This window comes from Xylocopa sonorina, chromosome 3 (genome assembly GCF_050948175.1).
Source record: "Xylocopa sonorina isolate GNS202 chromosome 3, iyXylSono1_principal, whole genome shotgun sequence".
Lineage (NCBI taxonomy): Eukaryota > Metazoa > Arthropoda > Insecta > Hymenoptera > Apidae > Xylocopa > Xylocopa sonorina.
Genome location: NC_135195.1, coordinates 15435889 through 15695401, shown reverse-complemented (window position 1 = coordinate 15695401; position 259513 = coordinate 15435889). Strand labels below are relative to the sequence as shown.

The 259513-nt window shown below is 47.5% G+C and overlaps 10 protein-coding genes and 1 non-coding gene across 11 annotated transcripts; 6 read left to right on the top strand and 5 right to left on the bottom strand.

Moving 5' to 3' along the window:
* The first annotated feature begins 38113 nt into the window (after window positions 1–38113).
* On the top strand, window positions 38114–184109 carry LOC143422370 (uncharacterized). Its single transcript, XM_076892944.1, has 13 exons — window positions 38114–38196; window positions 52675–53311; window positions 163686–163767; window positions 166884–167093; window positions 167360–167405; window positions 167795–167899; window positions 176961–177156; window positions 177316–177635; window positions 177699–177867; window positions 177959–178033; window positions 178098–178313; window positions 183765–183929; window positions 183995–184109. Exons 1-13 carry the CDS (start codon window positions 38114–38116, stop codon window positions 184100–184102), a joined length of 2412 nt encoding a protein of 803 aa, XP_076749059.1. The 3' UTR covers window positions 184103–184109.
* LOC143422568 (5S ribosomal RNA) lies at window positions 165412–165531 on the bottom strand. Its single transcript, XR_013101741.1, has one exon. It is a non-coding gene; the product is annotated as a 5S ribosomal RNA (ribosomal RNA).
* Window positions 184110–184280: 171 nt separating the features above from the next.
* On the bottom strand, window positions 184281–187545 carry LOC143422136 (uncharacterized). Its single transcript, XM_076892576.1, has 2 exons — window positions 187539–187545; window positions 184281–185829 (listed from the first exon to the last, which is right to left on the bottom strand). The coding sequence occupies exon 2, from the start codon at window positions 185823–185825 to the stop codon at window positions 184317–184319; it is 1509 nt and encodes a 502-aa protein (XP_076748691.1). The 5' UTR covers window positions 185826–185829; window positions 187539–187545; the 3' UTR covers window positions 184281–184316.
* A 1332-nt stretch (window positions 187546–188877) lies between these two features.
* LOC143422141 (G-patch domain and KOW motifs-containing protein-like) lies at window positions 188878–191089 on the top strand. The gene is made up of 6 exons (XM_076892581.1): window positions 188878–189008; window positions 189097–189229; window positions 189314–189674; window positions 189774–189877; window positions 189977–190284; window positions 190510–191089. Exons 1-6 carry the CDS (start codon window positions 188999–189001, stop codon window positions 190992–190994), a joined length of 1401 nt encoding a protein of 466 aa, XP_076748696.1. The 5' UTR covers window positions 188878–188998; the 3' UTR covers window positions 190995–191089.
* A 132-nt stretch (window positions 191090–191221) lies between these two features.
* LOC143422149 (omega-amidase NIT2-like) lies at window positions 191222–193565 on the top strand. The gene is made up of 6 exons (XM_076892596.1): window positions 191222–191345; window positions 191454–191600; window positions 192124–192308; window positions 192516–192684; window positions 192909–193142; window positions 193280–193565. Exons 1-6 carry the CDS (start codon window positions 191300–191302, stop codon window positions 193369–193371), a joined length of 873 nt encoding a protein of 290 aa, XP_076748711.1. The 5' UTR covers window positions 191222–191299; the 3' UTR covers window positions 193372–193565.
* A 9505-nt stretch (window positions 193566–203070) lies between these two features.
* LOC143422153 (uncharacterized) lies at window positions 203071–221403 on the bottom strand. The gene is made up of 4 exons (XM_076892601.1): window positions 221293–221403; window positions 212161–212386; window positions 211049–211197; window positions 203071–203466 (listed from the first exon to the last, which is right to left on the bottom strand). Exons 2-4 carry the CDS (start codon window positions 212357–212359, stop codon window positions 203296–203298), a joined length of 519 nt encoding a protein of 172 aa, XP_076748716.1. The 5' UTR covers window positions 212360–212386; window positions 221293–221403; the 3' UTR covers window positions 203071–203295.
* A 1187-nt stretch (window positions 221404–222590) lies between these two features.
* Window positions 222591–225115, top strand: LOC143433503 (katanin p60 ATPase-containing subunit A-like 2). The gene is made up of 8 exons (XM_076910843.1): window positions 222591–222653; window positions 222896–222966; window positions 223038–223202; window positions 223292–223574; window positions 223919–224087; window positions 224146–224258; window positions 224424–224623; window positions 224746–225115. The coding sequence occupies exons 1-8, from the start codon at window positions 222591–222593 to the stop codon at window positions 225113–225115; spliced, it is 1434 nt and encodes a 477-aa protein (XP_076766958.1).
* A 6155-nt stretch (window positions 225116–231270) lies between these two features.
* Window positions 231271–233628, top strand: LOC143433502 (uncharacterized). The gene is made up of 4 exons (XM_076910841.1): window positions 231271–231324; window positions 231450–231648; window positions 231725–232058; window positions 232095–233628. Exons 1-4 carry the CDS (start codon window positions 231271–231273, stop codon window positions 233626–233628), a joined length of 2121 nt encoding a protein of 706 aa, XP_076766956.1.
* A 661-nt stretch (window positions 233629–234289) lies between these two features.
* Window positions 234290–235878, bottom strand: Smn (survival motor neuron). The gene is made up of 6 exons (XM_076892599.1): window positions 235719–235878; window positions 235285–235470; window positions 235068–235182; window positions 234637–234928; window positions 234474–234544; window positions 234290–234415 (listed from the first exon to the last, which is right to left on the bottom strand). Exons 1-6 carry the CDS (start codon window positions 235758–235760, stop codon window positions 234357–234359), a joined length of 765 nt encoding a protein of 254 aa, XP_076748714.1. The 5' UTR covers window positions 235761–235878; the 3' UTR covers window positions 234290–234356.
* A 1136-nt stretch (window positions 235879–237014) lies between these two features.
* On the top strand, window positions 237015–238609 carry Fdx2 (Adrenodoxin-like protein 2, mitochondrial Ferredoxin 2). The gene is made up of 4 exons (XM_076911114.1): window positions 237015–237318; window positions 237591–237703; window positions 237799–237931; window positions 238494–238609. Exons 1-4 carry the CDS (start codon window positions 237170–237172, stop codon window positions 238582–238584), a joined length of 486 nt encoding a protein of 161 aa, XP_076767229.1. The 5' UTR covers window positions 237015–237169; the 3' UTR covers window positions 238585–238609.
* A 3113-nt stretch (window positions 238610–241722) lies between these two features.
* Window positions 241723–258729, bottom strand: LOC143422132 (uncharacterized). The gene is made up of 4 exons (XM_076892571.1): window positions 256710–258729; window positions 244313–244398; window positions 243743–243867; window positions 241723–242694 (listed from the first exon to the last, which is right to left on the bottom strand). The coding sequence occupies exons 1-4, from the start codon at window positions 257642–257644 to the stop codon at window positions 242152–242154; spliced, it is 1689 nt and encodes a 562-aa protein (XP_076748686.1). The 5' UTR covers window positions 257645–258729; the 3' UTR covers window positions 241723–242151.
* Window positions 258730–259513: the final 784 nt, after the last annotated feature.

Below are 259513 nucleotides of genomic sequence, written 5' to 3'. Positions count from 1 at the left end.
CGATCTATCCGTAAGAATAAATTCTGAAATTAGAGGATAACTGGATTTCTCAACTCTGACGCAATCGTACAAACAGCGATCTTTCTCGAGAGTCCGTTTCGCAAGGCGATCCGAACCGCCCAACCGAACTTCATCGTCGGATACCTCGCAATACTCGAAACCCCGTTCTCCGGCCAGAAAATCGTGACACCGTCCATTCGAACCTGTTATCGCTACCCCAGATCTCGCCACATCTAAGTACACCTAGCACAGAGGCCTTATGGCTTTCTATCACCTCGCTTTCCTTCTTACCAGACAAGCTTCCATCGCTCGCCAAATTAACTAGGCGCGCCGCGTGTCGAAGAAAACGACCTCGTCCGGTTCCCAGAAAATGTTCCCAGAAAATGACAGCGTCGCGTCTCAGCGATTACAGAAGAATCCACGGGGAAGTAAAGCCAGCAACCCTGTCGATTTAGAAACGGAGCGAAACGCGTGGAAGAAAGAAACCAGCGACCACTGTACCCCATGGTGGCGCACTCGTACAACGCCACGTACAACGCCAGAGCATCTGGCGAGAAAGAGAGAGCGAGAGAAGTCGAGCAATTACTGAGAGAACCACAGCAAGGTACGTCTGCTCCCAACGTGGCTGTCGAGGCGAGCGAGGAGGAACGCGTCCCGCGCGGAGAAGAGGTCGCGCGCGGACGATCGTGCAGCGTGCGAAAAAATCCGAGGCGGTCGGTCGCTACCGATCTGAAAATCGTCCGGTAATCGCCGGTTGCTTGGCGGCGGGGTGCAGTGCGTGCTCCTCGGAGCAGGCACAAGCGACAATCGCCGGTTCCCAGCGGCCCTCGCCAGGGCGACCTCTCGGCCTCTGGAGAACGGCCGCGCCCACCGCAGCGCCGACTGTTCTTGCACCGCCACGCGGCCTTCCTTCTTGGTCCTGCCCGTGACCACCTCGCCTGGACCCGTGCTCCTTCTACGTGCCGTCGTTTCAGCCGCCGAGGACTTTGTTGCGAAACCGGTTACTCTCTTCGATACGTCGAGCGGCCCCTGGATGGATGGATACGCGAAATCTCTGTGCTTCTCGATAGGTACTTTTGGTTGGTTCGCGTGTTCTTTACGTTGGTGCGTTGACTAGTGGGTCAACTTGGTTGCGATTGGTATTTCTTTTTGTGAAGATCGAAGAAATCGGTTAGAAGCTTCGAGCGGCTAGGATGGATACGCGAAATTTCTGAGCTTCTTGAAAGAGTACTTTTGGTTGGTTCGCGTGTTCTTTACATTGGTGCGTTGACTAGTGGGTCAACTTGGTTGCGATTGGTATTTCTTTTCGAGGAGATCAAAAAAATCGGTTAGAAGCGTCCAGCGGCTAAGATGGGTACGCGAAATTTCTGAGCTTCTTGAAAGGGTACTTTTGGTTGGTTCGCGTGTTCTTTACGTTGGTGCGTTGAAGAGTTGGTGAACTTGGTTACGATCGATATTCTTTTTGAAGAGATCGAAGAAACGGATTAGAAGGGTGGAGTGACTAGAATGGATACGCGAAATTTCTGCGTTTCTCGAAAAGGTACTTTTGATTGTTTCGCATGTTCTTTACGCGGTGCGCTGAAGAGTTGGTCAACTTTGTTACGATCGATATTTCTTTTCGAGGAGATCGAAGAAATCGGTTAGAAGCGTGGAGCGGCTAGGATGGATACGCGAAATTTCTGAGCTTCTCGAAAAGGTACTTTTGGTTGTTTCTCGTGTTCTTTACGTTGGTGCGTTGAAGAGTTGGTCAACTTGGTTACGATCGATATTCTTGTCGTGAAGATCGAAGAAACTGGTTAGAAGGATGGAGCGGCTAGGATGGATACGCGAAATCTCTGCGCTCCTCGAAGGGTACTTTTGGTTGTTTCGCGTGTTCTTTACGTTGGTGCGTTGAAGAGTTGGTAAATTTGCTTAAGATCAATATTTTTTTCGCAGAGATCGAAGGGTTACGAGGATCGTCAGGTGGATGCAACGCGATGCGCACAGTGTTGCAACGGCCATCGATCCCGCACGTCTACGCGATGCAATTTTCAGGATCTCCGTGCGCTTGTCGAACAAGGTACAGCGATTCATTATCGACGCACGGTCGCCGCTGGTCCTTTTGCTCCCTTTCGACGTTAACGATCGTAATTTGAGATTAAGTATCGGAAAATATATTCCTTTGGCGAATTGCCATTTACCCGGCGCAATTTCAGCGGCTGAGAAACGCGGATCGATGGACGCGTACACCTGGAGACCTACCGCGAGCAGGTATTTCTTTTTTCTTCTCTACCTCTCGCGATTCATTTTATTCCACCCTGGGTGAACGTATAAATATTTGTGACTGCGAATTTATTATTCGCCGACGGCGTGGACCAGCTGTTCCACGTATCGCCGTGTCTCGAGCGTTCTGAAAAATCCTCGTCAACGACGGAACTTTAATTTCGTCGCAGAGGAACGCGAGAGCTGTTCGAGAATTCAACGCGATTCGAAAATCCTTCGCTCTCGAGTGCCGTTAAACTTAATACGTTTACGGTCTGTAATGATATGTTCACGGCGTGTAATAACATATATTCGATGTACAAAAGTGACGGAGTTCGAAAGGAAACGCGCGCGATCGAGCGACCTCGGAGAAATGGCGAATTCTTTGTTGCATTTTAATCCGCGCTATCGACTTTCGTCTCACGGTTGGCCAATCTGCGCCTAGTTGCAAGGATCGTATCTACGGTTCTCTTTCAGCATCGATCGGTGGAAATTTCTTCGCTCGACCACCGCTGAGGGGGGTAACAAAATCGCATCTGACGGGAACGGTGTCTCCGTCTGTCACGACTCGCGGATCGAAGCCAGAATTTCGAAACGCCAACGATTTCGCACGATCGACGCTCTACACGAGAGCGCCCCGAGAGATAAAGCAATTTTGAGGCGTTATTTGTCGAACGCTCCTACGCGGCGATCGAAAGCTCGTGGCGCAATCGTCGCTACGATTTCCGTGCAAATTGCGTAGAAATGGTCGTCGTAATGACAGTTCAAGGATCCCAGAGGGATCGTGGTTCCGTGGTCACGCCGCGAGTTTCTCAACGCTCTTGACACTCTCGTCAGCGATCTTACCCTGCGAGCGAACAGTCGATCGAACGTTCTCGTTTCACCTGTACGCTACTGAACCTCTCGCTTGGCGATGCTCGAGAAATTTAGAACATCGCGATCTCCACGCTGAAATCCGCAGAGCGCTCGAGCAGTGACCTCGCGTGCAGCATTTTTCCGTGGGCAGGTAAAGCGAAAAATCCGTGAACGGAAGCGAGCGCACCGCAGAGGCGCGATGAAAGAGCCCGGATGCGAGCGCAAAACGATCCGTAGCGTGCGGTCGTGGTCCTTTGCGGGGATTTCTCTTTCACTTTGGACCAGGCTCCTTCGACGATCCCGCATCGCAACCCCGTCTCGCGGCTAGTCTAGATTCCGGTTGAACGCCTCTGAATGTCTGCCAGTAAACTGCTGTTTTATCCTAGACGCGTGGCTATCGGAATTCACCCTGGAAACCAACCCCTTCCGTCGCGTGACTCGTTCGACCTGGAAATGTAACGCGGGTCGCTCTCGATCGCGCCGAATTCTCGAGAACCGTCGAACGTCGGACACGTTGTTCCGCGCCGACACGAACGACACGGAACAGCTTTCAGGGACGCTGGCTGGAATCCTCCTTGGAGGAAGCACGGAAGGAGGGCCCCTGGCCAGTTTTCCAAGAGTAGGTAGAGCAATGGCTAACGACGGACGGCCGGTCGTTCCGTGAGTTTATTGCAAGGGCGTTCTCTTCGAACGCGGCGGGACGAGGGAGACCGCCACGGCACTAATGCATCGTCAAGTGCTAATTACAGGCTGCGTTCCGTTTCCCGGTAGTGGTCAGGAATTTTATGAACGCCGCTACGCGTATCGCCGCGTTCTCCAACCGTCCACGCGATTTTACGACCGCGACTCCTTCGGTTTTCTTAATTGCGGGGTGGCTGCGCGAGGGAGGGGTTGAAGCGCGCGGCTGGAAAGTCGAATCTGAACGACGATGCTCGATCGAGAGTGTATAACCGTATCGCGTTACAAATGAGTACAATCGAACTATCGATACGATACGCAACGCGTGTGTAAAAAAAAATTATTTAGAAGAACGTGGAACGCGTGCATTCACCCCTGGACTTTTTCTGTCGTTAAAATGAAAAATAACCACGCAGACACACGGTTAATTGCGACTAGCTAAACCAGCTAAACTATCGAACCCGTCTCTTGTTAAAATAATCCACGCAGCCCTGCGTTTCGTTCAGACTAAAACTCTTGTTTCCTTACGCGATATCGAACTGACCGCAACGACTAGAAAAATCGAGCACAGCGAGATCCTCGTTTTTAACGAAGCAACTCGATCCTCGTTCGATCCGCGCGCGTCTTCGAGCGCGATTTCCAGCAACGAGGAGCGCGTAGGAGGATGGACCACGCGACCACGCGCGGAGAACGAACTTCTCAGCGATCTTGAAAGGCCCGCGAGGCGACGGGGTGTAAATCCGTGGCGGCAAGGTCGTCCGAGGGGAACGCCTGGCGAGGCCTGGCATTCGGCGAAGGGCATCGCTGACCGTACTTCATTACCCGGGTAGGGCCAGCGCGGCTCACGGGTCATCCGTTATCATTTTTACAACTGCCGCCATTCAACAATGTCGAATAAACTCCGTTAGGTATTGCGGGCCGTCCCGCAAGGGGATCCAGAAGAGAGAGAGAGCCGCCTGCTTTTAAACCTATCGATCGCCCCGCTCGATCCCGTACGCCCTTCGAATTTATCTCCAATCCCTCGCAGGGACCTTCCTTTCGAGTCGATTCCATCGACGACGACCGATCGACGACGACAGACGATGGCGCGAGCAGCGGAAGGGTTAATAAACGTTCGAGCAACCGTCACGCCGGGACACTTCGTAAATAGCGCTGGGTTTGGTCCTCGATCGCGGCCCCACTGACCCTAGAAACCAATATCCGAGAGGGCGGGGGAAAACGGTCAGCGGGACGGCCCCGGGGTTAAACGAGTTCCACTAACGAGTTGACAAATCGAGTCTCGGGGGGGTCGTGGCGAAGTAGACCTATAAAGCGAAGGTCGTGGGGGCCGAGGGGTTCACGTCGTACGTATCACCCGTTACTGCACTCCGACACGTTTATTGCTCTTGTTCGCGGCCTCGTAACGAATGACTCGACGCCAGCAGCCACGGAAGAAGGGAGTGCGAGAGGGAGAGCGAGATGGGGAGGAAACGGACGGACGAGACGAACAGACGGATGAGGGAGCAAGACGAACGGAGTTCGTTGTTCTCGTTAGCGGCGCACGCATACTGTCTTTGTTCGACGAGACCAGCCATCCGAGAGGATCTCCCACGGAGCTTGAGACACGCTGCTGCTGCTCGAGGCGTTTACAAGATTGGAATCAATCATTTCGAAAAGTGGTATGTACTGTGCGATGTGAGATCTCGCGATTTTTGGAAGCTTCGAACCTTATCGTTGACGATAGTTTTGGTTTTTTTTCTAACTTCTTAATCCTGAGCAATGGATTTCTTCTCTTTCTCTCTCTCTTTCTGTCGTAGAAGACTACACAGACGAGCCATCCGAGAGGATCTCCCACGGAGCTTGAGACACGCTGCTGCTGCTCGAGGCGTTTACAAGATTGGAATCAATCATTTCGAAAAGTGGTAAGTACTGCGCGATGTGAGATCTCGCGATTTTTGGAAGCTTCGAACCTTATCGTTGACGATAGTTTTGGTTTTTTTTCTAACTTCTTAATCCTGAGGAATGGATTTCTTCTCTTTCCGTTTGCCCTTTCTGTCGTAGAAGAATGCACGGAGGACCAAAACAGTTTCAGTTGCTCTCGAGCGGGGTGCTCCAGTTATAACGGCCCCGGGTGCCACGGTGACGGATGTCGGACCGCGGCCCATTACACGGAATAGAGAGCCATTGGTCACTCCAGCGGAACGTAGGTCAAATTGACGAATGGTAATGAGTTCGCCTTGTTAGAGAGGCCGTGGTACGCGGCGCAGTTACTCCGTTGCCTTCCCTTCGCCCGCCCATGGCCACCCCTAGTTCCTCTACCCGGAATTAAACTTCGATACGGGCCGCACCTGCCGATGCGAGGGGGTTGCGGCGACGATTCATCGCCGATGCAGAGATTAACGAGCCCTCGCGCCATCGTACGCAACGACGCGGGCGAAAAAGTGCCCCGCGCGATTCCCTGCAAAATTACCGCCGCCGTTTTAATTGGGGGGTGGTTCAGAGGAAACTTTCTGGCTTCTCCTTTCGTTTGTATTTTTTTTTTTTTTTTTTTACGTACTTATTACCTTAGAGCCGCGAGACCGTGTAATCGCGCAAAATATTTACACGACAGGTCGTACATATAATCGCGGAAATCCTAGTCACAGTGGAGAACGCGATGGCGCGTCGGACGTGTCATTAGCGTTCGCCACGACGTATCGTTCCTTCGTCGTACGAGCGTTCATTATTCACCGCTGGTGGGACGACAGAGAGCCGTGGATAGAATCGACGCTGGTCGATCGTTGCGACCATCAATGACGATGACACAGGAATATTAAATCGACGCTTAGAAATTTCGTGGCTGACACTGATGGCGACCCGTCAACGGGTAAACGTCGATGTCCCTGACAGCTGGTCCCACGGACCTCCGTCGCTTTGTGCGAGTCTGACGCGTCTCTCTGTTCACCGCGTTCCGCGAGCCTTGAAAGGACGAAATTCCCTCGATAAATCGCGGGCTTGTCGCCTCTCCATTCGGAGAATAAACGATTCTTATTTACGCAGAGGCTGGTATCGTCGCCTATCCACTAGTCACTAGCGTTTCCTGTCTGCTGGAGTTTATTCAAGCTCGAAGAGAAGTCTCGTTCGTCCCGTTAATTCAACGGTAATTATTGATGATGATTTTTGGAATCGACCGGGTGGTATTCTGTGGCTTCAGAGATTTAGCGTGTCACAGAGGACTCCTTGGCGAGGGGACTTGTCAAGTGACGCTAACTCGCGGTCCATCGATGGGGACTTCTGCTACTTGAAAACGATCGACCCAAACAACATTCGACAGAATACATAACCGTACGAGTCGCCACTGTGACGAAGTGGAGACGTTTAGGGAATAGCAGTCGATGGAATTCCTGACGAACGTGTCCGTTGAATAGGATAATCTGCCTCCCGCCATTTTCCACGGCTGGCGAACGGGAAATAAAATCGGCGACCCGGGCAGCCGCCATTAATCAAGCCTGAATGGGGTATCCAGGCTCGATCGCGATCGACTTGGGCTAATCAGGCCCTCTAACAAGAATAACCAGCCGGAGATTAATTCCGGGGTGGATAATAATTCCGGATCGAGGGGGCATCGCGGTAATCCCAGGTAGCCGGACGCAGCCACGGCTACGTCTCTATTTGTGTTGCTGGCCTCTCTCTCGTACCCGTGGCGAGGAACGGAGGCATTCTTAATGCGCGGAAAGAACTGTAATAACCGATAGATACACCGATAGTAATAAGAAACCGGCGTGGTGCTCTCTTTCGATTTCGTACGGATCGCGTTCGCCTCGGCTGACTCGAAGTCTTCCGGGTAGCCATTCGAGCCACCTCTTTCTTTCTCTTTAAACTGGTTTCCACGGTTCCTCGATGCTACTATTTGATTTATCGGTCCTCTCGCGAGACTATAGTGTCGCGTCGCAAAGATAATTACTCGAACGCACTCGTCTCTGCTGTAAATCCTCGCAATTACAAATGACCACCAACGAATACTTCGAGGGTCGCGTTTCATCGTGATCGCAGCGCGACCTTCGATGCCAAAGAGCCACCCTCGAGCACCCGCAGCAGTTCACACCCGAGGAACGCGAACAGCAGCAGCAGCAGCCATCGTCTTGGCCGTGGTCGTAGCCCCGTGCATCGTCGAGAAGAAGATCGGCAGCGGATCGTGGCGCACGGAGAAGCAGGTAGCAGGGCACGCCGAGATCGTCCGAGCCGCAATCCAGTAGGACGTGCCTTGATGCGCCGTGGTGGCTCGAGATACGTGCGCGAAGATCCAGCTACTTCTTCCGTGCAACTAGCCGGGGTAATGCCTGGGACCAGCCGCCGCCGTGGCAAGTGCATCGAGAGCACCGCGCCGCGGCCCACCAGGATAATTTGCCCTCGAGAAAATAACAGGGTGGCGCAGGGACGCCCGACCGTGGAACGACGTGCACCGTACCGACGTTTTCTGCGTACCCAGCGCCTCTCGTACCTGCCTACACGCTCCGTGGAAAGAAAAGGAGGATCTCTATTGCTGGTCGAACGATTTCTGCTCGCCACGAGACGGCTGCGGACAAGGTCGCTCCAGGAGGAATTCGAGAAGTCGCTGGCGAGTACGCGACGCTCGAGGATCGATTCTGGTATCTCTGTGTTTCACGCTCGAATTTCAATCGAAACGAAGCGAGGCACCCGATCGAGGCTACTGGGAATCGAGACTCGGTTCCGCGAACGGGTACTCGTGTCCCAAAAGCTACTTGGACAGTCGCGATGCCAGAGCGTCGGTTCGAACGTAACCAGCGTCTATCTGCGGTCGCTGGGTATTTCTGGCGAAGAGGGCGGACGTTGATAATCGGCGACGCGCGGTCGCGGGTCTGACGCGTGTCTGCAACCACTTACGGATGTACTCTACGTCCGATTTCTTTTTCTCCATATCCCCCCCCTGGGGATTAGTCAAATATTTAGACGTACGCGAACGTAACTCGCATCGAACGACTTCGTTTTCTCTTACCGTGCCAAGCAACTGCTCTTCTTTCCAACGAATCGTATTCGCATCGCCACTGTTCGCGTCGTTCGAAGCGCGTTTGAGAAGAAGGAACGTAGGTGACCCAGGTTCGAAGGGATATCTGGTAAACAGCTGGAAGTAGGCGCGTGCACGTCCCGGTTTCGTTGTCGGGCGTCGCCTCCTGACGTCACGAGGGCGTCTTGATGAAGTGGCGGACGCTCTGCGCCCCGCTGGATGCAGGAACGGCCGACGCGCCCCGTCACTCGAGATTGACAGCCCTCGAGAGGAGACACGGTGCCACCAACGTAGACGCAAACGCTTTCTCGATAGCCCAGGGTATTACAGGACGCGGCACAAGAGCGGACGCCGGCTGGTGATACGAGCCAGAACACGCCGGACGCTTACTTGGAACCTCTTTATCATCTCGTCTTAATTCGGGACTTCAAATATTTATACCGGCCACGGGGTGACCTCACGACACCGCTCTCTCTCTCTCTCGCTATTTTTTTACCAGCTGGATCGAGCCGCACAAGTCTCGCGTCGAGTGATTTACGCCGGCTGCTGCCTTTTTAACAAAGTTGCACGTTGCCTATCCGCGAGATTCTATCCATTTGTCGCAGTTCTCGTTTTTTTTGCAGAAATTTATTTGTAAAAGGAGCGAGAGTGAATGAAGATAGTTTTGTTAGAACGCAAATGATATGAGGATTGCTTTAGTATAAAGTGCTGCAGTTCAATTTTATGTCACATGAACTGTCTCTCTATTCGATTTACGTTCCTCTGGCTCGATTCAAGTTCGCAACTTGGAGACTCACCCTACTGTATCCCTTGCTCTAGTAACACAACAGTGTTCTACGATGCCTGCGTTAAGAGCGAGATCTGTATTAGTGAATACGAACGCTCGCTGCGAGAGTGTGTCGATCTCCTTGTTTGATCTACAGTAGCGGTATCTAGAAGGGGACAGAATCGCATGAGGGATTCCGTTTGCAGACGGTATGCTTCGGGACGTTAACCCCTAACCCCAGTTGTACGTCGTATCTGATGATTTTAGAGCACAATTATTATCATTCCTGAATATTCCTTCTAACACATCGATCGCTTCCTTCATTACAATAGTATCAACGCGTTTACAATCCTCCAGTTGCACGCGAGAAGCAGTTCAACCCCTAAACAGCGAGCTTCAAGAAAGAGGGGGACGCTCGATCAAGGGTGCTCGCAGCGTTTTTCTGTTTGCAAGCCACTTTCCGTCTACGTGCCTGAGCTGACCGTCCTGGATCACTTCGGGACAGGCAAAATTCCATCGAACAATGGAAGCGTTCGAGGCCGCCCCTTAAATCCTTACGTCGTTCCAACAACCCCTTCTCGATTCCCGAAGGGTCGCGTACGTGCGATGAAATCAACAAGAACAACAACCACCACGATATACCCAGCGCCTCGAGTGACATCCGTGAAAGGGTTCGCCAGCCCCACACCCTCGACACGGAACCAACGTTCTTACCATCTTCTTTCGACGCGTTAGGGGTTAACTTCTCCCGTTGTCCGTCGGCGGACGTCGTCTGATTGCCAGCCTGTTATTGCCTGTCAATTGTTCCCGTTCCGCGTTATTAAATTAATATTAGGGGTAAACTGGTCGAGTCGGGTGGCGGCGTTCGTCCGGTTTTTCCTTTATTTCCCGACAATTTCCCAGGGGGATCTCGGATACCCCTTTCGAGCGTTGTGTCAGGCCCCATCCGGTCAGAGGCGATGCGAACGACGCTGCCAATCGACGGGTCAACGATTGACCCTTTGATTGATCATTGTTTGCGAGGGACGAGAGGGTGTGTTTATTGGAACGGACGTGGAGGTCGTCGTCTCGAGGAGCTGGTAGGTACATGTTAATGAAGCTTACTGCGATGAGCTTTAATCGTTGGCTGAATAATTTTAACGACTTTCTTCAAGCGTACACTTACGATATCGTTCGAAGTTATTCAACGCAGAATTCATATCTTAAAGGACCGTATCTCGTCAGGGTAGCAGAAAGCGCAGGAATCAATGCATCTCGCTCGACGTCGCGTAATTAAGCTCCGCGAGTAGTCTCGACGACACAGCCCGCGGCGATCTGCTCTCAAGTTCCCGTTTGTAGTAACTAAATGCGTTTGACAACGGAAGCTCTGTGTCTCCCCTTGCCGCCTGTCTTAGCCGTGAGCGATATTTCGCTGGGACCGCGGAGCAATCGCGACTCGTAGCTACTCGCGAGTACAACAGCACCCCCGTTAATTTGATCAGCGCCAGCGGTCCAATGCGGCTGGTTGATGCGTGGCTCTACGTTCGAAGAAGGCTACGACGGATGAGACACGGTTTGGTGGAACAGTAGCGATAATTGTGGTTACATACACATCAAATGGATGATCGAAGCTACATACGTAGTTGTTTCACTGTCTCGTTGCATCTACGTTATTAAAAAAAGAAAACTGCGAGATTACGAAGTCGTATAAAATTGTAGAATAATTCGCAAGTGCGTGGAAATCACATTTAGAGAAACCAATGACAACGTATTACTACATAGAACGAAAGTACAATGCCAAACCTCGATTACTCGAGCTGATTACTGGAAACTCTATTGGAATATGAAAGCGTTCCAGGCAGTAGCTCCGATTTCCCGCGTTTCGAAGGAGCAGGCAATTTTCAACATCGAGAGAACACCTCGATCGAGAGTGCAGACGATTTCCCGGGAATTTTCGCGAGTCAGGACACGAAAGCAATCCTCGTAGAACGGAGGGACAAGCGGCGGAAGAGCTGGGGGTGGAAAAGAGTTACTAATGTCAGTCACGAACGCGCCGCGGAATCTCTTCCAGCTGCCAGCCGTCTTTCAGAGACGTGTCTGCTCGTCCGTGAAATCTTCGTCCCCGAAATTAATAGCGCGGCGTTTTTCCAGGCGGACGGAGACGGTTGCACGCCTGGTCCAACGCTGTGGAAGCATCCCATTCGAGAAACGCGACGACAGTGGGTCACATCCATTTTTGAACTCAATTGTGAATCGAAGCTTCTTACAAAAAAAAGCGTCTAATTCGATTCTACTATCTTTCGTGCTCGATAGAAAATTATTTGGACGCGCGTGCAATCATAGAACTCGAAACTGAATCAGAAGAATTGCTCAAGCGATCGAGACGAGCAACGAATACGCGCGAATACCATAGCCACCCCCAGTGGCGCTCGCCACGATTATCCAAGAGAGTTTTTGGGAGACGAATGCCTGAACGTTTAATTAGAAACACGCGGGAGTGGCAGCGCGAAGCACGGAAGAGGATGAGAGGCGTGGGCGCAGGGACATCCGGCGAGCAAGGAATTTACGAGACAGCCGTGGCGCTCGCGCGCAGTTCTAATAAAATATATCGGCAATTAACTCCCTAAATATTCGCGGCGCGAGCCGCGGTGATCTATAGGCGGCCGTGTGCCCGTGCTAAATTGCTTCGAATCGCTATTTTTCAGAGGTCCCACCGATTGCCCCCGCGGTCGCCAATTATCGCCGCCTGCCGGACGACTTCGTCCCACTTTCGAGAGTCTCGCCGCCTCCGTCGAACGGTCAGAGACAATTTGCTTCTCTCGATAAGGAATCCACCGTGGAATTTCATTAGAGGTGCTCACTCGTTCCTTTTTTGGCAGAAGGTTTCTGATAAATGCCAGCGTCGAACGCCGTGGACTGCGCGCAACGCTGAGTTCACGTTCGAAGCATACGATTTCGATTCGATTTTCTGTGTCTGTACTGTGAACCGCGAATGTATTTAACGTGTGCTTGGACAATCGAAGATTATAGAAATTCGAAAAGTAGAAGATCGTTATTCCAACGCAAGGAACGCCTCTACGTTCGCTTATCGAGAACTTTCGGGCATGGATACGCACGCACGTACACCTTCTTTCGAGAATCTCGTCGAGGAACAAGAACAGGAGCAAGAAGAAGTCGGAGGCGAAGTACAAGCAGGCTAAATTGCTTCCGCCAGATCGTGCCGGTCGCGGCAAATTTCCCGGCCACGGAGAAAGAGAGCGAAGCGAGAGAGTCCGCCTCTCAGGACTCCCTTAATTGCGCCTATTTATGCCCCTTTGCTTCCGGCCAGCCGAAAACTACTACGTGACGTGTTTGTAAAGGGAAAACAACGGAGCAACGAAAAGACGAGAGGAATAGAGAGAGAGAGAAAGAGAGAGAGAGGGATAAAGAGAGCACGATGGTGGCTACGGTAATGCCCTGTGCCCTCAATCAACCGCGACACAACGATCTCTTTCTTTCTCCCTTTCTTTCCTCCTCCATCCCCCTGCCGCGCTCCGCTAAGCAGCAGCAGCAGCAGCAACCCCATGCCCTGTCTCAGGAGCGTATTGATCTTTGGGGGCGCTTTGATCTACCAAAGGGTCTGCACCCTCGACCGTTGCTTCTCTCGCTCTTCCTCTCTCTCTCTCTTTCTCCGTCTCTCGCCACCCTTGGCTGGCAGACACTCGTCGAGAGGAACGATCTCGCGCGAGGATCCACGCGAGGCACGTTCGACACCTAAGTTCCAGACTCCTTTCTGCCTTTGCCTGTTTGCCTGCCGCTGTATGTGCCACAGAAGAGAGGAGTAATTAGAAAAATGAGTTAGCTCCAGACGCTCGAGTCGCTCTCGAGGTCGACTGTGGGTTAGGGTGGTGCTCTTACCCCGCTGCCCTTGGAACCGATAATCCAACACGAGCGTTACAATCTTCTTTGACGTTATTTTTTATACATTAGAAGGAGAATAATTACGATCAGTCCATCTTCTTCGATTCGAAAATTCCATTACGTCCTCGTTCGATCTGACGTAACCGTGAATTTCGATCTCAGACCAGGGGAAATTAGGTGAATCGTGCGCCTAGCAGGGTCACGCGAGGCACGCGGATGTGCGTGCACACGTACAGAGCGAGAGAGAAACGGGAGCAGATATTTGGTTAAATATTAACGACGTCGTTAAAACAACGCGTTTGCGGTTCGTTAAGCCTGGAGGGGCGAGTCTAACGACTGGCCGTCGAGGGCTAGGCTTCCACGAGCTACTCGCGCAGACCACGCGATACTACAACCGCGTCGTACTGTTCGCCGTCCGGGATCCCTCGTGTACATCCCAGTTACGGTTGTAACGGCGCGATAAAAGTTCTGATTAATTCGCGTATTATACAGGGGGGGCAGGGCGAGGTGGTATCCGCGCTCGCTCGACGGAAGCCAGACCGTGGGATTTTCGTGCAACGCGCTGTTCCAGAGCCCCGTGTATGCACGGCAGAAACTTTTATCAATGTTACGCTACGGTGTTATTGGAGTTATTCGGCTCTCTCGTTGCCAGTCGTAACGCGTTATGACGTTTCGAGACGCGTGAATGGCGGACGAAGCGATAAAGTGATTTCAGCATGGCGCGTTTCACGCGTCGCGCGAACCAACGAGAAATCTCGATTCAGTTTCCATTGTATTTTTGATCTCAGCGATTTTCGAATGCAGCGGAACGTGCTCTAATGAGGGAAATAAATTTAGCTGGTTCGTTGCGGGGGCGAAATATGGGGGATACGCAAGGATCATCCAGGAGGAGGAGCGAAGTTAGATAAAAAGTTCGAAGTGAGAGCTCGCCTCAAATGAAAAGCTATCGCCCTCGCGATGGAGTTTCGAAAGTCTCTCGATTTGCATCTGCTTCGCGGGGATGACCATAAATCCGTCTACTCGAATCCCTGGCTCTCTACCCTCTTTGCTCCTAGAAAACGTCCAATTTACATTTTCTAGGTCAAACCGTATAGACGACATCTCGATGAAACCTTCCACGAGATCCACGATTTTAACGTTCAAAGCTGTCGAAAGGTAGCGAGAAACACAGAAAAATTAATATGTGTATACGATAAAAGGACTGTCAATTTCGTAAAGAAAAAATTTCATCAACCATCGACCGCGTTCAGTTTAATTAACTCGAATCTCGGGAAAAAAAGAGACTGCAGAGGGGTTGTTCGGTGAAAGCCGCGCTTAAAAGTCACGGACTTAAGGGTTGAGGATCCCCCGTAAGAGGCAATCACGTTAAAAACATCGACGGACCCCTGTAAAAGCAACGGGACCCGATCGAAACTCCGCCACTAACCTCGAAAGCTAATCTCGCGTCCACTGCGTAGGATCCTCCACCCCTCTGTTAAAATGGAGCGGAAAGGTAGCCGGTATCGGCGATAAAAACCGTTCGCCGGGTATGTAAATGCCGTTGGTCGTCCGGCGAAACAAGATTGCACGTTTCGATGGCGAGGAAAGGAGACCAAGCGTTGGAAACAGTGGAAAGAAACCAAAAAAAAAGAGAAGAAAGCGTGGAAGGTGGATGGGCGTCCAAGGACGATAAAGTCGGACGAAGGGCAGGGAGGCGATATTTCAAGGGTGGCCCGCCCCTGGACAGCGAGCACGCCAACTTCCTTAGCTCCGTGAGTAAGCGAGCGAGTGGACTAGTTAGGACGGACTGCTAGGGACAACCAGCATAAATTCTCCAACTACGCGAGGGATGACCAGGCTGCACGCAAAGTCCCGAGATCTCTTTCCTCCCCTGCGCAACCCCTGCTCTCTGGCCGCCTCGAGCCTGAGGCCGTTTCGAGGCTGTCTTTTCGCTGAGATCCAACCTTTGATTTACCTTCTCGCGAGGATCTAGAAGGGGTGGTGGTACCTCTTGTCGTTTCGACAGATTGATCGGAGTTTCAAAACGTTGCGCGGTTTTTTCGATCGGTTCGAGGGAATATCGGAACGATTATCGATTGAGGAGGGAGAAAAAAACAATTGGGACGATAAATTTCTTCCCTCGGAGAAGTGGCCTTAAATTCGAGCGCTCGCCACGGGAAAACCACTCCGGCAGCGTTATCGTTTCCACCCACGTAACTCGGAGTGTCCATTCAGCCGGTTGAAAGCGGCGAATCGAGGCTTAACGAGTGGCCTTTTTTCCCCGCAATTAATGTTCCAAGACGCTCGAGCCGTCCCAGAGCAAGCCTGTGGAATGTCTCGCGGGGATGCCACGGTGCACGAGGCTCGACGGGGCGTTAGGACGTCACAGGGTGGACATTCTCGACACATACCGATCGACTTCGAAATACCAACCGGGGATCTCCTTCGAGAATGGTCCTTCCTTGGTCCGTTCGCGTGGACGTATTTCGCATTCCAAGACGACGCTCCGTCATCCCGTGTCTTCGCCTCGCTTCCCTCTGCGACGTCGCTGAGATTCGACTGCGATCGATTGTTTCCTATTCAGGATTTTAGAGAAATTTACTTTCGTAACAGAGAGAGAGAGAGAGAGAAATACGGAGTTATGTTCGAGACTGTGCGCAGAATGATATCGTGGTACCATTGTAAACGTCAGTCGAGGACACTGGCGGCGTTGATCGATGGCCACCCGTCAGTTGGCACCACTTTTAATTAAACCGCCCTCAAGATTAGCTCCCCTGTTCTTCTTCTTCCGCTCCGCCTCGACGCCTTGTAATTGTTTTAAATCTCACCCCCAATCGAGGACGCTCCCCGCTGGCGCTTAAACCGTGGCGAGAGAAAAAAAGCCGCAGCTTGTCAGGGGTGACAGATTCACCGGCTTTGCTGACATTTATAATACCGCGGCGGGAAAGGGTTGCGCATCGCGTCCCGCCTTTTAAGTCCCTTTTCAAATGGATTCATTCTTTATTTTTCCTCTCTTAATTCGCAACCTTACTCGAGGATGGATTCTGAAGATCTTTCTCCATTTTGGTCAGATTTCATTTGCGTCCTCTGTTTTATTATTTTTTTTTTTTTTTTCTAAGCTAGAGGAAGGGTTTTCGTAAAAGAGGGCGAAGCGTTGCGTTCCGATGAAGTCGAACGGGTGACCCACTTGCGAATGAGTTATCGATTCCGCGGAGAATGGAGGCACAGTCCGCTCGTTTGTAGAGCAATTAAGTCCTAGACGCGAAACGCTCTCTTCTATGGTCGAATCGTTTGTTTGAGCTGCTCCAGTGCGTCTGGACCGATCAACTTTCCCTGATTACGGTGTTGACATTAATAACGATCGATCTGATCGATCGAAGAAAATTGATAACTTGAGAACCCATAAATTACGTACAATTATACCATTATCATTATTCGATAGACGATACGCTTATGAAATATAAAAAAATAATGAAACACGATCTAACATTGCTCGCATCTCTCATCTTAGCTCAGCAAGATCGCTCGTCAAAACCGCCCCAGCGCGCAAACCCTCCCCGTTTCTCGAGAAGTTCCATTCTAACCGTCGGTTGAACGTCGTTGCCGCATCTATCCGTAACGTTCGTCGAAACGGTGTAACGGCAGCGGTAGCCGAGATGTATGGTAATTGTACGTGGCTAACTTACAGACTGGGAATGGCCCCGGGGCGCGAAGTATCATCCGGTTGTATCACTGACACAACATCTGGCCGCAGACAGGGAACTCGCTGCGAGAACCACCCGCATCATCCCCCTCGTACTGACGCTTCCCTGGGACTAGCTGCGAGCTGCGTCAGAGACAGAGTTCGAAGCTGTTCGATCGTCTAGTTCCGGCTGAATTTGGCTCGATTGACACGATCGAGCTTTCTCTTTCAAGCTATAGAGACTTGCACTCTTTATTAAAGATACACTTGGGAGTCGTGCAAAGAATTTTGCGATCCAATTTGACATCAGAAAATTTTAATTAGTCGACAGGGGTAGAATTTAGAATTGGGATAATGCGTGCATGCGAGAGATGTAAGGAGATTTCGTCAGAATCGCGCAACAGTCGCGAGTGTTGGCGTGCGACCCAAGGAAATGGCTCCAACATCATCCTCTCTCGTCATGGTCGCGATCAAAAACTACTCCACTAACCCAAACCGCCTCCGTCGGGCATCCATCAACTCATAATCACAAAGGCCGGTATCTAAACGACCGAGGCTACCTCTCGAGCCGTGCCCACCGCTAACCGGAACATCGAGGACCCAGTCCCAGGACTGGTTAGATCAAAGCAGGCAACGATACCCGCGTTTTTCGCGCCGCCTCGAGTGTGGCCGTGTTTATCGTCCAACTCGGAGGACATTGGCCAGACACGCCGTTCTATTTTCGCTTAGCTCACCGCCACTACGCGTGTTAGCCTCTACCTGTCTCGTGTTTCCACGCGTCCAGCCAGAACACGAGCCCACGGACCGATCTGTCCGAACAATAAACACGCCTCGCCCCGGATTCCGCGGAATTCTCCACGGCTATTGGTCTCCTCGATTCGATAGCCTGCAGAATTCGAAAGATGCCACACTGTCGCTCGATCCATCCAACGTGACATCGCAGAGACCTCGAAGTATAGCTCAAACAACGTCGACGCTGGGGGACCAAAATGGCGTCCAATGAATTAAACAGAAATCGAAATGATGAAGTTTGACTTACTTTCTTACCATTCTACAGAGAACTATCTACACAAAAGTGTCTATAAAGTCGTACAATAGTTCTTTACGACACTGATTTATGTTTTATCGAATCGATAGTGAAATTTATCGCTGATAAATGTACGCGTGTCTCGTTGGTAAGAAAAATTGTTAGCTAAAAGTGTGTATATACAATTCGTGACCAGTCGGACATCGGATTCCTCCTCGACTGGCAACTTTCCATCGCAGTACGCGACTGCTCCCAAGACGCCAGTTCCGCAGCATCCTCGCGGTGTACTCGCCGCGAGTAGCGCGCGAATTGTTCGCGGTTTATGCACGTCAGGCGGTTCGATGCAGCCGGCGCTCTACCAGCAGCAATTCACGGTACGCCGTAACGCCTGGTCTCCCCTATCCCCGTCTAACAAGTGGAGGAGCGTTGGTCAGGTATTTTTGGGGGAGAATGCGGCTTCCGGAATAGCTGCAGACGTCTCGAGCGATAATTACTCGGACGTGTTTCCGGAAGCCACGGCGATCCGCTTGCTCGCGTGTTTTCCGAGCTTTTCGTGCCCCAGCTGGAGGGGCATGGCTGTGCGCCACTCGTGTTCGCGTTGCGGGATTCCTTGGGCCAGGATGCTGTTTACGTAACCCCTCGTTGAACGCACTTTGATCGTTTTTCACGATACTCGGGAATTAGTCAGTCGATAGCTCGTAATTATTTTCGGAACAAGATTATCGTCGGTTGCTGGAAAATTACTCGAGCGTTGCAGTCAGCTTCGCTCGAGGTTCGCGCTCAAGTATTTTCGTACTTGAACTACTCGTGCCTGGGAAACTGCGTGTTTTCAAGTCCAACTGTGATAATAAGTGGATTTTTAAATGGCATTGGAAGGTTACACGCGGGAATTAAATTGAACGAAGATCTAAATTATCTTATCGTGTCGATAGAACTGCGAGATGTTTATTGTATAATAAAGGAAGCATCGAATAATTCACGTGGACCAAAAGGAGGGCACACCACGCAAGGTGAACGTCAGCTTCCGGGCAGGCCTGGTGCACGCCACGAATTTCGCATCCCCGATAAAGGCAAGAAGTGAATACTCCATTGGTGGACGTTGGGGAGTGAATTAAAGAGAACAGGAGTCGCATAATGTATCGAACCGGCCAAGTTCGGGCTGTGAACGATAATTAACACTCATGTAAATCGCGCGCAACGACCGCCACTGTCCACCATTAAATAACTGTAACGCTGCCCGATGATACACTTTAATCTACGATGGCTGCGGATCGTGCACGAGTAATTGGCCATTCCGCGATCGGAATCGACCGGTTAAATTATACGCGCCGAAACGGGCTCTCGCGTTCGTGGCTCAGCACCATTTTTTTCTTTTTTTACCGCGAATAAAATCGTTTCAACGTTTCAGGGAAAGTTTGTGCCAAAATGTTTCGCGACAAAATTGTGTCGCGACTGTTTTCAAGATACTCGTCATGTTTTTATTGCCACGATATGTATATAGTAATGAGTGTTTTCTAATTACGAAGGATGGTGCATAAAGACGCGCACTACGCGAGCGTCTCGATAGCAAACTTCATACAATTGTTCGCAACGATCGAGCATAAACGAGTTCCTCGAGTGGCCCGTCTGAAGTGACTCACCCCGTGCCAGGAACAATAAACCGTTCACAACTTTTTCAACCTCCACCCAAACAGGCTCCGCGAAATTTATGTTTCCGTTTGAAAAATGATCGCCACCCCGCAGTCGTCTGCGAAAATTTGAAACTGTCCGTGCGGGCCTCGAGGCTGAATAACTATTGCGAAAGTTCGCGATGCGCGTCGAATTCCACGGTGAAGAGATCCGCAGCTTTGTGAGATACAAATTTTCGTAATCGCTCGTGGAAATTTCAAGCGATCAGCAGTAGAATTTCAATATTCCAGTCACCAGATGTTTACGAATTGACAAGATACGTGATCTTGGCAAGCATTCGCGAGTTCCACGAGTCAGCCATGTCTTCCATCGCGCCCGGAAATATTAAGTCTCCCGCTTTTACTTTGTCATCTCCGGTTCATCCCGACTGTCAACGGGGCTGCATTATGAACGCGCGGCAATTTAAAATTCATTAGAAGGAGCGAGCTGAGCAGCCCCTCTGCCTGTCACTTCGCCTCGTTCTTATTCCCTATTACCCGTGGAAGGGATAATTGTTCGTCACTGAAGCCGCTCGAGCAGAGACGCCAGCCAATCTACCCCGCCTCTCGTCTCTTTCTCTCTCTCTCTTGTTTATTTAAATAATGCAGAGGGGCGAGCCTGAGAATGGATGACTACAAAGCCCTGAAATCCGCTACGCGAACGTTCAGAGAGACAGGGAGAAGGAGGGAGAGAATCTCGTGACATCCACCTGCCACGTTACCACTTTTCTATCGCCTTAGTCTCCGATCTGCCTCCTGAACCGATATTTCCTTCGCTTCTACACGTTTTATATATATATATAAAAATAGATTAGCGTGTTAGGACAAGTGGACCAAACGGACGCTACTTGTTAATTCCGTTAAAATTAATTGAAGACTGCTCGATCTTCTCGCGAGAATTTTATCCACTCTAATACTTCGAATCGATCTTGAAAAATAACCCAAAAGAATGCAACAACAAAAACCCTCCTCGGTGCGCCTTCGATCTTTAAATAACCCCGTTGCAGTAGTCGGTCACAGTTCGTCGAAGCCCCGTCCCAGTTTCCATCGGGAGAACGGAATAACAGAGGCGGGAGCGAGGCTCGAGTCGGCGATGGAGGCAGACAAGAGGGGGGGGGGGGGGGGGGGGGGGGGGGGATCAATCGCACCTACCCGGAACAGGCTGTTCTTTATAAATGAGAGAACGAGGGGGCGAGGGGTGGCTGCAGTTTAGATATTCACCGGTTGATTACCGTCCCGATGGGGTAGGCCCACGGAAAAGGGGAATCCCCCGGAGGACGCTAACTCGACAACTGACAAATTAGCCCGCCGCCACGACGACACTTGCAAAATGGGTCGACAAGAAGCTCTCTCTCTCTGGCCGGCTGTGTTTGACGAAGCCGCTGGGTTCGACGTGGCTCGAGACGCCTGCCCACCAGTCAATCTCCACCTCGATGGGCCACCATTTGAGTTTATACCAGTTGCCTCGAATCAATCTTCCTTGCCTGCAAAAATTGATCGATCGAAATCGCGGTTGAAACTGGAAGACTGCAATTAGAGAAGTATTCCATTGCTAAATTATAACGGAGACTAGTGATTTCTATTGGAATAAAAAATCAGGGACGACGCCTCATGGATATTCAGTCCCGTAGACCCTTTAAAAGTCCAGGAAATTCCTGGCGGGCTCCTAAGCGAATTGAAAATAAAAAGAACGCGTCGAGCGGCCGCGTAAGTTATGTCGCGCGGGCGGTGGTGGAGCGCAGCGGGTCGCAAGGCCAATACTTTTCACGTTCGAATGTGGCTGGGGTGGCGCAGGGATTGTTATTCGCGCGGCGTACGGGCACGGTGTCGCTTTCACTAGAGTCGGTTACTGATAAACGAGCGGTTTCAACTCCCCCCACGAGCAACCCCCTGAATGTAAACTCACCCTTGTTCCACCGACACGCTCCGAGCGGCGCTCCGGTGTAAATCGTTCGCCGACTTAAACGATTGTCGACGACAGACCTGGGATTAATCGTCGTGATTCCCATTTATGGATCGGCGGACACGCGGACAGGCGGACATGTTAATTGCTCCTCTATTGGATTAGCGTGCTCGCGCCAGCGGGAAATATATTTCCTTCGGGCTCGGTTTCTGTTATTAATCGCCGCTGTTGATTTTATTGTACTAATTAACCGGCGAGCTCCTGCGATCCAGACACGAGCGCGCGCGTTGTTTCATTTATAAGCGAATCAATTTATTTAGATTGATTAATTATTGATCGGACGATTCAATTTGCCGAACCGTTTCGCCGTATCCTTTCCTTCTTAACGTTTTTTTTCTTTTTTGGTTAATAATTAATTTGTTTCGATCGAAACGCCACGGGTTCCTACCAAATAATTACAGGATCAACATTTACGAAATTGAAACGCAACGATTCTTTTCATATTTACAAACCTACGCGCGGGTTTATTCGCTACAATTACGATACGGTAAACGCAGTGTGCTTCGTTTGCGTCGAATTCACTTCATCAATCAACACGATCGCACGAGAGACCAAAGAATGTTACATCGTCGTTGCATCGAAGTCGACGTCGCGACTTTTGCGCGGGGCGAAGAGGTCGCGCGCGACTTTCACGCGGGACAAAAGCGGGTTGTACGTGCGTATCCGGTAGATGGAACGTCACGTTCGCAGGCGGACCTCCGGGGAACGATGCCTCAAACGAGCACGAGGGAGCTGGGCGTCGTGACGCACCTGCACCGAATTCCGTCGGACGTACGACGCCAGTAGATCGTCCAACTTACACGCACGAGTTTACGCGACAGTGTGCGTGCACGCACGCCCGCCTGCGGGACGATAAGTTTGTCATAGCCAATTTATACAATTGGCACGCTGGCTCCTACGCTATTCGCCACTGGGGACCGACGAATTTATGGCTAATGTCCCACCCTACGCTCTGCCGTTCGTCTTGCGGTCCTGTCTCTCGCGCGTTCCGTCGCCCCGTGGAAAAATAGAGATACCCATCGTTCCACCGCGTTGGAATGATGGCGCGTTGGTTACGATGCTTCAAAGTGGGCCCCCTGTCTCTATCCCTGGTCGAACGCTGGTGTCGGTACAGTGATTGATCGTATCGCGAATTGGGGGTGGAATTGAAATATTTCGAGTTCAGGACGCAGAGTAATGTTGCTTCTCTATAATAAAAGACACGAACGCGTTGTAATAATCGTTCGTTTACACTTAATGAAGTCAGCAGGTGGAAACACGAATCAGCCTCGAAGAAAGTGGAAGTTCAGCACGAGAGACGACGCACGATGTTTGTTTCGATTACGCGAGAGAACGGAGGATTCACCCTTTAGGCAGGGTCCCCTCGCGATTGGTATTCAGCCGGTCGAGTCCCTCGGATCCGCGTTACGGCGGCAGGGACATGTGTCACCGCGAACGATAGGCGGCGGTTCGCCGGAAATAGCTGTTTAAAGTTGCATCGGGGGCGGCCACGCGCCGGAGGGCACGTGCGCTTTTTAATGTCCCGACGAATGCTTACGATAATGTCCTTTAAGCTTTTATTAACGGTTAGCGGGTGTACGTGGCCGGAATCGGCACGGCCATTCGCATGCGACATCACGAACAGGCCGTACCAGGGCCTCCCGCGGGAGATCTGATAACACGTACGACATTTATTTTTTCCCAGCCTGGGCACCACCGAAGCGTCGATTCATTTCGCGTGTAATCTTTTCGAGCGAGGCTGCAGGAGAATTCTCGCGCCCTCCGAGTCGCTGTCTGTGGACGTCGACGTTACTTACAATTGGAAAATAATTTAGAGACTGCACACAGTGGAGCACGCACAGTTTCGAGTTAATTAAATGCAACATTGTTACGTTATTTTGATGACAAATGAATTTGTAAAGCGCTAACGATTCAGATGAAATGGTCAGAGCCAGAACTTTGTTTCTCCATGGATGTTCGCGCCCTCCAAGTTGGCGTTTGTGGACGTCGACGTTACTTACAATTGGAAAATAATTTAGAGACTGCACACAGTGGAGCACGCACAGTTTCGAGTTAATTAAATGCAACATTGTTACGTTATTTTGATGACAAATGAATTTGTAAAGCGCTAACGATTCAGATGAAATGGTCAGAGCCAGAACTTTGTTTCTCCATGGATGTTCGCGCCCTCCAAGTCGCTATCTGTGGACGTCGACGTTACTTACAATTGGAAAATAATTTAGAGACTGCACACAGTGTAGCACGCACAGTTTCCAGTTAACTAAATGCAACATTGTTACGTTATTTTGGTGACAAATGAATTTGTAAAGCGCTAACGATTCAGATGAAATGGTCAGACCAAGAACTTTGTTTCTCCACGAATGTTCGCGCCCTCCAAGTTGGCGTTTGTGGACGTCGACGTTACTTACAATTGGAAAATAATTTAGAGACTGTATACAGTGTAGCACGCACAGTTTCCAGTTAACTAAATGCAACATTGTTACGTTATTTTGGTGACAAATGAATTTGTAAAGCGTTAACGATTCAGATAAAATGGTCAGACCAAGAACTTTGTTTCTCCACGGATGTTTGGTTGAGAAGGTACGTCAGGGTCGAGACAATCTGCGAGCAACGAGGCGAACGCGCAACGCCGCGAGTTTAGTGGTTTCGGATCAATAGGGTGGGCGATCGAAAAGAGAAAGAGAAGTGTCCATTATGGCATTAAGAGCGCGAGAGGGTCCGCTGGTCTCATGGGGAGAAAAGTTTTGGCAATGATTAACCGGACTCCGGGCTGCGGCCTCGATGAGTCGATGGAGCTCGCCGGGGTTGTTTCGCCGGGAATAATTATGTCCCGCTGCCAACTTCTCGATGCGAAAGTTACGGCTGCGACCACTTTCACGAGTTAGAGAGGATTTTCTTGTTGCCGTACGCAGGATGCATTGCTGATCGTGTTTGGCTAAAATTGAATTCCTTTTCCTCCACCATTCTCCCTCTCTTTCTCTTCTTTTGCGAGTTTATTCGACGTGGAACGAAAGCACAGAGTCGAAGCAACATCGTTCGCGCTCGCGTTAGCCGATCGAAGTTAGCGACGATGGGGATCGCGGAAAAAGCAGAGAAACGCGGCTGGAAAAGCAGACAGTCTGACGAACCTATCAATAAACCGTAGAAAGATCAAACGAGACAGGAATTTCAGGAGGTTCTCGGGGGTTCCGGAAGTGCACCAACGTCCGGATTACCCTCAAAATTCGCCCAGTGTTCACGATCGCATAGAATTTCATAAACCTTGGCGGACATCATGTTTCGAGGGTATCGCGGGTCTCTCGGACTCCTGCGAGGGCTGTTCAACCCCTTCGTCAAAAGGAATCTAAGCACAGGCAAGTTATTCTCGCATATTACTCTTCCTCGTCGGACATAAGATAGCCAAACTCGCTGTTAAACGACGCGATATTAAAAGTAGAACAGCCGGGGGAAATTTCTCTTTTCAAAATGAAAATGTATTTTACGTCCACAGCGCCGATCAGGTATGTCGAAGACAAGAATAGAAAGAAGGTAGACGGAGTGTTCTCTTGGCTGAAGGATATGCTCAAACCGGGTAACGAACTTGAACATTTCTAACCTTTCACTTTTACCTCGTCAGACTTAAACGTAGCTAAGAATCTTCATTAAAGTACAGTTCGTTCGTTATTAAAATTACACGTGCAAAGATACGCGTATATGAAACACTAGTCACGATCTCAGCGCTAACGTAACGCTTTGTAGACGCTAAGACCATCGAAGCGGGGGACGCGATCGATCGCAAGGCGACATCGTTCGATTTACCAAGAACGAACCGTGCGATGTTAGGTAACTTGAAACTAGAGGATAATATCGAGCGAAATTTCACCGAAAGATCGTTCGATATGCCGGAACCTCACGAGCCTCCACGAGTGATTCTGTTAGAGGACCAAGCGAACTTACGCAGCGTTTTACCAACGAGCGACCCCAAGTTCGCTGCAAGTGGATATCGTTACTCACCGCTACTGATCGAGGACAGTATCACCAGTATACTGAATCCAAAACGGAATTACCACTCGCCTTTCCCGCGACACGATTTTCTGACCGTGACCAGTCCAGCTCGAACGATCACGGGTTGCACACCAAGGAACACCAAGCCACCCATTAGAGAACCGAACATGCCTGAGAAGCAGGAGAAGAAGGACGAAAAAAAGGAGAAGAAGCAGAAGAAGCCAGTGATACGCATGGAAGGAGGAATTTCTAAGAGCAACGAGAACGTTGCCATCGCTGAGTCAGGGTTGCACGACAATATGGACGTGAACCTGCGGTACCAATGGGGCATCAGGCTCCCTGAGGAAACGGAGAACCAGCAGTTGGAGTCTAAACGAGGTTGGAACGAAAGCTTGAAGCAGATGGGCAGTCCAAATACTTTCGTTGGAGACTCTAAACGTTCTGGTCAGCAGATTTCACCCAGCTACGATATGGACGCTCTGAGAACGATGAAGGTCCTGCAGTTGACCATGAATTCCAGTAAGGACAATGAAACGAAGGCTGAGGGTAAGACAGAGGTACCTGGCGAGGAAGTTGCAAAGGCTGGTCCAAAAGAAACGATATCCTTGGACGCGTCTAAAGAAAATAAGGAGACAGGCAAGATGGAGTCCTTGAATAAAATACTGGACACAACTCCGAGCGTGATGGTGGAGACAAATGTGGTTGACGAGGATTATAACGTTCCAAGCGATGCCAACTTCGACGCGGAGATCGCAGCGTGGAAGGATCTGGTTCTAAAGTCGAAGGTCCCTATAGATCCAGCGAAACAGGAGTTTCTGGACACAGGCGTGGGTGTCAGACGCGCAGAGATGTTGTCGATCAGGCCAGAACCACCTGAACCGAAACTGGACGTGCAGGCTGTGCCAACGTCGAACGACGAGTTATTGAAGGACGAACTGGAAGAGGACGTCCCCAAGGACTACAAAGGCAACTTGAGAGCGATGGACACGAGTCGAACTACTAATCCAGGTGACGTTCAAAAGCTGGACAGCAAGAAGCTTCACACTGGGCCAAGTTTCCTTGCGAGAAGGTACAGCGACAGTGTGCACGAATCCAAGAGAAGATCCAAACCTCGAGAACCTTTGTGGACCACGGAGTTGAAGGACCACGACGCGAACCTTATGACATGCGACTATTCCACGAAAACTGAGGATGGCTACAGCGAGCCGGCTGTCTCGAAAGAAGCAACTAGACAAGAACCACTGCAAAATAATCGTCAAGCAGTTCCAGCAGCTGATCAGGACGTAGAGAAAAATATTTCTGATCGCGTGGAACATATGTCGTCGACGAAGACACATCTGGCCCAGGAACATCAACAGAACTCGACGAATTTCGAGAACCAAGACCCGGAATCTGAGCTCGCAGACAGGCTGACCGCGATGGACGAAAGGGAGATAGAAATGTCCCTCAGTGAACCACAGCAAGAGAGACAACACACGCGCGATCGTCCTTCGCCTCCACGGAGAAGCTCCAAGAAGTACGAAGCTCACGACTTCTGGCGCGGCCAGTCGGACACGTTTCACGACAGCTTCGAATACGGGACCACGTACGAGGACGACTTCTACGCAGGATACGAGTCCATGTCCATGGAGCCTCCGCCAGGTAACGCGATTGTGCGCCAGGATAGCTCACTTCGATGTTCGAACTAACGAAAGCGTTTTGGTACCCCTCAGAAAGGCCAAACGTGGAGAGGAACCGATCGCCCGCGGTGGACGAGCACCAGCGACCCGTCGAGGAGCGAGAAGTGTTCAATTACGAGACGGAGCCAGGCGAGCCCAGAATCGAGTACATCACGGAGGGTAAATACATAAAGGTGCCTGGCGATCCTTACCCCTACAGTCGAGAGCATTTCAACAAATGGCGACTGAAGAACGAGAGCATACGTATCGGTCCTGCAGGGTACATCGCGAAGGAGGAGAGGTCGGATACGCTAGTTGGCGAGTCGAATACTGGCAACCCAGTCGAGATTCATCAACCTGTTCGAAAGATGTCGTACGACTCTCGCGTGTGGGGGACGCGCGGCAGGACTGCTCGACGTTAGAGCGAGTCCTTCGCGAGTGGCGTTAGTTAAGCTGTGAAATTCGATGGTGTTTGTTCGAAACAGTTACTTATTCGAGGAATAAAAGTCTCCGTTACGTAGAAACTTCGTTGGTTTGTCTCGTTTCGCGTACTTATATGTCTGATCCCAAGTGAGGCTTCAGTTGCCAGTAAAGCGCGATCAAGCTTCGATTCGAGCTTTCTTACAGCTGGTCAGAATGCTTCCACGACCGAAGTGAAACGTTCATCGATAGACGAACTCGTGACGAAGAGGCATCGCAACTTCCTGGTGAACGTTTGCCCACGGATCGAACGCCCGTTCCGGTTCTTTCGTTCCTGGCAGCGATCGCGAGCCACCAGGAAACGGTTCTCTGGGTAATAAAGTTGCAATGGGACGCGAACGGAGGGCAGATCGGCGATACATCGGCGGATCGCGATAATTAGCGTCCCCGCGATATGCAGAACGATTAATACGGTTGTAGCCGATCGTTACAGGGTTTCTTGCGGCGACCTACGCCCGGCGTAAACGATCGTTGACCATGCGTGATCGTAATTAGCCGGTTGATCGTGGTATTTGCGTTGCATTAGCGCTGGTGATCCGGGATAACGAACGCGAAACGATCAACAGTTAATAATGGGATAAAGAGTTCGTTTGTACAACGATACCAACAGATAAAGTATTACGTTATACTCTGCGTGATATACCGATTTTAAACGGCCACGCCTTTTTTTTATTACTCAAACAGTGAATACAAGCATTGGACAAATTAATGGCGGTGATTGGAAGATCGAGCATTGCTTCACGATTTTTCTCATCTCTCAATCCTTCCAAGTTTGCATTTCTTGAATATTTTTCAAGCGAAAATTATTAGCTTCGTCGTTATTACCCGTATAATCACTGATCGCCGACTTTGCACAGTCCATAAACTCTTGATTGGAGATTTTCCAGTTGAAAGCCTTAGATAATATCAAACACAAAAACTCGATCCCAGGAAGCCAGAGTGATCCCATTTAAAGATCCACTTAATCCATATTAAAACATTTTTCTCCAGTTGGAACTGTAAGAAGTCGTCTTGCGTGTATTATTTTTGTACGAAATATGTTGGACAGAAATCTCGAGTCCATCGAATCCATCGGATTCGGCAGTTCTGTCGAACCCATCGAATCCATCCAGCGACGCAGCATCGCCAGCTGAAAATATCGAGGCGAACAGTAACGGCGCTTTGCTCGAGGAAGAAAGAAGCAGTTCGTCTGGTAAGAAGGCTGGTAAAAAGAATAAAGAACAATTTACGCATGTGGAAACTATTCAACCAGACATAAGTGGTATGCCATCTTATGGCGTGAATAGACGTGTCTCTAAGGGCCTTGCAAGGACAAACAGTAAGTTCATCTCTCGAATGAACATAATCAAATCGATAAAATGTGATTTGTAGAAATTTTGAACTTATTCACGCAAACAGAAACGGCCAAATTAGTGCGTGAGCCGCAGGTCGTGAATCTCGCGTTGGGAGGGAAACAGAGCGAGGAGGAAAATGTTCACGCGCTGAGGAAAGAGCAGCTGCTGTGTTTGTATATTTTTTAAATAAAAAATTTCGAACTTTCACCGTGGTTAAAACGTTACGCTGGTCCTTTCAGCCGTGAGCAAAGAAGAGATTCAGGAGATTTACGAGATGAAGAATTACGCTTACCTTCGACCGGAGGAAATGAAGAATCTGCGACTGGTTTCAAGGCCACGAACATCCCCAATGCGTCCAGTCACCCCTAGCGAGTCTGAACCAAACAAAATCGATAAAACACCATAAATCGTTACGCGTCCTGTTTCGTCAAAAACTGTTGAAATCGTACGAACAATAAAGGCTTCATTAAAATGTACTTTCCATACGTATCGTGTTACAATTGTAAAACAGCAATTACAAATGAATATTATTACATACAGTTAATTAAAAAAAGTTCATTTAAAATTGAACAATAATTATCGATACGTTTCATAGATTGGTAACACTGTAGCAATCGTTTACACCGACAGTTTGAAGCAGTTCGTCAATCCGCGGTTACCTCAAAATATTCTTCTCGGTATTAATATTAACACATCGTGAAATGAGATCGAACATACCTATAATCCGCTATTTTTACAAATCGTTCGGTTCGCGGTGCATTTCGAGTCGTGAAAACTCAAAAAAATCTCCAAACACGTCTCGTCACTGATCTCTGCACTCTCAAGTGAAAGGTAACCTAAAAGACCAATCAGTTATTATTCCCCCAAAGTGTTCAAGTTTGGTGCACGGACAGACTCGATTCTCTCATCATTTGTACTTCAATCAGGTAAAAGAAAACGAACAACGCATCCGATAGAAACTTACAAACGCGAATAATTACGGAAGACGAAGAAACGATAGAAATCGCGGAGACACAGCTTGAAACCAAAGTGGAGAACGTTCGACTGAGTGGCTGGTGAACGGACAGACTCGATTCTCTCATCATTTATACCTCAACCAGGTAAAAAAAAAAAACGAACAACGCATCCGATAGAAACTTACAAACGCGAATAATTACGAAAGACGAAGAAACGATAGAAATCGCGGAGACACAGCTTGAAACCAAAGTGGAGAACGATCGACTGAGTGGCTGGTGAACGGACACGTGTAGTTAGCCGGTTCGTGGCGGTCAGCAGAATTCGTCTGCGTGTTGTTCGTGCGAGGTATCAACCCGAGATGCGTGCCTACCGGTCACGAACGTGCTCGCCCGCTCGCTAGCCGGAGGCTGTTATTTCGCCGGCGGGTACGCGGCCATCGCCGAATCGTCCCTCGCCTATCTAATCATTCAAATCGCGCGGCGAGCCCGGCTAATCGCGGTATACGCAACCTGCGCGGCGCGCACGGCTTCTTCCGTCGAGTTCCAACGGCAATAACGCAATAACGCGCCGGGAAATAATGCTAGATTGCGGCCAGGCTGATTGCCCTTCCTGGCTGCCGCGTAACTCGTTCACCTCGCGGATTACCTGCCCACCTGCCTTCGAGAACTATCGGGACATTCGCTCATTTTCGACAGGATGCGATTCTACGCGATGTTCAGCGCCGTGAGAAGCGGGACGCGTCTCCTTTTCTCTCATTTCACGAACGATACCTGGCTAAAAGGTATTTCTGATCATCGAGAGCGTGGACGTGGTTTCTCTGTTGCTGCGACGTTTTAGTTCAGCGATCGACTCGCGCCAGGACGCCCATGGCTCGCGATCCACGCTCGAGCATCCTTCATTCGACGATCTAACGGCCGCGGAGTAACGAGTTTCGCATGATCGAGCAGCGATGATTTCTGCTCGGGGAGGAATCCGCGCGGCGGCAATCAGAGACTCCGAGTCGTTCTCCTCGATTTTTCGAGCGCAGGATTCCTTCCCCCCGCGGGGTGACCGCCGCGCGCGAATCCAACGGAATCGACAGGGTACCGTTCGATCGGATTTTTCGGATAATTCATCACCGGCGCCGACTGTTCGAGATAATCAGAAGAGGAGATGCGCGATTTGAGCGATCGCCCGCGCGGTAAATCGCAAGGTCGAGAACAGAGGGATCGGTTGCCGCGGTAGCCGAGATGCGTGTTATTTGAAGCTGTTAGGAAATCGCGCCTCGGAGCTATTGAGCGTAATGAATCGAGTAACCGAGGCGTAAGTAGGCGAAATAGCGCGTGATAAGATTCGCTAACTCGTGTAATTTCCGTGCTGAATGAACGCGAGTGGATCGCGCGCCATCTTGGTGCACGAGCAGGCATCGAAACCTCGAATGAAACGTTCTCCGTGCAGGTGGTTAAAAAAATGTTTATGGGACCAGTGTAGTACATCGCGATGGCGAGGTTTACGTAGGGCCAAGTCGAAGGATTGGCATTGGTAGCAGACACGGTTTTATTTACGACTAGAACCGCTGACTGCTCCGGGTTCGCTCCTCCTTGACCCTCTCCTACTCTGGCTCGAGCGGCGCGGGGGTTAGAACGATCCTATCTCTGCGGACGTGGCCGCGGATCATTCCCTCGCGGGCTCCGCCACGCTATAAAAGATCGCCCTATGGTTGTATATTACTCACGCCACCGTGTTTTCACTTGGCGGCGGCGATCGGCGCCGATATCATAACTCTTTGTCGTACCGTCGTTCAACCGGCGAATCCGCCAGGACGACCAGGCCTCCGCCTCGCAGCGATAGTTATCCGGATACCAACGGCAGCCCTGTAACGCGAGGACGAAATATCGCGATTAGATGAAATTTTCATCGCTGCTGACCTTCGCGCGCCCAGTGGATAGCCGCGTGGATCACCGTGGCGAACGATCTTCAGCGACCGTTCGATGATGGACGTCAGGCAACCCGAGGCGTTAGGATTCTTTAATACGAACGCAGCAATGATTTGGTTTTTCTTTTCTCTTTCGTTAAGAGATTGCTCTCCTCGTAATAGTTATTTGTCACTAGTCAAACAATTTCTATCGTCGATGATGGTCGCTGGTAATCAGAGGAATGGAATTGTGTGTGTGTAAAGGGAATTATTAGAAATGATAGGGAAAAGCGGCTCGTCGATGGCTCTGGTTCGAAAGTTCAATGCCGTTCCGCAGACACAATTTGTCTTTACTCTATTGTTAACAGATTGAACGGCGCGTTCTACGTTAGACAGCACGCGCGGCGCGGCGAGCCGATAATTCGCGACGGCGGTGATTATTCCCAGGCGAGACACCGAAATAGATGGTTTACAGCCTCCCTTAAATACGTCAACGTTTACGCGCGGATTCCCGAAAGTAAATCGAGGAAGAATGTTTTCGCAACGACGGCAGCCGGGTCATGGGGCGACGCCAACTCAAACGCCGAAGGCGGGCTACCCGAATCGCGCGCGTTATTATTAATAACGCCGAGCATAGGCTTTGTTTACGACGTCGCGGCCTTTTACAAGCGTCCCCCGATTAAGAAGCCCCGACTGTTGACTTGTTTAACGCGCGGGACGCCTCCAGAGCTACCGTGCGCGCGTTCAAACGCACGCGGCGCCGCGTAATTGCTCGTGTAATTTTCTAAATAGTTCCTCAAACGAGGTGAAACGATTCATGGCGCATCAGTGCGTACTCAAGAACAACCTAATCGACTCCGAGCATATCCACGCGAATCTTTTCTCTCTTCTTCTGATTACCAATTCTTCCACAAATCTAAAAGTCCCTCGCATTGGTGCAAAATCTGGTCCCACAACAGTTTAGTTTCATCCAACTAACATTTAAAATCGTCATCAAATCGCACAATCGAAAGCTTTCCAAAGATAGACTCGTCGACGCGTTATTGTTCGACGACGCGATCGACAGCCAAGCGTCAGGACTAGAGCGACGCTTGACTGGTACAAAATCAGTCCCACAACAGTTTCGTTTCATCCAAACTAACATTTCGAATCGCCATCAAATCGCACAATCGAAAGTTTTCCAAAGATAGACTCGTCGACGCGTTATTGTTCGACGACGCGATCGACACCCAAGCGTCAGGACTAGAGTGACGCTTGACTGGTACAAAATCTGGTCCCACAACAGTTTCGTTTCACTCAACTAACATTTAAAATCGCCATCAAATCGCACAATCGAAAGTTTTCCAAAGATAGACTCGTCGACGCGTTATTGTTCGACGACGCGATCGGCAGCCAAGCGTCAGGACTAGAGCGACGCTTGGCGGGGGTGCAAGTCACCGCGGGACCATTCGACGCAGCGTTTCGCAGCGGCGCTCGTAGTGACATCACAAAAAATCACGGTGCCGCTTTCCGGCCGGATATCTTTCAATTACCCGTTAATATGATAGGCGGCGGGCGTAGTTGCAAGTCACCGGCACGTCGTTGCCCGCAGCACGCAGCCCCGTCCGCGGCGCGTGATTAATCGACGTCAACCGCAGCCCGCGCGCAACCTCCGCGGGGGTGAATCGTTGGACGCGTTGACACGTCGATCCGTGGATTTGCGACGCGGCTGGCGAACGAACGCCCCCGCATGCGGGGCTGACTCTGACTCTCCACCCTCGAATCGGGCATCGACGAGCACGCTTGCTTTCTTTCCGCTAATGGAGGCGAGGGTGAGCTTCGAGGCGGATAAACACCGCGAACGGTTCGAGATGATTATTCGCGAAGCCAGATCCGTGCGAGATCTTCTTGGTTCGTTAAAAGAACGTTTGAAGAGGTGGATGGTAGGACTCGATGGAATCGAAGGTCAGCTTGCGCGGGGGTGTTACCATAATAGGTGATGTCACGGTGTCGGCTCGAGGGCCACGCGCGCGCTGGTACATTGTGTTCTTGTGTATCCTCGCAAAGCGGCTCCAAAATCAACACCCTCGGATATAAGTGGCTTATAGTGTTTACGTATCTAAGCGTACTAACACCGCAGTAAATAATAGCGAAAATAGCTCATTCGACATTGTTTGCTGAAATAATTAGCGATAAAGTATCGTGATTCCGGTATCAGAAGAAAAGCGATCGAGATCTTAATGGAGTGGAAAATAGAAAAATTCGCGAGCCCACTTTCACGGTTTAAGCGACCGCGTTCTTAACACCGTCGAACGAGGGTGTTAATACGATCGTTCGCCGAAGAAACGTAGAGTAAACTTAATTGTTCCGACTACAAAGAACGTAATAGGCTCTCGCGAGGCGCTTCGTATAATAAACGAACGGATTAATTTGTTTCAATGTTGCGCGGACGATCGAGCATGAAATCGGGCGCGTTGGCGTGAACGGCGAAAGTTGAAAACGCGTTCAGCCGGTAAATTGTAATCTCAATACAACCGTTTCAAGCAGTTTGCTCGCGTTTATAATTCTATCTGCTTTTTGCGTCCCGCCCGATTGGTACAACCGTGTCGAGTCACGCGGGTAATCTAATTAATTATCAGCTCTATTAACATTTTCCGAGCGTCGATAAATTAAAACACGTGCGCAGGCTGTTCCCTCGGAAGCAAATAGAAATTATACGATATTTGCACGATTTTTCACGCGCCAACCGCGCACGAGACGCGCACAAGAGGTAACCATCGATTAGCTCGGCAATCGTTTCTTTATTATTCCTGTTATCCGTGTATACCAGCGAAGGTTCGCGTGAACAGTCACGAACGAGGAGACGACGAGAAGAACAGACCCGTTAAACGCTTCGACTAATTCGACGAAGGCACGAAAACGGCGCGAGGCTTTTTTCACCCCCCAACTACACAGCAGTAGTGACACCACGAGAGCCGGTGTCGTTTCCCATGATTCCCCGAGGGTGGCCGCCGAACGATTTATGGAGGGACGCGGTGTCGCTGTCGAGGAGCATCGAGGGGTTCCTTAACTCGTACCTGAGCCGAAAGCACGAAAAGATAAGGGTAGAACGGAGAAGATTGCGAGTGTTGCTTCGTTGAAACTGTTCAGACCGATAAGAGCGGATGTCGATCAGGAAATTGCGTGGAAAACGTGGCTTGGGAAGTTTTCGTAGCTCTAATCGAGGAAAATCATGGACAATTCAGAGTTTCTTTCGTTACCACACCGACGAATACATTTTCGAAAGGTTCGCGACGTTTTGAAACTCGTGTTGAGAAAGAGTTCCCTCTTGGAGCTATCGATTTCAGTCGAATCGCTTCCTTCGTTTCTTCCTTCGAGCTGTAGCTTCTACAGAGAACAAAACGATCATCAGTCAAGCGAGAGTGAAATATCAACGAACGACGATTGTACAGAAGTTCCCGTGGCACATTGGACGATATCGTTTCCTCGTTACGACGGACGAGAATGCAATAACTCCGTTCTGGTCTCGCAGGCTGCGAGGATTAATTGCACTCGTGACGAACCTTCGATCGTAATCGAATCTCTGATGATCGAGCGTTCCGTCTTCTCTCGTATTTCTCCAATTTTCCAATTGTTGCACACATACAAGAACACACTGACAATCGTTAAAATCGTCTGAAGCGATGAAGTTCTCATCGTCTGAAGTGTATAAAAATTGAAAGGAGCAGGTTCAACGATAAGATACGCTCGAGCGCGTTAAAAACGCTCGACTCAGCGCGGTTCAAAGAATCTATTTTCCACGGGTCGTAACATATTTCAGAAGGCAACTCGCGGCGGAGATCCCACGCGGAGTCCAGCCTCCGCAAACAAGCGGGCTGTTTTGAAACAGGAACATCGGTGGTTCTCGATAGCGTGTCGCAAGCGGCTTGGCCGTGGTGCGCGCCCGTGTTTAAATCGGTATTAAGCGCATCAGCGGCGGAACAGTGCCAAGAGGAGGCGAAGTCAAACAGACGTTCGTCTAACGTGTAATGGCATAATTTGCGAACGGGCTTAATCGCATCAGTGTTACTTGGCCGTCCAGCAGAGTGGAATAAGCTGATCGTGTCTCAGTACATCCCTCCGCCTTCGCCTGCTCCTTCACGAGCCCCCGCCGCACCAAATTGCATTAACCTCGGAAATTATTAGCGGCCCGCGAACCGTTATTAATCCGCTCCACTTGTCCCTTTAAACAACAGTCGACAGGCGTCCTTTAATTAACGCAGCCAGAAGTAACGTCGCGCGTTAACCCTCTTCCACGTTCGTTTTCCAAACTATCTAGATCTGTCATTGGTATTTAGGAATATTTAGAGTTAGTCGAAGTCGCAAGAACAATGCGAACAATTCTCCTCGATGCTCGACGAAAACAGGCGATCTTAACACTCTTCCTCGTTTGCTTTCGAAAATATCGAGATCTGTCATTGGTATCTGGGAATATTTAGAGCTAGTCGAAGTCGCAAGAACAATGCGAACGATTCTGTTCGAAGCTCGACGAAGGCAGGCGGTCTGAAAGACACGGTCACCTAAATTTAGCGGTATCAAACCAGCATCCCCTGCTCCCCTCAGCGTCCCAGCATCGCGTGGAAACTGTCGTTTATATCCCCAGAATTCTCTGGGCACGATAAACAATTTGTTCTCGAAACGCGTTCGAGCGAAACCGGTGTTCCTCGAACGATCGTTCGCCCCGATGGCGCGCACGCGTCCCCCGGTTGTCGTGCCTATAAACAAGTCGTCGTTGCCCGCCGTGGCCGCCAGCTGTTGGCAGCGTGCCTCTGTTGACATAACTTTGACAAAGTCGTTGACAAAGTCTCGGTTGCGCCGGTTTTTACGACACCTCGGCCCATTAAGGCCCGATAAATCAACGGCGCGCGGATTCGAGCCCTGCGCCTCTATTTCCATCCGTGAAAACATGTACGCGACCCTCGCGAGAGGCTCGCTGGTAGCGCAGCGCTCGCTGTTTGTCAACCCCGCGGTGGCCGCCGCGTGCAAACAAACGTTACCCGCCTCGTCGCCACCCGTCAGGCGACGCGGCACCGTCGAACCAGAAACCAGCACGCGCCTTTTACTACGCGACGATTATTAATAGCCAAGCCACGCTCGACTCCTTTCCTCACGACCTCAGGGATGGACGCGTCGAGCGGAGATATCATCTCGTGGCTACGCGCTAAGCCGCCTCGCGGGGAAACATTTTTCGGGGTGCCCGGTTACAGCTGATCCTTGTCGCGAGCGGCTTAGACCCGCTGGCGTGTCCGATCGGAATTCTGCGCTCGTCGTTGCGAGCCGTCGTTCGCTGAGGTGCTCGATTCTCCTTTGTTGCTCGATCGTCGAGTCAGAAGAGGAATCTATGGTTTTCGTTGAATTTTAAAGTGGAACTTGCGTGTGTGAGTCTGATTGTTTTTTTTTTTTTAAATAAGTTTTTTGGGTTTGGTTCTTGTTTCTTTTTGGTATAGTGGAAATTTGGAAGAGCAGGGTGGCGAGAAACAGTGGTCCATGGGTGGGTTTTAACGCCTCGCAAGTGAGGTTTCCACGTGGTAAGGCGCCAAGCCATAAGTATGTCGCCACGAAAAGTGAGTCCCGCTCGTACATCACGCGGAAGTGGATGACGAGCGTTAAGGCTTTCCGAAACCATATGCTATATCATTGCTCTAAAATAAAGCGAACACGGTGTAGCTCCTCATCTCCTCGTCCCGCGGGGTTAATTTACGAGCTACCAGGCGACGCGCGCGCCAAACAGCATGTGGGACACGAAAAATTATGTCGAGCATGCTTGTTTTCGCACACTCCTCGCTGAAATAACACCCGTGTCCAACTTGTACGAGGGCGTTATCATTTAATTCCGGCGCGTGCGTCTCTTTCACTTCGTGTACGTAACCTTGATCGATCTCAATTTTAAAAACACCATTCGTATCCCTCCAACTTCCACATTTACCTATTTTTCATAAAAGAGTTATAGAAACTCTTGAGAGATGAATTTCTACAGAAAATCGTTTCAACTGTTTCGATAGTTTCATCATCGAACACGCTTCCAATCGCAATATTTACTCAACTCAACTCTTTCTGCTCGCAGACGATGCCTCAGGACCCCCAGCCACGAAACTCAAGGCAGTGCTCGCCAAGGAAGCTCGCGAGGAAGATCGAGAGTTGCATCTTCAGGTAAGGGAAGTTTGTTACGCGCACGTTCAGAGAAAAAGGTGGACACGATCGATGCCGATCGAATCGAACGGTCGTTCGGTTCTCCGGTTCCTCGAAAGGAGAGGGGTAGTAGTCGAAGGGTCGAGGATCGTTGACCACGCTCGCAGCCTAAAGGCATCCGTTGATTACCAACGGAGAAGGGATTTTAATTAGCGGCGTTTGCTCATCGCAAACACCGGCCAATCTGGCTCTCATCGCTCGCCTGTCCGTTACCAGCGCGATTCCGAAATAAAAATCCCTGGTTGGACGCTTTGACTCCGCTCGCCGTCGGGTTAACGCAGAGTTTGCTCTCGAAGTCGACCCGCTTTGAGCGAGGAGCTCGTGAAACCTTCGCGATGGGGACGAGAGATCGTTAATCGAGTTTTCTTTTTACGATACCTCGCGAAGATCAGGGAAAATGAAGTCGTTACGCAGTCAGAGTACCAATTCGATCTCGAGTGCGCTCACGAGGGACTTCGCGACGCTGTTGCACGACCACCATGAACGTCCTCCGCATTCCGCCACTTTGAAAGAGCTCAGAATATAGTCAGTCCCCAGGTCGTTCAATCATCCCATCCGTCGCGCGATCGCGACACGTCCCGCGGGGACAAGAACCCTTTGACACGGGGAAGCTCATTACGATCGAATTCCTCGCGAGCGAGCACCACGAGACAGCCGGATGGGACGAAGAAGCGGCGCGGCCAGGCTGTCGGAAAGGGGGAGAAAAAGTGTCCATCGGCTGGTATTTCTGGCGCGTTAGGGCCCCGCTGTCGGTCGTGTCACACGTACCGTCTGACAAATGAGACGTTGTCGTACGTTTGTTCAAATTACTGCCGGCATTCCGCGTGCACGCTCCTCGCCCGACCACTCAACGAGCTTTGAAATATTACCCTCGTCATCGCGGCCCGTTTCCTGGCTCACGAAAAACCGCCGCCGCGATCTGACTAACGGATCGATTCCACCAGTGTTTTCTGTCGAACGAACGTCGATCGAACCACTCGCGGACGCGTCTCGTTCGGATCGATGAGGTTCAACGACTCGAGTTGCACGACTCGACGGTTTAACGTTGAAAAATGGCGTGCGATTGTTGCTACGCATTAGTCGCGAACACAATCGAGCAACCTCGAGAAGCCATTTGTCGACTACTACTACTTTCTTGGACAACTCAATACGCATTGTTGCACGCCACGAGTCGCGCATCGCTTGAAATATGGCGCTCCATCTTGTGCCACCTTCGAGCACGGGGTTTTTACGTTCGCAGCTATACGTATAATTGGAACGACCGTGGGTTGCGTAAAAAGCAGGGTAATCGAGAATATCGGTACATTATATGGGACCGCAGGATGCCTGGGACCTATTATTTAGCTTAAGTGCTTGGATGTACGCAATGGAGGCCTGACCGTTACTCTGTCAAGCTGGTCGCACGTTCGCGAGTACCACCGCTTCTTGCGAGCCCGCGACGCACCACGGAATACGCTTCTTGCTCGCGCTAGCCGCGATTCGTTCGCGTTTGCGATTTGACACGATCGCGAAGCGTGACTTTTCTTTCCCTCGTGGCGGAGATAGAACCGTGCAAAGGTATCGCGGTGCTGGACGAGTCATCCGCGACAGGAATGCGAATAATTTCCGTCCCTGTTAATGGCATAGTAGAACGGTTGACAAGGAAGCGCAGTTGCGAAGGGTTGGACCGCGACGATCGGTTTTTGCACGCTCGCGGTTGTTGCCTTTGGCTCGCCTTTGGCAGGTGAACAGATTCCATTCGAACAGATGAAACTTCATCATCGATTTTTCCAAATGAACTTTCAAAAAAATCTTCAATACTCACGCGCAAGAAATATACTTAATTACAGTAGTGTACACAGTTCAACCCCCTGGAGCTTGCACTCTGGTTCGCAACTCGTTCTGTTTCCAAGCGATTATATATTTCTAGCCAAGCAGCACTGGCTACACCAGAGTTAGCAACAGGTTTAGCGGCAACGAGTCGCAGCGAAAAAACCGTATCATCGAAAATTACATCTCGATCCGAGATAATCTCGGCGTAAAACGGCACGAAGAAAGAGAGAGAGAGTAGGGCGGTGGCGGAACGTTCCCACCCCGTGACGGGACGCGTACAGATTACAGCGTGACGAGTTGTCAAGAGTCATCTCGCGATGCTCGTGTTTCTTGTCGGCGACAAGTAATCCGGAATCAATTACTAGCACCGGCAGGAAGGCCCGTAAGGAACGGCCACGCGAGGGAGAGGGACGCGGCGACCTTTTCAGACACCAGGGATCATTAATCACCCGCTTTTTAGCTCGAAATTCCCTCGCGCCTAGTTGTAGTTTACAAAACGAGGGTCGTCGAAAATCGCCCCGTCACCCACGACAAGGGCGATGCTTTTTGTGCACCCTCGCAGACGCGACCGATCGCTGCCTCCTCCTTCGCGGTGCGATTACTTCAGGTAATCCTGGTCGCCTCGCGACGATCGACTCTGGTCCTCGACTATCAGCCACGGATCGTCGAGGGTTTCTATCGATGGAGGAAATGAATTCTAAGTAAGATCCTGCGGTGTTCGTAGACGCGAGCGATCGCTGCCTCCTCCTTCGCGTGCGATTACTTCGGGTAATCTTGGTCGCCTCGCGACGATCGACTTTTCTATCGATGAGGGAAACGAATTCTAAGTAAGATTCTGTGGAGTTACGAAGGATAACGAAGGATGTATGCATGGCGCCGTGTCTCTGAGGGGTTTTGAAAAGTTCTCGAAGAGAACGACCGGATAGAGACGTTTTGCGTAGCGGTAGAGGCGATTGCAACGGAGGATTGCTACTCGATTTCGAGTATTAATGTTCGTTTCGCGGACGCGTAAGGGGGACGCGGAAAAATCGGAGCGATTTGCGGTCGAACGGCTATGGGACGGTGAAAAACTCGGCTCGAAACTCGATTTCGAGCGGTAATGCCGACCGCAAATCGTTTTCACTTTTTCCAACGGCGACCTGCAACCTGACTGCGCCACCGGATCGATCTATCTCTTCCCTCGAAAGCTGCACAACGTGAAACGCGACGCGGAGATAGATAGAGAGAGAGAGGGAGAGAAAAAAATCGCCAAGGCAAAGAAGAGAAATAAAATGTTGCGCTTTGACCGTTTTACCGTGCTCGAGCACGCATCGTTGGCTATAACAATCAGTTTGCGATCACGATCGTCTCTGCAGCTTCTACGAACGAAAAAATGACCGCTCGAGAAGGATTAATATTTCGCTGAGAGCACCAATTACAGGGTATAGTGATCGCCGTTCGATCGTCCGGCACGCGTAATTATTCCGCGACACTGTGATTAAATCCTTCACCTGCCCTTCGATTTTCGTTGAGGTTAAACGGCGATCAGAGGCATTCGAAGGTATTACCTTGTAACTGGTTCGATTAAAAGGCCTTTAAAGAGATCGAGACGGTCTCGCGTGTCACCAGGTGACGACGGTCCCTCCCTTAACGATCGCTCGAGATCGCGCGAGCTCGCGTTCTCGACGCGGTCTAGCTGTCAGTGACAAGGACTGAAATAACAGAGACGCATTAGCGTCGCGGATGATCAAAGTGCGAGGACCGACGATAGGCACGCGAGAGACGCGGCGAACGATGGAACGGGACGGAGATGAGAGAAAAGAATGGAAAAAAGACGAAAATAGGAAAGCCACCCAGGCTGTCGCGGCCACGCGTTTCACGCGTACGTTAATGCCTGTCGACCAGCCTGGACCTCGTCCTCTATAATTAGCCTGTATTGTGTTACTCGCGAGCGGATTATTGCGCTCATAAACCGTTCAGAAAGTTTTTCGGTGCGCCCGTCGTTGCGACGAGACGTTTGTTGTTCCTCGTTCACGCGTTAACCTGCTCCCAGCCCTCCTGCTTGTCTCCACCCCGGAACCATCGCCGTTTCACCCTAGTTGCACCGTACTTTCTTCCTTGAACACTCGTGGAAAGACGCTCGTAGTTCGTGGTGTTCTTACGATTAACATTTTTCAGTTAACTGTCAAGCGTAAGATGAAGTTAAGATTAAACAATGTCAAGCTAAAAAAACGATATTCAGAAACGAAATATTTCTGAAATAACACTTGGAAGGCCTGGAATGAAGCGATATCGTTATCTCTCGAGGTGACGCGACACTCTTTGGGTGCCACGTAACAAACGACGCGGCAGAATGTTCGTAAACCACGGCGATCCGTGCAACAATCCTCGTTCGTAGCCTCGAACAGGATCAGTCGGCCGCGAGTCGACCGCAAGCGACGAGGTCCACGGCCGTCGAGCGTCGAATGATACTTTGCGGACGTTCGTACAAGCCCAGGGGGTGTTTTTTTTCCTTTTTTCTTTTTTTTTTTTTCTTGTCGAAGCGCGGCGGTTACGCACGACCGGGCATGTGCGCCACGCGCCTTCGATCCAATTTAGCCTGGCCTCTCGTTCACCGTCCCGTCTCTTTCTCTCCGCATCGGCGAACTCCCCTCTTTCGTACGGTCGCGGATAACGGGGAACGAGCCGATCCACATTTTAACCCTTAACGGTCCGCTCTGTTCCCTTTCCAGCCGCGTGTCGACCCGCGAATTAAACGCTGGCGAAGTGTTACGCTCGCGTCGTCGCTGAATTCTAATCGATTCAGCTTCTGGATCTTGCATACGTGTTTCAGATAGCACTGTGCAACTTTCGTGCAACATTGTACAAATTTATAGCGGATGGAATTTCGAAAAACGAAATTTTTCTTTAATAGTCGGTGCCTGATGCTGACGCAGCTGGAGTGTTGCTCGTGAAACCTTGTTAGTTACTCGTTAGTCGACGAACAACTCGTGATTAGTGTCGATCGAACGAAACAGTTGACTCGCGTTCTTCGACGATTTGATCGCGTTTGCTACTAGTCAGAGGGTGGGAGAATTTCAGATCGGTTTAGAAGACTCTCCAGCGTCGAAATCTGCATCGATCGATATCGAATGGTAGCGATACTCCGAATCCATAAAATATCTACGCGATACTCGATACTGGTAGAACCACTGGAACGACTGTGAACTTTCTGCGCACTTTATACGCGCTGGGTTCCAGATATTTCGTTTAGAAAACGGTTCGAGGTGTTTCTAAAACGTTGAAACAAGTCACGCTATAGATACTTTGTTCCGCGTACGTATAGCGATGGGATTAATTCGAAAGGTGCAGCATCGCGCAATTGACTGGATGAAATATTTGTTACACAACTGATAAGGTGGTGCGAGCGTGGCAGCGACGCTGAAAAGAAGCTCCGCGCTTCCTCGCTACGCACGCCAGCTTAATATCGCGTGACTAATTGAGGTGAATACCAACAAGTTCACCTTGCGATTATTAACCCAGAGGGACGGCCGTGCCACAGGCTGGATTCTAGATCTGGATGGCCTGCGGAGCCGCCACGGTTTTTACGCGATCGTTTCGCTATGAATTTATAGTCACTCGATTCGTGTAACGATTATTTTTATAGGCAGAGATGTCCAGGGGTTAACTAGGGTTAAATTTTATCGATTTCTCGCGGTAAAAGATGGCAGGTGGTATTGGTCGAGATAGTTGTAAATATCAGATGCAGGAAATACACCGTGGGATATAAATATTATTACGAAAATCAGTTATCCCTTCTTCGATTTAATTTCGAACGTTGCTAATCCGCGCAACGACGCGTATTATACCAGTCGTTTATTTTAAAACTGGCGTAAAGTCGCTGCGCGAGTATTCTCTCGCGCGCAAATTACTCACCGCTACACGCGCGCGATGCGCGACGAATAAGGACGCAATTTTCTAGACTGAATCGACTGATTTTAACGCGAACGTTTGTTATATTTCTGATCTGAGCGCGGCCTTAAAAGAACCTGTAATCAGTCGCGAGTAATTTGCATAACTCGTGAAACGTACGCTGAAACAGGTACGCTCGAAGCTCGTGTACGATCTTGTTCCACTTGTCCAGAATCGAAACGATCGTAAAGCAACGCGACTCTGCGACTACGCAGGTATATCTAACTCGCTAATCTATCGATAGCTCTGGACCAATTTGCGTTATCCTTTTGGGATTGCGATATCTCCAAGGACGACGCGCAACCTTGCAAGGACGCGATGATCCACGTCAACTCAACTTTTGCTTGAAAAAAGACGAACGTAGAAGAAAAATGGAAAATCGAACGAGAGACGCGAGTATCGCAGGTCAGTTTCAAGCAGGTTAACTCGCGCGACGCTCGCGCGTTCGCCGCGCGTCGGCGCCGAGCGTCTTCTGGCCGGGATATCCTGCAATTTCGCGCGATAAATTAGTCATACGATCGTAGAGGAACGCGTTGCTAAGTGCCACGGAGTGGCGTGGATTAATGACATTTTCCATGGAATTAATACTTTGTATTCGGTGCGCGTTCGATAATGATTACGGCGATGTAATTATGCGCGGCTGGTCTCGCGAAATAACCGCGTGATTTATGTGCCCGCGCGCGATCGAAGGAGTCCGTCGAGAACCTTGACATAGAAATAAACCTGGTACATTTTATGATAATCCCAGCGCGCGGACCGATTAGCATGTTCAACCGTGTTATTCCTTGCGAAGCAGGTTTTACGACCGTTGACGATTAGATGGATGAGACGCGCGACGCCTCGACTTTCGAACAGGACTCTCCGCGCGCGCGGCATTGATTGACTTTGATTTATCGAAGCTACACGGTGTCCAGTGAACACGATACTCTCTGCGCGCGAGGAATAAAATAACGGAACAATGGTAACCGCTCGAAATGTATAGTAGCGACGCGATAAGCTGAAAGGAAGGTAATGGTAACATAGTTATAAAATGGCGAACGTACAGGGTGGAAGGCAGACGCGGGGCTTTGTAACGGCGATAGTTCCGCGGGATACGGGATAGAGTTACGCAGTTAGGGGGACGAAGGCAATTCATTAATCGATATTATGCTGTTCGATGCACGAATATCAGGAACAAGGGTGCTGTAATTGATATTACTCGCGTATATGGATACGTTCCGTTGATATCCAAAGTACCATTCGACTCGTTTCGGTAACTATGATATCCATATCGAGGCAACGCAAGACTGTTCCAATTCCCTCGCGAGCACATACGATAACTATAATAATTACCGTACCAAAGAACACTTGAATACAATAAGCGACCACTCCGTTACATCCCTTGAAAATACCATTCCATCTCGCGTGAAACGCTGTCGATCTCGAAAGAAACGCAGGTAAAAGGACGCAGGTAAAGGAATTTCGTAGAGAGAAGGTTTCTAGGCAGTGGAACGCGAGCTAGCGAGGCGGTTCCACGAGATGGAAGAAGCTCGACGAACGCGCTGAGCGCGGCGGAAGTGGAGGGACTACCGGTAGCGGGCAGGCTCGTTAAGCTTCGTGGCTGGCGAGCGGAGAATGACAGTCCTGGGCGGCGGTGTGGGACCCGGCGTGGAAGCGTGTGTTCGCGGGTAATAAAGTCGCTGTACGTCCGAGCAGAAGTGGGTTTTGTCCTGTACCGATAATGGCGGCACTTCATCAAGCTTCCTCCGAGTCTGACCCCTCTTCCTGCGGGACACACGTACCACGGTCCTTCGCCGCGCGTCCTCCGTCCCGCAGGAGGCCATCTGTTTCGTCATTACCGGCAGGCAGTAAACCACCTCCCCACCCTGCTCCCGCCGTCCACGGTTCGCCTCGGGTCTTGGCCATCGTCCACGTCCCACGGGTGATACATCGTGTTTTCTTATTTGCCGGACGTGCTGCGGGAAAATCGTCCGAGAAAATCGAGTGATTTGTCCGGGAGGTGTTAATGGCCAGTCGTATATACCCTCTCCTTGAGCAGCCTGTTTCCGTTTCCTCCATCTTCGTCTGGCGCGTACAGTTGGACACCGTCGGTCGCGTTCCTCATCCTCGCGGCTTCTTCGAGGTCGAGTCACGTAGGAACCGTGGTCGCGAGTCGTGTCGAGATCGTGTTGGAATGATTCCCCGCGATTTACGTGCGACTGTGTTGGACGTGGATCACGTGGATTCGTTGTGTGCCCGTTGTCCGTCGTGGTACCAGCGTGGAATAGCGCCTCGTAATCGGAAACGGAATAATTTCTGGCTATCGCGGATATTACGAACTCGATGCTTCGTACACTATTGCCTCTCGTCCGATTTCGAGTATAACTCGTTATTAATCTCGCGTAGGCTCGAAAATAGAGCGAGTCATCCGATGAACCCTCTCGACCGGCTATTTCGAGGTGGACGACGACAAGTCTTTGGTGCTCGGTTAGCGTAACGGTGTTACGCGAGTCGGTAGCGCGATGGAAGCCGCGGAGGAAAGAAAAGGGGCTACGTGCCGCGTATACCGTAGCAGAAGAATATCTTCGGGAGCCGTGAACCTGTCAATAAGGTGGATTCCTCGCCGCTTCTTCGGTAGTGATGGCCTAAAAGAAGCTGCCGCTCGCGCAGAGGCGACGCAGAGGGCCAGAAGGAGACACAACCGGTCGAGAGGGTGATAGGCGAAGTGGATGCGGCTGCGATCTTGGAAGCTTTCTCTCTCTCTCTCTCGCTCACTTTCTCACCCTCTTTCAGCCGGCGTGACTTGCAGCTCGATTTCTGGCACAGGAGAGCCTCGCTGATGGATGCTGTAGGTGCTTTTCTTCGAATGCCGTATCGGGACGCGGGAAGATGGCCGCGCGAGCGCGCTAGTCATTAGGCGGTATCGCGCGAGAGATCGTTAAGGGGGCAGCCTGTAAAAGGAACGCCGTGACGGGGACCAGGGCCCTCCGACTCGCTTCCTCTTCGCGCTGGTAGGCGATCAACCTCTCTCCCGATACTTTCTATCGCTGCGACGTTATGTAATTACCGCCAATGAAATACACGTCGATCGACGATACCCCTTTCGACCTCGAGTAAGAACCACCCCCTCGTCGTGGACGATGCTGGTCCGTTCGAACGACGAAAAGTAGCGCGTCTGTCTTTGTCGCCAATATTGTCGCAGTGGAAACACAGTTTCAACCCTCGTTTTCAGAAAATGTTCACACGTCCTTTAAATTGGAGCAACTTTTTCAATATTTCATAGTGGAAGGATCGAATGCGACTTAGAGTTGTTCTATGAGAGTCGATTTCTCTCTGAATTCGATACACGGATCCATGCTTCAACGCCTCGTCGATTTTGCTACCCCCTCGTCGCTTGGTTCTTCGATTATAAACGCAGCTCGTGACGGAAGCACGATCGAAACCCGATCGTTCATCGCGCGATACGGTATAATTCACCGGACATAATCACCCGTTAATTCCTCGAGCCACGGACAAAGGACGCGTCTGGGTATTAATACAAAGTTACCGTGGCGGCGGTGAACCGATCTTTCGAACCTGCCAGCTCTCATCCGATCGTTTTTGCTGCTCTTCGAGCCGGTTGCGATTTTACTCGCGTCCTAGATGATCATCGCGCGACTTACAATAGCCAGCAGGATAAATAGAGAGTCTGATCTCGTTGAAAACTGTCGTTTCTTTCGAGCACGAATGATATCGAGAAAAAAGTGCTGCGTCGAAAACTCTTGCAGTGTCGCTTGAAATTTCCAAGTTTGCAATTCCGCTTCGTGCATGCATCGCGATCAGCGATCGATAACCGACGACAGCGACGCGGAACTGTCGCTGACCCGCGAAACCAGCCGTAATCCGTCGTCGAGTAACGTCGTGGCCATTGTGCGGCCATCAGCGGTCGACGTATCGAGAAATAAACCGCTGGCTGGCGGGCATCGGTCGTCGGCCGCCGCGTGACAAGAGGCGTAATTACGCTAAACGATTCCCGAGGAGGCTCGCTAACGATTGTAAATGCGGTGGCAAGAAGGATGGCGCGCCTCGACTCCGTCCCGGAGCACCTTTCAAGAGGCCGTTCCACGTCCTTGCCTCGTGTGAATCGCCAGATTAGCCGACTCACCGCGACCGGCCGTTCTTCTGCCACGAATCGGCACCGGTTCACGCTGGACGACTAATGGAACGGCCACTTTTCGACACGCTTTTCTTTGCTACGCCCGTGGCGGCGCGCTGCTCCTGTCGAAGTTTACGGACCCTCGATAGACGCGACTGCCTCGTCGTATCGAAATGCGAGACACTGGCTCTGCATTGGTATTTATCGATCCAGATTTCTACTGAGGCTTGTGAAAACAAAAAAAAAAAAAAACACGAAAATATCGACAGAACATTATTGTTCCAGATCGTTAACTAACGTCTCAGCTTGGACGTTTACGGACCCTCGATAGACGCGACTGCCTCGTCGTATCGAAATGCGAGACACTGGCTCTGCGTTGGTATTTATCGATCGCAATTTACAGCGAAGCTTTTGAAAAAACGAAACACGAAAATATCGATAGAACGTTATTGTTCGAGATCGTTAACTAACGTCTCAGCTTGGACGTTTACGGACCCTCGATAGACGCGACTGCCTCGTATCGAAATGCGAGACACTGGCTCTGCGTTGGCATTATCGATCGCAGTTTATATCGAAGCTTCTGAAGAAACGAAACACGGAAAATATCGATAGAACGTTATTGCTCGAGATCGTTAACTAACGTCTCAGCTACGCTTGGACAAGAGCGTTATTAACACGCCGTTCGAAATTCGTGACAATTGACTCGTTCGTTAAAGGGTGCGTTGCAGTTCGATGGCTCTTGTGCAGGTACGCGCAAGGTAGAGACACGCGAGCGACACGGTCGATCGTAAATCGACGCGCCGCCATATTACTCAACGCGGCGATTTACGAGGGCCGCCGATAAATAACGTCGCGACTAATCGAGGGGAGCGAGGGACGCAGCGAGACGCAGAGGAGTGGCGAACTTCTCTTCTCGATCGGTCCGATTCAGCCGCTGGTGGAAGCTCCATTAGCTGACTTTAATTACGACCACGACCAAAGATCGTTGTCGCGCGCGGCGAACAGGATGGGCGCTCGGCTCGATAGAACGCCCTCCGCGGTCGATCATTCATCATCCCGTAGGCAATTATCGTAATTAATATCGCCGGCTTGGCAATGGTACGCGCGCGGATGTCGTGCCAGCGATTTTTCTTCCGGTATCGGTCTACCGCGTCCGTTTCGCAACTGCTAACGCGCTCGCTATTACAACCGCTCGTTCTCCACTTCTTTCGTTCGTTCTTGATCACTCGTTGCCAATTACGCGTCTCGCGCGTGTCACACGGAACGAGCACGATACGCGCGGTGTTCTGAGAATTGAATCGCCACGTTGGCTCTCGGAAATCTGTATCAAAAGCCGTGGACAGCGGATAACCGCGAGTGGCGCGCGACGAGACGTGATTTAAATCAATCGATCAATCGCGACGCGACGACTCTGTTGAAACAAGTTTGCCTTTAATTGCTCGCGGCCAAAACGTGTTAATCGACGCGCTGGCAGAGTCGCGGAGATGGTCGAGCCACCGCGGGGCGTTTCGTCCTGAGAGACAGGGAGAAAGGAGGAAAGGGGGAGCCGTTTACATCGACGGTGGCATTTTATGAACCGTAACCAGGAAACAAATTAAACGATGAGAAAAATCGGCGAACCGGTTCCAGAGCGTAGTCGGTCTTTTAACGGACGAGCAAAAAGACGCGGCCGCCGCGTGATTTATTCGTTCCGGTCGGTCGTTTCGCGTAAAACGGGCAAATTTATAAACGACGCTGCCAACTGTCGTCGTGCCAGTGATATCCAGTGATTAGAACCGCGTTTTGCTCGTGCCGCATTGACGATCGTTGTTTGAACGAGCGCGATCCGAGGAACTAGAACGAGGTAATGGGCGCTGCTGTGTTTGCTCACGGAGACGGGGGTGACGCGTAACCGGGACAAATTACGATGTTTTACCCGCTCCTCGAGCTATTCAGCTGCTCTGTTTCTCGCTTGTCTGCGTAACGATATATTTATTCGTTAAAACACAGTTGCAACATGCAACGAAAAATAGCAACAATTTCAACTTTTTCATTTCGATACGAAAGCAAAAAATCGCTATCTAATACTCTCACTTTCACAATACTGTCAAATTCTTAACTCGCCTATTAATAAAAGGATAAAGAATCAAATATTCGTTAATCCGCGCCACTAATTAATACTTCCATCGCCTGTACATCGTCTCTGAACGCGCAGCCTCGCCAACGAGAGGGTTAAATCACACCCCAGCGTCGCAGTTAGAGGTTACGAGGAAATTGACTGTAGAATGTCCGGGAGCTTACGGGTCAAGCGGCAGACCGTGCAATAACATTAATCCGGGACGTCCAGGCGGTGCCAGAAGGTCCTCTCCTCGCTGACCGCGAGGAGGAATCCCCGACGGTCGAGTCGCGCTCGATGGATCCTCTTCTAAAGCAACAACGTCCCGTGAAACGGACGCCATCCCCTGGTCACGAGCAGTCCCGACTCCGTCGCGGTCTGTCCCTAGACGGGGATGCGGTCTCACCCCGAGCCACCCTCCACGGTCGCCTCTGTAATTTTAATAAGCCATATTACGAGCTCCTGGCTACGGAAACGGCTTCCTTTTGTGCGGGGACCCAGCGAAGGACGATGTCTTTGGGGATAAATTCCTGTTTCGGTTAAACGCGAGCTTCGCGACGGCTACCTCCTCGAGGGTCGCTTCGAATAACGCGTTTCCTTCTTCTCGAACGATTGAAGTTATTGATTTTAATCGCAATAAGAAAAGATTGATACTGTGTCGAGACTATGTTGAACAGATGACACTTGTTTGCAATTGAGAGTTCGCGAAATATCCGACCCTGTGTCGCAGTCGTTGTTATACGGCGGTGTACGACAGCGAGAAGAGGAAAATGAGAGCGCAATTTCGAGGGTCGACAGCGATTTGATTAACGGATTAGGCGTTCGTTATTCCTTGTGGAGGGGGTCGTTTGGAATAAATGGGATATCGCTTTAATGAATTTCCAGCGGAACGTCAGGAGGCGTCATCCCCAGCGCAGAAGGCGGCTGGCCCCGGGGATTAAGCGGAGCAATCTGCGGCATTTTTTTTTCTCCTTTTTCTTTCCTTCTCGCAAACGACCAGATTTTTATGCCTAATTAATCGCCGCGATGGATCCTGCGGGGGCGGCCCCGGATTACTGGTGCAGGGGAGGGCTTCACCCGCGATACACCGCGTACTTTCACGGTGGTGATTTGTGGCGCGCGATTACGAAACGATGTGCCCCCCCTCCTAATTAGATTTCATAGAAAGTCCCGCATTAAATCGTCGATTAGCTCGGGACGAGATCGTTATTAATTCTAATCCCTGGGGATGATCGGTTGGCGCGTGTAAAACCGCGCGACAAGATTCATCGTCGAGGGTAAACACGAGCCTCAGCGTCGCTCTGGTCGCGCGCGAGCGTGAACCAGCCTCGATCAGCCGCTCGTTTATTCGCTCGAGCTCGAAACAACCAAATATCGTTGCACTCGCACGAGACACGGTGCGAATTTTATTATCGCCTTGGTCTGCGCGACGAAAGCATAGCTGGAGTAAACACGCTTGGAGTGGAGGAGGAAGGAGCAACCAGCGTGCGCGTATATTGCATTTATCAATGGCGAAGGCCAGTTTGTTGCCGCTACCGGGTAGACACGGCCGGTAGCCGAAGCGAGGAAGCTGCAGAAGCCGAAAGTTTATCCGCGAAGTTTCGAGTGCAGGGCCGGTTGATTTATCGGGCTCATTACTGCCAGGGAATAAGGGAGGGCTACAGACAACAGCCACCCCAGCGGCGTGTTTTACAAGACGGCATTAATTGCTCGAATTAAATATGCACCTCTCTCCGTGGCGTAATTTATTTCGGTTTCCTTAAGCACTTTAAGTCGTCGGGGAGACTCGCCGCGCGGCGCATCGCCGACGCTTTCCACGGACGTTAATAATGGCCCCGTTGGATATTAATTGACGCCGCCGGTGGAAAAAGGCAGCTACCGCGGTACGCTTTAATCTTGGCCGCCGACCTCGACGATCAACCGATCCGGATTCATTTTTGAGGGATACACTCGCCTGTCCAAGGGTTTCACTTTCGACGCGGACGCCGTTTCGGTGAAAGTTCGCGGGTGTCGCGACGCGGGACAATGGTCGCTGGATTTTCGAGCGCGAGCTTTTGGGTTCGATGTGAAAGGGGTGGATTTTTCGAGACCGCGAGTGGTAATTTTATTTAGGTTATTTCTAAGGCGTTTGGTTTTGGATTTGATAGAATTTGAAAGGGGTGGATTTTTCGAGACCGCGAGTGGTAATTTTATTTAGGTTATTTCTGAGGCGTTTGGTTTTGGGTTTGATAGAATTTGAAAGAGAGTGGATTTGTCGAGACTGCAAGGGATAATTTTATTTAGATTATTTTTGAGGCGTTTGGTTTTGGATTTGATAGAATTTGAAAGAGGGTGGATTTGTCGAGACTGCAAGGGATAATTTTATTTTTATTATTTCTGTCTGGTTTTGGATTAGCTAGAATTTGAAAGACAGCAGTGAACGAGTACTTCGTATTATTGGGATTAACGAGAGATGATCATTAAACTGAGAACTTTGAACTGATTTCAGAAACGCGTTGGACGAGGAGGAACGAGCCCAGAAAGCCCTCTACCTGTTGCAAGCGCGGGACCGTCGAATCGCTTTCCTTGAAAAACGCGTGGTCGAACTGGAAGGCGCCGCAGCGAATTTGCACGAGCTCGCCCTTCGAGGCTCCTCGAGGGCTGCTTCGTCGAAGGTTAACGAAGAGATCGTGTCTTCCTTCTGCACGAGCGAGAAATCTTGCGAAACGAGGATAATGGACAAGTGTAACGATTCGACGATGAATCGCGACAGCGTTACGAACGATCGATTGTCAGTGCCTCGTTTGCGATTGTCGAAATCGTCCACGTCGACCTCGGAGAGAGACATCTTCGCCACGGCGATCGACTTTGCGCTAGAGAAGAGAAAGCGTTTCGCTTCGAACACTACTGTGTCCAGCGAGAACTCTGCTTCTTCGAAACTGAGTGGTCGCAACGAGAAATTTCATGCGAAAACTGAGAATCGCGCAAGGGAAGAGAAAATCGCGACTGTGGACAATCTAGACTCGACTAGTGCCTTAGAGAAAAACGAAGAAGCAGCTTTAAACGATCGAAAGGGAAATATTACTGTTAACGAAGTAATTTCTGAGAGCTACTCAAAACTGTCGACTGAAAACGATAAGACGAAGGTTCGAGGTGCGCGACGAGGTAAAAAACGGAGATCAAACGTTCCAAGATCGTCTTCGAGCGTCCCGTGGATTCGCGCGAAGCATCACTTCCGCAGAAAGCTTCGAGATTTCGAATCGAAACCGACGAAGCTCGTCGAAGAGGCGTCCGTTGGAGATGGTCGTCGAACGCTCGCAGTATTCGGGTGAGTGGAACTTCTCTTTGCGCTCTTAATTACGTAGAATCAACAAGGATCGCGTAATCGCGCGAGAGTTCAGAAGAATTCGGTCGAGATGGAAGGAGAAGGCGAGGTTGGGAGACACTGATCGATCCGGTAAGGCACGATCCGGTAGAGCTTCGCAGCGGCACGTAGCGGCCGATTTTTCCCACCGGTCTGGTCCGCTTCTACAGAACGAAAATGCATGTAATTAGCTGAAATTGATGTTGAACGCGAGCACGGCCGCAATTTTAATCGGCTGTCGTATGATAATTACGCGAGCGGCGGGCCTGGCGCAGCCCCCGACGACCCACGCCGGATAAATCATCTCCCGTGCTCTGGCTAGCTCGCGCGCCATCGAGAGCCCCGCGAACGATTCCCAGGTATTCATTTACTTCGTATTAATCAATGCGTGAAATTGATTACGGCTAGTCGGGGCCAGTAACGAGGGTTGCCCTGATCATCGACCAGCCGGGGAAACTCTCGACTGGGAAACAGGCGATCCTCCCGCGTCGACCGCGCGGAAGGGGTGCGACGCGAGCAACCCTCTAAATAAATTCGTTTCCGTTTAAAAGGCTAGCAACTATCCTCGATACGCTTCGTCGATGACGCAAACAATTCCTGAGAGATCGATAATCACTGTTTTTCAACGACTCGTACACCCTGGTGCAGATCTTTCTTTAAGTCGATTGAAAAACGTGGAACATCCCCTGATTTTTGAAATTAGAATTTTAAAAAAAGGAGCAAGGCACGTTCCATCGAAACGCTATCGAATCGAGCACGATTACGGGTGGCAAACGGAGCTGGTGTCGCAACCGTGGATCGCGGTCGATCGTCGTCACGACTCGACAAAAGGGACGCTCCTTGAATCGCGGTGCTCGCCGCGATCCGGTGTACGAGATACACGCCGGTCGAGTGACGAAACCGTGCCGTTTCGGACGCGTCGTGACAGCCAATAATTCGACGACCTTTGACATTGGCCGCTCGTGGTGCCGTCCCGGAGGAATCCCGTTCGGGGAGCAAGGGTTAAGTAATTGTCGGGGATCGCTGCGACAACGTTGCGACAGAGGAGCCAGGCTCCTCTCTCTTTCTCTCTCCTCCTGTGAAAGCGAGCCTCTGGTTGGAAGAGACATCGACTGGCGAGAGCGTTGGTCAGCGATGCCATTCGTTTACTTAATCTCATCTTCTATTACTTCAATGTAAAAATAATACAATTTCACAAAACGATAAATTCCTGATTTTTCCACAGAACTTATCGCAAACCAACGAAAACAGATAATTCATAAAATTGTTAAACTTGTCAAAATTCCACGCGGACCCCCAGAAAGGATCTAAAACGAGCTGCAGAAGGGTCTCGCCAGCAACGAAAAAAAAAAAAAAAACTAGAGGAACCGTAAAAAGGACGATCGCGATCCCCGGGTGGTTCCTCGAAGCGACGGTCGCCTAAACGCCAGGGTCGTAACATAAATAACGTCCTTACGAGTCGCATAATGGAACAATTAAACGATGCGCGTGTCCGAGTCGGAAATTGGTGGAGGACCGGTCCGCCTTATTTACATTATCACCTGACGAGGCTGGGCCCAGGGATCGTCGTGTGCTGGCGACCACGCGCTGCCCCCGATATATCTTTATAGCGTCGCGATAGACGCGATGCGTCGGTTGTTCGAGCGTTATCGCGGCGGTGGAGAACTGTGGCCAGGGTGCCTCGCAATTAATCCCCCGGTTTGCCCGAAATTCGGCCGGTCGGTCGAGTTTTCGAGCGGCGGCGCGCTTAATTGACGACGCTGCCCCGACGGGGTGGGATATTATGAAAATGCTCGCGAGACGGGACCAACGAGGGTACCTGGTAGCCGCACGGTTGCATCGAGCCGAACGCGGGCCAGAGTCGTTTGCGTAATTCGTTATTGCGTACGCGAAACCATCGGTATATGGAATTAACGAGCGGGCCCATTAAATTTAACGACCGTTGACTCGAACGTCCACGCGGATGGTCGACCGCTCGGTTAACTCGATCGCGTTCCAGCGATCATCCTCCGTTCGATCGAGATAGAGAAGGGTTGCGCGGTTCCTTCTGCCTTTTCTCGCCGCCACTCTGCTCGAGGTTGAACGGAGTCGTTCTATTTTATTGGTGACGCTAAGTTAATTATGATTTATGGAATTATTAATGTTACAGAAAGGGGTGAAATAGAGATAATCGCTGTAGCAAATTTGCTGATATTTTATCTGTTGACAGGCCTCGTTGAAAACTCTGAATCTCGAAACTCTATTCGAGTCTACTCGTTCAGGTATTCGAAATTTCTTGGATACGTGCGAACTATCGCGAGCGACGGTATAATTAATTGCTTCCAGATGCGCGCAAAGCGACACGTTTCCACCGACGTATACGCCTTTCACTCCGCGATACTCTCGCCGCGTCGACGAGAATTTCGTCCGATCGAAGTATCCATCGAAGAGGGGAGGGAGAGGGGAAGGAACAATCCGTATGAAAATTCATGAGGACATTATTAAAGCGAGCAGCGTACGGTGTACCGCGGCGTATGAAATTTCATATTTGCTCAACGATACGCGACCACGCTCGCGTCCTCTTCCCCTTTTCTTCCCTCGCGTCCCCCTCCTCTCGCGCGGGAACCAATTAAAATCCGGAAAAACCGAGTCCCGTTCGGTCGTCGCGATCGGGATTAATTCGTCGCCGGGCCAATTAAGCCCTCCCGGTACCACCGAATTAATTCGATCGCGATTTACTACGGAATGGTATCAATTACCCGGTTCCCCCGTTAATTAACAGCTACGCTCCTAATTGATCGGCTCCGTTGACCTTCGTCAGTTTAGCAAACTCGCGGGTTCCCGACTGCTTATTAATTTTACTGCGCTTCGACCGCGTTTCCTCTCTACCCCTGTGCGATACCACGTCGATATTAGAAATACATTTGCAATCAACGATACTTTTCAACGACCGTTTCTTTCGTCGAACGAACGTTAACATTTCGAAGGAATAGAAATGTATAAAAATATCGTACGCGTTCTACGAACGAAATCGAAGTACCGACGAATCGAGTGATTTGCTCAAATTGCCAATGGCGATCGATAAAAAAAATCGAGCCACCAGGCGAAAATGGAACGAGTAGCGAGAGGAATAGTCTTGGAGGAGGAAACTCTCGATCTCGCCAGTACGACGGTCGATTTGTTAAGCGTACACACCTGCCCAGGCGTCGTCCCAGGACAATAAAGCTCTATCTCGATCTCCCGGAAGGTCCTTTGACCGTCTCGACCAGCAGCCAGACTCACAGCCGCGATGTATCGCTGGAAATAATCGTGTATAACGTTTCACTGCGAGGGTGGCGCGGTCCATTGTCCCTGGACGAGAAGTCCTTAGCCAGCAGCAGCTAAACGGTAGACAAAGACTGCCACTCTGTTCTCCACCGAATTTAAACCAATCTCTCGAGATACTCTGAAGAGGCAGGAGAATATCGAACGAGCTGAGAAGAAATTTGGCGATGGAAGGCCCGTAAATCGAACGGATTCCAGGGCGATTTAAATCACCGCAGCATGGCGGCCCGTTTCGAGATCGAAATCGCCAGCCGCGGCGATCTATCGCGATGCAACCGAGAGCTTTCGTCGCGAGATGATCGCGCGATACCGCGGTGAACACTGTAATAACGACGATCGAGCTTCCCTTTTCTTTTTGCGCACGCGCACCCGGTCCCGTTTCGGGCGATTTTGGACCACCGGCGAGAATCGCCGCTTCCCTTTATCGCGATCGATTTATGGCCACGCGCGAACGCGCGGGGAACTGCCAGTCGCGTTTATAAACCGAATCGAGCGAACTGCCTCCGTCTAATACCATCGCGAGGCCTCACGCGGATAATTGGACGCGGTGTTGGAAATCAATTTTATTCCAACTGGCCGCCATTTTTTTCAGTATCGATAATACGGATGATTTATCGCCGCTTCGGTTCGTTCCGCTCCGGGCGTGTTCGTCTTGCGCGCGATGGCTATCGAAAGACTCGTCTACGTTTTCAAAGAAGTTAGACGTTTCTTGATTGTTACTAAAGTTACTACGATATTCTTACAATACTGTCATTTCGCTAATATCAATCCAACTACGTGTAACTAGGACAGATTCTCGTATTCTTCTTGCAAAAAATCGTTTCTACGCGAACTCGATACGCTTCTCGATCGCATCGATCGACGCGAGGTGGCTATCGAAGCAAAGAACCGCGAGAGACGTCGCGAGAGCCAAGGTGATACCAGCCGGAGGATAAATCAGGGCGCAACCAGCTCGCGAAGGAGGAAGGCGGGAGAGGAAACGCGAGGAACCCGCGTCAACGAGGATGATCGATGAAACGTTCGCGTGCGCCGGCCAATCAGAGACAATGCAGGAGAATTAAAACTGTCCTCGATGGCAGGAATTGATTCGACGCGGCGCGCGCGGTCGCGAGGGAGCAGGTGGACGCCATCGCGGCGGCGGTGGTTGCGAAACAGGCGCGGTGCAATCTAGCTCGGAATTCCGCGCGAAGACGCGACCGCGAGTCGACTCTCTCTGCTCTCGCGATAACGAGCCACCGTCTATAAATCATCGCGCGAGCGGATCGTTTCCGCGTAGGCCGCGGCGAGATGGCCGCCTCTCGAGTTTTCTGCCCGCGAGACTAATGCCGCGAAATTCGCCCATCATCCGCGTGGGTGGAAACGCGGCTCGCTCCTTCCTTCGATCGCGCTCCTCGCGCGCCAGGGGCTGGGACGCGCGTGAAAGCCGTTCGAAAGTCGCGGCTCGCGACGCTCCGCCGCGAGCGTCTGCGGTGCCGCGCGTTTTCCACCCGCCGCCAAGTGAAACCGTGGAAACGCACCGATCCGCGAGCGATTACGTCCGCAGCGTCGTTTTTTCGAGCTAGAAAGTGTGAAGCTGACGCGAGTCGTGGGCGTCTTTCACTCGCGCGAGGGAGTAACTTGTGTACGCGCGTTATCCTTCGAGATACGATCGAGGAGGGAACTTGGCTCTCGTTCGAGACTGTATCTCAGCATTTTTTATGAGTCTTTTTATAGAATGTTAAATGAAGATACAGTTCTCTGTGATTAGAATATTAATAAGGGATGTTCTCTTCGAAAAGGGTGGCGAAGGACCAAGACTATAATCGAAAGAACTCGCAATGGTCTTCTTTATCTAATTTTTCCTCGAGAACTCAGGGATAACGGTAAACAATAATTCTAATTCGTTCAGCTCGTACAAATCCGTATAAAAAAGAAGATACTCTCATCCGTTCGCTCGCGAATAATCAATGATAAGAAACTAGCCTCGCGGAAGCGTGTCTATCGGAGGATCCCGTGGTACACGCGGTGATTCATCAGGCATGATCAGTGGAGCGACCAGGAACGATGACTGGGCGCGTTCGAAAGTCCACCAGGCGCACCTGAAACAAATGGAGCCCAGGGATCGAGAGACGCGGCTTATCTCGCCGCGAGGAAGGCTCGATCGCGATCGCATAAATCCAGGTCGAATCGAATGACCGACGCGTTGCGCGCGGATTACGCGCGCTGGCCCTCTTATCGAGCGAAGGGAACAAATCGCGTGTTTCCGCGGGTATCTCGTTGCGATCGCTCGGAAGTGTCGGCTGGACACTTTTATTTCGCCTCGACGAGTCAAACACACACACACACATACTCTCGTTCGCCACGATTGCCTCTTGACGAACACTGCGCAGGGATTATTTATTACACCTCTCGAGTATTAAACATTCTTGGACCTTGTACGCTCACAAATTGCAACAAAATTTGTCTTGCCTCTTTGGAGAGTCCTAGCGAATTACACAGTTTGGTATCGCGTTATCGTTCGAGGCGGTGAAAATGAACGAATACAGGGATAGCTGGTCGAAGCATAGCGCACGAGTACCCAAGAAGAACGCGGATGGCCGCCACGGTGACAGACCCAACACTTTCCAGCGTCCTCCTCGATCATTACAGCCGCGACGCGGACGAGCAATTGATTCGGTGCGTTTAATTCGACGAAGATGGCCGCGAGACGCAAGTGCCGCTAATGGTTATAATTCACGGAAACGGGACCGGTTGGCGGACCGCGCGAAGCACCTGAGAACACGGTTCATTATTCGGGGAGGAGAGAGTCCTGGCCAGGGGGATGCTCGAACGCGGGACGTTCGCCGGGAGGCGCCTTCCATCGCGCGCTTTCTTCGACGGGTCGCTGACCTTTGGGACTTCCGGTTCGCTCAGCGATCGGAATCAATTAGCGGCAATATTTTACGCGGCGGACGTGTTAATCTATCAGTGGATAAAGTTGTACGAGAACGCGATTAGACGAAGTTCCACGAGATTTTACTAGATATTGATAAATGCTTGCGGTTTAGTAGAGGTTCGAGTGGGAAATATGGGAGAGCGAGCGTAATGAATGGGCGAAATAGAAGTAATTCGAGGCGAGATACACTGTGCTGTGGTGTTCACCGAGCGAAACGGAAGTTTGATTAAAAGAGTTGTCTCGTGGCATTTAAATAATTGATATTTACAGCCGGCGTAGGGAAACTCGTTCCTTTGCGGCTCGCGTATTATTTCATCTGTGAAATTCCAGTACACGGCTCATTATCGCTTATCCTCTGTATCTGTTTAAAGGTTAATCGAGTGGCAATTATATCGCGGCGTGAAAAATTCTGTCGGGCCATCGACGATGTGTCTCTCCTTCTCGAAATAATTAATAACACCGTAATGGCTCGCAAAGAGTGCGAAACTCGACGGCAGGAGAACACGATAATGTCATAAAATGTCATAAAAGGTTGCGTACGTCGTTACAACTGAAGCTGCAAACTCAATTATACCGGAACTTCGAACCACTCCTTGTTTCGAACGAACAACTCCTCTCGAGACATCGATTCTCATTCTACGAGAACGAAATCTGGTTTCAAAATTAATCTAATTCTAATCTCAACATACACATCCGAAACACGAGATAAAAATTACTGAAAATCTTTAATCGATTTCTCCTTAGAACTTCGAACCCCTTAAAAAGATACGCATTCGTTGACTCGCGCTACTAACTCTTTTCAGGGCTCGATTCTCACAGTCTCACGGTACGCAGAGACGTATTACAATACTTTTCGTTCGAGCAGGTCCCATCAAGTCAACTGGAATATCTTCTGGCACGTAGGAAATTTTTTCCATTCGGCTGTCCCTCGTCAATGGACGCGGACCGGCGATCATCGGATCGAGATCCGTAATCGTCCAACCGTGATCCACCGGTGACTTCTTTCTAGGAAACAATGTACCCTTTGTGGACACTCTCCAGGACACGTCCGATTCTATCTGTAGCTATCGGTCCAGGAACGCGTTTCCATCCACTCGCACTTTCATTCGATCATTCGTGCACACCTTCTCTCTGGTACCATTAAAATCTCGTGGGACCATATCAGATCTTTGGATATCTTCATCTGCTTCGATCGTTTCGAAACGACGACAATTTTACTGCGTTTGGTTACAGTATTATTTTCATTGTAAATTAAATATTAGGACGAGTGAATCGTTTCAAATAATTTCGACAATTTACGAACGTAACCTCTGCAAGAGTCGAGTCATCTCGTAAAAGGATACGCAGGTTCTCCAAAGTTGCACGCGGCAAACCCGTCGTCCAGGCGCGGGAGGGACGGTCGACAGCGCAAAAACCGACGATTTTTCAACGTACCGGAAAACACGTGCGATTCTATCTGTAGCTATCGGTCCAGGAACGCGTTTCTATCCTCTCGCACTTTCATTCGAGCATTTATACACACCTCCTCTCTGGTACCATTAAAATCTCGTGGGACCATATCAGATCTTTGGATATCTGTATCTGCTTCTATCGTTTCGAAACGACGACAATTTTACTTTGCGTCAGACTGCAGTATTATTTTCACTGTAAATTAAATATTAGGACGAGTGGATCGTTTCAAATAATTAACGACAATTTACGAACGATATCGTACGTCTCAGAAGCTAACCTCTGCGAGAGTCGAGTCACCTCGTAGAAGCGGACGCTGGTTCTCCAAAGTTGCACGCGGCGAACCCGTCGTCCAGGCGCGGGAGGGACGGTCGACAGCACAAAAACCGACGATTTTTCAACGTACCGGAAACAGGGACGAAAATTGTGTGTACGGCGGCGCATGAAATCGCGGGAGACACGGGGTCGTGTAGCGTGTTTATCGACACGAACGTTATCCCGGTCGGATCTTCCGCGAAGAAGCAGCAGTCGTTCGGGTGGTACCAATTTGTCGTCCCTTTATCACGCGTCATCTGATGGCGACCCGACACCGCGGGCACCGGCCACCGAATGCAACGTTACCTTCAAGTGACACCGTGCCCACAATGGGAACAAAGCGGCGTCCAGCCATTTTGCCGGGGTTTTGTTTCATTCCGCGGTGGACAAGCCGCGTTATTTGTCATGCATTTCGACCCTCGCCGATCTCATCTCGGATATTTTTCTCTGCCTCGCGCGGTGCCAGCGCGCGCGGATTCTAAAGCCGCTCGACCGCGCGTCCCGCGAGCCCTCCGAGTCGCCACGACATCCGGTCGGGGCCGTTCCTCGCGAGAACCGACCGCTCAGCTGATTTTCACGAACCTTTGCAATGCAATTTGCTGTCGAATTTGTTTATGAACTAGAATTACGTGTGAATCGACTCTTTTCAGAAGGGATATTTGGGGTTAGTTGATTGGCAATTTTGTCTGGTATAATGGAATATTTCTTCGTAAATCGTATTCGACAGGAAATAGCCTGAAGAATATGCGAAAGTTCGCGAATTGTTTCGAGGATTAGACGTAGCTCGACGACACGATCCCCGATGAAATTGCAACCGCTTTCGTGACCCGAGGAACAATCGGTTCGCGTTCGAGGGGCTCTCGAAAATGAAACGGACGAGCGTGATTTCCGTCTGCGATTGCAACCCTCCCCCTCGCCTCGCGACCTTCTTGTACTGTTTCGTGATAGAGAAATCCCGTGGAAAACGAGCCCTAAAATTGAATACCCAGCGTCTTTAAATGGTTCGTAAGTCCGGGTACTTTCTAACTTATCGTTCGAGTGGAACCTTCGGTCACGCCATACCATTGTAGTGCATTGCAGAAGAGGTTCGATGGAAAGCGCGATTTATTTCGAGCGATGCGGTGTGCTGGTAAAAATCGTTTCGAAATATCCCAAATACGTTGCAACGAACGGTACCTACTTACATAAGAAGAGCAACAATGTCGCTATGACGAACAGTCGTCGAATATATCTTCGCGTGACCGCCACGACACGAGGTACCAAAATGGAGTCGACGACGCAGCTAAGAAGCGATTTTCGACGATCGTTCGACGGAAGTCTCGTAGCTGAAGCATCGTGGATCGATCGACGCAGGGCACACGCGTGGTAGCTGTGATCTCGAGCCTCGGGGTACCGGTTAATTGGCATATCAATCCCAGGGGAAACGGGAGATGGCCGCGTCGGCGAGCGGCAGAGGCGATCGAGGTCCCGCGGGTTAATAAAGTTGCACAGCGGCTCGCGATTAAGCGTTTCGGCTGACGTTTGGGCCGCGTCGATTAATCGAATATGAAAAATCGCGCGCTCGAGCGGTAACCGACGAACCTGTTCCCGTCTGGAGCACCCTGGGACCGACGCGAGTCGCGAGTGCGTTCCTGTGCACGCGTGCACTCTGGTAAAGGCGACGTTACGGTACTCAGCTGCCACTGTGCTTCTTCCATACACCATTTTGTTGCATTTTACCGCTGCTATACCTTGTTTTGCAACATCGCGCACAACAAAAATTTCACTTTCCACTGGCAGAGCTTCGAGAGTTTCACCGAGAAACCGCTGCGCCCCGCGGAGTTGGCTTGCGTAACGAAAAAATTTGCATGGAGACGCGATCGGAGGATCGAATCATGGGAGATCGATATCTCGCGCGTTCCTCGGTGTGCGATACACCGACATCGCGTTGGCTACGTGTCGCAACGACTCTGCAACGAATATATCGACGACTGGATCGACGGTCGATCGGCTGGCGGACCGCGACACGGTCCTTTGTAACGTCCACGTTAACGGCTAGAAAAACGACGATAGTGTAACGAGTCAGGAATGCCAGTGTTTATTACACGTGCGGTTAAGTATCGCGCTCGGTTCGATTTAATCGAGATACACGCGGGAGCGAAGGTGACAGAGTTGCGTTGGCCGATACGTCACGGAACCGTTGCGCGGAGGACTGGCACTTTCGCAATCGTCGCAATTCTATTGTGGATGGTAGGCGGGTTTCAGCTGAAAAACCGTGGCGATAAGGAATGCGTCGGCAGATTTGATTCCAGTCGAACCAACGCTCTCTCCTGTAACAACTTCTATGACTCCCCTCGCATAGAGGATTTCTTCGTTCGAACTTTAAATCTGGGGTTGAAACGCTGGCTAAAACGATTCATTTTCCGCGGGGCCCTAAAAATCGGTAACCTCGTCCCTGGGGAAGGACGTTTACGCGCACGATAGCTAGTAGTATATAACGAGCAATTGGCCGGGGCCGTTTTGTCGGGTCGGTCTAAAGCGGGAACAGGCTGCCGGGTATTTTTCAGTAATTACCGGTATCACGCGACGTCGAAGGTGTTACTCGGTTGCGAAACGCTAGAACGGCGGCAGGGCTTCCTCCTTGACCCGCGTGTGCGTTCCCTCGCCTCGCGGACGGCAGTTAAGCGAAAACTTGGAAACTGCCAGCCTCGCATGACTACGATAAACGATTATGCCTGGAACAGGGGCGGCGGAGGGGCCTGACTAACGACTGGTTGCTTCATTGGTTTCTCACGACTAACGTTCGCGAGGCCTCGACACTCCTGGGACGCGAGGTACCGGAAACGGGCGTCGTCGCGCCGCCTAACGAGTGGCGGCTGTTTACACTTGGCGCGATTCTTCTTCCTTCCGTTCGATAGAGATCGACGAGATCGCGATGTAAAATGTAGCCTTTGCGAAGGTGAAACGGTTGAAACGGGACGCGAATGACGAGTGAAATTGGGCTCGAAGTCTCGAAACACGGTCCTTTGATCGAACGGAAAAGATAATCCGCGAGGACGCGAAGGCATGCGAGCTTTTCGCTGTTGGCCACGATGCATCGGGAAAGTGGAGCGTTCGCGATTGGGCGGCAGCCTCTGTTGTGGTCTTCCGTGGCGTCACGCATCGTCGGTCAGCCCGCAAATCCGCGAGGGCCGCGATCCTCGCATCGCAGTGCCCCGCGATCCTGCAAATTGATTGCGATCCTGGCCTATCGAGAGGACCTGGCGACCCTCGTCCTCCGCGCGATACGGACGCGACCATTTCGCGATCGAACCGCGTTGCGAACGTTCCAAGCGAAACAAAATTGCCTCGCACGGCGGCAAAATCGAATAGCCTGCTTCGAGGGAATACACGGACGGCGCGCGTTTCGATTTCACGAGCCTCGATCAACTTCGTTCCCTCCACGAATCCACCAGCTGGATGAAAAACTTGTTGGCATCCGGCGAAACCGATCTTCGTGGCCGGACGAAGATTGGCTGCAACCAAGCGACACCGTGTACGAACGTGCACCTCCTTAGCGGTTTCCATTCCTCTGAGCAATTACCACTCTGACTATCTTCACTCTCGAACCAATAAAAATATATCATTTTGCGTGCAATCTTGATTTACTTCCTCGGAAAACTTCTAGAATTATCCATTTAATCAGATTGGTGTTTGCTAGCCTCCGTCTCGACACATAGTCCCAATTAAAATCCATTTCCACGTCGAATCTACAGTAATCTCGATCAGCCGTGGTACAGTCGCTCGAGAAAGCCTTCATCGGTCACATTCTAGCCCAAAAACGTCCACAGAGGTTCGTCTCCGAAAGCAAACCCCGGTCGGAAGCTGAGAACCTGGCGCGGGGCGATCGTGTTTCCGTGCGCTTCTCTTTCTCGTCGTTTAATCCCATACGCGAGGGCGATCGAGCGACGCGCACCGGAGCGGACACGCACGGTCGCTTCTGGACGCGGGCCGGATCGCTCGTTCCACCCTGGCATTCCACGTATTAATTTGCCGGAGCGTGCACGGGACAAAGCGAAAGAAAAGATGTCCCGCGTGTGTGTCGCACCGGTACCGATTGGCCGGCGATGATAAGAGGACCGGCGTCCCACGGTCGGCTCCCTGTTCCGCCTGTTCCTCCTCATCATCGTCCTCGTCCCGCGTCTCCTTCTGCCCTCGCCGGCCGGGCTTCTTTCGGGAGGCGTTCGTCACGGATGGCTGGACGCTCGACGACGGTCTTTTGTGCCGTCGCCGGTCATAATGACACCCGGCAAAAACTGTCAATGCTGCCTCGTATCGGCTTCCATGCATGCATTACCAAGGATCCGCTATCTTTCACTCTCTTTGTCTCATTCCCTTGCTCTTTCGTGGTTACTTCTGCTCATCTCTGCTTGGACTTTGACGTTGGCTCGATCGCTTCTGCCTTGAACTTTATTTAAACGAGTCGAAGTGAAGTGGTATCCAAGATCGAAGAAGAAATGGTACATTTTCTTCAAGTTCTTGCGCGGTGATTTTAATGGCAGACGATAGGAAATTAGAGGACGGAGAGTCTCCGTAACGGTACCCTCGGCTGATAAACCGTGATGGAAGGACCGTCGCGTTGGTGATAGCGCGAGCAAGCGAATTACTCGAATCTAATAACGATCGCCGCTGTAACGGGACGCGTGTGCGAGGACGTTTAAACGGGCTGGCGGCATTTTTCAATCTCGCGGGATGATTGAACGGCTGCGCGCACGCGGAGAGGTGATACGGGCGCGTGTGTAGGTAAATGAGATACGATACTCGACTTGTGGATGGAAATGAATAACAGTAACCGGTGAATGATTATGGCGCAGTGGATACGCGCGAGTCGATGAATCCGCGTACGCTGCGAACCTCTATCGGGAGGATATTTACGACGCGAGGATGATTAGGTGTCTGATTTACTTTTAGGCTTCGTCTCTCGTTCGTAACGATGTCACGCGTGTCCGTTTCGCTCGACGAGCGGATAAAAATCGGCGGTGATTGCGAGATTGAAGGAGAGACGAAGCTGCGGATCGTCGTCGAGTTTTTCTCAGGCAACGCCAGGCTTCGCCTCTCAGCGTGAACGATCGGTAAGGAGCGTCTAAAAAGCGGTCGATCCTGATCGAGATGGAACGGGAGCGCGGGACGAGGGCAGAACGGCGAGGGGATTCGTTCGTCGCGTCGATCGGCGACACCGAAACGACAAGAGGGCCGCGACGTCGGCGCTGCCTCGATTTTGACAGTCGCGCGCCTGTCTCCGCGATGATGAATGATCGACTCGCGGGACGATCGACGTTATCGTAAATCTCCACGACTCGAGACTATTGTGAAGTCGCTCGTCATCCGTTCCGATCTTGTCGCGCTCGCACCGATCTCGAGCGAAGTGAGGTCAGATCGGTATCTGGGCCTGTGCCCTGGCTGGCTGCGATTCGAATTCCGATTAAGACCTCTTATAACGTTCGTGAATGTCGTGCGGCCCTGTGAAATCGACGTGCGCGCTGCGTGGTCCTTCGCGCTTGCTCCTTTCCTCGCGATCATTCGCGATCCTTGCAGAGACGAGCGCTCGATTTAAAAAAAAAAGTGTGGATTACCAGCGCAAGATTCGCAACGACACCCTGGATGTCGATCGTACGTGCACGTCCCTCGTGACTCCTTCCATTTATACCGCTCGTTAGATCGCCCAATCTATCGCTTAACACGGAACCAGCAGACACCAAGGTTAGAAGCCACCTACGATTCGAAGTTGCCTCCATCGATTCGCGAAACAACTCGTCCAACCTCCGTCCCAGCTCCGCTGAAATTGCGTTACGCTCGCTACACTCTCGTAGATCATCCCTGCGCCCCTCTTTCCATCCCTCAAACTTGCCGCGCAACTTTCTATCCCTCTCTCCCTTTCCCTCTCGACCTGCAATTTCTTTCTCCGCGCGTTCCTGGAATGGTTGATATTAACGGCACCCGGTAGATCGTAATTTTGTCACTCGACGATGGTGGGAAAGGGGTTGCAGGCGGCAGTGCCCGCTCCTAAGAAGAGGCGCCGGCTAATTGCATGCATTTTTAACGGACGATACGTCGTAATCGCCGCGAGGCGGCATGATGGAAACGCGAGTATAAAGCTACCCCCTTGGGGGAGCGCGCGAGGGGTTGCTCGACTGCCTCGTCCTTTTTATTCTCCCGGACAACGACGTGGAAAGGGTGAAACGGTAACTGTGGTGCTTATCGCAACGATGAAACGTTCCAATTTTCTCGATATTAATTTAGAAATTTTCGCTAGACTTCGAGAATCGTAAGACGGTTGAACGCAGCGAATCGAAACGATTGCCGATTCGTCGCGAACTTCCGATATCGACGGGGACCTATATCAACGGCTAGCAGCCGATTCAATTGGATTTAATGGACGTTGATGTATCGGTCGAGCCTGGACGAGCGTCCACGTGGCGTGATTAACGCCCGGCTGTCCACGCGCTCCCGGATAACCTGACAATGAAGTCTCGCGGCTTTCTAGTGTCCCCGCGGTGAGATACACCCGGACTTTGTACACCTCGAACGATCGTCCCGCGACGTCGGCCCCTTTCGCGCGACAAACGTGCCTCGACTTCGACTTATCGACCTTATTACGTCGAGGAACGCTGGCTACCTGTCTACGTTCTCCACGAAGTCGATGTTCGAATTATTATCGTCCGGTTGAAAGGGTCTCCAGTTCGCTCGAGAGTCGTCCAACCTCTCGTTGGGTCTTACTGGCGAACGAAATTATAGGAATCCGTGAAAAATTAACCTAAAAATCTAAAGTAACGATCTCGATCGGATACCATCAGAAGCGTTCATTAATCAAGCCCTCTGATATCGCCTCTCATTGTCGTTAAGTGCGCACGAGGTCTCTGCTGACACGGTGGTTCTTAAACAGCGAGGAATAAAGTAAAATCATCCGACCAATCACCCGGTAGGCAGCAGACGTCACTGGTAACGCAAGTCACCGGGAGCAACCTCTCGTTTCCGATTTCGTAGCGACCCCCAGAAAAACCGACGCGAGTCACCACACCTCCGTCGAAGCGTACCAACGCGTTCGACGAGCCTCGTTGCCGCTCATTACTCTTCGCAGGCCGTGTCATCCGTCTCCGCGTAGAATAATCGCGCAGCCTCTCGAAGCGTGCACCGCGCGCGGAACCGAAGCCAGCAGAAGACGGGAGGGAGAGAGAGTGATGGGGCTGCAGGCGCGCGTAGTCAACGAGAGGGCCGCAATTATGTAATCGCTGTGTCATTGCGTTCGAGTAATTCCATTAGCTAACGAACGTGAGCGCGGCATTGTGCGGCCCCAGGGGTCACGTTCTCACCTCCCGTCGCTCCCGCGCTCCTCGCCGTCTTCCATCGCTCGCGCTTTTTCCTCTCGCGCTGAGAGGAAGGCCTCAGACGTCGATTTTAACGCCCTGTCCGTCGAGTCATCGTCGTGCCATCGCAGGATCTGGATCTGCATGGGGGTGAATCAGAGGTTGTAGGTCGTGGTTCGATGGGATTTTGGTCGATCGAACTCGAGGTACCTTTCACGATGGACACACTGGATATTACTAGAGTGCTTATGTTATTCGTCACTTGAGAGAAGATTGGAAGAGCAACGCGGATGCGTTCAAAGTAAAAAAGGAAAGTGGAAATCGGCGAGACGAATTCCAGTGCGCGCAGAGGATCTCCAGGGCCGCTGGTACACGGTGTGTCCGCGATTAAATCAGTCGACCGCGATGTCACCTCCGGCGCATGGTATGCGACGAAGGAATCCTTGACAGGAGGTCGCCGGATCCTCGTGCGCCCCCCCGTGGCGCATGAATCACCGCGACTCGCCTCGCCGTGTCTTGTCGCCCCTCGGCCAAGGTGACAGCTGTCAAGCGGCTGCTATACGGCGCGCCGTAACGCCGTGTAGGAGGTGTACGCGTCCCCGCGTGAAATCCCCGTCGCGGACCCTGAGCGACCGCGAGCACCGCGTGGACCACTGGCGTAGACGTCCCTCCTCGTCGTCCCCTCGAGGCGCCTTCCAGGTTCTTTTTAAATATCCGCGCGAGATACGAGACAGAGCTCGAGGAACGTCGATCGCGTACTCGTTCTCCGTTCGCTGCTGGGTAACCAGAAAAAAAAGGATCAACCCTCGACAGGTACTCGCCACCTCGCGCTTTCCAGCTACGATATTAATTCACACCTTGATCCAGTTTCCGCGCGCGTTTATCTGCGCGTACAACCACCGCGAGCACTTAATCTTCGCGGTGCAACTTTGTAGCCGCGGTCGGTTTGGGCCGCATTCCTCTTCGAGCGGCCGCGCGGCGAGTACGGCACCGGTGGCTGGCGTGCTCGTATCTCGATCAGAAAAGGACCTACGCGGCGGGACACCGTATCCGCGGATCGATTCGCGTTGCGCGCGATTACTATACGCCCTGGCAAAAAGGATCACACCGAGGCGAAACTAGTTCTTACAGGCGGCTACGTACAAGCGGCGGAGGAAAAGTTTCTTCCAGGGCTCGTTAACATCCACCTGTGTTCTCGCGCCATTGCGTGTACCCGCGCGTGCACGCGGTTCGCCTTGACCCGCGCTGAGCTATTTACCTCCAGGGGATGCCTCGTCGATCGCTCGAGCTCTACCTGGGAATTAAGGTACTGGGTGACCGCGCGCCTTTGTCCTGTGTGCGTCGCGATCATCGTCGAGCGGAGCAGACGCGCGTTTTACAATCGATGAGGATCGAGGCGACCGGAAATTGAACGGTAACCGAGTCGCGAGGTTCGTCTCTTCGTGTCTCTCGTCGTGGGCCCATTCGAGGCGCTCGTAGACCCGTTTATCCCTCGAGAGCCGTGTCAAAGTACCAGATCTAACGTGGCGAAATGTCAAAGCTGCCCGTTATCGTGATCCCGGTTCCCTCGTGGAACAATGCGCCATAAAGACGATCTGCTGCAGCGGGCCAGTGGGGCGGGTCAAGGTACGAAAACGATCGGACACGTCCACGTTAGCCGCGTTACTCCGTGGAATCGTTCGTGATCCGAGGCGTCCCTCGATGTCTCTCATTCGATCCGCCAATGAATCTCTTTTTCCAGAGAGTTGGACGGAGAAAAAAGAAATTGGTTGAGAAAGACTGCAGGAATTGTTGGGACGTTTCTAATGCTCGCGTTCAATTATTCGTTCGACGCTGGCGTTTTCCTGCGGTTCCCGCTTCCGTGATCGGTCACAATGGCGGGTTTTCTTGCACGTGGCGTCGTGACTGGCGTTAGGTGTTGCCGCGTCTATCACGGGTCGCGCACACGCTGCCAACCGGTAATTTAGCGTCGTACTCGCGCTCGATTTCCACCGGCGATAAACCGCGTCGCGAGTGGAACAAGGGACAAGGGAGGATCGCGAATGATTCAGGGTCGAATCTATTTTACAGCCGACGGGGGGAGGGAAAAGGGTGGGCTTGTATCTGGACGTTTGTATCGGCTGCGCTCGACTGGCGTCGCCTCGATGCGATCCACAGCGATGACAGAACCGCGTAACCAGAGTTCGTGGCTCGTGATTTCAAAGTATTCCTCTATGTAGACGAAGATAGAAGGTGGCGACCGCGTTCGTTGCTCGGAAAATCGCCAGCTTTCAAATTAATTTCGCTGAGGAGGTGATAAGTTCATCGATTCCAGCTTCCAGCGGGATCCTCGTCTCCTCGAGCGGAACAATGGAATCGTGCGGTGACCGTTCACGATTGGCAGCTGCCCGTGTCCGTGCACCCGGATGACCCTGCCGCGTCCGTAGAAAGCGACTGTGTCATTTTATCGCGGCTGTTTTCCGTGTCACCGGTCGTACGGCCGCGGCCACTTCCGTTCACGTGACTTCGTGACACTCGCTCGGGACCTGTTCTCTCCGTGAGATCGAGCCGCTCGACCGTGTGCGACGACGATTCGCGTGGTACGGATTCGAGGCTTTCTTTTTCGGTTCGAGCGCATGCACATCGTTAGAACCTCGCGCGAGCACATTAGACATTCGTTATTTCCAATTGAAGTGTACGTTTCTCGTTACGTCCGTTGGTTGAACCGAGCGCACGGTTGCCTTTTAATTTCGAGCGACTACAGATTGCCAGCGTGACACTGGTATCAATTCGAGGGACGCGAGAGCTGGTAACTTGCGTCGGGAACCATCGACGTTGTATTACAGAGCCAGCAATTATCGACGCTATCTTCAACACACCACGAAGAACCAATTGCCAGAAGAAAGCACTAAACGGGCAATTACGCTCGCACCGTATTCACTAGAAAGCAACAGTATCGCATAATACCCTTCAAACGTGTCAGAACGTTCCTCTCGCCATTAACAGAGCGGCTTCGCGAATCAGTCGGAATACTCACGAACAGCTAACAGCAAGTTCAGACAAAGGAAAGCTCTACGACCGTTGGTCACGCCAATTTCACGCGCGATACCCCGAGAGACCACCGCCGCCATTACGTGCGCTTTGACAGCCATTATCCGTGAATCCTGCGATCGTCGCCTTGTAAATCGACCATCGAATTCGTATCGAAATAGCTCCATTCGTGGCAATAATAATAATTATACATAATGCTCTTCAGATATCGATACCTATATTTAAATAACCTGTCGCGTGACGATAGAAACGACACGTGGATACAAAACGCTTAACCCAACGACATCATCGATCCGTACGTTTCTAATGAACGTAAAATATTCCACAACAGTCGTTCGATCGGTTTCGTTCGCCGCGATAAATGGCGGCTAGCGTCGAAATCGTTGAAGCGAGGCGTCCCGTCTCGTGACTCGCGGCCGTCGCCAATCGCGCCTCTTCGTGACCTCTCCAATTCCGCGCCGCGCGAATACAATTTAATAATTCCCACTAGCTAGACCCGGTCAGTCGATTTTTCACCCCGAACGGTGCCTCTCCGAGAAGATACCCTTTAGCCCTCGTCTGCACGCCGCGGTTCGACCCGTTCGCTTGCGTCAGAGCCGCGATTGCCGATCGATCGACGAAATTCGGATCGACAACGGCGTGCTGCCTCGAGTTCGAGATCCCCTCGAGCGAACGCAGAGTAACGTTTGTGCAAGAAACGTAACGTCGTTCGAACGACGCGGATCCAAAGAGAGTCCTCGAGGCAAACTGGTCTGCAAATCCGAGACGATCGCTCGGCCACGAAGCCATCGATCGTCACCAGAGTCTGTCGTCCTCGCGAGCGTCAGGGTCGTTTCATCATCTACCGCGCGTGCGCGCGTCGACGTGACATTGTTGCACGAGCGAAGAGACACTTCGATGCTTGGCATGCGAATTCGAATGTGTCTAGTTCGAGACACATCGAGGCGACGATCATGTTAGCGTCGTCGACGCGTTGGAACGTCGACGAGGAATGGAGAAAGTGTCCTCTCGATCGGTCCCAACAACGCGACTCCCTTTCTTTCGCCATCCAACGGTTCGAAACGTGAGAGCACACGCCAGTAGACAGTCTTTACGACTGTCCCCTTTACGAGCGATTTTCCAGCGACGTCGTAAATGCATCCGCGACTGTTGCTCGTGCCGTAAACGGGCGACGGTGTTCAGTGAATTTCGCGACGCTCGTGGGAACCGACAGATGCTTGGATCTCTGTGAAGGTTGGTCCACTGATCGCTTCGATTCGGACGGGATCGACGGCGAACGAGAGTTTAGAAAGTTCAACTGGATACCAGAGGACGCTCGTAGGGTCACGAGGATCCTCGCGAGTTCGCGTTTCGTCCCTCGCGACGTTTACTCCAAGGATTTGTCTCTCGTTTCCACGGTTCCTCGTCGATCCACCCGGTATAAGATGAATATCGAGTGTCGTCGCGAAGAGTGCGGCCATTAAAGGCTGAGGAGATTTGCTTGGCAAGGTCGATCGACGCCGCTCGGCTCCATGTCACCGTGGCTCGCTCGATACGCGAACGTCGATAGTCACTTAGCGGCTCATCAGAACCCGGTAATCTTAATTCTCTTATCGGATTATTCGCGGTCCCTTCCGATGGAGATGTTCCGCGCTCGCCAGATAATCTGTCTGGTATGGTAATTTCACGGTGGACACGTCGCGACGCGTCCCCGTTGCTCCCGTTTTTTTCCCTCCTACAAAGCTTCGCCCTCTCGAGAGACGTTACTTCTTGTCTGTCGTTCGTATCTTCTCTGATTCATCCTTGTGCTCTCTTTTACGTTTCTTTGCGCGATCAGTTAAACGCAGTCTCACATTTTGGACAAATATTTGAAATCTCTAAATATTAATTGGATGACTCGTATTGTTAATGAATGTGCAAGAGGGTAAGTGTTTGATTATGGAGGAGCAAACATGTCGCTGCACCGTGCGAATCCGCGAAACGAGGGTCTCCAAGCGTACTTTCCCTCCTACAAAGCTTCGCCCTCTCGAGAGACGTTACTTCTTGTCTGTCGTTCGTATCTTCTCTGATTCATCCTTGCACTCTTCTTTACGTTTCTTTGCGCGTTCAAGATGCTCGCTCGAAACGCAGTCTCACACTTTGGACACAAATATTTGAAATCTCTAAATATAATATTAATTAAAAGAAGCATATTGTTAATGAAAGTAAGCGTTTGATCATGGAGGAGCAGACATGTCGCTGCACCGTGCGAATCCGCGAAACGAGGGTCTCCAAGCGTACGCCGCGACGCGAGATAAAGAGGTCGTCGACCAGGCTGTGGCACAGGCGAAAGATTCGCGTTCGATAGCGGTCCAGGGAGCGGCCGCGGATATCCATCCGCCGCATCTGCTCTTTGCACTGTCCCCGCGTAATCTCCGTCGAGCCATAAGTCTCTGTCTTCGTTGCATCGCAACGAGTGACCGGTATTTATCTCGTCGCGAGCGCGATCGCCGCTTTTAATTGCAGAACTCCGCGATTTCGCGATGCGTTTCCAATTATTTCTGATTCAGAGTCGACGTTCGCCACGTATCGTCGCCTTGGAGAACGCGAACGACGAATGCATCGAGTGCGATCATTGTTTTGCAAAAGATCCACGGTTTCTTAAGCAAACTCTCTTCCCGTCGGTTCAAACGTAATCACGGTCGATTGCAACCTTTCTCTCGACACTCCCATAGCCCGCAATCAGAAGCCAGAAAACCGGAAGACTCCGGGTATGAGTCACTCCTGCGGTACAGCGCGAGAGCAGCGCGAGCCACGGCTCTCCATCATTGGCCAGCGATGACACACCTGGCTGGCATAACCGTATTTTGCCCTCGGACTTACGCATGCTTGAACACGCAAAATGCAGCTCGACGATCTTCTTAATCGGCCGGTATCGGTACCGGCAACGAACCTCTCTCACCTTCTCTCCACCTTTCTCTTTCCTCCCCCTTTTTTACGCCGGCTCGCGCGCGCAGGTTGCGCGTCGATAAATGAATTGTGCATGCTCCGTGCGCGGCGTTATCGCGGCACGCTAAATCATTCGTTGGCAGGGAGGTACGTTTAAAGGGATGCGTCCCGTGCGCGGCCGACAGAATCTATTAGTTAGACTTCCGGCTTGATCTTAACGCGAGCGTCGCTTCTAGGTCTTGGTTCCGCGCGGGGAATCAACGACCGAGGATTCGGAGCTCTGGTGAGCGCGATTCGAAGTCGAAAATTGAAAGTCGAGAGATGAAACTTATGAGGTGAAACTTGAAAGTTGACTGTCGAGTGGGAAAGTTCAGGGTTGATGCTTGACGATTGGAAGATGAGATTTTTGATGCTTTAGAGTTGAAAATCGAAATTCGAGAGTCGAGTGTTGGAAGCTCAAAGTTGGGAGTTGAGACTTGATGCTTGAGAATTGTAAGCTGAGATTCGATGCTTAAGAGTTGCAAAACGAAGTTCGAGAGTCGAGTGTTCGAAGTTCAAAGTTGAGAGTTGAGATTTGATGCTTGAGAATTGTAAGCTGAGATTCGATGCTTAAGAATTGAAAAACGAAATTTGAGAGTCGAGTGTTGAAAGCTCAAAATTGAAAGTTGAGACTTGATGCTTGAGAATTGTAAGTTGAGATTCGATGCTTAAGAGTTGCAAAACGAAATTCGAGAGTCAAGTGTTGGAAGTTCAAAGTTGAGAGTTGAGATTTGATGCTTGAGAATTGTAAGCTGAGATTCGATGCTTAAGAATTGAAAAACGAAATTTGAAAGTCGAGTGTTGAAAGCTCAAAATTGAAAGTTGAGACTTGATGCTTGAGAATTGTAAGTTGAGATTTGATGCTTAAGAGTTGAAAATCGAAATTTGAGAGTCGAGTGTCGAAACTTCAGACTTGATGGTTGAAAATTGAAATTTGAGAGTCGAGACTCAAGGCTCGAAAATTGTAAGTTGAGAGAAGAAAAATGCGCAATTCAAACTAAAAAGCCACGTATTCAGAATCGACGACTACGCATCGACCAACATCTCTAAATCCTGCCCAGCTATCGTACATATTCCGGTACCAGCGAGTTCCACGTTGGAGGATGTGTATCATATTTATCCGCGTACCCTGACCGAACGTTTTCCGACCATTCCACCGCTGGCAAGCCTCGTTCGAGCATTATTATCGAGAGGTTGACGGAAAGGCTAACAGGGAACGCGATATCCGTCCGCGTTTTACGTAACGGCCGCCGCGACGGCGAGCGAGGAAAATTATCCTCGACGTTAATCCTCGTTCCAGCGCACCCACGTCTCGCGGGACATTTCCATATTCCATCGCGATAAACCACAACGAAGGAAAATCGAGACGCGAGGAGGGGATACCGTCTGTGTCGCCTTCTCTGCATTTTTATCTCCTCGAACAAATTATTCCATCTTCCGTCACTGCTCGAACGAATGTCTGATCGCAGAGGACATCGAATTCGCCTACGAGTTCCGCCATTTTTGTGCCCTCTCGACGACAGACAGACACTCTTCGTCTCAAAACTACGAGAGAAAGAAAGTAACGAGCGCGAATTTCGACGAAATTCACGTGACATAATTCGTACGAACCAGCAGACAGATGAGACTTTCGCTCTCGAGGAACGTAATGTGTATCGCGAGGAGAGAGGCGGATGGAGGATAGAGGAAGCGATCGAGGATCACCAACGACGTGGTCGCGTCGAGCTGGGCAAAAACTGACGCTTTGTCAGGGCAATTATCGAGTTTATCGGTGGTAACCGCAGGATTACGTAAGAAGCCGGACGCGCGGATAATCTACGATAATGGCACCGGGCGTAATTACCGTAGGTCCCTCTCCCTCTTTCGGTACCCACCGGTTAATTACGCTCGCGCAGGGGTACCCCGTTAATGGTAGGCCCGATAAACTCTTCTCGCACGACACATTTTCGTTTCCTCCTGCGGCACACCATTTCAATTTGCCCGCTCGCCTGCTCGGTTACGAGGGGAACGACGCTCGTTCCAGCGACCAGGAATTCCAGGAAGCGGCGAGGATCGTTGGAGAACGATCGGTGGAAACATCGCGTTAACGCAGAACGCGGTAAATATGACGGGTACGCGCCGTGTACCTCGCGGTTCTTAATTTCCGGTTACCATTAAACGGGAATCAGTGGTACGTTCGTGCGAATCTTTTCGAAATCTCCTTCTGGCGAGTCTCTTTTATACGATTCGAAAATCTCGATCTTTCGAGTATATGCGTACATGTAAATTAAACGATCACTGGGGATCCACCATCGATTTCGCTCTAATCTGTTCCCAAAGTTCGCACAACAGTTCCCTCGCGAATTCTTTACATCGTTAGAACCAAAATGAAAAGTGTACATCCGCAGTCGAGTTTACAGTGGACCATGGCGCGACTCCAAATGGAACTCCAAGCGGAACCATCGATCAGATGAAGAGGAAAACAGAAGCGATCGACGAATGTCTCCACGTCGTGAGAAAGGTTAAAGTCCCCGTCGTCCTCGTCGTCCTCGTCGTCGACGACGTTCCGCAGCTCACCGTCATCGACGTCAGAACGCGTTATGCAACCCAGTCGAGGTGAACCCAGCCCGGTGCCCCTCGAGCGAGTCACGATAAATTTCCATTCCGTTCACCACTCCCTCCGCCCGTGGAAACCCGAGCGGGTATTCATTTTCTTCGGCGATCCTGCGTTTCAGGCCGCGGACCAGGCTCGCAGCGCAGATTACAGGCGAGTCGCGTTAATTGAATGCTGCTCGCGGCTGGAGATGTTGAATCAACGGGGCACCGCCGGGTTTTCACCAGCGTCGAGCGTTCGCGATTACGCGAGCGCCAGCCGTTGAAACGGCGGTGGCTGTCGAGATGAATTGATTTCGGATTTCGAAAGATCGCGGCGGTCATTTTCGTCGCTCGATCGCGGAGGATCGAGGCGTGCGCTCGCTGGTTAACGGGTTAGCTATCGTTCGCGGAGGATTCCATTTTTTTACAGCGCCGTTGATTACTGTCTACGGTAATCTATTATGCTAAGTGGACGTGTAAGATTAATCGCTCGATGGTTAGAGTGTAACCAGTTAGTCGGTACTTTTTGGCTTCGAATCGTTCGATTACTGGCGCAGGGTACTGACGATAATGGTAATCTATGTGCATCGTTACACTGAACTGGGAACTGACTGGAAATATTCTTAAGAAACAGTAAATTGTCATTTCTGCGTTATACTTTAACAGTTATACCCGGCGAAAAGTGCGGCTATTGTCTCATGCGTGACTTATATGACAGAACAAAGGTAACCGCCGCGCTACTATAAATCGATACGACAACATTCCTAGAGCACACCAGAAATGTTTATCCACGGGCTGTGAGATACATGTAACACTCCGATAGTATCACTCGGGGCCCAATTATCTTCCTGCGAACCGCTCTCACGATCTCGACGGACGTTAAATCGCTAATTGCGTAGCGACGAGACGCCATTCGAAGGTTGGGCGTCCCAGCTGAGCCGTAATGGCGGCCACGTCGTGACGCTCGTCGAGATAATCGCTAATAAACGCGGAGATAACACGTACTAGGTCGTGCCCGCACCTGTGCGCGATCCTGGCCCATTCGAGCTTCCTGCGATCCTCTCGCGATCCTCTCGCGCTTGATGGCTGTCATTTCTGCGGTGACGCGATCTCAGACGGATTTACGATCCACGCGAGCAGACGTCGATTCGATCACATTTGCATCGCCGCGTATCGCGTTCCAACGCTTATTTCGTCGATTTCATCGCGTTACTCGCGATCTCGCGTTACCAGAGCACTGCTGCTCCCATTTAGAGAGGCGTTCATGACTGCTGGGAAGGACGGTCCCCACGGCAGTCGGAACGAGACGTGGTTAGAGGACGTATTAGCAGGGGATCCGATAAGAAGCGGGTCGAATCGATTCGATCGCGGTGACTCGCCTCCCAAGAAGCTGCACGCAGCCCGGTGACATCGCGGCCCGCCGTTTCCGCGCCTAATTCACCGCGACCAATGCGTAATGCCCGGTTGAAAGCGGCCTCATTTGTTACGTGGTACAGGGCACGTAAACGCGGCTGAAAAAGGGACCGCGATCCTCTCTCTCTCTCTCTTTCTTTCTGGTTGTTCCATGCGCGATTCGGACGTACTCCAGGCTTTCTTTTCCGGAGGATTATAGCCGCGAGGTCTGCACCTTCGAACAAGAACCGCGACGCGGTTGAAAATGTCGCTTCTGACGCGGGACGTCGGCATTAAACCGTGAAGCAAATTTCTGGACGAAAGTTCCGCGAGCGCACGATCATTTTAGGCGGACAGCAATTATCCGTGCGCGCCAGGCGTTTCGAGAGCGGGTCGTGACCAAACACCTGCGTCTCGAACCCTCGAGATCGATTATCGTAGGTGCTGTATCGTAACTATCGGTAACGCGATACAAAAGCATTCCAAGGACTTCGCCTTCGGGTCAGAATCGCGTAAACGGTCGTACAAGCGCGGTCGATTATTCCCAAAAAGAAAGGAACTCGGTATCCGCGAACAAAGCGCGATTCCATCGTACGCGAAAGGTCGAAAAAGTCGCGCGTGCACCAATATGGCGTCGCTCGCGCGGTCGACGCTGCGCCCAGGCACCGTGGCGAGCGAGCCGCGGGACGATTTTTCCCCCCCAAACGAGTAATGATTTATTCGAGCGGCGATCGCGACAAAAATCGGCGCATTTCTCACGCGGCACGCGCTGGCGGGGGCCGAGTTTTCGCGCGGAATGCGAGCCGCCGTGTATCGGGAAAGGAGCGGATCGGGACAAGACGCGAACCGACGGAATTCCTATCGTTTATTACGAGAGACAATGCGCGCGGGCACGGAACTGTTCTATCCTTTTACCACCTTTTCTTATTAGCCGGCGGCGACCGCGGCGCAAATGGCAAACGCTCGCAGGAAATTCGAGATAAACCCACGATACACCCGGATTCTCGGGTAGCCGCCGCCATTAATCATTCGCGGCTGTTTTCCAACGACGAACAGTCGAATCGAGTCGTACGCGTTCCGCGTGGCGAAGATCGTTGGCTATCTTTCAACACCGAGTGCTGTCGCAGAAAATTCTTTCACTTGGCTGCGAAACGATCTTCAATTTTAATCGTCTCGTCACCTTCTGCGCCAAACGCAAACGACCTCAGATTTTATCTAAAATCGCGTCGATCTATCGTTACTCCCGCGAAGGTGCCGATCGAGGCACCAATCTGGAGCCGATCGATCAAAGAAACAGAATCGCAGGGCGTGTCGCGCAATAACAAGGCGTGGGCCTCTAAGGAGACCTCAAAGCGACGTCGCTTTGAAATCCATCGGTTTTTCCCGGGCGACAACGATGGAAATGTTAATCGTTGCTCGGTCCTTTTCATTGCCCCACGGCGGGCATTGAAGTCCCACGTATCGCGCCACGCGAGACCGCTCTTTCCATTAGCTGGCTCGACGGCGGTATATCACGCGAGCTATTCCATGCAGAACGCGAAATTCCCTTGTCCCCGTGATGCAAAAGGTGAGGATCGAAAGTAAGGTGACACGGATCGCGGGCTGACAACGTGACACCAGCTGCTGCGCCGCTCTCTTTCCCCTCCCAGGGTGACGGCGGTGCTCGCGGCGTCGCGTACACCGCGAGTGCCACGGCTGTCGCAGCACCCACGACGCTCCGAGCGTGAAAACGCCGGATTAACCTTTGTAATTGTAGAATTATGTGGCGATTAATAACTCGACAAGGCGTGCGTGGGACTGCCGTGCTTTGTGGGTGAAACCGAGCGCGGAGATAATCATCGGTCGTGCCCGGGGACCGCGCGGACGATACGTGCCACGGCCTGGCTCTCTGTCTCGTACCTACGATCTGCGCCTATGCGCGCGTCGCTTCTACAGCGCCCAGCAAAACGACGCCACGACGCGACGCGACGCGACTAAGTTTCCGTTTGCGTCGCGTTTTTGAAAATCGCTGGATTTTTCATTCGAATGAAGGAAAGAAGAAGAGAAGAATTGCGTAGGTTTAATCGAAAAAGAAAGAAAATCTGCTTCCGTTATAATCGATCATTCGTTAAAGCGACCTACAGGCCAATTGAAATTTCATTATTCACTTGACGAACGATCGATCGATCGGTGTTCTTCGACGGTTATCGCGTTTCGATAGTCAAAATGTCCGTGGAACGGCGTAATTGTGAATGGCAGCTGAGGCGAAATTGAAAAAACGAGAGCGCGATTCGCCTGTCCGTTGGTGTTCTTTTTTTCTTTTTTTTCGCTTTTTCCTTCTTTCTCTCTCTTCATCGAACGACGGCGATCGGTATCGCGTTGTTTCGGTTGTTCTAAGGGCACGAGAGGGGGGGAACGGTGAACCGGCAATTACCTTTTGCCGCGTCCAGTCACGCCCAATCGATCTGGCCGATAATGGCGGGCATCGGTGTCTCATTAAAAGACAACGCGGTTTCCGAGTGCTATTCCGCTGGTATCCGAAATTTCGGAGATTACCCACGCGGAATCAGAAAAACGAGCCGTATAATCGATACCCCGGGCTAAGGGGTTGCGGACGGCTCATTAACCGGACCACCCTGTACAGGACACGATGTACGAGGTGGTTAAAATGGCCCCCACGGTCCCACTCGTTCGAGATAACCGCCGGACAATTATACCCGGGATGGACTGTAATTACAGCTCCGACTGTTACACACGGATCTGCATAACTGGCAATTAGACTCGGTACGCTTAAAGTTTGTTTCGAAAATTTCAACGTTGTCCCGACTGTTTACGGGGCGAATTTAAAAGTCAGATCGCTGCCATTCGACGCGGTCCATCCGCTCGCTCGCCATTGGCGATTCGAACGTGTTCGACAGGGTTGAAGATCGTTTTCTCAAGGAGATTAGAGAAGAAATGGTGCGGGTTCGCGAGTTTTGAAGCGTCCTGTAGACGCTCGAGGTGCAGAATTGCGCCCGGGTAACGGTGGAGACACGGCGGAGCGGGATGAATCAATGTCTCGGGGATAGCGGCGGTGGCGAGCGTGTGTCCCCGGGTTCGAAACAAAACCATCAGGCCGCGTAACAGGTCGCAGAAGCGGGTCCGCTGCGTGGCTGAACGGGGAGAAGAGAAACTGCGAGGGACAGCCGTGATTCTCGTCGCGGCGACGCGGTGCACGCCGCTTCCGCGTTGATATCCTCTTTGCCCCGGCCACAGTTGGACACGTGCAACGCGCATTATACCTCCGGGACAAGTTGCTCGAGCAACCTTCCCGTTGCTCCTCTGTCGCGCCGCGTTTTGTTTACGTTCCACGGGGATCGACTGGGAAGAGAGCGGTCTCGCGGTTTCTGCTTTGCGAGGGTACACATACGCGCGGCGGAATAAATTCGTCGGCTGGTTCTTTTTTCGTGGACAGTGCTGGTGCCACGACTATGCTCGAGTTCTCATAAATTATCGATCCTCTTCCTGTACGCGATCTCCGTACGAGAAAGCCTTCTTGAGGATACCAAAGACACAGAGGGCGTTAATTTCGTTTGGTATCGTCGCGATGACGTTGAAGCCAAACGTATGCTTCTTCTATTATTATTTAAACCATCGAGAAGCATTTATTTTGGTTCAGATGACAAAAATCACTGGTGCATCGACTATGCTCGAGTTCTCATAAATTATCGATCCTCTTCCTGTACGCGATCTCCGTACGAGAAAGCCTTATCGAAGATACCAAAGACACAGAGGGCGTTAATTTCTTTTGATATCGACGCGATGACTTTGAAGCCAAACGTGTGCTTCTTCTGTTATTATTTAAACGATCGAGAATCCCAAATGACAAAAATCAGTGGTACCCTGACTATGCTTGAGTTCTCATAAATTGTCAATCCTCTTCCTGTACGCGATCTCCGCGTTAGAAAGCCCTCTTGAAGATACCAAAGACACAGAGGGCGTTAATTTCTTTTGATATCGACGCGATGACGTTGAAGCCAAACGTGTGCTTCTTCTGTTATTATTTAAACTCCCAGTAAATCCCAGATGACAAAAATCAGTGGTACCCTGACTATGCTCGAGTTTTCATAAATCGTCGATCCTCTTCCTGTACGCGATCTCCGCGTTAGAAAGCCCTCTTGAAGATACCAAAGACACAGAGAGCGTTAATTTCTTTTGATATCAACTCGATGACATTCAAATCAAGCATGTGCTTCTTCAGTTATTATTTAAACGATCGAAGAAGCTTCCATTTGGTGCCCAGATGAGAAAAATCGCGTTAGCGAGAGGGGCACGTCGACGTTGGCGAACAGACCCACCCCACAAATCGCGCGCGTCTCGAGACGCGGCCGGTAGGCGTAGAGAGGCGCAGATCGGACAGCGGCGATCCCGATAGCGGCCGATTGGTATCGATGGTTAGCGTTGTTTCTCTAGGGTATCGTCGCTGCCCTCCTCTATATCGTCCGGCTACGTACTATTAATCGTCGGCTCTCTTGCGCCGCGGCCCCCAGACGGTTCACCCACGCCGGGAGTCGGCCTCATTAAAGGTAGCCGGACGCGGAGGAACGCACGCGTGGCTCGCTCCGGGCTACTTTATACATCGCGCGGAATTACGGCGGGGAAAAGTGCAGAGTCTCGGGGCACCGATAGTTAAGGCGTTCCAATATTGAGTTACCGCGGCGGCGCGGTCTCAAACGAACCAGCGAATTTACGAGCGGGATGCACTCGGCTGACCGCAGCTGGCTGGGGCTAGCGCGCTCCGCCTTGGCGCGCGCGTCCTCTTCCTCCTCTTCGCGGGCTCCTCGTTTTCCGTCCTGCTAGGGGTGCCATCGCTTAATCCGTTGCCGATCTCCCGCTCGCTGCCACGCTCGATCGTGCTCGATCGTACGCGATCCTCGATATTTACTAATTGCCACGGTTGGCAAGGGTTCCGGCTGGTTCGACGCTGTTCAAAGGGGAGCGTAAGTGAGATTGAAGCTCGTCGAGTGGTTTCAGTCGATCGTTGCGTCATCGAGCAGATCCAACGCGACTGATCCACAACTGCGTAGCCGACTAACCTCATTAGTCAACCGCGAAGCTTGACTCGGGTCGTCAGGTTGAAGGTACGACTCGTTCGCGTACGAATGATCGTCCTGGCTAGCTTTGCTCCTGGTTAAGCGCTGACAGAACAGTGGTCGAACGTTGCATCCAATTGCGTGCGGCGTACGCGAGGATGGCGCCGTAAGGACGCGCGGAGATCCGATCGAAGAGGCCGCAAATGGTAGCCAGCCAGGCGACAAAAGGCTCCTCCGCGCGATGAGCTCTCGAGGGATGCGCGTTAAGGGTTAACGCCGCGATCTCGCTCGCGTTTCGATCGTTATCCCATATTTAGGGGATCCAGCGCAGCTGCGACCATTTATCACCACGCTGTCCGCTAGCGCGCATTGCTTCCGCATTTTTTCTAACGCCAACGTTTCCTGGCAGACATCCGAGGTTTCTCGTTCTCGAGATTTGCGAATGTGACGCGCAACGGAGAAACGCGATACGCGTGCAGCTCGCGAGGATGGTTTAATTAGAAACCTCTTCAGCCCCTTTCTTCGTGGCAGCCGCGTGAACCAGCGCTACCAGAGTCCGCGTCGCGCGAACTCTCGCGGCATCCTCACCTTTCCTTTCGAAACCGGCTGTCCGCAGCTGGTGCCCGGGTTTCCTAGTCGCACACCATGCGCCTCATTATACCGCTGAATGGGCTCGTCAGGAGAGACGGGCGCGCGCGTCGACCGGTCATTTTTCAAGATCGCGGTAAAGAACCAACGGCGTATACATCAGCGGCCATTGTCTCGCGAGCGAGAGGCCGTCGTCGATCGTCCCATTCTGTCGTCACCGCGACTAACGGTCACCACGGTGAAATATAATCGACGGGGAAATTAGAACGGACGGCGGCGGGTGTTACGCGACGACAATCCTCGCCTCTCGCGTATAGAACGCGAGTTTACATACAGGGTGTTCCAGTAGCCGATGGAAACTTCGTCGTACGATGCAGTGAGCGGAAACGAAACGAAAACGAAGAATAAAAAAATCACGTAGGAGGCTTCGTTTGCTGGGAAAAGGGACTTCGAATGTTCTCCAGCCACAGCGCGGAGTCCATTGCCGCGCGACGCGTGACGAACATCCGGCTGCGCGCGCACGATCGTCTGAATCTTTCGAGCGATTTTCCTCGAGAACGATGCGTCGAACGTAACCGTGCCATTCCACGTTTTCGTTCTGTTCCAGTCGACGGAATCGGTTCCGAAAATTTCTACGAACGGTTACCGCACATCCTGTATGCAGTCGCTTACGTAGCCGTCTCGAGTCGAGGCACGGCAACGGTCTTTAAGGCCGGATTACGTAACGGTGATTGCGTTCGCACGGGGGACGCTTTGTGGGTGTTATGAAATAGATATCATGTTCCACGGGCATTTGTACGCGCCAGCGTGCCGAGCCGTGGCCGTTTTACCGGCCATTTTATCGCCCCCTTCTAACCGGCTATTTTCTTCACGCTGTCCGAGTAATCGACACCGGGCATGTAGTTTTCATTTCAGACAGGGAACGCGGCCGATGGTGTCCGGTTGTGATTTTGGCGTCCGATTGGAATGTTCCCTGGCACGTACGCGCGCGTACGGCCACATGCAAATTGGAGTTCGATGCGTTCGCTCGTATCGACGATGGCCGCTGGTTTTAGAAACAAACGAAGATCGAATCGAACGATTCTCTGTAAAATCGTTACTTCGTAGTTGTTGCTTTTACCGTGTACTTCGACTTTCTCCGCTGGTCTCAGGTTCTACCTTTCCTCTTCCATCTTCTTATTCGTGCTCGCTCGTTGTGGATATTTGTAATTGTAATGCTAGTAATGGAGTTGATAGTGTAACTAGGTGGATATATATGGTAGAGGATAATTGGGATATCGATACAAATCGCATCGACGTGCGTTAGGTTCGCGCGTAAGTAGTTAAGCGAGGGCAGGCAAAAAAAAAAACCGCGTTAAATGGCAATAACGCGAATTGCTCGGCCATTTAATTGATCGCGAGCTTTTTCCGATCGTTCGTTACTGGCTCGCGACGATTAGGGTTACGCGTGGTACTTTTTTCGAAACCTGTTTGCGTTCCACCGTTTGAAGGACAGGGTGCAAATTAGTTCCGTATGATTGAATACCTTCAACGAGCCGCTTAACCGGATCTTAATAGCTGAAGCCTTCGTTCGCGGAGGGTTCAATCACGAAACGATTATCGGTCGACGGAGCGTACGGTATTTAAAAATTATTTAAATGGATCGAGGCAATATTTAAGCTGATTCGTAAGTACGGGCCTCGACTGCGCATTGCGCCGCGGCTCTCTAATTTCCCTTTATTTCTAAATGACAGTGCGATCGTGGTGGAAAAATCGATCGTTGTCCGCATAAAACTTAACGAGTTTGGTAACGTGATTAACAAGCCAAGAGGAAGGGAGCCAAGAAACGGTAACTCGAATACAACTGTGGCAATCGATTGCGATATATCGACTAATAACCGAGCCCAGACGCCGAATTGTCTGCTACGCTCGACGTGGATTCGTTTTTATTAATCGTCGACCACGCTATACGCACTATCGGTACCAATTTTTTTGCTCCCGTACGAACGCGAGATAAAAATTCAACAGTTACCATCGCGAAATCCCGCGATCATTAGCTCTTGCTCGATTCTTGCACAGCATTGACAGACAACGTTACTCGTAATGATTTTCGAGCAAAAAAACGCCCACGAATCTTTGGTAAAAAAAAGTGAAATATCGACCGTGCCCGTTCAGCCTTTCGCCAGTCGAACGTTCGCCAGGCAAAAAGATTACCATTTGCTCCGATCGATATTTAAACCAACGAACTGTGACTCAGTTTCCATGTCAGCCGCGTTTAGCATCGAGCGATCCGCATCATCGTGACCGTAAAAGCAGAAAAGGAACAAGCGAGGCTCGAGCGTGCCTCCCCGATCGAACGGAACGGAAAAGACCGCAAAAATACAATCGCACGGACAGGAACACGCGTTCCCCGCGAGGTTCCATCGGGAACCGAGTCGATGCGTATCCGCGAACTCATTCAGCGGATGACTTGCAAGTGCTCGCGAGCATTAAGAGCGATGGATCGCGAAAAATCGCGAGCGCGAGCGTGGACGGTCATCGTTACCTTTCTCACGCTCGAAGCCAGTCGGACAGCGGATCGAGAAAGTGGCGAACAGCAGCGATTTCTTATGCACACGGCCACTGGTTACATCCTGCGTCGCGTCTGGTTGTCTTCTCTCTCTTTGCACGCAGCTTCGTGGACCACGAAATTCATCGCCTCGATTTCGTTTTGGAGATTCTAACCTACGCGTCGCGTGGAGGGCCACGCGAGGACCGCCATATTGGTACCATCCTCGCTCGCCCTTCGTTTCGAGGCTCGTCGAGCGTAGAAAATTGCACGTTGCATCGAAACCACGGCAGAACGTCGGGACGAATCCGCGAGTTGTTTCAGCATTCTGTTAAGTAAATTGAAACTTTCCCGTTCGAGATCGCAAACATGAACTCTCGAGTCGCATTTTAACGTAGCCCGCTCCTGTATTTACTTAAATGCAACGCTCGAGTTAAATTCCAGCACGATATTTATCCTTAAACTCGGCACCGACCACAGACGGCCGCTAAAAATACAGAAACGTTCCCGACTGTACTGTTATGAAACGGTCTGGTCGCAGAATGGCGGCCGTTTAGTTCTACGGTTAACCGTACGCGACAAACTTTATCTGTCTTTCGTTCGTTCGCACGACTGTCCACGATTTTAAACAGCTCGCGGCGTCGACGAGAAGCTTCGAGGTCGACGAAGCGTTAATCGACGCGGCAAGGAACGTTCGCAAAAAAAAAGTCTGAAAAGTATTCGGGTACCGCGCAGAATACAGGTGTCCCAATGGCTGCGATCGCTGTGCTTAATGTATCTCCAGTAGAGATCGAGCCAGGCATCGGCCGTGAGTCAGAGAAACGGGAACGTGAGCAGGTTCCGCCGATCCTCTCGGCGCAATTAGACGCTCGTAACATGCAGCAATTTATATTAATCGGGCGAGCGTTAGTCACAGCGCGGATCGAGCGGAATTTCACGGTTCTGCGCGGGCACGACGCGGTTTTCGCAAGCGAGCGCGCTCGCGGAGCGCACTTTCACGTTCGCGCGGTGCACGCGCGCTCGTTGATAAAAGGAAGACTGACATGGTAATACGAGGATCGATAAGAGTGCTCTAAAGAAAAACTAAAGAGAGAGAGAGAGAAAGAGAGAGTTAGAGTCGAACACAAAAAAAAAAAAAGAAAAAAATCGTGGAAAGGCGGTCGAGTTTGAACTCGTTCGGTTAATTAATTGACCGCGGTCGGGGTGTGTGTTTGCGCAAGCCGAATTTTACGGCCCCGCGGTTGGGCCGTTTTATAATTAACGGGAAATCGCGGTGGATCGAGTCCGCGGTCACGTCCCGCGCGCTGTCGAACGCGCAGGCGATATATCACCGGGCAAATTAGACGGCTCGCGGACGCTTTATGAATCGTAAATATTTGCCGGACCCGGAGCGAAACGGGCCGATGGGAGCGTGTGCATTGGCCAGCGATAATCGTCGGAGCGGAGCGACGCGTGAAGTAGCGGTGCTCGGGTCGGCGTATGGACACCCAGGGTACCGTCGTCTGCTGTTTGGCGATCGTGAGTGGATCACCTGATCGAAAGGCATTGGCGACCAGCTCGCTTCCAGCCGGATAGCCTGTGCCTGTCTCTCAGCCCGTGTAAATGGGCAAGAGTATTGCGTAAGAACAGCAAAGGATAAGCAAAGGGGTCACACGCGAGCGTCGCGAGTTGCGCCACGTATGCGCGCGGTTTCCCGATACGAATGCTGCTCGATCAATTCGAAAATGGTCTGGCAACGATGAGAAAGTAATTATCGAGGCAGGATTAAAGGGACGAACGCGACGCGTGGACGATGGCCCCTGCTCGTGGGCGTTCGTGATCGCGACGATCCGTTGTCCCAGTCCTCCTGGCGGAAATTACGTTTCGCGGAGTTCTTCCACGCACACGCGTCTCCGCGTGAATCAGAAGGAGAGAGAGAGAGGGTATAGAAACGTTCGTGGACTCGGTCGTAGTCCGTAGGTTGATGTATGCGCAACATATCGGGCGAGTGCGTGACCGTGCGTGACCGGGACTCGCGTGCACCATCTCCTGCGCGAGTGAGTTGTTCCTCCGCCTGTGGCGGGGACGAAAAATATGTTAACAAGAACCGTGGACGCGCGTAGAGACTTCTAATTCCGACTCGATCCTCTCCCGGTCGACTTGTTCCTCTTCGCCGTGCCTTGGTCCCTTCTCTCTGGCCCTCCTCCCCTCTCGACGGGTCACGGCAACGAGCCATCGGCAACGCGATGAAGACGTCCGCGGAGCCAACCCGACAACGGTTCTCCGCCACTCGATCCTCAATGGAACGCGAGCTCTTCCGCCTCGAATTAATCACCGTGGAATCCCGATTATTTTCAACCGGTCGCGCGCGTGCAAGGATCCTCCGCCTCGCGCCACATTTTTTTTTTTTTGAAAAGGTAACCCGTGAACTAAGCGCCATTTCTTTTTGCTCTCTACTTTCATTTATTCTTCCTCTGCATCGCGAGCTGCAACGATGGGTTCGATTCTGGCTCCGGAAGTCGGTACTTCGAAGCGAAATCGAATTAGTTAATCACACAGAGACGTGTATCGTTTTTTCTGCTCGCGAATGGATCTTGTGAAATGTAATTTTTTATGTAAATATTTAGCGTTTAGACGTTTAAGTAATCGTGGAGCTCAGTGCACATCTGTTGGCAGCAAGGAGACGACATTAATCGCGCGCGCCCCTTCCTCTTCTTCTCAGTTCTCCGCGTTCTCCGTTCGGTTTCACGTTCGACGCTGGGATTGGATAGGTCGCGTGCTTTTTAATCGATGCAATTAAAGGATCGCACGGCAGGAAAACGGCTCGATGGGCTCGTTTTTTCTCTTTTTTTTTTGCCGATGCTTTCTATCGCTCGCGCCAGTGCAATTACGTTTCCCTCGATAATTCGACGACGCCGCACGAGGCCGAATTATTAATACGTAGGCAGAGGACGTGGATAGGCGCGTGCAGAGCGAAGGCGAGCGGCCGCGTAGAAATCGTCCGGGGTCACGATCGATTCGCGGAGATCGTCCATCCGGCCACACCCAGGCCGAGAACGTCGCCTCTTCGCCTGGCCGTGTACGCTCGCCACGGTAGAACGAGATAGAAAGTCGGTTTCGTTATTAACGCGAGCCAGTCACGCGTACGTAGGGTCAATTCGCAAGGAAATTTCGTCGATCACCCGTGCGACGTTCGTCGAAACGAGCTCACGCATCGTTTTAGCGCCACGCCACAGCTGGCCACCCTCTCTCTATTTAAAAACAGAAGCTACACAGCTTCTCAGCTTTCCGCACAAACTCGCAATCATTCTCCAACGCGTAACAATGAAATTTCTCGCTTGAAAAGGGTCAAACGGAGTCAGATCGCGAGGCTAGCTCGCGCACGTCCGCTCGTCGAGTTCCACGCGCGACGCGGCGGCTTCCTGCGCGCGCGAAGGTCGAAGAGGTCACGGGACCGACTTTCTCCAGGCGCGCGCGCGCGCGCGGAGATCGATAATAATCGGTCGGACGGTTAATTGTCCGTCGCTCTTTGGCTGCGTTACGCCTCGCGCGGTGAGAGTTCCACGTCGCCGCTCGGAAAATCGCGCGGCTCCGCTTTCACCCTTCCCTTTTCCGCGTGCCGCCGCGCGAAAAACCCGCGTCAATCCGACCCGCGTTCGACGGCCGTTAATTAACCGGCGATCGACCGATGGATCGGTTAATTGGCCACGTTCGGCGAAAGCCAGGGGGCCGAGGTGAGCCGCGCTCGAACGATGATGATTCAGAAACGGTGGGGGCAGTTTCGAAAGGAGACTGGATTCGATACCAGGAGCGGTTTTTTTTCTCTCGTTTTTCACTCGACTAATTATGCAGTGGCTAGAATTATCGGGTCTCGCGATCGTTCGAATATTATTATATGTATTCGCGGAATTTACAAACGCAACGAGTCTCTATATCGACAACTTCGGTATAAACACGTCAGAGGGTCGTAGGAAATGGAGCAAAGCTATGCGTCAGCATAATTGAATTTACACTCGATCGTCTTGCAACGCGACCCACCGATACTTAATAAATCACTGCGCCGTGGTCGCGCGATTACCCTTCTAATTTAATTATACGCGTTGCCCCGATCCGATAACGCTGTTCCATATGTTTCTATAATTGAAACATCGCTGGAGAACGGTACGCACGCTGGCTCGATAAATTCACGGTTCTTTCGCAGCGCTCGCATCGAAATCCTTGTACAGGGGGATGAAACCTTGCGGTACTCCTATTTCTTACCGCTCGAGGGTCGAGTTGACCTGGATCGAGCGGTGGTCGTCGTTAAAATAGCGTCCGATTCGATGGCGGAGGATCGCTCCGCGTGGACGCAGAAAGAGGGGGGTCAAGGAAACGCTCGAAACGATCGCGAGAACTCGAGGATCGCTGTGGCGGATCCATTAAGGCGGTGATTTACAGATGCCTGAAAAGTGAGAGTCCGCGGTACTTTCGCGTGCGTGTTAAAGGCCACGCCTGGCATGGAAGGGAAGCGTGCTGTTTCCTCGTACGAGGAGTCACGCTCGTGGTCGCTCGGCTTAGAGTATCCTCATCTCGCGGAGTCGCCACGAGTTTCCTCCGGTTTCGTAGGATCTACGATCTTATCCGGAGCCATCGACGCGCGTGCACGCGGTGGCGCGCTTATCCTGCGCGTTTCCTTTTCTTCCCTCCTAGCTGTGACATCCAACTTTGGTACCAAAGCCTTAGATATCAGCGCAGAGAGGATGAGTCGTTCGAACGTTGGCTCGCGCGGTCCATTAATATGCACACGTTTGGCCAGGATCGACTCCTCGAGGGCAACGGGCAGATGTTACGAGCGGTGTCACAGCATAAATCGCGAAACGCTGCCAATTAGTCGACGACGCACAAATTACCGCGCGGTGAATTAGAAGCTTGCCCCACCTCTTCGAGGAATCCCTCGCGAGCGGACGTTCTCCAGCGTCGCTGACAGTCTCCTCTTTCTTTTCTCGTTTTGGCCCTCGTCGTTCATCGCGACCCTGTCCTTAAACGATCTCGGATTCACCGGTGCGATTAAATATTTTAACGTCCAGCCGACAAATGCAGCCTCGAACGATAACTCTGAAGAGGACATTGTTAATACGGAAATGGTGTGTTCCAACTGTACGGGCTGTCGAGCATTAGCCAGTGAAACGTTTTCATGGAGAAAACGAGCGACGTACAGTCGCTCGCGGAGTTGAATAGAAGAGGGATGAATAACGATTACGTGATGTATGTCCCAAAGATTGAGAGTTCTCGTTGCAGTGTAGCAGCGGGACGCTGGTACTCTTTCAAGAGAGTCAGCTGAAGAGCTGTATTCTCTTCGCAGTTACAGAGTATTATCAGACTCCCGTATAAGTTGCTCGCGAGTCGAGACGATTAATCTATCTCGTCTCTTCTCCCTTTGCATTTTAATACAACAACATAGAAAAAAAAACACGATATTGCACCTTGCACACCGTATCCAATCAACGAGAGACACCCTTGGTACCAAAACGGATTTCTCCAAAAAATCTGATACTCCATATTAATAAAGAAAAAGATCAGCCATCGGCTGCGAGCAACGAAACAACGCTGGATGGTCGTTGGAGAACGCGAAGAAGGAAGACGCGCTCGAGAGACCAAAGGGAGAACGGAACCTTAACGCGCGTGCTGCCAAAGAGAGGAACGTCCTCGAGGTGTGGTGGCAGGCAGGTGAGAGCGCGGGCGTACGCGCGTTTCACGTTGGCATTTGCTAATGGCAATCTCGCGGGAAGAGATGGAACGTCGTGAAGGGCGGAAGAGAGCTGCTCGCGAGAGGGGACGGGTGGAGAATACGAGCCGGGGGAAAAAAGTGATCGGGCGCGTTTATGCCGGCATTAGACTCGTTCCTCTTAGCGCCAGGGGCGCGGGTGAGATACCTGGGCCCCGGAATGAACGGCACGGGACGAGCACACCCACCTACGATGGGCCGTGCGGCGATATATTACCCGCGCCACCTCGTGACACCTCACCTGCCGAGCCTCTACCTTCCGTCTCCCTCCGTGGCTCCTTCGAGCGCCTCGATCCTCCGCCGCGACCGTTTTCGGCCCCCTCATCTTCTTCACAGGGTGTGCAAACAAGTTTCTCGCCTTCAGTTCAATTAACAATTCTCTATTACGCGTCTCGAGACACTTCAGACGACAAAACTGCATTGCATTCTCTAAGATACTCGTTCATAAGGGTGGTCTTGTACATGTTGAGTTCTTTCAACAGTGAAACTAGTATTAATTTTAGGAGATCGAGATATACTTTTTGCCTTTAAATAACCGATTTCTAATAGAAGTCTATCGTCGAGATTGAATGTCAGGAAATGTATAGAAGATTGCGTGAAATTGGCTATAACGACACCCTGTAGAAGTCGTACAGCGTCGAGGTGGCTTCCACTCTTCCCTCTCCGGTATATCTCCAAGTCAGCGTTTCCTCGTGGGTGGATCGTGGCCCCGGGGAATACGTCCGCGGAACAAAACGCGTCTCTTCCGCCACGAAGAGCGAGCGCCGCGCGGGGCGCTCATAAAGCGACGCTTATCCCGACCACGCTCGCGGCGTGGATCGCGTTCATGGAAACGTAGCTGGGCCCCGTGACAAGCGACGAGAACGCGATTATGCGCGCTGGACCTCGCTTCCGGTTCGAGACGGAGGAACTTTGTTAAATGCATTGTCGATACGTGCGATTAACGTGTCGTTCAGTTTGAAAGAGATTTCGCATTGAGCATCGCATCGCTCGTGTGTTCTCTGTTAAGTTCAGTTAAGTTAAAGTCTGTCGATCGTAGAATCAGCATTGCCAGCGATTTCTCGATTCGATTGCAGCTCATCCGGGATAATTTGCTTATTTAGAACGACGGAGTTACGTGTACACCGGCATCATACGTGACTCGAGTCATAGAGAGGACGTAGTTTCGTGCCTGTCCTACACGTACCTCGAATTTATGCGCTTTACGAGTTTACAACTTGCTTGAGACCGTTCGCGAGGAACATTTCCGTGCATGTCACTCGGGGGATCTACCTTGTACCCGAAGGTGGTCCGTTAGACGGAGGAAAGCAACTTGTTCCCGCTAAACGAAACACGTCGAGTAAATCAAAACCGATCATCCGCTGGAAACCGAGCCAGAATCCGAATCGATCATTCCGCGTGCTCGATTTCGACGCCGTATTTCATCGAGCACCGACAGACTTTCATCTCGAACCTCGCGAAGATACGTATCAACGATTAATCCCGTCGTTCCAGCTACCAAAATCTCTTCAAATACTTGCAAAACCTTCCTCGATATCCACCGTTATCACTGGTCCAACGGTACTCTCAGCTGGAAATCGCGAGGAAATCGAATAGAGACGTCTCTCGTCCAAAGCGTCGAGTTTCCGCCGCGACACCGTTCTCCAAGCGCGCGCAACAAATCGTAACGAGTCTGCGCGGAGCGATCCATCGATCTTCTCGTCAGCTGGCGGCGTGTCGTAGGTCACCGCGGCAGGCAATCCCTTTTAACAAGGACATTGAAATCCTCGAGCCGCGTAATGACCGCTGACGGATGGCGGACGTATCTCTGGCGATGCAGCGAGTCGAGGAAGACGCGAAAAAAAAAAAAAAAATAGCCGCGTTGCCCCTGGAAGAGTCGATCCGCGAGCTGCCGGGTCGATCGATCGATCGGATCGACGCGGCGAGAGGTAGCGGCTGGGATCGTGTACGGAACCGCGAACAAGCCAGACAGCTCGAGCAATGCGCGCGTATCATAACTCATCGATGCGCCTCGAGGCGATAGCCCGGGGAATAGGAATTAGATCGCCCCCCTTCTTCGAAGCCCCTCGAGATCGGGTGAAACTCGACGCGGCTGGATCCTTTACGCGCCTACTGAGAACACGCCGAGGATGCGCGTCGTTGCGCAACCTTCCATCAGCCGCTTTCTACGGGCTCGTCAGGAGTCGATTTTTTGGCTCCGTCGAGTGATGATTGGTGATCAGAGGCCTGGTAGAGGCCTGCTCGAAGCGGACGGATCCTCCTTTCGCCCTCCGCGAGCTGGTATCGGGATGGAATGCTTCCGACTCGCGTGGAAATCCAGTGTTTCCTTCTGCGAGTTATTCGCGGCAGCGATTACACGCTGGCTATCAGATCGAGGTAAAGGACCGCGATCAATTACGATTTTTCCTGGCGCGAGCCAGGGAATGAGTTTAACCGGGCGGAGGGTGAACAAACAGGAGTGTCCTCAACGCGGGTTCACAGCTGAGCTCGGTCATGGTCTCTCCTTCTCTCTTTCCTTCTCTACTCCTCGCGAGATGAGATTCCAGGATCGCGGGATCGGATGATAAAAGGTGGAGGGAGCGAGAAGGAAGGTGGATACCGGTCGCGCGCGGTATCTGCGGCGTCATCTTCGCGGCATTCCGCGTAAAGAGTCGAAATCGTTCGAGCCGAGGCGGGGTATGGGAAGCCGGCGACATTTAGCTCGGCGATCGGTAGGACACCTGTGACATTTCATTAAGCGGCGAACGGCGAGCGGTGAACGCGAGAGGGAGACGCGGACAAGGAGTCGCAGGAAACGCGCGCGTACGAGCGGCAAAAGTGGATTCATTACGCGGTGGCCCGCGGAATCCGGAGAGCGGTAGCAGCCGCGGCGCTATGCGAGTCCAGGACGCGGGCATTTGTCCGCGTCCCGCCGCGCCGCGGCGGCCATTTAACATCGGTCGCATCGAGCGCAGGGACGAGGCGATGCGCGCGCGACCGCTCGAGAAAAATTAGATCGGCGTTAGACCTTGACCCTCGAGGGGGCAGCGATCGTCGCAGATCGTTGGAGAGCTTTAGAGCTTCGCATTTGTGACACAGTGGTCACTGGATCTTTAATTGAAATGGTACCTCGATTTTTGTAAAATGTCAGCTCGCAGAAGAGTGGATGGTGGAATTGTAGGGGAGGAGAAACCGCAAAGAGAGCGAAGAATCAACGGAAATAGACGCGTACGAAGTGATTTCCATTAATCGACGTGTTTATATTCCAGCTCGAGTTCTAATTTTTTTCTCCCCCAGCATTAACGAGGTATTATTCATCGTTGCGCGGGCAACATGTGACTCACGACACAGAGCGTATAGAAAAAGCGAGCCGTTTTTTGCGCGATTACCACGGGGAGACCTTGCGTAGCATGCTTATCCTGTCACGAGTTCCGCTTTAATCTCATTATCTTGTCGCGCGATTTTTACACCGACGATAGCCGACCGTCCTGGCTGTAATAAAGTGTTTTCGCGTTGCATAAAGAACTGCTGTTGCTAATGCCAGTAGTGCTCTTTCGCAAGTGATCGTTTCGATCCATTTATTTCCTCCAAAATGGCTGCGAATATCGCGATAGAACGCGGCAATTACCAGCAAGTCACCTTTTTACACGTTTCACCCTGATAACAGGCATAATGCGCGCGAGATATCGAAAGTTGAAGCCAGTCTCTCGAACCGCGAGCGTTTGAACGAAATCGATCCGTCCAATATTTCGTCGAAATTCGAACGTTCGATCGATCGAGCAGTAAATCTCGGAAACGTTCTCATTCCAACGGCGAACGCCGTCAGAAGCAACGCTGATGACGCCAAAAAAGCAGCGATAACTCTCGAGGACGTCTCGCATCAGCGCATTGATTGGCGCTGCAGTCAAAGAGAGCCGCGCGCGGCCGTTCGCCAGGAATTCGTCGCCAATAAGGCGGACGTTAGCCACTAATTGCGCCGCGTACGCGAGCACTCGTATCCCATGCGAATTAAGAGACAAACGGAACAGCGAGACACGCGGAGGGCTTCCTCGTGCGCGGCGTGTACGCGCGCGGATGGCATCCGCGTGTGCGCCAAGGCGTGTCCCCTGGCGAATTCCGGATAATTCGAACGATCGCTCGCTGCCATTGGCGAGGAGGTATGCGCATCGCCTCTGGAAAAGAGACGCCAAGAGGAAAAGAGAGGCTAGCTCTAAGGAAATAGAGAAAAAAAAAAACCACACTTTTACCCGCGACAGAGGCTTCTATCGCGCGCATTTTCAAAATCCCTCCCGTGCGCGCGCGCATTCACTCGAGTTAACATCATAAATATCCACGGTCGCCTCGTAATTACCATTATTAAGCTGCGCCGTGGTACCGCGGCGCGTTTCATCCGCGCGGCGTTTCGCGCGGCGCGCTCGCCTCTGTCGTTCGCCCGCGACGGTACCGGATACCGATCTCCAGGTGCTTGCTAATTGAAAGCAATACCGGGCGTGTTCTTTGGGACGTTGAACGAGTGGTGGATCGCGAGGCGCGGTCGAACGTGGCCTCGCCGGAGGAAACGATCCGCCAGCGTTTCCTAGACGAAGCAGGGGCCCGAGGATGCCTAACAGTCCAGCCGAGGTTGCGTCTCGGATACGCGACTCGATCGGACGTCGTTAATCGTCCTGCATCGCCGCGGAAGATTTGTGTGCAACATTCCTTGGGGAAAATCTGTGAAACTCGTTTCACCTCGAAACGAGCATCCATTCTACGAGTACTTATTCGCCCCTCTAAAATGGAACAACACTCAAAAAACGACTCGTCGCACCCAAAATCAAAATCGCAGCGAAGTTCGTCGAAGAATTTCTCGATTTCAAGGCAAGATATCGTCGCCCTTGGTGGATCGACGATCATCGCGATCGCATCGATCCATCCACATTGGTTCGCTACACATAAAATTGCTCAGAGAAATCTGTGAAACTCGTTTCACGTCGAAACGAACGTCCATCCAACAAATAATTACCTTCTTCTCTAGAATGAAATAGTCAAAAAACGACTCGTATCCAAAATTAGAAATACAAAATCAGAGTCACAGCGAGGTTTGACGAGGATCTCGATTGAAAAGCTAGATATTGTCGCCCACGGTGGATCGACGATCGTCGCGGTCGCATCGATCCATCCACATTGGTAACGCTGCATACATAACGTTACCCAGAAAAATTTGTGAAACTCGTTTCACCTCGAAACGAACGTCCATCCAACAAATACTTCCCCACCTCTCCACAATGAAGCACCCAAAATTAGAAATGAAACAAAGTCAGAATCGCAGCGAAGTTCGTCGAAGAATCTCTCGATTGAAAAGCTAGATATCGTCGCCCTCGATGGATCTACGATCATCGCAATCGCATCAATCCATCCACACTGGTTCGCTACACATGAAATTGCTCAGAAAAATCTGCAAAACTCGTTTCACCTCGAAACGAACGTTCATCCAACAAATACTTCCCCACCTCTCCAGGCTAAAACACTAAAAATCGACTCGACGTGCCAAAAATTAGAAATGAAACAAAGTCGGAATCGCAGCGAAGTTCGTCAAAGAATCTCTCGATTGAAAAGCTAGATATCGTCGCCCTCGATGGATCTACGATCATCGCAATCGCATCAATCCATCCACACTGGTTCGCTACACATGAAATTGCTCAGAAGAATCTGCAAAACTCGTTTCACCTCGAAACGAACGTTCATCCAACAAATACTTCCCCACCTCTCCAGGCTAAAACACTAAAAATCGACTCGTCGTGCCAAAAATTAGAAATGAAACAAAGTCGAAATCGCAGCGAAGTTCGTCGAAGAGTCTCTCGATTGAAAAGCTAGATATCGTCGCCCTCGATGGATCTACGATCATCGCAATCGCATCAATCCATCCACACTGGTTCGCTACACATGAAATTGCTCAGAAAAATCTGCAAAACTCGTTTCACCTCGAAACGAACGTTCATCCAACAAATACTTCCCCACCTCTCCAGACTAAAACACTAAAAATCGACTCGTCGTGCCAAAAATTAGAAATGAAACAAAGTCGAAATCGCAGCGAAGTTCGTCAAAGAATCTCTCGATTGAAAAGCTAGATATCGTCGCCCTCGATGGATCTACGATCATCGCAATCGCATCAATCCATCCACACTGGTTCGCTACACATGAAATTGCTCAGAAAAATCTGCAAAACTCGTTTCACCTCGAAACGAACGTTCATCCAACAAATACTTCCCCACCTCTCCAGGCTAAAACACTAAAAATCGACTCGTCGTGCCAAAAATTAGAAATGAAACAAAGTCAGAATCGCAGCGAAGTTCGTCGAAGAATCTCTCGATTTCAAAGCAAGATATCGTCGCCCTCGGTGGATCGAGGATCGGCGCGGTCGCATCGATCCGTCCGCGTTGGTTCGCGGAAGGGCTGTCACCGCGCGGGACGAGTCGGAAGCCCTTCGCTCGAGGCGGCGGTAATTAAAGATAGTATCAGCGGTGCGTGTCGGCGCGGTGTACGCGGGTATACGCGACTCGTACGCGAGGTATACGCGTACCACGGGAAACGCTGGTACGCGAGACCGTACGGAACACCGTAACCAGTGCATCGCGTCGGCACCGTCTCCGTTCCGTTGCGAAACGGACACGGACGGTCGCCAGCTCGCTTTCAGCGACCGCGGGAAACGATCGCGCGAGTCAGCAGGATCGCGTGCCTTTGGAATCGACGTGGACACGAGGCCACTACGAGGCTTTGCAGACGAGACGAGACGCTTTCCGCGTGCTTGCTACCAGAGCGCTGTCGAATTAAGGCTCGAGAAGAATCGAGGCGATCGTACGATCGTTGTAATTTAACAGTATAAATTGAACGAGGGTAAAATGTAGATTTGTTCGCGAGTAATAAGAAGCTAGTAGAGCCTCTTCAACGTTGGCGCGCGTCGTAATGGACCGCTGGTTGGACGATTTAATATCAGGCGGTTGGGAAGCTGAGGGTATTAATAATGGAAATCAGAGCTGAAAGGGTTAATTCCACTGATTCACTGTCCGGCTAAGTTGCGCAGGTAAAGATTAACAAAGATACGGATCGTAAGAGGACGCCAGAAATGTTGTTACATTTGCGCGCTGTCGAGTTGATAGCTCGGAACTGGTAGCGATCAAGGGGAGTCCGAGGAACAAATGGTCCGATCGTGTATGCAGAAACTGCGGCTGATGCGCTCTGACGATCGCCCAGAGGAATCGAGGGGATTAAAGGAATCAATCAGAGGATAATTAGAGATCGCAACGCTTGAAGCGTCTTTTATAAGGAGTCGTATCTGTTCTAAAGAACTGCCGTGGCGCTCGAGAGCGGCTTCCTTTACTCTCCAACGGCTCTAATTATTCCCATTTAATAGACCTCGTCCTTGATAACCGCGTATCTTCGCGCAAGTGCTCGCGTTCCTCCCGTTTCGTATTTAAAACAAGGTTGAACGCGGATTCTCGGGCTCGATCGACGCCGTGACTTCGCGTTTTGTCCCAGGGTCATCCGCAGCGTCGATAGCGACTCCCGCTTCTGCCAGAGGATCGAGCAAAAGCCGTTCACCAAGATCCTCAGGACGAGGCAACGCGAAATTACCTCGATTTTATAATAATTAATAAATCCGTCGATTCGATCGTGACTACAGCGCGGTTCAATTTGGAAAGCGGTCGAGCAACGCTCGTATCGCGGTGAATTACACGCGTTGACCTTTCCTAACGATCGAGGATGATCCACGTCACCGGCTACCATCCGCGATCGATCGACCTTCGTATTTGGCAAAGAAACGACTGCCCGTGCGAGAGGTCGATCGGCATTGACCTAGCCTCGCCGTGTGTTCCCGTTAACGCGTTCCATCCTTTCATGTCTCAAGGCTATCAAAAATTCTGCTCTCCCTCGACGCTGCGTACGAATCCACGTTCGAATCGAAGCACGCGCGGCGACACTGGCAACGACCTGGTTGACGCTTTCGTAAAATCGATTACTCGCGATTCGAGTGCTCTCGAAATGGCGGCTCGTTCGAATTTAGAACTAGACTCGTCCTCCATCGACGATGTCTCGAGACAGAGTTGGAAACGTTCGCGTGGTCACGACGACAAACGTAGAGAACGCGAGGTACCAGCCGTTCCAAGAAGCGACACGCGGCGGGAGAGAACGCGCACCGTGTCCAGCCGTATTGAGCCATCATCTGCAGATCCGGGAATTGTGCAGGGCGGTCCATAAAACGCGGCTGGCTCTCCGTGCCGCGTTGGGCCCGACCGTGCCGGTGTAATTTACAACGCTGGACATCGCTGCCGGTTTATTACCGGCTTGTTTATTTTACGGTTGGTACGCGCTCGCGGAGGCCTTGGCGCGCCTCCGATCCGTCTTTCTCTTCCGTTTCGTCTTTCATTCCGCCAGCTGTTCCTTTCTGCGTCTCCCTCACCTGTTTTTCCCGTCTAGTTCGCGACGCGCCGCTCCGTGCACGCCAGATGAACGCGCGCGACGGCCCCTCGCACTGGTGCTCCCTTCGTCCTCTCCATTTTACGATCCTCCTCGCGATCCAATGCTATCCAGGATACTTTCTCGTCGTGGCGTACGCTAGATCGAGTCTATCGAACGTCTCAAAGCTGGTGGTACCACTCGAGAAAGCGTAGAATCGCACTATCCAACGTCTGAAACTCGAAGGATCCAACAGTTCCAAAGGACACCGATCACCATCCTCGCTTTATCGATCTCGAACGCGTCCCATCGAACGATCGATCCAAACCAGATATCTCCACACCCTTCTCGAACCAGGTCGAGGAAAAAGAAGAACGGACGGGAAAAGTAAGGAACGAAAGATGAAACGAACGCGAATCGAAGGGGCAGGAGGATCGCGGGAGAGGGCCTCGCGCGCAATCAATTACCAGGGCAGTTGCAGATAGTCGTGCAACGTGTCCGTGGGCGCAGATCCCCGGTCAATAATAACGAACGGAGAGGGCAGGAGAGTGAGCGTGGTATAAACGCGGACGCAGTCCGAGCGGAACGGACGCGCGTTCGCGATCGCATTCACGGGGTCAGGTACGCGAGAGAGCTACCTGCATCAGCGGAGGGCCGGTGCAACGGCGCAGTCACGAGCCGAGGAATACCGTGGCGCACGGTACGACGAGGGCCCCGCGCGTTCACGGTTACGTGAAAACGCTGGCTGTTGGCTGCTGCTGCTGCTGCTTGCTGTTGGCTGTTGGCTGCTGCTGCCGCCGTGTGTATACACACTCGGGCCGGTTTTCTGCTCGCGGCCGCGACTCGCATAGGCGCGGTGGGTGTCGATGTCGGTGCGATGCCGGGGCGTGTGAACGCTGTGACATATGCGGCGTGTCGCTTTCTTTAATCGCCTCTGGCCGCGACTGCCTCTTGCCCGGATACCTCGCGCAGGCCCCGTTCGCCGCGGTAGACCGAGCAGCCGTGCCACCAGAGCCAAAGACGATCCGTTTCCTCGCGATCCTCCTCTGGTTCGCGCATCGAGGATCGTCTTTGTTGAGAAGGTTGGCCTTTCGCTGCTTCGACTGTTTAAAAATTGTGGAATACGGCTCGTTTATTGCATTCGAAAGTTTGGTCATTTTGGTGCAACGCGATGCATTTCGATACGCGACGATGCAACGTCTGATACGCGGCAAGTAGATGTAAGGTAGAGTGACGCGTTTTATGATAGACCAAAGCCAAAGACGATCCGTTTCCTCGCGATCCTCCTCTGCTTCGCGCATCGAGGATCGTCGTCGTTGAGAAAGTTGGCCTTTCGCTGCTTCGACTGCTTAAAAATTGACGAATAAGTTCCATTTATAACACTTGAAAGTTTGGTAATTTTTATGCAATGCGATGTATTTCGATACGCGACGATGCAGCGTCTGATAGGCGGCAAGTAGATATAAGGTAGAGTGACGCGTTTTATGATAATGATAGACTAAGATAGCGATAGTAGAGTGATAGTAAATTGTTCAGGGTGTATTTTTAATATTAGCATGAAAATAACTCGCAGCATCGAGTGCAGGATTCCGCACTGGTGTTGCAACAGCTCCCGTTCGCTCTCACGTTCGTCCTCCGAGGCGTATCGGTCGGGAATCGGAAAGGAGCTGTCGAAGGAAAATGCGGTTTCTCGCGATGCCCAGGGAAATTGGCTCCACGCCGATTTAGGCGCCTTTGAGGCTCCTTTCATGGGCCTGGGACGCAGAACCGTTGACTTATTGGCCATTTCGTGCGAGCGATCGTGCCTCTCGCGCGAGCCGAGGAAGTCCACGAGAGTCGCGGTCGAGGAAAGCGCGCGGATCCGATCGCGGGTCGCTTGCTTCTAATTCCTAAATGAGAGGGATTCGAATCGATCGATGGAAAAAATCCTCTCGCTCGACGATGCGCTCGCGCGTACGTTAAATTATGTTGTCACGGATCCGTGAATGTAAACGATCGGCCGCGAGTAATAAAGTTAATTGCCACGATCAGTTTGATACGATGTTCGTTTCGGATATCATTATTGTTGATAATAACCGGTCCGCGCGCGGCGCGTTCCTACCCGGGAGAAATTTGTTAGCCGAGTAACGAGCGGTATCGTAGATTGCCGCTGCGAGACGCGAGTCGAACGATTTCTGGTAGACTTCTGCCGTGGCGAATCAATTAGCGTCGATGCGAGCTTAAATACAGACTTATCGGGCCTGCTCGAGTTTTTATTATACCCGATATCAGCCGCACGGAAAGTAGAAAGCAGGAACCACGCGTGAATCAACTTCCGGAGTTTATTCTTTTTACAAGCGCACATTTATCTGAGCCGAATCGGCGAATAGATTCTTCGGATTATGGCAGCCGTATACGCTCCCGGGAATATCTTTATCGCCAATAACTGTTCGACGGAGACCGAGAGCCGCAACTTTTCATACGGCTATTGGTCACGTATCCGCGATAGAACAGCCGCGCGCCATCGCTTACCAGGGAAAGAATTTCGAAAGTAATCGCCATGAGGAAAAAACCAGCCTGCAATACATCGTCTGGAGAATTTTGATAAGAATGACACGGGGCGTTTAGTCTTCCGACAATATCTCGTTACTCTCGCGAACGCGAGCTCGATTTCGTTCGACTGATCGCGATTCAACGCGCTAGCCGTGCGATTTTCCGCTTCCGTAGTGAAATCCTCGCGATTCTTCACGCGTGCGATCTTCGATTCTCTCGAAGCTTCGATCGAGCCAGGGCAGGCGATTTTCCTGACGGCTTCATCGCGCGGTCGACCTCGAGCAAAGGACGAGGCTGCCCCGCGGACTCGTCGTAACGCCGCGGCGCGCATCGCGCGTAAATCCGTCGTCGTCCATCGTGGGGCGCGCGCAGTGCTCGGGCTCGCAGATTAATAACGCGATAAATTCAACGCTTACCCAGGTGGGCGTGCGAGCCGCGTAGGAACAGGTAGATAGAAGAGCTACGTGCCGCGCCAGCAACGCGCTCCTCCTTTTTCTCTTTTTTTTCTCTTCCTTCTTCCCTCTTTTACCGCTCGACGCGGCGGCGTCATCGGTCGATACGCGATTAATGGTGCCCCGCGAGAATTCCGCTGAAAACGATTCTTTAATACGCGTACGCGTCTAATCTCAACCCAAGTTCGTCTGTTCTCTTGTGTTACAAGAGTCACTCGAACCACGTACGTTTGTATTCACCAGCGAAGAAACGAAGGATTTCGAAATACGTGCGATCGATTGACTCGCGTAGTACGAGAGAAGAGGAACGGAAGCTGGGATCTTAACCTGTACGCGCGCGTGGACGCATGCGCGGTGAACGGACCGGTGTCGCGGCGAACGTGGAACGCTTCCGCGTTGCTAAACCGCGGCAATTTCGATCTTAATGAGAAACAAATTGAAACGAAACCGGTAGTGAACTGGTTCCAGTAATCGCGTAACGCGCCGTAGGATCGTCGGAGATCGGCGATCGACACATTGTATCGGCGATATAGGGTTCGACGGTGGTTGCTGGGCCCATCGGCAGCGAAACCGCTCCGCTGCTAATAACCGGCGCATTATGTCAACCGTTCCCCCGGATAACCGTTTATTACGGGGTTGCCGCGCGATAAAAAACGCATTTTGCATAATGCAAGATAACCAAGCGGGACAGGTTTCGGACAGGTGTGCCGACGCCCCACTACGACTACACACGTCCGCTCCTCCTTCCCACGGGCAATCCCCGACGTGTAAATTAATAATCTATTAGGACATCCTCTCCTCGCGTTGCTCCTCTTCGTTTCTTTGCCCTCTCGACTGCTCCTCTTCCCTCCTTTCCGCTGGACCGCCGTTCGTCCCCCCTTCTGGTATCTTGTTTTTCCTCGGCTCTTTCTTTCGCTGCGGTAATACACTTCGCGCCATTATGCTTATGGATTCTTGCTCCTTTTCGGGGATCCTTCGACAAGACCTTTCTTTTCTCACTGGGTTTTTTTTTGTGATCGTTTAACTAGTGTCGCGTACCAATTTAGTTTTGATTTTCTACTCTTGTTTCTTCTGTTGCGTTTATTTCGAGTCTGCTTCTGTTCCTCTCGCATGATCTTCTTTGTTTCATTATTTTTTACTGGTCCCCTCCCTCCTTTATTATTATCCACCGTTTCATCCATCTCGCATGCGAAACTCTCTCTTTTTCCAACGCCTCTTCTACTTCCTATCGCGATTCTCCTCGCTCCTGGCGACGTATCAACCGACGCGAGGCCGGCAGGTTATCGCGAGTACCCGCTGACTCGTAAACGAGGATAATAAGATCGAGGCAACAAGAGAGAAGGAAGTGTCTCCTTGGAATCCTTTAATCTTCGTTCGATCATCGTCCCAACGGTTTTGTATCGCGCCTCTATCGTTTCGATTTTCACTGGCCATTAATCGTGACCAGCGACGAGGTTTCTCGATGAAATTCGGTTGCTCGATCGACGACGAAAATCTCGCGTTTCACGTCGTGTGTTGCAGCCAGACGAACAAGTGCACGGCGCGCGATCCAGCGCGGACAGCAGCCGGATAATCGATCCGTGGCGATCCGACTTTCAGCGTTTATCGGCGAGGGAGATCGCAGGCTGGCCGCGGTCGCGGATCTATCCGCACGTTCCAACGATTTGCTTCGCGACGGGGACACGAGATCCGATCGATCCAGGCCGTGTCTCGACGGCGGTGAACGCCGTCCCCTTAATGAGCGTCCACCTGAAATGTCACCGACGCCGGTGAAAGCTGAAATTCGAATTCTTCCGGTGACATTTCGCAACAGCCGCGCGTGCAACGGCCCCCGGGAGATTCACGGGAACCAGCTCTCTCGCTTGGCTACCAAACGACAAACTCTCGTCCCTGCTCCACCTTCGCGTGTTCATTCCTTGAAGATTAGATCGGTAACAAGAGTGCAAAGTGATGATAATTATTGTACATCGTGGTTTTTGGGACGCGAATTCGAATCAGAATGGATATGGTACGTAAAAAAGCTGATAAACGATCGACGCACGCCTCGTTTCAAGTCGTACCCATGCGAGATCAATCGTTCGGGGTGTTCTCGCGAAGCACTGAAATTTCATCAGCGCGGAGGCACGCGCGTAAAGAATCCGCGACGTGCGTCAATGCCCGAGTGCTTTTGCAACCGGGCACTTTCGCAATTTTCTCTGCCCGTTTCCAATTCGATAGAACACGCTGTCCAGAAGAAACGGCACGCGAGTAGCCAGCTTCGATTCAACTCGAACTCTCCGTGCGAGTACAGTCGAGCACGCTGGAAAACGGACTCGAAACCGCGTCGCGTCCGCCATCTTTCGATCCCCGTTCCTCGAACCGCCCTCACCAATAAATTCTTCCGCTTAATCCACGGATGAAGGAAAACGACGAAATAGTTTATTGTTTCGCAAAGCCTGGCTCTGTTGGCCCTAATACACATCCGATAACCAGACGACGATAAATAACCAGTAATCGGTTTACTTCGCAACGTTCGCGTTCCCGCGACGGTGACTCACGCTGGTAATCTCTGAATGCGCGGCCGTAACGCACTCGCCAACGACGATATTTCAGCTGGCGCGGAACTCGCGCGGTGACACCGATTATTAGATACGACCGTGCGAGCGGGTTACCAGGAGTCGTTGCGATTGACTTAGCCGCGGATTCCTGCGTGCGTACGATAGAGACGCCTGGTACACGCAAGATGGCTACTCGATCTTCGACGCTTGGCTATTCGATTTTCTCTAGAGTCGACGATCTTGTCGTACGACAGCATCGTTGGTATTTTATGCGAACAGTTTCTTTATGTATCGTTCAGGACAATTTCTTTCTTGATGGCGAAGGAAATGGAAGTTTTAATGGTGGAGCGGTGGGTGGGGCGGAGGATACAGTTTGGAGAACGATCCTCGCGAGGGTTCGAAAGAACTGTGAGAACGCGAGAGCCGCATTGTTGCTGACAGGTGTTGCCGGCTGCGCAAAGTGGATGCCTCGCAACTGAGTAGTGACGGTGATTCCACGTAAATCTAATACGCATATACGCAATAAAGTTGCTTGATAACGGGGCTTCGTTTTGAAGGAAATTACTATGCTCGAGAGCATCGGACCGATGCGCGCGTACTCGACACTTGCAACCATCACTTTCAACAATTTCTAAACTAAGAAGATCGCACGCTTTGGGGGATAGAAAGGTAATGAAAGCGATCGAGCGCTGAATAAGCTACAATCCCCTACGCGTCTCTAAACGTATGTCTGATTCAAAAAAAAAAGTCGCGTGACTGAGCGACGAGCTAAATACCTCGAGAAAATAGACTAGCGAACGAAATAATATTTCTACGTATCGATTTATTCAAACTCTTGCAATAAAATGACGATTTTCATCGCGCAATTGTACCAGAAAGGGCGAATATTCGTTAGCTTGGTACGAACGTTCTCCGGTTCCACAGATCGCCGTCAAAAGACAATCTCCAGCATTGGAAACTTCTTTCCATCTTCCTCTGTCCGCACGTTCGAGCGAATCATTATCATTGATCACCCCCTCCCTTTCTCTCTCTCTCTCTCTGAACTTTCCTCGTCCTCTCGTCGACGGTCTCGGCTATCAGCTAATTGCCATCGTCGTGGCCAGCGATCTCGCGGCCGTAAAATCGCGGATGCTCGTGTACGATCGTTCCGTCGGCATCGTGAGAGTGCTGATTTCAGATTTACTCCCGCTTCGTTCTCGCCACGGATCGGCCGCGCGATTCGAGGCTGCTCGCGCGGCGGATGGTTCAGAGGGGTGGAACAGGGATGGGATTTGCACGTTGTCGATAGCTACGAGGCACGCAGCGAGGTTGGAAAAGGTTGCTTGTATCGACGAGGCAACGATAAGAGTTGAAATCGTACAACGAAATTTGTAGCCACGTTTCAGTGTCACGAGGGTTGGTAGCAGCGTTAGGGGATGAAACTCAGAGAGATGTTCGCGTATCGTGTTTAAAGTGAAAATTAGAAACCTTCAACAACGCGATACTATTCGAAACTTATCAACGATTAACATTCGCCTCACGATCTCCCAACGAACGCTTCGATCTCGACCGATCAGGTGCGTTTAACCCCAACAGCGAGCCAAAAACTAATTACTCCAGGTACGCGAGCACCGCGAACGGGTTCACCTTGTGAATTTCTCGCGAAACTTTCTATCTCACGCGGTTCTGTTCTCTCGTTGGCGTTTCTTCTCCCTAATCGTCGGTTATCCCACATTCGCGTTTCCACGCGCACCGCGTCGTCGCCGCCGCTCGCGGAGTAACCGATACGGCGTGCTGTTGCTCTCTCCCCGTAATGGAAGCGCGGTACGGTACTTTTTAAGCGGATGATTAATTACCGAGCGATGACGAACTCTGGCCCGCGTAGTCGCGAGCGGGCAACCGATTCAATTAACCGTCGACAAACAGGTGAATCGCGATGGTTGAGGGGAACCCGCGGGGTTGGCGACTCTCCTGTTTAATTGGTCGCCAGATCGCCCCGCGTATTATCCGGTAATTGGATTACCCTCTTAATCCGCGGATGGGAACGACGATTTGTCATAATACCGTAATTAATTCCCGGGTAAACGAGGATCGGCTCGGTGCGTGAGCGCGCCGCCGATTCTTTATCGCCGGTTTATAGCGTCCTGCGGCGAGAAAGGAATTGCCACGGCAAACTGAAACGCGGCGAATAAAAAGCCGCGCGGAGCGGGTGATTAATGTTATCAATCGATTCGGTGCCCCGTGCTACGGCGATGATGATTAATCTAGCGATCGGCCGTGTTAATCGATCGAGGCAAGGTATTATTCGTTGCCCTCGCGCACGTCTCGTCGAAGCTAGCGATCGAGCGAGCGAGCGAGCGAGCGATTCGTTCTCTCGCTGCGAACGTTTATGCGTTCACGATGAAATTTAAAAGTTGCAACAGACACGAAACGCAACGCGATGTCGAACCGCGCGGATAGTTGATCGGGGCGAAGTAAACGTGGAGGTTCGCGGCACCGTTTCGTTCATTCTCCAAATGGACTTCGTTTCGTTATCCATCGTTCCGTTCGTTCCGTTTTCCGCGTGACAGTGGATTTATTTGGGGATAAACGAAGTTCAGACGCTCGAACGTTTACCTTCGAGAAACTGAACGTCGCGCGTTCCTTGTGCGAGGAAGACCCGTGTAAACGCCTGCTTAATTATCCACGAATTATGCCTGCGTTGCACAAGATGGACCTGAGATTACCCGAGATTGGATTAACGGTAGAATGATTGATGCGAGTGGCAATTAGAAAAAAAAGATCGAGACTTCGAGGCAGACGCGATCGGTGGTTCCTGTTTTACAGAGTTCCCCGCGTGGTACCAAGATGGCTACCCTCTCAGAAGCGACGAAAAGCGGTCGAAGAGCAAACGCGCAACGAGTATCGCGAGGAGAAGAAGTTGGACGACGAGAGACTCCATCCCCTCGCGATCTCACCCTCGAGAGCCTCGACAGCTCCTCGCGAGCCAAGCCCATTCTTCTCCACCGAGACGAATTAACACTCGAATCAGAATCCACCCGCCTGTTCCCACGTTCCTCGCCTTATTAATTGCTCCCGCCCCGTGGTTTCGACGTTTCGACGGTAATCGACGCCGTTCCCTCCACCTCCTCCCTTTTTCCACCATTTCCATGCGATCCCACAGAGGCGCGGCCGTCGAATCACCGGCGGTGATCTCGCGAAAAATCGGCTGGATGCCGCGGATCATTAAAAGCCAGGGCTGGCGGGGGCACGGAAATTTCAATCGGTCGAGGGAGCACCGTATCTGGTCTGGTAATCGAGTAATCGACCGTTCGCGCTTTGAATGCGCCATTGTGCCTGGCGGCACGGTCGCGCGAGCGCGCGGCTCAACCGGGTAAATGCGACGCGATAGAAAAACGCGGACACCGTGCCGTTACGTGAAGTCGTGCGGCTATTAACTCTCGACGAAATTGAACGAGATCCGATCTCTCGCGCGCGCGCGCGCGCACTCCCACGCGGGATACGCGCCAGCGTAAGAGGAACATAATCTGGGGAGCCTCCGCGGGGTCGGTTATCAACCGGGGTCGACCGCGGTGATACGAGCGGGGGAGGGTGAAAAATGTCGCTCGTAAATTTCCTCTTGCAATTACCTTGGCCGCTCACACAATGGTAGGCATGGATAAAGGAAATTCGAGAGAGTTATCGACCGGTGTTGTTCTTACTTGCGATACGTGGTTCCGATTGGGAGTGTCCATTTTGCGTTCGTCTTCGAATCAATCAAGATCCTCGCGTCTGTCACTCGCGTCGACGAACTTGGTCTTGAGAAATATTGATAAGAATTTGTCACAAGGTATAGTTTACCGTTCGAAATGATATGATGAAGATGTCAGCCGTCGAACCACCCCTAAGAGTCACCGTACACGAAGCCATGTTCCAGAAACGAAAAGTTATGTTGGTTTTTGAGAAACGAACGCAAACACCCACTCTCGTTTCTCGTTCCTCGAAACGTCTGGCATTCACGGAACAATAGCTCGGTTAATATCTGCAGGGACAGCCAGGGCGTCGAAATGGAAACTCCACCTTCGCACCTGATCCGGCGTAAATCAATTATTTCTGACTTGTCGCTTATGCACGGTGTAAGGTTTCCACGCGCGTTCGTACGCGAACGTGCTATTCCTATTACCAGCTTTCTACATTCCCCGAATCCAATAAATTGTCCATAGAGAACGCTCAAGATCGCGCGCGCGCGCGCTCACGCGCGGGTCAGTTATAATTCATTCGCCTGGCGTTGCAGCCTAACTCGAGCCCATAACCACGCGAACGGGTACGAGCTGGCCGCGGAAAAGGAGAACGCTCGTAATCTATCGGCTCGATTGAATTTTGTCAAAGCTGAACGAACGCTTCATTGAACGGCGCGAGTTGGATTAAGCGGCTGCAATAAATCGGCGGCCGTATATCAATTAAAAGTCACGCGATCGGTTTGTTACCGCCGTCGCGAATCGCGGTGATATTATTAAACGCGTAAAACTGTCCGCGCACCTGCGTAATCGCGCGCTGAATCGATTTTCTCTCCGCGCGTTATCAACACAGGAAACATTACTAAGCCCATTTGCCAAATAAACGAGTCGACGGCGGAAAAATCGGGCGAACGGTTTGACTCCGAGTTATCGCTCGAGGAAGCACTGGTAATCGAACTGTGCCTACGACTCACCGCGCGCCAACTTTTACACGAACCCTGCGTCGATATTTCCACTTATCAGTAGAAGACGTGTTCGCGAGCCTCGTTGCTCAACGACTGAGCCATTTAACGCCGCGATTATCAATTATCTAACGCTGAACAATATTGGAACCGTAATCGAACGCTGCGCGAGAGATTAACGATCGTTACGGGAACTTACTCCTCGCGTCGTTCGCGAACAGAGTTCGAGCACTGCGTTTCCAACGCGTTCGACGCGCAAGTAGAGGAAGCGTCACCTAGCCAGACGCATCCTCCGCATCCTGGACCGTTCTCACGAGCGGAAACGATCCGAGCTTGTCCGCGTCCACCTGCGTGCTCGTAAAATCGAGTTGCGCAACCGTTGCACGGGCGACACGCGGCCAGAGAGCCTTTTCCAGCGTGGAATCGGCTGCTCGCGACAAGTGCTCGCGCCGCTCACCGAGTGAGTCACTTGGGGCCGTTGGTTGCGGCTAAGCGCGTTGGAAGAACGCGTGGTCGGCTCCGATTGCGGGCCAGCGAAGGGGCCCGCGAGGGTGACGGCGTGGACGTTCGCGAAGTGCACGCGTGCGAGAAAGCGCGCGCAAACTACAGACAGAGAAAGAAAGAGAGAAGGAATGGAACGCTAACGAATTCGAATCGAGAGAAAATTCAGATCGCCTTTCGCAACGTCCATCGAGCGCATCGGAATTTCGAGGAGCATCGCAGCCGAGGGCGGTCGATAAACGCAGATACGACAGAGGGGAAAGTAAACAGCGTGACCTGAGCCAGCGTAAGAAGGTAGAACAAGACAGGGACGAGGAGCAAGTAGGAAGCAGCGAGGAGAGGCAAACAGAAGAATCCAATATATCCGCGGAGGGAATCGGAAAGGGAGACTCGAGCGAGCGAAACGGAGCGGACGGGGAGCAGCTACGCGAGGAACGAGAGCAAAACGACCGGGCGAGGTGCACGAGAGTGGTTCACCGGAGGAAACGGACGCGGTACGTAGCGGCAGAAGGGGTTATAAGAAGAAGAAGACGAAGAAGAAGAAGAAGAAGAAGAAGAAGAAGACGACGACGACGAAGAAGAAGAAGAAGAAGAAGAGGAAGAAAAAGGGCGGCAGAGGGTATGAGAGGGGCAGGGACAGGGGAGAGAGAGAGTTGCGTACGGTCGCGCAGGTAGATAGGTGATACATTGGCAGCGGTGGAGTCGGCGGTGCAGCGTGCAGCAAAGTGCATTCGGTGCACCGACGTGCAGCGAGATAGCGGGTGCAGCGCGAGGATAGAGAAAGAGAGAGAGAGAGAGAGAGAGGCGAACGAGTCGGCCAGGCCTGGCGAGCAGTCAGGCAGGCGTGCCCGATGGTTACGGCAATCACCGTACATGCTCCCAAGCTTCTGACCACGATGAACACAAACAAAGGCCAACGCTCGCTAGGCTATTCGTTCCTGAACGGGGAATACGCGAAACGAACCGAGTTTCTTTTTAGGAATGCGTTCATAAACCGTCCAGTTAGCCTCGCTCGCAACCGTGGATCTCGCTTGCTATGCTCAGTCAGACTAGAATTGGCTCGTTGACATTCGTCGTCGATCGTAACGAGCTACTCGCGTCGCTCTGAGCAGACAGAAAAATTAGTGGAAAGGAGGTCTGTCTTGGATCGAGGTAGATCGCTCAACCTCTTCTAGCGTGGACAGAACTCGTGGCGATCGCGAGGAACGCGAGGAGGCGATTAAAAAGTAAAAATCCCGTGGATTCGTTTGGACATCGAGGGGCAGAGGAAGGGCGACGAGCGCGCGATCGCGCCGCGGGGCAGGCATCCACCTGCCCCAGCCAAACGCCCACGCGTCCGTGCACGCTCGCACACCGCCGCGCGCTCTGACGAGAGACCGGCCCGCGGGCCTGGCTCCGTTACAATCAGGCCTCTGCTCGTGGCATTCCGCGAAACAACCGCTGAACACCTCATCGGCCGGGAAGAGCGGCGACCTACGCGCGCGTGCACACACGTCGTTCCTGCCGCGAGTTGCGTCGACGACGCGACTCTCTGCACAGGGAAAGGAGAGAGCGTTTCGCGAGGAGAAGGAAGTCGCGGGGGCGAACGGCCAGGGGAAATGTTAAGGAAATGAGAATTCTGGTGGGAGGTAGCGATGGGTTCGATGGGTGCTAGTCAAGTGGACGAGCACTGGGGTTGGTCGATTCTCGATTGTCACATTTAAATGGTACTTGGTTGGTACTTTTTGTGTATGTTGGAGTACTTGGATCGCGAATGGGCGCGTCGACGAGCAGCCATGTTATGTAACTAGAAGCGTAGTATCTTGCTCGATGGATATCGAATTTACGAGTTGTGTTTCTTGGTTAAATCATAACCGTCGATGATTTCGCTTGCGAACGTTATGTCCTTTAGATATTCGCTTGCTGGATGCTTGTGTGAGTGCGGCTGATATTGAAAGCGGCTCCATTGTGCGAGAACCGAAGGGAACGGACGGATCGTTTTCGAGAAAATGAGAGACGAACCGACAATTGGAACGCGTGTAGTTTCGTTTAACGCAGACAGCCGCGAGAAACCTTACGCCGCTTCCTCTCTCTTCTTATTTTCGTAATTAATATTCTAAAATAAAGGGAGAGACACACGGGAGCGTGCACGGGGAATTTGTCGAAATTCATGTAGATTGTACGAAGCGATAACGATCTGCAAATGTTAACGAACCATAATTTTATGAGCGCTGGTTTCATGCTGATGCAACCTAATTTCCTTTGCTTGCTTATGGAAGGAGGGCATAAATTTCCAATGCAAATTTTTTAAATAACAAACCGACGTCTCGCCTTTTAATAAAATGCTAAACAGCGGTTTGCATTGCAAATGGTGTATCATTTTCGTACGGAACAATGTCGCCTCGCGTAGACGCGTCGACAGCGTCTCGATGCGTGGCCGAGGTCGCTGAAACGCCTGGTTCCATTTTCAACCGTTTCGAAACGGGCCCGCGATTAGCCGTCGAACCGATTTTCGTCCACGCGAGGACGAAATAGAGTACGCGAGGAGACGAGGCGAGTACGACAGGAGGATTCGTCCGATTTTAGGCAACAGGCCGCGATCGCGATGGACGCGTCGACGCGGAACGAACCGGTAGCGGTGGATGATCGGTAGGGGCCCGTAACGCTCGCGTTTACAGGATTTAGGCGCGGTTACAGAGGGGCCAGTTAACGGGGAGAGAGAGAGTAACGATCGGCGAGCACGAACGCGTCCGCGTTGGAATTCTCGCGATCGCCTCTCTCTCCCGCGGTATCTTCTCCGCCGCTTCGGTTGTTACGTTGGTTAAACTGGTTTCGTCGCGAAAATCGCCTGGTCGCTCGCGACTCGCCTCGAGACCGCCCGCTGATCGATTCTTCCATTGAACGTCGCGATCAAACGGTTGGTTAATCAGGGACAAGTGCGGTTCGAGTGATTCGCGTTAATGGCGGATGATGGTCCCATTGGTTGTGGTACCAGTTCCGGTTGGGCGACCAGGACGATGGTCTTTGGTACACACGAGGTGTCAGAGGGTGGAATGTTTCTTAAAGATTCGTTCGTCTGCGTTTGATGGAAGTTCGAAAATATCCGCGCGATCCAGCAATCTCGCAGCGCGATTAATTTAATCCGGTCTACCACGCGCGTTTGTGACACGCGCGCCTGGAGAGGTCGGGATTTCGCGGATCCGTTCCGTGCCGCGTCTGCATTCCGCTCCGGGAATCTCCCCGAAGGGACAGCCGTTCGTCCTGCTGTCGGTGATTCCACGAATTCATCGTTGCGCGTGAGTCACACGCAGCATTGTTGCTGGATCAACGGGAGCTGCGCGGATAGCTGAGCCGCCATGACACCGCCATGCATAGCCGTGTCGAAACGCATCGTTCCTCGTTCGCTATGCCCTACATACGCGTGTCTCTGATCACTTGAATTTTGCCAATCTCGTTCCAATATAAAATACGTGTCGCACGGGAGCTAGGCTCTTTAAATTCTCCATCGCGACTCGAGAAACACACCATTGGTAAGAGACAGCCATCGAGAAACCTTGGCCAGCGCTGGCACCATCGGCATCGATCTCGAATCGATCGGAAGAAACCAGCCGGAACAGCCAGAAGCACGCGCGATCGCGATTTTTCCCAGCCAGGCCCGCTCGTTCGATTCAAAGTCCCAGTCGTAAAGTGTCCACCGTCTGTGAACCCTGCGATCAGATACAGAGGCGACCAACGGGCCCTGGTACCCGCTCGCTTCTTCTTTCACCAGCGAATCCTAATTGTATCTCGGTTGAACCGCACGGATTTACGCGGCGCGCCTCGAGCAGGGCCTCGATGCCCTCCCCGTGTTCGGGTTGCGTGCGGAAATCTCGAGGGTGGTCGGCCCCGACGAAGATGATTCCGTGATTACAAACTCGTGCGCCGCGGAATCTTCGGTTATTCCCTATTAATCTCGCTTACGAGATACGCCGACGCGATACTAGCGCCGCGCTGAGAGCGATGCCCGATACGGTCCGCTCGATTTTCGCTCCTCTCCTCTGATCCGCTTGCGCTCCTTCGTATTTCGCATTCTCGATCGAACGAAAAGCGACTTTAACTAACGAACACCAACCAGCTGGAACGTCAGAGCGTCCATTTTTCTAATAGCTACAATGACGCGCGATGGAGATCCGGATGACAGTTGCAATGGCCAACCATTGGACGTCGAAAGGTGACTATTTCGCGACGCTATCTCGCGTGTGAAACTCGAAAGGAGAGAAGAGAAATTCCTCGACAATTTTGAAGAGTCTCGCGTGTTTCTAGATCAGACGGAAGAAATCGGAAGAAGGAAGGTTCTTCAGGGGCAAATTGCCCGTTTACGCCGCGGTTCGTACAGTGTTTCGAGCGTTGCATGCGCGACGCGCGTACCGTAAAACCGCGAGCGGATCGTCCAAGAGTGAGATCGTGCGCGCACCCACGGCCGCGTTACATCGCTATCTTAATAAACCGCGGATATACGGTAATCTCGCGAGTTATACGCCAGCACGGAACAAACGTTAATGCGCATGGTAGCGGACGCGTCCCGCCGATTTACGAGCCACGGCAGCCTCGATCGGATCCGACGTTAATAAGTTTGCGCGCGGATAATAACGTTCCATTCGGATTCCATACGGAGATTAAGACGCGGGGTCTCGTTGATCCGCTATTCCCGTCCTCGCGAGCGGTCGCTGTCGCCACGTTTCATCGCGATTTTATCGCGAGACACGCGGCGATCAAGTTCCACGGATGCTACTAAAGATTGCCTGAAAAAATGTCGACTACACGTTTCTTAAAAGTTAACCAGAAGAAATTAGCGTTTGTGGCACAGTTTCGAAAATCGTGGAATCGAATTTGTCAACGAAAAACCACCCTCGAACAGAGAAAACGGAACGAGAGAAAAGATAACACTGCGTGCAACGTTCAAGTGCTTCAAACAGCTGTAGCAACCGATGAAAACAGTCAACACTGTTAAATATCCGCGTGCAACAAGTTCCAGAGATGCTACTAAAGGTTACCTTAAAAAAAATATCGATTACACGTTTCTTAAAAGTTAACCAGAAGAAATTAGCGTTTGTAGCATAGTTTCGAAAATCGAGGAATCGAATTTGTCAACGAAAAACCACCCTCGAACAGAGGAAGAGGAACGAGAGAAAAGATAACGCTGCGTGCAATGTTCAAATGCTTCAAACAGCTGTAGCAACTGATGAAAACAGTCAACATTATTAAATATCCGCGTGCAACAAGTTCCAGGGATGCTACTAAAGATTGTCTTAAAAAAATGTCGACTACACGTTTCTTAAAAGTTCGCCAATAGAAATTAGCGTTTGTAGGACAGTTACAAAAATCGTGGAATCGAATTTGTCAACGAAAAACCACCCTCGAACAGAGGAAGAGGAACGAGGGAAAAGATAACGCTGCATGCAACGTTCGAGTACTTCAAACAGCTGTAGCAACCGATGAAAACAGTCAACACTGTTAAATATCCGCGTGCAACAAGTTCCAGAGATGCTACTAAAGGTTACCTTAAAAAAAATATCGATTACACGTTTCTTAAAAGTTAACCAAAAGGAATTAGCGTTTGTAGCACAGTTTCGAAAATCGAGGAATCGAATTTGTCAACGAAAAACCACCCCCGAACAGAGGAAGAGGAACGAGAGAAAAGATAACGCTGCGTGCAACGTTCAGGTACTTTAAACAGCTGTTGCAACCGATGAAATCGGTGAACACAGTTAAATGTCCTTGTGCAACAGGAAATTTTTCCACGCGAGCTCGGCTGGCCGCGAAATGGCCGCGTAAAACCGGGGATCGCCGGGACACCGAACGAGAACGGCTGACGCGTAATGTGCGCCATCGGCGTTGCATGACAGCGACCGATTACACCTCGCTTTACGCGTGTTCCGGTGTAATTGACGCGCGGCAACAATATGGTTCTTATTATGACAATTACAAGCGGCGCTTGATTTCGCAGCGTGGCTCCGTCGTAATTGGACTCGTCGGCTCTGAACGTTTATACAGCTGCGCCTCGAGGCGCGTCGGAGGAGCCATCGGACGCGGCTCTAACCCTTCAGAGGGCCGCGCGCCTAACCTGCAATTGCGGTATCAATCATGTCGATTTCGTCGAAAACGCGTTAAAAAACAGCAGACAGAAATTTGTACAAATTCTTCTCCTTCTCTTTCACTCTCTTACTGTTTTAATCACGCTCGTTTGAATCATTCGATCGAACGAAACGCGCCCTTGAGACTCGTTTCCAAAGCATTCCATCGGTTGGAACCACGTGGGACAGTTGATTCCATCGAAACGTTGGAAACGCGTTAAAAAACAGCAAACAGAAATTTATACAAATTCTTCTCCTTCTCTTTCACTCTCTTACTGTTTTAATCACGCTCGTTTGAATCATTCGATCGAACGAAACGCGCCCTTAAGACTCGTTTCCAAAGCATTCCATTGGTTGGAACCACGTGGGACAGTTGATTCCATCGAAACGTTGGAAACGCGTTAAAAAACAGCAGTCAGAAATTTATACAAATTCTTCTGCTTCTCTTTCACTCTCTTACTGTTTTAATCACGCTCGTTTGAATCATATGATCGAACGAAACGCGCCCTTGGGACTCGTTTCCAAAGCATCCCATCGGTTCGAACCACGTGGGACAGTTTTGCAGGGAAATCGAATGGCGGATGAGTTACTCGGCTGGTGCCCATAGCTCACTGGGGATTGTCACTGGACACGCGCGTTAATTGCGTCTAACGCTGTTACGCCTGCCGCGGTCTAACGCGGCCGCAACCTGTCCGTGCGCTTTACCCGTGATAATTTATCGGCTCGCCCACGCGAGCCGGGATTCCATTAGTAACTTATTAATAGAGGCCCCGGGGAATCGGGCGCGCGAGAAATCGCGGCGACGACAACCGCCGCGACGACGCATCGATCAAAACGGCGACACGCGAACGTGCGTTGCAAAACGCCACGGTTTCGCAACGGTGCCATTTTCAGTGGGAGTCCGTGCGTTGACTCGCGACAAGCTCGAGGGATGCTCGACGATTGGAGATCGCGTCCTCGTACATTGGTAATCGAGAAACAGCAATGCATCGATCCACGTTCGTGTAATTATCAAGTGGAATAAAGGTAACTGGCATTGACAAACGTGCAGTTCAATCTCAATTCGTACAATCTTGTGAGAACGATTCGCACTATTATTGGCAATTTTCCGCTAACAACGCGAGGCGTCGTGACATCGTACAGATCAACGTGGAGCTGTCTCTACGAGCAGGCGTTTGTAATGTAACGCCCGGACCAGACACGTCCGCGACGTAGACGAAGCGCGAAACCTGGCACATGCCTGCTCACCGCGGTTACGTAACGAAAATGATCCTTTCCCAGACAGCGCCGTAACGCGCAAGTCTGCTGTCCCAATCCCACGTTTCGAGATATCAGAACCTGATCTTCGTCCGCGGGACGAGCAATTCGATCGAGCTGGTACTTTGGTCCAACTTATCGAACGATCCTACCGCGCTGGTAGCGCAGAGCTTCTGGATCTGATCGTGACGGATCGTAGATCGAGATCTTCCGTGGCGCAGGTACTTCGTATCAAGTGTGAGAAGAACTGTGGCACTCGTTGGACATTTTTGCTTTGTTAAAGCGATCGAGTTCTATATTCGACGAGTTAAGTGCGTCGTCCACCTCGTCAGTGCGATTACAATGATCGATTTAGAAACGCGGCCGACGAGTCACCTCGTTTTTCCGAGTTTAACGAATTGAAAAAGGGCACGACGATGAGGAAAAAATGGATCCGTAAATACTCTTGCGGAGGCATACCCGCGACGTTCCAGGCAATCAGCTCGCATTCTCCCATGAACGAGTCCTCTGCTGGGTGGAGGCTGGTCGCCCCGCGGCTCGATTGCCCGTCGAAACGCGACGCTTAATTTTACGACGGCTGGCAACGAGTCCGCATTCCGCGGCGCAGAATTTCCGTATGGGACAGACCGTGGCGATCCCCGAGCGTGTCCCCGCGCTCCTTATCGTCGGTGCTTTGATGTTTACGATCGCGGACGATCGAAATTTCAGTACGGACGGTTTAATAAACGCCCGCCCGTTAAGTGTACTTGCGCGTAATCTTCGGGACGACGTTACGGAAGCGCTACATGTGTTGCATACTGGACGTTCCACCGCGATGCGAACGGATTACTTTTAAGAAGCTGACGGGAGGATCCTCGAACCCAATCGAGCCCTCTGTGCGTCCCGAATTTCTCTTCGAACGACACCAACAGTGGAAACATTCCTACCGTGTGTCTTCCATTTGATTTTTCCACACGAAATAACCGCGCGACGAGATTCTATACGATGACGCATTGAAACTGTTCAATCTCGAATTCGTCCAGGTATAAAGGGTCCTCCAATTAGCAGTTGGAACGTAACCTCGCGAGTGATCCTGCTCGATGCGCTCTGCCGCGGTCTCCAGATGTACCTGTTCGCGAGGGGAGCTGATAAGGGATGTTAGCGATGATCCAGTCCGGTATCGGTGAATTGACGGTGATTCGCAGTAAATTACACGGTCGGTTGCGTCGCAATGTCTCCGAAATCGTGGACGTGAGAGAGAGAGCAGGGCTGCGATAAGAGCACGGCCGCGACTAATGGGGAGCACACGGGTGATCCTCGCTGCGTGCGTATCGGGTTATTAATCGTTGGCACTTTCAGCTCGGCTGCGCGGAGCCACCGATCCGTGCGGACAAAAGGAAGCACGCGAAACGAGAGTATCGAAGGCTTCGCGCACCGGGTGAACTTGTATTACCAGCCGCAGCACGGTCTTCGATTTAATTAACCCCCTTCGCGGCCACGGCCACGTTTGATATTTTACTCCCGTTCCCTTCGAATGGAATCTGTTTAATCGTCGTCGGATCCTCTGCCCGCTAGATTTTCGTCTCGCGTTCCTCTTTCGATCGCTGACGCGCTGTTGCGTTAAGAGGAAGAGGAGACGATGAGAAGTTGGTAAGAAGGTTTCGAAGGACCTGGTTAACGACTCGAACGCGAGCACTGGGTCGAACAGTGTCCTCGAAATCAGTCAGCGACCGGAGAAAGTGTTTCCGTCGAACGTGCGAGGACTTCGGAGAGGCACCAGCTCTCCCACACTATTTTATTCGCGCTTGGTCGAGCACCGTCGCGAACGCCTACTCCAATCCGCCGCGGGTGGCCAGATTTTCCATCGAGCACCCACCTATTCCGCGTGCGCGAACGTGCACACGTACACGCTACTCGTAGATCGTGTCTCTTTTCCAGAGAAACATTCTCTCATTTTCAATTAAATCCGTTTTACCATTCGTAATCCGTGCCGCGGGAAAAGCATCGTTTCTACGCCGTGGATAGCGAAAGGTGATACAGAAGCTTCCCTCTTGGAGATCGAAGCACCATCGACGCCATAAATTCCGCGGATCCGAGGCCGCTACCAATCCGAACACATAGTCACGCATGTCGAATGCGCGCTAAATAGTCTCGCACGGTCCATTGCCTTCCCCAATCAAGATGTAATCCACAAAAGAATCCACCCGGTCTTCGTATCCGCGGATCGACTACGCCTCAGTCGTTAACCCCGATCGTATAACCTGGAAATCTCACGGTGCAGCCAAGGGAGAGAGGAATAAAAAAAAGACACGGAAAGAAGAAAAAAAGAAAATGAAGAGAAACTGAATCGTCCAGGTCCTGCTCGCCTCCTCTCCGCGCAGCTAATGCCTGAGAGCGCGCGGGGAGGGAAACGGCCGCGGATGCCAGCCAGGAGTAACTTAAACAGAGGGAAAAACCGGACGCGGACCGTTCGTCGAAACGCTCGCAAGGAAATCACGTTCGTTACAGGTGTACGAGCGTGTTCCACCGCGTAATCCGCCGCTACGATCTTATCTCGCGGTGAAATTAACCTTCCGCGAGAGAGGCCCGCCGCGGCCGCACAGTCCACGTGACACATCCACGGCATTCCACGGGTGCATCCATCGTGACGACGGAGAGGACATCGGGTAACGCGCGTTTCCAAAGAGGTCGGGCTACGGGCCGCTCCTCCTCGATAATTGCCAGCTTCGTAACGGACCCCGCAATTCGCAATTCCTCCATCGCTGATCGCTCGCTGAGTTCTCGCGTACTCCTGGCTGTCACCATGATGCTGCCTCGATGACAAGCGATCGAACGATACCGATTACACGCTGCAATTCCAAGCGATTTCGCTTTCTACCGATCCTCGCGGAGACCAAACGTGGTATCCTTCGTTTCGTTGTGGTTTAACGAGAAAACGAATTATCCTCTACTCTACTAGCGATATGGTAACTCTTGAGGAACAATACCACTTCCGCTGTGTCCTCAACCCTCGAAGAGTATCGTCTCTGAACGATGCTGTAGGAGCCAATGCGTCAGTCGAGCAGGCCCGATCAACTAGACGATTAATTTGTCATGCCCAACCGTGTAACATGCGTGTACCTCCGGCGGCTTGGCACGGCCGAGTGATATTATACGCGCGCGCCAACGATTCCTCATATTACGCGGTCAAACCGTCCGCCATTAATATCGGAATGATTCTCGAGGCGGCGCGCCGGAGGGGTGCCGCTGGGACCCCACGTAGGGAAACGCCGTGATTAAATGGCCATTTTTCCTGCCGATGATAAAGGACGGGGCCGGCTCGATTACATTAAAACCAACAGGACCACCTCTGCCCAGCGGTGCGCTGCTCGCGCTCCTCGCGCTTCCCTCGATCGAGGGTGAGCGACCGGAAGTAAGCGCGGGGGATTGCGAACCTACGATTCCAATAGTCATTCTTCCCTTTTTTTCTCTCGACGAGACTACTTTCGATTTAATGTTCGATTGAATGGAATTTGAAAGTTCGAGGAAGTAGCGATGGTGGTCAAGTGCGATGTTATTTCTGGGTATTTAAATGCGTATGTTTGCAATGGCGCAAAGTTTGTGATACATCGGAAATAGTATTAAGCTTCCATGTTGGATCACCTTGGGACTATTCTGATGGTGCGCGCGCAGGAGTCTATCTCGTTGGGCCTCGTACGTTCCACGAGTCGCTTCTTCTTCTTCTTCTTCTTCTTCTTCCTGTTCTTCAGCCCATTCGTTTCGTTCCTCTCTGTTCTCGATCTATGGCGGGTCGGCTCGCTCGTTTTTCCCTTATTCCCGCTAACCTCTCGATATTTCCTCAGTGACGGCTGATGGACGAGGTGTACGAGCCGCGAATGCCTCGTTAGTCAATTAGCCACTCGCTCGCTTTCGCCCGGACATCTGTTTCTTCGGGAACCTGACGTCGTGCCAGCGTGAACACCGCGAGCGTCCGCGGTTTTTGCCGTGGAAATAGTTTTTCGCGAGGTCACCGCCTGGCGGAGCGACGCTAATGGATTCGGTGTGTTCTTTCGGGGCCTGATGGCTGCGAGTGTCGTGGATTAAACAGGTAGACATTATAACCGAGGGTACTGATGGATATTACAGCTGATTGGCGAGAGGTTAAGTCGCAAGAACTGATTTCCTCGAATTATATTACGAAACATCCGACCAGTGTGCGATAGAGTTTTTTTTTAACTCGAAAGCAAAAAAGTACACCGGTGTATGGTCTGAATTTTATGTAGGATGCGTGGAAATCGTTCGAAACGATCTGCGGAGCAGTGCTGTATTTTCGATAGACGAAGTAAATGAGACGAGGAGCTCTCGCGGACAATAATAATCTCTCCCATGCGATACCGTCGTGGAAAATCGTCGACGCGGAATCCCGTCCACTGACATTCCGGGCCGTGCGTGCAGCCACGCTTGGCATTTCGCGCATACCGACCGCTGGAGCCTCGATCCAGCCCTCCCTCGTTTTTTCCGTCCCATGTAAATTGCCACCTGTTCGGACGACCCGGCTCGAACCCTCGATTGAACTCGGCTGAACTTGCTCCGCTAGCCTTCCTTGAGGTTACTGAAACCAAAATGGCGTCGCTGGGGATGCACGGGGGAAGTTAACGCCTCGACGTCTGCGCTGCTCTCGCGGTGGACGCTTCGCGTGGAACCTCCTGTACGGGTATCGGTGTTCGACAAAAGCGAGACGCGCGGAAGGATAAGTTTTAAACTCGACTCGTTACACGCTTAACATTTGTAACCCAACACCTTCGTCCTGCGAGGTCTTTAATCCTCGAAGCGTGTCCAGGGGAAACGCGAGCGTACTTGACCAGTTCCCTGCTAGACGCACACGTGGTCGATTTTACTGCCGGTGGTCCCGGAAAGGGCAAAGACCCAGGCGATTATTAGCAGTGGATTACCAGCTGGTCTATCGCGATTCACGGTGAAGTGTCGCGTTGATCGTGATACCGCAATAGCGGTAAATGCCCAGGTATCGACACACCTCTGGAAGAATACAATACTCTTTCGAACACACACTAAAAGGACCTCCAAGAAGGTATTGAAAAAAAAACGGATCCAATAATCAAAGAAGTCTCTTTCGTTTTAATTAATTTTGAATATAAAAATTACTTTCTGTAAGGTGCTGATTTTTATCGAGCCACAGTGTGCAACGAATCGACGCTATCGGAGCGTACCAGCTATTTACCGTTGTCAATGGCTGGTGCACAAAGCCGATACTTACAGCCGCATAGGAGGACCGGTGCCATTACGAGATAATCCTCTCGCTGGTGGTCCACGGGCGAACACGGAAACACTTCCCAGCGGTATCGTTCCGCGCGGAAAAAGCTCTGGCGATCGGTCGTAACGCATGGGAACGGTTTTAAACAGGCTGACGCCGTCTCGCTATGAAACATTGTGAAGAAGTTATGAACAAGCGGGACGCGTTGCGCGTTGCGATTTTATGCGCGAACCTACGCAGACATTTCGATGCCCGTTTAAGATCACGCGTAGTTTCATTCGTAACCGTTCGTTAAAAGAATAATCGGATGAAGACCAAAACGCTCGCACGAGAAATATTTATTTAATTAATAAAACGTATAAGGTATCTAAATTGTTTGAAGGGTGAAACGAATCCTTGTTTCTCGCCAGTTGAATTTATGAAAGAATGCATTTGCATGCGCATCCACGCGGTCTGATAACGATAGAAGCAGCGCGGAGGGGTTTCTTGCGGGAAACAGAGGAGGATTTGGAAAGTGTCGGGCTGAAATACCGTGCGTGCACCGGTATTAGCTAGTGATACGCTCTTCCGGGCTATAATCTGCGGATTATAGGGTAGCGGCGCGCGTACTTATCTGGCTGCATAATGCAAGCGAAACGCGTAGGTCTGCCAGCGTGCTCGACGCTCGTATCGCCAAGCATGCTGGCTCGTATCACCGCGTCCACGTCCTTTGACAATTCGGTTAATCGTTCTCGATGAGGGTGCTCGATAAGCGGATTCAATTTCGAAAATTTATGGCTGGACTTCGAGTCTGTGATTTATGCGCCAATTACGAACTTACCAAGTGCTCTCCGTCAATTATTTGGATTATTTTTCGTTAACATTCCATTCCACGAGGATCGATACGAGAACAGCGAACTACGTACGAAACTGTGAGATGTATGCTTGTTTAAGCGGTGTTAAACGTTTGATATTAACTCAGTTCTGATATCGTACCTCGTTGCGGCAACTGACGGTTCGCCAGAAGACAGAGATTGACATTCTCAAAGGAATTAGCTTCTGTGTCTAATCGGTCAATCCCCCTGGCTTGCGTTAGTCGGCTTCTTGCTCGAGCAATCTGTGTCAACCTTTTACCTTTGTTGTCAATCAAATAGTTTTGCAACGATCAACCTCTGTAACTAACCAGTCAGTCATTCAGCCTCTCTCAAAGCGTCGTTCTCTTGTTTTTATTAAATCAATTTATGTAAGTGCCTCTGACGAACTTCGCTGCGAATCGAGTCGCTGCGAAGCGTTAAGTTCCTTCGAGCTTATCGTCTCGTCGCTACCGAGATGAACGATTTTGAAAATCCTTTCGCGCGCACTCGCAACGAGGACCCATGCACAGTTACCCCCATTAGCTCTCGATCATCCACACCCCCTCGTCCCTACGAATTTAAACGGGCAGCTTCGTTACGCCGACTAAATGAGATTCCGCGGTAATAATATCGCGCGATGGGAAGTTTTCTAGATCAATAAAAAATTCCATTATCAGCCGGTCCAATTTCGATTAATGAGATCCCATTCATTATCTTCGCTGTTCCACGCCGTGGCTCATTTGCTGGTTCATCTCCCTCGTTATTTTCCTAAATGCAGAAAGAGCCAACAGGTGTCCGTTAAAAGCCCTTCGAAAATCTCTCGCGAGCTTCTACCGCTCGAAACCGTGCAGTTCTAACGTCCAACTGAATTCGTCGTCCATTAAGCGCACCCCATCGAGAGTCACAGACCTTCGTTTTTACATTTTCGTCAACGAGCGAGTACTCCATCGAAGAATTAACCGCGCGCAGCGCTCGAGTCGCCAGGGCCCAATCCAACCCGACCCAAAACGCACCATCAGTGTAATGAATCGCAAGGTTCAATTACGCATTAATAACAAGGCGGCTCGCGAGACGCTCGCGATTATCTCGCGGCTGGGTACAATGTGCGAAAGCCAGCGGCTTGTATCCCAACAAACAAACTGACAGTTATGGCCACCGCGGCGGACAGTGACCGTAAATACGGTTCGAGGTTGGCGCGCACGCCCGCCACCACCGTTGGTTCCCTTAATTGATCGAATCACGGATCGACTCGTCGCCCAGTGATCTTATCTGTGGCCCTTATCTGAATATAGACGGCCGTTCCACCGTTCGAGCTGATCTACGCGATCTCGTGCGCGCGAGCGTCTCCCACGCCCGGTTGTTCGCGCGTCGTCGCTCGGAAAGGCAGCAACAAGTATTCGCCGGTTCCGCGTCGCCGGCTCGAATAATTAAACGATCCTGACCGACGTCTAACGGCTGAGACCGCGCGAAACAGCGCGCTCGTAGGCGTGCGCGCCGCGGTGGAGGATTGGTCTCGAGGTTTGGGTCACGTCGATTCTGGTAACCGTGGAGATACAGCGTTGCAAAGAAGAGAAAACCTTGGGAGGTTCGTATCCATTTGAATCCACAGAGTTCAGCGTTCGCATTCTCGCGCGAAACAGCGCGCAGCAGTGGAGGATTGGTCTCGAGGTTTAGGTCACGTAGATTCTGGTAACCGTAGAGATACAGCGTTGCAAAGAAGAGAAAACCTTGGAAGGTTCGTATTCATTTGATTCCATAGAGTTCAGCGTTCGCATTGTCGCGCGAAACAGCGCGCTTGTAGGCGTGCGCACAGTGGAGGATTGGTCTCGAGGTTTGGGTCACGTAGATTCTGATAACCAAGGAAATACTGTGTTACAAAGAAGAGAAAACCTTGGAAGGTTCGTATCCATTTGATTCCATAGAGTTCAGCGTTCGCATTCTTGCGCGAAACAGCGCGCAGCAGTGGAGGATTGGTCTCGAGGTTTGGGTCACGTCGATTCTGGTAACCGAGGAGATACAGCGTTGCAAAGAAGAGAAAACCTTGGAAGGTTCGTATCCATTTGATTCCATAGAGTTCAGCGTTCGCATTCTTGCGCGAAACAGCGCGCAGCAGTGGAGGATTGGTCTCGAGGTTTGGGTCACGTCGATTCTGGTAACCGAGGAGATACAGTGTCACAAGGAAGAGAAATCCTTGAAAGGTTCGTATCCATCCGGTTCCACAGAGTTCAGCGTTCGCATTGTCGCGCGATCCTCATCGAATCGACTCGAGTGTCGTCTTCGAACGAGCGGACAGTAGTACGAACAGTCCTACTTACTGACGTAAGTGGTACCATGCGTCGCCTCGTCTGACTTAGTCGGACGGAATCTACTAGGCGCTTGGCGCGCCTTAAAGCCGGTCCGTACTGATGTACGACAAGTGTTCTCTCTGACCCGACAACCGCGCGATCGTCACGGAAGCTAAGTCGCGGGAAGGTATATCCGGAAATCGCTGGGGCGTGGGTGATCCGCGTTCGCAGTAGAAACCGTCGCGATCGTAATATCAGCGCGTAGACATTTCCGCGCGGACTTATCGCGCGCCTTTCGCGTCCGGTTGGCTCGTAAACTCGCGGATATTCGCCGTGGCCCGACACCACCTTGGCCACCGTTCTTTTAATTGCGCGTCCAGCGATAGAAGCTGGACGCGCAGCAACCCAGCCTTGATCCGTTCCAAATTTTTGATCGCTATTTCCGTTCCATTTACACCTCGCGCGGGTCAAATATATGCCCTCGAATAAATGGTAACACGCGATTCTCGCGTGCCTCGCGAGGGGAATGCTCGAGTACGCGCGAACCGGTGGACATTGTTAGGCATAGAGTACGGGGACAAAGGAGTGGACGACGATCGGTACCGTAGAACGTCGCGAGCGTTGTCGCCGTTATCTTCGCCGGGCCCGATCGTTTCTCACCGCCTAAGTATACGCTCATTGGCGTAAGCAGCGTTGGCTGCGTGTAATCTGGGATGTTAATCGGACAACATCGGGCTTGTATTACGGTACAAAGTAATGTTGTAATATACCACGAGCCGGCGGTGAATTAGTTTGCGCGTTCGATGAAAATCGAACGGAGCCCGTAGGGGGGGGGGGGGGGGGGGCGCGTTTCGAGCCGTTCGTTAAGTGTCCTGCGCGAGGATTAATCCTGCGGCCCGTTACATCGATCGTACAGCGAAGTCCAACGATTTTTACTGAAATTTCTGTTACCTCTTATCCGTTTCACTGTCGACTCGAAGAATTTCCAAGTTATTTTATCGCTTTAATTTCCTGTTTCTATGTAATTACTGAGCATAGATCAGGATGCGCAGTGGAGGACCGTCACGGAGGTGGCGCTCGCGCGAGCTGTTCGTAGTAAATAATTAGCCAAGCAAAGCATTGAACCCATCCTTTTTCTCTCCGCGTGAAAACGCGATTTTAACGACGACCACGCGGCCGAGTAATCACGGCGCGCAACGCGTAATGATTCCCCGTGAAATGCTTTGACCTAGCTTATTACTTTAATTAGGAACAGTGGAGCGAACGAGGGACGGGACGCGTGACAAGCGCACGGGATAATACAATTTTTAATCACGTTTATTATTAACGTTAATAAACGGGCGCGCGTCATGCTAGGCTACGCGATCCCTCCGTTTTACGCGCCTTTTGTTAACGATCCGCGCTGTGACCGCGAGAAGAAACGGTACCCGCTTCTTTTATGGTCCTTTGATATCGCTCGCTTCGAAATACTTCGTTATGGAACGCGTTGCTATGGGTTTTAGGCGTGAGAAAAAGAATCTGGCAAAGAATTCGTTTTAAGGATATCGATAAATTGTATTGATTTAAAGCGACTTCAATACCTTCAGCGACTATTCAGCGTTCGATCTCTCGAATTGAAATGTAATTTGTGCGGTGTTCGAATTTTTTAGGAGACTTGGATTTCACGGAACGCAGCATAGTCGAGCAGGATCCTAGCGGTCCCAGCGTGTCGGTTCTCTCCTCGCGCGGCCGTCTCCATGAATATTCATCGCTTTTCCGGCCGTCGCGAGCGTGCGTTGCTCCCAATTTGTCACACACCGTGGCATTATCCCATTTCGCTAATAAAGTAATATTACGGGGAAGCGCGCGGCACGGGCTCGATCCATATTTCTTTTTTCTCCCCCGTTTTTTTTTTTTGCCTTCTTTCCTTTTTTTCTCTTTCTTTCTTTCTTTCTTTTTGCCTCACTTTGCTGCGACGGCGCGCAATTATGCAACTTGGTAATTGCACGGCGCCCTGCCCGCCAGCTAGCCGTATCATCGCGTAACGAGACGCGACTTTATTACCGAGTTCCTTTCGCCTGGCCTCATCCAGCCGGTTGACGTGGAAAAAAAAGAGGAACAACGATCGTCCTCCTCGAGGACGACGTCTGACGACGGAGAAACGGAGGACGCTGTTGCGCGAATGGAAATTAAAGTCATTTTCGACCTTCGATTTTGAAATCTGTTACACGTCGTGTCTTTTCAAATACGATATGGCGCGATTGATTTGCTGATGATTCATTAGAGCGTTTTCGTGTGTCGCAGGACGGAGAACAGAAGATGGACGAACGGACGCCAGGGAGAGGGCGAAATAGTCGAGAGTGGCAAGGTGAGTCGTTGATCCCGATCGATTTTATCAAAGATCGTGAAATTTGCTTTTTCCTCCGTGGAATCTTGTTCGATTGCGTGCTCCAAGTTTTTTCTTTCGCATCTGTTTTACCTCTTCCTTGTTCTTTTTTTTTTTTCTTTAATCAGTCTTAAGGTTAAGTTCGAATGTCGTGATAACACGAGAGTGTTGCTGGCGGTAATGTAATACGTGTATTCGCCGAGTCGCGATGCTAATTAGATTTTTTTAACGACCGTACCCTTTCGCTCGGACGCTGGTGAGATCTTTATCGAGACGCTCCTTGCGTTTAATGTGTGTACGCGAGAAGGGAACCTGAATGTCGCGACAAGGAACCTGGGAGAGAGACTTCTGTCTAGCCCCGGGTGATTACGGTTCGTTTACGAGTTTCCAACGATCCGTGAATACTTAGTTGCGTTCAGTAAATCGAGAACATTTACCAACTCCTCGACCATTTCCGTGCAACAATGATTTTATTCGAATCGCTCCACGTACAAACCTCCGCTCGGAACAAACGTGTTCCGCATCGAATATCAATTTTCATTGCTCTTGGAATCTGTCGTGGCATCTTGGCATCGGTAGCTGCATCTCCCCTCGATCTCTTCTCGTAAAAAATCGTCCATCCCATTCATAGGTCGCGTATTACCCACTGGTGAACCGGTAGACGACTAAAAGTCACAATGAAAAGAAGGAGTCGCTAAAAAGGCGACTCATCGAGTGCGTGTCGCGCGTCGAATATCAATTTTCATTGCTCTTGGAATCTGTTATGACATTTTGGCATTAGTAGCTGCATCTCCCCTCGATCGCGACCATTTCTCCTCAGAAAATCACGTCCATCCGATTCATAGCTCGCGTATTACCCACTGGTGAACCGGTACACGGCTAAAAACCACAGTGAAAAGAAGAAGTCGCTGAAAAGGCGACTCGTCGAGTGCGTGTCGCGCATCGAATATCAATTTTCATTGCTCTTGAAATCTGTTATGACATTTTGGCATTAGTAGCTGCATCTGCACTCGATCGCGATCATTTGTCGTCAGAAAATCGCGTCCATCCGATTCATAGCTCGCGTATTACCCACTGGTGAATCGGTACACGGCTAAAAACCACAGTGAAAAGAAGAAGTCGCTGAAAAGGCGACTCGTCGAGTGCGTATCGCGCATCGAATATCAATTTTTGATTGCTCTTGGAATCTGTCATGGCATCTTGGCCTCGATTGCGACCACTTCTCGTCAAAGATCGTCCACCCGATTCATAGGTCGCGTATTACCCACTGATACCCACTGGTACACGGCTAAAAGCCAGAGCGAAAAGAAGGATACGCTGGGGACTCGTCGAGTGCGTGTCGCTTGATTCCGAGGACACCGATTTCACGGCGGATACATTAATGCGGGGCCCCGTGCTCGTGCACGTTAGAAGCCGTCGAATAAATTCCCATCGGGACACGCCTCTGGACGCCCGATAATTCACCGGACTTTCTAACTAACGGTGGACGAAGTCGCGGGAAAATCGTTCCGCGCGCGCGCGATACTTTCGTATCGTATGATTACGCTCGCGATGTTCTTGCACGATTTACGCCGGGTAATGGCGATGGACAAATATAGAAGGACGTTAATTATACAGGCCAAGATGGATTGGTTAATTTAACGAGAATTATTACCTACCGCTGTTCGTTAGAATCGGTTTCAGGAAGGGAACGGAACTCCGCATCAGCTTGTTTCGCTAGCCAGCAAATTTCAACGGTTATAAATTCCCAAAATCCGTTCGCGACCTCGAAAAATCGCGAGCATCCGTTACAACGCAGCTGGGAATGAAAAATGTTTGGGCCCTTCCGAGAGAGAGAGAGAGAGAGAGAGAGAGAGAGAGCGGTTCGAGGAAAGGCGGTCCTCGTCGCGATCGATCGTCCTGATTACGTAATCGGGGCTTTCGAGGGCAGGCCGCGGAATCGGCCGGTTGAAAGATGCTCCTTGGCCCTGGAGCGCACTTAATCTTATCGCGGCTGGGCTTTTGTCGGCCGGTTGATGCCCTCTCTCCTCCTCGAAGCTCTGTTATCGGGGCCACGAGGAGCGCACGACTCTCCCGGCTCGCTTCCGCTTCGCTGAAGCTATCGTCTCGGTATCGGCTCGTTTCCACTTTTGTCGTAGACCAACCGACCGGTAGAGGACCGCTTTTAACACGGACGGTGCACGCGATATCCGCGGCGATATTCGCGCCGTTATCGGTCTACTCTATTAGCGACGCGATCGGATGCGTTTCGTGCCTCTCGCGGTATCTGCCTCGCTTGGTTCGGATGGCAGTGTTAAGTGGCATGTGTCCGTGGGAAGCCGCAGGACCTTCGATAACTCTTGGCCACTCGAGTACAAAGCTGAGGACGCGGATGGCGTCCTCGTATCGCACGCTCGCCTCTAGGCCTCTTTCCTCCTTCGAATCGAAGGATCGTTCTATTTCGAGCGTTCGTCATCGACGCGTATTCAGCTTCTACCTAGCGTTGTTCCCGCTTGATCGTTACCTCTCGAGAACTCGGGAAACGAGCGTGGAAACAGCGTCGAAGCAGCTAACGAGAACCGCGTAGATACGCATCTGAACCGACTATAATTGGTGTTTAACGTCTTTGATGGATTAAAGCGAACCTGGCGAGAACCAGTAACACTTCGCTGGAAAACAAGTTTCCTTAATGTCTATATCAGCCGGAGATACAACAACCCTGGAAACGCGATCCCTCGCGGTAACGAATGGCGATCAATATTTATGCCTGCGGAGCGGGAAAACTACTGCTGCGAGACGGAAAGAGAAATCTCTGAGGGCTTGGCGACCGAAATGGTGCGTGTCTCGAATCCCACTCCTCCAGTTGGGGCAAGGATTCACGGATCCAGGAAGCGCGGTTACCGGAACGTCGCCGTCCCGACGGTGCATCGCGGTTCACCAGCATTGTTGCTGGACGAACGGCGAACGAAACGGAATCTAATCTGATGGCGCGGCGGGTCCACCTAATGGGCAAGCCGTGTCGGGACACGCACCTCTGCTCTCCTCGCTCGTGTCCCCGCACGGGAAGGCTAAAGTCGTGTTCGCCCTGTCCGATGACGATATCACCCTGACGCAATCGCCATACGTAATGCAGGGCCCTCTGTGACTCGGGCGAGCGACGCGGCGGCCACGGGTATCGCAACCGGACACGCGTGGGTCAACCTTCCTCTCGACGCGACGGAACTCGACGACTCCCGATCCTGAGCGCGGTTCCGAGAACTTCCTGTTTCGCTCGTGTACCACGAGTAGCTGAAACGGGATCATTCGAAGTAGAACACTGACGCGTATTCTTAGTCAACAATTTTTTAAAACGATCTGCAGAAGATTGGTCCTACGCGTAGCTTGTCCTACGTGAAAAAGGGAGCGTAAGTCGTATTGGTTTATCGAGTTTTCGAGTCTGAAACGGAGCAGAGAGTATCACACGAGAAAGGCAGGCGAGCTGGTTTTAAAACAATCGCTCAATTATTCCGCGACAAGTCCCGTGTACACCGTGGCGGATCGCCATAAAAACCGCGGTACAAACGCAAACGAGGAGGAGATCGGGTCGAGCCCATCTCCAATTCCAACTAAACAAGAACGAACGCAAATTGAATCGGTCTCCGCGGGCTTCCCCCGGCTCGTAACGTTGTCACCGGCAATTCCCGCCGCTTTCCACACCGTAACGGAATCCTCTGGTCCACGGTGTACACGCACCAGGGCTCGATGCCGCGCCATTTGTCCTGGCCATAGCCGGCGCGACGGAATCTACACTCGTTAGGCGAATAAATTCAATTGGAAAGCCGGCCTTTTTGCCGATAGCGGGACGCGCAATGCGTCTTGGCGACACCGCAGCGGCCGTGTCCTCGCCGACGCCGACATCCGCTACGTACATGGGCACCGATGCTGACGACCGGCTGAAAAAAGGTGTCTCATGCCGTCTTGTCGCCGCGTGAATCGGCCCCTCGCGACGATTGAAATTTCACCGTGTTCGCGTATAAGGAGCGCGGAACCAAGTCGATTCCTTTCGACGCGTCTACGTTCGGATTTACGAACTCGAGGAAGAAAGTGTCGCTGCTGCTCGACCACACGCGGGACCAACCCCCTTTTTCGCAACTGGAAGAGCACTCGAATAATCGCGAGTGTCAGATCGCGAATTAGCGAAAAGCATCGCCGCGCGATGGCCGTTTCGAAGATGGAGCGTGGCGAAGGGCTTCCTCCTCTCGAAGCGAGGATCAAACGGAGGAAGGAGCGTAGCTGCACGCGAGGCCTCCAGGTGGCCGCTTGTCAGCGCTATCTCAGCTTCGACTCGTGCACGTTTCCTCACCCTCGTCCGCCGTCCCGTTTTGGGTCGTTTTAGTCCCCCGGGGGCAGCGCGTGCGCATCCGTGTCGTTCGCGTGATGTATATCGACCGGTTGGCGACAATCATCGCCGCGGACGCGCTCCCTTCGCCGAGCCAATTACAAGAACAGAGGCCGCCACGGTGCTGGAGATCATTGCGATTTATTCTCTCGCCTGGCTGCTCCTTCTGTCCCCCTCGCTCGCCCTCTGCCCTTCGATTTCCGTTTCCCTGATCGGTGGCCCTCGATTCCGGATGTGCCCTCGCGGTCTCTCCTCGACGCTGGTGCACGCTGCGCGCGGCAACCAGTTCCTCTTGGCTCGCAGTGGGGGCCACAATTGGGCGACGACCAGCAACGTGCTCGATGATGCACGCAACCAGTGGTATCCTCGGAATTTTTACTCGCGATAGAGGGTAACGTGCGTGCGACACGTTCGAAGCGCGCCAAGTTTCAAATCCACGCGGCGAGGTTACAATAAAACCACGGTCTGATTAGAAACAGGAGCCTGAGAGTGGCTGCACGATCGGTCTCGCTCTCATTTACGGAAAAAACGTTTCTCCCATCGCGTGACCCGGCTGTTCTGGCTGTTCGCGATCCTCGTTGCACACGCACGCGTTGCGTACACGCGCTGCCGCGCTTTTTCTTCCGTTTTACTCCTCCTCTTCTCCTTCTCCTGCGGCGCGACCTACGTTTTTGCGCGGTTTCGCTAATCAGAGGTAATTGAATCGCCGCTTCCACCGCGTGGTTTAACTCTTTCGCGTGTAACCGTTGCGCGACGTCGATGCCCGCTTTTCATGCAAGAACCGCGCAAATATACGCAACGGATAATTCTCGCCTCGTGATCTTCGTTAACAACAAGCGTGAACAACAGCTGGGATACCGAAAAAAAGAAATTTTGTAATTACAAGGCAAGAAGAAACACCGTTTCATCTTGGACGCGGTCTCGCCATAGCCAAGCGCGGAGAAACTCGTCGCGTTTCGAACTTCGTCGCGAGCGATTAAATGAATAATTCATTTCTAAATTTCATCAGTTGCGGCCTGGGTTCGTCGCAGCCTCTCGCGCCAGGGAACGGGGTGGAACCGAATGGAAAGCCTCTCGCGTACCACCGCCGCGTTGCGCCATCGTGTATCATTTAGGCACGCGGACACGCTGTGGGACGCGCGTTAACGCGCTCGCACACGCGACCACCGTTTCTATCACCGTGGCAACGAAAAACCGGCTCTCCGCGCATAATGATGAAACTCGATGAACGAAAAAGAAACGAGCAGACATCTCCCTCCTCGTTTTTTCGCTCCTCCGTGTAACCGCGGTAGCCTCTGTGGTTGGATCGTGTGAAATTGACTTTTTTTTTTTAACGTCCATTAATCATTCGACGATTAAATGGTGTTGGTCGGAAATTTGGCGGCAAGAAAACCGCTCGAGCGTACGCGGCGATTTCCAAAATGAGTCGATCCGTTCCGCACGCTCCGCGCGTTTCGAAACGCGGCGTAAGGACGCGAGGAGACGAGGAGCGCGCGAGAAAGAACACGCGAGAACGAATTAAATCCCAGCGTTCATCCTGCTCGATTGGAAACTCGTGGCTGGGTTCCGGGACGGCATTTCTTCACGCGTGCTGAAATGATTTTCCGCGGGGCGGCCGCGCGAGGGGATCTGGGGGGCGAATCGTTAAGCCGCGATTCGCGTGCAGCCGAGGCGACATTACGCTCGCCGCTCGCAGCTGTGTACGTGAATCACGATTATCGAGGGACACGGGCTGGCTCTCTCACGGGCCTCTCTCATCGTCGCTCGCGCGCGCCCTCGTCACACAGGCCAGAAAAAGCAATTTCCGTCGAGTGCCGTTAAGCGCGCTTTACACGCGTATCGTCCAGCAATTAAGAAATTCGATCGAGAAAGCGACCGTCCGCTGATAATTCTCGTTTCGTTGGGCCTTGGACGGTTTCGATGCGGGAACTTGTTCAGGTAAGCCTCGAAAATGCTTCGAGACTCGTACTGGTGCTAGCGCGCGATGATGGATCGAGCTGGCTCGAGGGATCCAGGAAGTGTAATGATACGTGCATACGCAGAGATCGCAGCGAAAGAGTTATGATTCTGTGACGATATTGTAACAAGATCTATCTCGCGATACTCTGTAGAACAGTGGAGAAGAGGAATGGTTTTGATCGTCGTCTCTGACGATCTCCAACATACGACTCTTGCACGTTTACGCGTATCAGTGCTTGAAAAGGTGTGAGGAAGAACAAGCGTTCAGAGAAACGTGAAATTTCCCGTGAATCCCGTGGAACCAGGTTGAAAAATAATCAAGCGGACGGAATTAATTTCGTCGAGGAAGTAAAGGGTTCCATCTTCTTCGGTGACTGGCTGGGCAGTGTGTGCTTAGCATGGAGCTTCCGGTATCACCGATGTGTCGGCTATCAGCCGCGCGTATCGCCGCTACAAGACTGCGGGACCAGGGCTTCTCCGTAGTGAAAGAGAGTAGAAGAGAGAGAGAGAGAGAGAGAGAGAAAGAGAGCTTTTTAATTAAACGCTCCAAGGCTGCGGAGGGTGGGCCAGCACCCCCTCGCCCTCTCCGTCTCCCTGCACAGTGGTCCGGGAGTTCAAAGTCGAGGCTTCGAGCAAGTCAATATCAAATACCTCGAAGCTAGACGGAGCGGTAAGCGCAGAGTAAGCACACCGTGCAGAGACAGCTAGAGAGCCCGCGATACCATCTGACTCCCTGCGTGGATCAGCCTGGGCCCTTTTCTCTCTTTGCGCGCCGGTCCTCGTCCTTGTCCAGAGACCGGACGATATCGGGGACAGAGCTACGCTTTCGACGGGAGTCCCTGTTCGCGAGTGGATTCACCAGTCGACGCATAAATCGAGGCTAGGGGCCCTTTCGTGTCTCGCACGACCCCTGGGACCCTATCGAACAAGGACACCGGTGATAATGCTTACGAGCGCTCAACACGATCCTTCTGCTCTCACCTCTTTGCTTCGATCGAGGATTCCAACTTTCTGTGGAGTACTGAGAAGGTGGAAGGTTGCGAGAGACCGCTGTTTCCTAGAGATAACTGGGACATCGTGTATATTATAAGTAGAAGCAAGATGGCGCAAGGTTGAAGGTTCGATAGCTCATTCGCGCGTTTTGCGATCGGTAATCCTGTAACTGAACGGGCCAGAGTCCACCGATTCGAGCGAAATGCCCGGCGATTTAACGCGAGACCGCGAAACTATCCAATCAAATGCAATCGGTGGATAAATGAAAATAGTTGGGAAACGAGGGGTCGTAAATCAGTCCGCGCTCGCAAAATTCTTTCTCATTTCGATCGGCGATCGCGTTCACAAAGCCGGCTCTCGCAGCAGCGACGCTGCGCGTTGATTCGTTTCCTCTCGTTGCGCCGGGAAACACGGGAGAGAACGGGACGAACGAAGGGGCGAAGGACGTGGGGCGGGTTGTTTCGTTTGGCCTCATCGCGGAAAACGCAACGCTGGCAACGCTTTTCCAGCGATAACAATTATCCACGAGAGACTTCATTACCCATTCGCCGCGAGGCGGCTTCTATTCTTTATTTATGGACAAGCTCATTATTTCTGTGCAAGTAAGCATATGAAAAATTCTCTCTACCCCCGTGTTGCCGCCCCCACGATCCCCCGTCGCTGTTCTCCGTCTGGCCCATCGTCGCGCGTGCCTCTCGCTCCGGCCAATTCTCGCCACCAACCCCCGTGCAACCACCGCGGGTCACGGTTTTATTAAATTAGCCGCCTCCAGCTGGGATGGAAACTCCTCTCGTTGTTGCTGAAACGCGGCACTTTTTCTGTGTTACCGCCATTCGCCAATACGCCGAACCACCAGATTTCTATACCGGGTCAGCTTCTCAGGGAACGTTTGACCGTGCTCGAACGTAATTCATTTCGAAAAAAAAATAAATTCACTCGAAACTATTCCAAGTTCGCGTTCGATTTCGCACGCGCGCGCCGAGTAAACTAATTATCCCTCGGTGAAATACACAAGCGGCTGTGCAATTTTGTTCCTCGATACCGGTTCGCAACGATTGCTTTCGTTCGCCGTTTCGAGCGATATTTTCCAATCTCGAGCGTTACCTGATCAAACGTTCGAGCGAGGGATACACGCTCGTTACATTAATAACCCATAAGCGCGTAATCCGTGATTCGTTATTCACCGATTCGAGGGTAATTAATTACACACGACCTATTTACATCGAGAGGCGAAGAAAATCGCGAGCCGTGGAAGTACTCGAGCCAGAGAGAGAGAGAGAGAGTCTCCAGGATCCGAGGAGGTTACGAACGAAATCGCAAAGGCCCCGAAGAGAACGACCCTTCCGCGCGTCGAAAGTAACGACCCGCCCCGACCATAAACCGCGTCCCCGTGCACCGTAAACTCGGCCGCGGCGCACGGCGATCGCCGGTGTCGGTGAGTTACGCGAGCGGTTCCCGGGGTGCAGACGCGCTTCCGGTACACAGACTGGGACGCGCGAGATCCTCGAGGTTGATCGCGGTACGCCTCGGCCACGATCAGAGGGGGACAACGGCGACGAATCGCGATAAACGGCGTGGCAGCACTTATAAATGACCGGTAAATATTCATGTCGAGGCTGCGTCCGCCGGTGTTATGCAGATGAGAGGTGGCAGGCGGTGTGCACCGCGCGTATTACGGCCGTCCTCGGTTCCACGGAAGCGGCGCGCTCATCTTTCCCGTATCTACCATCGACCGTCGCGACACGCGCGTCTCTCCTCCTGTCCCTGCCCTGGATTACGTGCGCCCGCGAGCTGCCGAGCTCCCGTGTCCGCTGTCTCGTCGCCCGCCAATAATTTACTACGCTGCGAATAATTAAGCGATTAATTAAATCCGCGAGCCGGACGAGGGGGGCCTGGAGAAGAGGAAGCGTTGATCGATGCCTGAGAGAGAGTCGAACCCGGGAATCCCCTTTGGAAGTTCGTCGTTCGATTTCTTTTTCCGTCGATGGTCGACTGTCAGTGAACGGCGAAACGTGTCGTCGAGCGAGAGATTCGAGTCTGGATCAATCGTCTGGACAAGAGCCTCGCCTGACGTCAAAGTCGACCTTTGACGACACGAATGAAGTCGACTGGCGTGCAGGTGTGCGCCAAAGCGAGGCATCCAACAGCCGGGGGATCGCTTAATTTTGCAGAAGCTGGAATCTGGCTGCCGCCTCGGCTGCAAAGGGCGGCCCTCCCTCCAACCACCGCCACCCCGCCTTCTTTTACAGACTCTGTTCATAATCCGTCCAAACAAAGCGGCTGCACCGACGTCGGCACAGACGGTTACGCTGAAAAGCGGCAACGCGGAGAGAGATGACAGGTTTAAACGAGATTATCAAACAATTAAAAGTATATCCACCCGACGCTCGTCCTCTCCCTTTCTCTCCGCGCTCAATCTGCGAAACACCCTTCTCCGGTCTCCCTCTCGTATTTTCTTTTACGTTGCAGTTTCCGATCTCTCTAATTAGCGTCGCCTTTTTTTACACGCACGAGAAACTCTGTTACGTCTGCAAACGCGATCCAGTCGACTAGAATATTGACCAGTATCGATGCGACAACTACTCGTAAAAATTCAGAACGCTTCGCAGCAACAGTCCGCCTATATTCCATTCGAAGGATACTTCTGTTTCCCTTTCTTACCGCTCTGGATCGTCCTCGATCGCCTCTAACCTCGTTCAGCCGCGGCTGTCCCGTTCCCACCCGGCCTCCATCTTGGTTCCCCGTCTCGCGTTCGCCTATCATCCTCCTCCTCGTTATTTATCCAGCTCGGATGGTTCGTTCCGGCGCGTTTCTGTCTCGGCGCTGGGCCATCGTCGGTCACCTCCCGGGCAATTTCGTGCGATGAACGAACGTCCGTGTGGGAGGACGAGAAAAGAGCACCGCGAGCGGGCGGCGGGGCGCGCGGATGCGAACGGATCGGAGAGAGATTAGCCCCGGGAGGCGTCTTTGTGCAGCAATGAAAATGGCTTGTCTCAAAGAACCGCGACGGATACATTTTTAATTACCTCAAATATCACTCGGCGGGCTCGAGCAAGTTTCTTAATTAAATGTCATAGCGCGCCCGCGGGCCCGCGAGATATCCTTCGAGGACGAGGAACGGTTGGCAGAGGAGGACGAACGGAGAGGAGTGGACGGAGGAGGGGGAAGAAACTTCTCCCCCAGCATCGAAGATCTTTTGAGCCGGTCGGTAAATATTAGCTGTATTAATAACGGGCTCGATGAAGCGCGACCGAGCAACTCTGATCCGAATTGCCGCGCCAATTTGCATTGTTCTTCGGCGAGGAATAACAAGCCATCGAGGAGAACCTGATTCTACGGATGACCGATGAGCTTTTATTGTGCTGCCCACCCTCTCCCGACAGGGGGCAGAATGCTATCGATCAGCGACCGGCATACTCGCGTTATGTTTATCAGGTAGAAATTGCAGGTACGCCGACACGAACGGAACGAGAATCGACCATGTCCCGGTGATTCGAAGGGGCTGCGGTTAATTACGAACGGATTAACGAATTAATCCGATGTCTCTCGGTTACAGCGGACGATTCGATCGGATCTGTGAAAGAGGATTCTCTTTTTCTAATTTCTGAAATAAGGGCTATTGTTTTCCGCGAGCCCCTGTACATGTACATACAATAACCCATAAAATGGAACACTCTGGAGCATTTGCCCCCACAGGGCAGCGTTTCAGGCATAAACAAATAGGTGGATATTAAATTGCACTTTTCTACGCGTGCCAGTTTATCGAAATAGTCTGCCAAAGGACTTTACGTTTACAACGTGATAACAATCGAGCGTCACCATCCACAATTACCGTGTCTTGGTTTAGTCCACAGAGAAATACTGGACTCTGCGCAATGTCGAACAACAACTCATAACGAAATCGGAATAGAGAAACTCCCTATGGCCTCTAAACTTTTCGCGCGATATCCGCAAGGGATTCCAATTACTCTGCCGCGACCAGGAACAAGGCTAGACCGCCATTGGCATTCAGGAAGAGGCGCGAAAAGTGGAGGATGCAACGGCGGCGGGTACATTCTCGCGAACACTTTCCATAACGCGAACGTTCCCGCGGGCGGCGTAAAATCATCTCGCAATAATCCTAAACAATTTGTGTCCACGCGAGGCGGAGATTCTCAGGCAGCGGCTGCTTATGCCGGTCGTGTGGGATCCTCCGGTAATAGAATTGCAATATGGCCGCTGCGAGGGGATATTGGAATATTCGCCGACGCACAATCACCGACTAGCCAAGCGACTGAATTTGAATATAACAACGGCCCAGCACTCATACACACCGGGAGCTGGGCATAAAGCACGAGGATACATATCTACAGCGGCGGGTGCAGGCCGCTCGAAACGCACAGGAGGACACGCTCGCGTTTACCCAGGACAGCTACCATCGCCGTTTCGCGGCTTCCACGATTTTTCAATCCAGTTCCCGATACGAACTCTACACCCGACTCTTTGCTTTCGAGGATCGTTTGAAGCTTTAATACGCGTAAAAATCGATTCCTTTCGCGATCGAACGCGACGAAGGTTTCCCTGGAACGCTATCGTAGCGGAATGCCCCGAAAACTCGTCGAGTATGCCGTTGCAAATCGAAAGTTTTAGACTTCAATCGAGTTCGAACTACGGTCACACGAAATTGCTAATGATCTAAGAGGATGCGAGTGATCTCGGTCTGTTTGTTTGATTCTGCTGAGAAACGATTCGCGAACCGTAATTGGTGGAGCGCAACAACGGTTTTCCCCGAACGAGGAGCTTCTGAAATCGCAGAACGCGGGAACGAAACGACGGGAAACAAAGGGACGTCCGCGGACGGGCGGAAGGGCTGAAAAATCCCGCTGCAGGGCAGGCGCGGTTCCAGCAAATCCGGGGAATAACGCACGGCAAATCCCCGGTTCAAACAAGCCGGTGTTTGCTGGTCGCCGCGCAGACTGGCGGGGCTGCTTGAAAATGCTAGAAATGGGCCGTGTGTAAGGGAACGACTTGGCCACGCTTTGCGAGCCGCTCGGCAACATCAAATATGAAAGCTCGCAATTATATAAAGCTAAGAGTGGCTTCTATCCGCGCCGGAAATGCAGCGCCAACTGCAAACAGCACGCAAACCGCGTTCTATTCGGCTCCGCGTCCCCCGCCGCCACCCTTCCGGTTGCGCCGGGAACGACCTGGAACTTCATCGATCTCCAAATACAATGCTGTTAAAATGCATATATACGCGTGTAGACCGTAAACGATGGCTAGAATACATTTTCTCTATGAACAATTAATTATTCATCGATTAACGCGATCACTTATGTGTCGCAGTGATTTTTGGCTGGCACATGTTTCGAGATTAATTTCTCTCAGAACTATACGGTTAAAATCTGTCTCGTTCGTCACAGTCGACGATTCTTCAATCCTCCTGAAATCTGAACGGAAATCAAAGACGACGGACAATCGATAATCGCGGAGCAAACGCAGAGGGGGACGCGTGACAGGGAAAGGCACGAAAAGCGAAGCCAGCAATCGTACCGTGGAAACGCACGTGGCATCTTGGCGCGATCATTCTTTGTCAGCGCGACGTGTCGCAGTCACACTGTGAACCGTGTTTGATCGATGCGACTCGGTCTTTAGTCGAGACGGGGGAAAGCGGTTAATGAAAACGATCCGTTACGAAGGTGCGTGCACGGTTGGACACCTTTCCTGTCGATGATGTTGAACGCGTCGCGAGGAAACGAATCGATTTTTCTCGCGCATCCGACGCTTAAACGTCTTTCAATGCGCCGCTCCTATCCGCGTACCCGCGTAAGATTTAGCAAAGTTTTGTAATACGAAATTAAGTATCCAGACCGCAAACGTATACTTACACCGCGGTTGAAAAAAACAGAAAAAAGCTGCACCTGCGCGAGAGAGCATGAGATCTGCCCCGTGGAACCCCGTAAGGTTAATGATGATTAATGACATCATTACCACGCGAACATTGTAATACCTCAGGCTCGCCAGACGAGACATTCACTTTCCATCGCGTTTTTCCGCCGCTTCGCCCTGAAATTTCGCACGAATCGTGCCCGATCCACGCGCTCCTTCGACGCGAGAGTGCGTCACGCGTGTCTCGTTCCACGGAGTCACGTAACAATAAAACTGGTTCGCGCGTTTGCGTAACCGAGGGAGTTTCACCGAGGGGTTTTCTGCCCGGCACTCAACGACGGAAAACAACGAGGAAACGATAATTACGCGACGCGTTGCGTTAGCCTCCGTCGCGACGCGGGCATAGAAAGGATTCCCACGTGTCCCCCGTGATGTCACCGTTGATTTAATGCCCGACCACGTTCCCCTATGCGACTCGCCGCTGTCGAGGCGCGAATTAAACGATCCTACGACAGCTGATCCCTCTGTCGTTCGTCATTATTGCGATAAAGGCGTGGGAAGAACGGTTCAAGGCGAGACGCACCGACCGACGCGGCTCTATGCTGATTTTCTGCTGAAAAATGCCTCGCTGATTTCATCGCGACGCGTATCGCTTGTTATATTTATAGCTACGAGATGGCTTCGCTGTTGCGAATACTATTTTTCAACTTCTATTCGCCTATGCGAGGATTGATCGTCGATTGAAGTAACACCTGTTTTTCAAAGGTTGTTTCAAGAGTTCGCGTGAACGCTAAAATTCCTTCGTGTCCAAAGTTCGAGAGTCTACGAGAATTCTTTAGAGCTCTCGAAACACAGCCATCTTGGGTACAGGGAGATCCGTTTCGTAATAAACAGAGATTTCTTCGAGCGAGCATGAAAAAGGTAGGTCAGAGGCGACCGCAGGCAACCCTCCGCGGCTTCCCGCTTGTCATTCGCCCTGGCAATCCCAAAATTCCCGGCTGAACGAAAAGTTCCGCGACGAACTGGGCCGCATGGCGAGCGGAGAACGCGAAACCGCGCGACATACTTCAATCAAAGTCCTCGCGACCCCTTAATTTTTCCTTCCGCCGCCGCGAGATATTCGACATATTCGCCCCGACTGAGGGAGTAAGAATGCTCCCTTCGAATAACTTCGCCCCGCCGCGGTCGCTTTGTGCCGCGATTTTCCGCCTCGCTTTCCGTTTCGTTCGATCGACCTGGCGAGAGCTGGCTCGTTTCGAGCTATTTTGAAAATGTAATCCGGACGAAACGGGGGGAGCCAGGTCAGATTCCATGGTCTGAGCACAGGTCAGACGAGATCTCGTGTCTTTTCGATAAACGCGCGTTCCTCTGATTCACTCTTTTCTTTGCGTATCGCGTGAATACGAGGACAGGTTCAGGGATCGATTTTTCTTCCAGCTTATGACACTTCGTTTTACCCTGTCCGTGTAATTCCCCTTCTCGTAAAGCCGATTACTCGCGGCTCGATCCCTGAGAGCTGATCACGAGCACTATCGCGTACCAAAGGCCTGTTATTTCATCGAAAGAGTGTCCCTTTAAAGAAAATCTCATCTGGTCGCGGCGATCGATTACGAGTAAACGATATCGCTTCGCGTAAGTAGTTTACTTGACCACCCCTTTTCCGGTGGTTGGTTATTTCTCGCTCGAAAACGCGGGATTAGATGCAATGATCGATCCGCGGCGTTCATTAACAAGGATCCACCGGTGCTTTAACCGGGGGAATGATTTTCGAGGGTTAACGAGTCGTATACCGCGTGTAGCCGGCCGACAGCTCGTGCAAACAACGCCGAACAGGCAACAACGGTGCGCCATTGTTTACCTAACGATTATTTAGGTTATTGTATCTACGATTTTCGGCGTTGTAGCCGCTTATCGCCGGCCCGTGTTCCGCGAGGAACCAACCCGGCATTGTTTGAAACGCGCCGCTCGCCGGAATAATTTTCCACGTGTAATCCACTCCGCGCGCCTGCCCCGGAATACTTGATTCCTCGTTGGCGATGTTAAACCGGTACACGCCGAATTTTCCCGTATTACGCGTCTGCTCGAGAGTTCCCCGTCTACGTCGAACATCGATTAACTCCCTTCTTTGTACGGTCACCGCTGTGCTCTACGAGATTCTCAATTAATCGTGCATCTCCCTCGGCAAATCAAACTTTCAGACGTGAATTGTAATTTATCTGAACTTCGTCGCCTCTCAAGTAACACTGACACAACTGTCGTGTCCCTCAAATCGAAGAATTCAGGCAGAGGAAAGTCGAACAGAGCTCAATTCGCGCTTTCGACAAAGTCTTCATTACAAGATGCAAGTTTTCGATCGACCACTGAAATCAGAACTGTTCAGACACTTTCGATTATACTTTTACATCGCATTCGTCACGCGTGAAACAGGCTTTATTCCGGCTCTAGCTAGCCTCGTGTCACCGCAGCAACCCCCGCAACCGAGATGCCTTCGGCGACAAACGCGGGGAGGCCAGCGAGCCAGGCAAAAGAATCAACCACCACCCCCTCGCAACACGACATTCCGCTGGCTTATAAATTATTTAATCAAGCTCGAAGAAGAGCGGAAAGAACATATTCGCGGGCATTAGCCGAAGCGAGAGGAGGCGAGGGGAACGCCGAAAGGGAAGCGTCGAACGAGCCGGCTGAGACGGCGGTGGAGAAGGAAGTAGCCTGCTCGCAGCCTGCTCGAGGGAGAGGAGGCCAGGTCAGGGTGGCTCTGGGCGGTAATAAGAACGACGGCATAGTTTTAACTTCTCTTTTATGCCGGCATTTTCCGACGCGCGCTCAAGCTTTGTGCGAATGAAGGCACAAATTGCCGGGCTGCGCCTTCTGGGAGACATTGAGACACGCTCGACTCTCTCTCTCTCCTCGCGTTTTAAAAGAGGGACCAGCCGTTCGACCATCTCGCGCAGCACTCCAGCTCGCAGCGTTTACTGGCGTTATTCGCAGAAGGGATGGCTAGCGTGAGTATCGCTACAGAATTGCGTTTTTTGTTCGTAAATAAAGAACGTTGCGAGGGAGCGTTCCTAATCGAAGGTGCGTCGATAATTATTGCGAGTACGCACGCGTGTGTTACGTTCGTATAGGATTTTCTAAGCGTCTCTTGTCTTTCGAAAACTGGAGAACGGGGCGAGTGGTATCGCTGCGGGGATAATAAAAACGGATGCAAGTGAGAAGGCAAGGAATGTCACGCGAGATGATGGAAAAGGGCCAGGACTCGGGCGAAGTAATGGATTGCAGCGGCGGTGTGTACGTATGGTATGGCTCTGGGAGATGCACTATCGAATGTTTTATTCATAAGCGTAGAACAAAGCCTGCCTGTTTATCCTGAGGACATCTCTGTGTGTACGCAACGCTACAGCGCTTCCCAGAGCCACGAGTTGCACTTACGCGTCCTCTAAGCATGACTGCATCGAGAATCGTGTCTCGCGACTCGTTCCTTCGATCGTCGATACTCCACCTTCGTTTTTTCCATCGCCTTTTTTGCACCTTTAATAATTATCGCTCATCGAAGCCGCGTAATAACAATCGAGTGTAAGAAATATGGGATAGCAGAGTGCATGAAGAACCGAGGAGGGCCATTTGCATTTCCTCGCTGCATCGTTTCTCTCTGGGGCCTTGTCTAAATATTCCGATGAGCCATAGTCAAATAAATTATTCTACTGCAATCTTTCTTGCAACTTCTTCCACGAAAATTATGGAATGAGAAAAGGAACGAATCTGCATCGAATACTTGAGCAACTTCGCGGTCACCAAGAATAGTACGAGTCCAACTAACAGAGAAGACCAGTCCCCGGAGGATAACGTCGAAATTTCGAAGGAACCCGCGGTCGCGACGTCAACGAGCGCTCGTTGAATAGCCTTAATAAAAATGTTACACCGCCTCCGCTCTTTTTCTCTCGCGTGGGAGTCGTCCCAGCAGCCGTACCCGAAAAAAGGAGTCGCTGGTAGCCCGACGATCTCGCCGCTTGATAGCCGTGAACGCGGTAGCCCCGGCCACGGGGCCGTATCTTCGCCATTTGTATCTCGACGGGTGCACCCTGCCACCGGATGACAATCAAAGGACCACGCCACACCGCGGCGCCCTCCTCGCCCCGTTTCGTATATCCGTTTGGCTGGAACCGCGCGGTGTACGATGTCCCCTTTTCTGGAACGAAGATACGTCTCCCTCGAAAGCGTCTTCTTAGAATTCCTCAACCGTTCGCTGCGTTTCACGTTCCGCGTGGCACGCCAGCGGATGCGGTAACGACGAACCACAACTGGCGACACGCGCGTCGGAGGACACGGTTAGTCGCGAGGATTTCGCTGAAACCAGCGGACGAATCGCTCGTTTTCGAACGGTTGGATCTGTGGATAGGATCGCCGCTCGGTTTCCCACCGATTTCCGGCCCGCTAATAAATTCAAACAGCCGTGGAAAGGATTGATAAGCGCAGTCCGAGGGCAGACGGGGTCTCGCGCGGTGCTCGTGAACAAACCTAGTCCTCTCCCTTTTGACCTCGTTAATTGTCATATCGCATCTCGAAGCTGAAGCTCGTGGTCCGTGGCTAAGCGGGACGGGTACCAACGTGGGTGGATCTCGATGATTTACGAGGAGCGCCGCACCGTGGCTCGGGTCGGACTCTAGAGACGCTTCGCTGATAGCGTCAGAGCCACATAAGTCATCGAGACTATACCTACGGGTCTCTCCACCTCCCTCTCTCTCTCTCTCTCTCTTTCTCTCCCTTCCGTTACACCCGTTCTTCGACTCGCCTCCTCTTTCTTTTTTCCCCCGACGCGTATCCTGGCATCCACCCTTCTCGCCCCATCGCTTCCTTTTTCTCCTTCCTCCCTTCGCTATTTCTCATAGTTTATAGGTTAGGCTCTCGCCCTCTTTGTCTAGGTCCACGTGAACGGTCTATTCTTAATCTTCTTTGCTCCTCCATTATCGGAGCCCCCAATTATAACGCGGACGATACGGACGGGGAATTATAATTGCTTTCCGTGTGTCACGCTGGAAACGGATCCTCTCGCGTGTCTCCTCGATGAATCGTGGGCCCGCCACGAGGGTTCCCGGTTAATTGACAAATATTAATGCGTTCGTTCGACGGTTGCGATAGCGGAGGCGCGTGGGGGATGGCGGACAAATTTGGGGCGAGGATCGTTGCGGTTCCTCCGTGGACGCGGATTGATTCGTTCCCGTAGTGGAATACAGGGGATGCTGTAATCGCGAGGTAACCTAGCTGGAACATGTTCGTCGCGGTTCACGGGACACCGCAAGCGAGCGTACGAAATACCAGGAACAAGGCGATTAATTAAATATCCATTTGTTCGAGCTCGCGTGGCGTTGTACGAGATCTCGATCCGCGTTCTCTCGATCGCGATCTCGATCTCGCCGGTTTAGCGCGCGATCCAAGGCACCCCACCGCGTCGCGACACCGTTCGGCTCGCGAGCCACGAAATTCTGACGCGAGCTTGCGAAACGAGACTCCCGGGGGACTGATAGGCGTGAAAGTATGCTCGACCTCTGGCTGGCATCTCACGACACCTCGAATTACCTATCTCCCCCGCGCGCCGCCTCCTCCCTCGACTTGTCAGGCAACGTTTCGCGTTTTACGGGCGAAATTAGTTCCTGGATTTACGCTCGCGACGCGCAGGAATTTTCTGCCTCCACGCTTGCCCGGCCACGATCGGCCAGGAGATCGTAATTAACGCGTAGATTGAGCGGAGTTTTTAGTTCGCGTTGCTGGTCGGTGTCGAGGTGGAAGCGTGGGATATGATGAAACGCGTTGGAGAAGTCGCGTACACGTTGGTTCCAGGGTTATCGAGGGGGTGGGGACGTATTTACTCGACGTACCCTCGCCGCCTGCGAAACGACCAGATTCGTTGCCAGCGTGAACGTGGTGCTCGTGCGTACTGAAACGCAGGAAAAGACGGTAGACAGGAATATCGTGGCGACGATAAAGGTAACGGGAGACGAAGGTCGACTGTGGCGGCGTGGCAGAGTCAGGTGGTTCCGATGGAGGCTAAATAAAGCACGGTCGCAGTCCGTCCGCGGCTGTGTCCCAATTAAGACCGATTTTCTCCGGTTTCCTTTCCGGTATTAGTGTCACGGTGAGCGCGCAATCTCGGAATCTACGGGTATTGTGTGCCGGCCGTTCGTCCACTTTACAATCCGCTCTGCCATGAATATTACATGGCTTCTTACCCAGCGGAAAGATAATTGTCAAGGAGCTCTAAATACGGCCAGCGATGCCCGGGTGGACAGAGAATGCATAATACATAAACGCGACGAGAGAACGAAAATTTACGACGCGCATGGCCGCTAATCCGACTCCCGGAGGTAACGCCGGCTGAATTAATTTGTCCCAGTTACTAAGTACCCGTTCTGATCGCGTGTCCGCGGTTCCTCGACAGTTCTCGCCCCATTTCGAATAGAACCAAAAACTCGCGTCGAATCGTCGCGAGACACGGAGAAACGGAAAAGAGGAGAAAAAAAAGAGAAAAAAACACAGGAAGGGTACGGGAGCGAACGCTTAAGGGCAATATGGCGGATGAATCCGTGGTACGCGCGGTAACGCAAGAGCGCATTAGCGTCGGCGCACGGGAACCCGCGTAAACGATACGATCTCCGCGAGCGGCCAGATACGGCTATCCTAACCGCTTGGTACTTTTTGCATCCGCGGTGAACACGCGCGCGTCCCCTCGCCGCGGACCCTGTCACAGGTATACCCATACGCTACGGTGATTTATATACAGTTTATGATGTCCGCCCGTGCGGCACGGGGCGCGGCGTCCTCCACTTTCCGGCTACCAGCCTGCTCGCTCTCTAGTAATAGGGGTACGGGGCCGTTTTCTGGCCCCGAAAACCGGCAGTGGATGGCCTAGCCTCGCGGGCACGACCCATTTCCCGGGCATAAATCAACGTTGACACGCCGTACGGGCCTGGCGTCGTTACGGCGTTTTCGAACCCGGCCATTACATCGACGGGACCGCTGTGACCTGTAATTAAGCCGCGATTACGTCCGTTCGATGAGGCCCGCGTTCTCTGACGAGAATCCGAAATTCGATTCGAGGTACGTAGAGGGTAGAACCGACGATACCAGGAGTGTGGCAACGTGAAACGCGAGCAGAAGCGAGAACTTTGGTTACGGGAACTGCGACCAGGCTGGTTGGTTATTCCGTTCGTGCTCCAAGATTGTCGCGGCGTGCTGTAATCAGATAATGCTCGTGACCCTCGGAATTGAATTACAATTTAGAAAGACGCCGCGCAGGTGGACGCGCCGTGACCAGGAGCGTCCTCTCTTTAAACGGGGACGGACTGGAGCGGAACAACCCCTGGCGTAACCTGGCAGGTGTGGGAATTGAAACGTGGCTGGGACGCGTTGCAAATTGCCCATCGTCTAATAACCCGCGTAACGACTCGAGCCTTGTTTTTATCGCGACGCGTGTCTCATTGCGATCCGTCGACGAGTTTCTGTGACCGCAAAATCGATTCGCTTGACGCCGAGCGTGAACGCGATGGTCGATGGTTGTTCGAATCGACGAGATTTCGAGGGAAACACAGTGGAAAGAGTGCGATAAACGAGATTTGCGTCGACGAGCAGGACGAGGAACGTCTGAAATCAGTTCGCGCGGCGGTGGTGCACGGGAATTTCGCCCCGGATAAACTTTTCAATCCCGCGGACCTCCGCGGCGCTGACGAATTGCGAACGGCCTCGCTGTGACAGATGGATCTCCCTGTCGGCCGGCTACGTCCGCCCCTTTTCGCGATCGTTCCCGCCCGGCGAACCGCTAATTTTCTCGGACAACCGCAAAACCGCAAGAATAATAACACCCTCCGGTTCTCGGAGTGGCCGCATTAAAATGCACCAATAACAATCGTTAACCGGGGCGAACCCTGTGATTACACACGGATAAATCTCGCCGCGGTAGTCAACGGAGATCTAGGATCTTCTCTAGGCTGGGTTTAAGTATCTTTTCGACCGTCAGAGGGACCACCGTAGAGACACCCCTTCCCACCTCGTCCTTTCATACATTTTTAATGAACCCTCCTTTTTCGCTGGGTTTCGCGAGCGGATCGCATCGATCAAATCGGTCCCCGTGCGAGACTCCGGATTGAAAGACCAGCCTACGCGCTTCAGCGATTTCAGCGGTGCAAATTGGTCCTCGTGGTCTCTCTCAACCGAGATGACGAGCGAGCAACGCGTACTGGAGGACGTTGCGGAATGTTCGCGACGCGCGAAATGGAAAATCATCGGGAAACCTATGACCCGCGGAAGGACTCGCTCGGCAGCGTCGATTAACCGTCGATTTTTCCGCTCGCATCGAGGAATCGGCCGCGGCAGCGGCGCGTCGTCGTTTATTACTTGAAATTTATGCAGCTATTACGGATCCTCGACGCCAGGTGTCCGTGTGGCAAACGCGTGGCCCGCGAAGCCTCCTTTGACCCTCACGTCCTTCCATCCGAGCTTTTTTTCCAGAACCTTTCTCCGCGGTCCGCTCCTCCGTCCCGACGCGCTGGAGGAGCTGGTTTTTGTCGCGTACGGAAGCGCGTGTCGCCATTACTTAATAAAAGATAGCTTTTATAATTTTAAGTTGCTCGATAATTGCAACTCTTTAACCACAAAGCGTCAACGCGATGGATATCGAGCAATCCTCGAACTCGACGAATTTATCTTCCAGTCGCCTCAAATAGTAACTGAGAGTAGACGGTTCACGCAGAACTTGCGGAAAACGTAGCTTGCATCCAGCGAAAGGAACTCGTGCAACCTAATAACCCGTTATTAATCAATCATCTCCTAATAACCGCGCGCGGGTTCACCAGAGAAAGTTGAGAGAACTGGAAACAGAATGGTGGATCGGATACGGTGTTCCCCGTCACGTGTATCGGTGGAAAAATCGATTTAAGGGTTAAAAAGTGGCTGGAACGGTAATGCCACTGTTGGTAGCTGCAGCGATGGAGTCGAGAGGATGGAAGGCAGAAGAGAACTGGTCCGTTCGCTAACGGACACCCCGGCTGCCAATTTCCAGAGCGCACGCAACCAGCTGGTCATACTTTATTTACGATATAATTGAGACATATCGAAAGCCCAGACACAGGCGTCCAGTTGGAGCGTTCCTACGGAAGCGTCAGAAAATGGCCGATACGCATCCTGGCTCAGCGTGGTAATAACGCGAGAAGTGTTTCGTTCGATGAATTAGACTCGATACGAGTGCGATTTGTAGTAAGTAAACTGTGCGAGTCGCAGCAATTACGAGAACAGAATCGTGTAGCAGAACACGCGAAGCTCGAGTTAAACGGCGTCGTACAGCGGGGCTGAAAATGGAAATCTGGAATATCGCAAATAAACACTTATTCAAGTTTTCAGTAAGCAGCCAATTTAGAAAGCGATTTAAACGGATTGCCGGGGCGCCGCGAGGACTACGACCAAGGCTGGAACGGCGGGAGTACGCGCGGCGAGGGCAATTTCTCCGGGCAATCTGTTGCGTTGTCGGGCGAAACGGAAAGAAAGTAAATTTTCGCGGAGATTTCCGCGCGAGCCCGGGAATAACTCGTCGGAAAGTTAAATTTTAAAAGCGTTTAACGTCCCCCGACCCTCGCCGACTCGTCTCTGTCTGGTTGGCCCCCTCGCGGCCAAGAATACCTGGGGTGCGAAGAATATAACCCACTTCCGAGCGGTCGTCAAATTTTAATATTCCCTGGCATCGATTTTCCATCCTGACGCGGTGATTTTCCAAACGAGGTCCCGCGATAGCTGGAATAAACCACGGTTGCGCCAAACCAAATCCCTTCTACTGCTCTCCTCTTCGAGATTACAATTCCAAGACTCGCAAGCTCAACTCTTATCATATACTCCTTTTACAATTATAAAAAAAAAAAAAAATATGAAACCCTCAGAACTCGATCGATACCTCACTTTCCATTTACGCGACGATTACTCCCCAGGACGAAAATCATCAGGAGGTGATTAACGAGGAATCAACAAAGACCGTGCTAATAGACCAGGAAATAATTAATGTCACCCTCGAAGTAACCCGCGATACCACCAGTGCCGGTTCCCGTGTCCCGTCAACCGGGGGAACAAAGAACATTTTCCTCGATGCTCCGCGGAGGGTTAAGGTTATAAATAGTCCGCCTTCGGGAGGCAGTAAAGAAGAAGCGACTGCGGAGGGCGAAGTTGCTCGGAAGGAAACGAGAGGGGGAGGTTGGGAGAGTTTGTCAGCGCGAGCCAAATGAAATTGTATTAAAGTTTCACCTCGTGCCGGGCTCGGGACGAGTGTGGCGGAGGGGTGGAGAGGATCCACGGCGTGTCTTGGGGTGGCGCGTCGGTGGATAGGGACGGGTGGAACGCCAGGGAACCGAGCGAAACGACCCGGCCAGGATATTAAAGCTTGTCGCTTTAGGACAAAATGAAGGCAAGAGTTCGGCGCGCCCCGGCCTCCGAACAACACTCCCTCGACACTCCGCTTGGAACCCGTCCCTGGAAATATGAGATCCTTCGAAGGATACGCGCCGTAAACTGTTTTTATACCTTAATACGTATTTATGCGCCGCCATCGCCACGCCGCCCCGGATGGGATCCGTCCGTGCTCCTTATTAACGCGTACGAACTTCCTGCGGCATCGCGAGCCGTGCCAACTTTCGGGGTTGCTACGTACCTTGCGGAAATTCGCCGGAATTCCTGCGCGATGCGTTCGAAGGAACGAAACGAGATCGCGACTCGAAGATTGAAAATCTCTCCGTTTCTACTTTTCTCGACCGCCAGTTGTCGTAATTCTGAGAATTAACACCGTCTCTCGCAACGAACTGCTCTCTCACTCTCTCTCTCTCTTTCTTTCTCATCGCTAAAAAGGAACGGTTCCACGCTCGCGACGAGAGGCAGGGAAAAAAAGCGGGACGATTCCGGGCCCGATGAATAATGCACGCGGAGCGCGCTGTGCAGCCGCGAGCGACATTATTCCCGGCGTTTCCCGAAGGAAATTAGGAAACACGGAGCAAACGCAACTCTGTATACCTGTATCGCGGCGAGGCCAGTCACAAATGTAATATTCACGGAATAATACAACCGTCGACGAGGCATCCGCTCCTCTTTCCCCTTTTTACGCTCCCGTTTCCCGTCTCTGGACGTTTTAATAGAAACCGCGGCCCAAATACCGTCGCGGAATTAAACTATGGACGTCCAGGGGGTGCGCGACGCTTCCTGCGATTTTTTTTCACCTCTCATGCAAATGGACCGGTGCACGCACCGAGGATATTATACCCACGAAGCTTTTTACACCACAATTTCTTTCATTCCAACAATCGTATCCGTCGATAATTTGCATTGGTTACGTATTTCTACTTGGTTGCTTGAATCTAGGCTGTCCAATTCAAATCGAGGATCGAACGTCGTTTCCGCCACTGTCGAAGGTACGAAGAAAATGGTCGCTCGTGGAGCAACACGTTGGTTCGAGCCGGCCCGTAGCCGATTTGTCCCTGCCCGCGATGGGGATCAGCCGGACACACGCGAGCACGCATCCTGCGCGAATATGCGCGCGCGGCTCGTTAATATGCGCTGGTATACGGGTCTGATTACGCGTAAGCTTTCTCAAGCCCAGCCCTATCTGGGCTCATCGGAGCCGGGAGAACCTGATACGGCCGCGACGGTTATGTATATCCGTGCAGAAGTTCACAAAGACGCGAACCGACGTCTCAATTTTTTTCCGTCGCAGATAAGATTGTCCCGGGTCGCCAGGACGACCGGACGTTACCCTTGCCGCGAGTCGATCCACCAACCGTCGCTGCCTCTACATGCAAACCTGCAGAAACGCTTCGTCCTGCAACGCGTGGACCATTTTGGCAGCCGTTTCTGCGTTTCGAAGGATAATCACGAACGAGGAAGAATCACTGACACATGGATGACACTCGAGTGACACTGGTGACATACGAATAGACTGCAGAAATCTTGTAAAGGGTGGCGTACGTGATTCTGAGATCAGTTTCTAACTTCGATTCGAAACTGGACCGATAATCGATTTAGATTAACTTCGAGATCTCTCGATCGCGCGGAAAATAATGAACTCTCGTAGCGGAAGCACCACCCCCGATAACTCGATCCCAAAGTCCACCACCGCGGTAGTCGACGCTCGGTTCCGTCATCGAAGAATTCCCGGGCAATTTATTTTTTGCTCGCAAATCATTTTGCCCATTAGTCGGACAGAGGTAGAGGAGGGAAGAAAGGGCGGCCGCGAGGGGCAGCTGTCGGGGCGAGCGGGAGGTGGCAGGCAAGGAGACGCTGGAACGAAGGGTAATCCTTCTGCTGATGTGTGTTACGAGGTCCACCCGCCCGCGCACTTATCATCACCGAGATAATGGAGTGGGCGGTACACACGGAGGAGAGATGCTGGACGGTTCCCTGGGCCCGGACGAGCGATTCCCGCAACAAAAACCGCCACTCAACGACCCTGGACCGACTCGCACGACCATAAAATCATCCTAGTTCTCCGCCACCCCGCCCCCTTCGCTCTCTTTCCCTTCCTCTGGCTCTTCTTCTGTCCTCGCGCGCGAACGCGCACCTACGTAACAGTGGTCGTCGATCGAACGAATGTTCCCACACGAGCAGACCTCGCGTTCCTCGGCTTAACTCACCGCAGTTACGATCTAATATTGTCCAGCTGTTCCCGTAATTGCAGACGTTCGATAGATATTCGCGAACAAGGGTAAAGCGTCGACGCGAACGCGAATACGAACGAGCGTCGGATCGCGTGCAGGACTCTTGCCTCCTGATCTTCAGCGATGACAAGCCCAGGAGGACTCCTCCTCCTTCTCCTCTCGCTTCGCTCTTTCGTTCTCGAGTCCCTTTGATTCCGCCTCGGCACTTTCGGCCTCGTTATCTTCGCATCTGATAATCGCCTTTCTGTCGTGCTCGATTCAACGCGAGTCGACGGGGTGGTTGGGCTTGAGCGTCGGTTCCGTGACCCGTCTTCCTCGACCGTCGCGATCAGGTGGAGTAGACAGTGATTTCTAGTAATACGAACGCCATCGTAGAATGTTATGTTTATATGTACAAACGAAGAATTTTGAGCCTTGTCTTAAGGATGGGTTCTTAATGTTCGTCACGTGCGCAAATTTCACAGATGGCAGCACTATACCGTGTCGCTTGCGCCTTTTTTACATTACAAGAAACATAGATTTCAATTTGCTTCAGCGACATCAAGAATTCGTTGGTTCAAATTATATAAAAACTCTTCTATTATATTCTCGAGCAGTTTCATTCGTTCCCTCGATCAAGCACACGGTACATCCCTCCTTGGTTGCGAGGGAAGCACGTCCTCGGAGGGCACAGGGCTTGCCGTTCGATCCGTGGATGTTCATTGGCTCGAAAATTTTAATAACCCGAGCAACGATAGGTCGAAAGAGTACGCATGTCCAGTAGAGTGTCACCAGCGTGGCGACACGCGCCCCTGGTGACACAGCGTCCCTCCATCCCTCCCTAGCGCTACACCCCCTGGCTGTGTCGCTCGATTCATCGTGTCACAGAACAGGGAGGACCTAGCCGGAGTCCCGTCGAGGCTCCCGCGCAGGCGCTCTGCCCTCCAAGAAGTCCAGAGACACCCGTTGCTCTCTTTTTCCTTCGAAAAACGTTCTCCAACTACCCTCGAAGCATCAAGGACGCGTGCACCATCGCTAATTAAAATAAGTTCGATCGAAGTACGCGAACGCGTTCGACGTTGTCATCGAAAATGCACTCGTCGTACGCTGTATCGATGGACGACGATTGTTTCGCGTTGCAAAATTAAATACGAACGGATCTGGTGAAATTTTGATAGCTATCGCGTCGTTCACCACGCGCCACGGAGGATGCAAGAAATCGCTGAGGAAGGATCCAAAGACGTTCATCTAGCGCGGCAACGGAAGAATGGAAACAAGTAGTCTACCATAAATTGGAGAGGAACGGTAGCATAAAGTAGCGCTGGCGGCGGCGGCGGCAGAGGGGGTGGAAAAGGTGGAAGACGAAGATCCGTTGGAGGACGGATGAGGTGACCCGGGAGAGAGAGGTACTCGACGGAGTCCAACGTAGTCTCTTGGATCGATACGAACGGCGCGCGCTGTGTCCCCGTCTGCCATTGGTCATAGCAAAACCTAGACGTGCCCGGTTTTCTCCTTTCCTCCCGCCCTCCCCCTTGTCCTCTTCGCCCTCTTCCGGTCAACCACCCCTTGGACTCTACAGTAGCACTCCATTTATCCGAGCCCCGTTTATTCCAATGAAATTTTACTACCGTAAACCGTCTCTCGTTTGTGACACGCGTGCAGTTTCTTTTTCCTTCATCCACTTCGTTCGAATAGATTTATGGAATTTATTACTGAAAAATTTACCATTCTTCCATTTGTAACATTTTTTCTCTTTCTGTATCGTCTAGTCTAGAGTCACTTCGGTTAATAGTTCATCAGCGTTCGATATTAGATTATTTATAGACTAGATATTTGTCGTCTAACAGTTCGCAGAGTTGTGTCAAGATGATGGACAACCTTAAATCCAACGTTACTCTGAGTTTTCTTTAAATGTACTTTGTAATTAAATTATTTTGCTTGTCACTAATGTATCACCTGTAATATTAATGATCCGAGTGTTTCACATAACTACATTGTCCCTCGACGTGTTCGAGTAAATGGAGCTCTACTGTATCTATATCTAGTCGACCTGGAAAAGCTCGACGAACCTTCCCCCTTTAACTCGTGTCTGCTTTATCCTCGCTCTCGGAATACAGAACACTGTTCTCCAGCATTTGTGCCTCTCTGTTTGTCAAATACGCTCTTGGCTGTTTCTATCCGCGTTCTTTTTTTTTTTCATTTTTAACGCACCACAGTCAGATTGGTCTGTCAATAGTTATCGTACACCTTGTACGCGGTCGACGATAGAAAGTCGAGAGACGAAATCGAGGCGATCGAGTTGAAAGTAGATTAACAAACGAATGAAGATCGAACGGATCTTCTTTCGCGAGGAACGAGCAGAGTAGAAACAGGTCGGGTCTGGATAGATAGAAGTCGATGATGAACAACGTTACGTTACAGTAGATGGAGTACGATCTTTAAACGAGTCGAGAGTCCATCTTTCGATGCAACATCGCGTTACCAACGGAAGCTGAACACGAGTCCTTCAAGGCATTGAATAACGCGATACTACCAGGCTCGCAAAAAATACGCGAACGATAAGTCGCGAACAGAATCTTTATCCTTTGATGAATAGAATTTCCGTTATGTTGATAATCTTCGTTACCAAGAAGCTAACAACACGTCTAATTACGCGTCGAGTTACTGTTGCGTAACAAACTTTGCAGCGAGTCATCGTAACGACGACCATTCGTCAAAGTGACGCGCGTGAGACCACGGGAGGAATTGTCAATCTAACAATCTAGAAGCGGGGAACGCGTGTAACCTTCGAGTCGGCCGATTCAATAATGGAGTGCCTTCGTCTGACGACGGGTCGTCCACGATTTTAAACTAATTCTCATTTGAAATCTTCCATCGACTATTCGTATGTTTTTGAAACGCTGATTAAGCTACATAAATAGCCGCGGCAGCTTGACATCTGGCAACGTTATTGATCAGACACGGCTGTCAACGAGCAGCCTCGAAAGGCTTGGAACGTCGTACGAGGACATTCGGGGACGACTTTGGCCGCGATGGCGGCGTGTGTGCACCTCCGCTCGGAAACGGCCGTTGAATATGGATGAGTCCGAGTCTCATGCTCGCTACGCGGAGACATAATTGCCTTAATTAACGCTAATATGTTAAGTCGCGCTGGCTTCTTTTGTTCATCGCCATACTGCGAGTCGGCGGGGACGCTCGTTCACCGGTTAGATCACCGGTGTACGCGGCTGCACGTGATTCCTGCTGATAACTAGGCTATCCGTATGAAATATCGACGTTTGCGTCCGAGATACCAAGATAAGGCTGGATGCCTCCGATGTTTAATTGCTGGAGAAGCCGCGATCGCTTATAGGCGGTAATTGCCGGTGTCGTGTGTAACACCGTTCACCGGATCGTAGGAAAGAGCTCGCTGGTTTCGCTCAGGGAGAATAAAATATGAACGCCACGTACGCAACGGTATCGCTATCCGATGCGTCGATTAGGGACACTGATTTTAGGAGGATACAATTCAACGAATTTAAATGCGAAATTTTATATCCATCGCTATTCGCAACAGTCTGCGCTTAAAACCTGCACTGCGTACGACTTTACTGTTACAAACGAGCCACGTAGCTTTCCTCCGATTACACGCAATTAATTTTTATAGCCTCTTGCATTATTTATGATCAATTGAAAATTACGTTGCAACGAAAAAGAGCGATAAAGTGATCGATAAAAAAAGGAAAGAAGCTTCGCTCGTCGGCATTTTCCTGGTTAGGAGAAGTAACGATGATTCGTCGACGAAACGCGATCCCCGACGGATCTGGCCTGTTCCTCTCCCATCTTCGGTTCGTCTGCGACGCGAGAGAGTTTATCGAACTTTCGGCCGGGGCAGACGTTAGTCGCGGCGCGACTCGAGGCTGCGCTCGCTCGCGTTTTCTTTTACGAAACGAACGGAATGCATAAGTATTTCCGGCGGTGTCGGGGCCCGCGCAGGGAGGATTCCCCGATGCGACTTCCGGCTGCGAGGCGAGCTAGTGTCCCTAATTACCGTGTCGGTTCATGAATACGATTGCCGCGCGACGCGGCTCGCCGCGGCACGGAAGCTAGCGTGGCGTCACCGGTTGTTACTCCGCTCATGAATTTATGTATCTGCATTCTCGAACGCGGTTCGAGGCGAACCCGAGCCAGAGGAGGACGTCGGACGACGTCGGTGAAGAAGAAGGATCGTCCTCGCTCCCGGTCCCTGCCCGCTTCCTTTTACCCTTTGGCACGCCTCGGTGCCCCCGGAACGGTGTCGCGGATTCGTGCCGACCGGATGGACGCGACGGTTGCGCGGTACTTTATGTACGATGGTCCACGTCGCTGGAATTGTTGGCACGCCAAGGAAAAATTCTCTTCTTTCCCCCCAAGGAGCCACCTCAGCGAGTGTAAATATTCAGGAAGGTTCACCACGTCGATTAGATTGTAAAAAATATTTCTATTTTAATTTTCAACACTGGCTGAATTTTTTACTAAAAGTTAACTACTCTGCTGATTTCATACTGCGAGCTAACTTCACTTGCCAAGTCCATTTTTGCGGAACTTCAGTTTAACTTCAACTTAAAGCGGACGAAGAATTCGAGCGGCGACCAAGAGTCGCCCTCACGAGCGACCAAGGGTCGATCCGTCGCTTTCGCATACGTCTCGCCATCGCGTACGAGGTGTTAGCGAGGAGAGAATCTTTTAATTTACCGAGGAATCGAATGATCGGAAAGGTGAGATCGTGGGTCGGGCGCGCGTGCACAGCTCAGACGCTGCAGAGTGTATTATATGGGTGGAAGCCAATTATTCGTGCGGCTGACCCTGAAGGCAATGATAACTGCGGGCGGCGCATAATTTTGAGCACCACGAGCCTGCCGCGGCAGTACGTAACTCTGCCGGACTTGTAATGAAGATATAACCGAGCCGACTGCCGAGACATCTTTACGTCCGAGAATGCCTGGCTTGTTACTCGCTTATGATGTCGAGGACTGCGATACGCGGCTCTTCCTGTCCTCCTTCGGTACGTTCGACGTCCCCGTGGTTCGCCAACGGCGATCCCTGGCGGCGATTTCTTCCCTTGTACCCCTGTGTCGAGACAGTCTTCGCGCGTCGTATTCAAATTATCGAAACGGTGGACAGAGGAAGAGAGAAGCCCCGCACGTCGATAGCGTTTCCGGTAAATTTTCTGGGGAACGTGGAGAGATTAACAGCGTACACCGTACGACTGGCGAGGTATGGCGTGCGATGGTATTGAGACGTCGGATGAAATTGGAATTGTTGTCTGGGGAGTATAAAATCGGAATGGCGCCGTTTGTGGCGTCGTTTGATGGACAGTTGTGGTTTACGATTTTCTAAGCATTTAAACTGCTCGTGATTTATCGAGACACTTACGGTGGAGTGGACACGTTTAGTATAGACGAGTCGTTCTAAGTTCGCGCCGCGCTCCAAGCGGATTTCATAATTCACGCGTGTGTATTAAGAGCGGCTCGAAATAGAAATGGCCAATTTTTTTCCATTCGCCCTCGTTTTCATCGAGGCCTCCGCGTTCTACAGCGACGAACGTCACTGCGAGGGTATTCAATTTTTCCCCCCCATTTACAAACTGAACGTCAACGCGAATTCGCGGCTGAATCGCGTTCGTTTTTCATTATCCGGTACCCACCGCTGTCGTCGCGGGTGGGACGCGAATTATCGCAGGCACGCGACGGGAGGGATGATTAACGGTTACGCGAGCTCAGTTTTCCGAAGACAATTATTTAACTCGTCAATATTGAGCAACGTTCAATTAGAGGGAAATCGAAATGAACACCGCGCCGTACACAGTTTCGTCCCGACGCTGATACAGCGATACCCGCGTCGGTTTTAAATCCCCATACACGACGTCCGCCGGTACGCAAATGGAAATCTGTCGACGCGACGCGCTGGATATCGAATAACATTTATACGTCCGTAGGGACATCCGCGTTGAAAACCACGAGGGCTGCTTTTTTTCACCAAGATCGTCGAAACGCAACCTGAACTTGCTTAGCCATCACCAGCATCGATATACATTACTAAATACAATTTACTCTTGTCGCTAAAGTGTACATTCTACTCGAAGAATGTACATATGTGGTCGTGGAAACGTAATTCGAGGGTTAAATCCTCGTTAAAGAAGACTTATCTCGCCGCAGAGTGAACTTTCGCACAGTCGCGTGTTTCCTGCGTCCCCTTGCCCCAACCACAGCGTCATTTCCCTCCTCCCTTTCATCCCTCGGCCCGGTTGCGATGGCCAACAACCTGGGCCTGACGGCTGCGCGTAAAATTGGCCGGAACGCATTTTTCCATTAGGCCGGGTACCCGAGCCACATTATAAATTATAGGTGTACTCTTTATTGGAGAGCACGATGAAACGAGGGAACCGATACGCTCTCGCCGTTTTCCTCTCCACCGTGGAGGCTGTTCATGGGTCACGTTCGCGATCGTCGCGCCGATGGCCATCCCTGAAAAAGAAAACGGCTGACGCCGTACGGATTTCTGATGGGACGAAAGCAAATTTTCTTTTTCAAACTTACAGAGTAAAATTATTAGCCACCATTTGCGTCTACGATCTCAAGCATTGGATGCTTATAGACAGCATTTACGCAAACGTGTTAACATTTCAAACGTTATCCATTTTTCACGCGAGAAATGACAGGTGTTCATAGAGTTGTTTTAATTAACTCTCACGCAGAAGCAATGCTCGCGTGTTCTGACGCAACCTGTACAAATAGTATCGGCGATCCCGTAGGAAACACGGGCAGGATTGAATTAGACGACGCGCAATCCGTCAGGGATGCAATGGAATCACTTAGGGACGGCGTAAATGTCGCCGTTAAATTACGGTTAATGCCGCGGTGGACGTCACGAATCGTGGCGCTCGGTAATCGATGAACAAGCGAGCCCCGTCGGATTCCGTGGAAAACCGGCAAATGTGATTTTAATGCCAAGCGACTCGCGAGAGCCTCGTATTTTCCACGGGCGTGTCTCTAACGACCCGGCTCTCTCGATCGCCCGCGGCTACTTTTACCATTTTGTTACGTTACGTTAGGTTACGTTACGTTCAGTTCGCGGTTCACTGGTACACCGTGGCACATCTATTATGAACGCGAAGCGACTCGGGGCCACTTCGACCGGGAATTGTTGCAGCGGCTCTGTAAACCCGCCACGAGTGAAGCGTACGAAATTACGACTCGGATTTCGTCGAAACACGACGAATAAATCAGGAATCTTAAACAATTGGAGATCTTGAAAATTCGCAGACTTCGCGATCGATCGAAAATTGACTCCCTTCCACCCCCCCCCCCCCCCCCCCTCGTAATCTATCCCCTAACCGCGTCCCCTCGAACATAAAATTCCAAAGACGCTCCACTTTTTTACCTTTTTACGATTAGTAAACCACCCCCAAACGCAATTTTTCGTTTTATACCCTCGGTGGAGGAAAGAAAAAGGAAAAGAATGAACGCGCAACGGCTAATCCGTTAATGACCGGCAAATGAAAATATGAATATTTCCAGGGCGAGCTTTAAGAGGCGAGAGCCAAGGTACATCGCGTGGCACCGATTCCAGAGGGACTCCTCTCGTCGCATTAAAACGTTAACGATCCCAGGGGCTGATTCTCGCTCGGACGAAATACGAGACGCGTCGTTAGGGGGCTCCCGGTCGCGTTAATGACGAAATCTTTCCGTCCCCTTTTTTCCTCCGCGAGTCCCTCTCCCTTTCCGATGGAACTTCTTGCAACGCGGCTAAAAGGATTCGACAATAAACAACGCCTCTAAATTAACCTCGGCGTCGCGGTCAGAACGATTCCTAGTCGCCTAAAATCCAATCCATTTCAACCCCTCTTTCTAACGTATCCTCGTCTCTCTCTCTCTCTCTCTCTCTCTCTCTCTCTCTCTCTCTCTCTCTCTCTCTCTCTCTCTCTCTCTCTCTCTCTCTTAATTCTTCGATGTTCGCAAGAAAAATGAAGCTAAAAAATGACAGACACCCTTATTCTTGCAGAGCATCGAGAGACAGACAGTGGATCGGGAGCAGACCGCCCTACAGTCGCCCATCGACGCTCAAGGAACGCGGCTTATCGCAGGTTAGTGTACCTAATTACCCGTGCCGTTTCACGTCAACGATTTGCGGTGATTTACGGCGAAATTGTGGCGGCGACCTTCGTCCAGCCGGCGCTGGTTCCGGGACAGAAGGGAGATAGGGTTGGGTGGAAGGTAGGGACGCGCTCGGGAGGGGACAGAGGAACGAATCAGCTAAGCGGTCCGCGGGTAAAAAAAAAAAAAAGAAAAAGAAGAAACGCTAAAGGATTCGGTCATTTATCACGGCGTTGCTGCCCCCGAGGCAAAACGTGGAACGAGAAGGGGAGGAATATAATCCGTTGGACAGACTAATCGCGGACTAACTATCCGCGTATTATCTACAATAATTTCATGGTACCGGGTCGTACAGGGTGGGGGGTCCTGTATCTACGTCGATAATGGGCGAAATCTGCTTCGAAAAGCTCGCGGAAATGACGAATAGCTGACGAGTGCATGGGATTTGGAGGCGGTACGTTGCCGACTATTCACGTATTATCTACAATAATTTCATGGTGCACGGTTGAGGAATTACGGGGTCCTATGGTTGCAACGTTAACGGGCGAAATGTACGTCGAAAAACAGTGGAATGACGAATAGCTAACGAATAGAGGAACCTTTGAGCCGATGAGATAGCAACCATGCAGATGGTATCTGCAATAATGTTATGGTACAGGGGTCTATATGTCTGCGCCACGAATGGGCAGAGAGTGCGCATCGAAAAAAATGCTGGGATGACGAATAGGTAAGGGATACGTGCAACTTCGATATAGTTAGGGTACCAGTTCTATCCACGTTAATCGCAACAATGTTGCGACGTTAAGTTAGAGAACGATCGAGTCCAATATCTGCATCGATAATGGCTAAATGTAATTGAGATCGTTATTCTGTAACGTTCATTGGAATTGATCGAGGATCGTCGACTCGGAACGTGAACGTTTCGAAGAAGGTAATCGAATTGCCAAGTCCAAGCGGATTTCTTGACTATCGACTTGAAAATACCCGAAAGATAACGAGGCAACGTTAACGCTTTAGAAGACCGGAAGCAGCAGTAAACCCACAGAGTGCGGCGCAACGGAAATCGGTGTTTTGCTCGGTTTTTTTTTTTTTTTGTACTCCGTTTCGAAATAAAGAAAACCCCGGATATTTCGGCCATCGATCCGGGCTGGGATCAATTTACAGAGTGTACGCGGGTGTTTTGGTCAGCGAAACGCCCTCGGTCCCAATCCGTGGCCAGCTATTTTTGCACGTTGCGGTCTGCGCGCTCCTACCTGACCGCGTAAATATACCAGCCGGCCGTGCCGCTGCAATTTTGAGGCCTGTCACGCGTAAATAAAGTGAACTCGAGCGTGGAAATTAATTAGTGTACCGACCATCGGGGTAAAGTATAGGGAAAATCCACCGGCATTTAATTGACAAACAAATTTCATTAGCCCCGTTCGCGTTACACGCGTAAGCCCTGCCGTCTAATTATTACGCGTTTATTAAACTCCCAATCGCTCGATCGCCTCGTTCTTGTTACGATTCCAGTTAACGAGTTTCTTTTTTTCTTTCTGCTGAATTGTATATAATTCACGCGGATTTATTTCGTTGCGTGACGCATGGTTATAAATCATTAGTGTACGAAATTGAAAATGTAAAAAAAAAAAAGGAACCAACAACACACGGAGTTCCCAAGCGGTCACCCATCTAAGTACTATCCGTGCCTAACGCAGCTTAACTTCAGTGATCGGACGAGAACTGGTGTACACCTGCGTAGTATGATCGTTGGTTAAGACTGTAAGTTTCGTAACTGGTATATAACGAGCATAAAAGTGTCAAAAATGAAGAAATAATTTAGATAATAATTTAGCTATAGTTCGACGGTATCATAACGTGACTAATAACAATATAATTGCGGATATTGGTTAAAAGATACAAGGTGCCCAAACCACTGACTACGGAATAAAAAAATCGCTCCATCTAGTGTCATCTAGAGACATCCGCGGAAAGTATTTTCTACTCGATCGCTGTCGCGGTCCCTTTTATCTTCGTAGGTACGCGAAATGGAGAAATTGCGCGCGATTCAAAGAGTTACCATGCCACGCTACATTTGCGGATCAATGAGCGTAAAATGATTAAAAGAGGCAGGACAATCGGGGACATATGGAGGATCGTTGGGTGAGGTATACGCGTCGGGGTGCACATGTAACGCCTTCAAATTACAGAGTGGCCAGGGTCCATCCATCACGAGTGGGCCCCATGGGACGGTCCCTGCGCGCCGCCCCAACGTTTAAGTCGTTAGCAATTTCCTGCACGGGACTATTTTCGGACCCAAATTCCATATGGTCCGATAATATCCGATAATACAGCCGAGCAGCAGATTGGATAAAGGATGTTCGTTTTATTTCGTCGATAGTCGATGTCCGCTCGATCGGATTATCCGTTCGAGACCTGGTCTTTTGTAGAAATTTCGCGAACCTCCGGACTATAACTCGTGGATACGCCTCGATCTTCTTTGATCGAGAACCGCAAGATGATTTCGATAACAGTAATCTTCACAGAAAATGGTTTTGCCTAAGTAATTCGCTTTTAGGAGCTGTCCTAAGTTATAAGCTTCCCTCTGCAGATACGCTTTGGATCTAATTTCCAATCGTTCCCACTCGAGACTTTGCAAATCTAAAATACGAAGGCATCGGAACTCTACAATTTTAAAATTTCAAATCACTCAGGTTCTAAAACCGCGTAACTTTAAAATTATAAGATTCCTGAACACTCTGAACAATTTTATAGCTCTGGAGAGTTGAAGCTCTTTAAATTCTAATACTTTACACATTTGAAAATGAAGAGCATTAATTTTTACAACAGTAACTTAACATTACATATGTAATTCTAATTTTGCAAGGCCCTAAAACCCTATTCGCTCTATCTTCATCGACAGAAAGCTAGTTTACCAACGCAGGACGCGAATCGTTCGAAAGACTGATCACATCAGATAGCAGCACCACACGGAAGTCACAGACGTAACTCATTCGATAACACTTCCGGAGATTTAAAAAATTCGATCGATTAAACGAACCGTGCTTTTGCTTACTTTCTTAAGCTCGCTACTTAATGATGCACACGCAACGTAAACACCTTTTAGATAAAAAACCTGAAACGAAAACGATTTCTACGCAAACTACTATCGAAGCAGTCCACTCGAAAGAAAAAACTGTGCGAGACAGCAACGTAGAGACTGACGCGAATCACTTTGTGCCATCGTTCGCCTTCGAACGAAAAAAATTGCCGACGTATTGGGGTGTCGACGAGGATCCCGCTCCTCAATGGTTGATCGAGGAAGCCCTTGCCAGAGAAATTAATCTACCCAAGGAGTATGTATATCAAATTATTACAAAACTCGAAAAAGCCCTAAATAAGTTCAGCATTGTGCCTCCACACGCATCTATACTCGACACAATCCCCTTTAAGATATAAAAAACGAATAGTACAATCCCCATTTTCTACACGAAACAAAGGACAACTTTTTCACAACGACAGGTACAGCCAATCAGGTGAACTAACGCAAAATTTTCCTTTTTCACGCGCAACGAAATACGCACGTCGAATCGAATCAGCGCAGGGAGCAACGGACAAAAGGAAACGTATCATCGAACAAGGAGGTCCAGTGAGTTTGTGTAGAGTGTACATAAAAAGCGAGACGATTTTTAATTGAGAAAATCCAGCAATGTTTCTCTAGCCCGCTGAAAATTTTCGGGGAACATTCAACGGTATAGAAATGCGCCAGAATTAACGTAGCTGTGGGTTAATAAAATTTTTCTACGAACTTCTGTCTATACAGTAGAGCAGAGGGTAGGGGAGGAATAAATGGAAGTAGAACTAGGTATTCGATAAAATTCCGACACATAATTGTAACATACTGCCTGAGGGCTGGTGTAGCCATTTTGGTGAAAAATTTGGAACCCATTGAGCGCATTTCGCGTATCAAACTTTATTGAAATATTCTATTGAATAGCATTGCATTTATCAGAGTATTTCGATGGTATACTATTACAGATACGAAACGATCGTGTCAGAATTGGAGGCGAAGCTTGCTAAGACAAGAGAGGACCTCGAAGAAGCTTTAGAAGCAAAGTCAATCGTGAGAGAGAAATATAGAAAGTAATACATAAATGATAATAACTATAACTGAAGGGATATGCAGGGCGATTCACTACACGTGTGAGAAATTTTCACAGCTGAAAAGCAACAAAAAGTTCATATAAACCTAGGTCCGATTTGCAAAAATGGCAAAGAAAATCGAGATTTTTATCATGGAGCGCAGAAAAATTCACAAAAACTTCTTCATTCTCATCTTAATCTCTCATCCTAATTACAAAATTTTAGAATACTGCTAATTAAATAAAAAAATTCTTTAATTTTCATTGAGTAGAAAGAGTCAGATACATTATATCTCCCGCTTTGGACGTAAGAGAGAGAAAGATATATAAGTAAGCTATACGAAAGAGTGAAACAGATTTTGGTGACCCTACTCTAGAACCCCTGGTGCCATCTCTGTAAAAAGTGCTCAAACTGGTCGCACACAATTATCGACAGTCTTGAGGAGTTCACTTCGCTGTCGATAATGCTGAGCGACCAGTTTGAGCACTTTTCACAGAGATGGCGCCAGGGGTTTCAGAGTAGGGTAGGTAACATCTGTCTCACTCTTTCTTATAGCTTTCTTATATATCTTTCTCTCTCTTACCTTTAAAGCGGGAAATATACAAGAAATCGCAATAAAACTACTGAGATATAAAAAAAAGTATAATAAAACTACTAAAATATACAGAAAATTGAAATAAAACTACTGTAATATACAAAAAATTACAATAAAGCTATTGAAATATTCAAGAAATTACAATACCGATGGTCTCGTTTTGAAAATCGATCTACTGTAATGAGGTTTACGAAGTTCTGTTCTAAATCAATTTAAATAAAACTAATCTATGGCAGCCATTGGCTTCTAATTATTTATTCAATAATTGTTAATTGTATCATATCACTATATGATGCAATTAATAATTATATTTTAAATAAGTAGAACCCGGGTCTCACCACGTGGAGGTTGCTGCGAATGGAGACCCACCCTAACCGCGTCCCATCCACCCTCCTTTTATACAAGATGTTATTAAATAAAACCTCCTTTCAATGTACATTTGCAACAGGTTCGATGTTTAATCCTTATGCAAACGCACAGTGGAAGGAGTTTCATAAAGAATTATCGCGAGAAAGAATTGTTACAAATGAAAGGGAGCACAAATACCCTGCCTAGCCAATAATTGTTTCAATTTCAAGCCAATCAACCTAACTAGGAATATATGTCAACTTCAAAGAAGTGATTCCTACCTATCAATACGTCTAAGAATGTTTCACCCTACGTATGCAAAGATCTAACAGAACACAGTACATGAAGAACTTTGTATTCATCTCGTTTGTATTCAACTCGAAGTGTTTGCAAAAGCAAACAATAGAAAAGAAATTCTGAAGCAACAGAGGAAGAATATAACAGAAGATTTTGCACAGATGAACAGAGGCGATCGAATTTACAAAATGTAAGACAACATATGAGTGATCACAAAAGATGACAGAATTGAAAGCGCTGGAAACACTGGAACACCTAAAGTAAAACTGAAGACACTGGAACACCTAAAATAAAACTGGAAACACTGGAACACCTAAAGTAAAACTGGAAACACTGGAACACCTAAAATAAAACTGAAAACACTGCAATATCTAGAACAGAGATATACAACATACGAAACCATAACACAAATTAATAGATTACACAAGAAATATATCCAAAAAGATAGATATAATTAAAAGTACATATAACAATAATAAAATAATAAATAGGACAGGAAACGCTGCAATATCTAAAACAGAAATGTACAACAGGCAAAATATACATATATACACACACATGCACATATAAAGAAATGACATAGATGAACATTTATACAATAAATATGATATTTACCACTCAAATATTATTTTATAATATTTATACCTCCTTTTCGTATATCCTTTTCGTTGTTCATCTTTTTTGATTCATTATATGACCATACCTTCATCTTCGTAGCACCATTTAAAATATGTACATCTTGATGTCATATCACTTCAGTAAAACTGTAAGCTGCAACAAACTTATACTTTGGATTAGTAACAACTTATAAAAATTTGAGGAACAAACAGTATATATAAAATAAAGAAGGAAAAATATTGTTTTATCGAGATAGCATTATAAAAATGATGTATGTAATATGTAATAAGAATAATGTGTTTGGTTATAATGTACATTGATGTATTAAAAATAAAAATTTATATTCCATTCTATCTTGTTTCTTGTTAATTTTCATTAAATTAATTAAATTTTAATCTAATATACTTGTACTACATTTAATATACTTTGCGATTTTTGAAGCTTATGCATTCTGATATACAAAACACGCAATGGAATGTTTAAACATCAATCATAAATTAACATTAAATGAAAAGTTGTAAAAACCAGGAAATATCTATTCGTAGAAAATAATTACATCGTTTTGTAATATTTTATGACAAACACTCGATCAGTAGAGATATGAAATAGAGAAGACAAAGGCAAACCGTCTCTCATTATTATAATTATTAAGTATCGTGAATGAGGTATTCTTTCTTTTCGGTATCAATTTATTAAACGCGAAACAAAGAATACTTCATAATCAATCGCGATAAATGTGTTTCAACACATGTATTTCCAATAATAATATATTGAAACAGAAATTAGTAAAATTAATCGCGATAGCAGCCATGTTCGCAACTCTAATTCATTAAATATCAACTAGAGAACATTTAAAAAATCTAATCGCGGGGTGTGTCAGAAAAAAGCAATTCGCGAGCAGCCACCTCAAGGCGCTTTACTTAATTCGCAAACACTAATTTATACACCCATCATTTAAGCACGCAACGCTAATAAAAGAGATTTTTAAACAGTGATCTGCATAGGTGCAAGGTCACCACGGTGCAATGTAGCCCTTTGGCTACTGTGGTGACTCTATGCAAGATTACACTTCCATAGCGCAAATGGAAGATTTCATAAGATGCGATATCGCACCCTGGTGCGACGTAGCTCCTTTGGCTACGGTGGTGATCATGTTTCCACAGAATAAGTGGAAGATTTGGGCTTCATTACTTCGCAACACTATCGATAGACGAAAAACGCGTCATTCATTAACGCAACTCTAAATGGACTTAGAGACTTAACAATCGAAGACTATTACTTCTATAGAAAACAAGAAGATGCAATTACTCGCGACATGTGTAAATCGTAACACTATAAAACCAATTGAAAACCATTGGTACACATATTAAAATAGCAAAAAGAATTGAATCTTATTCGCGAGACAAATATTAGCAAACAATAATTATATATTCAACAAACAATCGCGATCTCATGATTCGCAACGCTAAAAGAGCAACACGATTATTATTTTTACGCAACTCTAATTCAAAGCGCGATATATTAATTAATACGCAACTGTAAGAAAAATCGCGATCTGGAGGTAATCGCAACTCTAATAACAATCGCGATCTGGATTTATTCGCAACTCTAATAAAAATCACGACCTAAAGTTAATCGCAACGCTAAAAAAATCGCGATTTGGATTTACTCGCAACTCTAATTGGAACCGTAATTAATCATTCGCAACACTACAATGGAAACCGCGATTTGCCCAACATATGATGGGCCAGCATTCTGCTGGCTAAAATATACTACTACACAAATACGAGCATAGTGACAAAGTAGTAACAAAGAATGACTTTGCATTCAGAGAGTTACTTCCAAATGCATAGTCATTAGTAGTTGCCCTCTTCTCCGGGCCTCTTCGGCATATAGCCTCTTCTTTCTTCGGGCATGAAGCCCAGAATCCTGAAACTTATATCTAAGCTCGAGATTCTCTGATCGCAAACCAAAAAATAACATACAAAGGTGAAATAAACATATAAATCGCGAAAGTTCTCAACACACGCGGACAAGCAACGATTATAAAGAATCGTTGCTCATACAGACGTGGCAAACCTCGAGCAGAAAAGTACGTTCGTTTCGTCAAATCGCGACCGCGACCGCGGGTCGATTCGAATGATGGATCGAGTAAAGCCAGTGGCGAACGGCAACCCCCTTTCGCGCCAGCTATACCGTCGATCATTCAAATCTAATTCCCTGAAACAGGTTGAACCACGCGAAAAACGCGCCTGCCCGATCGGAGACTGTGGTCAACCTGCCCGGCCCTACCTACTTATTATTAACAGACAAACATACCAGAAGTAAACTACCTGCCTACCTAGCGCTATATTTAAAGTGGCAAAAGATTCACACCAACACATTCATGCACCCCCGGAATTTCTCTCATTCAAACACTCGGGCGCAAAAATCCTACACTAGAGAGAACGCCCCGGGACGCCTCCGACACCCGAGCTTGGCATACACCTCGCACACTCTAAGGGTACGTACCACTGCTGTAATCGACTGACGAATTCTAGCGATCATTGCGTACAACGCTAGTAATGCGTTTTTATTTACATTTGACAGTTTAATATGAAATTTGAAACATCGAACAAATCTGTATTTTTCGTGAAATACATAAGTTCTATCAGTGATACGAATGTTATTGCAATTGGTACCGTTTTCGTAATTCAGAATAAATCTGGTACCATTTATGAGTAATATTAAATTGTTTCTATGGAAACGACGCACTTCCAAGGCCTAACCACACACACACACACAACGTGGAAGATACGTCGTGCACGATACACTAGCACGTCAGTCGCGAAAAAACACACATAATTAGTTATATACAATCATCGTGTCCATCGCCTTTTCCCCACCCAAGTAGCACCTGGGCACGTGAGTGAGGTCCTGGCGATGAACACGGAAGGGGTTAAATCTGAAAATCCTGATCTAAATATAATTATTAGTGAACTCTACTATTCTCTCAATTGAAAAGTTAATCATTGATAGTTATTACGTTGCATAGAGCTATAAAGAATTCTACTTTAAATCCTAACGCAAACAAGATCTGGAGATGATCTTAGAAATGATCAAATGATTGTTACTACAGCCACCAGCGTGGTTGTCGCATTTTCGCGTCCGCGGAAATAGTTAACGTGACCAGAATGTCATCGAGTAACATTCCAGACACGGCCTCCCATGAGACAGGAATTGAGATACGCTCAATTAGCGTGCCACGAACCCCTAAGCGAGATCCGCAGCTACCAATACCCTTGGTGAGGGTGGCGGGCTCCCCCGTCTGCCCTTCGGAATAGCCGAGGGCCTTACGGACGGGGCAGGGCGCCCATACTGGGACGCTATAGCGACGACTATCAAACTAACCGGATATGAAGCTAAAAATCCTCCATGCAGTCGAATAACTACCAATTATTAAATACTACTCGAGAAATGAGAAAGGAGATTAACAGTTCATTTTAATATTACAATGTGTAGAATAGAGTTAAAGGCACGGCGCGACGCGAACAAAATGAAGAATTCTTCGCCATAAAAAATTATCGACATCCTTTGGGATGTATCCCTTCCGTCCAAGCGAACCCCCCCTCAATCTAATTTCAAAAATAATCAAAGCAAACCCATAGGTTACTACTACAGCCACCAGTACCAGTTGACGTATTTTCACGTCCGCGAAATGTTTAACGTGACCAGGTGCCTACGGTGACACCCAGGCACGACCTCTCCTTGAGGCAGGGATTGGGATACGCCCAATCAGCCGGCAGTGAACCCAGTGCAGTAATCTAGTACGCAGTCCACCACTACCGAAGCCCTCGGTGGGGGTGGCGGACTACCCCGTCTGCCTTTTGGAATAACCAAGGGCCTTACGCAACGGGATAGCGGCCAATACTGGGACGCTGTAGTGGTAACACTTTGCTACTCGACCATGAACTCAAGTTCATCTATTTATTGACAAGAATAATTAAATTTAAATTCAAAGTTATATTTCAAATTCAAGTTAAATTTTAAATTAAAAGTATATTTGAAGTTAAAGTTAAACTTCAAATTACAATTAAATTCAAAATCAAAGTTATGACAATATTACAATGAAATTCGAAATTAAAATTAAATTTAAAATCAATTATTTTATATTCCGTACATTGGAATGGTAGAAAGAACTGGTAAGCTTCTCTCTCATTGTCTCCAATAATATTCAATTTAACTATAGAATGATTAGGTACTAATTCTATAATAAATGTACTATTTTCGAGCGATCTCGTCATCGAAGCACTTATTCTAAAATATGGGAATACTATTCAAGTCAGATGCTTCGATTTCGAAATATACACGTCGCGAAATGTCCTCTTGCACATGTAATATGACATTGTTTCGGCAACCAAGCAAACAGACTTTAATTACAACGAAAGCTATATTATATATTTACAATCTATTCCATATATATGATATTTATCATATATATGATTTATTTTATACATTCAATTTGCAATATCCACACCAACATCATTATACAATAATTATAATTATTACAGATACGAAGTCGGAGGGTATCCGACTTCACCACTATACACTGCTACAACAAAGCAGTTTTAATATGTACAAATTAGTTACTTAATTATATTTGTTTATATTAGTTACTTAATTATAGTACTTAGTTACTTAATGATATTTGTACTGTTATATTATGACATTTAAGAACGCGAAGTGCAAGAAAACCTAGCCTGATCTAATAAATAATACACAAAATAAATGTTACTACTCGTGGATATAATTTTATATCCACGGTCACTATGCTCGTCAAGGAAATTCTACGTAATTACAACCAGTCACCCGTGCCGATTTGGACCTTTTATCCTACGACATGATTGGGTGACCAGAGGAACTTAAAGGCATGCGACTCACCGACCATAGATTGATGATACCGTTGGTGCTGCAGGAAGTCATCGAGGATGCTGCTGATGTGTGGAGGAACTGCTGCTGCTGCTATTGCCTCAGTGATGTTATCAACGATATAGCAAATGCCTGAAGAAAGTCACATTATGAATTAAAATTCATGTTACCACACAATCAGTCAGTAAAGGATTAAGATTAAAAAATGTTGCTTACCTCTAGGAGGACATCATGAACGTTGTCGTCAGGGTAGAAGCGGTAGATGAATCGATCGTAGAAGTAGCTAAAAATTTTAAACAGAAACCATATTATTATAATTTGGCCTTTTAAAGCTCTTGTTAATATTTTCAATTATTAATTTACTTCATTGCGATTAATTTTGTGGTTGCTTATAATAAATTAACGACAATTATGTTAATTTAATGATTAAAAAGATTAGAAGTTTAACAAATTTGGAATTGTAAATAAAGTACAAAAGATACTTACATTTTTGGCTTTTGAAGCACAGCAAGATCCTTTAGGTAGACAGCAATGAAGCTAATACCGAGGCAGCAGATATTTAAAAAAAAAGTAAGAATAAAAAAATATATAAATAAAAGACTACAATACTATTTGCCATTTACGAAGCAAACACTGACTCTACTCTTTCGCGTATGAATATTATAAAAAAAAATGTAATTAAAATTAGAGCAGCTGTGCTCTAAGAAATATTAAAACTATCGCAACAAGCACTGACTCTACCGACCACATTGCGCGCGGTCACCAAAATTTTCTGAAAGAAAACATTGTTAGTAGGGGAACAAAGGGTGTAAATAAAACAACACACAATTTACTTCGTATTATTCTTCATCTTTTCCTGATCGAGTGTTTGTTCGAGAAAATATTACTTTCGTTTTAAATAATTGAAGTATGTAAAAATATGTATATATAAATAACATAGATTATAAAGTTTGAATATATTGTAAAATATATCCAAATATTACAAACTATATATGAACACATTAAGAAATGATTGATCTATGAAAATTCTATTACGATTATTTGTTATCAGAATTTAAAGCTATATTACATATTATAAATATTCAAAATTGCTTGCGAGAATAATTGTTAAACAAATAACTCATTACTTATTACATACATCATGTTTTGCTATCAATTATATATCAAATATTATCAAATGATTAATAAAGAGGTAATATAAATTGAAACAATACGTTGAACATTCTTACAGTCTTTACGTGACACCTCTTTCAATAATAATTATAATATTACCAAATTTCCATGAATGATACCATTGGCCTTTGTTATATTAATGATTATGATGTCCATTACCCCTTATCCATTGTTTGGGAAGATATAATCGACTAAAAATCTGTAACAAAACGAAACAGAACAATTAAGATAAATATACAGAGTAATAATTAGTTGTATTAAGATTTTATAATAAACGAGTTCATGAATCATGTTTTCAAAAGTCTATGGACAACTATGAACAATGAAACGCATAATAGAAGAAAAAGAAGAATGAAAATTCAAAGATAAATTCGTATTTATAATGATAATGTTCAATAAATAGTTAATCGAGTATGCAATGATTAAACAAAGTTTATAATATAGAACTAAAGTGTAATAGAATATTAATTAAGAATACTATGTAGTCGATAAGCAAGCTTGTGAACGTACCTCGAAAAGTTTTATCGACTACAGAGGACGACACGTCTTACTCGCAGCCAACGACGACAGGAACTGGTTGCCGTTGCCACTCACCGCACGCCCCGGAAGCGACGAACGAGCGCGAAGACGTTCGAACGAGACCGAAAGCGCTCGAACGTAGTTCTCGAACTACGTTTTTACGTTTCATTTCGTGGCCTTGGTATTTCGCTATCTGCTTCAACTGTAAACAAACCAGCTAATTGAAAATCTACTACAAGAGACACGTCTCGAAAATACGAGTTCCAGGAAAATTCTCGTGCGTATTTTTCTGAGAAAAGTGCGCACTGTTGTGTTATGGTATACATTGCCTTAGAGAATTTGCACAGAAAAATTTGTACTGTCCAGAAATATATATCTACGTGTATAACACGTATAACATGTATAATATTTCACTCTCTATATTATGTACAATACATTATGTACTAAAATACTCGAATTCTTGTCGTAAGAACAAAAATCGAATCTAGAATTATATGAACTTTTTTATTGCGTTCGAGGTGTAGTATCAGCTGTAAAAATTTGTCACACGAGTAGTAAATCACCCTGTATATGTATGTTTCAATAAGATTTGTGCTTATTTAGATCTTTGGAAAATCTGAAAATAGAAGCTCGTAAGGAGAGAGAAGTATTACAAGAGAGGATCGTACAGATTTGTACTTCCGTTTTTGAAAATTTCGGTCCCCGTTCGATGGACGGCAGAAGAAGCTGTGGTTACCAAGTGAAATCTCGCAAAAAATTAAAATATCACGAGAGAATTACGAGAAAGTTGCGTAGAAAGGTAGAAACGACAACTTTTCATGATATTATACACGTATTGTCAGATATAATTTTATTTTACAAAATCGTACGTAAAATCGAGGATGGACGACGAACGTCGTCGATTCTCGATCGAAAGAACAGGGTGGAGGGTTCGTTTTATCGGTTTCGTTCTTGTCAGCTACAGATGGCTGTGGCGAGGTCGAACAAATTGAAACTGGAATTGATGGCGGCTCGCAAAACGCTGAAACAGAAATCTGAAGAGTACGAATCGATTAGAACGTGTTTCGACCAGCTGAAACGAGAAATGGACGCCACCGAAACGAACCTGAACGATCTGATCGCCGAGAATCTCTCGCTGAGAAGAAAGATGGATGACACGAGGGACTGGTTGCGGAACACGGTTGGAAAGGAACGGGACGCGCTCAAGAATAGAGAGCTGACGAACCTAAAGAAAAAAGTTGAAGAGGACTCGAACACTATCTCACAGCTTAAAGACAAGTATATTGAAATTTATTTTATGGTAGCAAATTCTTGGTGAATTAGTAAAATTTCATTATTCAGGCTAGTGAGAACGGAATCAACGAACGCCAACAAAGGGTTTCTATTGAACAGTTACAAGAGTCAGCTGAAGGAATTATCTAAAGAAAAGGATCAATTATTGTCAAAAATAAATAGTTTGGAGACGGAAATTAGCAATGTTCGAAGCAGCAATTCGCAATTGAAAGCAAAAGTAGATGTTCTTCTGAAAATTATTAAATAGAGTTCATATTTCATGTCGCGAACGGACTTTATTATCGATCGATATAATTTTGATTAAACAGATTTCGATCTTGAACTGCGAGAAAGATAAATTACACTCGGACAACGAAAAATCGAAAACGAGCATAACTGGAAAGGTGAGGGTGAACATCTCAAATCGGACAGGTGTAATAGAATGTTTGTTAGGTGTCCTATTTTTAGATGGAGACGCGATTAGCGAAAAAATGCGAGGAAACAGTACAACAGGAAACCGAAGCCATTAAGGCTAAATACGACGAGACCGTCAAGTCTATGAAGACAACAGTACAGCAGGAAACAGAAGCTATTAAAGCTAAATACGACGAGTCTATCAGGTCCATAAAGATAAAGTTGACGGCAGCTAAAAATCTAAGTACCGAATATGCAAATGCCATCAAGGTATGGGATGATAAGTTACTAAGATTCAATTTACTGATAACGTACATATTCAACTAGAAAATACTATTTTTAAGTATAATACGGCGTAAAGATCAACGAGTATAGGATGGATTAATTGGACGAGCAATCATACATTTTATTCTACCTTCTATATCTTAGAACGAAATATTTAGGAATTCAATTCAATATGGAAGTTGATAAAGTCGCATGAAGTTTCTTGTGAGCCTTGTAGTTTAATTCCAGAATCGAGATTCTCTTGTAAAATGTCCAAGCCCTGAAATATATCTACAAAATTTAAAGTAGATCACAAATGACTTAAATCTAGTACGTAGTCCTTAGCATGATACCGTTTTGGAGAGAACCGAACTCTCGAAAACGTTACCAAGTACCCAGGTCCACCAACGAGGAGGTGACTACGCAGGGACCCAGCCCTATGGCCCTAATCCCATCCACCCTCCATTACATCTGTGTGTTCTCGGCACAGAAGGTGCCGAGGACTGACTCTACTTGTGAATTTAAAACCGGAATCCATAATACATTCTCCAAAAATCTATATTAGATTTTGGAGATTGTAGTATGGACTTTACGAAAAAAACGATGACAAGAAATGCCATTCTCTTACCCAAAGCGAAATTTGTAAAGTGAATCTACTTGCACTTTAGAAAGATTAAAGTGTTCTACGGTACGTTATTTAATTATTAAATTAAAGTTAAGAAAAGAAACTAATTTTAACTAAGAATTGAGATAAAATTCGCGGCGCGATCAAAACGAACAAGTATCGATAAACCAGCGTTAGATTCTCCCGAGAGCATTCTAACCCGATGGTTCAGCACTAGTCATTAGGCGAACCATACCCGACGCGAATCGCGAACAAGTTGTGCCACGTCTTACGTCGAAACAATTGATACCACGCTCTCCCCAATGGTGAATGCGGGTACCATCAAGAATTCAGCGAGACTTAGCAGTAGGACGCATTGCCCAACGACAAGAACGAACTCCGTAGACCGCCCCAAGTCGTCTTACAGCAGGTCCGAAGACCCCAGCGACACGGGGTAGGAGCTACTCGGAACGAACCCGCGTGAGCGCGTCCAATGTACTAAGCCTATACCCAAGTCGAGTACCCAACGGGCGTACCAATCGACAAGGGCTGCGAAATCTCAATGGGCACCGAAAACCACATCAGTTTGATTGAGTATCGACTATTTCGCTGCGTGACTGTAGAAGACGAAATTTTGAGCGAATAGAAAAGAAAAGAAAAGCTACGTGAAGCGATTTCACGCAGTAGAAACTTAGAATGCTCAAGGGAGTACGTAACGCATGTTTATCAGTACTGACTACACGCGATTATAGAAATGGCTATTTCTCACTTCGGATAGGAAAATGGATTTCTTTACAATTTTGTTACAATTCAGTTACAATTAAATTACTTAAATCTAAGTGCTTATAACTAAGGACGCACGCATCCTACGGCGATCTAGCGGTGATTCAGCGGTGATCCAGTGTCGAACGTAGATGTTGAAATGAAAAAAGAATGAAATGTATTTCCAACCATCATTGGAAAGAATTTTTGGAAAGAATTTCATTGGAAGGAATCTTAGAAAAGGTGGAATCCTAACGCTGTATTCACAGGAAATACCATATCCTCATTTCCAAATATAAAGAGAATGATACTGCTTAACGATTATAGAATACAAAATTGTTATTCAACGCCCCGATGATTGCAAGCGAGTTCTAGCCCATATAGAAATTTAAAAATGCAGAAATTAAAATACAGTAGAGACTAACTCGATTTATAACATATACCACCATATACACAAAGATATAACAAACACCACAGAGAGATAGAAACTAATACAGATTATGCAGGATTGTTTTAAATGTTCCTAGTTCCAATCAATGGTATTTATGAAAAAATAATAAGAATAATACCCAATGAAGTGATTAACATCCACCATAATTATGCTCAATTGAGATAAATTCGGGAAGTCAGGATAGAAAGGATTCAGGTTACACAGTTATAAAATTATATTATATAAATGTACAGATATGTTCACTAAAATTAACTTAAACTATTTGCAATGCAACTTAAACTTTCAAAGTCCTGAAAAGGACTTGAGAGATTTAAATTGTACTGCAAAAGACTCGATACTAAAAGTACCAGTGATTAATTTATTCTAATCTACTACAAAGTTAATGAAATAATAGTTGGGTAATGAAATAAATGAATGAAATAATGATAGTAAGTCCATGAAAACTTTATACAAGACAGAAGTTGTAATTCGTAATCTATTAACTCTATTCTGGTACTTTTAATATTGAGTTTACAACTATACTTATGTCTAAGTGCGTAGTCCTTAGCTTGATACCGTTTTCGAGAGACCGGTCTTTCGAAAACGTTACCAAGGGCCCAGGTCCACCCCGTGGAGGTGACTACGCAGGGACCCATCCCTAATTTCCCTAATCCCATCCACCCTCCATTACATCTGTGTGTTCTCGGTACAGAAGGTACCGAGGACTGACTCTACTTGTCCATTAAAAACGCGGAATCCATAATACATTCTCTAAAATCTAACATAGATTTTAAAGATTGCAGTATGGACTTAACGAAAGGGATGATAAAAAATGCCATTCTCTTACCCAAAGCGAAATTTCTAAGATGACTTTACTGACACTTTAGAAAAATTAAAGTGTTTTACGGTACGATATTTAAGATGAAATTAAGGTAAAGTTAAGAAAAGTAACTAATTTGAAGCAAGATGAAATTCGCGATGCGATCAAAACGAACAAGTATCGATAAACCTGCGTTAGATTCTCGCGAGAGCATTCTAACCCGATGGTTCAGCACTAGTCACTAGGTGAACCGTTCCCGACGCAAATCGCGAACAAGTTATGCCACGTCTTACGACGAAACAGCTGATACCACGCTCTCCCCAATGGTGAATGCGGGTACCATCAAGAATTCAGCGAAACTTAGCAGTAGGACGCATTGCCCAACGACAAGAACGAACTCCGTAGACCGCCCCAAGTCGTCTTACAGCAGGTCCGAAGACCCCAGCGACACGGGGTAGGAGCTACTCGGAACGAACCCGCGTGAGCGCGTCCAATGTACTAAGCCTATACCCAAGTCGAGTACCCAACGGGCGTACCAATCGACAAGGGCTGCGAAATCTCAATGGGCACCGAAAACCACATCAGTTTGATTGAGTATCGACTATTTCGCTGCGTGACTGTAGAAGACGAAATCTCGAGAGAATAGAAAAGAAAAGAAAAGAAGAGAAGCTACGTGAAGCGATTTCACGCAGTAGAAACTCAGAATGCTCAAGGGAGTATGTAACTCATGTTTATCGGTACTAACTACACGCGATTATATCAATGGCTATTTCTCACTTCGGATAGGAAAATGGATTTCTTTACAATTTTAATACAATTGAGTTACAATTAAATTACTTAAATCTAAGTGCTTATAACTAAGGACGCACGCATCCTACGGCGATCTAGCGGTGATTCAGCGGTGATCCAGTGTCGAACGTAGATGTTGAAATGAAAAAAGAATGAAATGGATTTCTAACCATCATTGGAAAGAATTTTTGGAAAGAATTTCATTGGAAGGAATCTTAGAAAAGGTGGAATCCTAACGCTGTATTCACAGGAAATACCATATCCTCATTTCCAAATATAAAGAGAATGATACTGCTTAACGATTATAGAATACAAAATTGTTATTCAACGCCCCGATGATTGCAAGCGAGTTCTAGCCCATGTAGAAATTTAAAAATGCAAAAATTAAAATACAGTAGAGACTAACTCGATTTATAACATATACCACCATATACAGAAAGATATAACAAACACCACAGAGAGATAGAAATTAATACAAATTATGCAGGATTGTTTTAAATGCCCCTAGTTCCGATCAATGGTGTTTATGAAAAAATAATGAGAATAATACCCAATGAAGTGATTATCGTCGACCATAATTATGCTCGATTAAGATAAATTAGGGAAGTCAGGATAGAAGGGATTCAGGTTACACAGTTATAAAATTATATTATATAAATGTACAGATATGTTCACTAAAATTAACTTAAACTATTTGCAATCCAACTTAAACTTTCAAAGTCCTGAAAAGGACTCGAGAGATTTAAATTGTACTGCAAAAGACTCGATACTAAAGGTACCAATTATTAAATTATTCTAATCTATTGCAAAGTTAATGAAATAATAGTTGGGTAATGAAATAAATAAATGAAGTAATGATAGTTAGTCCATGAAACCTTTATAGAAGACAGAAGTTGTAAATCATAATCTTTTAACTCTATTCTGGTACTTTTAGTATCGAGTTTACAACTATACTTATGGCTAAGTGCGTAGTCCTTAGCTTGATACCGTTTTCGAGAGACCGGTCTCTCGAAAACGCTACCAAGGGCCCAGGCCCACCCCGTGGAGGTGACTACGCAGGGACCCAATATTGTTCACTTACCAAACAGTAAGTAGTTAACGAGAGTAATTGTCCAACGTCCATCATCCTCTCCATCCTCCACCACCACTGGAGAAGCCTACTGGCGCCTCCACCCCATCTCCAAATCAGAACATCAGTAGAGCGCTGCTTTGCATCCTCCTCAACCCCTGACACCTCCACCGTTAGCGCCTCCACCGATGGGAACCCCCCCGCTTCCCTATTCCCTGGACACCATGTCGTACGCGACCCCCCTGGTGCAAGGACAGCGCGACACTAACAGGACTCGCGGCGCGGCTCATGCTCTAATGCACAGGGTCCCCACCCTCGCGGTTCATGCTCTGATGCACTGGGCCCCCACCCGCGCGGCTTATGCTCTGATGCACTGGGCCCCCACCCGCGCGGCTTACGCTCTGATGCACAGAGTCCCCACCCGCGCGCATCACGCTTCATTGCCTCCGAGGTGCCTCGGATTTATGCTATCATACTTTTCGACTGTAATATCTTATAATTAATTAATTTTCGCATTTCTATTATAAATTTCTGTTCTTAATGATTTATAACAGTAGCATATACAAGTATTTATAGATCTGACACAAATTGAAGCTACATTTATGCATCTATAAGGTAATTAATATTCGTTAATTGTCGTATTTTAATGGGAAAAGTATTGTTCGATTTAATTCTTATAATAATTGAATTAATATAGATTATGCCAAATTTTCTTAATATCATATTAGTGAAATATATGTTATAGTAGGTATTGATTATACGGTGTGCTTATTGCAATCATTGCTATTAGTTCAATTTTAGTTCTAATCTTTTTGCAATGAATCGACACATTGCGAGTGCTATTATGTATTCCATCCTATACATCGTCCCATACATCGTAATGTGATTTAATCAGTCTATATTATTGGAAACGATAATTCCTTCGTCTTATTAAGTGTTGTAAAATATATATGAAAGAATTTGGAAATGTTGTTTTAAATTAGGAATTTTTACGAAAACTCTATGAGCATGAGGAGGATCACGAGTCGCAGAAAAGTTCAAACGAAACTGAGGCGAGTGAAAGGGAAGCTCAGGAAACGGCGTGCACTATTTTAAACATGACACCGGAGGAACTGTGTGGTTTTATTAACGGGAAAACTAAAAATTCGGTAACTTACAACTAATAATCAATTCTTAACTATTTTGAATAGAACTATAATAACTTTTTATGTAGACTAACCCTTGGATAGTCGAATTAAGCCGAATAACCGCAAGAAGTAACTTCTCCAAAGAGCTATCGAAGTTTTTATTGAAAAAGGCAACGAAGAAGACCAAGACGTAACGTGGAGGATTAATAGAAAAATGGGCTACCGTACATTCAATTCAAAATCGTTTCTTTGTATATTAATAAACAATTGTATATTAATAAACAAAACCATTTATGCGAATCCCCATAAAAACTCGATAGAAAAAGACCATAGTACATCAGAACGAACGTTATCCGATATCTTTTGCAAGATCCACTACGAGATTCTAAGAAAAGAAGTGTTCCGCGTTCAATTATCGCTCTGTAGCTCGCTGGACCCAGTAGCATCCGGTGCCTTCTGCAGCTGGGCATTCTGGAACCTCTCGTACCCATTGCTCTCTCCAAAGATCTTCCTCCCAGGAATCCTCTCGTCGTCCTTCACGCTGACTTCCGTCTGAATCTGCACCGGCCAGGGCACCTTCCCCTCGTTCCTCACTGAGACCTGGTTAGCCAGCTTCCTGTCGTTGTTCTGATCGAACGGATCGTTGTTCCGAATACTCTCCAGCGTCACTTTGCGACGACTCTCCTCAGCTGGATACGGATAGGGTCTGTCCAGAAAACTCGATCTCTTCGAATAATTATCGTAACCATCGTAGAGGTGTCTATAACGATATCTACTGGGATCGACGTTTCCAGGTATGCGTTTATACGTGCCGTCCCTTGAAACTGGTGTCCTGGGCGCCTCGTAGGGTCTAGGATAGTTTCTTAGATCCACAGGCTTTCTGACTACCTCCGGAAGGGTGGCGTAGTAGATGATCCTCTTGGGTTTAGGCGTGGGTCTGCTGCGTCCGTAGAGATCCAAGTCCTCGTCCCTGTATCGATCGTAGTAATAGGAATAATCGTTGGGTACACGCATATAGTAGTCTCGTTCCATCCTGTACCTATCAGGATAATAGTAACTATAACCACGACGATACGTCATGGGGTCGTAGTCTCGATCCCTGATGGCGTTCCGGTACCATGGGAAATCGTAGTCGTCGTAACCTCTGGTAACAGGCATATCTCGAGCTTCTCGGTGCTCGTAGCTCCTCCTGTGCTGGCTAGTCACGAAGTCCGCTCGTGGCGCATGGTAACTCCTCGAGCTTGGCAGCTCTTCATCGTCCATTGTCTGCTGGATCATCTGATCCATGCCGCTTCTGTGAGGGAACTCTATGGACAACGGCTGGGCAGACCAGGTCTCCGGAGAACTCAAACGAACCTCTCGAACGTTTTTCACCGTCGACATCTGCTCCAATTTCGTCTCGTTTTCTGTGTCGCGTCGAACCCTCGACGCAGCTTCCTTTGCCTCGTTCGTGGCTACTTTAGACGACTCGTCGTCGTCACCTTCTTGACGTAGAACGGCCATTATAAGTCCTGTTTTAAGAATTTTGTCTTCGATTTCTATATCGTCCGCATGTTGGTTTCCCTGCTTTTTGTATTGGTCATAGGAAGAATCGTCGAAGATTGATTCGTATTTATCGAGGAACTTCTGGTTGAGCATGGAAGGTTTAGATACGAGGATGGCGTTGTGGTTCATGGATTTTGGTTGATCCAGGTTTAGGAGATTCCTTTGAGTGGTTGCCTGAGGCTTCAGATGACCCACGCCGCTCACACTGCGGACTTCGAACGCGGAAGTGTCGAGCCGCGGCCACGATGGGTGATCCCAATAATCTGTCGCGTGTGGGAGTACCTGCCATGCCTTGCCTACTCCCGCTGCGCTGATTTCCATCAGTAGAAGTAGCAACGGGCATATCTTGAGCAAAACCAGCGGCATGTCCATGTACCTGGAATAAAATAATGATAAATCCCCAGAACACGATTCACATGAAGTACCGTGTATTTTTTAACTGAGTATCGTAAAGAAGAAATTTACAAATTCCCAAAACTCCTACGAAATTGAGCGCGCGAAGATAATCGACAGTATAAATTAACCGTAACTGTCTATCGAAATGACTTTCACCAAAACGCCACGCACTGGCTCGAAAGCTCGACGCGACAGACGTTTAATGACCGCCGCTTCCGGTAAATCCGCGCGGTCAGATGAGATCGTGTCCTCGGCCGCACCACCGATTCCCCATAGCAAATATAATTTCCCGGCCGTTTCCGCGGCATTATGCGCCTAGTTCCGGACAACACGTAGATCCGGTCGCGTGATTGTTCACTCGACTACATTTACCGTGGCATCCTCCCCGCGAAATCGAACCAGAAATTCGACTGGTCGACACGCGGTTTGAATACGGGCACGTTGGCGCGTGCGTCCGTATACACGCGGAGAGTTCAACGCACCAACGTAGCGTCATCGGGTGATTCCGCCTGCGAAATGTTCGCCGACATTAGAAGCTGCCAAAAAATCCGCAGGATAAAAATATTTAATTGAATGCTTTCGTCTCATCAAGAGCTCGTTACAAATAATTTGTCATAAATTGTAGTATCAATGCACGCTTCACTCGTGATTGCCCATTTCTGTAGTCCCAAGATCGATCGTTCTCTGTATCAACATCATCGCTAATTGAAGAAAAATGAGAACAAAGTCCTACTTTCAAATTACAAGAAATCAGATTATCTTTTCAGCTTGTTAGACTACGGACCATATCGTGGAGAGTGTTACTTGCGTACGAACCGCGACAGATTTTTATCCGGATTGTTACACGGTTACAAACATAAGAGGTTGCATTATAACAGTAACGAGAAGGGAAAAAGAAGACACGTCGAGGATGTAAAGGATACTATTTAGCCCGGATGTTGCACGGTTAAGAACACGACGGGTTGCATTGTAGCAGCGATAAAAAGAAAGGAAAAGAAGGGAAAGGATGGGTCGTCTCGGTATAGCGGAACGAATCTTCAGCAAGAGGATCTCCTCCGTTACCAGCGAGTCTGCACAGTTATGCTCAGCGTTTTACAGTTAGACACTCGCGGACCGCTTTATTTTGCAACCATGTTTCGGACGTCTCTTAATTACCAGTCTCGCCGAGTTTAGATTTCGACGAATCAATTGGATAACCGACAAGCGATGAGCCGAAAGAACAGGTACACTTGGTCGCGACTCATCATATAACTGTGACGTCTATTTTACACGCTGTAATTTATGCGTTGGCACTGAGGAAATGAATTACTTAATTAGCAGTTGAGAATCCAGTTATCCAATTAAGTTTGCTACATCGAAATCATGTTGGAACGAAATTGTATTGTAAAAGTAACATATTATGTGAGAGGTGTCTGTTATTAGGGGAACATAAAATTTTTAACCGTATTTAATGTTAATAATTGGTAATTAGCAACTATATCTCTATCTTCATGAAACGAGAAGCGATTAGAAAGCGCGGAAACTTAATTGCAATTCAAATGGTTAAATATTTGAACTCTCGACACAGCAAATAAATTTCAGAAATTTAGTTTATTAGACGCAAAGTTATGCTTTAATACTTGTATGAAGCACATTTATAAAAATCGACTATCCTTTCATTTAAAGTAAAGAAGAAAGATATAGATTTACCTTTGGATTCCAGGTGGCCGGCTTCGAAATGTCGTTGACTGTCCAATGTTACCGCGATTACTACGGTCCGCGAACTACGGCTTCCCGGTTTACCCCAGCTACGTATCTGCATACCGTGTGCTGTTGTCGCTGCTAAAACACGCTCACCCCTCTCTGCTCGCGGGCTTAACTACCGTTCTCAATTGGTCGTCGTTTTTAACTGTAGTTCTTGTACCGAAAGATACATAGGTAAAGGCTTCCACCGCAGCAACAGGATCGAAGACGGGCGTTTAGCAAAACTTATCGGAATGAGCACGCTAACGCATCAGCGTGGATACTGTTCCACGAGTAATAAACAGTAAAAGTTGTTAAGCGCCTACGCTTGTAACTGGACCATGGTTTACATCCCTCGATTCTTTAAAAATTAACAAAATTAACAAAGCTAAAAATTCAAAAGTAACATTTTCTATAATCTTGTTCGGGTAAAAGCCCTGAAAATTGTTTTTCAGGGGAACGCAGAGTAACGATGGATGTATAATTGATGTTTTTCAATTTTTTTAACGATTGTACGCGATTCAATTTTGAGTTCATCACTTTCATGAAACAGACAATGAGTCAAAGTTCGACGAGTGATCGTTTTCACTACGTATCTCTACGCATTCTAATTGTAGAGTACAAAAAAAGCGGAATAGAGAGTGCCGCCTGAAAATAGAATGGTCGTGAATAAATTGTAAAAGACATAATAGATAATGGCACTGTCATGCGCTGCGGTGCATAAACTGGGGTAAAAACAAACGCGCGTAAGCATAATGATCGTTAAAAAATGAAAATCCATGATGGTATCACAGTCTGAAATGATTGCTAGACCTTTAAAAAAAAGAATAAAAGCTTGTGAATAAAATAATCGTACACATTAAACTATTTTACATCGAATTAGAAATATTACTTACAGCAGAGAATTAATTACATGATTGCTACGAGGAGAAAATATTTCTCTTTTATTTGTTTCTTCACAAGCTATAACTTTTCATATTCGCATAAAGTAAATTAATATTATTAATCATAAATCATAGTAAAAATTGAGCTCTATCCTTTATTTTAGAATAGATATGTATATACATGCACTCGAATGAATTATCAGTCAAATTTTTAACAAACAAACATTTTAAACTTAGTTCACCGTGCTTGATATATTGTAAACGCTCCGTTAGAAAATGTAACCTATCAGAATGCAGCTACATTGGAAATGTGCGCTTCGGTTACTTTCATGTGAACGCGTAGTATCGATCTGTCGCGAATAAACGACTACTAACAAAAGTACTGCTAAAATATATCACACATACGTAAATACTTTGTGTTACTACACGTATTGTAGGTTAGTGAGTTTTTACAGCGGACGTCGCTTTGTAATAGACGTTTGAAGTGCTGTTTGTAACGATGTCCGAATAACTAGCGACTTTCTCGAAATCGATTAATGAAACATGGTGTTAAGTTCGTATAAATAGTTTAAGCGGATTATTATTTATACTTTATGTATATTAATCACCGCGTCAGTGCTATAATATCGAAAAAATGGCAGAAGAGGGAAAGAAGATATCGTTTGGTTTCGCGAAATCTATTAAGAAACCTGTGTTAAAGAATACGGTACCGCAAGAGGAGAAGAAAGTAGATTATATCGAGTGTCTTGACGAGAAAGGTATCAAAGTAATAGGGTAAGTTAAGAATGAAAGCAATTTTTCATAAATACATAACCTCAATCTAACCTATAAAAGTCTGTAATATCTTTCGGATTTTAGAGAGGAAGAAAAGAAAGACGAGCCTCTCGTTATCCCATTGCTGGGTTCGAGAACCTGGCTTGATAGAATACTTAATAAAATTGATGCAGACGTGTTCGAACCTAAAACAGATAAAGGGAAAACAGAAGAACCTAGTGCCAATGAAGAATCAAAATCAAAATTGTCTAATGGAAATACATTGCCGGAAGCAACAATAAAGGAATTGAAAGTAGTAGAAAGTAATGAAAATAAAGCTGTTAGTTTGGAAGAACAAGCAGTTAAAGAAATCATCGAGGAAGTTAAATCCAAAGGAGAAGAGGACATCAAATTGAACGATCTAACTTTACCTTTGGTAGATCAGTCATTACGGGGAAAAGAAGAGGTACATTATCACTATACTATTTGAAAATGAACCTATATAGTGTCTGGGTAACCAATCGGATGTTTGTAATTATATATGAACATTTGTTTTATTTTCCAGTCTACATTAGAAGATTATGAAAAAGTACCTATTGATGCATTTGGATTAGCAATGTTACGAGGAATGGGTTGGCAGCCTGGTAAAGGGATTGGAAAGAATGAAAAGTACGAGTCTTATTTTGTACAGTTTTAATACTGTGCATTTGGTATGTTAAAAGGTGAACTCAAAAAATGTTATATTTCAGTTCTTTTTTATTATCACAGAATTGTGTCAGCTGTTATACCAGAACTACGACCAAAAGGTATGGGCCTTGGTGCGGATAAAGTAACACTACAGAAGAAGAATGTAATTTCCAAGAAGCAGGAGGAAGAGCTGAAGATTGAGAAAGGAACATTTGTAAAAATCATAGCTGGGAAACAGTGTAATAATTATGGTCAAATAGAAGGATTCGATGATGATGCAGGAAGGCTTATAATAAAACTAGCTCTTGGTGGAAATGTAATATCTGTGAATGAATTTATGGTACAGCCAGTGACTAAATCGGAATATTCGAAAAATTCGAAAGTTCTAAGTTAGTATGAATAAATAGTTTCTCATGAAGGGACTTTTAAAAAATAAAAATTTAAACTGATGAACCCGCAGAAACGGGATGTTTAAGTACAAATGAGTCGGGAACATGTTTCAATGATAACTGCTGTGTATCATATCTAATTTTTTAAAGGTTCCTCCAATTTGTATAAGAATCACGGTAAATATATAGATTTTAGCCTTTAGTGTTTTATGGGATTAATTTCAGATGCGAAAAAATATGAAGAATATAGAGACAAAGATTCTAAAGAAGCAAAGCCAAAGTTGGAGATAAAAAGATCAAATTCGGATTATTCTGGACATTCCGACGATGATAATAAAAACAATGTCGATGAAAAGAAGAAGAAAGATACGACGCATGAGAAGAGCAAGCACAATAAAACAGATGATAAAAAATCAAAAAGACGGAAAAGACATTCAGAGTCTGACAGTGATAATGATAGCGATCATACGAAAAGGAAAAGAAGAGGAAGAAGTAGTTCCAATTGCAGCGATACTTACAAAGCAAAGAAATCGAAGAAATCAAAAAAACATAAGAAACACGATAATTCGCCGGAAAAGTCGAGTAAAAAACATAAGAAGAAAGATAAAGAAAGAGAAAAAACTAGAGATAAGAAATCGAGAGATTATACAGAGAGGCGGAAACATAAGAAACAAGCAAGATCAAGATCCCGATCCTCTAGTAGACGGTAACACTTTTTGGGAACGTGATTCGTCATTTTACTTTCGTGACAAATTGTACAATTTTGTTTATACACATTTTGTAATAAAACGTATTTTTTACAAAAGATCCCTTACCCTATACTGCTAAGATTCGCCAATACTTAATTAGCTTCTTAAGTTATTATAGGCGAATTACTTGTACATGTAAGGCTACTTTACGCTATCGAAATGTAAATATTTTCAGTACCATGTATTACAAATCATTTGAAATTCACGCGACTTGTTTACGTAACGATATACGACACAACCAGTGTACATAACCTCAAGAAAACGTTATGCTACTTACGAGCATCGCTAAACAAGTAGTGCGAACGATGTCAAGTAAGTGTATTTAGTGTTCACTATTCACAAGATGTCAGACAAAGTACGATATGTGTACGTACATGTACACATATGTAATACGTTTAATTCATCCAATATTCGTTTCAGCGTTTCGTTTGGCGTTAGTACAACTTGAAGTCAATGAAGTTAAAGCGAAGAACATCGAACGAGCAGTTTCCTACATTTCGAACGCGAAAAAGCAAAAGGCTGACATAATCGCTCTTCCCGAATGCTTCAATTCGCCATACGGAATACGTAATACTTTATTCATTTCTTTTAACAATTTACTATTTCTTTATATACACATACAGGTGCACACTAACCTTTTTAAGAGAAGAGGAGAAACAGCACAAGGCAAACAACGTTATCATCTGTATTTTTATGGAAGTTGCTTATGTTGAAAACATATTGGCCTTCCTAATTTTCCGTTATTTCAATTGTATTGCAATTGTTTCACTTCGTTCTTTTTTAACCATATATAAAATTAACGTTAAGTATGTATTACGTGCAATCAGTTTACATCGAAAAGTTTATTCGAATTTGTTAAGAACGCGAGTTGTTTCAAAAAGTACTACTGAAGTCGTTGAAGTATGTGCCGCGTCTCCCGTGTTAAGTATGCGCAACATTCAAATATTTGATTCGAATGCACAGTATTCCATAAATGATGTAGGACACATTTGACAATTGTCTAAAACTGTATTTCATTCGTTAAACCTGACTTTATCTGATATATTTAGTGCGATTTCAATTTTTTACCGATTTAAATGTTGCAATCTAGAATACTTTCCGAAATATGCTGAAAGTATACCCAACGGGGAAACAAGCGCCGCGTTATCGAAAGCAGCTAAAGAGAATAGCATTTATGTGGTCGGTGGTACGATACCTGAAAGAGACGGTGATAAATTGTACAATACCTGCACTATTTGGGGTCCCGACGGAGCTCTCATAGCGAAACACCGGAAGGTAAGCAATACGTGCTTTTGTATCAGCGAAATTGGAAACAACAGAATAAAACATAATTCTCCTATACTCGTGGAATATGTTCCAGAACTGATGCAGTAGTATCAGTGTCCAACGAACGATATACATTTTTATTCATTTTAATTTACATTAGAGACAAATATATAGTATGTTTATATCTATAAAAGTATACTATAATTATGTTGGTAGGTACACTTATTTGATATCGACATTCCTAATAAGATGACATTCCGTGAAAGTGATTCGCTCAGTCCTGGTGACACTTTAACGATGTTCGAGGTAAAAGGCTGTAAAATAGGTATTGGCATTTGCTATGATATTAGGTTTGAGGAAATGGCACGCATTTATCGAAACAAAGGTAACTTAATTAAATTACTTTACAATAATTTTACTTTCTATCTCAAATTGTCGTTCTCTTTCGAAAAATCGTTTCCAAAACGGTATTCCTGTTCAGTTGAGACGACTGAAAGACAAGGATAAGCTTGCTTTCGATGTATCCGTAAATGATGGAACGGCAGTCGAGCCGATTACGGAATTAACTGGTATTTCCGTGGCTTCATAATTCCCGTTTCTCCTGGTCAGGTTGCCAAATGCTGGTATATCCGGCGGCATTCAATCTAACCACCGGACCACTGCACTGGTCGTTGCTTCAGCGTTCCAGAGCGAATGACAATCAATTATACGTCGCGTGCATATCGCCTGCACGTGTCCCTTCGGCTAGTTATGTCGCCTGGGGCCATACACAGTTGACTAGCCCATGGGGAGAGGTTCTTCACGATCTGGAAACTGAGGAGAGCATGGTGGTTGCCGATATTGGTAATTGCCACTTTAAAATGCAGGACGAGAGTCGAAGAAAACCATTTCATTTTTACTACCACTGATCAATTGATATACTTATTTTGCTTCCCTCTTCTTTTTCATTCGTTTAATTAATTTATTTTTTTCTCTTTTAGATCTGAAAGCTGTGGAGGAAGTGAGATCACAGATACCTACGTTCTCTCAGAGGCGTATCGACTTGTACGACACAATCTGGAAGAAAGATTAACTTTATACTGAAACAAAAAAATATTCATTATAACGTTTGTAACATTTACAATTGTACAAATGTATCTTAGTTTTTTACAACCCACTCTGCATCAAATAAATAATGGGAGATGGGGAATATGATCATAATCACCAAGCACAATATATCGTTTTAAATATCTTTAATGTCGATCAAATAAATTATTATAATCTGTACGGGATTTACAATGATTACTCATACATAAAAGGCTCATCGATGATCAAACGACATAATCTCGCGATCAAAAAGTAGTTTATATATAACGTAGCAATATTAAATCTGTAAATCTAAGTATTTACATTCAGATAGACGAATAACTCTCTTTACATGTAAATTTTAATACGAAGTTACAAGCTTAGAGAAATTGGTCGATTAATGTCGATTAATATAATGTCGCTTGTCTCGACGATGGAAGGTCGAAGAGCAAAAACATCGCAATGACGCTAAGAAAAGGAAAGAAGAGAGATAAAGTTTAGAAAAATGATACTCCACGGCTGTTCGCCAGCTGAAAAGGGCAAGAGAAACGCAGACGATCGTCCCTTCTTGCTTTTGCTTTTGCTCCACCTTCTTCCAGAACCATACCAGGTTGCACCAAAATGGGAGAGCGCCAAGTGTACGCCAAACTTGGCGACTGAACGTTGAGAAATTGCGTTCCCTCGTTCCTTTGTCTATAGACTTCGTATATCGCGCTCGTTTGCCAAAGAAATTCCTTCGGAAAAAAGGAGGAGAGGAGACCGTGCGATCGATTGGACAGTAACAATGTCCTCGAACGACACAGCGCATCCAAAAAGTCTGATGGCCCAGAATTCAATGATATTGTATTGTCACGTTGAAACAAAAATGTACTTCCTTTCACCCGCGTGACTTTTTCCAGCTTTTCAATAATTGTATGGATATAACAAATAATTCTAATTTTTTCCGTTTTTTGTTTCAACATATTCCAGATCATCCACGCTAAGAATGTACATGGGTATTGGTTTTAGTCATATTTAACGTTGATTTTAACATTGTTCTTATTTCAGGATACAGAACTGACCTAAAATGTTGGAACTTGAAGATCTTCGATAATCTATCCACTAGTGGACGTCGAAGCTTTACGAACAAAAACTGACCAGCTCCCTCAGAAGCCTCATGCATACCGTACCTCTCATCGATGCCTTTACTTTAAATCTGCAATGCGTCTATTTACAATTTAAATTCAACCGGACCATCCGATGAATCGGCAGCCCTTTATAAATAAGTAATGGAATGCAGAACGTGCTGGGTATCGTGCAGCGCGTCGCATCCACCGACGTTCGCAACGGAAACTCTGTGCCCGTCAATTTGTCACGCGCGGTCGTCGATTCCTCCAAGGCATCGCAATTTATGGTGGCTATCCGGACGCTATCGATGCTATTCTGCATTCACGTTCATGAAGTAAAAGAAGATCAATTTTTTTTAGATATATCGTTAACCAAATAAAAGATTTAGCGCGTGTAGTAACGTTTGCAATCAAGTTACACTTTCGACCAAGCTGAATCAATAAAAATCGCAATATTTTCATTTTAATTCGAGATATAATAAACGACGCCTGCAAAGAATCGAGGATCACAAGTGCTCAACATATTCTTCGATCAATATTAATCCAATTTTTTTTTTATTTACATTGGTTGCTCTGTTCGTGAACCAACGATAAGCGAAGTGATAAATATTTGTACAGGGACTATTGTCGTGGGCTAATTCACGTTTGACTTTAAGCTCGAAGTGGTCTCGGACGCAGGTTTGTCGTAAATGACTAATTACATAATACCCTGTACGACGAGCAGAGGATCTTAAATTAACAATTCCTTCGACGTAATTCAATTTTTCTGAACAGCATGTAAGGATCAATTATATTAGCGACTCGGTATCTCAATAAATTTCCATAGGAACGCGATTACGTGTAAGAAACTAATCGGCACTAGCTTGGAAGGAATAGGTACGTCAAATTTTGTATCACACAAATTGCGTTAAGTGCTCGTCGTTTCAGATGGTTTCGAAACTTTCGTCGTCGATAACGCGACTAGTTAAAAGGTTCTGATTACCGTTCTGCTATAGTTTAAAATGCCATTGGTAAAAGTTGTATCGTTAAAACCTTATTGTTTTTAGAGAAAAGTTGAATACACGGTTAAATTCCCATAGAAGAGGACCAACGAGTAAGAAAGTAGTTGAGTAAAAATATCGTTAAATACAGTGTTGGATACAATCGATGCTCTCGGCATTTTTCACGTTGGTGCGCAAAATTAATTCCTAAAAATCTTGAAAAATACACGTCGACGCGTGATATTGTTCATTTTAATATACATTTGGATACACTGTGGGACACAGCAATTTATATCGGTTACGCGTTTAATTAACCCTTGTGCAGCTTTGCTCGAGTCAATTTGAGCCAGAATGAACATTTATTACTCGACAATTTCTTATAAAAATATTCAATGCGCATGAAATTCATCTTAAAAGACATATTATTATCTAAATACCCTAAAATACACGCTTTTCTATCTGTTCAAATCGTTGGACAAGCAATTTTTATCGAGACAGCAAGATTTATTGAGATAGCACGTGCACAAGGGTTAGAAAGACTTCTCAGGATCGAGTTATTAATGTTCCACTGTAATCTTGGCTTACGAAGATTTACAACAATTCGTTGTTCAAGTAACATTGCGTTAACTATATTATATATGTAAATTTCCACAATAACAAGTATTAAGTAATTCTTCCACCAATAATTTCTGCGGAAATGAATTTCAAACTCTCGATATCTTTTTGTAAAACACAATTAGAGTACATCTAGCTATAAAAGTGACATGTTCGACTCATATTAAAAGTACTAAAAATGTCTAAAGATAACGAAAAACGGCTAACGTAAATGTATCTGTAACATTTGCCCTAAGCGCTACGATCTATTTTCACATCTATCATATTTTAATAATACATCGTATTTTGCTCGCGGAAAATTCCGTGCGGCCATTCTTTCTACCCCGTAAATGATACTATTCGATTCAGAAATGGTCCGTTTCCATCGAAGTGGATGCCACCGTAATGTACTTGTTAACATCTTACTCGAACCGAACCAATAGAAAATACTCGCATGAAGGGTTTTGTGCCAATTGAATATGGCATAGAGGATGAATTGCTTTGACCGTTTGCAATCTCAACAGTGCTCGCGTCCATCTGATTATTAGCAACAGAGGCATCTAAAATCCATCGTTTACGCAACAATCCGATAATAACCACGATATTATCGAGCAACGCGTCAAATAGGATTCTCTCTGTCCAGTGGACAGAACAAATATCGACTACAAGCTACTTATTTACCACAGACATTTGCGTGTAAGTAAAAGTGACGTGAGTAAACTTATGCAAAACTTAAAAAGTTCCTTGGGATTTTCAATTTCAAAATGCAAATATTTCGATGAACATTGTACAATTTTCACAAGCAAGAAACAGCTGGTAATGTAGCGCAAAATGAAATGTTAACGAAAAGAAACAAAAGCTGGAATATAATGACTTTTCTGTCCGCTTCATCTACATGTGAGCAACTATACGAATATTTTTATAATGTCACGTTTCGTTCCATGCAAAGAGACAATTTAATATAACAACGCAATAAAATGGATTCTTCTTTATAGACACGACGGACCCAATCGACAACGTTAACGTTGTTGCCAGCAATGTAGCAGTTTTCGCAGAGTACTTCTCGCTCGATTGGAAATAAGAGGATTGCCAGTTTTCAATCAATTTGCTGATCTCCAATCAATCTACGTTGGGTAAGTTGAAAAAAAATATCGTTTAGTTTTCCATTTCGATTGCCTACTTTTTTTTGCTCAAGCCGTGAGAAAATCGTGGCGTCAACCCATGGCCTTGTTTCTCATCTCGTGGCGAGGTGTGAATACGTTAAAACCGCTGTGTACCAAGTGTCGGGAACGGTGCTCGACGGGCGTAGGTGTGGAAATAGCGAGCTTCTCGCAGGCACAAAAAATTAAATTGCGCGCGAAAAAGTCAAGAGACCAGCGGAATCATGCACGCGCGTTTTACGCTCGTTAATTCAGCGATCTTGCGCGTGAAAACGAAATTATTCCCTTGTGTCTCGACTCTAACGATACACGCGCTGCCTCAAATTTTGAACGAATTAAGAAGAGAAGCGAAAACCCACTCGTGGAAATATATTGACAAACGATGAACAAGCGAAAAAATTTGAGAGAGGGAATATTCCGTAACCGTCGAGCACAAAAAGGGACTCGTTTTAATAACTCGATAGAGAAACGTGTTCGCCTGTGAGAGAAAAAAAAGTTCATGTCCCTATCGATATTTCAGACAAAAGTTACGCTTTTGCTTCCGGCTGCTCTGCAATTCAAATGGGACAGCGAATATACATACACGCCGAAAGAAATGGAAATTGGACGATTTAAAGGGACCAATTACTCTCGTGTCGACGTCCCTCTAAAACGGTTTACGCTGTCAGGCTATTCATGAAAGGAGATTCGTTGTCCGTTGAACGGATTCGCAGAGGCGGCGTCCCGTCTTCTTGTTTTAATATGATTTGAGCAGACGAGTTTAAATTAAGCACGCTTACATAAATAACATGGAAAATACGTAGGCAGGTCTTCCGCGGTTCTCCTTTAACCGGCTGCTTTAATTCGCGTGGGAAATTCTGTGCGTAATGAATGGATGGTGCGCTTGATAATGGGCGAAAAATAAAAGTGAAAAAATAGAAGAAAGAGAGGATAAATATGGAATGATCCGATTAATCACAGGAGACTTCGGATGCGTACTAATATTTCGTAAAAATAACCAACCTTTTATATTAATTCAATTTCATTTTCCTTCAGCCGGTTCTGTGAATATTCTACGCTCTCGAAACTTTATTGCGTTATACGAAATAACGATTATCAGCTAGTTCGATATGTTACGAAACGATGTTAAATAATTTATGCTGACGTTGCAATGCCGCGGCTACAATTTGGTCAATCAATCGTCCCGTATAAACTAATACGCGGGAATTCACATGCAACTTGTATTGCGGTGCATAATAATTGAATTACACTTGTTTCCCGCAGTTGGATCGTTAGTGGTCCATATTATAACACAGCTCATAAACTTTAACCGAAATTGCGCACCCGCTTTTACTATATTTATCATCGCGATACGATAACTTTCGGTTCCAAGCATTTTCATAAATCTTCCATCGCTTCCTTACAATTGACCCTTTTTACTCTTCACCAGGGCAAAGCAAACGCGTTCTCTTCGCGTCGTAGCTTTGAAGACAATGGATACAACTCGACCATACTTAGCACGTACGTCACGTGTTAACAATCCAGCCACGGCACGACTTTAAGTATTATCCGCCCTCCTCGCAATCAGTGCGTGCGAACTATTATAATTTCCAAACGCGTCATCCACGATTGACCATGATTGCGGCGACGACCATTAACATGAATGAAGCCTAACGATTGTTGAAAAGAACCGCTGAAAACTGGCGCGATAATGGTTCACGCTTCCACCTACCGCGCTCGTAAAATGGAAAACGTGGTAGTACCGTCAGGAGATCGTCTCAGCCACTTATCAACGACCTTATTACGTCAAACGTAGAGAAGGAGAAAGGAGATCAGTGTTAGGTTGTCGGTGAGCGCTGTGCTCAACGTATAAGCGTGATATGTTAAAATTGAGTCCGCTGCAACCCTCGCGTCGCTTAAAATTCTACGTATATGAATACATATAGTACGTCTATGAGGGTGGTCCGCAAACACTTGTTCCGGGTTAGTGGAACGAGTCACGGGTCTCTTCTTTTATTCTTCTTCGTGACTTGTTCCAGTCGCGCGTGCCACCCTACGCGTTCAATTCGCTGTTAACATCGGATCCGTTCGAGCACGAGCCTGTACTCGATCGGCGAACCATTTCGCGCTCGGTAAATAATACTCTGTGCAATACCCTTGCACTTTGCTCGTTTTCTTACTTTCTCTTCGATAGATAAATATCTTTTTCTCTGGATATATTCTGTGTTCCACGGATATGTACATATACAGTATATACGCGTTAATTAATATACACTTTTGTACACGTAGAAAATACGTAACGTTCTTGATAACGATGGCTCTGAATACGCCAAGGCGTTCCTCCACTGTGCCTGCACAGCGAATTACCATTAGCAATATATATTTGGATTTACCTTCGAGAAGTTAGAGATTTCGTTTGAACGAGCGCGGAATTATGCGCCATTAAGTATCCACGATTTTTTCGCGGCTCTCATGAGAATTTTAGAGATCATATTTTTATTTCAAAAACGTGCACGATTTAATGCTTTAGGAATTCATTTCATCTAAGTAACGTAAGTTTGCAATATCAAAGGGATATTCCACGCTAAAAAGCTTTAAAAAAAGTTTATGCAAAACTTGTCCGAATTCACAGGATTAACGAAAAAGATTAATATCAATTTTCCATCGAAGCGTGTTCTTCCTAACCTCAGAAGATTAATTTCTAAAGTTCCCATAAACCATCATAGCACCATCTACGTCATTCGTGGATCTATAAGCCTCTCGTTATCGTCCCGAAGCATGAGTTCTCTGTCGCATTCGCCAGCCTCTCGGAAATGATATGTTCGGCCGTCGGAAACGCGTAGGCCGTCGTACGAGAATGGATGGATTTGATCGGAATTAATTAAACGATCCCAGTTCCGCAGCCTTGGAGGCTGAACGAGTTTTCCTTCCGAGCGATTCGCCCGCGTCGAGTGGCGCGAATTTCGACGAGTGGTTGCGCACTTCCGATTGGATTCTGGAAAATGGACGAAGCGGAGAACGGCTTGCGAAGCGGGCCCAGTTCTACGGCGTCCCTTTGAAAACGCAATTCATCGATAATCAGGCAAAGCTTTCGTCGAAAATTGTGGGTACTTCCATCTGACAAAATAAGCCTTCCATTCACAACGATTCTTGACCGGAAAAGTGTGAAGGATTCCCAACTATTTTTCAATCAATGAGTAGATGCCTCGTATGTGTCTGCGCGTGTAGAATTGAGGACGACTACTGCGAAGGGAGCTCAATTAATTGCGTGATACGAATACTTTCATGATATTGCAAGAGCCATCGTCTGCATTCTCTGGTACGATCGGAACCGAGAAGACCCATCGATTCTCGCGTGCACCTCATGCATGAGTAAATAAAGGTCCCTCGCAATAGAAAAATTCCGGACGAAATAAAGTATGCGAGATATTCGATCGATATGAGGAATGATTAGGAAGTTGTTCGCTTAATTATCAGACGCGATAAAAGTCTGGATGAAAATCTTTGCCTTATCAGCAAACCGTGTCGCTAAATCGAGCGTCGCGGTTCAATTAGAAAATTGAAACAGCGTCCAACAGCCACGGTCAGCAGAATCTTACGGACACGTCGGAGATTAGAAGGTTTCATTTGCTCGACAGGAGGCGGGGATTAACTCGTTACTTCACCGGACCACGCGTTTATCTTCATTCTCGCCGGTACAAAAAGGCAATCCCAGATGTCACAGGTTCAACCGGATATCGTTTTTAACCCAACGAAAGTCGGCTCCTCATTTGTTTCGTCTATTTTATAACGGTGAGATATAAATGTAATTCTCTGTGATCATTTTCGAACGGTCCTATCATTCCTCTATTTATAACGCTAAAAGGTTCAGGGACAATTATTTGCCGACAAAGGACCAGCTCGCAAAGAGGCTAACCTACCAGCTCGATTACCATAAAAGAATAAAACCCTTGGCAAGCATACCGTGCGCATCGAGCAAAAAAAAATGCAGAAAGGGTTTTCCAAAAGGGTCCGTCCGCCGCTCGTGGCCGACAAACTTGAAAAGAGGCGGGGCGATGAAGCGTCAAAGTCGATATTCGGCCAAGCCGTCGGGCTCTTCCATCCGATAATCCCAGTCGAAATTCGAACGGACCACTCGACAGGACGACCGATCACCCCTGCAGAGGCTGTACGAGGCGTCCCTCGACGAGCAGAGTTGGGCAGTAAATCAATTATTTCCCGATGACTTCGATAATTAATCGATTATCAGACGCGATCGTGATGGTCAGGAAGTAATCGTGCATAACGTTCCTAATCATAGATCGTGCAAATTTCAAAATTCGACCATTCCGATGCCATAATCGTAGATCCATCATCCATAGTCATTCGATGAATAATTAATTTGCTCATATCACAATCGCATCACCATATTAATATATTAGCAAGCAAGTGGACGAATTTAAGCAAGTTTAGTTAATCAGTCCTTCAGACTGTTAACCAAATGATAAACCTTGCCCAACACCACGTCGTCGAAGAATGACCAACGTTCCTCTTTTCGTGCTTTTTTTATCACAATGTTGGTAATTATGTGGCGACTAAAAAAATAGGTGGTTGTACGCGTAAACTCCGCAGTCGTTCTCCGGAAGTCCTCAACGCCACGCTCTTGATGGCGACGCGCGCACGCGTGCTCGTCTACCGAAATACGTGGAATTCTCGTACGAAAAACAATATTTTCCAGGGAACGAGCGATACCTCGTTATCTCGATCGAGATCGCTGATTTAATTTGTCCGATATCGTTTCACCTGGCCTGAATTGGTTCTGTGGGCTCTTATCATTGTGGGAACTGGAGTCGCTCTGTGGCTTTCGCAGCCATTGCTTTTTAACCGCAGATAGACATTGAAGTTGCGTATATCTTTATGCTGCTGTTTAAATTTATGGAATTACAGTAATTTGAATTATTGCAATTAAAATCGATAAAATTGTATCGTTTTTTCTTTCGTAGATTTGCTGTAATTATTCTTTTACATACTTATATGATAAAGATTATGGTCTGATAGATTAAAACGGTATACACGACTCGTATTCGTGCGATAAAATATCGTTTCACCCTCGATCTTAACTTTTACGGTTGAAGATAATGTTTTATCGTTTATAATAGCGATGGATTAAGTTTGAAACGTTTATTAAGGAAGTAAAATTTGAAGTTAGAAAGTGATATCGTAGAGACAACGTAAATTAATTGGTAAGCAGTTCCTTTCTATACCATCTCGTAAGTTATTTGCCAATCGTATAGATACGACAATTGTAACAGTTACTCTACTTTCTTATTTTACAATTATTTCTTTACCATTTCTTTATACCGTTATTATGTACGTTTAAAATACTCGTAAACAAAATAGCCACGCTCATCGATTTCTTGTTGAAAATAGAATTTTGTCATACACGTGTTAACAACTTCTCCTCTTCGCAAACTACTATTGCTATCACCACGGAGAGGTACGAACTTCTCACACTTTCATCCTCAACTCAGGTCGGTGGCAGGAAATTAAAAGCATTTGGATTCGCGATGTCTCGCTCGGAAAATCAGCAAATGCGAGTGTGTATCATTAAACGACATCTTAAAAAAAAAAAAAAGAAATAGTATTCTACTGTAACATAGGAGAAAGTAATAACAAGTTATGTTTCCCCGCGCGCCATCGATTTACCATCACCGCTTTCCACTCGCTATCACAAAGTTGCGGATTTTATGCAGATGCACATCTTCATATATAGTAAATAATATCGCCGTTTTCTTATTTCGATATGGTCTCATACTCTTTCGCCTCGTCCCACAACTGACCCGCACTCCTGCATAAAAACCGCAGTAAAATTATTGCGCAGAAGCAGTTGAACCAAATCTAACCGAGTCCGGAAGGCCGTCCGACCGATTAATAAATTGGTACCGACGCACAATGGACGTGACGAGAAGCCGAAAGAAATGTGGGAAAAGTGCACATAACGATCCTCGTTCCATTAACGAAGCGGTAGGCTACGATCGTACCTTCCCCTATCCCTGGTGGCCCGTCTTCGTCGCCGAGGTCGCCAACCGGTTGGACCACGTCGACGACGTTCCCTGGATTCGCTGTCAGATAACTACAGCGCTGTCAGTAGCGCTGTCAAGCCCAACAGCCAGAATACACCTTGGTCCTGGATCCTGGTGGAACCAGCGGTGATTATCAGATCAGGTCCGGTCCAGTTCTCGTTCGTGTTGTCCAAGCACTCGAACTCGCAGCACCGTTCGCCAACGCGGAACGTCTTGCATCTCTGCGAACGAAGAATCGATCGATTACGGACCAGCGAACAGGATTGAAACGATTCGAACCGTGGCTCGGCTAACGATGAGTGGTAGCGAAAGTTTGTGAGAGGAAGTTTGGAGCCGCAAAGTGGAAAATAGAGATACGCGTGGATACGCGCGATGAAAGCTTCGCTTCTAGATGGTCGAAGGATACAAATGGGATCATAATTCCTGCGTTTTTCGGCTTTGTTGATACAAAGAAATAGTAATAGCCATGCGATAAGATATAGTAGCGACAAATAGAGACATTTGCAACTTAATGGCCGCGCCACGCATTTGGGGGTGAAAATTTATAGCTGGAATTTATATTATACATGTTTAGACTGAAAAAATTTGGGAAAATTAATAGCAGAGAATATCAATTTTATTCGCAACTGAAATTCGAATGAAATAATTAAATACTCGGTCTTAGGGTAAACACCTTTATTCGCAATATCCTGTTTTCCTTCATTATTACCCCCATGTCTATTTCTGCGTACTGTACTTTCCAATCGCCATCCAATTGCTTGAGAATCCAGGCCACGATTGGAAATAGAATGGAGAGGCCAGGGAAAAATGTTGTGCATGCACCGAGGGGATGAGGATAGGATCGAATGAATGAACGAGATGTTGGGGACAACTGACGGCGGATTCTTCAGTGAAGAGTTGCATGTTTCTGAATGGATCGCTTTCGAGGCTAGACGGATAGAGTTTGAAGCGTTCGCGAGTGACTATACAGAACGTATTTTCGGTAAGTGGACAGTTGGTAGTATTATGCTATCGACAATAGCTTTGTACATGCCTTTGACTAGAAGGATTATCCGGGACAATTCGACCAAAGCGAAGAAGGAGTACAACAATAATTTCCTCTGAAAGTATTCATGCATCTGTTTCACGAACTCTTCTCCAGTGACCAATTTCTCCTAACAAATCTCTCAATTGATTCAAATCCCTGGATTCACCCTCGAGAGGCCACACTCCCATTACCTTTTTCTACCCCGTACGATACTTGGCTCGAAGCCTGCTACCCTTAGCGCCGCATTCGGGCGTCCCTGGATACCAGACGATTGTTCAGAGGGGAAATAAGAGAGCGTACATACGTATAAGAAAAAAAAGAGGACCACGAAACCGATCTTCGAATTCCAGCGACGCGGCGTTCACCACGCGGTCAGCTTGGAAGGGGACTGGCAGTTTTCATTTTTCCGCAGTTCGCGCGATTCGCCTGCAGTGGCCTCGCGTATCTCACAGTGCGTTTCATAGCGACCAACTGAGCGTAATTACTCGCGAACCAATTCTGCACCACGAACTACGATTATCGTTGCCAACGTGGAACGCGACAAAGCGTGGAAACTGGACGCGGACAAAGGAGCGCAGGGGTGGAAGCGGTTTTCACGCGCAAACATGGAAGTGGATCGGCGGTGTACGAGTTATAGGTGTTATATACCTGCCTCTTTTTGTACCTTCTCTCATTTCTTTTTGCTTTATTTCCGCTATCGCTTTTTTCAAGGTTGGCACACGCACGCGTAACCGTGTTGTACACCTCGAGAACAACCGCACGCTGCAATGCGCAGTGGAGCTCGAAGGTTAATTGGATCTCGTGAATTTTGTGGTTTAAAGTTACGATTTCAACGTTGGATGCAAAATTATATACTAACGTGCAGGATGGCCTTTGAGATATGTGACTAGTTCGTGTAAACTTAATGCAGTCCGAGTAGTTTGTTGTTCGAAACTGTGATTAGCAGTGAATTAGGTATAGAGGGTCACGTTTTGATCAGCTGAAATGAGATCAAAGTTGTAACTGTACAAGGAGAACTGAGTCAGAGATAAAACGAGAGATAAAGTCTGTCACGTTTACGGTTTACTGAAAACGATAAAGCTTAATATACGACGCACTTGAAACGCTTCTTCCCACGGGAAGACCGTTGCATTCACTGAATCTTGTCAAATGGGAACGTAGTTCCCAGCGAAAAGCTGAGTAGTTCGCTTTTTCTCAATCGTCAAAGAGACGCATACTTCCCTTGGGTCATCTCGCTGTAACCTCGCCAGGTGTCTGGAATCCTTCGCAATTCACGACGAAACACCACGTTTCGTGTGTTCTATTTTCGTTGGGAAATTCGCACGAACGATGGAACAACGGTTCAGCGAAATCAACGGGGGTTGCGCTGTCGTGCGGCTATCAGCGGGTCTTGCGTCGAGAAGCACGCAACAGCCAAGGCCCAGGTCGTCTCTCGTAAACGGGAGAAGGATATTGTAATCGACCGTGATTAGCATGAGACCGGTCGCATGCGACCAGCTGGCCTGAATGCCGGGAAAACGAGAACAGAGTACGTACCACGTTATTCGAAACGTTTAAGCGGGAGCTAATGATTATTGTTGAAGCTGCAGGATATGCAACATCGCGTTGCTCGACCACCCCTTTCAACTGCTCCTTGTCATTTATTTTTTACAGTATTTGCATAACGATAACTTCGATTGATATTACATGAGTAATGGTATTGCTGAAGGGGAATTAGACATACCTCGTGTGCAATGAATTCTTCCGGCCGCTGTATTTAGACGGAAAACCAACACGAGGCGAACGGACAAACTGGTATATTTGCAGTACGGTATTAACAAAAAAAAAGTCGCGCGCGTGCACACGCGATATTGATTTTGCGCGTTCGTCACGTAAACAAAGGGAATTGCGGCTTAAAATTGAATTTGCGCCGCGGCGTCGACGCTTTGCCGGTAATCATTTAACAAAACGCCGCGGAGTCACGGAGATCCTAGGGTGATCCTAACAGAAGCGAGAATGACCGATTGTTTCATTGGAAATGAGATTAGGCCCCGGTTGGAAGCAGCGAAGATCCCATCCCCGTGCCTTCGCACTCGATATCATTTAAAACGATTCCGCGATCTTTCCTGGGTTCGATATCGGCCAACTTTTTCAGTGAAATATTGGGTATGATAGTTCCTGGCTTTGAATAGGTCAATTGTTCCCATAGAAATAGAGTGAGAACGTAGAACGAAGTCCATTGTTCACAGATTTGCTTCCCGTTTCGTGAGAAATTAATTTTTGTACGGAAGTGGACAGTTTTCCAGTGCGTTCGTTGACGGTTTCAATTTCAACGGTTGATTTCAGTTGTGCAAATTTCTCGATGTTTACTTTAGAAATAATAACGATGAAGGGTCGGATAAACAGACCGAACCGCGGTCAAATATTCGTAACATTTACTTAGAACTCCGCCGCTGATGCGTACCTCTGATACACTAAAATTCTGTACCGTGCAACAATACCAATTAACAAGCCTAGTCAAGAACAGACACGCTTCGAGCCCGTAGATTCGAATCGATACTCCCTCAAACAAAGCTTCGTTCTCCGTTCCCAATTTATTTTCGCACAAAGAATCAATTCATCGGCTACCATCGCCGCATCCGATATCAAACCGAGTCCAACATCTCCACCGAGAAGTTACTGTATTTTAACGAGACTCGTTAACCTTTCTAAATTTACAATTTCCCAGCTTCCACAGGAGAGGAGAAAATTAATCTCTTAATTGGAACAGGTTTTAATTAAAACAACATCTTGACTTTACATTTGGAAAATAACAAAATCGAAGTGCATAAGAAACAGTGAAGGACCCATCGTGTTGAAGAAAACAAGTTGAACATTAATTATTTCGTTAATTGTGTTGTTGTGAAAACGTCCAGCAATGCTTTGCGTAGAAATTTAGAAAGGAAAACTGATTCTGCGAGCCAAAATGAAAGTTTGCCCGTTTACACGTCTTACGTGTCCTCTCGGAATATGCACAGGTCTCGAGAACACGGTCCCACGAGGAGAAAAATCTCATTAGACGCTTGGCGATGTCACATTAATTAGTAATAGTATTACCAGCGGCAATCGGGTTACGGGAATTCGTAAATAAGTTAGTTTTCTATTTACGGAAATGTCGCGAGCAACGCCATCGCCTTCCCGGCTGTTCGTCGCGACAGCGCCATTAATTGGTCCCCGAGGAGAAAAAGTCTGCGCGACCGATGGCTTCTCTCTGTTGTCGAACCCAGTAATTTTCGCTTCTCAGTTAGAATCCTTCTCGCTCCGTGAATTTGTCGAGTGTCCTCAAGCGATGCTTTTAATTAATACGATCGCAAACAACGACTGGTGTTTTGCTCGATTTAATACGGTAATTAGCGTCCCAGTTACATTCTGGCGCTACGAAAACTCGTACAAGAAACGAGTTCCTTCCCCTCTTCTGGGGAATTATTATCAATGATAATCAATCCACGGTAAAGAATTGCCAACTTTCATCGAAGCTTCGCGAACTTTCCAACTTTTAAACTTCGTTCCCCGCTTTAGCTTTTAACTCTTGTATCTGAATGCCTTGCACCCGGCAGGGATTGAAAGAAGTGCTTAATAATCTTACCCTTAAAATGCGTCGAGGGTCGGCAGAACGCCTCGAAAGAGCGTCGCGTGCTTTAGAAAAAAAAATCACCGTGCGGAAGAAGCGGATATTCCGGTTGTGACATTCGGGAAATTAGAAAACTTGGGATCCGCGCGAGATCCGAGGAGCCCGTTTGCAAATCACCATGATGAAAAGCTCGAGTCGCGGTAATTCGAAGACCCCACGGTTGATAAGGTGCCCTGCCAATAGCAAACGATATGTAAAACGCGTATCGTCTTCCTGGCGATTAATGAAAAGCATCTCGCGCGAAAAGGCTTCGAAGGTAGGGAAAACAGACGATGGCCTGCATCGGGGCACCAGGTTTCGTAGCTAATATTCATTACTCTGTCCGTTCGTTCGTTCTTTGTCGCATCACGGACGTCCATAGGAGATAACTCGCGGAACGGGTGCATAAATCTTGCATCGCAGGGGCTGACCTTTCCCGATGGAAAAATAACCATTAGCCCGGGATCGCGCTTCGCTAATTACGAACTTCTGCCTTTTGAACGCGTTGCTCTACCTCCATTGAGGGAACTGTGCAGGAAGAGGAGGAAGTATGCTGGCGCATAATTGGCCGCCATTGAATAAGGTCGGATGACCAACCTTCCGTCAGTTTTGATTCAGTTTGCGCTATGATAGGACCCTGACTGTACGCGTGTGGAAACGCGGACAATTGTTCCGATGGGACTTCAATAAATTACAACCTGTGAATAATTAATTGGAACTAAATTCACCTTTTTTTTTTTTATAAAACTTCGAATGAATGCGTTCCCAGCTTTTCTATCTGAATATTGCTGGCATTAAGTTTGGCAGTTCTTTCGAAAGCATCTGTCGATCTATTTTTTCAATAAAAGCTGTCTTCTTTCAGACCAGAGACCTACATCCACGATTAGATCAACCAATCACCCTTCCAAGGTGTGTATTAGAGCTTGAGCGAAACTTCCTTAAGTGCGTCCTCCGCAAGGCAACTATAGCACGAAATGGTCTGTCGACCGAAACGATGATAGTGAAAGGAACTCTTAATCGCCACTTAATTAAATTATCTGGCAATTTCACGAGTCGTGGGATCCAGAAGTGCAGAACGTTGAAAAGAAAGACAGAAAAGCTTCTTACTCTTCGTTTCCTCTTTTAATTTCACCGACGAGTAATTGACCCGTTAACCCGACGATGGTTCCCTAAAGCCCGATCCGCGCGTTCGACGTTCAATGCAGCAATGTACGAGGGATAACCGCAAGTACAACAAAGACACCGATTTCATTATTTCAACACTTTGCACCCGTGGACAAAAGGTTGAAAACCCTTGCTATACAGGGTACGTCACGTAATTGGAACAGGTTGCTTATATCGCTCGCTATACAGTGCAATTTGCACAACCAAGTTATAATCTAACGTGGTTGATATTGGTTACAGGTTACAAAGAATTTAGTTCTTAAACGTTGTAGCGCACACTCAAAAGCAAACCCAAAGAATCTACTCAAAGTAGTGCAATTTTTTTTAGCAACCTTAAAAATGTACGAAGTAATTAAGACGGGTGAGATTATTGGGTCACCGTATTTTCCAGACGACAGCTTCGTTTAACGAACCGTAGAAATCACTGTCCAAACGTGTCACGAGTGTGAATTCGGCTTAAAAGCCGAAACTTTGCACGTAAAAACGGGCTCGTTAAAATCGTTTACACCGGTCGCATCCGTGTCGCTTAATCGATTTCGTCACGCTACGAATACGACGCCTTTTTGCGCGTTTCCCCACCGACTGTATTTATTGTTCCGAGCTGGAACTGGGGACGAATATGCACGAAATCGCAGATAGAAGGACTCGGTTTATCGATTTATATGAGCTATAAATTTTCGTCAAAGAGAGTTACTTCTTTTTTGGTTCTTTAAGAACTTGTACAATTAACCAAACCTTGAAATAATCAAAGAAGCAGAGATGTCGAAAGGGTGTCGAATCCATAAGTTGAAAGTTAAAAATTCTTAGTCGACGCGGTACGTGTTCCTGTCATTAATTTTTATATGCATAAATAAATAAAAAAGTAAATAGCAGCAGAAAAAACATCTTATGCGAAGTATCCTTCACCAGATTCAACCGTCTTTGCCACAGCACCCTTCAAGGAGCTTCTCTCGAGTTTCCCAGCTTTCCTCGCGTTTTCTCGCATTTGGAAAACCACGGAAAAATCGAGCAGTCACTTTGTGAATTTTTCTCGTCTCTAGATTTACTCTTACATGCAAGACATTACAATTAACTTCAATTTATCTAACAGATATTAAAACGCAATCGATTTTGTGATCATAAAAAAATGCCATTCGTATTTAAGGTTTGTATGTCACATTTTAGTCGAATAATTTAAGTCGAAGCGCGAAAGGTTCTGTGTAAAGAAAAAGAGAAAAATTGTAAAGTTCGGAATTTAAAGAAGGTAAGAGCGAATAATAAATGGTTAACCTAGTTCCAGCAAAAGGCATACATACATACATATGTATGACTGATCCTCTTAATAGCTTCGACACTCCAATTATTATAAAATATTCTCTCAGGTAGTTTCCTGCACGAACGAAGATACTTTCGCGCGTGCAAATGAATAATTGGAACGTAACTTTTAATCTAGGTGACGGACATAAAAACATTTTCATCTGCCACGAATATTCTGTAGCACCCAACCGGGAGGATGTATTGTCTCTTTTTGCAATGAAATATCTTACTCACATTCGTCGTATTCGCAAATGTACACGAGCGCGATTAATTTTTCTGCGATGATCAGACTTCTCGCTTTGATAAAGTGTACGACGAATAATGGAAAAGTTCTCGAGAAGTGGTAGAACTAATGTTAGGTCAGACGTGGGCAGCTCGCGTTTGATCACGGAAAACCGCTACACGCCACGAAGGTAATTACATTTTCTAACATAATAATACATAACTAACACTCACAGTCATTTGTGTTCCACAAATAAAATAATGAATGACACAAAATCGTAGACTGTGCATTAAAACGAAAAACTTAGAATACTCCAAATTGTTTGTATCTGATTTCAGTAGTACAACCCTACGTTGTATCGTACTACGACTGCAGCGTGCACGCGAACGCAATTACAGCTCGCAAAGGTGACTTTCCCACGCTTCTATTAAGGTTTTGTCTTTAAACGGCTACACATGTACTTACGTAGGGTGGGGTGCAGAAGATGGCTTGGCACCACATTGGTTCCGAATGATAGCAGACGCAAAGGCTGCAAACCGCAGGTCCCGGCACATAGAGCAGCCCGTGTCGAACGATGGCACCTTGGAAGTCTGTGCAATTCTCCTCCAAGGCAGCTGAAAACGATCCCCAACGTGAACACCGGCGATGGCACGCGCGTTGCGTTCCCGCTGTAATCGCGGAAGCCACCGCACGCGACAACTTCCGTCCGACGCATCCGCATTGCAGTTGCAACGGTACCGCGTTCTTTTGACGGAGCGATCGTCGATGCAATTAAAGAACCGTAACGCGTTTCGTTAGAAGAAAGTTTTCCCACAAAATTGGAAATTAAACTGCAAGATATCGGAGTCTTTGTGCTTTCAACGTATTATTTTATAGCTTAGAGCGCGACATCTAGAATATTTAATGATCTATAAATGCTCGTGACCGAATTATAAATGTGATCCAGTTCGAGAGAGAGGAAAAAATTAAGAGGAAGGCTCAAGTTTATTTTCGTTCAAAGCCAACGACGTCAGATTAATTAACACACGTATAAATGGCTTCCACCGTTCAATCGCGTCCCGACTTGCGAACACGATTCAGCAATTGACGCGAGAATTATTAAATCCCTGTCTCCACGTACTTCATCATTCAGATTGGGACCAGGTTTAATCGCTACGATACCCGCCGCACGATTAATTAAATTTCATTCTATAGTATCTGAACGAATTTTCCGAACGCCGAGTAAGGTTCAAATATTCCCGTACTTCTTCGAAAAAAGCTTTTTCTACGAAATTTTCGAGTGTAGAGAACTCAAACGCTCCTTTCGCCGTTCAAATGAAACCGCGATTCAACTACTCCACTCAGAGGAACATAAAAATTTGTTGCGCTTCTTTCAAAGCAAAGCCTCGCGTGTAGAAACTTTATTTCGCGCTTTCGATTCAGTTTTACGCGAGGAATCACCCGTTGCCCGGTTACACCACCGTATAACTAGCTCACTACACTATTATCAGCCGAAAGGAATCGTTCAGACATTCACGAGCGATAACGTGCGCTCGTATTGTATCGGTTTTCCAAGCCTTCGAGTAGTATCAACTCACCAGTCCTCGAGGGAAGGAAGAGTAGAAGAACAACAAGCAGACTGAGCGTCGACGCGAGTATCCTCGAGTGGCGGTTCGAAGTTCTCATCATGATCCTCGATCGTTGATCGCAGATGGTCGATGGGTGGTGAACGTCTCGCGGTTGTTGTCGACCGCGGTGAATCGAGACAGATCGGCTATTCCGACGATCGGCGTGCATGCGCTGCAGCAGCCAGGAGCATGTTATCTGCAATAGAAATCAGGACGAACGTGTATTTATGTGGTTGTATCAATTTCGCGTGGGACTCTACTGATTGGTCCTAACGCGAGATGATTGCGGCTCGTGACCTTAACCGGCCGCCTCGTTGGCTGCAAATGACTCGAGTCGTCGTTGAGATTCGAGTTAGCTTGTTTTTTGCGCTCGATTACCAACAACGTCCCTTTCTAACCCTTTGCTAGCGAGTTTACTCTGATGGTATCGTTTGAGGAGGGACTGGTACCTCGTGGAAAATTTAATCATTTTTAAATCAATTTCATTCGCTCGTTTTAATTTTATACGTATTCTGTGCAGATCTAGGCTTACGCAATATCTCATCCCCTAATCGCGTCACGTAACATTTTAATTTAGCTAACGCTTTTCGTTTGATCATCATCAACTTCCGTTTTTATAGTTTTCTGGGTCGTTAAGGAATGCAGGACGACAGGAACATTTCTGCGTTACACTTATTGATTTGGTAATTCACGTTTAACCCTCCCTTTTTCTATTCATCGGAATAGATTATCCTCGCGCGTGTAACGAATTTACAACAGGTAATCTGTTTCCAACGAAGGATACCTCACTTTCTGTTCCTCCGGAAGCTCTGCTTTCAATCGATACATATTAACAAGTCTGAGAAAACGTTCTGCGAATATTAGTCGAGTAAAAAAAGAAGCGTACGAAGATTACAAAATTCCTTGAAACGTGAACAAACGATTCGAAAAATGATCGAAAAGCTTGAATCGTTCTGTGGTTTTTCGAAACCCCTAGTTTTTGAGCACACGTTTCGTCTCAGACGTGTCTGTTATCTCGCACGATTCAGAATGCTGTCTACATACATCCACGGCAACTTCGTTACCTAACGGAAGCCCACCCTTGGACGGAAACTTTTCACCGTTCCACGATCGTAAGCCCCCTGGAAGAGGAGCATCGGCAACGGCATTCCATTTCAACCGTTCCGTCGATACACCACGAAGTTCTCGACGTTCCACCACGTTGCGATTCGGTATTTGTTTTTTTACAATGCCACGTCCTGTTCCATACGCGACGCATAGTAACCGTGTGTACACTCTAAATAATTCAGTGGGTAATGGTCGATCGATGCGATCCATCACTGGATAGAACCAACTACCGATTTAAATGGAATACTCGAGGAGTTCTAGGTGAACGTCCAATATTAGTCCGTTTCCATTATTTTTAGAACGAGATGGCCCCATTACGATAGGGGTTAAATAAACGACGTTAGCCTTTTCTTATTCAACGGGTTGTAATCGATTGTCATCGCACACGACAGAAGTATACTCGCTGCTTGAGAACTATGGCTCTTTTGAGGAGCTCTCGCGACGGTTTTAAACGAGCTCTTCTATTATTTTTAATTATCTCAAGGGTCTGCTTTTGTTTGGGAATTTGAGCGAGTTAACGCGATACCTTTCGTCCGTGGTATCGATCGAAATTGGTGTTCTGAATCCTGAAGAAATTCTTCTACTTTGTTGAAAGGATGGTCCTAAATCAATTTCAATTTCCCGGCGGTTCTTAAACCGCAGCAGGGGGCGGGAACTTAAATCTTAACTGGAGATTGGAATATTACAACTCCTAGGAAGCACGTAAACTAATATTAGTTGAAAATTATTTAGATTAGTTAGCTGGTCTGATTGGTACACCTTTCACCTTCACGAGTTTATCCAAGTGGAAACCAAAGGGTAGTTAATCACCCCCACGATGAAACTTTTGTGAAAGTATTTACGTCTTGATGGAAACTTCTAATTTTCGATGAAATTAAAAATGCATCATAAAGTAACTACTAACGATTCCGTTATGAGAATATTAAAAAATTCTCACTTGGAACGGTGCGCCATTATATCTCCACTTGTTCGAAACCACCCCCGGAAATGATCCTTGCGATTAAGTTTTTCTTACTTTCATCGCACTCGCGTTTAACTCTGCGAAGTCAGCGGCCACTTTTCAACACGTGTCGCTCGCAGAGGGAGGAAAAGATCTCGAAAACGAGTAGTCGGGACGCAGAACGAGTCTTGTCGTGGCAGCCCAAGCGGTGCCGGCTTTTTAAAAATCTGCTCTGGTCCCCTTTCTCCTTTTTTCTTTTTTTTTTTACTTAACGAGTAAAACCGTTTCCGGAACGACGAGAGCGCGGAAATGGCGCAACGGCAATTCTGTATCGCGGTGACACGAGCGGGCCTCTTTCAGAGAATCAAACTCGTTACCAAGCTTCCCTTCCACGTTTCTTCCCTTGCTCCGGCTGTTTCTCCGTCCATTCTTCAGAGGCAGGGAGAAAATTCGAAACGATAAAAACTGAAATGGGCACGCGAGCGAATACCACTTGAAAATGTTATTTCGTTCGCTCGATACTCTGTATCATACGCCAAGAGTACTTTTTAACGTTTACGCTCGCGTTGATGTTCGTTTTTCATTAAAACGAGAATCAACTGCTTCGACAACTGCTTTTTATTTTTCTCGTTTCCTCATTTTTTTCTGTTAATTTTAATTAGTATCGTATTTTCTATCGGAATTTTGCGCCGCGCGTCGAGAGAGATAAAAAAAATATATTTCTACCATTTTAATTGCACGGGCAGAGCGCGCTTGTCGAGGATTCGAAAATGGATGGAAACCTTGAACGCTGAAATAATCACGTATCGTCCATCGACTATTGTTCCACGGTTTCAAGGACGCGTGGAAATGTCGATATTAATTCGCAACGGTTGCACCGGGAAATCTGTGAATTATTGGGGAAGACAAGCAATCGTTCGTATGCGATCAACCGTATATCGTTTCTACAAGCTAGATATACGTATCGAGCTCGCGACAGAACGTATCGCAAGATATAAATTTCTGCACAATTTTTAAAGTCAAGCATTTCTCGTGACTTTTTTACAAATCAAATACGTTTCGATTAGGATGACGGACTGGAACAACGCGTTTCGAAACAACTTATGGATCGAACGTGCCTCGCGGAAGTACCAAGAAGAAACATTCCTTCGTGTTATTGAAAATACAAGTGCCAGAACGACGCGATCGTGTTTTTCTTCTTCAGCACTTGATATTGCCAGGCACTCTGATAAGACTGCAGGCTGAACTCTCATAAGAATGGCACAGCAACGATAACGCAAGATTCTCCACTGATAAGTAAAAGACCAGCGCCATCGTGATGTTTGGAACTTACGAGGCGTAGAAATTGTTGAAGCGTCGTCGCGCTCTATGGCACTTTTCGACTGGATTTCTCGAAAAGCCCGTGGCACTCAAACGGTTAAGGCGACTAAAAGATAAATGGAATTACTTCACACTTGAACGCTGGTTGACGTATAACGTGTTACAGGTACGCGCTTAAGCTAAGGTACTGGTGTCGCTTTGACTTATGCCCCGCGACACGCGGTCTTGTCCAATGTTGCGAGAGGTAGGGTGCAGAAATATTAGACGCGACGCGTTATATTGCGTTTGCACGGGCACACGTACGAGCGCACACGTATTTCAAGAACAAGCAAAGAACAATCGAGTGCCGCGGTAAGAACAAGACACGCCTCGTGGAAAGTTTCTCGTTAAGCTGGAAACATGTCGTGATAAAGTGGAAAGTTGAAAGGGCTTCGACGCCCTTCACGAGTCCCCGCGATGTAAGGTTACCTATGACGTAAGAACGTATTTACATGAACCGGGTTTTTGCTAAAGCACGATATGTAATCTCGGGATCTCCGTGTAAATGGTCTGTAAACCACCTACGTGACAAGTACCAACGTTTTATCTCGTTCCTCATAGTCTAACCTAAGCAGAAGTATATTTTACCCTTCCTTTATAGTTGAGACGAGTTATAATAGACTTGTATAATCGTCTGACTAATTAAGAGTTCTCGAAGAGCAATATGCCAGGTATTCGCCGTTAAGATGCCACGTATATACGTATAATAGATCGTGATGTTCCACATCCACGTAATTTTGCTGGTTCTACGGAAAACTCTAGCATATTGTGCACTTTGCAATCCTCAAGGGTGGCGGAGATCCGCATGCGATGTACGCCCATGTCTACTTCAATCAATCACCCATTAATCCACCTCTCCCACGATTCTTTACACTACTTCCTCGAAGGAAAATGTTTTCGAGAACAAGAAGACATCGAAAACGCTGTTTAATCGTTTCTCGTCCCCTAGAATGGAAATTTGTTATATTAGATATAAATTCATCGATGTCACGTTGGTAAAAATGTTTCAAGCGCAATAAAGTAATTTTCTCGATCGCTGCACAGCCTTGTCCCTTTCAGGCGGACGACTCGAAGCCGTGGAAATTTTCAGGACGATCCAATATTCCGTAACAGGATTAATCTCCCTCAAACGTTCCTTTGCTTTCCGACTCTTGCTACCTCGATTTACCCAGCTGACGATGGTCGATCAGGGATCTCAATTTATTTTCGTATCGGCGAATAGATCGCAGAGGGGGACCCTCGAAAGGCAATGCAATATTGATAACGTTCAGTTATTTATGGGCGCATTGTGTAGGGGTTAAGGCGGTTTCCTGATGAATTATCGAGTTTCTGGAATTTGCAGAATGGCGAACGGAATTGCGGCTATCAGCGGTACACCGATGCGTATGGCTACCTCTGATTAGAGACGAGCCTACGGTAATTTACTCTCGCGACGGGATACACTTTTCGATCACCCATCGTAATTTGCGGTTTTCCTTTTGTTCGACCCGAGAATTCGATGAATATAGAGTTCGATCGCTGCATTTCTACTCGAGAAACAACGGCTATGAAAATCACTGATTAAAGTGACTGCATCTGCATGTAATTACGATTAAGAACACGTATGTAAATGCAAGCGATCCAAGCAACCTTTGAGGGTGTTAGCCAAACAGTGGCAGTACATGGTGCAAAGGATCCGAATTCTCTCAAAAACAGTGTCTGACATTTAACCCAGAAATTTGCAGACATTTCAATTATTCAGAAATTGTCAAAGAACGTATTCACGACCCTGCGCATGCATACAACGACGAAAGTTTCACCGATCTTGAGCAACCAGTCAATTCGAAACAGGCTTTAAATGAACATATAACTCTCTTACGCGTAACAAGATACCAGTTAACGTTCTTATACTTGACAAAGGCAAAACAAGGGAAGCTCTAAGCACCGACACTCGGCTTTGACGACATTGGCTAAGAGAAATGACCATCGAGCTACCCTGCTGCTTCCGTATCCACCTCTCTTTCTCCCTGTTGACATCGGTGATTTTAAACGCGGTTAAAACTCCGCTTCCTCGGTAATTAATGTTCACAGTAATCAATACCACTTAGCGAGAGCCAATGTACAGCGAATAATGTCTCCACGTAGCTGGTTCAAGTTTCACTCTGTCATTCAAAGGGTTCGCGTAACAAAGCCAACGGGACCAAAATGGAGTACCGACCCTTCTGTAGAGCTCTTCTGTTTATTTTTGTATTCTGTAAAACCGCTGACGGGAAATAAAGTTTGCTGAAGTAGATTTGTTCTTGAATGCGAAATATCGGGTATATATGTATACCCGTGACACTGAATTCACGTCCTACAGGTATAGCAAAGTTTATTAAAAAATATCGACTCCAATTTGCCCTTCGGAATACTTCCTCACGATTCCTCCTTGGTGAAATTGTTCTCGAAAAAGCCACGGTTGCATCCGGTACGCTCGTGGGCGTACAATTTGTCGGCGGCGCGGCGTTCGAAACGTCCACGAGAGCACGATCCATCGGTTGATTAAAAAGAGAAAAATGGAAACGGAACAAGCTCGACTGGCCGGCCTTTGAACTTTCCACGGTGCTTACGGTCGAGAGGTGTACGCGTCATGTCAGCTGCAACTAGCGCTTGCGTGATTACCGGCATGTAGTCTATTATTCACGCGTTACACATTCGCCAGGCAAACGCGTCCACCGTTGACATTGTTTCCCTGCCGAGTTCGAACGCGATTACATTGACTCGGGTAATGAGCTCGCGTCAATCTCCTCGCGACAGCTGAGCCCTGCTAATGGAATTTTTGGTTCACCGTGAGAACTGCTGCAGCTGGTTCACTCGCGTTCCGTTCAACGCAACATTAGAGAAAGAGAGGACAGAGAGCCTGCATCGTATAAATATTACTTAAATTTTTCTACTCGAGCGTCTTCGCGACCACCAAATGGGGGTTGAAAACGATTCCTGGAATTTAATTACGTTTAGATACTGCATTATTTTTGAAAGAAAATTCTTCCAAATGTCGCGTTTCTATTTGAAACCTATAAAATAATACTCATCTAAATCATACCTGTCACGCGATAACGTGCAGCGGATGTACGCCCCCGTGCAAAAGTGTAGCTTGGAGAACGGTTTTAATAAACGTTTATTATATGACGTAAATTCTTTCTAATATTCTTCGACAATTTTGTAGAAATAAATTGCTTATCGTTCGCGATAAAAGTCTGCATTAAATAAAAGTGGATACACATATTTTGGAGCTGTAGCTCAATTTTTGTACTCTCCGCTCGATTACAACAAATAGTCCATAGAAATGGGATCTTTTTTATTTGCAACCATCGAGCAAAGTGTACTTATACCACGAAGAAGCATTGTAATCTCGTCGAATAAAATAGATGGTGGCAATAGACGTCGATCTTTATTTAGTTTCGCGACAGTGCGATCAGTTCCAAGGTTGCCAGAAATAGCGACCATGTTTCGGCCTCGAGAAGTAAAGCCAACGATACAAATGTTGCAGAAAAATCGTCCCGTTTTAAACTGTTTATACGCCAGACTTCGAGCTTCAAAAATCGCGTGAAAGCAAATAAAATGAAACGAGGCGCATAAAAAAGGAACCAAGGCGTACTTACACGACTTGGGAAATAAATTCTTAACCCAAATACCTGGCGTCGATACTCGAGAAATTTTGAGAGCCTGACGTCAACAGCGATACAGTCGTTATATTATCGTTTCATGTTCAACCAGTGTTAATTGCACTTCTGTTCTATGAAATTAATTGAAATCGTGGCCGCGTGCAGAACGACAGCAAGGGGACGTTTCTGTCTGACTTTTTGCGACACCCGGGGATGCAGTTATTAATTTAACAATGCGCTTGAATTTAATTATTAACGACTTTTCAAGTAGCAAGGCGAGCCCTGTTCGATATCGAACGTCGAACGATGCGGAAAATACTTGTACAAGCTATTTTGGATATTAATTAATCCTGGGCATTAATGGTTAATTAAACAACCGACGTGTTGTACTAATTGATCGTTTCAAGGGACAAAGTTCAGCTCGCGTCTAACCAATAAACGTTCATTTATCAATGTCAATTTGTGTGTTTTAAATTTGTCGACTGTTTGTTTCGCGAGAAGTTAAAAAGTTCTAATTAAATTATTTGTAAATAATTGAAATAGGCTAAAGTGAAACGTAAGGCGTACGTGTTGTTCTATAGATTTCGCCTTGAACGTCAGTTAAACGTTGCCATTGAGAACGTTCACAATGGACGTCTTAGAAGCGCTTACAATGTATCGCCGTACGTAAGGCTTTATCACTGAATCGCGGCTGCCATTTAGTGATTAAGGTCAATCACTGAGCGGCGCTAACCTGGCGCGAACGACGCTCAACGACGAATCGCAATCTTGTCAGAATTATAATCGCACTTAAATCCAATTGATATACACGAATATTCGCGAACCATTCAGATAATTCCAATCAACGAGTTCGCGTACTGGTTAACTTGATAATTTACAAATGTCATCGATGCGTAGAAACTGAACCTTGCAAATAAAACACTCTCTGCTGTCTGTCACGTAACTGAGAATACAATTACCGGCTTTAAACGTTTATTCTTTTTCGTACCATGATCACAGTCGCCCGCCAGCAATATAACGTAATTGAGGTTACAGTCTCTTTGGTTTCTTTCCGGACTGTGATCACTGTCTCCCGCTTGCAATGTGTTAACAAAACATTATTCATGCTTCCTATAAATGTTTAGTTTAACAAGAATGAAAAATTCAAAATGAGACGTACGCTGAAAAGTTTACCGGAACATTTACAAAGTTTATTAATTCAGAAGCGTGTTGTGCAAGATGGAGGAATTGAAACAGAAGAGGAGTTTCTTCGTTCTGTTCGCGTATCGCGATAAAGATGGTATATAAACGGATGCAACGTGAACGTTTTTTGTTGGTCCACGTTCCTCGTTATATCCTCTATCAGATTTCGTAGCGTGCCCAAAAACATACGGCAAGAAAGCCTGCATCGAACATCTCCGCAGCGACTCTCCGGTAACTTTCATCGCAGATGTCCCAAATTGGGCTACGGTTTGAGTCGGCGCGGGTTTCAACGAAATATCGCTCGCGCGTGTACGGGACAAATTGAAAATTGCGCTAGAAGATACTGGTGTGCATCAGAGTTGTTTAAACTTTCAATCGCTTTTGCAAAAATATATGAATTTCAATTAAATTTTGCAACTCTTAATTTCATAACAGAAACGATGTTATTTATCGCTATTTTAATACAAATTTTAATGAAACCTTATGATACAACATTAAATACTTTTATTACTAAAATTTTATCGTGGTGATATATTTATTATTTTAAACGAGTAGTATATAAAAATATTAATCGATTTCATTTTGTTTATATGACTTTAAGAGTTTGAAAAATTCCCTCCAACTTCCTCCAATAATAAATCACTTAGACACAAATTTCTTCCACGGTCTATCGTCTCCTTTTATCGCGTGCAAATATAACAAATGAAACCGTTTCCTCCGTATTCATTAATGCGAGAAAGTTAATGGACTTCGTCCGAAAAAGTTGCTCAAAGTTCCCAAGAGCGATTTACTTTTGAAAGAAAAACACCGGAACGCGAACGGAAAGTCTCTCCGTTTAAATCGAACCAGTGATTTCCTCCATAAAAATTCGCGAAAGCAATGTTTCCTTACCTCGAAAGTGCATCACGCTGATGCCTCGATCGTCCCTCGTGTCACGCAGTCCATGTGTTCGAACGATCGGTTCCCTCCAAACGGCGACGAACTCAACGACGAGGACCTCCGGTTGGACGAGACGGAAAAAAGGGAAAGGGAGAGGCTTAAGACGAGGAAACGAGGGTGAGGATCGCGCGATGGAAGCTGAGCGACGTTGTAGGCCGGATGCCACGGGGGTTGGTCTCCGCGAGGCAGATCAGAGAGGAGAATATAATCGCGGAGCGACTGGACGCGGTCGACGAGCGAACAGCGACTGACTGAGGTGAACTCTGTCGCAGGTGTGAGCACGGGCTCCGCGTTCGCGGGTCGATCGAACACGTTTTGCCGCCTCCCCTCGGCAGCCGCCGTCAAAGCCACCCCCGACGGCCGCAATGCACCGGTGCAGCCGATGCACCTACGACAGCAGCCGCTGATATCCACTCGGGATGCAGGATCAAGTTCAATGCGTATATACAGGCTGTTCACCCACGTTACAAACTTTCACCGTTGATTCTCGTCGGATCACTCTAACGCATCAGCGAAAAGATGAAATAACGAATCTCGTTCTTAAGAAATACGATCCTGGAAATAATGAAAAAAACCCATGGTTCGATCGAGCGATTCGTTTTTGTTATAAACACGCGGAGGGAGAAGGATGAAACTGGTACAAGATTGTACGGACTTTTAAAGAGAGATTTTCTGATGGATACACGTCTCCTTTGTTAAATATGAAAGAATGGCTCGCTGCTCCAGGATATGTCACACTCGCTGACGTTGTCCAGTTTACAAGTGCCACGTGTATGCGCAATGGTGTAGACCGGAGAAGCCGTGGAGCCCACGTTGGGTCGAACAGTGAAGTGTATCCGGAAGCTAGTTACTTGTACGAACAAAGAGTCTGATAAAGAGTAAGGTCGCGGAAGAACTCGAGGAACGGGTACGAAAACGGAATCGTTCTTCAGCGATAAATCTAATTTTTCAAGAGTTTCATTGTAATGCATTGCAATTGCTAAAAATTGTTCACAAGCTATACGTGCATATGTCATTTACGCATACAGTTTGCATGGCCCTTCGTGACCCTTCTATTTCCCCACTCTTAGCAACAACCCAAAAGGAACCGCAGAGCGAACGTTGTCCTGGCAACGAGTCGTTCGTCAACTATTTCAAACAAATCGTCGGAAAGCGTAGCACGGATAATAAAACCAGTAGTGGACGGTTCAGTTAGCGTTTTCTGGGTTCGTTTCAAGCAATAAACAAATCGTGTTCGTGAATCCGTCGCGATGAACCAGAATTTGTCGATGGAAGGTATTGCGAGTCAATTGTCCCACACGGTGCTAAAGAAGGTAAGAGAAAGGGCGAAACTTCCACGCGATCGACCTCCACGTGTTTCATTATCGCACTACAAATAAAACTTGCTTCTTTATTAAGATTTACTTTACTTTTGCTTCGCACGAATAATATTTTTTTATTTATTCACGTGTAAATTTAACATGTAATTGAAATTAAAGCACGTGTTGTCGATAGAAACGATACATACTAATGAAACAGGCCGCGTTACCAATGGAAGATGTTAATGTTGAATTAGGAGGCCAAACGTATGCGAAAACGCCGCCAGGCTATTTTATACCTCATATTAAATTTTCTCAATAAGCATAAGTAAGTATATTTGTATTCGACGCTGTTAAATGAAAAGAATTATTTCAATTAACGAACAAGCGTATCCGCAGTTATCAGGATACTTACAATGCGCTGATGGAGGAAGCCGATCTCTCCACAGACATTCAAATTTGCGACAACATAGATCTGGAAATGATTCTTACGGAGTACGATAGTTATTATCAGCTAAGATTTAATACATATCCTATGTTATGTAAAGAAGTTAAAAGTACAACGTAAGAATTGAAATTATTTCCGTTTTATATATGAAACTAGCGTACAATTGTTCAAGGAAGATCACTTTTTTGTAATCAATTTTTTATAGAGAATGTACAAAGAAAAAAGAGTGCGCAAATAATATGAACAAAAGAATGGAACCTGTGAAAAAGAAAAGCGCGGAACAGACGACGAACGACGATTCCGCGGAGGATGTTACCCTAGCGATGACAGTAACACCGGTTTTTCCCAGTGAGAACGAACACAGATCCGCGTCGAAGACAGACGATTGTTCGAAGGAACAGTCCATACAGTCAAAGATATCGAGATGTATCGAGAAACTCTATCCGGCCGATTCGGAATTGCGAAAAATCGCCGAAGATATATCCAGAGCAAGTTGCCCTTTAACCATACTCTTTTCATCATCCCCTACTCGATTAATTAACCCTTTGCACTCGGCTCCTTCGCAGACGTTAGTAATAGAAGTTATTGCTTGCGTCTACCAGTAATAAAAAATTAGCAATAGAAACTATTGCTATTTCAGCAGGAACTTCTATTGCTAACGTCTCTCAGCGATAGAAAATTTCCATTTCAATAGAAAACTTCAGAGCAACGTGCATTTCCCAAAAAGCTCCGATGGAACAAGTTCACACTTTGCAATCATGATCCCCTTCAGAGGGGATCGAATGCAAAAGGTTAATAATTTTGTAATAAATGGTTGCTTCTTTTATCGTAGGAAATCGTGTCGACCAACTTAAACGTACATTGGAATGATGTGAAAGGTTTGGGCGTTTGCAAAACGGCTATCGAAGAAGCCGTAGTGTACCCTCTCAAGTACCCTACTTTCTTTAACGCAGTGTTCTCACCGTGGAAGGGCATTTTACTATATGGACCACCTGGGACAGGTACGATACACGCGTTTTTTCCTCGTTCTGAAATCGTTCATCGAGAATAATGTAACAGGTAAAACGATGCTGGCGAAGGCAACCGCGACAGAGTGCAACAGCACCTTCTTCAATATAACGGCCAGCTCGTTGGTCAGTAAATGGCGAGGGGATTCCGAAAAATATATACGCGTAAGTCATTTTTGTACTCTTATCCTTATGTTCGACGAGTCGGAATAAAAAAAGGAACATTGTTCAGATTGTTTAAAAACGTTTGTTTGTGATATCACCAAACAATCGTCGACAATCAGTCTGAATAGAAGGAATTAACTTGACGAATTCTTTTAAACCGAACAGGTTCTATTCGACCTCGCCTACAGTCATTCGCCGACAATTATATTCATTGACGAAATTGATTGGATAGCAACAAGTACAGAAGCAAATTCATTGTCAGAGCCCGCAAAAAGATTCAGATCGGAATTGCTTGCTAGAATGGATGGTCTAGTGTCGACCGAAAACTCGAACATTGTTCTCCTAGCTGCAACTAATGCTCCCTGGTATGCAGAAGTGATGATTTAAAATGCTTTACAAATCGACTCTGTTTACAAATGTAGAAAATTATTTTCTACATGCATTCTTCGGAACGATCAAATAATTTGTAAAATTTGTTTGTTGCCAGGTCCATCGATGCAGCTTTACTTAGACGACTCGAAAAACGAATATACGTAACGTTACCAGATGAAGATACTAGACTCAACATATTTAGTTTATATCTTAGCAAACGATTATTGAACTCTGAATCGAAGATGATTTCTATACTGCAGAGAACTATGAACTACTCTCCTGCGGATATAAAGTTAATATGCAAGCAAGCATGGATGATGGAAATAGCCCAGATTTGGAAGAAGCTTGAAAAGGATAAAATAACAATAGATCTGGTTTATGCGCTGACAGACTTCCAGATTTTAGAACAAGCGATCTCCTTAATATCACCTACAAATACCTCTCTAAATAAATACAACGAATGGTCGAAATCATATAAAAATTAGACCTGTGTTAGATTCGATAGATCTGATAGATTTAACTGCTATGTTATTTGAAATCACGAAGAACCAGTTGTTCGAGATGTTTCTATCGATAAGAGGTGAATTATATTTTATTTTTGCTTTATTCATTCATACAGTAAACTTAAATAAACTACTTGAATAGTGATAACAAATATATGTAATATATAATATAATAATATCCATCGAGAACGTGCGTGAACTGTGAAACGTGTACAATACCGTGTTTCATCGAACACGTATATTTAATTATCAAAAATTCGCACAACGCGCGTATACTTTTGCAGTTCACGCTTTTCACACAAATCAGTCCTCGCACACACTAACGTTTAATCCTAAAATCAGACCAAGTACCACGATCGGTGAATAATTAACATGAATTTTTCAGTTTTTTTTTCTTTCTAAACGCGAAGTAAAGTAATGCAATGCTATTACAATAATACTGGCGAAATTAGTACTACGTAACAGTGTTCCATAATACAGTTATATCCGTATTAATCGATAACAAAAATTATTAGTAATTATAATTAAAGGAAACGTAATTATTTACACAGAAAAGTTTTCATATACAAATTCCTATAAAATAGTATTTCTTATTCAAAAATCGCGTTCGATCCGTGTGTTTCATTAGAAAAATTTTAGTAACATGGATAAAACGAATGAAATTAGATTAATTAAAATAATTGGTAAATCTTAAAGGTAAATAGAAAACAAATTTGCCAGGGAAACGCACGAATCCAACTTAAATAAATCGCGCAGAGTAACTACGAACTACACAATAGTAAAATACAAAGTTTCCTACATTTCACTCCCATTTTTCTAACATTCTACGCTCCATATTTCCACATCTATAATATCTCAAAGAAACACCATCTCTCAAACAAAATTAACAACGACATCAAGAAAGTATCGATGTAGTTACCTTAAATATCCGTGCTCTTAAAACTTAAATCGATAAAAACCGATCCTACTTCTTCTTTCACTAGCTAGCATCGAAAGTATGTCCAACTTCCGTCCGAAGGATCTACTCGTCCGATCCAGATTCGTATTGAGTGTCCTCGGACCAGTAACCAGCCCTCAACGATCCAGAACTGAATGCAGATCTATCGGAATATCCTGAATCGATCACGACAGTCTTGTCCAACCTAAACAGATTCCTAAATACAGGATTACTTATGCTATAAGTAGCTTCCCAGCCTGCATTCTGCACGTTCTCCACGTCACTTTCGCTGTTGATCGCACTAACGCACGGAGACTGATAATTAGCAGAAAACTTGGACACCGTGCTCAATAGGGAGCTGGTCCTGGGCAGTCTGCACCTGGATACAGGTATCCAAAACACGGAATCGTCTTCTTGAGAGGGTTCCTGCTCGATCCGTGAAATCCTCCTTGACGCCAGCCTTCCGCGATTGAATCGTTGCTCGTCGTTCCTTCTAGGGCTACACGATCTTCGATCGGAATCGCTACCGCTTTCCGTGTCCTTGGCCGAGGCTGACGTCACGCAGGACTTCAATTCCGAGTCGCTCGAGCTGTACCCTTCAGCAGTGGAAATCCTTGGCGAGGAATTGTCGGCGCTGGAAAGGGCCAAGTTCTCCAGAGCGTTCACCAACTGCTTCACAAAGCTGCGGTTGACATCGTCGCGCTGGTTCCGGCTAGGTAAAGCGGGCTTTTTGTCTCCTTGCGTCAACGATTTAATGATCCTCTGGACCAGATTCTTTTCGCGTCCCGGTTGCGTGCTCTTCACTATTCTCTCCAGATCCGTCGACTTCTTCTTCGAAAGTATGAACCTGGTGCATGGAGACTGGAACTCCGAACTCGCCTTTCTCTCCTGAAGAAGAGCTGCTTGGGTCCTCTTGTACTCAGGGATTCGTTTCGTTTTCTTCTCCTGGACGTCGATCGAATCGTTCTGCATCTGGTGGCTGGATCTGGCCGCTGGTGTCCTGGGCGAATTCCTGGACCCGCCGATAGATTTCCTCTCCGATGCGCGAAAACTGTTTTCAGCAACTTCCAGCTTCTTCACTGTGTCTCGAACCGACAAGATCGTTTTAGGCCAGGTGTCGTCTTCTTCGAACGAAACTGAGTCAACGGATCGGATGTTCCTCTCTAATAGCCAATTTCGTGGGCTCGCCTTCGTCCATGAGTCTTCGAAGGACTGGTAAGAATCCTGGGTTCTCGAACTGTTCTCGAAGATGTACGTCTTCTCCAACAGACTTGGAGACATTCTCCTGGGCCTCGTGGTGTTCCCAAATTTCCGCGCGAAACTGCTGGACTGACTCTTCAACGTGGAACTGTCCTCAAAGATGGACGACTTGTTCAAAATGTTCTGCGAGGGTTGCCTCTTCACTATCGGAGTCTCCTCGATGACAGTGGACGAGAAGATGTTGGCTGGACTGAACCTCGGTGTGGAAGTCGCTCGGGTCCTGAATGGCACCCTCCCGTTCGGCGTTCTAAATGGAGTTGACACGATTTCTGACGGTCGAATGTTGTCTGTAATTTTTGAAGGGGTTACGTCGTTCTTCGGCAAGCCTCCGTCATTTCTTCTGTCACCTACAGACGGTTGTTTCTTGCTAATAAAAGTTCTCTGCTTGGAATCGTTGGGAGTCGTGTCGGTTTTCAGGTCCTTGGAAACTTCGATCTTCGGTCCAGGCGAGAGAACAAGGTTTATGTTCTGGATCTTCCTGGACGGCGACATTCTGGGCAACGTGTGGCTCCTGTTGCCGCAGAACGTCACCAACGGAATGGTCGTGTCGAATTCTTCGTACTTGGGAGAGGAAGATTTCGTTGGAGATACTTTGAATGTGGTTTTCAGAAGTTTTTGCTCCTGCGAGATTTCATCGAACGCTGTTGTCCCCGTCGCTGTCGTTGTTACGCCCTCGTTGGTCGTTGCTTGACTCGATCGTTGAGTAGGATGCGTGTCTAAAATTAAAAATTGAAACGATTATTACAAATTGCATTTTATTTAAATCAAACAATCGATATGAATTTGTACTTTCATTTTCATCGAATCGTTATACGAGTATTAATAAGTACCTGATGGAATAGATATCGCCGAATTCAGCGTGGTGACTCTGGAGAACGGAGATTTCTTCCATGATGGCGGACGATACCCAAGCGGAGTGATATTCATTATCTTCTGTTGATTGGGACGTTTGTTCGAACGCCAATCCGGTACCGAAAGCTTCTGAGTAGGTTTCAATTCTACTTCCGTGAATTGCCTTCCCTGTCGAATGAAAACAGTAATCCGATTTAAGGATGAATCCGCATAATTACCATTATCGTATTTATTCTGACTGGTGTAAGAAATCCTTTTAATGTTGTGTGTATAAGTAAAAGGGATATTTTGGTGTTGCTCGAATCGACTTAGAACGAATATTATCGTGCTATTGCTAATCGTTCTAATAAAACTGGTACTTTAAACTATAATATGAATCATTACATTTGTTGTGTCATATACGTAAAATATTCTCCTCGAAATGAAACAAACAGACTAAATATTATCCTACGCAATTAATCTCTACGCACAATGTCTGTTTCTTCTAATTTTCTACTAATTATACAACCTACCACACGTTAGATAATTTGCAATAAGTAAATATTTTACATATACAATTGGCTGAATATTAAATACAAAAAGGGTTTTCATTAAATGCAATTTGCAACCACTGAATTAATTAATATCAAATGAAGCAACTCACATAATTGTTATTGGAGAACAGCATGTTGTTCCTGATCCACATCACAGATACAGCCATTTCCGGTCACTAAACCCACTACTCCGTAGACGATAAGTAAAAAGGGATCACAAAGTAAAAAGAATAAACGCGAGATCTTTAATCTCTCTAATTAACTCGTACAATTTTAGTTGTCGAAACTTAAACGGACACTTTTGCTTAATCGCGTGTTTATAAATAGTCTAGTCATACCAACACTGTCGTGTCTGGAACGTAAATGAGCTACGACTCGTATCGGCAATTAATATAGACGCTAGCTATTCCGGAAACAGTTTGTCGCAAAATGACCTGTCGACTCCTGCGAACCTTTTAATATATCCGCGGTTGAAGCATCCCCATTTCCACTCTTCGGTTGAGAGGGGGAGGGTACCTGCGTTTCACAAGGGAAACCACCCCTAACTAGCGCATCGCTAAATGTTAATTGAAAATTTTAAATAAGCATATAACAAATGCGAAATAATCTATTTTATTACATAAACATGTGACTTTATTTATAATAATTTCTTTTAGCTAAGCTAGTTAATTATTGTGACCCCTTTTATAAAAATTAACTAGCTACTAATAATTAACTAATAAGTAGATTTCTCAATCGATATTTCTACTGAAAGATACATGTTCTTAAACTGTTTAACGTGTAAAAACTTTAATAATTATTCAGTAGATCGCGTTAATCGTTTCACCCTCTATATTAAATTATTTACCATGGGGACGAGGTGCCAGGGCTTGAATACCTGCAACCAGGGACTCTTGATTTTCCAGGATTACGATACTTTCTTAAGAAAGGGGATTCGATTGTTCCACGAGGTGGATTATTGGCCAATTTCGTTTAAGCCGTGTACCTTTACCTGCATTTATTGAGGTACATCGGTGCTCTTAACGTCCAGGGTTGGATTTGGCAGTACTTATTTTAAATAGTGTCCGGGGTCCCATATTCCTTCGAATCGTTGGAAAGTAGAAAGAGGCAATAAATGAACAGTTATAGCGTCTGCAACCTAGAATTTCATTTTTATAATTGGGGACACTTGGAGACGCGAAAGACGAAGTTTCAAATTTCCTAAAAGACTGCAAAAACCCCAACGACGCGTAAAGTATACATTTAACATTATTTAAAATTTGTGCATCCACGATTTTCTATACAATATTGACATTTTAAATTCACCCATTCGCAAATCGAATTCACCCGTTTTTATAATACATAATTCTTTCACGTTTGTCATTGCCAGATGGTAAATATAATGATGGAACACCGGTGTAATTTGAGTGGTTCTTAATATTCCTACGTCGATATCCTATTTCTAATTGCCTACATAGTCAAATGAGGATACTAATGAATTTATCGCTTATCAGTCCATAAGAAGGTACGGCTAGTACACGAACAGCGTACGATTCGATCTTCTAAAATAGATTCCAAAATTACGGACACAACCTAACTGTGCTTTTATTAGCCGCTTCTATATTGAAACTATTCAAAGGAACCTAGGACCGTCGTCGATATTAAAGTAAACGCCAATAAATCCGACCGTCTGTTACGAGCTGCTATCCCTAATAAATGCAGGTAAGAGCCGCTGCATAAATGAAATTCGCCGTTAATCCACTCCGTGGAACAATTGCACCCTCGTTCTTCAAGGGACAATTGCGATCCTTCGCGCTAGTTCGCAGGAATCCCCGCCAGCAGGTATAGGGGTGCCCTACAGCACCTCAGCTATGGCCAGCAATTTCATATACAGGGTGAAACGAGTAACAAGCACAGCCAAGTAATTGCAAGAGCGCAATTATTCTGGAAAAATCTGTAGCAGGATGTACATAGACAGAAGTAAATGAAAAATATTTGCAAACGAGGAAGTAGTATTAAAAAAAATTAGGATTGGAAGTATCGCAGTGTAACAAAGTTTCTCTTTATTCCCTTTATTTAATAACATATTAATCATCGATTAATAAAGTAGAAAGTAGAACTTTTACGTTAGTTAAAGTAAAAGAACGGTGTACTTATTTGTACCATAGAAAAAGGAATGTTTGACACGTTATGATTAAAAGAAAAGCTTACATAAAAGAAGTTTGTATTAGTTAATTAAATGTTGATTAAAAATGAAATTTAAATAATAGCTTCCTTTCTAAATTAGAAACACAATTAGGAATTCCTGTTCGAGGTAGCCCCACTCTGAAACCATGAGTAGGGATGGGGGATGCTCCGACAACGGGTATATTAAAAGGTCCGTGGGGCTCGACAAGTCATTTGCAACAAATTACTTCGAACAGGTTTTCGACTGTACCGATATCATTGCAAGTCGTAACTCATTTACGTTTCAAGTGCTTCCTTAAATCTTTACGTACAAGTATTTCCTTTAATTCTTTTATTCGGTGGTTTGCCATTATTTATTGAATATACAGTAGTGGGATTGTTCATCGAAAATGCCAGTGCCGACTACGTGCACTAGGAGCAACCCGTTCTCTAGTGGCAAACATGTAAGTGGCTTAACTAATTCCGTAAATGGGAATTATAATTTTATTCCGAGTAGTAACTCTTTTATTTTAAACACCTGCGTGGAAGGTACATTTGTCATTGACATTAAGCAAATTTATTGGAACAGGAAAGACAGCTCACGGAAGCTGAACTGAGAGTGCAACGATCTCTTCAGAAGCTTTCGATTCCGGATTGGTACGTAAACAAACGTTCGAGTCCACCGAGGATAATTAACGTTACGCCGATTGAGTTTCGTCCGCCATCCTGGAGGAAATCCCTGCCCTCGAAGAACGCTACGTTAAATTCAACGATCTCCAATTTATCAGGTATTTATCGATATCCGATCACTCGATTATCTCTGTCAATTATTTCGACGTTGAGTAACTCGATTATCAACTTCAGCTGTAGATTCGCCAGTCGACCAGCAACCGAATCAGACAGTCAACGACGATGGCATCAAACCAACGACGACGATTAACGATAAAACGTCGCACGAGCAGAAATCTTCTGAAAGCAGATGCAAAAGATCTCCGTTGAAATCTTCTCCAGAGAAGCAAGCGTTCGACACGACCATTCCGTTAGTGAAGTTCTCCAGGGACATCAGCAAGACGTTCCCCAAAATGTCGCCTTCTAGAAGACTCCAGAATATAAATATCGTTTTACCACCAGGACCTCGAATTGAGATTTCTAATGATCTCGAATTCGACACGGTAACTAGCGATTTCGCGAACAAAACGTTCGTTTGTAAAAAGCAGCCAGTTGCTGTTGGTAGGAAAAATAACAATGACTCAAATAAAAGCGATTGGAGTCCTCAGAAAATGGTAGATAACAAAGACAGTTTCAATGTATCGGAAATCCTGGCTTCATCAAGGACGCCGAATGCGAAGATGCCATTCGAAATTCGTGCTTCGACACCGAAATTCAGCCCGGCTAACATCTTTTCATCTACCATGATCGAGGAGACTCCAAAAGTGAAGAAGAACATCTCTCACGAGATCTTAGAAAAGTGTTCCATCTTTGAAAACAGTTCAGCGTCGAAGAACCCGTCAAACAATTTTGCGTCCAAGCCCGAGAACACGATCAGACCCAGGAAATTGTCTTCGAATCTCTTGGAGAAGACGTACATCTTCAAGAAGACTTCTGGAACCAAGAATTCTGTTCCAACTGGTGCAGAAACATCGGTGCGAGCAAGCAAGCCAAATTGGATGTCAGAGAAGAACACCCAGAAGGACGATTCCTGGCCTAAGTCCTTTTTCTTGGTCCGAGACATGGTGAGGAAGCTGGAAGGTAGTAAAAATGATTCTCACACTTCAGAGAAGAAGTTTAATAGAGCGTCCACGAATTCGACTAATGTATTCTCGCCCGGAACACCAGCGATTGTTGCCAATAATCATTCGACTGTTATCCAAAAGAACAGAACGAATTTGGATAAGCAGCAACAAGCCCTCCTTCGGAAGAAAAAGACGAACTCGGAGTCGCAGTCACCGTACCTCGGATCCGTAAATTTGAAGAAGAAGTCCACGGATTCAGAAAGAACAGCGAAAAGCAAGCAGTCGGTACGCGAGAAGAGCCTGGTCCAGGAAATAATAGAATCACTGTCAGAAAGGATAAACGAGTCTGCTCAGCCTCATCAAAATCGGAAGGTCGACGTGAATCACAACTTCGTAAGACAGCTGGTGGACGCCCTGGAAAAGTCGGACATTCGACGAATGGAAAACCTGGCACGAGAAAGATACTGTACAACCGAAGAGGACAGCTCGAGCGAATCAGAAACGAAACATCGCGATGCTTCGCCTTTCCCCAGGGAAACGGACAGCAGCAGCGATTCCGATCGAAGATCCAGCAGCCCGAGAAGGAACGACGAGCAACGATTCAATCGCGGAAGGCTGGCGTCGAGGAGGATTCCAGAGTTCGCGGAGGAGATTTCCCAGGAAGAAGATTCCGTCTTCTGGATACCTGTATCCAGATGTAAGTTGCCCAGAACAAGTTCCCTATTGAGCATGAGATCCAATTTGTCCAGCCAGTCTCTGTGTCTCAGTCCCATCAATAGCGAGAGCGAAACGTCCAATTATAGAAAGTGCAGTGTTGCTATATCTAACAAGTTGTTTAGAATCGACGAGACTATAATCATTGATTCGGGGTATTCTGATAGATCTGATAGGTCCGCAGCCAGTCCTGAGTCCTTTAGAGTGAACGACTGGTCCGATAATGTTCAGTACGAGACTGGGTCAGAAACTAGATCTTCCAGGTTGAGGAGATCCTGCAGACGGAAGTCGAACCTTGGGCATACTTTTAGTATTCACTAGCCAAGAAATCATAGGGTCGGTTTTTATTGATTGAATTTTAAGAGTGAGGAGCTCAGAATTCGATTCTATATTAATTGCGAGACTACTTGGATTCTAATGTATCGTTGACCAATTTGTTATTGTATATATTACATATTTAATTTTATTATATATTATATGTATTTATTATATGTTTAAGTAATTTACTTAACTTTATATCTAGGAATGCATTAAGAAGATGTAAAATATATAATTCACCTCTTATCGATAGGAACATTTGAAATAACTCTCTTCAATTTGATTAGGAGCGTCATGGTAATTCCAGGTCCCTGGTTCTTTGCGATTATCATACATCACAGCAGTGTAATCTATCGTAGATCTCCTGCAACACAGACGTCGTTCTTTTTGTAAATCATTAGTATACGTTGCCACAAGATTCCACTGGTTTCCATCCAGCAAACATAAAACAGTAGAAAGTAGAATGTTGTTCCTAGTTTGAAGGCATTGTCGCAGCAAATCGTTCATTAACACGCTGTGCCCTTCTGTATACAATGATAATGATTACTTTTCCAGTTTAATCGAAAAGAATTGAACAGTCTTTTGTAAATCTTTATCAATATTATTCGGGAGAGTTAGGAATCTTACGTTTGTAAAATCTTAAATAAATAAGTACAATAATTACTGGTAATTATATTACTGTTTTATTAATATCTTATAAAAATTGCGTTTCATGTGAAAAAAATGTATACTTAACAATTCTTTCTTTTATCTTGATTATTTCTCGCCTGTTTTAAACCGTGATAATAACCTGTAACGAAGACAACACGATGCATCAAATACGAAAGCAGCACACGAGAAATAATTACCTGTGTGAAAACCACTGATGTACCACGACATCAACATACTCGAAAGCGCGTCTGCATCATTGTCCGGTAATCTAAAATATTTTAATTAAAAGAATCAATATCTTTTTCGACTGCCACCATTGCCATTAGACAAGAGCTTGTATTAACTACAAATCGAGTTTACTTGGCCATCAATTGCGGTGGTAAAGGAGGTGCGGGTGGTATATCAGTCGCGTTAAACGATGGCCCAGGCATAAATGGTTGCCTGTATGGTTTCTGTTCTTCAGATTCGCAATCCATTTTCTCGCCATTATACTTTTTCGAATTCGAATACGTGGAACAATTAGTTTCATCGGTCTCGACGCTCTCATCATTCAAGTCCTCTGCCAAAGCTTCCTTTTGCTGGGCTATCTGACTCTGCAAACCTTTTGATTCTGAAAGAGAGCTCAACTCCACTTTCTCCGTATTGCCATACCCTAAAGGCATTAAAAAGGACCACGTTAATTGCTAGTTACAGAGACTCGATTCATGCATCATAACAAATTGAATGTATATACTTTTCGATCGAGCTTTGTCTATCGACGCATTAGAAACTGATCAAATTAAAAGTATTACCTACAAATTTCACAATACAAGTTCCACTGTTCTCATATACTTTTGTTACTATAGCTTCGTAACTTTCTCCATCTTCCGAATATACTGCACGACATGGTGCCCCTACGGTCCACTTCTATGCAGATAAATGAAAGCACTTTAAATTACAATCTTTCGCAATACATATTTTCCAACTATGGTACATGTTAGATTGATAATATTAGTATCAGCTTGTGACCTTATAAGGTTTATTTGTATGCCAAGATTGTTTAAAATTTGGTGGCTTCTGCTTGGATTGACCCGAATTTTGAACCTCCACGCCCATTCGCTTAGCTACTTCTTCCTTCGCTACATTTATCGCTTTATCGTACGCTTTTATCAATGCACTGTCGTCCCAAACATCTTCGTCATCTGCGCTTGTCATCTTTTAAACATAATAACATGTCATAACATAAGAAATACAAATCAGTTTCCACTAATCATACAATTGTTGCAAAAATACTAGATACTATAGCGTATACAACTTCTTCCCTTCTTTCATTAAATACATTATTGTTAAATGACAGTCATAGAAATGAAGTTCAAACAATAACCTGGGTTGTCATTCTACCATACTCCAATTTTACTTTAACTAATCATATCCTAAACGTAATATCAAACGCAGTCACGTACGTTTCCATTTCCTCGTATAAAAAGGACATTATCATCTGCCATTTTGTTCAAGCAATTTCATTTAAGTAAAGTATGCGTCTTTGAAAAATTAAGCTGTTACATCTCTTCAACTTTAACAGACTGTAAACAATGATAATCGCTACAAGGACTACCAACAAGTACAGCAAAAGTTCCTCTAATTTATCCCTAGCTATACATTTTTTGGTTCTCTAACTCTTCCCGAGGAAAAGTTCTTTTCTTTCTGTAAGATTTATAACGAAAAAAGAAATGTTTAGTTAATTAGTATGGCATTGTATGAAAAATATCCTCCTCGAAGAAAACTCTATTTATCTTCCTCATTCTTACATTTTCACACATTCTCCCTCCCTCTCTTCCAGGTGGCGCCATCTCTTGGAGAAACGCTGAAACTGGTCAAGCATTAGTTTCACTACTTACCACAGAGATGGCGCGACTAGTTAGCTGAGTTCACTTCGCTGTCGATAACGCTGAGCGACCAGTTTGAGCACTTTTCACAGAGATGGCGCCAGGGGTTCTACAGAAGAGACGGTATCATCTGTCTCGCTCTTTCTTATAGCTTACTTATATATCTTTCTCTCTCTTATCTCCAAAGAGAAATATATAATAAATTACAATGAAACTACTAAAATACATAAGAAATTATAATAAAACTAGTGAAATATATAAGAAATTATAATAAGACTATTGAAATATACAAGAAATAACAACAAAACTATTAAAATATACAAGAAATTACAACAAAACTAATAATATGTACAATAAATTATAATATATTAATTTTATTCTACTTAATTATAATTTATTGTACATATTATTAGTTCTGTTGTAATTTCTTGTATATTTCACTAGTTTTATTATAATCTCTTATATATTTCAGTAGTTTTATTGTAATTTATTCTACATTTCTCGCATTAGAGGTAAGAGAGAGAAAGATATATAAGAAAGCTATAAGAAAGAGTAAGACAGATATTACCGACTCTGCTTTAGACCCCGTGGCGCCATCTCTCAGCGGAGTATTGGTACTAATCAGCGAAAAGGTTCAGCACTTTTCTAAGAGATGGCGCCACGGGTACTAAAAAAATATTTTCAATAGCGCAATAGTTAAGGTAACAGGAATTAAATTACGCGAGCTCTGCAAATCGGTGCTGAAAAATGAATTACATATAAAGAAATATCCATCATTTCTTTAACTTCGTTTCGAATTTTCTCCGCTATAGGCTAAGAATTCACGTATTTAGATTACCGGCGCCACATTTCAATCGCAACCCCACTGTACACGTCACTTAGCGTTGGGGACTATTTCATAACCTGTCGCTCGAGGGAACGTAGGCAGTATTGTATCGGAAGGATGCCGTGAAAGTTGTTGCACGAGGTACAATTCAATTCTAGACGGTGGCGTTCCGCGAGGGTGTATTCTACTTATCAGAAGTGGAATGGCGTTAGTAAATCAATTTCAAAGGTTCTCCAGATCCATCCTTGGGATCGCCTCCAGTTATTCGAAGCGCACGCGAAACGGAGCGTTGCCTTTTTTGCAGGCGACGATGCGAACTTTGACCACGGAACCGCTATCGGAGAAACAGGAGTAAGTCACGCGACTACCCGTCGCCTCCCCGTCGTTTTTCTGACGCACTGTCAACGTTTAATACTTGGGGTTGAATCCTTCTGAATAGTTGCATATAAAACTTAGAGTGTAAAGAGTAACGAATGTTAAATACTAACAGTAATTGGTAAACGTTTCAGAGATATTAATAGAGTGACATTGACAATGAACGATGCTAAAAATACTCCAAACAGTAACATAAAGATAGAAATCTTGGCTTGTATCTAATATTGATTAGTTGCTTTTATTTCCAGAGTTAATATAACGTTTGTTAGAGCAAGCGGAGAAAGGATCAAGGCGAAAGGAAAAGTTGGTGATACTATACTAGACATAGTTGTAAACAATGAGATCGATTTAGATGGATATGGTATGTTAAAGGATTTTCCTCTTGTTTTAATTGTCATTTAGCTTATTGCTAGATTATAATTTTGAAGCAATATAGTGAAATTCATGTTTGCATAGGTGCTTGCGAAGGAACATTAACTTGCAGTACATGCCATTTAATATTTCCAAAAGAGGTTTATGACGCATTACCTGACAAACCAACAGACGAAGAGCTAGATATGTTGGATTTAGCATACGAATTAACAGACACGTAAGTTAATGATCATTTAATTTTTTTACAGTATATACAGTACACACTGACAGTTTCATTGATTCTGGTCATCCTTGTAACACTAAACGAACTAATGCAACCAACGAATGAGAAATGATATAACTAGATAATCTCCTCTCATTGGACGATTTCCGCCATTCTTGTCTATCAGCTTGCACAAAAGTAGTATTATTAATATTTCATAAGCCAAAGTTCCACACTTAACGTTATTACCAAATCCCATAGCATTATCTTAGGATCAAACATTTCAAACTGTTCAACATACAATTCCAACTTATCTTTCTTGAATTCTATGCGGAACCAGAATCACAGATGCGAATAAATTTTCATAGTTTTATTTTATTTATGAGCTTGCCTTTCCCTTTTTCTCCTAGATTTAAAGACTTAAGTTGATATATGTACATTATCGATTCTCTTTAAATTTTCATAAACAATGAAATTAGGTCGTACAATAATTACAAAGTTTCAGGAGAAATCTGTTTCAAGGATAGGGAAATTTCATAACAGTTCATAAATTCGTTTACGTAATATTTAATTACAGGTCGCGTCTGGGTTGTCAGATAGTAATGACTAAAGAACTCGATGGAATTGAGGTGAGAGTTCCTGCTACGATTAATGACGCGAGAGCGTAACCAATACTGGATCTAGAGAATTTTATTAAAATTGTTAAATAATTGGGATTAAAAATGCAAAATAAAGAATTTTGCTTCTCTGAACGTGAAGCGATTATACATATATTGTACTATAACTGGAATATTATATATATATATAGCAATAAGATTGTATAAGATAAAGTTACTTGCTACAATTGTGATATCTGTACATTACCATTGTAAAGAGCCTGCACAATAATAGCTGAAATATACTCTACGTTTTTAGTACATTTACAATATAAAATACCTTATTTTTAATGTTTTGTAGTTTCTTTGTAAATAAATACATCTCAAACTGTTAACATTGTAAATAAAATCACATAATGAAAATATAATAACTCTACATGTATAAATCAAATATATCGATTATATTACCTTATCTATCTGATTAAAATTCAGTTATATTGAAGAATCTTGTTTATTCAGTTTTTGTACATTATTCTATATGTTTTACCTCGAATAATAAAACAAAAGATTGAATACTTTTTTTAAACAAACTGAAATCGTAACTACGTTTGATTTCTTAAGCATACTTGAAACTTTTGGCCATTTGAAAATATTTATACTATGAAACATTTATTACTGAATCTGAATCACGATTATCTGTTCAGAATAATTTATTTTTGTCTTAACTAGGTACATATCAGATACATCTATTAAGTTTTGTATTTCCTCTGTAAGTACCAGTACATAAAGCTAAAACACTTTTGTACTATGCATGTTATACATGAAACCTAACAAATAATTTAACTTGTGTATTGTCGTTTGTATATTCCATTAGGTGTAAAGTATTCTATTGCTACACTACTTACAAATTCGATATAAAGTGCACATTATATCGTGAAATTTACATACTTTTCAATCGCTTACCCTGCCCGATTTGAATACAATTCAGAAAGTATGCGGTGTACTTGTATATTCTTGCGTGTTTTACATATTATGTACACTGATCCGATCTATATAACGATGAACTTAACGATACAAAATGAAATTTTTATTAGAAATTTACGAACTTGTATCTTACAAAGATTACTTATACATTCTTTCTAGCACGTTTCAACAACTATTAAATGACCATAGCAAAAAATGAAATGCTTTTCTTATTTTGTTGCAGGCTTATCATTACTATACAAATGTACAATAATGTTTCGAAGGATGTTCAGTCTTCAAAAGTAGCAGTTCATTTATTAGTTTCTACTGATTTACTGGTGGCATGTTTTGTTAAGTCTCGTGAAAATATCTGAATAATTTCAACGAAATTATTGAGATTAACACCCCTCGAAGCCTTACTATATTTTGTAATAAATGCAATAACAGTAAACATTATATAAACATTTAATGCGTTCGGTAACAGTTTTCCAAAAGTCTTAAACTGGAATCAAAAAGTTTACTTTAAAGCAGCGATATATATTTTGCCACCTTTGTTTTCGGTCCATATATACTTTGTTTATCGAATTTTTCTTCTGCTTGATTCTCTTTCCATTTCGCACCAAACTACAAAGAAGAATTATAAATATGTTTCCTGTAAAATTAGCATTGAATATCTCGAGATATTCGAAAGTAACCTAAGAGAAAAAGATACATGCTATTATTCCCGTTTAAAAGTATTCGTTCTGTACACACAGGCAGTCGGCATTTCGTATGAACATTAGACAGTACGGAGTCAATAGTTTTTTTATCCTTTAATCGCAGTTTTAAATACTTCTGAAGTTTTAAGTTTAAACTCGTCCAGATCTTCGACTTATTAGCCGAGTTTATTGGAAATAATTAAGCTACAGTCCTGCGCACAATAGAAGAAGGAACAAACACGTATATAGTATACACGCTTAGATGATAATATTAAAATGATTTACCTTCAATGTGAACTCCGATCAAAGTTCCAATCTCGAATTATAGAGCTCTTTTAAAGTCTTGTTTTTTGTTAGATGGCGTGGTCTTATTTATTCTTTTATCATTTTTATAATCATCGCCTAATATCATACCTCAGCTTCCTATATTTCAAGATTCAAACTTCGAGAACTTTTTGATTGCGCTACGCATGCGCAACTGGCAACATATAATAACACGCGGCAGTTATGAATTCGGGAACCTTATCCTTTCGTGAGAGCGAAAGTAACCTAGGACTAGAGGTTTCGTAATATTAATAATAGTAATGATAATCGTAGTAATAGTAATAATAATAGTAGAAGTAATAGTAACAATATTAATAATATTAACAATAATATTAATATATATTAATAATATTAATAACAATAATATTAATAATAAGCGATAATATTAAAACTAATGTAATCAAGTAATACTAACAGTACTAATAATAATAGTAATAGTATGGTAATGGCAAGATACACGCGGGTATAAATTAGCTGCCCCTTTCTCAGTATTTCTCAACATTTCCAACGTCTTTCAGACGCCTCATAGGAATTACTTCATTTCTGGTCAATATCAATTAACGAGCAACTTTAACATCTTTACCACTATTCATAACGATCCGTGCCCTTTTTCACTTTCTTAAAGTATTAAGCTCGTTAGGGGATCACTAAGAATGCATTTTTTCCCCTTTGTAACAAATTTCGCTGTTCCTTACAGACGGAAACGATGGAATTCGTTCTTTGAAAACAATTACTGTACGTTAAGGATTGCTTTTTACAAGGCAAGACTTTATCGTCAGACCAAAGCTTGATTTGTAAATAAACGTAAAGTCAATCGTAAAACCAAGAATCGGTCTTTGAACTAAATAAAAATCAATTTGTAGATTATTAAATTTCAAGATAAAAGAAGTTTGAATGCTTGTTTAGAAGATTTAGTTTTTAGAAAGACTCAACCAGTCAACAAAAGGACAGTGAACTCTTAAACCTGAAATCAATTTTTAAACCAAGTCTTGAGATCTACAGGTCTAAGCTCGATTTAGTAACTAATAGCGCATTTCTAAACGAAGAGCTACTTTCCACATCAAAATTTAGTCTTTCACCCTTTGAGTACCGTTGCTGTATAGCTGCGTTATATCAGCGCAAAATGGCATAATTTCCACTTTCGTACACTAAATGCTACTGTCACGTAACTATATGCAACATAAAAGGTCCACAAATTTGTACTTATACATTTTTCAAGTAGAACTGTGGAAATCTGCGCGCGCGTTTATAACAACTGTCTAACGAATTTAGCTCGCTACATTTAAAAAGATACTGTGGTCTAAAGGTAACAGAAAAATTCAGTCTGCAGGTTTATTTTCGTGCGTTGAAAGTCTCGGTACCGAAAGGGTTAAACCAAAATCTTATCCATTTAGACCAAAACGCAATCCTAACACTAGAACTACCGACATTTAATGCGTATCTGTATAAAACCCACTGTACCTATAGTATAGATCAGCGTTGGAGAAACTAAACATAAATTAGCGTGCGCACAATCATTTCTTGGTCCCAACGAAACCGGATATAAATTTTACCGAAGCTAGCTTCACGTTTTGTATAATTCTAAAAAAAGAAAAGAAAAGTTTTCCGTCATTTCGACGGGTTTGGTAGTTCCAGTGTATCGAAACCAAACCCTCTAAACCAATGTGGACAGCTCGTGCGGGCTGTTAGTGGTCGCAGCGCTACTCAGGTCTAAAGTAGCGGCCGGAAGTCCGGGGCTGACGCTGCCCGACGCTTCCCGCGGCAGATGCTGCGACCTGTTTAGCTTGTTTCCAGGACTCGGTGGCGACCTGTCCGCCGGCGTGTCTGGCGGCGTGACCACGTTCCTGTGTCCGCTCGCGTTCAGGTGATTGTGCGTCGCCGCGATTGGAGCTGGCGATGAGAGCGACAGGGGCGGCGGGGACATGGACACGTGTCGATGATGATGATGGTGATGATAGTGCTGGTACTGTGCCGCACGGCCGTGGGTCGCGTGGCTGGCGCTTGGCTGGCTGGTCACGGAGGCGACTTTCGTTGGGCAGCCAGCGTGGTGGATGGTCAACGGACCGCGTAGCTGCTGTTGTTGTTGCTGTTGCAGCTGCGGCTGGCTCTGATGCTGTTGCAGCTGCTGTTGCCGTTGTAGTTGTACCGCTGCCTCGCACTGCTCGCGCGCTAACGCCTTCACGGCATTCGTCTTCTCCTGGAAAGTGTTAAGTAGAAAGAAAAGGGTCAGACAGCTGTTTTAATCATCCTATTGCCGTTCTTGGGCACGGCTAGAATCTTTTGATAGGTGATAAGAACGACGCGTTGACTTGTCTTGATAATTCTATTAGTTACAATGCAACGTTACTTAACAATTGCTAATGGTAATCAGATCTTCGAGGGTTATTCAAAAACAGAAATTTCACTAACTATTTCCTCTTTGATTATTTCCGTAACGCTTGTTATTTACCAGAAAGACATAATTACGCGAACACCTCAAATGTACCAATCTACAAGTCGGGCGGGAATAGAGCGGAGTACGAAAATACACTGGATATTACGCGTCTGGTTATTTATAAACCCGGTTTCGCTTTGAAACGGTCGCAAGCGCAGCAAAACGCATAAACAAACGATCGACAATATTGACCGGTCGATATGCTAATAAGTCGGTAACGCCATCTCGTGGAACGATATCTCTTTCGGCGAAATTATGCAAACGTAACCTCAAATGGGAATCCACGGGAACTGGCAAGCTCGTATCTTGCGACTCTGCTCAGTCCGCTGTAAAGTATATAATTTATAAACAGCTTCGTGCATCGGGGTTGATATTAATGCGTGCTGGACATGGTAGGGGGTGAATTTTGCATATGAATGAAGTAAAAGGTAAAGATATAGCGTGAAAGGAGAAATTGTTGCACTGGAGTGTGGTTCTACGGTGCTTGTTTATGTAGTGCAAGGTTGAAGGGAGAGGATTCGATGAAAGTAGTAAGGAAAGGTTGAAATGTTTTGAGATTAAACATAGACAAGGGTGTGAGAGAGGGCAAACGATTTCCATGTTTTCCGTTAATTAGAACCAGTTAAACACTTTAACACCAGGTATATCGATGATTCCTACGAAGCCCCCTAACTAGTACCGTTTCTAAATAATTTTACTAGGTTTAAGTTAGATAGTAATACAGAAAATGTTCTACCTCTTTAACAAAAGCAAGTTTTATCTCTTCTGCTGTTTTAAAATGTTAATTTTAAGAATAAAATGAAATCCTTACCCTCTGCCACACGAAGACGTTATGGACCATTGCGCATCCACAAAATACGATGCCAAGTCCTATGAATACCGACGTGACGATTGCCGGTGTCGAATGAAACTGGATGAATGTGTACAGTATCATACCTGAAAGCATTGTCAGACATATTATGATACGCGTGTCATAATAAGTGGGACAAAAGCCAATGCAAACGTCCATTATCAATTCTTGTCGTTTCTTAACTTGTAATCTACGTACAATATGTAATAAAAGTTTATAAACTCGAGAATGTTTTTCGAAGCACGTATATAGTTCATAATTAAAACATTATATTCTGTTTTCTTACTTTTATCAGCCAAACTTTCTTGTTAGAACTTTAAAAACGGTCTCGTACCGAACAGAGCCGTAATGTTTACGGATCGAGTTCACAAGCTTTACGATCGATTGAATGAAAGGTGGCTGTGTAAACTCGCAGACTGTACGTACGTATATACGTAAGTCTTTAGATTAGATCTCGATTTACCCACCAACTGTGTCAACGACACGAGTATGCAGTTTAAATTCGACAGAATCGAAGGGATTGGCTCTTACCAGTTAGAAAGACGGGAATGCTAATGAAAAAGCCTCCAACGGCGCATATCCGGCTGATGGACGATTTTTGCAGGTACTTGTTACTCCTGGAACAAAGAAAAAAAATCGAAGGGAATGCGAGTTTCACGATTCTCCGATAATTGAGCGAAATATAAGGGAAACGGGTTTTCTGTCGAACAGATTCGAATATAACAAAATGAAAATTGCCTCGGAAACTTTCAACGTAAAGGCAATATTTTTAGAAATTTTTTTCCTCAGTGACTTGTATGTCTGCGATAAATCTTAGAACGTATTTTCTACGTATACGGTAGCGCTATTATGCGCTGTACACAATTTCCTCCGTCTTTTTCAACTCCATTTGCTTTCTCCAGTTCTCCTGCTCTTTTACCCCTGAAATTCTCCACGCGTTGCAATAAATAAACGCGTTTAATCCCTGAAACGACAAAGGGAACGGTGCTCCGTATAATTCTTCGCTCACGCTCGTCAATCGGCCCGGCCGCAAACGATACTGCTAATTTCCAGTGGCCACAAACGATTTCACCGCAATTGCCGCGTACGCGGCGGCTGTCGCGCGCTTCCTTTTCGAGAAATTCACCAATCAGCGCGCAGATCGGTTGATAATGGACGTCAGATCGTCGGACGATCCACTCACGGCCCGAGTGGATTTACGAACGCGACTGAAAACACGGGTCGATGGACGTTTCCTGGTCGCGACTAACCTCCGCGCGTTAAACCCAACATTGGCACACCGGAGTCTTTCGTGACCCTACCAGGATACTGGTTTTCGTCACTGTTTCCTGGAGTAATCGCAACCATGGAGCCTTTTAAAACGTATTTTCAATATTTTTACTTCAATGTCTCAAACTGGATGTTTTTTTCTACTATCGACAGTGTTTTTAATGATATTATTCATGTTTATGGTTTGCAGATTGTTGCGCGAGCAGAAACGCGCTACTACGTTAAATCATATTCTCCCTTCTATACACATACATACTCGGTATAGGAATGCTAAGCCATATCGAACAGTGAATAAATGAAAGAATAGGACTTTCGCAATGTAACATCAGCAGTGCGACTAACAAAGGGGAAAACATTTGCCTCCGAATTTATTTGACCGGTACTGTACCTAAATGGAATTCGGTTCGAGTGTTCGTCATTCCCGCGCAAAAACAGACGAATCCACTTGGTTACGTGCTGATTTTAAAACAAGCTCGACCCGAACGGGGCACAACGAGGAATTCCCACGATATGCCGTTGCGTCCAACCCCCTTTCGAGGTTGCCGACCTCTTTGGATACGTTTCAAGAGCACTGTACCAATGAAATGCCGTCTCCTAGACTAATTTCTTCGTCGGCCTCCTGCGTGCGCGCGCGTAAATTTAACCTTCCGCGTTTCTGTATCCCGAGCACGATCCCATTTTCCGCTTTCGCCCGTCCACGCGGGCGAAACTGTCCCGCAAAATTGATGGGACAACGCCGCGACATGGCAGCAAAGAAGAGTAGCTGCTATGTACCATAATTTGTAGCCTAATTCGCATAACATTCCCTTTGAGTCGCTCTGTGAACGTTGCCTGCCGGGTGGCGCTTAAGGTAGGCGGTTCTGGTCGCTGCAAATGCAATGCCAGGATAATAATACAATTATTAACGACGAAACATTTTAATGGCATAATTTACAGAAATGACGACACATCCTACACTCCTCCGATTAATGGGGCAAAGTAGGCACTTAAATGATTTTTATTTCATAGTCGATCGTTCAACTTGAATAGGGCCACAATTTCTTAAGTGGTTTAATAAACCCTCTTGGTACAATTTAAAACTACTTATGGCCATACGACATACTACACATTTTCCCATGGGAATTATACACGTTCTTAAACGGAACTTAAAAGGTTACGTACCATATGAAAAACACTTGAGGCTAAACAAGTTCAGGTACTTTAAGATTTCTTTCTCTTAAACTGACGCTATATTCAAGATTATCAAAACGAGATACTTTCAGTTGCTGTACACCGAAAATAAATAAAACTAGTAAGTAAAATCAATATAACAATATGTTCGTAAGTATTAAACATTGTAATACGTTCCAAAAGCTTATAGCTATCCAAGTATCCAGAACACACAAATTTGATCAATCCGCTACCTGTACGCTACGATTGCTATAAATTTTCATTGCAACATTCCACACTCCTTCGCCGCACCTTAAACTCCCCGCAAGATTTATTTCACCTCAAAACGCCACGTAACTCCTACGACACTGAACAAACCACCAACTTCACCAAATTCCAAACTACTCGTGCTCCTTGGGGACATTTTATATTCTATTTAATTACATACCCTATAGCGGCGTGTTACAATAAATTGCGAGTTCGTCGCGCGTTTATTTAAAATAAGACCTACATTCTGAGTTAATTCAAATGGTAATGTGCACGGGGACATTTTTGTGACCGACTGTACATACGCCGCCGAACATCATACACCGCGAAATCGACTCCTGTTCACCGACGAAACCGCTGGCATGCGAGTCAATTTCTCCGCGCGAGCCAGTTGAATAGGGAAGAAGGTCGAGAGCGGCAGAGTCGAGAAGCACAGTTCGCAAAGAATCGCGTGCTGCACCGCCATTAAGATCAGGCCCCGTGATCCGAACAATAAATATTAGGCGGTTCTCTGACCTGCATTCTCGCGTGCAGCCCGAAACGATCCAGAAACGCGTGAATTTCTCATGAACTGAGTCAAATGCTCGCGATTTACCTCATTTAGCTTATACCAGAGATGTTCATAGGTGGAGCCACTCGCATGGGTCTTCACCCTCCCCTCTACAGTTTAACAGTGACGAAGAGATTGCAAATCTCTCTTTTCTCTTTATTTAAGGATGCATATACCTTGATGAAGTTTAAAAAGTCGATTCCTAATTCAGCTAAAACTTGCAATAAGAGTTCCTCTTCTTAAAAACCGTACGATTTCTTCTTAAATTAAGCCCCAAGGGATTAATGACAAAAATCGAGCGATGGAAGCTTACTTAGATAATAGTGGCTGGCTCGTGTGACTTTTTGTGACTCCAAAGAGTAACACGGGAACGATGGTCGAGAAGGTAAGGTCTCCCATTCAACGAGATCTCGTTGATCTCGCCTAAGCAGGAAGAGTCTCTCGGCCCTTTGATTTCGTAGGAGCCTTTCTCCATTCACGATCGCACTAGCCGGCTATGTATGACGACAGGGGACCCCTGACAAAACTGTCTGAGCCTATTCAACGCGACGTCAAATAGTTTCGTCGGGAGAGATGAATGAAGATAAGGATCGGTAGAGCAACTCTGCTACGGTGACAATGATATTTGGTAAATCCTCTTCTTGTTTCCCGTTGAGAAAGGAGGCGGTGGTAGGGAGCGCTACCGGATCGTGAAAGGAAGTCGCGAGATCCGTGTTATGTAACTTTACGTGTGATTTATTTGGAGATACAGTCGGATGCCGGTTCACGCGGTACTATTTTTTATTCTTGTAATAAATAATTCTTTCCATTGCGATTCTATATGATGGATCGACAGAAACGATGACCGGTGTATCGTATGAAATCTAAACTCATAGTGATTTCTAGGAAGACGCAGAGATCCAGGAAGTACAAAGAGAGCGGAAGGCGGTCGAAATCCGTGGAAACATTGACCCAACCTCAGCCCATACAGTCGACCAACTAAAATATCTTTCTAGCTTTTCTATATTTACGAGCTGGCTGTATCATTAATTGAGCCTAACGACTGTACCGCACACGAGTCACTGACCGACGATGCTTTTAACGGATATGCGGAAAATCACGAGTTCCAGGGATGTACAAGGTAGTTGTTTTCATTTCCGGGGAACACGTACAGCTCGTGCGTATATGTATATCAATCCAGTTGAAGGATAGACGATCGCTGGGATTGCTGACCACACGTGTGGTCAGTGATTGCTGTGAGTTAAAATAGAAAATTCTGATTCCTATTTTGAACGTTTGAATGTTTGAGAAATTGTAAATCTGATGGACATTTTTATTCCATATTACCATGCGATGTCCGACGTTTCTCTGTCGCGTTTTATTCGGACGAAGTATCGTCATGGGATTGCAGTTGGAGGAAATGCACGCAATCAGTTGCGAAACGGTTTAGTGTACAAAGACAAGCCCACGAGCAACGCCCGATCGAAACTCGATGCGAAGCAGCAGGAAACGAGACACCTAAGATCAATTATATAGAAATCCCTATCCAATGATCTAATTGAAATTTTCAATGGGTTTAGAAAAACCTTCCAGCTCATTCTTCCATTGAATAAACTCGTTAAATGTTAGGATATAATTAAGATTTCTCATCACGTGGAGAGTGTGAATCACAATGTAGAACAGTCTTATATTAATTAATTAATCTTGCGCAGAAAGCAGAAGTATCCGCTGGATACACACTATTTATTGTATCATTAATATATAAACCGATTCTCCGTTTCATCCTCGAGGTGTTTGCGGCCGATCGTAACGCAATCTAACCGCGTTTGCGTGGCTGCACTTCCGGCCAGAAGCCACGTGCTTTGATCGCGAGTCTTCAATTTCCGTATCGGAAGCGTTCATCGCAATACCAGCCGCATCGATTTCCGAAAGAATCATTAAACATTGAGAACAGAAAAGAAAGGAAACAATAAAACAACAGGAAGTCGATCGAGACTACATCGATACCGTAGAAACGAGGATGAACATTCTTTTTTTTAATAGGAGAAACATCGATGCTTATCGAATGTACTGAACCTTGAATCCGTCTATTGTTGGATTGTTTTAACTATTTCTTCCATGTCCTTTTCGTATTTAATTCACTTTTGAGGTTGGGTCCTCTTAAACTATTGTTAGTTCACTCTTGAATTTTATTATACACGAAATTGTAATTATAAAAAGAAAAGTAAAGGTATTCGAGAGTATCCTTGGAAAGCATCTATCCCAGCTGGATTATGCAAATCCCATGAATTATTGTTAAATCGTGCGAACGATCGATTCGAACTGGATTATGCAAATGGTTATAAATCGTACACGAAACGAAGTACCACGAGAAATCTATTCAACGGTTTATTTATCGACGTCCAGCTTAATTATCTATTATTTACGAGTGACTTCTATGGAAACCGGTGGATTATTTAATTGTTCGCGTGTAAGTAGGCTTAGAGTTGAGAATGTCGGGATTTACGGTGAAATCTTAACACGACAAATATTTAATTATTTGTGTAGATGAAGAAACGAGAGAATTTCCATTAAGATTTGTGTTTTCAAGTCTTGGTACCCCTTCACTGAACTTGAAATTATTTTATAAAAAAAAAAAAATTAGAAAAATATATATAAAACGTGAAGCAGAACCTTCTTATGACAGCGAGCCCTTCGATTACCGACAGCTATTACCTACATTATCGACAGATCGAGCCGACATAGAAAGATGTACGTACCACAAAGATATCAATCTCCCTTTCTCCTAACTGCGCAAAAGTTCTAGACGAACGATAATACAATGAATCGGCCAGAAACATCGCATTCTCTACGCTCCCAGCTACGGCGAGAAAAACGAAGATGCCTGTAAACGATGGAAACGTTTCACGGCGTTGTTCGAAGGCGAGCCATCGCCGGCGCTCGAAAATAGCATCGCGGATTGGCATTTCCACGGTGAGGATCGTAAGACGGTTCGGTTCGGATGATGGATCATGCGCGTGGACTGTACCGACTACCGTGGATGATGCATCATGTTCATGCTCGCTCTTGGCTCCTCCGATGATCCCTGTAACAGCTGCCGCGACCGTGTCATTCCAATTACGAAAAATTCGAATCCTACTTCAAGCTTTAATGAATTTTTACAAGACGATAGTACACGGTAGAACCTCGATTATCCAAACAACGAATAATCGAAGAAAATTACAAAATCTTTTTAATCAGTTCTTTTTTATCTATTCAATTTATAACTTTATAAATTGCAGCGTATTAAATGGATTGAATTTCTTTCTCGCTAAGGGAACAAAAGTGAACGTAGGAAGCAGGGAACACGGCGCTGTAACACTTGCAATCTCCACTTGTACACGGCCGGGAAAGTTCACGAACCTCATAGGTAACGAAGTTCAAGAACCACAGAATGAAAGGAGAATTAAATTGATATACAATGTTACAAACGAAAGATTTACAGCTCATGGCCAATTACCTCTTGGATTATATCCTCGGACACGTGTAGGCCGAACTTCATGATATATGAACACAAGGTATAGGAAGAAACGCTATCGATACCTCAGCGCAAAGGAAACGATGCCCGCATGCCTTGGAACTTCATACTTTAACATGTTAAAAAACCGGCTGCCGAAGTTCGGGGAACCACATGCATACATGATAGCAGAGAAAAGCGTTCTTATAGAGGGCTCGCGCTTTTTTTTCAACCAAACTACTTTTTTCAGTGTAACAATAAATTTAAATAATAAATTACGCCCAGATACGCGCAGCTCGAAAATGGCGGGTCGCTCGCGGTACTTTCTTTTTTTCTCTTTTTTTTTTAACGAACCTTTCTTACGCGTCGTGAATCATTATTGTTGAAATGCGTTTACTGTCGCATTTTATTGCACGTGTATACAGGGTGTCTGGTAACTGGTCGTGCAACCGGGCGGACGGCGATTCTATATGTAAAAATACGTCGAGGGAAAAAGAAAAGGGCAAGTTTCTCGTTCGCGCCTTCGTTTTCGAAGAAGTGAGGTTCGAGGATTCGACGAGAGCACTTGGCTAACTTGGCTGTTTCTGCACTACCAATGAATGAATGGACAAGCGCCTTCTTCTAGTCCTACATACCCTCGAAACAATAGAGAATCGCATAAATTCTGGAAAACACTTTAGGTCGACCGAACAAAGAAAGAAGCGTGCCAGCTGGTAAGAACACGCTACCTTCGGAATTTTCCTCGCTTCTAAATGACTCCAGGAAGAAGAAAGGGAGGTTTAATGGCGCCGAAACTGAAGGGTGGCAACGGGTCGTACGAAAGGGATCGTGGCAACCGTTACGACCGAGTTACACCTGTTCTTCCTCCTAGCATGCTGCGACCCAACCATTGTACGCTTTTACGAATGTTCCAGGATCGTTTCCACGACATTTACTCGCCCTCTCGTCGAAGGACTGATCGGTAGTTCATTTTTCATCCTCGAGGAATTCGTAAACCAGGTGACAACGGTGGGTCGAGGTCGAAATATCAGCCCCTCGTAAAACAGATCTACTTTGTTGGCTTAACCCTGTGCAACGTTGGATAAGCTTAAGACCATCGTTCGATTTATTTGAACGATAATGTAGATCAATCGACAGAATTATGCACACGGTATGAACAGAATAAATTATACTATTTAAAGAGAATTTTAAATGCGCAGATGTTTTGGGTCCGTTCTTATGGGACTTCTTCTTGACAGATCATCTGCAAAGCAAATCTTGCTATAACCGGCTGCAGACTCATCCTACTTGAACAAATAAATCAACATTCTGTGCCAAGTTATAAATAAAATCTGACTTCACGAGCTGTTGATCCTCCATAAAGAAGTCTTTCACATTTTGGAGACGAGTTCTAATTGGACAACCATTTCGAGGTCACCTTCCCCCTTAATGCATTGAACTATTAAGATATCAATCATGGGAGCACGTGATAAACGTAGGAAACAGCTAACAGCTTGTAAATTTAAACTGCGCATCTGCATATACGAATATCATTAAACGGTCAACTAATAAGTTAACTAAAACAGCTCTTTTTATATTAAGAATCAATAGTTCATTAAGCTTGCATTTATATTGAAACGAAATTAGAATACTGCGCGGCGTGTAAGATTAAATGATATAAAGGAAAAACAGAAAATGTCGAAAAACATAAAAATGCCAAAAAAAGATCTTGTGTATCTACCAATTGACGCCAAACAACCCGACCCACCAATCCAATTGATCAAAACAAGACTGAATCACGCAAATTCCACTGTCTGTCCACTCGACCGATTCATCATCGGCTGAAAGCATCGAAGCTAGTAGCTGGCGATCAGGGATTAATGGTTAAACGTAGCTGCTTTTCAACGCAACTATCTCGAGTAACCATTTTCTGAAGCCCTGCAAAATTTACTCCCTTTCCCCGGGTATCCCGGTGCCGGGCGAAAAAAATTCCAGACGCTGGATTCGGAGGCGTGGAATGCCAACAGCCGCGAGTGCCTCTCCTCTCTCGCTCCTGTAAGGGAAGACGAACACGGGCGCACGCGTGTGCTCGGCCCGCTCTGACGCACGGAGAACCGCCCGTGAACAGAAACCAGACACGCGTGTAACGTTAAACCGGGGCCGTCGATGAAAAACGAACGACCCGACTGTCCGCGACCGATGATCTTTTTCAATGACAGATCGAAGCGCCAAGTTTCGTCGATTATTCTAAATCCTGACACGCCATCCCATTGTACTACGAACGCACGCGTATAGAAAACTTTTCTCTTGACCACGCTTGAGCTGGTCTTTGGAGGAAAACCAATTTTGTATCATCAAACAATAGCAGATACGCTACGTACAGAAACTATTGACGTAACCGTACAAAAAGTTGGGCTTTAATCAAACAATACTATAGTATCCCAATTCCATATCTAATTCCATGACACAAGAGAATACAGACTCAACGTTGGACCTGTCGGGTCGTCAAAAGCCATTCAAACAGCCTCAACAATCCCATTCACCGGGTGTACCCAATGCTCTCCCCCAAATTACCAACAAATACCCAACCTAACTTCCCCACCTAGCTCCCTCCTTTCATCCGTTATCCAGTACACGTTCCCCACCTTCGATTCTCAAACAATCCGACCAAGCAACCTACTACTACCGTTTCCCTAAACAAGACAAGCCTAGGAATCCGGTCGAATTATGAAAAACGATTGGAGCGTAAAATTCTGAGCAAATAAACGCGCTTCTTCAGAGGGCAGGCTTCTTTCGGTAAAAGAAATTTCGCCAGGTTTCTCTGTTTAAGAAGACCGCTCTTTTGTAACGATCGGGAATGATTCGAACGCAAATGACCGCGCGTTTGAGACACGCGTCGCCAACGGAGGACAAAAGGGAATTTCGCAAGACAGCAGCCACTCTGGTCAAAAGTGGCTCCGTTCGAAAAGTCTGCTGTTCGAGCGAGTTCGCGCGAACAGCACCAGAGATCCCTTACCACGGACCATTTAAGTAATGAGCCGGCACTTAGCAGCGCCGCTTGTCTTTCATTCTTCCCGCGTGTCCCTGTGATCGTCGACGTCGTCGTCGACGCCGCCGTTGGACCAGCGCGCCTCTCTTGTGTCACGGTTTTTTTTCGCCCCCCCCAGTCTCGCGCTCGGTGGTGTCGCGAGGGGCGAACGAGCACCGAGGCTTCGAGTGACAATGAGCGAGCGAAAGAGGAACGACCGGCTACATACTAGTAGTAGGACCCGCCGTTAAACCTCGTGCTTCTTTCGGAACACGTCTGCACACCCCAGGGCTCTCCCTTCCCTCTCCTAACAATGCCACTTCGCAGACTTCGCAGTTACCTTTAGTCGGATGATCTCCTTCGGCCGAGGCTAGACGCCTGGCGTGCACAGAAGAGACGTTGACCGAGGACCCTTTTGATTTTAGCCTCCCGTTGCCAGTTCACTCTCACGGAGGTCATTCCTCGAGGGAGAGACAGTGGCAGCTCGATTCTTAAAGTACAACGATTTTCAAAACAATCCTGAAAGCTTATCGTCCCAAATAAAAATAAGAATTCTGAAAAGAAATGGACAAAAGTATATCCACAACTTTGTAGACTTTCATCGACGCTCGGGTATCCCATCGGCGTAAAAATCAGACAAATTCCAGCTGAGAGATCCGGGAGAGTGTAGAATTGTATGAAAATCGCCTCGAGCAAACCAAAGGGAACAACGATCGAGAGAAAACAAAAAGAGGAAAAGGTGGAGAGGAAGAACTCGACGAAACAATCGCACAGAGTACGATTTTAATCGTGCCACGGTATCTCTTCGGGGCACACCACCGGTGATACGCACGCCGACAGCATTTCGTAGGCAGCTGTGAACACCAGTCGTGTTGGCGATAACTAAGCTTCAAAAGTAACTGTGTCATCGGTACGATCGATAAATTGTGAGCTATCAGAACCCTAATCTAGGATTAGTGTATAAAAAGGGGATGATAAAGGAGGGAAAAAAGAATAGAAAAACCACGGAGAAGAGTATGCGCAGGATGTTCGACGACCTTAAGGAACCATATGCGTAGAGTAGAGAGAACGAAGATACATTTCTACTCTTTGGAAAAAAAAATTCTTCTCGAATTCTTTTGGACGCGCATGTAACTTCTTGACTAACGAGTTACAGAGCGCAAGCATGTGACGAATTTTTCTTCGGAACTGTTGAATTCTCTAGATAGGAGGTGAAGATGAAAACCGTGTACCAAAGCAAAAAAGAGATAAAGTAAGACTATCTGTTACCCTAACGATAACAGGAAAATCGAACGATATATCCTCTTTGACTCTCCTCGAATATTCATCCTTCGGACTGAAAGTATAATAGTTCCAATTGTACATACTTTTTATAATTGTTAAGATTTTTATAGAAATTTATCCAAGCCGCGCTGTTCATACAAAATCGAAAAGTGTCGTATCGTTTAAAAATATTCCTGAAAGAACCAATCCTTAATCCACATGCATGTACAAGAGCAGAAAGTTCTCTCTCTCCGTTCCCAAATCTCATTCTATGCTAATTTTATTATCTGAAATCGCAGTGCACGACTTCTTTGAAGATCGAAAGCTAATTTCGCTCGCGTCCAACCTTCATTACTTTCATCCTGTCTGTTATTTGTTCTCGAAACAAAACGTTACGTGAACGTCCCTGCGGTTGCATACATTACAATGCCAACCGTTCGTTCCGCGAACATCCTGAAGAGCTTGAACAAACTCCGCTTTAATGCCCTGTCAATCAACCTAGCTGTACAATAACACGAACTAAATGCGGGACGATTTAACGTCTCCGTTATTAGAATTCTAATAACAGTCTCGGTTATTACTGTAATTCTTTTCTCGTTCAAAATAATGGTCCATCCATTTTTCATGTTTCGGATTAAGTTTTAGATTACAGATAAAAGTGTTTAAAAAGAAAGCCAAAGATGAACTCTGTTCGGTGCAACAGGATCCGCGCGGAAAGAATCGCGCGTCGCTCGCAAGAAGCACAGTCACACGCTTACACACGCAAGAAACTTCAATATAACCAATTGTAAGCAATCATACAACGCTCGGGTGCAACAAGAAACTTAGATCTTTCCATCAGCCGAAGAGGATGACAGTTTCCCACGCGAATCAACCTGCTACGCGATAAAGGACCAGCGGACGCGCGGGAGAAAACGAAACGGCAAAGGAAACGGAATTAAACTGTCGGAGGGAAAACTCGAAACGTAGCGTCCGGTGAGAGTAATCACAGCGATCCCGCCAAAGATTTTGGCCAATCTACATTATTTCACGCGCCTTTCCATTCGCTGGTAATTAAAGCCGGTAATGCTTTATCTCGGTCGGCAACGAAAAACATCGATCGACCGCCGATAAGAAGACCCGCGAGCAGGACCTCAAAGATCGAATCTCGCGAGTACACGCATATGTATCCTCTTTAACGAGCCTTATTTTCACTTTCTAGTTGCGTATCACGGAAGACGGGCATACGTGTATATCGCGTACGATTCAGAACTTTAATTCTGTACCGACAAACACAAACGCGCGGAGCTGTCCAACAAGAAATGGCTTGATCTGATCCTATCATCCCTCACCGAGGGTCATCATTCTGGCATTAATTATTCTCTCGAATAGGCTCGGAACATATTCAGTTGGTCGTGCAAAATATATCTCGAATGTCTTACGGCACGTGTTCGCAGTACCCGAAGCATAAACGAATTACTTGCTTCTGTAGCCAAAGTGCTCGTTACAAAACCCAAATGAAATTGTATTACGGATCGCAGACGCGTGTTTCGTCGGTAAAAACGGGACACGCGGTCGATGAATGCGAACGCGTCCGCTACAGGACGTGGATTTTTGCGTTTCGTCCTCCGGACCGCGTGAGAAGAAACACTAGACAGGCCTCTGATATATCGCACGGGATACGGGACACCGCGTTTGTTCCAGACGTGCACGTATAGGCCACGCATGGACGAATGGGAACTCATATTCCGGCACAAGGATAATCTTGATTGAGGACGTCGCTAGGAGGACGCGAGATTATAGAAATTAATGGTAATCGCCGTTCGCTGGGCGGTGTACTTGGCCTTTTCTTTGGTCTGTCAGGAAAATGACGGTGCTACCGCGTTACATAATCGATTCCAATGGAATTTTGACGATTGATCCCTTCTAACTGTTCTGAAACCATCGCTAAATAAAAACCAGTACTCACCAGTGTCCCTGATACGAAGTCTTGACGAGCTTCACGGTGAAGAGGAACTGTATAGCGCAGACGAGAAGACAGCAGAGGTTCAGGGAGAGGGCGAGAGCGCACAGCGCGAGCGTCACTTCGTACACAATCGTGTACTCCTCAGGACTGATCAGACTACTCGGCGTCACCGTCAACGGCGAGATCTTCAGCAAGAAGATCAACGAAAGTAACGCCAGTAGCAACGACACCAGGCATAACAAACCCAAACTGGTTAACGTCTCTCTCGCTCCGGCCTCGTAGTCCTTGTGATTCCTCGAGAGGGACGAGGACCAGGAAGCGTTCAACGGGAACGCGGTAGAACCGCCGCCACCAGTCAGCTGTACCCCAACAGTGGTCCCTTGAATGGCGGGCGCGGGCGAAGGGGTTGTTTGGCTTGGTAACCTGGACAATCTCGAGATATCGAAGCCACCGTTCGCCTTAGGCCTGCTGTCCTGATGCAAGGGGAGCTGCGACACCACGGTATGGCCCAGAGCCGTCGAGACATTGTTATTATTGTTATTGTTCCCGCCAGCGACAGGACTAACGCTGTTCACCGAATGCTTCGAAGTGGACAACGTGGACAAGTTGAGGGCATGCGAATGATTCAATCGCTGGGACAAATTGTTCACGCTCAATTGCGAGTGATTCAAGGGATGCCTGTGTGTCGACGAGGGCGTCGTGGCGGCCTGATGCACGTTGGGCCTTTGGTGGACCACCGAGTCGTACACGTCGACCCCGCGCCCCTGGCTACTCGGCCCGCGAACGTTGCTGCTTTGGTTGTAGTGATGTAGCTGGTCCTGTTGGTGATGGTGGTGATGGTGGCCGCCGTGCAACGAGCCCGAGCTCGCCTGATAGTCATTGTGCTGGTGCCTGGAGCCCGCTGACGACGGTTGCCCCGTCAGGATGTGCTTCAGCATCACTCGACGCTGGTTTGCCCGCAGGAAGACTGCGTTACCTCCTGCTACTCTACATGGCGCCACGCGGAACTCGCTTACGGGGACACTTTCGACGTTCAGAGGCTTATTTTGTTGGAATGGCAAATTTTTAACTTCGTCCTTCCCTCTTTGCGAAAATCCACGGCCTTTCGAATTTTTTTTCCCCTTTCCTTTTTTTCCTCGCCTTTTACGATACGCGAATTTTTATGAGATGCGAGATTAGGTACCTGGGCTTAGGGAGTTGCTGCACGCCAGCTCCACCATGGCGACGGCATTTGGTGGGCAGCCTACATAGCCACCTTTCCGCTTACGCTTCGGGAGAGTTCTCCGGGTGAGATTCTTCGTGACGAGCAGCGAGAATCGAGAGCATCATCTGCGCAGGCATGATTGTTCTATTCCTCACTTCCACGAGCACCCTTTCACTTCGATTTATTTTATTGATTTGCGATCAGACGTGGCGTTACACTTGGTCAAGTATTCGACTTTATTTTGGCAGTCCAATTGATACGATTAATTTATTATCATATTGCTGAAGTACTCTGTTTACCTGAGTTGCGTTCTTCCAGTACTTGATCCCAAAAACCAATACGTGCCGGTCCCTTTATTAACGTTACAAGCCTGTTGCTCCCACGAATACTTTTCCATTCGATTTCTTTCTTTCCCCGTCAAATAGCAACTGAAAAAAGCTTTCAACTTGGGTCACCGCTTGATCCAAAGAACCAGTTCCCTCCTGGCCCTTCGATTTAATTAAGGATTCATAAATATTCCCCGATAATATTCTTCCCACTTACTACCATCGACATTCCAGTTATCTCATTAACACGTCCGCCGCGCCAGCTTCCATCAGTCGTTCACAAAAACCGATACCGACGTTCTTCAGAAGGAACGCGCAGGAAGCGGCATCGGTACGCGGATAATTACACCCAGTGTCCAGGTGCTTCCCTCGATTTTCCACCGGCACACGTCTCCGCTCGTCCAGAGTTCGTTTATTCCTTCGCAGAGGTGAAATACCGCGCGAAATACCATTAGCGGGAGCAATTAGAACCAATTTCGCCTAGGTATTTCCCCCTTCGTGGACGAGGATCGACGAATCACCCACAGTTGCACGTCTGCCTCGAATGTTTGGCAATTTTTTTGCTCGTACGGGATTTCGGTTTCCTGGGAACGTTTTGATTTAGTGGTTCACGTTGTTAGAAGCTGAAGGGACGAGGGTACGGGAAGCGTGGTCGGCGTGAGCATGATTAGATCCGGTCCGAACCGATGACCTTGCCAGTGAGAATAGCGGTTCGTTAAGGTGGTTGCAGCCTTGGTCTGCTTCTGTGTCGATTTCCAGAGAACTCGTCAGCCGGCATGGCTTCCGAGATGCTCCCCCTGGAACAGGTCCAAGTGAAATAATTAATGGGCTGGTCTCGGCTATGCAGCCGGATGGGCCGTAAAAAGAATAGACAGATACGATTAGGAGGTATCATCTATGAATACCTTCTATTAGGTCGTAGAGTATGAAATGTTCATTTTCTACAATCGTAATGTACGCGCGTCTGTTATTAATTAATCTGTTAAGGACAACCCAGTGCTTTTCAGTTTTTTTTTAATGCAGATTCCCAGATGGAGATAAGAAAGTAACACTTTCGAATATTTAATGAATTCATCGGTTGCAATTACGCTAAAGTCGCCGCGAACGTATTCAAGTGTGCAAATTTCTATTGTTGCAATTACATTTATAGCTTCTCGAGACCTTTGCGTGGCATTTGCGACCGATTGCGCGCGTTTTCGCGGCTGTGCCCGCCCCTTTAAAAATCCTGCCACGATATTCCCATTCGTCAGAGCCGAAGAGTCAATAAACAGCTGTCA

Bases quoted from the DNA above. Each gene is read 5' to 3' on its own strand.
- LOC143422370 (XM_076892944.1), top strand. From the start codon at position 38,114: ATGCCTCAGGACCCCCAGCCACGAAACTCAAGGCAGTGCTCGCCAAGG. The intron at 53,312-163,685 runs GTTCGAGGTGCG...TTATTCTTGCAG, and splicing joins CTGAAAACGATAAGACGAAG to AGCATCGAGAGACAGACAGT. The intron at 167,900-176,960 runs GTAATACATAAA...GTGCTTATTTAG, and splicing joins GTGAGAGAGAAATATAGAAA to ATCTTTGGAAAATCTGAAAA.
- LOC143422136 (XM_076892576.1), bottom strand. From the start codon at position 185,825: ATGGACATGCCGCTGGTTTTGCTCAAGATATGCCCGTTGCTACTTCTA.
- LOC143422141 (XM_076892581.1), top strand. The intron at 189,675-189,773 runs GTACATTATCAC...TTTATTTTCCAG, and splicing joins CATTACGGGGAAAAGAAGAG to TCTACATTAGAAGATTATGA. The intron at 190,285-190,509 runs GTTAGTATGAAT...GATTAATTTCAG, and splicing joins GAAAAATTCGAAAGTTCTAA to ATGCGAAAAAATATGAAGAA.
- LOC143422149 (XM_076892596.1), top strand. From the start codon at position 191,300: ATGCTACTTACGAGCATCGCTAAACAAGTAGTGCGAACGATGTCAA. The intron at 192,309-192,515 runs GTAAGCAATACG...TTATGTTGGTAG, and splicing joins TCATAGCGAAACACCGGAAG to GTACACTTATTTGATATCGA. The intron at 192,685-192,908 runs GTAACTTAATTA...TCTCCTGGTCAG, and splicing joins ACGCATTTATCGAAACAAAG to GTTGCCAAATGCTGGTATAT.
- LOC143422153 (XM_076892601.1), bottom strand. From the start codon at position 212,359: ATGCACGCCGATCGTCGGAATAGCCGATCTGTCTCGATTCACCGCGGT. The intron at 211,198-212,160 runs GTGAGTTGATAC...GATCGTTTTCAG, and splicing joins CTTCCTTCCCTCGAGGACTG to CTGCCTTGGAGGAGAATTGC. The intron at 203,467-211,048 runs GTAAGTACATGT...CTTCGTTCGCAG, and splicing joins TCTTCTGCACCCCACCCTAC to AGATGCAAGACGTTCCGCGT.
- LOC143433503 (XM_076910843.1), top strand. From the start codon at position 222,591: ATGAACCAGAATTTGTCGATGGAAGGTATTGCGAGTCAATTGTCCCAC. The intron at 222,967-223,037 runs GTAAGTATATTT...GCGTATCCGCAG, and splicing joins AATTTTCTCAATAAGCATAA to TTATCAGGATACTTACAATG. The intron at 224,624-224,745 runs GTATGCAGAAGT...GTTTGTTGCCAG, and splicing joins GCTGCAACTAATGCTCCCTG to GTCCATCGATGCAGCTTTAC.
- LOC143433502 (XM_076910841.1), top strand. From the start codon at position 231,271: ATGCCAGTGCCGACTACGTGCACTAGGAGCAACCCGTTCTCTAGTGGC. The intron at 231,325-231,449 runs GTAAGTGGCTTA...TTATTGGAACAG, and splicing joins CGTTCTCTAGTGGCAAACAT to GAAAGACAGCTCACGGAAGC. The intron at 232,059-232,094 runs GTTCGTTTGTAA...TGCTGTTGGTAG, and splicing joins AGCGATTTCGCGAACAAAAC to GAAAAATAACAATGACTCAA.
- Smn (XM_076892599.1), bottom strand. From the start codon at position 235,760: ATGGCAGATGATAATGTCCTTTTTATACGAGGAAATGGAAAC. The intron at 234,929-235,067 runs GTAATACTTTTA...TAATGCCTTTAG, and splicing joins TTGTATTGTGAAATTTGTAG to GGTATGGCAATACGGAGAAA. The intron at 234,416-234,473 runs GTAATTATTTCT...TCTTCGTTACAG, and splicing joins CATCAGTGGTTTTCACACAG to GTTATTATCACGGTTTAAAA.
- Fdx2 (XM_076911114.1), top strand. From the start codon at position 237,170: ATGGCGTTAGTAAATCAATTTCAAAGGTTCTCCAGATCCATCCTTGGG. The intron at 237,319-237,590 runs GTAAGTCACGCG...TTTTATTTCCAG, and splicing joins CCGCTATCGGAGAAACAGGA to AGTTAATATAACGTTTGTTA. The intron at 237,932-238,493 runs GTAAGTTAATGA...ATTTAATTACAG, and splicing joins GCATACGAATTAACAGACAC to GTCGCGTCTGGGTTGTCAGA.
- LOC143422132 (XM_076892571.1), bottom strand. From the start codon at position 257,644: ATGCTGAAGCACATCCTGACGGGGCAACCGTCGTCAGCGGGCTCCAGG. The intron at 244,399-256,709 runs GTGAGTACTGGT...TCTTTGTTCCAG, and splicing joins ACTTCGTATCAGGGACACTG to GAGTAACAAGTACCTGCAAA. The intron at 243,868-244,312 runs GTAAGAGCCAAT...CAATGCTTTCAG, and splicing joins CATTCCCGTCTTTCTAACTG to GTATGATACTGTACACATTC.